Source organism: Prionailurus bengalensis, chromosome A1 (genome assembly GCF_016509475.1).
Source record: "Prionailurus bengalensis isolate Pbe53 chromosome A1, Fcat_Pben_1.1_paternal_pri, whole genome shotgun sequence".
Classification (NCBI taxonomy): domain Eukaryota; kingdom Metazoa; phylum Chordata; class Mammalia; order Carnivora; family Felidae; genus Prionailurus; species Prionailurus bengalensis.
The window spans coordinates 24,655,490-24,898,403 of record NC_057343.1 but is presented as its reverse complement, the minus strand read 5'-3'; the positions used below and the strand labels follow the sequence as shown (position 1 = coordinate 24,898,403).

Sequence of the window (242,914 nt, the reverse complement as noted above, 5' to 3'; positions counted from 1 at the left end):
ATACAGGAAGGCGGCTACCTCCTGAGTGTGAAAGCTGCAGGAATGTTCAGGCTGGGAAAGAACCACCTCCAGAAAGAAGCTGTTGGTGAAGCCGGGACTCCCAGCTTCCAGGCAGCTGTGTGCGTGTGACAATCGTCTGCTGGCCCTGCCACCTAGGCGCTTCTCCATCACAGTGGCTCACCTGAGAGGATCCGGGCTGCGGCGAAATTCCTCAGCATTCTCCCCACGCTCCTTCCCGTCCTGCATCCCGCCGGCCAACGTGCGGACAGCCAGGCTAGAGAGGGGACATCAGATACGGCCAGCCAGAAGGGATTCCCTCTTGGCTCATCCTAGAAGCCATCTTGCACCAAGTTCCACGTCTGGCTTTTGCTCATGACTGGGTTCAATGTGTCCAACTCCAACTGACTCTTCAGTTTTTAGCTAAAATATTTCTTCTAAGGCTGTCTCCCTCTGTTGTTACTTATCACTTACCGCATCTGCCAGTTTGTTCAACCTCAGTCTTTCCTGATGAGCTGAGCACGATGCGACTTATTTAGCGGCATATTTCTGCCATCTGGCACAATGCCTACCACACCCATTAGGCCCTTTACTGCATGTTGGCTGAATGAAATAACAAGTTATACTACATGCCCACAAAACTTTCAAAAGGAAACATCCAGAGACATGTAATGAAGGGAACACTTTATTTGGAGAGATCTGGATCACTATTTTATCTTCATTTTCCATTAAGGCAGTAACAATCTTCCAGGAGGCAGGCGGGGGAGAATCATCTGAGGCTACATTAAGTTCAGTCTAACATAAAGCCAACCGCTTTGTGTTCAGATGCAGCAGAAATACAGATTATGGGCCGGGAGAAGCCACATACTGGCTTCTCGAACCTGCTGCCAGGGAACAGATGCAGGGCGAGGCGTTTCAATTGCTTTGGAAAATGGCTAAGTTCCATTACAAGATACCTCGTTGATGAGCCTTGTCACCATGACGGAGGGACCCTAGTGTTGGTTCACAATGCTCTGTGGCTCTTTAGCCTTCAGTATGTTTTCACGGAAATCGTATAACCTATTCGGGCTGCTCAAATTCACATTGTTCCTGTGGTTTGGCTTCAGAATTCTTTAAATGTCATTAGGTGTACATAACGCTGTGGAGGGTGGCACTGTTCATTGGCACACATCGGCCCCTTGAGCCCGGGGGTGGCAAAAAGCATCTGAAGTACCAAAAAAGTAAACACTGACAGTATGGCCTTGCAGCAACCAGATGCACTAAGATCTAAGAGCAAACGAAAGCAGAGCTGAGTGGTTAGTTAGCCATACCCCAGGCGGCACCGCGGTGGGTGGGGGACAGAGGCTTTGCTATGGCTCCACACTTCCCCCTAGTGGTCGGATGCTCAATGACACCCTCCTTGGACGTCACCTGTCTGGAGTTCGCAATCTTTCTGAAGGCACAGTATTGAAGATGTTAGACCTGGCCCGAGCCCAAATTCTAGAGTTAAAAGCAGAAGCTTCCTATTGGTTGACAAAACCAAAACTTCACGACATTTGGGACCCTAGTTCTGAGGGAAGGCTCTGATGACGTTTTACTTCCGCAGGTCTCCCGAGATTCTGGGGACCCCACCAGCCTGACTGGTTCGTCAGGTGCTTCAAATGGCTCAGACATGACAGCGGGCAGCAGGGGTGGGCCACAGAGAAGGTATAGTTTGGAGAGAGTGTGGAGCAAAGCCGGAGGAGACAGAGTATAGGAGAAGGGGAACAGAAGGTGAGGCTCGTAACAGAGCAAACGTTGCCTTCCGGAAACAGGCTTTAAGAACTGGTTTGGTGATATCCCCCTCTCCTGGTTCTCACCTTGAACAAAAAAGGCAGCTAAATTAAGCCAGTTGGAAGTACTATTAAAATTAATAACACCACAGCTACTAAACGTGACTAATGGCAAAAGCATGAAGGATGCCTTGGAAGATAAGGTGTTTTTTTTTTCCCCTCCAAATTTTCAAAGAGGCAATAAATTCAACCATAAAAAAATATTTTTAAGAGGTTGCGTTCGTTTGTTTTTTTTTTTTTTTTTTTTTGCAAAGAATGAAGCATTTTTGTTAAATACCGGACAGGCTACCTGGCTGGACAAATATACACTTTTTGGAATCCTGTGTCGTGTCACCGGGTTGAAAACTCTGGAATGGCTTGAATCGCCCCCCTGCTTCTTGTAGGTGTCCCGTGCTCAGCCAGTGTGTGTGTGTGTGTGTGTGTGTGTGTGTGTGTCACCTCCCCTCTGGGCCTTACACCCTCTTCATGCCTTTCCCCATGAGGCAAGCAAACACTGTCATGACCATTTTGGGATTCACTTCAACCAGGTCTTCTGGAAGGGCGTACACTCTTGCTCCGATTTTTCGGGCCATGGAGATGGCATACCTAAAAGGAGAAAAGAGGAAGGATGAGGGGAGCCTGAGGAACAGCGGATGAAGGGGACCCCTTAGGATCAGAGTTACAGTCGTACCACATACCACAGACCACACGCCATGTGCCACATGCCCTATGCTCTGCACGACTCACGGCTGGGACAGCGGGAGCCAGTCATAGCCTCCTTCCGCTTCTGGGAGCCGAGCTCGGCCGCTCACGACAATTACAAAATTACAAAATCTCTCATCTGTCCTTACGGACCTCCCTAGCTCCTGCCGCTTCTGATGCCTTCCCCAAGAGGATCCGCTCGGGCTGCAGGGCAGCAACACAGGTCACAGGACTGAAAAGGATGGGTGCTGCGACAGGTCTTCGGACCGCATTGCAACGACAGAAACACTCGCACAAGGGAGAAAGGAGGGGAGATGCGTCTGTCTCATACTTTGGCCTCACGCGTCAGTTTCATTCTTTGCCCCGTCGCAATTGTTGCCCACGGGGGCGTGCATTTTTTTATGCTACTCTAACACGAGAATAGCCAGAGTTTCACAGTACCCATTTTTCACGTAAAATTATCACAGCTCCAGTGGAACAGTTTGCTCTGTTTTTATAATCATATGAAGATCATTTTTATGAGTTATGATCTCGTTTCAAATGAGCCCACACTACTACCTGGAAACTCTTTTTTTCGCCTCGGCGATTACCTCTTAGTAAGAATCTGTAAGTAGTCACCTCTTCACAATGGCAACTCAAGAGATTCTCCCTGCCACCCAAGGCCCCATTGTGCCCTCTGCTCTGTAAACCAACTTAACTCTTACTCTATCGATCACGTTAAATTAAGGGCCTCAGGCAGGAGTGGTCCCCATTTTTTGCTTCCTGCTCATGTCTCAATCACTGCCTCTACATTGATGGTCAATGAAATTAAAGGGAGAGGGGAATCGTTGAAAAATTAGAAACAAGAGCCTCAAAAAATCATGCAAATCTTGCCACCATAACGTAGCCATTTGGGGGCATTTTTGTAGAATTGCTTTTACCCATTTTTCTCAGTAATTTTGTATCCTGTCCTTGGAGAAGAGTGCTCGAGAGCCTGGGCTCTGAAGTCAGATTTTGAATCTCAGCTGGACCACTTAGTAATTCTACGACCTTGGGCTCTGTAAGTGAACTTGAGGAGCTTCAAATTCCTTCAGCCTCATCACATTCCCCTTGAAAAACTAGGCCCAAGTCTTTTTTTCTTTTTTCTGGGCCTTCACACATATTCCTCCCTTTAGCATCCTTTCTGCCTCCTTCACCTGGGTACCCCCACCTCTTTATTACTTGCCCTTTCAATTTATCTCATCTTAGATGTTACTTGCTCCGTAGAGCTTTGTTTCCCTTCCTGTCCCCTCCATAGTACCCCGTACCCCCTCCCCCCACCATCTCTTGTAACTGCCATTTGTAATTCCAGCATACAAGGAACAAAGGACCTACGCTTCCCCAAACTGTGAAAAGAAGAATACTATTGAGGTTATGAACATACAGGGCTGCCGGGCACTACTCAACTTGTTAATTCTGGAACTTTCTGATGGGTTGAATTGTGTTCCCCCCCCCCCCCCCCCCCGCCCAAAGATAGATGGAAGTCCTATCCCCTAGTAACTCAGATGATGACCTTCTTTGGAAAGAAAGTTGTTTCGGATGTACTTAGTTACGATGAGTAGAGGGGGGAGTAGAGTGGGGCCCTAACCCAGTATGACCAGTGACATAGAGGTCATAGAGGAGACACAGACACAGAAGGAAGACAGCCACATAAAGTCATAGACACACAGGGAAGAAGATCACCTGGAGGGGAAGGCAGAGACTGCTGGCCAAGGACTGCTGGCCATCACCAGAAGCGAGGAGAGAGGCACGGGACCGACCCTCCCTCACAGCCTCAGAAGGAGCCAACCCTGCCGACACCTCAGTCTTGTCCTTCTAGCTTCCACAACTGTGAGACAATACATTTCCGTTGTTTTAAGCTGCCCTGTTCGTGGTATTTGGTTGCGACCACCATCGGAAACTGATACAACCTGTTCCGAGAAAGGCACTCCTCCAGAGGATGGGTCAGCAAACTTGCCACAAAAACTCACAGAGCCCACATTTTAGGCTTTGTGGGCTTTGTCGCAATGACTCACAAGTCCACCCTTCTAGCAGGGAAGCGGCTACAGAAAATATATAAATGAACAGGCACGGCTATGCCAATAAAACTTTATTTACAAAAGCGGACAACAGACCAAATTCGGCTCACAGACCATCATGTGCTGACCCTCACTCTACATGCCAAAGCTGCCCTCAGGGAGACGCTCTCAAGCTGGTAAAGACTCTGGCCTTGAACCCTACCCCCTGCCTATTCATATCCACGGATCATCACAAATGGGATGTTTATATTTGGGCCTGCCATGTACTTTATTTAGGAAGTCTCCCATAGATTATGATTAGGACATTGGTTTTATGAAACTATAGGCTTGCTTCTCAACTGGAAGAATATTCTTGTTGTTCTTGGTCTTGCCCCCATGCTTAACACAAGGAGTCTTAAGCTGCTATTGTACAGTATCTAAAATAATGATGATGGGACACAGTAAATAATAAGAAGAAAAAACATCAGTAGTGCAATAAACTGTGCGAAAGCACAAGCAATAGACTTTACAGCTATCCAGTTGCCAGCTGGGTCCCCCGCCTCCCCGGCCTCAGGTTTGTTTACGTACTTTGCATTGTTGAGTTTCTCTTCATCATTCAGGTTTTCTGTCTTCAGAAGGTCATAGTTAATGGAACCCGGTTGAATGGCATCAATGAGATCCAGAACAGGTAGACTTGTGCTAATCTTCGGGTCCTGCGCAGAGAGAGAGTTGGTCCATCAATATGCCCCCAAGTTACTTCTGTTCAGCTCAAGGGAAATGGCTGGTTCTTTCATCTTTTTTTTTTTAATTTTTTTTTTAACATTTATTTATTATTGGGAGACACAGAGCGTGAGCAGGGGAGGGGTAGAGAGAGGGAAGACACAGAATCTGAAGCAGGCTCCAGGCTCCGAGCTGTCAGCACAGAGCCCGACGCGGGGCTCGAACTCACGAACTGTGAGATCATGACCTGAGCCGAAGTCAGTCGCCTAACCAACTGAACCACCCAGGCGCCCCATCTTTCGTCTTAAATACGAAATAAATACAGCCTACACTGGGAAATGCCACAGTGTTCCACACGGTGTTGCAAGTCAACTGTAGCTTCTGTAGGGGCGTCACCAACTTCCTGGCGCCTGCCTCACTAAGCTGAGGAAACCCACTGTCTGCCCACAGGCAAACAGTGAATGGCAACAGGTTCATATGACATCCCGGAAGTGACTGGCAGGGATCATGATGAGGCCCCTGCTGGGCAGGAGTTTTCAGAGGACGCTTGTTTCTTGGAGACCTCAGGGAAAGAATAGAGTCCATGGGTCTAAGGAGGTGGTTGTGGCAGTTGTGTGATTAAATGCAGTGACGGTAACTAGCACTTGTCGGTGCCTCACTGTTTGCCCAGAACTTTCTCCTAGGCTACCTCACGTGTCACTGCAAGCCCCAGGTATAGGCATCTCATCTTAATTTATAGCAAGTGAACAGAGTTTCTGAGATTAAGCGCCTCACTCATAAGTGGTGGAGCTGGGATTTGAACCTGGGTACTCGGACTTAAAATCCTGGGCTCTTTTCTCTGGCACTGTGAAACACTGATTTTCACGCATAGAGCATGCTCCCACGTGCTCTCCCCCATCCTGGGGACCTGTGAGCACACATGGAGAGGCAGCTGCCCACACCGTCTGAGCACAGTCAAGTCCAAACACTGCACACCTGGAGGGTCCAAATCAGAAAAATCTCTTTTTTTTAATGTTTTTTTTTTTAATTTTTATTTTTGAGACAGATTGAGAGCATGAGTGAGTAGTGAAGGTGCAGAGAGAGAAGGAGACAGAGGATCCGAAGCGGGCTCTGTGCTGACAGCAGACAGCCTGACGTGGGGCTTGAACTCACGAACCGTGAGATCATACCCTGAGTCAAAGTCGGATCCTTAACTGACTGAGCCGTCCAGGCGCCCCTCAGAATAAATTCTTAGTAAGAAACAAGCTACAGGACCCCTGCAAGGTGCTAGGTCTCTAGCACTGGTCCTCTGGATAAGACGAAGAGTGATATTTTTTAAAAAAAAATTTTTTTTTTCAACGTTTATTTATTTTTGGGACAGAGAGAGACAGAGCATGAACGGGCGAGGGGCAGAGAGAGAGGGAGACACAGAATCGGAAACAGGCTCCAGGCTCCGAGCCATCAGCCCAGAGCCCGACGCGGGGCTCGAACTCACGGACCGCGAGATCGTGACCTGGCTGAAGTCGGACGCTCAACCGACTGCGCCACCCAGGCGCCCCAAGAGTGATATTTTTAAAAAGATAAAGCGTCCACTTTTATTTACTTCTTGGTAATAGGAGAACTACCACAAAAATAAATTACTATGCAATCACAACCATTTCCAGCGTTAGCCTGAGCCTTGATGAACAGCCGCAAGGGAAACAAAATGGAAGGGTCTGAGTCTGGCCGTCTCTCTTACTTTCTGCCCACCATCTTGCCGAAGTGCCGATGGGCAGAGATGACCAGCACTTGGCATTCACAGATGAGGAGGGGACCAGGGCTATTTCCAAAATGGTTCATCAAGAGTGAAGTGTGTTCAGTTTTTTAGGGTTTCACTTAAAAAGAATGTGGGGCTAATTTGACTTCTTCCGTGTGTGTGTGTGTGTGTGTGTGTGTGTGTGTGTGTTTTACTTCATCAATTCTATAATGACTTAGTGAGAAGACAGGAGAAAATTAGCCCAGAGCAACACAAGAAACCAAAGAGCTGTCAAACATTCCCAGGAGTGAGTCCCAGGAGAAGGCCCCAGAAGCCCCAGGGTGACCTGGCGGGCCCCAGCGGCACGTGTGTTACAGAAATATTGCACCTCGGGGCTATCTACCCAATCCCTGCATAGTAATGGTTAAGCGACCTAGAGATACACAATGCTCGGTAACCTCACCCTGCAGGTAAAGGCGCATTCCGCTCCCTGATGGATCCTCCCCTGCAATTACTAGCTGTAACCTCGATTACTTGAGTTCCAGTTTCCTTACCTATAAAATGAGGAAAACAGTAAAGCTGCCTTCACAATGTCTGTGAGATGACCTGAGACATCATAAGCAAGGAGCCCCTGCTACTCAGGGCACTCTCCATACTGAGAGTGCTCCCAAACGTGGCCCGTTGTCTGCTTTTATCAATAAAGTTTTATTGGAACACAGCCATGCCCACTCATATATATACTTTCCCATAGCTGCTTCCCGGCCACCACAGCAGGGTCCAGTAGCTCTGACAAAGCCTGCCTTTCCAAATCTTCTTTCGTTAGACCTTGCTTGCGCCTCTCACCAGCCTCTGCTCCTGCCTCTAGTAAGTTCTCCAGACGGAAGGGTCAGCCGTTATCTGTGATGAGCTCACAGGGAGTGGGCGCTCTTGGTATAGCACAACTCAGAAATACTTCCTACTCTTTTCGGTGGGGTGAAACTTTAAATTTTTTTCTTTATTTTGAAGCAGAAGGCTGTTTTCCCGATTTTGAAGCAGAAGACTGAATGGTGACAAACAGCCTCTGCAATCATAGAAATACAGACGCTGAAGGGGTCCCCTGCCCTAATTCCTGACCTTTAAACCAAAAAAAACATAGTTAAGACGGTCCAGACATGATGACACGAATCAGGTGTGCAAGTCCCTAGGGGAAGGATCCAACTAATGCATGAAACACGAGTTAAGAAATTTAATAAAATATAATGCTGTTTTTAATAAAAATGGGATTTGGATACAAGTACACAACTACTTTTCTCCGAAAAAATATCACACGGGAGATCTTTTGACATTTTACATTTCACCATCATTATGCTAAAAATCTGAATCACGGAGCCACGCACATTTAAAAAATATTATATTTTATGCTACTTTGGAAGAAACATGCCTAAAATAAGGTGCTGAAACGATGGGTTTTTTAAATTAATTATTTCAGGAGAAAGTGACAAGAAATTTGTCAATGAAATGGCCTGTGACCGTCAAAACAATAATGGGCCATTCAAGCAAAATCAAAATTGGAAGGGGAGGCCTCAGATACCTCACACTGAAGGTCACTTTAAAATGGAGTGAAAACAATAAAGATTAGCATAGAGCTCAGGTGGCTGTGAGCGGTAGACTAAGATTTTTACCTTGAAACTGGAGATGGATGAACTTTTCTCCGCTTCCTTCAATGTTTCATTCACCCAGTTGACAATAATGTCATCATTGACCTTCTGCCCGCCTCCAATTTCTTCAAGAATATTCAGGGTGTACCTGAAAAAAAAAAAAATCAAGAATGATTTCTGGAGAAAAGTTGCTAAGGAATTCAATGACACAGAAAATAGCCAGGGTAGAAGTGTTCTTTTCTTTCTAGAAATGCCGCGGCACGGAGCCTAGATACCGTTAGGTTTGTGGGGGAAAAAAAAAATAACAACGTTTGTTCCTTTTAGGGAAATTTAAAATGTAGCTTTATCGTTATTATAGTGAAATGCAGAACAAATACATCCTTCTGAGCACAGTCATTGCTCTGGGTCGGAAGAGAAAGCACAAGAGAAGGAAAGGAAAACAGAGCAAAGGATTCAAAACAGTGACACTGGGGCGCCTGGGTGGCGCAGTCGGTTAAGCCTCCGACTTCAGCCAGGTCACGATCTCGCGGTCCGTGAGTTCGAGCCCCGCGTCGGGCTCTGGGCTGATGGCCCAGAGCCTGGAGCCTGTTTCAGATCCTGTGTCTCCCTCTCTCTCTGCCCCTCCCCCGTTCATGCTCTGTCTCTCTCTGTCCCAAAAATAAACAAACGTTGAAAAAAAAAATTTTAAAAAAACAAAACAAAAAAAAAAACCAAAACAGTGACACCCTTCGTAAAGGAACCCTAAAAACTGACAAACAATTCAATGTTCAAAAAACCCCAAGGGCCAACATAATAAAGGAAAAAATATAAAAGAGTCTCCTTCTTCCATCATAAAAAGAGAAATACTAGGCATACATGGACTAAAGTGAATCTCTAGCCTGAGCATAAGAATCACCTTTCACACATACTATTATGAGAATTGGGTTTTGGGTGTGTGGGGGGGGGGGGGGGCTAAAAAGATGCTTCAAGCTCTAGTAAATGAGAGACTGGAGTGGTAGGTGCAGTAAATAAAATGGCTTCCTCCCACAGAAAGCAAGGAGAAAGTCAAGATGAGAAATGCTTAGTCTGGGCCCAGAGATAGGATCAAATGCTAAGGAAGTAAAGGACAGAAATGGGGTAAGTCTCGGGTAGCTTTTCAAAATGATCCTCTCTTAGAACAAGGCCCTAGTTTTTGATCAGTTCATGAAGATGATGGTTTTTGGCGTAAGTGGCTTCGTGTTCCCTGAGAGCGAGCAGGGGTATTGACTTACGAGCATTTACTGTAACATTTAGGAATTTCTGCCTGGTGAACGTGGTAAGAGAAGGCAGATGAACTCATGCTTCATCGGGTCGTGTCTCTATGCAGCCTCATGGGGCGAACTGAGCTCATCTGCTGGAGGCTCCGCTCATCTCAGGGATGTGTTCTCACTTCCCTTTGTCAGGAGGCCCATACTGCTTTGTTGACAGTGTAGGGAACCAAGGGCATACAGATTATTTTGAGTTAAAAAGCCATCAAAACCCAACAGATTCAGGAAAAGCTCTTTACCTCCCTCTAGGAGGGCCTTAAAAAATTTAGATAGAGGACCTGCTCCAGGAAGAGGGCCAGCACCAGAGATAATTGATTGCATTACACTATGAACTAGGTGCAGTAGATTGGGAGGAAACTAGAAAGTTCTTTTTGATCAAAGTTCTCCATGTCCATTGTTTCTGAGTGGCCCACCAAACACCTGTTTCCCAAACATTTACTTTTTTTCACCTCCCCGCAAATTGCGTTTCTTCCCTTCGAGGTCCCAGACCCCTAACCCGGTCTCTTTATTTCAGAAGGATGTATATACCTCATTTTGCCTGACCATCTTTGGAATTCCCATGTCTGTGTGGATTCCTGTTCCTACAAAATTAAATTTGACTTTCTCCTACTAAGCGGTCTCATGTGAATTTGGTTCTTAGGCCGGCTGGACGGATTGTGAAAGGCAGAGGAAGTGGTGCCTCCCTGCCAACACCCGTAAGTGGACAGAAGCTAGGGAAGGAAGCGGTACACACAGGCTCACCTCTACACAAAAGTCTATCTGTGCAAACACAAATAGCCAGCCACCAAGGAACAAGGAAACTTAGGGACACGCAGAAAATCATGGAGGCAGCTGACTGCAGTCAGGGGTTTGAGTATGGCCCCTCGGGGTGGCCCAGAGTTCTGCCGAGTACAAAACTGCCTTTCCCCCACCTCGAGGAAGGTGTAGCGGTTTAAATGGAATCATATACCCACCTGGAAGTAAAAATGGTAAAAAGAAAGGATAGAATTAGGGCAGAGTCTCAATTCTGGACAGTCCACAGAGTACTAACTGTAGATTCAAAATTTGAAACAAAAATCCATCTGGCCCATGTCTGCCTAGGATGTTCCTTGGTAGGAAGATTGATCATCTTCCTCCACGCCATCAAACATGTTTGATGTTGAACTGGAACTTCTAGACAGGATCCCAGTATCACTGGTGTTTGCAAACTGTGCGGTGCTGAAAAGCCCTCTGTCACGGCGAAAGGGTGTCGTGAGCTCTGGCTTCAGCCACTGCCTGATTCAACAAAAGAGGATTGATGAGGTGGGCATGTGCAGCGCTGGAGGGTCTGCGAAGATTACTGGCTTGCTTTCCTGCCTTCCGATGCTTGTTTGATTTATTTAACGTCTGACCCAGAGGGACAAGCCCTGGTGTTCTGTTTCGCAAAGACCTAACCCAAATTCACTGCCCACGGCCTGTTTGATTTGGGGTGAATTCCTCATTTGCCTGCCTCTTTGGTCATTTGCTGGAGTCTAATTGTCATTGCCGTCTGCCGGCAGCTCACTCCTATCTAGCTTTTGTCTCCAAATTTATACACATACTATTTGCCAGCTTTCTAATCTGAGAACAATTCCCAGGCTACTGAAGGGGAAAGGGAGGTTTAAGCACACATTTATCTCTCATTTGTTCTTGGTGGGCGGGGGGGGGGGGGGGGGGGGGGGGGGGGGATGACATGCCATTTATTGGCCAGATAAATGACCAAATTAGCACATCTGTGCAATCCGATGAAATAAATTCCGGCTAGAACTAGCTCTAAATTTAACATATCTGTGAATGTGTAGCACACAGAGAAAAAAATCCCTTCTGGTAGCATTTACATAATTATCAGTCATTTCATCGCCTTCAACAGAAATGCATTTGTCTGTCCACTTTCTTATATGCACCATGCTGTAGTAAAGGCTCAGGAGAAATGTGACTTATTAACCAGGTGGGACAGCAGCTGCAGCCTAGATTTTATCACATGTACACCAGCCGTAAAGTACGGCATCGGGCCACATTTTTATAAGATGTACAGAACAAAGATGCTATTACAAAGTGATTTTCAGGTCTCATAAAACTCACAATGGCCTGAGTTGTTTTTTTTTTTTATCATTAAAACAGAAAATATCAAAGATTATTTCATATTCAAACCCAAAAGTCAACTTAACCATTGTAACTAAAACGACTCGTTTTGTTTTTTAAAGCAATCAGGGCACCTGGGTGGCTCAGTTGATTAAGCGTCCACCTTTGGCTCAGGTCATGATCTCATGGTTCGTGAGTTCAGACCCCACGTCAAGCTTGGCGCTGACAGCATGGAGCCTGCTTGGGATTCCGTCTCCCTCTCTTTCTGCCCCTCCCCTGCTCACTCTCTCTTTCTCTCTCTCTCTCTCAAAAATAAATAAAACATTAAAAAAATAAATAAAGCAATCAGCAGCTGAAGCCAGTCTATTACAAATTAAAAACACACGTGAAAGACAATCGCAAATAGGTCACACGTGTTTCTGAAAATATGCTGGTTAGGGCAGCCCTTGGGCACTTTCAGTGACGTTCTAAATGCACGCAGCAAAATGAAAGACGGAGCTGAAGTTTCTTTAGTTCTGAAGTCTTCTGGGCCAGAAGGGCCTTGTAACGTCTGCCTTTAAATTTCAAGGAGACCTCGGGTTAGAGATGGGTAGTTGAGCACTACACCAGGTAAAGCACGCGTGAATCGGGTAGCGAACTCCATTATGATCATTTCTGACTATACGGCATCGCCTGACATACTTATGGGGCCATACTTATGGGGCCATTATGAGTATCAGGATGTATAGACGGTGGCTGGGGAATAAAGCTGGAGTGCCTAGAGACGCTACATGCCTTATCTTTGTCATTCACTTGTTAGACATAATGTAATGTACATGTGGCCCCTGGAACTTCCTTCCAGGTAGAAAATGAATTAAGCCACAGTAACATAGGTTCTAATTAAGGGTTGTAAGATTTCTGCCTGGTCAAGGCTATCAGTATAGGGGGAAAGTGTGAAGCATTTTAAAAGTAAACTATTTTATATTTACAGATTTGCTCTCTTAAATTCTTCCCAGGCTCATGATTTTGCACCAAAAATTGTTGACTTTTCTGATAATTTATTTTCTACTTACATATTATATTCTACCTTCTTCAAGTAACATTGCCACATGGCTCTCACATTAATTCAGTTTATATTAAACTCTAAAAGGTATCAAAACTTGTCTTGTGAAGAACTAACAGGAAATTCTGCTTCTGGCCATGGTCTGGTAAGGGGGGACCAGATTTCCTTTTTTGCCTTAAACACCCAAACACAATGAAAAACATATGAAACAATGTTGCTCAGATGCTGGATAATAGGAAGCACAAAACAGTCTGCCCCTGAAATAAGGAAAGCAAATCTGGTGAGCCCTAAGATTATCCCAGTGTGTTACACAAAGAGTTTCCAGGCTGCAGCGCAGGGAGAGAGAACCCAAACGGAGCACAGTAGTCCCTCTGAGTTGAGAGGACAGGATTGAGACCTCAAGGAAGCCAAGGTGCCTGGAATTTGTGGGGCAGAATACCAGAGAGGGGAGAGCTGCCGGGAAAGGACAGATTCATCTAGAAAGAAAGCTCCAGACATTTTCAGAGGGTTTGCCACAGGTCTTTAGCTGGGTAAAGTGAGTTAACTCAGCACATGTATGTGAGAAAACTACCAGAGACTGGGACCAGAGCTGTCAGAAATGAAGGGGCAGAATGACTCTTGGAACTCACACAGCACTGTAGATAATTTGGTTCCCACCAGTTGGAGTGTTAAAACCTCATGATACATGGAACCTGAAGTTCAGTACTCACAGGAGATTATCTCAGTATTGAGAGACAAAATTAGCTCAAGACTAATTGAACTTTTAAGTTAGCCTGCAAAGGATCAAACTGTGTTTAAGTAACTTAACTGCATCCCAGGACAAAATTTAAGAGTATTTAAAGGCATACGGATGTATCCAGCCCATAGCAAGGTGAAATTCACAAGGCCTCACATACAATAAAAAATTAGTAGGCATGCAAAGAAGCAGTAAAATATGACCTATAATGAAGATAAAAATCAATTAATAGAAACAGACTCAGAAATAACAGTTACTATAATTATGCTCTATGTGTTCAAGAAGGTAGAGGAAAGAGATACGGGAGATGCCTTTTAAAAGACCCTCCTCAAATTTTTATACATGAAAACTATAATGTCTGAGATAAAAAAGAAAAATTATACACACTGGATGGAACCAATGTAAGATTAGACACTGCAGAAGAAAGAGCTCAGTGAATTTGAAGACAAAGCAATAGAAATGATCCCAAATGAAACATAGTGAGGAAAAATGAAACAGGGGAAAAATGAATAGAGTATCAATGAACCCTGGGACAACTTCAAATGACCAAATATGTGTGGATTTGGACAAATATGTGTCCCTCAAAAACAAACTGTGCTGGGTGGTACAGGAAACATATCTGAGGAAATAAAACCCAAAATTTCCCACAGTTGATGAAAACTATAAGCCCTCAGTTTCAAGAAGTTCAACAAACCTCAAGCATGAGAAACACCAAATCCCATCATCATCAATTTGCTTGAAACCAGTGACAAAGAGAAAATCTGAAAATATGCCAGAGAAAAAAGACATTATGTACAAAGGAATGAAGTTAAGAATGACAGCAGATTTATCAGCAGAAACAATGCAAGCCAGAAGACAAAGAACATTTCTTTAAAGTACTGGAAGAAAAAACTACCAACCTAGAATTCCATACTCAGAGAAAATATCTTTCAAACATGAAAATGAAATAAGACTTTTTAGGCATGTGGAAGCTGAAATGCATCCTCACCAGTGGAGGATTTCACACTACTAGAAATATTTCAGATAGAAAGCAAATGATATCAGATGAAAATCTGGATCTGCACCACGAAAAGAAAAGCACCAGGAATGGCAAATATCTAAGTAAGTATAGCACCTTTTCCCCTTATTTTGAAAGCCTCTTTAAAAGATAATTTGTTATTTATACAAATCTAAAAATAAGATTGGAAAAATATATGTCATGTTAAAATTAATCAAGAAAAAGCTGGAGTAGTTATATGTTAATATAATCAGAAAAAGTAGATTTCAGGGGTGCCTGGGTGGCGCAGTCGGTTAAGCGTCCGACCTCAGCCAGGTCACGATCTCGCGGTCCGTGAGTTCGAGCCCCGCGTCAGGCTCTGGGCTGATGGCTCAGAGCCTGGAGCCTGTTTCCGATTCTGTGTCTCCCTCTCTCTCTATCCCTCCCCCGCTCATGCTTTGTCTCTCTCTGTCCCAAAAATAAAATAAACGTTGAAAAAAAAAATTAAAAAAAAAAAAAAGAAAAAGTAGATTTCAAAGAAAAGAATATTACCAGGAATAAAGAAGGTCATGCCATGATGAGAAAGGAGTGGTTCATTAAAAGGACAAGCCATCTAAAATATTTAGAAATCTAATAACAGAGTTCCAAAATACCTGAAAGAAAATTTAAAGACTTGAAAGGAAAAAAAAATGACAGGAAAATAACAAAACACAACTTTGGTTTTAAGCTTAGCTTAAAATGTAGTTTTGCTGGTTTGTGTCACATTCTTGAAAATTTGCTAGTATTTTTCCAGGTTGATTATACCCTTAATAAAAAGCCACTTCCCCGAGTTACATTACCTTCTCATTAACTGCCATATCAAGGCTAACGTTAGAGTACGATTTCCTTCATTGAGATCTTGTCCACCGATGCCAACCAGGGAAAACTTAGCTTGATTCTTCCCCAGCTCCACTGCATAGTTACAATTCTCAAGCTGTTAACGAGCAAGAAGGAACACATTCTAATGCCACCATATTTATGATGAGACATACCAGATGAGATAATAAAAATAAAGACACAAAATGAAATAAATATTGTCACACTGAACGATCTCTCAAGACTTGCCTGGTTCTACAATTCTGGGATTCTAATTAGTCAAAGAATTTTCCATCTTTTCTTAACTAGAACCCCTCACTTCCACCAAAAAAAAAAAAAATATTTCTAGTGTACTCCAAGTGCAAAACCAAAATGAATTCATTATTATGAATACGGTCATGGCTGTATCACACCACAGAAACAGAGGGCCACGCTCAGTTACCTGTCCATAATATTCCTAAAACAGCTGAATTTGTGGAGGCGGACACAGAAAATCCGGATCCTCCATTTTACGTGCACATAACGGGCTGACACGTGGGACAGGTATTCCCATGGCTACGCTTGGATCGTTAAGAGCCGAAGGGACAAGAAATGGTGAGAAATATTTGTGCCAACCCCACTTCCACTTTTACGAAACAATGTGTCCCCACTGTGCTGACATGAGACAAACTCTTTGTACAAGTCAAACTGCCAGTATAAAGCTCTAATTCTTTAGAAAATAAGAATAAGGATCCTGCTGGTGGAAGAGCAACCCTGTAGTCCTGCTCGCTCTAATTATCTTAATTAGAATTTTTACATCATCATGTTTAAAGACATCCGATGTGGAATTATAAATAAGTAATCAACTGAAATAATGGGTTCACTGTAATGAAACTATTCAGGCTTCTGATTGCTGTACTATAATTTAATCCCTGGATAAACATTACTTATCTAAGTTTGGCCCCCTAATCAAGTATTCACAGGGTGCTCCCGCAGGCTTATGGCTTCACCTGCCTGTTGGAACATCGCAAGAGTCACTGTTTACCTTCTTCATGTTGCCTCCCAGTTTGGGGTATGGTGGTTTGTTTACTCTGTTCCAATCAACAGGGACTTTAATCTTTTCATAGAGCTGGAAGATGACCAGGGCATCTGATAAGTCACTGAACAAAAACAAACAGAAAAGGATCCTCAGATCACCACCCTTTAGTAAGGGCCCGCAGTGGGCAGGCACTTCTTCATACATCAGCACAAGGGACATTTGCGACAACCTGGCAAAATTAGTATTAGAAGCTTCATCTTTAGCTCTGACTCAGAGGAACTGAAGAAACTTCCTCACGGTCTCTCCCAGGTGTGACTACCTATGCTCCCATAAGCCAGAACACGCTGCCTCCAGGAAAAGAAATGCGGCTTCAACAAATGGCATGGGAGACGCCATTAACTTCATCACCATGAACTTAACTTTTTTGTTTGTTTGTTTTGCCTGCGTCTGAGCGGAGCGCAGGCTTACAACATGTAGTAAATCTGTCCGGTTGCCGGCTTATGATTTTCTAGTGAACACTCAGCAAAGATGGTAAATGGAAGTGAGTTTCTCGGCTGAAGATTCAACACGTGTGGCTCCATTTGGGACCATCCCCCTTCTCACCAAGATGCACACATTTGGGGAAGAGAACTGCATGCCACAGAGATATCTGAGACCCCAGGGATCTTCCAAGGTCTCGGTGTCTCACATTAAAGATGAGTCCCTCCACGGGGCGCCTGGGCGGCTCAGTCGGTTAAGCGTCCAACTCCTGGTTTTGGCTCAGGTCGTGATCTCACGGTTCACGGGTTCTGGCCCCGTGTCAGGCTCTGCGCTGGCAGCGTGGAGCCTGCTTTGGAACCCTCTCTCTCTCTCTCTCTCCCTCTCTCTCTGCCCCCCTTCCTCTTGTTCTCACTCTCTCTCAAAATAAATAAACTTAAAAAAAAATATCTGTATGTTTAAAAAAAAAAGCAAAAAACAGGATGAGTCCCTACATATCCTTACCTGTACAAATGGTTGACTCGAGGGTTAACGCCCAAGGAATTCATCCAGTTCCTAAATGTCCGCTCTTCTCTTGTCTCACCTAAATTAATGAAGACCCGTTATCTTTCAGGCCCCTAAGAAGAGAGGCCTTTTTTATGGCCAAAGTTTTACTCAAGAGGCTATCCGAAAAACGAAACAAAGAATGAAGAAAATTTACTCAATAAACCTTAATAGATTTGGGTGACACTTGTTACGCGGTTAATTTTCTTCTTTCTTCCAATTCCATGAGTGTGTGTCTGTACCATCCATTAGTGGTGCACGAGCTCCTGTGTGGGGAAGTGGTTCAGAGCCACCACTTAAGAGGCTAACATTCTTTCAAGGTCAACAAGGCTTTCAGGCCTCAAAGTGCGATCACGCAAGCTAGACGACTAACATAGGAGGCAAACATACTTGCCCCTTGAGCTCGGAAAGGAGAGAGAACAGCGTGGGCTAAGTTTGGAGGGAGTGGAATCTGAGCTTCACTTACAGGACCAGTGGAATCTGGACAGCAAAGGGGATTTGAGGGACGAGTAAGGGGTGGGGAGAGGAGGCGGAGTAGACAGGAACACAAAGAGGAGTGGCAGGCAAGGTCTGCATCAAAACCATTAGGAACTCATTTTTCAGGGATCTGTGTTCTCCGCGGAGATAAGGCTGCCTAGTGGCTGGAACCGGAATCGGGGATCTCTGAATGCCAGCTACCAGATGTTGGTTGATATATTAAACAATGCCAGTCATTATGGGTTCTTTTTTTTTAATTATTATTACTGTAATAAATTCTTGAGCAGGGCAGAGATATAATGAAGGTGGTGTTGTGATGTGCCTGGCAGCAGTGTGCGAAATTACTGAAAGGCAATGTGCATTTAAATTAAATACGCAGAGGGGACAGTGTGCGCCATTGGCACATGGACACGTTCAAGTGCTTGATAAACAGAGGACCAGGCCCTTAAGACCTACTGAACTGGGTGGTGTATGATTTAATAAGAGCCCAGAAAGCAGTAAGGGAAAACAATCTAAAAGCCATTCTGCAGGACGAACTATTAGTATTTACTAATTCAGTAGATTTAGAGGTGAAGAAGAGGAAAATATCAAACCAGGGTTTTGGGGAGACAAAAGGTGGTATGATTAGTGAAAATGGAGTTTCTAAAGGAGAGTGGGTGGGCTGGCCGGAGGGCAGAAAGGCGATGCTGGGAGCGGGTGGGGGTTGGGGGGGATGATCAATTCTGTTTGGCGCATGCTGAATTTCAAGTGATGGCGGAGGGACCAAATGGCGATGTTCTAGAAGCAGCTGGAAGTGGCTGATTAGAGGCCTTGATGTATGTACTCGGTAGTCAACAAAATGCCTGGACCCCTGACCACAATTTATCAAATGATTCAAATGCACCACTGTTGGAATACAGATTGATTTTGCACATCCAGCTCGGGTAAAGCATCGCAGAGAAAAACAAAAACCAGAAAACAAAAACAATCAATACTTCACATCTGGATTTCCTTTCTTTGGTGATATTCATTTAATATCAATTTTGTCTTGATTTTTTTTTTTTTTTTTTGGTCTCAATATTGAAACTAATTCATGATGGAAAAAAGAACCAGACTATGGTTACATGTTCAATCTTAGGGCACTAACCCCCAAATTCCAACCGTCAGAGACGCTGCCTCAAAACTTTACTCTTCTCCACCCCCCCCCCAATCCAAATCGAAGAAAACAAAAACAAAAACCTCACTAAACACCTCTTAGCATTAAGTTAAATATTTTCAGATGAAGACTGACTGCAACCTCTTGCCTCCAGGAATTAACACTCAGTCCATTAAGTACATAAATTAGGTTTTTGGAACTCAGAATTTATTTCATCCTATAATTAAATGCATTGTCTTCCGTAAAACACTTAATTCTGGTAATGGATGAAGCCTGTGTATAATGGATGTGACATAATGGTACTTGATTATTTCTGCTAGGTTGTAATTGACTTGGTTAATCTATTTATTCTCTTTGTTACATACCAGAGAATTGATGACCTTCCCCAACGTGTGAGGGGTTCCCATTTGCTTAGCAGGTAATTTCAAACTGCCCTTGAATCAGAATTGTGAATGCCTTTCCGAACCTGTAAGTGACAGGTTTCCAGTTACCTTCAAGGGCCCCCCAGTCGATGTCCTGGTTCTCTGGTTTGTGCAGAGCAGGGTATCTGTTGAAGAGGTTGGCGATGAAAGCCAAGTTCAACTTGGGGTTCCCTCGAACAACATCTGTGGCTGTGACAAACTGCCGGCAGCCCAGCCTCTCTGCCTGCTGCAGCATGCATTCAGCCCTCTGGATGTCATCCTTCTCCTATAACGACAAAGGTCATGTCAAGGCTGGGTCAAGACCCCCCATGCACAAAGTAGGCAGGGAACATGAAACAGTAATGGGAACCATACTGAAACCCTCAGGGCTTAACCTCAGATAGACTCTTAACCACAGCATATTATTACTTACGTTTGCCTAAACTGAAATCAGCAAGTTACAAGTAAAAGGAATCTCAGAAATGGAGTAACTGAATCTCACATCTCTATACAGAACCACTTCAGATGAATGCTTGGTTGTCCTATCTTTAAAGAGAGTCTACGATCTTATCGTTTAAGTTGATCTTAATTATTTTCTGTGATTAAGCTTCCTTTTATTATTTGCTTGCACAGAGTCCATGAGATTGTGTCTGCCAGCAGTGTTCATGGGATCACCAAAAATTATACTCCTATTCTCAGTTCATCGAAGACATTTACACCTGTCACTAAAAGCTTCTGATTAGTGTAACCACCTTTCCCAAACTGAGTTGGTATACTTGCAACTCAAAATAAAATGTGCTCAGTTAGGTGAGCCACATAGTTATTGTTGATAGGTGAGCGACATAGTGTCACTGATAGGCAAGCTATATAGTGTCATTGAGAAGGACATAAGAGCAATTTGGCTTTTGTAAACTTCATTGAGGATTTGATATATTAAAAGTCTATTCAAATAGTTCTAGAGGATCTTCAGTCCTTTGTAAGTAGACTCTTACTGGAAGGTAAAGTTTCGTTGAAATGCGGTCCACCATTCTTAAACTTAAGAGTCTATGAAACCACCAGTTTTCAGAAAACAGACTTAAATTGATTTAATAAAATGCTTTACTAGATGACATTGTACATGATACATTTCACAAGCTCCTCATTCAGAAATGAGTTAACTTTAACGTTAACTGATTGGACTTAACTCTAATGATAGCAAATGAGGCACAAACATGGATAAGGTAACCTCTCAAGGTCAATACCAAAGTGGTGGAAAAACTAAAGTCTGTGTTGACTGTTTTTAAGAATCCTCAAACCAGACACTTCTAAGAACTCATACAATCCTACCCAGCCCTTTTCTCCTATTATCCCCACTGATGTAGTCTTTCCTTATTATTACCAGAGGAAAAGGACCCCAGCCTTGGGTCCGATAATTTCCAATAATCTGTCATATATATGATCTCGGACATATTAATTAATCCTTCTCAGACTCGGTTTTTTCAATGACAAAGTGATAGTTTATTTATCTGCCTAAATATCCCACTGGTTTCTAGAAATAATACTCAGGTACCTAAAAATGAACCTAATGATCCCTCTTGGTGTTGTTGAGTGCTATTCAATGACAAGACACATACAGAAGTGTGTGGCATTGGATTGGTATTAGTTTCTTTCTTTCCTTAACGTCCATTTTCAGATTCCATTTCCCACAATTGTTATCCCAAACCATTAACTGTTGTTAACGGCCTTAGCAGGGCTTTATGCAGAGATATCCACTCGCGGAGCCCCGGAGTCAGCGTCATGTGGGGCGACAGAACTCCCAACACAATATCATGTCCTCTAAATGCAACTTTGGACACGGCCTTACCCTGAGTCCTGACATGTCAATAACAACAGCGGGAATACCTTCTTCATCTCCTTTCGGAGCCACCTGTTCAAGCAGGTGGTAATAAGCTTTTGAGTCCTGTGAGAAATTAAGAAATTACAATTTCAAAACAGCGCAGCTAATTACATACTTAGCACGACAATAATTTCCCCAAAGCAAACATATTCTATTTTCTTATTGGACTGTCATTCGAGAATGCAACTTAATTAACAAAGCTGGAAACATTCACTAATTTGAATTTTCAATTTGTCTGTTTACATACCATATTGGACTTTCTTTTTAAAAGGAGTGTAACAAATATACGACATACACACAAGGCAATCCAAAGAGGCAAATGCCACTCTGTTGTTCTTAGCGGAGAAAAATACTTTATGTATATTGTATTAAATTGTATACAGAAAAATATATATACCTTTATATTGCTGTAGAAGTCAGTCAGCTAAGGTTTAATTTAAAAAAAAAAGTGACAGGAAAAGGAAGCAGAAGTTTAAAGCAGAGTTTAAAAATACATTTAAATGGACAATCAGCAAAAGAAAAAGAAAGATTTCAGAGACAGAAGGTTGAAGCATTCACAAACAATCTTTACATAAAAGGAGATATTCCTACGACAAGTGCATTTAACGTTTACCACGAAGTTGAAAAAGATGGCTAAATTTTTAGCAGATTGGATATACTAATAAACCTTACTCACTCGGGGGCGGGTGTTCTCCCCACCTGTGCTGACTTCCTATGATTGAAACCCCCCAAAGTTGCCAGATGCTCTGACATACGTCACAGCACTGACCTTGGACGGGATACAGCTGTTCTTTGATCACAGGCACAACCCTTGTATATGCTCAGCTTGCTAGTTCCAATGGTTATTATTCTAAAAAATGCAGTTTTTAGTGATGGGAAATCAGATACATTTATGGCTCAGATGAAGCAGCCTAATTTTGGATGAAAAGCTTGAAAATTCTGGCTGAAACAGGTGCAGAGCTTAACTGTTGGGACGAAAGGAAGATAATGCTGCTGTCCGGCTCCAGTTAAACCCCTCTTTGGTTGGTGGTAGCTAGACTATTAACGACTAGTGAAAATTGTAGAGTTAGAAAATTAATTTTGCATGATTAGCTTAGGTCCTAAAGAATCCGGGACTTCCCATCTAGAAGCTTCAGTCTAACTGGCACCAGGCCTGGCAGCCACTGAGTCCACAGCAGGGGGAAGCTGTCACTTAAAGAAATATAAACCTGGGTTGACTTTGGTGAGCATGTGACCTTTCCTCCGGCTCTTGGGAGAAAATTTCTTTAGCTTTTGAGAAGGCGGAGACCGAAATGTTTTTCTCATGCTGCACCCTAGCATCTCACACCGTTTACTACTAGGGAGTGCCTTATGATCTTCCTGACGTCTCCTTAAGCTCTTTCTACCTCAGCACATCTTCAATGTCAACAGCTGTCCTTCACCTTGACGTGGAACTTTTCACCAAGTTTTGAAACAGTGCATGCTTCCCTCAGCCTTTCCCCCTTTGGATCTCTGTTGTGGGATTGCCCGCCTTTCTACATGCCCTGGGGTAAATTCTCATTGCAGATGGTTTCCAGGATCATTAGCTTCTAAAAACCACTCTAGTTTCTGCAAATGAAAACCTTTCAAGAAATCCGCGAGCTGTTTTAGAGAGGCGGTAAGTCCGATGGTCAAAGATGGGGGCCATGAAGTCCCCATGACTGCCGGATCTGAATCCTGATCTCGTTCCCCAGCTATGCGAACTTGAACCATGTACCTAAATTCTCTTTAACCTCAGTCTCCTTATCTGTCAAATGAGAAAATAGTAATTTTTATCTCAAAGGTTTATTGTGAGGATCACATGAGCCAATGCATGTATAAAGCAGGTAGAACGGTACCTGGCATGCACGAGATACCGTGTTTGGTATTCTTCGTGTAATTAGAAGAGTAATCCTCATTTTTTTGGGAAAGGCTTCTCATCTGATGCTCCCACTGATAACATGAGAAAGGCATCACAGTCCTACACATACCCTCCTCCTTGAAAAGCCGTCTTACCTCTCGCCCTTCCCTCCCTCTGCTTGCTGACATTCTGGCTCCGGAGAGGCCCATCTCCCTTGGAGGCTGCTGCATCCAAGTCACTAGGACCTTGGACAGATCTGCGTGGGGCCCACAGGGAGAGCTGCACAAGGACCCTGGAGAGGATCGAGCAGTTCCCAGGACACCAGCCACCCTCTCACTAACCCGAGAGCTTCTGAAGTGACAGACGTGACAGACGTAGCCTCGAGTCTTTGTCTTTTCTCCACTAACGCCCAATTCCCCTTCCCTGCACACGTCTCCTACCTTGATGTCTGTACTGAAGTTGCTGATTTTGTTGCAGCCTGCGTTTTCCAGGTGGTAATTAGCCCACCTCAGCAGGAGCTCCTCAGGGGAGAGTTTCATCAGGTCTTCCAGACTCTCCCCTTCTCTCAAAAGAGCAATCAGAGCTGAAGAAGGACAAAAGCCAAAGAAAGATAAATCCAGGGGATAGCTGAGGGGAGCAGTTACAACTTTCCCTGGGCTCTTCCGGAAAGCCAACGTGGCAATGTTATTTCTCTGGGGTAATGGTATTGATAAGCCTGTCCCACGGAATAAACGCTTTATGATCATTCCCTGAAAAGAAATGTAAGGTATTGAGAGCTTATCTACTGTCCTCATTTTTCAGGTGGGAAAGGCAAGTCGCCAGTGAATCTCGAAGCTGTGCCTAGGAGCACCAGGGCAGGGACGCAGAAATAACCAAGACTACCGGCTCAGAACGCTCCTCTGGCTCCATCGGACCACATTTCACAATATGCCAACAGTTTTGCTTTGAAGAGATCAATTTCATAATAATGGCAATTGTGGGGCGCCTGGGTGGCTCAGTCGGTTAAGCGTCCGACTTTGGCTTAGGTCACGATCTTGCGGTTTGTGAGTTCAAGCCCCGTGTGGGGCTCTGTGCTGACAGCTCGGAGCCTGGAGCCAGCTTCGGATTCTGTGTCTCCCTCTCTCTCTCTGATGCTGTGTGTGTGTGTGTGTGTGTGTGTGTGTGTGTGTGTCAAAAATAAGTAAACATTTAAAAAAATGTTTATAATAATGACAATTGTCCTCTCGCTATTCCCATAGGTGTTTTGTATTTCAAATGCTCGCTCGGATCATTATTAGCATCTCAAAAAGTGTAATCAACTCCTTCCTCTATTTTTCCCTGCTGAATAAATAGGTTTTGCTCGGCTAGAAGGTCTAAATGCAGTTGAGGTCATAATTTGCAAATCAATATTCTTTCTCGTGGGTTCTAAGTTTCCTATTTGCTTTTTCTACTCTATATCATGCTGAAAATATTGGTTTAAAAATAGCAACCCAGGATTCTTCAAGGGTTATTGTGATTTGGAGATAGAAATTAGAAAGTATATATAAATAAAGATTAGAATCTGGCTACAGATTTCATATTCTTGAGATCTGTACCAGAAAACTAAAAGGTAACCCTGTTTTTTGTACGATTCTTATTTTTTTTATTCAATTTTGGGATCTCCTTTACTTCCAGGAGGATTATACTTCCCTATCCTTTTATTTATTTTATTTTATGTTAATGTGAAATTTATCGTCAAATTGGTTTCCATACAACACCCAGTGCTCATCCCAACAGGTGCCGTCCTTAATGCCCATCACCCACTTTCCCCTCCCTCCCACCCCCCATCAACCCTCAGTTTATTCTTACCACAATCTGCTACTTCTGTCTAAACAACGGGGCTGTAATTGTTTAAATGAGAGAGGGTGCCGAAGCAGACAGGCTAAGACTGACAGCTACAATATTTAGCCGAGAACTGTAAAACCCTCAATGCAATCCTCCACAGTCTTGGTTAAGAAATAGACCACGTGTCTCCTCATCTGGTGCTGTCACTGCAGTATATGAATGAGAATTGCTTCATAAAACACAAGTTAAAAGAAGTGGTCTATTTTGTTACAAAGTATTCTAAAAGCAAAGTGAACCCAGAAAAGCTCTTGAGGTTGGATCCCAGACAGCCAGACTGAGCTCTAGGTTCTAAACAAGCATTATTATTAGCTTGTGGTCTTAAAAAGCTTTTGCTCTGTCCTTTTAAAAAGCCTGGTCAGTGTGGACAGAAACTGTTACATTAATGCAACAGATTCAATATAACCATAGTTTTCAAAAACTGGGGATTCTGGGCTTGAGTATTCCTGATATCTTCCTCCTACAGCCCCCCCCGCGCATGCATTAATAAAAAGCCACGCCATTAATAACATCTGTGGCTTAGTTCATACCTTCATTTCTGCTGAGTTCGATGTCCGCAAACAACCCAATCTTGATGACCTGCCACAGAAGTCCCAGCACCAGGTAAGGCTTCCCCTCCTTCAAGTCCTCAGCCCCGATGTTAACCACGTGGCATCCAATGGCTGAGGCAGAATTCAGAGCCAGGTTCAGATTCTCCTGAGGGAGGAAAGTTGTACAAATTTCAGTTTTGACTTTGCAGATGGCAAAACGGTTGACAACAATGTTTTGCTTCTGGAAAGTTCACGGGTCTAGAGGCCTGGTCTTCACTAGATTTTAGCATTGAAAAAAAGCAGTAACACCTGAAAGAGGAAATCTGGTAACCCAGGCACTGGGCTTATAAGCGGTGTCTGTTCAATCAAACCGGCTCCCTGAGTTGAAGGTCCACCCTGGGCCGGAGGAAACTAAAGAGTGTTCCATTTTTCTATTTTGCCCTGTGATGGAGCCTACCCACTCAACATCCCCACTGGGCCAGACAGAGAGGGGTACCTTTGAGGGTGGTCATTGTCTTGTCACTGGCTATCATTAATAGCACAAGTGTTGATGTAAATCAAGGTCATAAAAGAGAGTAACAAAACAGCTTTTTGACTTTCAGATTGGGTATTAAGGGAATGAAAAAGATACAAATCAAATTCCTGGGAAAGAGAGAGTGGTGTTCACTAAGACAATTTACTGAGTAACCATAATATCTAGGGACCTTAAGTACACATACACCTACACACACTCACACACATGCACACATACATATCTAGACCACCCGTTCTTTTTTTTTTTTTAATTTTTTTTTAACGTTTATTTATTTTTGAGACAGAGACAGACAGAGCATGAACAGGGGAGGGTCAGAGAGAGGGAGACACAGAATCCGAAACAGGCTCCAGGCTCCGAGCTGTCAGCACAGAGCCCCACGTGGGGCTCGAACTCACGGACTGTGAGATCGTGACCTGAGCCGAAGTCAGCCGCTCAACCGACTGAGCCACCCAGGCGCCCCTAGACCACCCGTTCTTAGAACTAGCAACAGCACACGTGATGTATCTCAAACACGGTTGGAATAGAATCAATGACATTTTCAGCCTAGAATCTATATCCTCTTCTTGGGTCCGCAAAGGAGAAGATTTTGAGGTAGGGATGTACAGAAGTCATTTTTATGACAAACTAAAAACGAAACACAGGCTACCGGTGACTTGGAACTATTGGGGGGTGAGGGGGAAGTGGGGTTTTGCCTTGGTGGAGAGCTCAAATGATGAATAAAAACACCGTTTCTATTTATGGCCAAGATTAAAATTTAACCTCAAGGTTAAATTTAATAGTAAGCACGTTCATATATGGTTAATCATTGTTCTCACTTTGGTTACCCCTCGCATGTTAAGAGTACACAGCGTTGCTTACGCCAAACAGCATAATATATCGTTCATGATTTAAGTAGTGAGACACGGTTCCAGAACGAGAGAATCACAATAATGTTAAAACGCTGGGACAGAACATAGAAATACGGCTTACTTAACCACTGGTTACTGTTCCAGTTAATTCACAAATTGAAGGCATAAAACCAGGTTATATTTATCACACCAGTGGCCGTGGCCAATACCACCGGGAGGCTGCCAGAGCATTTCCCGTCTCTCAGCCCTTCAATTCTTAGAAAGGCTTATCTTTTCAGCTAAAATGCTGCATGTTTGGCATCAGCTCAAAGATAAACTGCTAGGGAAAGTCTGAGTTGAAACTTTAGCCAATGTGAATTGTATTCATAATTGCCAAAAAAAACGACGCCCGGCCACTACTGCTTATGTCCCACCAGTGTTCCCCCTCCCCGGCCCCCCTGCTCTGTTAATGAAAAACAAAGACAAAATGTCTTTCTCTGTCCCACTAGTCATGACAAATCACCAGCCGCAAACCTGAGTTCTGGAATAATGGCCAAGCCCCCGGAAAAGGCTGACTCTGCAGTTCCGGGGCTCACGCATCCCAAACACAATCCTATAGTTTGGTAACGGAGAGAAGACATACCTGAATGGTGAAGGGGGTGAGTTTCTTTTTGTTGATTGTTCTTTCATCAATCGTGTCTGGCACTGACAGGTTGATCATTTTACTGAGAAAGAAACAATTAAATTAAAGAAAGCTGGCTTCCGAATGACAGAGTCCAGTAATATTGAATTTGAATTCTAGCAATACCAGAAGCACATAAGACCACGATGTAATTCGTGTGACCCAGTGTTTAGATATCAAATCAGTTATGCGATTTTGACTAGATTCACACTATCTATGGGAAAGGTTAATGTTCCTGAAATCATACCAATATACGGAGGCAGGCAATAAGGACCCCGCTTTATTCATGTACCTAACAAGCTGCAAAATCATCCTGGTTTCTTTAGCATATTAGGAAATTCTGGGTAGAAAGCCAAGGCAAATTCACCAGGAGTGCTTTACTTTCTCAGCTGTGAAAATTGTCCCCACTATATAAATGACCATCTATACACTTCCGAGCTCATGTAATGTCGAAATTTCTATCTGACACTTGGTGGAACTCTATACTTTTAACTAAGTGGATGATAAAATGTTTTATACTCTGCTGTACCTGTTATACCCACTGTTGTATCAATGCTTGAGAAATTTCACCCAGTGAAGTATCTAATATATTGATCAGACATCTACAGTGAGCAGTTATTATTTATGAAAAACTGATTTGACTCATTTAGCATTCATTTAACAACTTCAGTGGAGCATAAAAAATACATTTCTTTAGGTCACCTCCACTTTATTTATTTATTTATTTATTTATTTTATTTTTTTTTTTTTATTTTTAAAAATTTTTTTTTTTTCAACGTTTATTTATTTTTGGGACAGAGAGAGACAGAGCATGAACGGGGGAGGGGCAGAGAGAGAGGGAGACACAGAATCGGAAACAGGCTCCAGGCTCGGAGCCATCAGCCCAGAGCCTGACGCGGGGCACGAACCCACGGACCGCGAGATCGTGACCTGGCTGAAGTCGGACGCTTAACCGACTGCGCCACCCAGGCGCCCCCACTTTATTTAAAGAAAGGAAGTTGAAAAAGCAAATCCAAAGGAACAACAACAAATTCAAAGAATTGTAAACTTGACCCTGGCTATTTGTGTCTAATGAGAAATCAGCATTAACATTTTTTCCTAACAATTTTTATGTAACTGCCTTTTTTGGGGTGGCCTTTAAAGATGTATTTCCATAACTTTGTCGTGTGTGTGTGTGTGTGTGTTTCCATATATTTAAATAAAAGATACTTTACTGCGATTCAGGCAAAACCAACCCCTAAATTATTATTTGAAAAATCTGAAGCTGTTGGTGAACTAGAAGCCTTGGGAAATGGTAGGAGGGAGGGGTGGTTCAGAAAGTATAAGGTAACCTTGCTCTTGAAAAGTGTATGGTCCAATTATAGAGACAAAATATATCGATATGAAAAGTTACCCAACAGTCCAAAAGAAGAACATTATCATGCCTCCCAAAGTACCACGAATATGCGCTTTAAGAATCCAGTGAAGGGAGAGACCACCGGAGGATTGGAATAGACCAAAAACTGTCATGGTAAATGGATTTCCATAGGAGGAGATGATGGGAAGGGCATTCTTTTTTTTTTTTTCAGAGTATGTTTATTTTGAGGTAGAGTGTGTGTGAACAGCGAAGGGACAGAGACAGACAGAATCCCAAGCCGGCTCTGCACTGTCAGCACAGAGCCCGACGTGGGGCTTGATCTCACGAACCGTGAGAGATCGTGACCTAAGCCAAAACCAAGAGTCAGATGCTTAACCAACTGAGCCACCAAGGCACCCCCATGGAAAGGCATTCTTAAAAAGGAGAATAAAAGGCAAAGCCAGTTACAGTTATGAGCAGACGTGTATGGGGAAGAGTAAGTATGGTTGCTGATGTAGCCATTCCCGCAGCCATTCACTCAGTGTCCCACGCTGGGTCCCTGAGTCATGGGGGTCTTGGGAGGTAAAGCTAGCAGGAGACTGAGGGAAGATGATGGGGTGCTTTGTGGGCCAACCGAAGGAATTAGGATTTGCTCCTGCCTACATTGTTTACGTCTTTTTTTTTTTTGGCAGTTGAAATTTTTAAAAATGAAATCTCATGGCGAACTCTAATAAATAAAATACCGAAAGCAGAATTGCTCTGCCCAGAGCAGGGAAGAGGGGGTTTTAAATCTTGCCCATCCATCCTTCCCTTCAACTCCTGAGCTCACCTGGGATTGGCTATTCCAAGCCCTTTCTTTCATTAATACCGTGTCTTACAAATGGCATTAGAAGCTGCTAAAGCAAGAGCTACAGAAGTATTTCAAAGACACCATGAGGACCAATTGCTGTAGAGGCCTTCCGCAAACAGAATGCATTCCTCTTTTTCCAGGTGTCCTCAGCATTTGAAATGCATGTTGGTACGTACCACTCAAAAGTCTCTGCATAAGGACTGGCACTGGGTTGCTTCAATCATCACGCTGCTATTCTGAATCTAGGTACTTTCAGATGAAGCCACGTGGCACATGTTCCAAAAGTAACTGCTTTTGACCTTGTATTATTGTATCTCCACCTGTGTTTGTCTGTATACTGTGCATCCCTCCCCTCCAACCAAGCAACAGCAGCTTTACATGTCTCATTTTATAAGTTGCTTTTGAAATTAGTTTGCTTTCCGGGACCTGCCAAGTACAAGTGCAGAAAGCATTTCAAGTCCCGCTGAGCGCCAAAGGACGCTGGCCTAGGATAAAGACAATGAACTGCTGGTATTCCAGAAAATTCCAGGAAGGTCTTAGAAACCAAGAAGGAAGCGTTATTTACCAAAGGACAATGCCATCTCCCACGGCGCTGAAGAGATCATTTGTGTTTGGATTCATTGGGATAACATGTCGACAGTCGGGGTCATTTTCCAGGGCTTTGTTTATCCAGTTGACAAAGGCAAACTTCTCTTCCTCTGCAAGTCCATGATAAAAATGGCTTATTTGCAAAGTGAAAATCTGACATAAAATTATGTACATGGATCTCAGATTGCCATGCCCAGGAGAGCCATTGAGATGCTATCTGGTCCCTTATCCTCTTACATTTATTGACACTGAAAAATCTCAGTGACTTGGGGACCAGGCACAGGACCTCTATTCACTCCAAGTCATAAAACATATGGCAAGCAGATTTAATAATACCTAATTATTATATATTAGTTATAATAGATATATAATATGTAACTATATTTGCAAATGTTAGAGATATATTTTATTTATATTTAGATACAATTTAAATATGAATGTGATCTAATGCTTACAGGATAAAACTCAGCGGCTGCCTTCAGCCCAGCCAATTTAAATGTGAGATGATCACAGATAATCCCTACAAAATCTTTGAGCTTCTGTATATAATTGTTATGAAATAAAATCCTGTGTGATATAATCTTTCTTTCTTATCAATAAAGCTGCCAGAAGTTCATTTCAGAAGTTTTAATGAAACCTCACGCTATGCCTTACAGCCCAGTATGGTGTTTCCCAAATTGTGTGTCACTGAAAACACAGAAGAATCCCGAGTCACCAAAGTTCGAGTCTTCATTGTCTTGAATATTCATAATGCATATTTATCTGATTTCTGTATTTAAAAGTAAAAGGTTAAACACTGCCTTCACGATCACAAATGGTACTTAACCATGAACTTATCTTTAAGATCCACTAACGTGTTAAAGAACTCAGTTTGGGATTCGTTGGATTACTGTACCGTTTGAATTTTTAATAGTTTCCATTAGGGCTGTTGGATGGCAGCCTGTAAAATAAATACACAGCTTCCTTCCAAATCAGTAAAAACATAATATTCTTGACCCATCAGTAGGCATTGAGAATAATCATGAAGTGTGGAGGAGATAAAAGCCTGAATAGTTCATTTTATCCAAAAGATTTATAAAGGAATTCTGGCAGCCTCAATGTATTATTTATTTACTTACTTATTTATTTAATTTTTTTTTTCAACGTTTTTTTTTTAATTTATTTTTGGGACAGAGAGAGACAGAGCATGAACGGGGGAGGGGCAGAGAGAGAGGGAGACACAGAATCGGAAACAGGCTCCAGGCTCTGAGCCATCAGCCCAGAGCCCGACGCGGGGCTCGAACTCACGGACCGCGAGATCGTGACCTGGCTGAAGTCGGACGCTTAACCGACTGCGCCACCCAGGCGCCCCTATTTAATTTTTTAAAATTCACATCCAAATTAGTTAGCATATAGTGCGACAACGATTTCAGGAGTAGATTCCTTAGTGCCCCTTCCCCATTTAGCCCAGCCCCCCTCCCACAGCCCCTCCAGTAACCTTCTGTTTGTTCTCCATGTTTATGAGTCTGTGACATTTTGTCCCCCTCCCTGTTTTTATATTATTTTTGTTTCCCTTCCCTTATGTTCATCTGTTTTGTCCCTTAAAGTCCTCGTATGAGTGAAGTCACGTGACATTTGTCTTTCTCTGACTGACTAATTTCATTTAGCATAATACCCTCCAGCCTCAATGTATTTTTCTTTCAATATATGAAGTTTATTGTCAAATTGGTTTCCATTCAATGTATTTTTTAAATGCTGTTGAGATGACTTGGTATTGGACTCTACCTAGAACTAGGATTGCTCCTCCCCCATCACGTCCCTGGAATTAGCTCGCCAACCACAGGGAAACAGGCAGTAGTCAATACACTCGCGTTGGCTTCTGTGTCGGTTTGCACCCCTTAGGTTTAACACCGAGTTTAGAATGTGGAGCCCCAGAAGGCACGGATCCTTTCCATATGGCTCCCTCTCCCGCTACCCCCAGTCTCTCCTCGTGCCAGCACCCTCCCCACTTCCGCCGGGACAGCGCACCGGAATACGAGTGCTGGGTGCCGACGCTGGACTGCTCCGAAGTACCACCGATGGCACAGATGCCTTCCTTCTTATTGATCGCCTTCCTAAAGGTCTTGGCAACCTCTGTGCTTTTCAGGCCGTGGAAAACCTGCAAAAATGGAATGTATCTTTAGAAACCCAATCTGTGATCAAGAGAATCCCAAAGGGAAGAATATGTAATAGTGAGGCGGGGAGGGTGGGAATCCATTTCTGGATATTTCTCAGGTTGAGGCTCCAGGCTTCAAACGCATCTCCGTGCGTCCTGCCTCGTACCCACCTTGATAAATTCATCAAAGCTGATCCTCCCATCCTGGTCCAGATCACCTGTAGCCATCAGGTTTTCTGTAATTTCTCTCACTTTGTACCCAGGCAGAGGCAGGCAAGCAGCCTTGAACAAATCATTCAACTCATTGCAGCTGATGTACCCATTGCCATCGGTATCTGCAAGGCAAGAGAGGACTTGAAGTTTCAGGGCAGTTCAGGAAACAGGATAAAGAGGTGGGGGAAGGCGAGACGGGAGGTGAGTGGGCTGGAGGGGCAATCATTCGGGGGTCGCAGCCTGACCCCATGCGAGAGTCAGAGTCTCGCAAGAGGCCTGTTTCTACCGGGGAGGGGCATTAGCGTCACTTCCAACATCCACGCGTCATAACGTCACAGCAGAGGTTCTGGCAACAGAATCTGAAGAGACTTCTACAGAAAGAGACGGGAAAATACATCACAAGCTTAGAGATACAAAGCCAGAGTATGGAATAGCAGAAAAACCAAGGAAACCAAGGAAATCAGACCAGATAAGAATATGAGAAAAGCGGCAGGGGTGAGAGGGTCCATATTCCATGTTTTGATAGAGAAAGAAGCCATCTTCCTAAAGCAGATGTTTCAAAATTAAGTTCCCTCAGCTCCTCTAACCAATACCGCCGTATTCCTTTCACTTCCGCTATTTGGCTCATGTTACCGATTCACTGAATCTGTCCTGAAGCTACTCAGCAAAGAGGAGAATCATGTGACTTGAGCGGCAGGCCTGCTCACCAACTTTGGCAAAAGCTTCTCTGAGCTCCATCATTTCTTCATCGGACACTGATCCTCTGGCCATTTTTATTGCTTTCGGCAACAGATCTGAGGAAGGAGAAGAACATAAGGAATGACTTCCGTGCGTCTTAATTCTTAAAGTACCACAGTAAGCAGCAATTTCCATTTATCAAATGAAGACAATATCCCTCGGTATCCCTCACGATTTATACATCTCTTCCCCATATGTAAGAAATGACCTCATTCTTAACCGTCCACGTGGCCTCCAATTGGCCCTCACCACTCCCTCCTCTCCCTGGGTCTACAGACTGTTCCACATCAGGAGCCGAAGCTGATTCCCTCCCCTTGAACCTGGGCTGACCCTGTGTCTGCTCTGACCATTGAGGAGGCAGCAGGAGCCATGTCTGGGACTGGAACCTTCTGGCTCCTTCCTTTGGGAATGCTCCGTCTTAGGATATTCCCTCTTGGAAACCAAGTGCCATGCTCTGAGATGTCCAACCCGCATGAAGAAGCCAACGAAGGACCGGGTACTCTGCTCACCTGTCCCTGCTGGGCTCCCAGCTGACAGCTAGCCTCAACCGCCAGGCACCAGAAATTCTACACGCGGATCTTTTACAATTACACACGGAGTAGGCCACTTTGGACATTCCAGCTAATTTGAGACCCTAGATGTCCACGGTCCCCCGTCAAATCACACAAAACAGAAAAACCACCCAGCTGTGCCCAATGAACAGAATCGAGAGATGCGGTAAAATGGCTGTTGTGGTAAATCACTAAGTCTTGGAGTCGTGTGCTGCATGGAAATATACAACTGTAACCCTTAACTTTTACATAAATGCCTTTTTTAGAGATGATGTCATGTTCACATTTACAATTAGTATGTTTGGCCAAGCCAACAGGTAACTTTTATAACTTCAACGGGAGTTTTCAAAGTTCTCTCAATATTGAGGGAAAGGGGAAGGGAACCTGACCCTCTAATAATTCATATGTGGGAATCTCAGGGACTTTCTGGGTGTTCTCGTTTTCAAAAAGGCTAGTCTTGCTGGGAAACTTAAATGCCAGCGCTGGAGTTAATTTCCCCTTCCCTGTGCTTTATTGCTGCCCTCTAGTGGGTAGAAAGAGAATGAAACTGAAAACGGATTATATTCTCCATGCCCCTAGCTCATCCACACCAGAATATTTCAAATTGCAGTTCCACTAAAGCTTGCTGCATTTCCTGCTGGTGGAGGGATAAGCAGGGTGGGAGTGCGGATGATGGGGTATTTTTACATGTAATTATAATTTGAGCATTTCAGTGAAGTTACTGATGTTTTGCAAATATGTTACATCTGTGAAATGCCTGGGTGGCTCAGTCAGTTAAGCGTCTGACTCTTGATTTCAGCTCAGGTCATGATCTCATGGTTCATGGGACTGAGCCCCACATCCGGCTCTGCCATGGACAGCGTGGAGCCTGCTTGCAATTCTCTGTCTCCCTCTCTCCCTGCCCCTGCCCTGCTCTCTCTCTCTCTCTCTCTCTCAAAAATAAACAAACATTTAAAAAACATATTTCACATTTGTTACAGGATATTACTTTAAATGAATTTCCTTTTCTATGTTTTCACAGCATTTTATAGTGCTATACTTGTTCTCGGTGCCAACCAATCAACAACCACATAAAAAGGGAAGCAAGCTTAACACTTAGATCTATAGTTCAAAAATGCCTTACGCTCAATTTGGCTTATCCACCAACTTACTCTTTTGTTATGTACACATATTGGTGGCGTCAAACTTTGGTTTCCCCCCAAATCCTTTGTCAACAGAAGCTTTACATGTAGGTTGAAGCAAACAAGACAAAATAACAACTCTGAGAGGCACTGGCTGAAGAAACTCAAATGCTCCCCTGCCTCTACTCTCCCACTTCCTGTGAGCTTATGTACCAGTAGGAACTCCAGGGAGCATGATTTGAAAGTCAAAGGCTTAGAGGTGCCTGGGTGGCTCAGTCGGTCAATCATCCAACTGAGGCTCAGGTCATGATCTCCAGGTCCGTGAGTTCAAGCCCCACGTTGGGCTCTGGGCTGACAACTCAGGGCCTGGAGCCTGCTTCAGATTTGTGTCTCCCTCTCTCTCTGTCCCTCCCTTGATTATGCACATGCTCTCTTGCTCTCTCTCTCTTAAAAATAAACATTAAAAAAAGAAAGTCAGAGAATTAGATACTGTTGCTATTTCAATTCCTCTAAAAATATGTTTTATTATCAATAATAATTTTATTAGTAACCTCATGTATCTAAAAAGGTTCACTGGGTTCTCTGAAGGAAGGGATAACTGCACAGAACTTAACTGTATAAGCAAATATTTACACAGCACAATAACCCTCAGGGACAGGCAATGGCTATCTGACTTTCTTGCCTTCCTCACTCGTCTCCTTTCCTTTTTTTCTCTGCCTCTCTCTGTCTCCCTCCCTTTTTTTTAAAATTTTTTTCTGGGGCGCCTGGGTGGCTCAGTCGTTTGGGCGGCCGACTTCAGCTCAGGTCACGATCTCGCGGTCCGTGAGTTCGAGCCCCGCGTCGGGCTCTGGGCTGATGGCTTGGAGCCTGGAGCCTGCTTCCGATTCTGTGTCTCCCTCTCTCTCTGCCCCTCCCCCGTTCATGCTCTGTCTCTCTCTGTCTCAAAAATGAATAAAACGTTAAAAAAAATTAATTTAAAAAAAAATTAAAAAAAAATAAATAAATAAAATTTTTTTCTTCCTTTCCTTCCATCCACTCATCCTCCCTTCCTCCCATCCTTCCTTCCTTCTCCCTCCCTCACCAAGCCTTGTTCCAAAAACAATTTGAGCCAGCTTACAAAGTTACACCCAAGCGTAAGAATTAAATGAATGAAATCATGTAATTGTTAAGGAGGAGAGCCACGCCTAGGTAAGACAAGATAATGGCAGGGGGGCTTTAATCCTTCAAGTCCACAGTTAAGACTTCGTATTTTGCTAGAAGCAGGCTGAAAATCTAGTTCCGAGTTCTTTAGAAGCGAATGCAAAAAGGGAAATGTCATCAGGTACATACTTCATCTCTAAGAGCCAAACAAACCAATGTTTTTTTAGGACCACAGAACTGAGGTCTCATAGCAATGCCTTCACCCAGGAGAGGACACTTGTGAGGTGCAGTAAACACTAGCTTCGTGTTTATTATAATGCCCCTCAATGAAATCTGATGGCATAAATATAGATATATATTCCCATTTTGTAGAAGAGGAAACAGAAGCTCAGAGAAGTTAGGACACATATCTCAGATCACACAGCCAGGGAGAGGAGCAGCCAGGATTCCAATTCTCAGTCTTTTCTCTTCCCTCATGCTGTCTACTCAGGTTCAATGCCTCCACACTTCTGCTAGACATTCAGTTTGTCCACCCATACGCTCAACCAGCAATTATTAACCATCTAATATGTATACTCCATGGGAGATTTTAAAAAATTCGTAACACAGAGAGCCTATCTAGGTATTCTAGCTTAGGAAGATTTTGCTTTCACGTGTGAGGGAAGCAAAGCTTCTGTGCTAAGAAATTCGTACATAACTTTGTACCCTTTTCTAAATCCTTGTGAGTAATTTGGCCTAGATTTCCTTTATGCCTTTACAAATATTCCATATACACATCAGGAGAAGGTTCTCCATCACATTTCCACAAGATCTTTGATAAAATCCAAGGGGCTTTAGACCTAGAGGTGGCTGGCCTTTCTTGTTCTTAGGTGTCTTAATTCACACTTCTTGGTTCATGGATGCTCATGGGGTTATGAGATACATTCATTCATTTACCAGTATTTTCTAAATGCCTGCTACAAGCCAGGTGCTGTTCTCATTTCAGGTGAGGCATGTCTACCCTGCCCCAGTTACCCGAAAAGCAGGGAACAATATTAAAGGTAGAAGCTTGAACGGGGTCTCTGAGTCTGAACTTAACCCCATCCTTTGACATAAGCATTTCAGACCGTCGAGCACTATAAGGGGCTAGGGAGAAACACAAGTGAAGGCAAAAATGAGACTGCGTCTTAAGGGTCAAGAGCAGGGCCAAAGAGGCAACAAAAGAGTCATCGTATTAGATAAGAAAGAAAATCTCAAGACCACGGTGCAATGGAAAAGCTGAGAAAATGAATGGCATGGCCCGTTCAAATTAAAGACCGAGAAGGGATGGGAGAAGCGTTATTTTAAAACGATGTGGTTTTTAAGCACCATTGCAAGTAGGTCAAGATGAAAAACCTGGGCATCTGGATAACTGTATTTTTTCAAAGAGATTTATAAACGGGGAAGATCAACTTAGAGAAGCCGTAGAGTGAGACAGCCCTCACATTTTAAGGTTCCCAAATCCCTGAGTGGTTTGCGAGCCAGAGGAAAATTCCTTTAAAAGGTGCATTGGAGAAGCAACAGTCAACAGCCCGAGTTACTATGATGCTGCCTTGTGTGGGGGCCCCAACACAAATACACACCTGGAGAGGGTCTCTTGTTCTGTCAAAATGGGCAGTAAGTCTTGGAGACACAAGCCAACTCGTAGAGGCAGGAGGAACTTGAGGAATAATTCATTCCAACTCCTTCGTTCTCGAGATCGGAACACTAGAGTTTCAGTGAGATTAAAGGCCATGTCTCTGTCCAAGTTCTAGAGTTCTAAATGTAGTTGCTGGTGAGCAGAGCGGGAGAAGGATGAAGGGACCATCAATAGGGCCCATTAAGGTCCATAGCTGAGAGGAGACCCTTTAACTAATTGAACTGAACGTGCAAATGGCACCATGTTCACAAAGCAGAGGAGCAGGAAGAGGAGGTCATTAACACCATGCAGATCAGACCATTTCTAAGAAGGGTATCGCTGGGGTTAGAATCAAATCTGAGGTGCTTTACACAGTCCATTGATGCGTTTGCCTGGAAAAAATATACCCACTTCATGCCCACTTGAAGGCACGGGTGGTATTAACGTTAGTGAGATTCATAAGGATAGTAAGTTAGGGTTTCAGTTTGCAAATTGCTGGCCCCACACTGGCCACAGTCCCCAGAGAGGTCGCTGCAGGAGTGGGATGTACTGAGGCATTTAGAGCCTGAAACGAGGGTTTGAGGAAAACACGTTCCTTCCAGTTTCCACTCTACTGCTCCTGCGTTAAGTGGGCCCCCCCTTTCGTTGTTTCCAGTTTTATTGGGAAATACTTGACATAACATCACTGTGTGAGTTTCAGGTGCACAGCATGACGGTTTGATTGACATGTGATCAGAATAGGTTCAGCTAACACCCATTTTCTCATCCAGACGCAATAAAAAGCAAAGAAAGAGGAAAGAACACAGGGGGAAATGTTTTCTCCTTGGGAGGACAACTCTTAGGATTTACTGGCAACGATTCTCCTATATACCATACAGAAGGGCTAACTGCAGCCACAGGGTCGTATATCACATCCCTAGGACTTACTGATCTTCCAGCTGGAAGTTTGTATCTTTTGACCACCTTCCTTCAATTCCTCCTCCCCCACCACCTGCCTCTGGTAACCACAAGTCTGATCTCTTCTTCCATAAGCTTAGTTCTAGTTGTATGTATGTATGTATGTATGTATTTTAAGATTCCACAAAAAGTGAGATCAGGCAGCATTTACCTTTTGCTGTCTGACCTCTTTCACTTAGCATCATGCCTTCAAGGTCCATCCACATTGTCACAAATGGTAGGATTTCCTCCTTTCTATGGCTGAATGATATTCCATTGTATATACATCACAACTTCTTTCTCCCTTATTAATGACGGCATCATCTAACTATGCCCTCCCAGGAACCATTTTAAGGTATCTCGCAAATCAGGGGTGAATTATGGAATCCTGTTTTAGAATCACTGCCCAGATCATAAATATAAGAGTACAGACTCCCACCATTCATCTAAGTCACATCCGGCTGCCAGTTTTTCTGTGAGCACTTAAATGTATTAAATCAATAGCTCTAAAATTCCAAGACGTTTGGCCAAAGAAAGTACCGGTTGTTCACTTTTATAAGATTATTTCCAAAGTCCTAAGAACGCCAAATAACCCCCCAAGTTGCAGAAGCCACAAAACCTGCTCATTTCTTTAGGTCAATGAGTTTTGAGTCTCTGCTTAGAGGAGGCTGGTATTTCCCAGATCGGCAGTGAAAGAGAACTTCTGATAATGACTACTTAAGAATAAAAGCACCTAAACTCAAGTTCCCTAAAGTCTGAATACAGAAACTATTTGTGGGAGGTTGCTATAGAACACAGCGCTGTAGGATTTACAGAAAGAAATATAGTACATTCTCTAAAATAAATGCAACCATGGAAGCTGAATTTTCTCTGAGGGGTTTCCTAACTGCTCATGAAAAGCAGCAGAAGGGATGAGGAAAGGTGACTGGCCTAGCGTGAGATGCCCATGGGCTGCATTTACTTCTGAGAGGTGGTAATGGTGTGCTGGTCAGTATTTCGGTTTGATATACTGATGCCCAGTTATATAACTGCCAGGATCAGGGAGGCATCTGTGACCCGGCATCACATTGCCAAGGGACTCTTTTTGAATGTGTCCTACTTTTCCTGCAACTTGACACAGTGGGTAAAATAAAACTGGAAACTCAGGACCCAGATTCCTAGCTTTGCCTCAATAATTTCAGGACAGCGCCAGGAGAAAGCTGTACAAATTCCGAATACGTGAATGAACAGTTAATAATCCAAAACAACGCGTCATCGAGAACGTCACTCATGTTGCAATCTTTAGTGCTAGACTACGCTCACTAAAGAGGAACATAAAACACCTAAGACTCTGAAGCAAAATAACATACCCGTAAGTTTTTAAGAAGCCATCATGATACGCTTCTATGAGACAAAGAAGCAGCTCTGCTTCACACAACTCTGTCCCCTTCATGTTACAAAGTAGGGGATGTAACCACCAGTAATTTACTGTAAGTTCTCAGGAACATTTTCAGGACGTTCCAAAGCTTAACGTAAAGGATGATTCTGAAAATGTAGTTTAACAATGACTTTGTTTTTCAGAAGCCAAATAATTAAAAACAGCCTCAAATACAGAGGACCATTTAGAGGAACTCTTATGAATTCTTTTTGTCAAGTCAAAATCTCCTTTAGATCGTCTTTTTTTTTCCTCTCTCTCTCTCTCTCTCTCCCTGCAGATACACTGATTTGCCCAAGGGCCGTCCCAGAGCACAGAACTGGGATCTCTACCACCTCTGCCCCCACGGTGCAGGAGTGGGTCAGGGGCACCGACCCGGTGGCTCTCTTCTCTAGGTCTCTCTCTCGGGTGGCCCGTGAACTCTCATGGGAAGCTGGCAGGCCAGGTCACTCTAACCCTGGTGAACGTGATGTTCTGGGGGCCTTTGTCGTCTGATCACAGTTGAGGGGCTTTGGAAGCTGTATATAACACAGCACACAGAGCGCGGCTCAGTTACCAACCAAGGAGTGCCCATCTCCCCACTTCCCCATGCTGCCTTGCTTCTCCCCGCTTCCTTCCTGCCCCAACACCCCGCCCCCACGCTGCCTTGCTTCTCTACTGAGCTGCTCACGGCCACGAAGGGTGTGACACAGTGGGTGCCCGGGTGGCTAGGTTGGTTAAAGTTCTGACTCCTGATTTTGGTTCTGGTCATGATCTCATGGTTCGTGGGATCAAGCCCCTCATGGGGCTCTGCGCTGATGGGGGGATTCTCTCTGCCCCTCCCTGCTTGTATTCTCTCAAAAAGAAAGAAAAGAAAAGAAAAGAAAAGAAAAGAAAAGAAAAGAAAAGAGAAGGAAGGATGTGACACAGAACAAAACTCTTGCAAGCAAAGGGGATGCTCTAAGCTGGGGCTGGGGAGGTCCTCATTGCCTTGTCATCCCTCCCCTTCCCCAGGGTATGTATAGACAGTGACTCTCCTGGTGTTAACATCTTGAAAATCCCTTCACTCCACATTCTACCACAAGGACTTTAAGATCCAGACCCTTCCTTACTGAAAGTTCAGGGTATCCTTGGGTTTTGTTTTTCAAAAAGCTGACTATTGGGGCGCCTGGGTGGCGCAGTCGGTTAAGCGTCCGACTTCAGCCAGGTCACGATCTCGCGGTCCGTGAGTTCGAGCCCCGCGTCAGGCTCTGGGCTGATGGCTCAGAGCCTGGAGCCTGTTTCCGATTCTGTGTCTCCCTCTCTCTCCGCCCCTCCCCCGTTCATGCTCTGTCTCTCTCTGTCCCAAAAATAAATAAACGTTGAAAAAAAAATTTTTTTTAAAAAAAAAAAGCTGACTATTATTTTGGACTGATAGATCACCCACTCTTCAGTTCAGTCACCTCAATATCAGACATCATTCATTCCTCGTTTGTTCATTCGTCCATACTTTCTCCTCACCTACTAGTCTGTGTGCAAAGAACTGCTCTGCTTGCTGGGCTATAAGCGAGGGGGTCACAAAGCCTCGGGCTCTATGAAGCCCACAGTTACATGTCAGGTTTCAAATGTGACACAGAGACCATGGCTCACTTCTTGCAAAACGGTGAAATACGATGAGAAAAGCTCTGAGGATCAAAAATGGACAAGTGAAACAGGACCGTAAGGGGGGAAAAGAAGATAAGAGTGAGCAATTAACACAGAAACTTACCAAAACATACAAAGAGCAAACACCTTCACCAGCCATAAAATAAAGAGACCCAGATAATTTACACACTTGTACATCTCCAAGGAAACCACAACCAAAACCCTGGCAGAGACGGGAAGGAAATGTGGAGCTTGGGCTTGGGAGACCTAGGTTACTGCCCGTCCGTGTGATATCAGGCTCTGTTTGGCCTCCCTGGGCCTCCGTTTCCTCATCTGTAAGTTGAGAAACGGAATCCCTTCCGTGTGAAAAGTTCCCAAAGTCTACTCTCTGGCTGGTAAGCGTCTGCACCAGTTAGGGCCCGGGGAAGGTGTGCTTCAAAGGAGCCTAGAAATAGGGGCAGGGGTGATCAGGAGCTGGGGCTATCACCCTGGTGGGTCCCACTCTGCCCCTCCTGGCTCCTGCTCTTACCTCAGCAGCGGGGAGAGCTCTGGCCTCGTGCATTGCCCTTACTGAGCAAGGCAGATGCCCACGGCTCGGCCGCTCAGCATAGAGCAGGGCAGTTGGCGAGCTGCACGTGGGATCTCCTTTCTGACATGCCTCCGTGTACAGCTCAAGGCACCGTGTACAGCTCAAGGCACGCCAATCCAGTTCCCTCCCAGTTTCTAGGCAAGACGGTAGGCAAACTGTCCCAGAAAGAGAGCCATCTACTATTTTCTTAAAAATATCCGAATCAGGAAACCCTACAACCTCTCCGATGTCTCAAATCGCTACCCTGTAACCTAAATCTTTTCTGATACGATGAAAGCTTTCTCTCTCTCTCTCTCTCTCTCTCTCTCTCTCTCTCTCTCTCAGGCTATTCTCAGGGGGGGAATTAGAGAAGCTGCTCAATTCATAAAGATTCTGTCACCTGCCTTTAACGACTGCCACCAGGTCTGTCAAAACAATTCTTTTAACCTGCTTCTGGGGGCTTGTCGTCCAAGTCTTTAACAGTTTTCTTTGCTATGGTCTGGGTCCAAGCCCACTTTCTTAAGTGACAGAAGGATAACAGAGACACGGAAGGTGGCGGTGAAGGGACCGCAGAGATGACCTATCTGGCCATGTTCCTCCCGCCGCAGAGGAGAGAAAGGACACCCAAGTTAAAGGATGCTCCCTGGCCCCACCCTGCCAGCCACCAGCGGGTCTCTGCCTAGGGTGGCACAGCCCGGGGCTGGGCCTCCAAGCTGTCTTATAAACCCTGCTGGCCACTGTGATGCCTGGCGGTGGGGTCTCCAGATAACTACGTGCCTGACTCTGAGAGGACAGGAAAGGAACTGTGGAGACAGCAGTGGCCGAAAGGAGGGTAAAACCGGCCAGGATGCTCTAAGCCAGTGAACCAGGAGCACAGAGGAAATAGCAAGGAACGGGTGCTGGAGTTCACCGGGATGTAATCTGCATATCATCATCTGGACTATGAAAACCCTCTGGGAACTCTAAATATCTGCTACTGAACAAATGTATACATCTGTGCATGTCTTGATTTCCTTATTTTGAGAGAGTCAGAGACGGCGTGAGCGGGGCAGGGGCAGAGACAGAGGAAAAGAGAGGGAAAATCCCAAGCAGGCTCCATGCTGCCAGTGCAGAATCCGACAGGCGGCTCGATCCCACGAACCGGGAGATCGTGACCTGAGCCGAAACCAAGAGTCGAACGCTTAACTGACTGAGCCACCCGGGTGCCCCCACATTTCCTCTTTCGGTAAATATCTGCCGAATACCTACTATATGCCAGGTCCTGGGCTAGATGCTGGCAACACAAAGGTAAGATGTGGCCGTGGCCTGGTTCGTAGGGAAGAGAGACACCAGTCACTAGAATACAGGGGGCAATTTAGAGCCAGAGGAAGCGGGGAAATGGCTCTCTCCCGGAGAGCCAGGCACGGCCCCACAGGAAGTGACAGGTGACCTGGGATTCCACAGAGGAGAAAATGCTTAGAGTTCAGTCAGTCTTTTTTCTTATTCATGCCGGATGATTAATCCATATTCTCTCCAGAGAATATGCTCTCCATTTTTGTTGGAGTCCAAGAAAACAATGGCTAAAAGACAAGTGAGAAGGCCAGGTAACGTTTACTGAGTGCTTCTTCAACGCTAAGTGTTTTATATGCATTTACCTCGAGCCACAGTCCTAGGGAACACTGTTATGGTTTGCTCTTCAGAGACGAGGGAACTGAGATTTTAATAACTGGCCCAGGGTTACCTTGCTGTGAACTAGGGAAGCCTCATGCTGGCACAGAGCCTGGGGGTCGATTGAGGCACCCTACACCCCACTACAGGCCAACACGATGTAGGTCTTCCTGGAGGCAGCTTTCCTCGTATCTGGGGTCACTGGATTTCTGTACCTTAAGGTTCTCTGCTCTCCTTCGGGGTTACTCAGCTCTGACCTCGAGTTCACTGGGGATACACATGCTTGGCAAGGTTTTACCTATGGCTAAAACCTTCCTGGGATCTTTGGAGAAGTTCCCTTCAGTTCCTCAACATCTTCAGGGGAGAGTTAGGAGCAAGAACACCGCCAGGGTGACCATGCCCATTCCTGCCTGTGCCTCCTGTCTCTGGGGGACAAGGGGTGCTCTTCCTTAGTAGCGCCACACCTGTCATCCCATCACATTGAATAAAGCCCTGGCCTTCTTCTAGGGCTGGAGATGCAGCGATGAATAGCAAAGAATCCTTGCTCTTGAAGGACACACGATCCTGTGAAGGAAAGTGCCGACTGCCACTTAGAGGCCACACTGACCTTCACGTTCTAACTGTGTTATTATCACGGCGCTGTGGGAGCAGAGAGGGAGAAGCACTTAACTCTGCCCCAGAGGAGAAGGGAGACGTCTCCAAAGAAGGCAATATTAACTTTCCTTGAGCTACATCTCAAAGAACCAGTTGGAATTTTCCAAAAAGACAAAATGGAGAGCGGCACTCCATTTCTCCACACCGTGGTCCCCATTAACCACAGGGGCTATGTTCCAAGACCCCCAGCGGATGCCTGCGACCACGGGTAGTACCAAATCTAATAAATACTATGTTTTCCCTTATACATACACAACTATGACAAAGTACAATTTATAAATTAGGCACAGTAAGAAACTAACGATAATTAATGAAACAGAACAATTCTCACAATATTCTGCAACAAGAGTTATGTGAATGTGGTCTCACTCTCAAAATATTTTTTTGTACTGTACTCACCCTTCTTGTGATGATGTGAGATGATAAAATGCCTACGTGGTGACACGAGGTGAGGTGAATGATGTAGGTGGTGGGACGTAGCATTGGGCTACTGTTGACCTTTTACCTTCTGATAAAATGTCAGAAGGAGGATATTTTGCTTCCGGACCGCGGTTGACCGCGGGTAACTGAAACCGTGGAAAGCGAAGCCATGGATAAGGGGGGGACTACTGTATAGGAGAAAATAGCCCTGCAAAGGGAGGAGTCAAGCAAGAGAAGGTCACCAAGGAAGCCGTTGGGGATTTAGTATGACTGGCCCAGGAGGCAGCCCCTAGAAGAGTTTGGGGAAGTGCCAATGTGGTTGCCTTCCTCACCAGCTCTTGTTTCCAGAAGAAAAAGTTTGGTGATCTAGGCTCTCCCTGCTATCTTCAGCCACAATACTGAAGGCATCCCCTTTAGATCATACAAATACTCCGCAGCTTCCTAATGCAACAAAACCACTGTGTCTAGAGGCCATTTTGGGTTTGTTTATATGGACAGAGATTCCTCCTTCTGTATTTTCTCCCATGCAGAAAATACAGCCCTACAAAGTGAGGAAGGAACTGGATATGTTAGAAAATGGGAAATGGGGCCCTGAAAAGTGAAGTTACTCCCCACAGTCTCAAAGTGAGTCAGTGATTGGTCTGAAAAGCGAAGTGGAGCCTTGAGCATTGTCGTTTGGTTTAGCCAAGGTATGGGAAAAACAGAAGTCAACTAAACACTTAAACGACGTTAACAGATTAAAAAAAAAAAAAAACAAACCTAGGGATGCAAAATCCATGAAATGTACTTTATACCTCGGAGATGTCGATGGAGAGGAAAACAAGGGGAGAAGTTTCTTCAACCACGTCTTTCAGGAATGGCCTAGGCTCCACAGTTTACAGCCTCACCTATTGCAACAACACAAGCTGCCTTTCTCCTAGTCCAAGCCAGCAATAATCCATTTCAGGCATCCAAAATCCTCATCCAAATGCTAATGATCCTGTCTTCCTTTGTGAAATTACATATACAATTGTATATCGATAATAAACTAGGAAGCAGCATGGTATGGTGAAAAGATGATGAGTTTTCTATGCAACTGCTTCTTGCTATGTGTTTTGGTACACATTCCTTAAATTAAAAAAAAAAAAATTTTAACATTTCTTTCTTTCTGAGAGACAGAGCACGAGCAGGGGAGGGGCAGAGAGAGACACACACACACAGAATCCAAAGCAGGCTCCAGGCTCTACGCCGACAGGCTGACAGATGCAAGCCAGACACGGGGCTTGAACCCATGGACCACAAGATCATGACCTGAGCTGAAGTCTGACGCTTAAGCGACAGAGCCACCCAAGCGGCCCTCCTTAAAATTTTTTTTTAAGTTTATTTATTTTGAGAGAGAGAGAGAGAGATTGAGCACATGCGTGTGAGTCAGGGAGGGGCACAGAGTGAAGGAGAGAGAATTCCAAGCAGGCTCCAAACCCAGCATGAGCCTGGCGTGGGGCTGGAACTCATGAACTTTGAGATCATGACCTGAGCTGAAATCAAGAGTCGGACACCTAACTGACCAAGCCAACTAGGCGCTCCTTAAATTTTCTGAGCCTCAGTTTCTTCATATGTAAAAAAGCGCTATTAGTAATGCAATTTACAGTGCTCACTCCATAGGGTTGTATTAGAATTAAATGAGACAGAGGATTTAAATTGTATACAACAGTGCTTAATGAAGGAAGGAAAGAAGAAAGCAAGGAAGAAATGAATGGGGAAATAAAAAAAGAAGTTTCACAAAATCATCTTGGGAATAAACGTAATTTCCACCATAAATTGTATCAAGTATTATGTAGAGTCACCACCTAAAATCCACGCTTAATTGTAGGTATGTTATCTGTAGGTCTGTGTGTATGTAAATCTCTATTTCGCATCTGTTTTCTACCTTCAAATGGTCTTAGTTTGGCTCGTTTTGGTTCTTTTAGCACATTTCTCATACAGAGTTCTTGAAGTCAGTTGCAAAAGGTATTGCAGAAGCGCTACCTGACATAACCAGAAGTCAACAGCACTGGTATTGGCTGATCTGAGGTCGAGTGGTCAAGGGGCTGAGTCTTGCCTGAAATACTGACGGTGGAAAGTACCTTCTAACAGTTGAGGAAGTGTGGCCAGAGTGGGAAAATGTACAGCAATCTTAAGAAAAGCCTGACCACATCTCCATGAGTCACCCAAAGAAATGAGATCTATGAGTTATCTGTGATGGGGACCATCGGGCAATGTCTCCTTAACCGCAGTTGTCCAGGGGACGGATTCTGTGAGCTTGTGCCCTACTTCTGTCTGCTCTCCACTCCCTCATACTCTAGGCATATTTCTCTATGATTGTTGGAGCTGGAAAAATACCAAGACAATACGCAGCACACATTTGTAGGTTCGCAATTACAACAGAAGCTTCTATTTATTCTTAACAATCTATAGGCTCATTGGGGTCATTGTTCTAGAATCTCTAATGACAAACTCATTCTCAAAAAAAAAAAAAAAGAGGACTAACAGATACATGGAGGCAGGAAATCTGTATTCATTTGACGGGCTATACATATCTTCAGTCTGTTGGAAGCCACAGTTTGGTTGGCAAATATTTACCGATACCAATTTATACTGGGATATGTGATATATATCATTTCCTTTGTCAAAATTTTAAATCACCTTTAAGAAACTGTGAATATAAAATGGGAAAGAGGCAGGGTGTAAATCGTGGTTCTGGCACTTAACTGGCTCTGGGACCTTGGACTTAATCCTCCATGAACCTCAGTTTGGTCATCTGTTATAAGAATATGACGATATCAACCTTATGCATCTTTTGTGTTGAAATGTAAGAGTAAATATATGTCAAGTGTTCAGCACAACGCCCAGCAAATGGCGAGGGCTCGGTCAGTCCACAGTGATGATGAGTGTCGTAGAGTGACTGTGCAGACAGACTGATGGCATGGGGAAATGGGAAAGGAAAATGACCCTGAGAACAGTTCTAGGAAACAGACAGTGCTTTCTCCTATTTTATAGATGAGGAAACTGAGACTTGCTCAGGCTCCACACTTAGTAAAAGACCAAAATACGAATCCAAATTTGCCTCCAAATTTGCTCTGCCTTCTGAATATCATACCTGTTTGTTTCATGCACAGAAATTACAGAGTCAGACTCACACACTTTAAAAAACTAAAATGATAGACAATATTAAATACATTCTATATTGCATACTTTATATATGATCGGACAGATTAAGTATCCCAATTGCCTTTACTCTGTGGTCATAGGAAAGAAACAAAGGATCAAGGATATGTTGATGAAAAGACTTCATCTGAAAGACAACAAGGGAAGGGAAAAATCTGAAAAATTTCTCAAAGGTGACCATACTATTCTATCTTTCCAAAGGGATTTTTTTTTAATGTTTACAAAGCATTGGAAATGACAGGGAAAGTTCATTTCACATTGTCAAGATCAAGAAGGGGGGCATAACAGCACAGGCGTTGCTCATTTTTTTTCTTACTTTCACTTTGCATGTATCGCCCAGATTTCTCCCCTAAGGACCCCTCACCCCCACCCAGTGAAAATAACGTGGGCTGATGATGTCAAGGAGGTATAGAGGACCCACATTTTAAAATGTTACACCAGAGATGAACAAAGATGCAATTCTAATTCTAAATTTTGCGGGAGAAAAGGAAGAAGATGCAAATTTTATACACATACATTTGTGCACCTCTTCACTTCATGTATTTGGGTACACAGCTTAGATAAATTTCGGTACTGACTACCCGACTGAGGGATCAACATGCAGGGTGTTGTTTAAATGCAAAGTAATTATTCCATTAATTCACTTCCCCCCTGAAAGTACAACCAGAGAAAAAAGGAAAACAAATTATCCGCAGATTGCAATTCACATGCATAATTAATTCGCCTGCAGAATTCGGTGTCTTGGCTTTTCTGCCAGTGGAGAACATAATCTCTTTTCCATTTTAGTTCAGCCACTCAGAAAGATGTGTGTGTGTGTGTGTGTGAGAGAGAGAGAGACAGAGACAGAGACAGAGACAGACAGAGGCAGATAAGACAGATAAGGCAGAGAGCATCCACTGGCTATGTAACTGCTGCTGGACTAAAACACGAATCAATGCTGCAACCACAGGACTGTGGCTGTGCGAGTTCCTCAATTTAACATTGCAGCTTTTCCTTCCACCAGAAAAAACCCAATGACCATATTTGAGAAACAAGCCTCCTTGTAACTTATAAATGGGGCTGACACACAGGCGTGGCTCTGAAGTCGAGCAAAACTCATTTTAAGCCCCTAAGTGGGTCACTTTTTACGTCTCTTTTTCAACTCACAATTAAAACAGTCTTGCATTCTTTCACAGTTGGTAGGGCACCTATGTTTGGCCACGACTGTACACTTAGAGATATGGGTGTTCCAGTGTAAATACTAAATCGTCTAATTTATTTGGGTCTATCAGTCACAACAGTCAAAAAGGTGAATAAAACTTGACTGAAAGTATTCTAACCTTTTAAGACTGAAAACTTTTCAAAGCTTTTGAGGATGGATATCATATTTTGCGACCCATGCAGAGATCGATAAATTGGTAAAAACTAAATAGTCAAGTGCAGAGAGGTGCTGGGTAGATACTGATGGTGACGGTGATGAAGGAGAAGGAGAAGGAAAAGAAGAAAAGGAAGAGGAGGAACCTGTCTGATAAAAGCAATTGGAATACAGATCCATTTATTTGGGATAAATTATCATTATTTGAGCTCAACTCCAGAGCTTAGGTACAAATAAGCCCCATGGTCGGCTGCCTGTTTATTCCAGGAGAATATTATTTCTCCTGGAATTCAGCAGCTATATAAAAAACTGATTCAAATGTAGAAAATTAAAGTAATAAACCATCTGCATGGACTGGCTTTCTTCACGTATGAAGATAACACCAGTAACTGCCTCACAGGATCGTAGGGATGACTAAAGATATCAGTATTGGTTAAAACGCAAAAAATACTCCATCCCGAGTGAGTAGTACACGAGTGTTAGCTATCATTATTAGGGTGGTAAATTGAAATTCTTTCTTCCCCGCGCTGCTGCTTGCTGTAGGTTACAAGATGAAGCGATGATGAAATTACTGGGAAGACTGATGTAATCACTGAAACTTGGCAAACCCAAAACGATGGGGACAGTCAATAGTTTAAGGAAATGGACTCAGAAGGGAACTGAGGAAAGCCACGGGAGATGCCATCTGGGCAGCCCTGTGTGTCTTCAGCAGCTGTAGGGAGATGCCCCTAAAAATGTGAACGTCTAATCTGGTGGCAACTTCTCAGAACTTCAAAATGAAAACAGCGTGAAACATGGGACGCTTTTGATGTAAGTGCCTTGCCATCTGGCAAAACAGGGAAACTTGAAACTCTTGGAATCTGTTGACACTGGTTAGTTTGACATTTCGGTGGAGCTCTAATGCTAATGTTTAGTATGCCCGCAGGGCTCAGTATGTAGGTGGCATAGCATCATTTTGGTGGTTTCTGTGAGTTGGGAAACTAGCTGACAAAACGCCCTAAAGAAACAATTAGACTAATATAAATAATGTTACTCTGCCACAAAATCTATTAATCATAAAGTCTGGTGCCTTTACAATCTTGCTTTATAAATGTTGACTCTTCGTTAATGGAATCTTATGAGCAAGTTTGTGAATTTTATTTCACCTAGACTGATATCAAAATGCGTTTGCCCTCTCTCCTCTATATATGGAGGGTCTTTATTCTACAAGTAATGAGGAGAAGTTGACTTGAGAACTTTCTAGAATAATCCAAAGTAACTAAGCAAAAGTTACCAATACCTGTTCTTAGGTTCCCTGTCATCAAAGAAGCCCATTATCAACTACAACAGTTTCAGTAAGTGTAGCTAAGTTTGAGGTCATTGCCTGTGTTTAGGCCGAAATAATAAGATTGTAATTTTGTCTGTTTGCGATGGTCATTGGGAAATTTCCTAAATACCTTGCACTCAATGTCCACTCAGTGCTTTGAGGCTAAAATGAAGAATAGTGCTTTGGCAAAGAGGCAGCACGGTAGAATGCAAAATACCGGATGATTACTATATCTCCTTTCACAGCCATCACTGTGAGGAACTCAGTAAATAATGAGTTCGTAAGTGGAATCAAAGAAAAAGACCTCCATGCATCTCTGAGTAGCTGAGAGAAAATACGTGTGACAAATTTCCAATTCAATAAATATCATTAGTGCTGACCACGTGCTAGGAGAGCTAAGAAGGAGCTCAGGCTGTCAAACAAGGAATTGAAACTTAAGCAATTATGGTTACTGCTATACTTACTCTAAGATCAAAACGTTAAACAGACACACACACAGAAGAAACGGTTCGTGGGGCAAGGAAGATGGCCGAAGGGTTCCACAGGGAAGACTTCCAAAAGGACTCGTTTCTTGAAGTGAGTCTTGAAAACTGACTGTAAGTTTTATAAATAAGAAAGCAATCAGAGCAACAGTTGGAGCAAAAAGCAGTGAAAGCATGGAACCTGCTGGCGGCTTGTGGTCTGGTGCACCCAGAACATGGGCAAGTGAGGGGGGGGGCGGTGAGAGGATGGAGGGCAGCCAGAGCAGAAGGAAGTGACAAGAAATAAGGTTGGGGAAGTGGTTGAGGCAAGTTTGTGAAGGCGTACAATTCTTTGGTAAAATTATACATTAATTAAGAGAGGATACTTCTTCGTTCTCTAAAAGAGGATTCTGCACTCATTACATGAAACCCACAACGATATCTCTTTCTTATAAAGACAAAAAAAGCTTCTGGGTTTATTGCAAATTTTTTTCTCTTCTCTTTCTCCCCCCTCTTTCCTTTAAAATTATGAGCACCAAGGTCTCCTCAGTCAGCTTCAGAAATAAAAGCTTCTAATGATCTACATCTGGGAAAAAAATATGCTGGTGTGGAAGAAGGGCTCTAGAAGAGACAGATGCTTATAGAGAAGCAATATGGAGCTGGAAATCATAACTATCTAACATCCCTCGACCCCTCCAGTAGCCCAGTGACAGTGGGCCAGTTGCTTCCACGGTGAGCCCCCTGCCTCATGTCTAAAGGCATTATGTGAGATAATGCATAAGGAATGGCTACATGTTGTAAGTAGGTATAAATATTATAATATAATAATATTTTTATTACTTGTCTTGTCCTCTCTAAGTAGGTCATATTTGAATGGGACTTTACTTGTTGGCCTCCCTTCTTCACAGGGACCAGAAGAAGGTTTATAAATGGTATTAAAATACTGAAATTGCTTCCCGAATTACTGATTGTTTCAAGGCATACTTTGTAAGTTAAAGGAAATAAAATTTTAAATGTGACCAAGAAAAGCATCCTTCAGAGAGCTAATGAAATGTCCCACCATAACAGTGCTTGATCAATGGGTAAGACCCAGAAGATTCTTCCCTGATGCTACTGGGGGTGAGCTAGACAGAAGTGAAATGGATATTTTATAGCGTATCAGGTTGACACTTTAACAGTCTAAACTTGATTTAAATCAAGAGACTTTTTTCTCTACTTTGAATTAACTTTTTCATATTCCATTTCATTTCCTTCCAAAGTAAGGAAGACTGACATACCTTCACACTCTAATTTATTTTGTTCCCATTAATATTTTTACTGGAAAGAAGATAGAGCATTTTTTTAATTTGTTCTTTTCTGGGGCTCAGGTCCTCCTCCCCCAATTCCACATTTTTGCTAGTTTAAAACCACTCACGAGAGATGTGTAAAACACATTGATGCCCACATTTTGCAACTTTCAGAAATTCACATTTATAGGTAAATGGCTAATTCCATTCAAATTTGCCTGTGCAGATGGTTCTTTCTTTGAAATGTTTTATTTAATAGAAACCAATTATGATAAATTTATGTAAATTCAAAACTAAAACACGGCGAATAAACCAGCGTTGTTGACTGATAGGTTTTGGTTTTTTGTTTTTTTTAAGTTGCACTGGGGAACTAACTTGAAAAAATGAGTTGCTATCCTTGAATAAGAAAAATTGGGTTTTGATAAGGACCCTGATAAATTAAGCCATTTCCAGTCTGAATGGCTTTTATGCTTATCATCTGTCAATGGTTGTTAATACTGTTGGATAATGATAATTAAATGAATGCCGACGCTACAAGATTTAAAGTCTATGTTTCAACAGAGCTTCTGGAGTAAATATTCCATGTCGACTTTATCAGGATTTCTGATGTAGACAGAAGCCTTTCATCCAGAATTTAACGGCCATTTGTTTGGTCATCAGCCTAAGCAATAGTTCAAACAATTCTGCAAAAACAGTACAATTAAGCCACGCAAATTGCTTTTATTTTTAGAGAGTAAATGAAGAAAAGGCGCCTCCGATTCCTTGTGGTTGTCAGACATACCCATTAAAACCACTGGCACCAAAATCACTCAAATAACCAGTAACACACTCAGCAACATATGACTCAAGACGTTAATACATCCACTCAAATGCTGTAAAGAAACTTTTTAGAAAAACAGAACCACGGGAGCTAAAATTAAACTACTCCCACCAGGCCAATGAGCAGCACAATCTAAATGATCAATACCCACTTTCCTGAAAACATTTTAAAGTAGATCAAATCACAGTAAATAGCGTCCCTGAGATAAAGCAAGAGAAATAAATCAAAACATGGTTTGGTTTGAAAGGGGGGGAAAAAAAAGGGGGCACCTGGGTGGCTCATTTCGTTGGGCGTCCAAATTCGGCTCAGGTCAAGGTCTCACTGCTCTTGAGTTCGAGCCCTGCGTCGGGCTCTGTGTTGACAGCTCAGAGCCTGGAGCCTGCTTCAGATTCCGTCTCCCTCTCTCTCTGCACCCACCCCCCCTCATGCTCTGTCTCTGTCTCTCTCTCTCTCAAAAATGAACAAACATAAAAAAATAAAAATAAAGTAAAAGGGAAAAAAAGAATCCTGGTTTTGGGGATGCTAACTGTGGATAACTAGAGAAGAGGCCACCCCACAGAACTGAGGGGTCCGACTCTGGACAGCCACATGGGGTGGCTACAGCTTGGCTGGGCAGTTAAACGGTGACATGGTTCACAGAGGGCTCGGGTGACAGGTGCTCAGATCTCAGTCCCCTGAAGGCAAAACCCACAACCCACAGAAACAGAGCCGCCCAACCAGGAAAAACATCATGAGCACTTAGAAATGACAAAAAGACATTAAGAAATTTTACCTTGTTGAAAAACTGTCCTCAGTAGTACTGGCGTGTGACCAGAAACCCCCTTCTTTCTGATCTGCAGAACAACTTTGTCAAACCCGGGTACGCGGTCACAAGGCAGGAAGTGACTAGAGTGACAAATCATCAGGCAGGAAAGAAATAGATTTTGTCTTTATAAGGACATTTTACCTAACTTTTTTTTTTTTCTCGTGTCTCCTCCCCCACAAGAATCACCTGACAGAACAGGTCACACTGAAATTCAGAAACGTCTTACCACTTCCTTTTTATAAGCATTTTTCTCTTCCCTTCCCTTTCTTTCTTCTCTGTCTCCTAAGCTCTGGGCTACTTAAACCTGTCTGATTTCAGATAACAAGGCAAGGTCAGCCTGCTACCTTTACTACTTGCTCTGACCCCACTTGCAAATGCAAAGCCCAGGTGCCTGGCTACTCAGAGCAAAGACAAACAAATGATTAGTTTTTAGTGAAGCAGCCAAGGGAGAAGGTGGAAATCCACCTGAAACAAACTAAAAGGGATTTCTTTGGGAAAGCTCCGCCCCAGCCGAAACCTAACCTCTCTCAAGTGTCCCTGAACACCGATCTTATTGGAGCAAACAAAACAAAATGGTCTCTTTAAGGGGAAGGGCCTGAAAAGAATGGCCACTATATTATTTACTCACTTTTATTTATAGAACATCTATGTGCTAGGGATCTCTTTAACCCAATTAAAGATTTCAATTATTTAGACGTTTCCTATAAAGAGCACCAGTGGATGACACAGGCAGCTGCTGTAGTTAAATAGGTAGCTGAATTCCTTCTTACTGACCAGATTTATTTTTTGAATGCACGGTTTATAATGTTAGCAAGTAATTAAAAAAAAAAAGGCTCTATTCTATGTGCAAACCCTGGATGTTTGTCTTGAGGGCAAATTCCCATCGTCAAAAGTAAGTGCTCGAGTGCTCATGGCCTCACAGAGGCTGTGAAGGTTGTGTAGTGCCCTGAGTAATGTTAACTAAGTATAATCTCCACATTTCCCCCAAACTGTGTATGGCTCCAGCGGTCAGCTACTGAGGAATGAAGATATATGGTGGTGCTTTAGTCTGACAGTGAGTTGACCATGCTTGATCATTCTACATGCTTCTGTAGTTGCTAGGAGCCTGGAATCCCCCCAGTGGGCACTCCGGTCGAGGAGCTGCTCTTATGCACCTTTTGCTTCTTTGAGGTCTCCCCTAGAAAGTTCCTGCTTCCAACCTCAAATGTTAAACCAAGCTGTTTCTAGTTTATCTACTTCATTGGCCAGTGATGGGGCAACTTCTTGGTCAGAACCACACAGAGGCCATCTTGAAGAAGAAGGTGGGCCGAGTAATGGGAAGAGATGGTGGAGATTCGGTCCATTTGAGAAGTGGCTAACCTCCAGAGAACTACCAGCCCTCCAGTGACTTCCAAGGAAGACTGGGAGGGCGAATCAGACCCTGTTTGCTCCGTTCCATCATTACTCCCAAGTAAGAGATTGCAGAGGGATTTCAAGAAGCAACTAAATTCCTCTGGGACACCAAGGAAACACCTACGCACCACTGTGACAGTACCCGTCACGCTACAAAGCAGCTGGCGGTTCCTACTCTGGTGGGAATAATCACCATTCTGAGCCCCGCAGCAAGATTCTCTAGATAGTGTCCTGATGGTTTAAGGATGAGAAACATGTGAAACGTGGATCCCTCTAATCTGGTTCTATGTCCCAGGTTGGTCTGATGAATGGAATAAAAACACCCCCGCAGGAACATGTCAGAAAGGGAAGGAGAGACTCCTTTCGTTTACCTGGGAGGAGGGAAGGGGCAGCATCCTGTGTCTACCGGTGCCTGGTCATCGGAGACCTGGAGGAATCTGTAAGGAAGAGCCATCTGTTAGGAGAAGGGGCGAAAGGGCTGTGAAACACCGAGGCAGGTGTAGATGTGGGGCAGGGCGGACGCGTGAGGACGGTGAGACACATACGGTTATGACTGGCAGTCAGAAGAAGGATTTAGGGTTCCAGACAGCATCTAGATTCTAGAAGATGAAAGCCATTGAATTGTGCCGCTTAACTAGCGGGGCGAGGGAGGAGTCTTCTCTAGCAGGAGCTCAACTTGGGCTCCACCTTGGCCGCCCACCAGCACCTCACCCACATCCTGGACTACTCCCTCCAGAGTAATCTCTTTATCTGCCTCCCAGGGGCGTGTCTACCCAGATACAGGCAGTTGTTTAGACGCGACATCCAGGCTTCTTCAGAGGGCAGGATTTTATCACTGTCAGTGTTGAGAATTGCCGGGGCATCATGGCCAACATGCACAAAACGGGACTTTCCGTTTTATTACTATTTCTCTGTTCTCCACAGACCACGCGCTTCGGGTGGCCCACACCCAGAGAGGACCCGTCCCACCCGCCACCCTCCACAATGCCACGTCTGCCACTTCTTGGCTGGCCCATCCTTTGCCTTCTCTCTACCCCTACTGCCTTCCCCTACTCCTCCCCACCCCCCCCCCCCCCAGCCCTGGGCTGCTCAGAAACCTGCAGCCTCAGTCTCTAATTCCACATCAGCTGCTATTCTCCTGCCATTGTGTGCTGCTGAAGTCACAGAAACACAGACTTAGAAGTCTATGAATTCAAGCTGCCTGCCTTCAAATTCCTTCTCAGAAATACTTTTGCTCGGTTGCATTAGCTTCCTGAGAGCAGGCAGTTCCCAACCTGGGGTCCCTGGACCTCGAAAATTATTATGCATAATTTTGTATGTTCTTTTTTTTCCTGGGTTCATCGTATTCTTTACTGTAATATCAAAGAGATCACGGGAGGTGCCTGGGTGGCTCAGTCAGTTGAGCGTCTGACTTCGGCTCACGTCATGATCTGGTGATTCGTGAGTTCAAGCCCCACATGGGGCTCTCTGCTGTGGGTGTGGAGCCTGCTTCAGATCCTCTGTCCCCCTCTCTCTCTGCTCCTCCCCTGCTCGTGTGCTCTTTCAAAAATGAACATTAAAAAAAAAAACCAGATCACAGACCCCAAAAGTTAGGCATTTATTCCAAATTCTCTCCTCTTGCCTCGATCTCCCACTCCAGCCTCCAGCATCCTCTCCCACCCCTTATTTACTGAGATGATTCAAGGCATCCAGCCTGAGCTTCCTCATCTAGCCTCCTCTGCTCTTACAAGATCCACTTTTTCCTTCTCTTTCCATCTTTAAAGGAACAGGTGTCCTTCCATCTTCTCAAGGTCCATACTTTCTCATTTTAGTCTTAACCTTCTATCTTCTGCTGACTTAAATACCTTGCTCCATCAATGACTGCACACTTTTCTGGCATCTTTAGTCTCTTGTGCTCCCTTCACTTGCTTTCACACACTGTGGGGCCGGTACAAAGGGAAGAAGACGGTTGCATCACTCCATGGCCATGTTTGATGGGTAGGGAATGAAAGGAAACAAGATGGGCACAATCCCTGCCTTTCCAGAATGCCCACTGTAGTTAAGGACGCAGACAAGTGAAAAGGCGAGTGGTACCCAGAACCATGAGATGAAAAGCACAATGCCTGTGGGAACACACAGCACTAATCCAGACTTGGGGTCTGGGAGGTGTGCAGAGGGAGCAGAGAGCATGGTTAAGAATAAAGATGCTGGGCTACTTGTCTGTTGTCAACCCCCAGCTCTACAGTTGTATTAGTCATGTGACCTGGGGCAGATGACTTCATTTCACTGGCCTCGGTTTCCTCATCTAGAAAATGGGCAGAAGAATAGTGTGAGGGTTGGGTTACATGGAGAGATATAGAGAACACATTAGAGTGCCTGGCACATGGTAAGTGACATATAAGCATTAACTAGTCTTTTAATATCTGTACCAGTCTCCGGACTAGACTCTGCACGTACATTGTTTCATTTCTTCCTCACAATAGCCCTATGAATTGGGAATTATTTTGTGTTTTTTTTCCTTCAAAAAACCCTTTTTTACTATAGTTTTCTTTTTAAAAAAATTTTTTTAACATTTATTCATTTTTGAGAGACAGAGCATGAGTGGGGGAGGGGCCGAGAGAGAGGGAGACACAGAATCCGAGGCAGGCTCCAGGCTCCGAGCTGTCTGTCCGCACAGAGCCCGATGCGGGCTTGAACCCACAAACTATGCAATCATGACCCGAGCCAAAGTCGGCCGCTTAAGCGACTGAGCCACCCAGGCGCCCCTAGTATAGTTTTCAATTCTTCATGACTTCCATGGAATTCTGCACTGCCATCTTTCCTGTGAGACCTTTCAGGACCTCCCCCTAAAGCAGGTAGTCTACTCTTCCCTCCTAGCCAGGCTTATTTCATTGACTTGCTTGGAACGGAGCAGTGGAAAGTTAACAGACAAGACACAAGCAGAGGTCTTGAATATACATCCATGATCTGACATGGTCTCCTTCATGCCTGACATTTACCACGAAGGAAACACACCTTTGTTTCAGGGGAGTGACGAGATGCTTGGGACCAACCTGAATCCAACCCACAACACGGGCCAAATCTAGCAGACCCACATTCTGACGCAGAGCCACCCCGGCTGACCCAAAAACCTAGGTGTGTTGTAAACAGGTAAGATGTGGGAGTCGTTCGCTAAGTAGGGTTGTCACGGAGACACGTGACTAGCAGTGCCCACCCCACCCCCCCAAGCAACTATTCACAACTCTGATGCTACCAGAATTTCCAATCATCCTTACTCTGGTCTGTTTTCTACAGAGTTAACACCTTCTAGCATGCAATATGTTAACATTAAGTTTACTGTCTCCTCCCAAACCCAAGCTCAGCTTTGGGCAGATGTTTATTGGACTTTTTCTCAGCCATATGCCTGGCTCGTGGAGCAGTACCACTGCTCAGGAAACGGGACGTATGGGTGAAAGCTTATTGTCGCTTTGCTTGATAGCAAAAATATAAAGGAAGCAGCAGAGGGAATGTATAAATTGGGGTTCCATGTAATATGTGGCAGTTATAATGAGTGGACTAGAACTAGATCGCCTAAGCAAGAATAAATCTTAAGAATATAAACTTGGAAGAAAAGCAAACGTTGCGGAATACTGCTAATATTCATACGCATTTTACCCAACTGTTATAGTGTGATTTGTGGATGTGTGTGTGTTTATAATAAAAACATGTCTAAGCAATGGTAAATGCCAATTTAGGAACACAGTTACCTCCGGCAAGTTAGGGAGGGAGTGGGATCAAGGAGGGTGGACAGGAGAATTCAACTATGTCTGTAGCAAAATGTTCAGATGTGGCAAAAAAAAAAAAAAAAAAAGTATTGGATACATGAGTGTTGGCTCTAATATTCTCTTTTGTAATGTTTTAAATATTCTTCACTTAAGTTTTAAAAATTTTAATTTCATGATTCATAATATATTCACACAGCTTAAAATTTAAAAAGATGCACTAAGATATACGGTAAAATTTTGTCTTCCTTCTCTGGCCCCTGGTAACTCATTTCCTCTTCAATTTTTAAATTTTTTTTTTCAACGTTTATTTATTTTTGGGACAGAGAGAGACAGAGCATGAACGGGGGAGGGGCAGAGAGAGAGGGAGACACAGAATCGGAAACAGGCTCCAGGCTCTGAGCCATCAGCCCAGAGCCCGACGCGGGGCTCGAACTCACGGACCGCGAGATCGTGACCTGGCTGAAGTCGGACGCTTAACCGACTGCGCCACCCAGGCGCCCCAACCTCTTCAATTTTTAAATAATGGCTTCATTGAGCTATGGCTGAAATTAAAATTCACCTTCTAAAATTGAAATTCAGTGGTTTTTGGTATACTAACAGAGCGGAGCAACCAACCATCACCCTATATTACTCTGGAACATTCTCATTACCCCCAAAAGGAACCCGACACGTACCTATCAGCAGTTACTCCCCATTTACCCCCACCGCTCGAACCCCCAACCACTAATTTACTTTTTGTCTCTGTAGGTTCGCTTCTGGACATTTCATATAAATGGAATTATAGGCTACATGGTCTTTAATGAATAGTTTCTTTTACTTTGCAGCATGTGTTCAAGGCTCATCTGTTGTAAGATGTATCATGTATCGGCACTTCATTCCTTTTAAAAAAATGTTTATTTGTTTGTTTATATTGAGATACTGAGAGAGAGAGAAACTCACAAATCGTAAGATCGTGACCTGAACTGAAATACAGTCAGATGCTTAACCTACTGAGCCACCCAGGTGCCCCAGTACCTTACTCCTTTCTATAGATGAATAGTATCCCAGTGTACAGATATACCATATTTTATTTATCCATTCATTAGTTGATAGACATTTGAGTTGTTTCCACTTTTTGGATACATGAACAATGTGGCTATGAATATTTATGTACATGTTTTTGTTTACGGACACATGTTTGCCTTAATATTTTAATCAGTATAGTTGACCCTTGAACACCATTGGGGTTAGGAACACTGCCCCCCCCCCCCCACAAGGCTGAAGATCCATGTGTAACTTTTGATTCCCCCAAAACTTAATTACTAACAGCCTACTGTTGACCAATAATAGTCTTGCTAATAACATAAACTGCTAGTTAACACACATTTTGTATCTTATATGTATCGTATACTATATTCTTACAGTAAAGTAAGCTAGAGAAAAGAAAATATTATGGAAATCACGAGGAAGGGGAAAGACATCTACAGTATAGTACTGTATTTTAAAAAATCCACGTACAAGTAGAGCCATGCAGTTCAAACCCGTGTTGCCCAAGGGTCAACCACATACGGTTTTAGAAGTCACTGGGGCACCTGGGTGGCTCAGGTGGTTAAGTGTCCAACTTCGCTCAGGTCATGATCTCAAGTTCATGAGTTCTAGTCCCACGCTGGGCTCTGTGCTGACAGCGCAGAGCCTGGAGCCTGCTTCAAATTGTGTGTCTCACTCTCTCTCTGCCCCTCACCCACTCACTCTCTCTCTCTCTCAAAAATAAAGACATTTTTTAAAAATTTTTAAAAAAAGAAATCAAACATTACCTTTGGGCTTATGAAGAAACACCAGCCTCCTGACACACTCCTTCTTTACCTCCAATTTCCATTCCCCAGAAACAATGATTTTCAACAGTCTATTTCTTCTGCTACTCCTTATTTCTTTTAAATTGTTTTTTTTTTAATTTATCTTAAGTTTACTTATTTTGAGAGGGAGAGAGAGGGGAGAGAGCAAATCCCAGGCAGGCTCCACAGTGTCCACGCAGAGCCCAATGCAGGGCTCGAACTTGCTACTCCCTATTTCTAAGATGCTGTTCATGCTGGGTCTGGATGTCCACATTCAGTTTTTGGGTTTGTTTGTTTGTTTGTTTTACATCTTACATGGGAGACGGAGATTTGACCCTCTCACTTCCCCAGTGTGTAGACACGAGCTCCCCCACCATCCTCTAACACAGGCATAACACCTCTTAGTGAAATCAACATTCCGTGTTGACAATGACTGCATAAATATTCACAGCTCAGTTATGTCGGGCACAATGTTTACATCTCCCTTTTGTTTCTACCCTTCTTCCGAGGGTCCTTTGTCCTCCTCTCTGGTCCTGCTGCCCAGCTGCCATCCAGAAGCTTCCCTCTGCCATCATCCTGGGATTCCCCTTCATCCCCCTCCGGGTTGAAGCTCCTGTTTCTCTGCACCTTCCATTTCTCCATCTCCTTCCTTGTTTTGCTAAGCACATCCTCTAGTAGATTCCTAAGATGGCATGGGACATAAATTTCTCGAGACTTTCTTTTTTTAAAAATTTTTTTAACGTTTATTTACTTTTGACAGAGAGAGAGAGAGAGAGAGAGAGAGAGAGAGAGAGAGAGCTTGAGCAGAGGAGGGGCAGAGAGAGAGGGAGACCCAGAGTTCGAAGCAGGCTCCAGGCTCTGAGCTGTCAGCACAGAGCCCGACACGGGGCTTGAACTCACAGACCGCGAGATCATGACCTGAGCTGAAGTGGGTCGCTCAACCAACTGAGCCACCCAGGCGCCCCTCTCGAGATGTTTTATAACTGGAAGTATGTATAGTCTAGTCTCATTCTTGGAAGTCCACACTGGAAATCATTTTTGTCAAAATTCTGGAGGGATTGTTTCAGTGTCTGATACCATCCTGACATATGATCCCTTACGTGTCATTTTTTTTCTTCCTGGAAATACTTAGGATTTTTACTTTGTGCCTGGCATTCTGAAATTTTATGATATGCCTTAGACTGGATATGTTTTCATCCACTGTGTGCTAGGGACTCTGTGATCACTTAATCTGGAAAATTCAAATATTTCAGTTCTGGAGAGTTCTCTCTCTTTCTCTCTCATTTCCTCTGTTTTCTGTGTTCTCTTTCATTGGGATTGGATTTGATTGTTGGGCTACCTGGCTTGACCTTCTAATTTTATTTTTCCTTCTGTTTTCGGTATCTTGGCTTGCTTGCTTGGTTAGTTAGTTAGTTAGTTAGTTAGTTAGTTAGGAGAGAGAGAGTGCGAGCAGGGGAGGGACAGAGAGAGGGGGAGACACAGAATCCGAAGCAGGCTCCAGGCTCTGAGCATCAGCACAGAGCCTGGTGCAGGGCTTGAACTCATGAACAGCGAGATCATGACCTGAGCCGAAGTTGGACGCTTAATCGACTGAGCCACCCAGGCGCCCCTGTCATTTGGCCTATTTCTACTGTCACGGAAGTATGTCAACTTTTTCTTCAAGATTTCCATTGAACATTTCCTTCTTCTTCTTTTTTTTTTTTTTTAAGGTTTTTTTTTTCAACGTTTTATTTATTTTTGGGACAGAGAGAGACAGAGCATGAACGGGGGAGGGGCAGAGAGAGAGGGAGACACAGAATTGGAAACAGGCTCCAGGCTCTGAGCCATCAGCCCAGAGCCCGACGCGGGGCTCGAACTCACGGACTGCGAGATCGTGACCTGGCTGAAGTCGGACGCTTAACCAACTGCGCCACCCAGGCACCCCCCTTCTTCTTTTTAATAGCCAAAGCCTCCTTCTTTTTCTCTGAATACTCCTTTTTAACATATAATAGCAATGTGGGGGGGGGGAGGTCAGGACAGAGGACGGTCTTACTGCTCCTCGTATAACCTGTCTACCAATCCTCGTGTTTTCCAGCTCCGTCTTGCACAACAACCTTCAAAAGTATGTGGTGCCTCAGAGTTTTGAGCTTTGCTGAGTCCATGGTGGGATTTGAGTTGTCTCTTCTTGGTGTCTCTCATTCCAGGCTTGGGGGCCAGCTGCTGTGTGTGCTTAAGCACTTTCTGCATTCCATCTATTCTATGTCCTCGAACATTCTGCTCACAAATCTTATCGACTATTACCTCATTTGATATTGGGCTCTCCTCCTAGACTGGAAAGCCCATGAAACCAAGGGCTGTGCATGTTTTGTTAGCTTCTAAACACTCTATCCGGCATTTCAACAATAATTTGTTGAATAAAACGAATGCAGAGGACTCTGCTGACTGGAAGAAGGAGATAGAAAGGAAAGGCAGAAATGTACTTTGGCCACAAAGGAGTGTCATGGGGGAGCTAAGTACTCCTGCTGTGATGAGTGCAAAGGTGTAGCTTCGGAAGGGGGGTGGGGTGCCAAGAAAGAGAAAAGGCTGCGGAATCCAGCAGAGACCAGATCGTGGTGGGTCTTTCAAGATGTGTTAGGGAGTTTGGCCTTTACTCTGAAAAGAATGGGGAACTACTTTAAAGTCTGTACTAGTTTCCTAGGGCAGCTGTAACAAAGTACCACAAATCGGGTGCTTTACCCATGGCCCTTCCAGTTTCTGGTGGTCTGTTGGCAATTCTTTCCGATAGAGGCATCCCCCAGATCTCTGTGGTAGCACATTTCCCCTTTTTATAAGGAGACGGCCATCCCGGATTAAAACCTACCCTTCTGACCTCATCTTGATGTCATCTCCTACAAATACCCTATATCCAAATAAGGTCACATTCATAGGCACTTGTGGTTAGGACTGCAGTATCTTTAGGGGAGGACACAATTCTTAACAGGAAGTGACACCTTATACCCTTACTACCGCCTCTTAGAAAAACCTCCCCACCTCCAACGAGAAAGAGTGGGCGTGGAGAGGATAAAGATCAGACCATTCCAGAGACCTGTGGCTTCAGGTGGGTGGAAGGCGAGGGCACGCAGTGGTGGGACAAAGACAGGTGGGCAGATGCAAGGGACGCTTGGCGGCTTGGTAAACAGAACGGACAAGAAGGAACTGATTGAATACAGAGGAAGAGAGAGACTGAACAGACGAAAAAAAAAAAAATAGTCAAGGATGACCCCATCTCTTAACTCCCACACTGTCTTTACTGGGCTGCTCATCTCACCCCTCTCCTAAAACTGATCTAAAGGACTTGACGTAGCGTTAATGTGTTCGCTGTTAATGTCCTGTCTTTAAGTGACATTTGATGCGTGAAGCATCTTCTCCACGAACGATTATTTACACATAATTGCAAAACGAGCAATTCTATTTTGAAATCCCGCTGTCATTGCAAATATCTAAAGCTCAACTCCTTCTTCCTCTGACAAAGAAGCTCCCGGGCACCCCGTCCTTAGTTCAGCCAGGAGTGCATCACTGACCCAGGGCGGTCCAGAGTACTTTTTGACTCCTCCTTTTTCCTGTGGCCAAAGTTGCATTTATTTTTCCTTGATAGTCTTTCCCAATTTTGTGCTTTCTATGCCTCTTCTACCATATACCCTTACTACCATAGCCCTGGGCTTCGGGTCAACTTCCTGATTCACTACTTCCTACCTCGCCGACCCTTAATACATCCTGCACATCACCACCATACTCCTTTTCATCAAGCTACACCTCCCTCCCCTCATTCTCCTGCTCATTAATCATCGGAGATCACCCACCACTTGCAGGATAATGTCTAAATGCTGCCTCGATCTATCTTTCAGGCCTCGTACTGGCGGCATAAGCCCTCTGGTGCTCTTGAGCAGGTCTGTTAGCCATCTGACAAAACTGGAACATTTCTCATACGCCTATCAGATTCCTGCGCGCTCTCCCTGCCTGCTCCTTCACTCCCCATTTCTATAAATCTGAATCATTCTCCCGGTCCCAAGAACGAGACTGGCTACATCATTTGTGGGCCCCGGTACAAAACGAAAACGTGGGGCTCTATGTTAAAAAATGATCAAGGATGTTTAGACGCGGACGACAGAACATTAAGCCAAGGGTGGAGCCCTTCTGAGCAGAGGGCCCTGTGTGACACGCGTCACAGGTCCACAAAGCAGTCCCTGCTCCTTGACCACCAATTTACCTTTTGTTCTCTTCCTAACACCTACAGTACTTGTCTGTAAGTCATCCTTGACATTTACTGCACGCGACCTTTCTTGGTCCATTAAGCTCCGTGTCCATCTGCGTGTCTGTATGTGTTTGTAACATCTCGATTCATTCATCAAGCTCTTAGGAGGAACATCCTCCGTGCCAGGCCCTTAGGAGACAACACCAGAAGACTCCTCTCACACGCTCAAGGATTTCACAATGTGGAAGGTTACTAAATATCCCAACAATTATAACGCCCTTTGATCAACACGGTGAGAGACAGATGCCCAAGGTACCGGTGACATGATGGGGGTGGCGCGGCGGGCAGGAAGGCATTTTAGAAGATGTGGAGCTGGGCCCCCAAGAGTCTATGGAAGCTGGCCAGGCGAAGCAGGAGAAAGAGAGTGATGAAGGGCATTTCAGAGGGACCGGCACATACATACAGTGTGGGACTGTTACGTGCCTCACCCGGCCGAAACGTCAAGCTTCTGGAGTACAGGAATTGCACCCTCACCTAGCACCTAATCCAATTCATTGCTCATAGTACAAATGCAATAAATATTGGATGAGCTGAGAAGGCAAATTGATTCCATAAACAATGTGGGACTGAAAAGTTGAACAAAAGGATAAATTTTCCATACATATCTAAAATTTACAAAGCATGAGAGGTCTTCCGGAGAATTTATATATATGCAGCTGCCATATAAAGACTGATTTTACATCTGGTTAGTGCTAATTTTCCTACCCCTTTCTGATAACAGTACAACAAAAGCTAATTATAGCTATTATTGCCAGGTAGAGTATAAACGGAAGAGGGCTGTTCACAGCTGCGAATTTTATTTTCATAAAATGTCAAGTGCAATAAAATGTTAGCCCTGCAATATTTTTAAGTATTAAAAAGTTAAATCTAGCAAACGATGCAGGCTCTGACCATTTCCAAGGTAGAGAATTTGCGTAACTTGAGTTTATAACAACTCCATAGATACTCACTAGCATTTTACAACCCATTTGCACTAACAGAGTCATTAAAACAGATGCGGGCCGAAGTGAATGTAGGCCACTTACCTTCGGCTTCCCATGCTGGAAATACAGTATTTCCTCAACTTTTGTGAACACATATGCTGCTGTTGCTGAGACAGTATTTGATATTCTTCCAACCACCAAGAATACAAATACACGGACCGAGATTTTAAAATAAGCACATAGAAAACAATACAAGAAAAAGGGTGTGTGCATCAAGTCTTAAGATGCAAAGTCATGAGCCTTTTAACAATGCAAAGCTAAAAATAAAAATGAAAAAGCTACTAAGAAAAATATTTGGGGAACATGGTGTGCAGGAAAAGCAAAAGACCTGAAATTAGAAATCCTAGAGATAACTCCCGATTCCAGCATATGCACCAGATCTTGGGTAAGGAGTTTCCCCTTTACTCAGCTGAACTTATAGGTAAATTGGAGACACTCCCACCTATGTCACAGGGTTACCCTGAAGAATAAAGGAGATTATTCCTAGCACAGCTAACACAGTGGTCCTAGCTAGTGCCAAATTTTAGCTGAATCTGAGTTGGTTACTTGTGGTCCACATAAAATACCTAAACATTTCATTACGCCAAGTCCGATTCATTCATTCATTCATTCATTCATTCATTCATTCATTCTTTTCTTTAAAATTCAACTGGAATTTATTGTGCATTTACTAGTGCCCTGTGCTGAGGGCCTTAACACATCACCTTTAAGACTTCCAGCAACCCCATGATGTAAGTGGCATCTATTTCCATCCGAAGGTAAGGACACTGAGGCCCAGATGAAAAGTTGTTGTTTTTACTGTGTATCTGCAGCCGCAAAATGAAAATATTTCTGGTCAAGTTCTCCATTCCTTAAATAGGAATATGAATCAGCTGCTAATTATTTGCAGAGTCGGCCAAAACATAGTGCAGCTTCAGTCGGTTCATATGACACAGCTTCCTTATTTCAATCACTCCTTTATTAAACAAGCATTTACTTCATGGGTCTCATGAAGAATTTATTGTGTAGAAGACACAAAAAAACCAAAGGTACAGAGGATCAGAGGAAACATACGCAGTAGAGAGGAAAACAATGAAATAGATTAGTCTGGTGGCAGAGAAATGGAATGGAGCGGGCAGTGACTGGAAGTAAGAAGGGTAGGAGGCCATGGCCACTAGGTACTAGGTACCTAAGTACTTGGTACCTGGGTACTAGGTACTACCTCATACTAACGTATGAGGCAGGAACTGTCAGCCTGGGATCGTGGCAGTGAGCGACAGAAGCAAGAGGCACACAGACTATCTCTGAGACTACGTGTAGAGGATAAATGAGATGAATGAGTCAAGGATGACTGAGGTCAATCAGCTAAGGAACTGAGGGGAGAGTGATAATGTCCTGGATAGATATGTGACATTTCAGGGGAGCCAAGAAGGAAATCCATTGGATCACACTGACATTAAGGCAACACTGAAAATGCTCAGGAGAGGCCACTGGTGCAAAACGGAAGCCACGTCACTGAGGCTGGGGGGCTAGGTCAAGGCGGAAGACACAGATTCGCGCCTCATCAGCATGGAGGTCATCAAAACCATGCAACAAGGTGAGCTCTCTAGGAGGAAGCACGCAGGAGCAAATCAGCAGAAGTTCAAGGTCTGACATCTAACATCAAGAGAGGGAGAGAGAAGAAAGGCCAAATTTTGATCAATTTTTGGCATGTAATGGAATATACTAATATTATATTAGATTTCAGATTATTTTAGATTGTATTAGACAATAAAGGACTACATTTTATTTTTGTTTTTCTGTCCCAATAAAGGTTAAGTGTCAACAAAGGAAGAGGCATGTGCACTGCACTTTAAATTCTGTCCATTTTGAGAAGCTTCCTATTCAGGGAAAGGAAATGGCTCAAAATGAAGTCTCTTAGACCGAACAAGAAGATTAACAATCCATTTCCATTTCCAACAATGTGTAAGATCTGCTTCCATCGGCGAGACCCTGGAAGTGCCACAAAAATCTCAAAACTTGTTTTTGCCTGCAGTGACCACAATGTCCAAGTTCATTCACCATTTTCCTCAGTCAGCCTACTTTTGGCGGGACATTGAGTATACAGCGGTGGATTAGATAGACACATTCTCTGTTCCCATAGACTGCAGAGCCGAAATCCTGACAATTTGCATCCTTCCTTCTTGCTTCCAATCCAAAGTAAACAGGATTGGACCTCAGTGACATTTAATGAGTTCTACTTGATTTTCCCACTGTCCTTTGGCTACGAACATTTTACAGATGAAGGCTGAGTGTTTGCTAACCAGCAGATGGAGGTCTTCTTTCAGATGAACTATTTTAGACGTGACTGTTATACGTGCCCGAGTGGTCACACATTTTAACCTCAGTAGTTGAGTGGCCCTCTCCAGCGGGCTCTGTCTGCTGTCTACACAGTGAAGGTTTTGGCCTTCACAGGCCCCCTAGTCTTTTACAAACTCCAGCCAGAGGAATGAGAACATGGGAAGAAGGGGCCTCTGTCGTCTCATCTCCCTCCTCACTGTCTTTTCCTCTTTAAATCCGCAGAAATGGGGGCGCCTGGGTGGCGCAGTCGGTTGAGCGTCCGACTTCAGCCAGGTCACGATCTCGCGGTCTGTGAGTTCGAGCCCCGCGTCAGGCTCTGGGCTGATGGCTCAGAGCCTGGAGCCTGTTTCCGATTCTGTCTCCCTCTCTCTCTGCCCCTCCCCCGTTCATGCTCTGTCTCTCTCTGTCCCAAAAATAAATAAAAACGTTGAAAAAAAAATTAAAAAAAAAAAATCCGCAGAAATGAAGGGTAAATGGAAGATGAACAAAAAATATGTATTTTTGTTTAATTAAGAATTTTAAAAAAGCCCCTGAATGAAGGAAGCATGAACTCTCCCAAACTGCTGGTGGGAGCAGATTTACTGGAGCTACTGAGTTTATAGATTTTTCGTTTTGTTAAGTGTTCAGGACAGAAGACGAAGCTTCAGAGTAAGTGGGCCAATTCGGCCAACCCTAGCAGGTGGCTCTGCTGGGCGCACAGGGTTGTCTTCATCTCTAAGTCATTTCCCTGCCTGTAGTATGAGTCACTGTCAAACACCCACAGGGACCGTGGAGGTAGTTAAACTGAGTGACATGGGCTGAGTATAAGTGGCAGAAACTGACACGCACTGGAAAACGTACGTTTTGCCCAAAGGTAGTAGCACAAGGAATGTCAGTTGGATCGCACGGGAGAAACCAGAAGTCTAGATTTTTATGTGAGATCATCTAATTTTTAAAATATTGTCAAGGAGTTAAAAAAAAAATTAAATGTCCTGTCACTAATTTGCAGTCTCTGGTCTACAGAGAGTTCGTTATGCTTGTAGAGAACACGGAAGGCATTTGCAGATTTACAAACATCATTAACCTTATCATGTGTAACCAGGGCAAAAGACTCAAGAACATTGAGATAACCTGAGAGCAGAGGCACCCATTTATTTATAATCAAAAGACTTAGTAATGGTGGTAACATAGTGACTACCACTGTACATATGGGGTGAGTGGTTTGGCAGTTAAAAATGACACTGAAAGATGAGAACGAATCACGCAAAATGTTGACACGAGCTTGACCTGTTATCCTCATTGTTGTTATCCTCGTCAGCTGGAATGAGGGGAAAATCTTCGGTGTTACGTGTAAATACTGGGTGCCTGAGGTCAGTCTGAAGAAGGCTCGGAATCTGAGTAATTAACATACTGTGGCAAACTGCTTCTGAAAGTTGTTGCCGGGCATGGAACCATTCCATGGGTTCAAAGCCCATTTCACCAAAATTTGAGGCTCCAGTGCAACTTCATGCATCCACCCATTCATTCATTCAACAAATACTTACTGAGCACTTACTATGAGCCAGGTACGATCAGAGGCACTGGAGATACAGTCGTGCATGAATCACACAAAAGTTCCTGACCTGCTGGAGTCCACATTCTAACTGTCTACATACATAGAACAAAGTATGTGATATATTAGCGATAAATCTTAGGAAGAAAAAAGTCAGGGAAAGGGAATAGTTGTGTGTGTCCTTCTGGGGAGAGAATTTTGAGTTGAAACGTGAGGGAAATGGGTGCTGACAGCGAGAAGGAGAAGTGGAGTAAGCCCTGCAGATTCCGGAGGAAGAAGATTCCAGACAGGGGCAAAGGTCTTGAGGGAAAGGGGCATCTGCCGTTTGCAAGGCCCACGTGATGAGGCATAGATGGAGGGGTAGAGTAGCCGCAGATGAGGTCAGAGGGGCCTGACTGCACAGGGTGTTGGCTTTCACAAGAAGTGGCATAAGAAGCCATCGTAGGGAAGGAAGTCTCCTGACTAAACCAAGGGAGAGAAAGCCGGGTACAGTAAGACCAGCGGGGGCTGCTGCAGTAATCCAGGAGAGACGGTGCTGGCTTGGACTAAGCCCTTAGCAGTGGAGATGGTAAGAAGTCATCAGATTCTGTGTATTATTTTGCCAGTAGAGCTGAAACAAGTTCCTGACTGATTCCGTGCAGCATATAAGAAAGTGAAGAGTCGAGGATGAATTCGAGGCCTTTAGCCTGAGCCATTGGGAAGATGACGTTTCCATCGATGTGGAAAGACTAGAGGAGAGTCGGGTTGGGGCTGGAGAACAGCACAAGCTCAGTTTTAGACCAGTCGTATATGAGGGACCCAGTTAGGAGATCTGCTCAGGCAGTGGGCTGTAGGGTCCAGAGGCCCACACTGAAGTCACTGCCATATAGACGGTATTTCAAGCTCTGAGACCGGATGAGATCACCTAGAGAACAAATACAGATAAGGAAGAGAAGAGGTCCACGCTCTGAGCTTTGAGGCACTCCAACACAAAAGGTTGGAAAAATGAAGAGGGACCAGCAAAGTATACTAAGAAGGAACACTCAAAGAGACAGGAAATGAATCAGGTGACCGTAATGAGCTGGAGGCCTGGTAAAGATAAATCTCAAGTTAGGGAGTGGGATCAGTCTCTGAAAGGCTGCTGTTAGTTATACAAGATAAGGATAGAGGACTGACCACTGGGCACAGAAATACGGAGGCCATTAGTAATCACACAAGAAGAGTTTGGTGGAGAGGAGGGGCCAAAGTCCCATTGGAGTACTTTCCCAAAAGAATGGGAGAGAAGAAATTGGAGACAGAAACTATACACAAACTTCAAAAGCTTTACTGTAAAGGGAAGAAAAGAAAGGTTGTGGAAGCTGGCTCAAGGGGGGAAGTGGGCCCAAGTGTCTTTTTTTAAGATGGGAGAAGTTAACAGTAAGTTTCTATGATTCTAGGGATTACCCATCAAAGAGAGGGGGAGGGGAATAATGCAAGAGACAGAGGGACGGTCTGCTGGAGCAAATTTCTTGAATAGGTAAGAAAGGATGAGCTCTAGTAAACAAGTGAAGGGCTAGACTCCTTCCAGAGCCCATCCACAAGGACAGGAGAGAAAGCAGAATAGATAGTCCCAGGCGCCGGGCGGTGGGCCTGCACAAATTTTTCTGACTGCCTTTACTTCCACAATGAATGAATTTGGGGAAGGAGCTATGGAAGGGTTGCACAGAAAGGAGAGGGTACAAAAGGGCTGACTAGGAGTTCGGAAGCGGATGCTTTAGGGGCATATTGGTAAGCCGCCTGAGCAACATTCAAGGCTAGTGATGACACTTTAAAAATAGTTTTCTCTTAATGACTTAACGTTTCATTTAGAAATCGTTCCAGGATTACAACAAAGGTGCAAAAATAGTTCAAAGAATTCCCATATGCCCGTCACCCAACTTCCTTAAATGTTCCCATCTCATATAACCACAGTACGGCTGGCAATATCGGGACATTATCGTCGACCCGCCACTATTAACCAAAGTACAGACCTTTTTCAAATTTAGCATATTGTCCTACTGTTCTTTTCCTGGAGTAGGACCCAATCCATGATCCCATTTTCCATGCGGTTGTGGGGTCTCCTTAGTCTTCTGTAACCTGGGACACTTCTTCAGTCTGTCTGTCGTCACCTTGACACTTTGGAAAAAGCTAGTCATAGAATGCCACTGAGTTTGGGCTTGTCTGTTCCCTCACAATTTAAGTCAGGTATGTATTTTTGGCAGTAAATACCACATAAGTGACATGTCCTGTTTAGCGCATGATATCTCGAATTCATAACACAAGCATTCTGCATGGTTTTTCTCCCACCCTATTCATCTCCACCGGGGCAGGTACTGAGTAGGTAGAGAACTGATTTAATACTGTGGTTTATCAAGTGAGTACCTTAGCTAAGGTTTAACCTAAAGCAGTTGCCGATATCATCAAATACAAAGGTTAACTGCTTCAAAAGATCTTCCATGTAGACCAAGATAATCAATTATAGAAGAGGAAGTTTGATGGATTTTATAATTTCAAAGAAGAAAAATAGCCCTGATTTTCAAGTTTTGTGACACTGATTAATTTATACCCAGCTTTTGTGGAAAGACTTCCGGGTACTTCTGGAAAATACTTCTTAAATCAATTTTTGTCACTACGGACTTAACATACACTTGCATTTGAAAGCAGCCTATTGAAATATAAGTTATTTGTAAGCAGAAAGAGGTTCTAGATTTTTATTCGTCCATCCAACAGATACTTATTGGGCCAATATCTGGCCCAAAACCTGAACAGCTGGTGTGTGCTACAGGTGATAGGGAAAATCAAATATGTATCAAATAACTAATTACGACATTCTGAAGACTCCATGAAAAGTCAGAGTTTTTAATATTCCAAAGCTCTGATAGTGTAGATGTACCTAATTAAACATTTTTCTTACGATGGGATCTTGAACTACCCTGCGGTTTCAGCCATCTATATTCAAAGCCACGGAGGCCTGGGGTGAGGTGGAAAATGTAGAACACAAATCCCGAGATCTGGAATCTAAAGTCGCCTGACTGTCAACTTGTGTGGCCAGCTCAAGCCAGTATAGCAAAGTAGCTAAGAGCACGTGTTCCGGAGTTTACCGAGGCTTGGCTTCCGAAACCGGGTCCTGCGTGTCTGGTCTTTGTGAGTTTGGATACGCTTCTTAATTCCCCTAAGCCTGTTTCTTCATCAAAACAAGAAAAGTAAAGTAAACAGCACTCACGTCCCAGCATAGTTACAAGGCATTCGTGAGAAGATGCACGGGCACAAGAAGCGCCAGTCTTCATACTTAATTTCGATTATGGCTGCTCTGATTATTAGTCACCTTTTGTGCTTCATTTTACATCTTACTTTCTTTAAATGCTTATTTAGAGAGAGAGTGAGTGAGAGCAGGGGAGGAGCAGAAAGAGAGAGAGAATCCGAAGTAGGCTCCCCGCTCTGCGAGGAGCACGACGCGGGGCTCGATCGCAACAACCGTGTGAGATCCCGACCTGCGCCGAAATCAAGAGTCGGATGCTTGACCGACGGAGCCACCCAGGTGCCTCTCATCGTACATTTTAACTGTAACTGTAAAATAAGGGCAGTCAGCTAGACCGGAACGTCTCTAGCATCTGGAAATAAACGTCTGGAAAAATTACCCGACTTCCGCAGTTGTCTCTAACGACTGCTATTACACAAGCAAGCATAAAACTTGGTATAAACGGTTAATGCGATTAGATCCTAGCTGTGGATCCAAAATTAGCTTAAAGATTAAATTCAAAACAATGACAACAAAATCGAATTACCTCTGTTAATGAGGCGAGTGGTGACTTCCTGGAATTGAGTCACCCTCTGCCCTGTGAGTGGGTGCCGATCCCCATGGGCACAGGGCACAGGTTATTCTGTGCTCACCGCCCACACCATCTACTGTGTTCTTCCAGGAGATCAATTCTCTACTTCGCTTGCTTTGAACTACTGCAGCCTTCAGTGACATCATTTGGCCTTCACTTTGCACAAACTCATGACTTATTTGGATCTGGTTCTTTGCTCACTAGCCCTTGGAAATTAAAGGAGTAACTTGGCATCAATTCAACATTCATTTCTTAATGCGGACCTCGTTTTGCCAAAGATTTGCCCAGCTCCAAATCTTTCAGTGACTCTCTACTGTTTCAAAATCCTGACATCTAAGTCTCTCTCAGACGTACGTTGGCAGTCATCCCTAACCAGCTTCTTCCCTTGTCAAACTAGGACACCTGCTGCCATAGACTGAAATGTCTATTTCCCCTCAGATCTCATATGTACAAACCTAGTCCCCAGAGGGATGATATTGGGAGGTGGGGGCTTTGGAAGGTGATTGGGTCACGAACGTGGAAGCCTCATGAAAGAGAGTAGTGCTCTTGTAAAAAAAAGGTCCTGGAGAGCTCCCTTGCCCCCATTTTCCTGGCTAGGGCGTGGCTTTTCTCGTTTCAGGGACAGGAAGCAGGGTATTTTGTTTCAGTTCTCTGCCTGCTGCTGACCAGAGACCTCTTGCCTACACCCCACGTACGTGCTACCATCCAGTGCCTGGCCCCTGAAAGCCCATGTCCTAATCGGATACCTCGGTGGATCGTCACAGCTTCACCTCAAGCTTGGTTCACTGCCACTGACTTCTTTTTATTTCCAACGCCAGGATTTCTCTTTCTGTTCATCTCACCTACATATTTTATCTGACGTTTCTATGTATTTGGGTAGGAGGTCGTCCACCTCAGCACTGGCGGCCATGTAAACTGAAATTCCTAGCATCGATTTCTAACCAATTAAACAAACTACACATCCTCATAAAATAACTTGATGACTTTTCATAGAAAATATATAAATATATACACATATATACATGTGTAAATACATATGTACTTCATAACTTTATGTCTGCTCATATAAGTATAGATATATAAATGCATATGTACATGTATACATATGTATCTGTATTTATACATATATATTTTTTTGAAGAAGAGCACAAGTTCCCTTTTAGTATAAGTTAGCAACAAAATCACTGTTAGATGCAATTATAATAATAATGGTCATGGTGTGACATTTCCTTTATACGATTAGGTTCTGAGTTGCCACTGAGAAAAATAATAGTTGACATTTAGTGAGCATTTTCAATACTCCAGGCACCATTTAAAGCACTTCAAGGATCTTCTCATTTAATTTTCACAGCTCTTTATGGGGCAGGTGCCATTACTGTCCCAATTTGACAGATGTAGATATTAAGGCTTAAAGCGTTGAGTAATTTGACCAAAGTCATACAACTAGGAAATGGTGGGACCAGCAATCGAACCATGTCTGTTTGGCTTTAGGGTCCCAGTAGATCATCACATTACATCTAATCTTAAATGGCTGAGGGAGACGAACTGGGTAGAGTAGGTATCCATAATACACAAAGATCCCTTAAAAATCACTGGGGGTAAAGATAAACACCATGATGTAAAAATAGGCAAGAGACTAGGATAAGTCCTTTATAATAGATAATATTCAGTAATAAACAGAGGGAAAAGATGTTCAAGCTCATTAATAATCAAATACAAATTAAAATAAGATGCTATTTTCTACCTATAAGAATGAAGATTTAAAAAATGATGAATTCCCAGGACCAGTTAGCTCCCATGAAGGAAAATAAACACTTGCACACAGCTGGTGGGAATTAAATCAGGACTCCAGAAGACAAATAGGGAATATTTTGTCAAAAAGCTTTTAAATGTTTATGCCATATGGAAAAAAATTCTTCCATTTTTGAAAGAAACAATAAGGTTATAAAATAACAATGAAACTACTTTTAAATTAAAATACAGATATATATATACATATATATGTTTATATGTATATACAATGCTTTTAATTATATATATTATAGCAAAATATTAACAATAACTATCTCTATATGAAAAGGATTACAGGAAATTTTTCTTTTTTTTGTTTATTTGTATAATTGATTTTCCTATAGTAAACACGTTGCTAGTTTCATCACCCCTAGATCAGTATTTCTTAACAATACCTGGGCAAGTTGAAAAAGCAAGGTTCTGAACCTGTAAAATCAAAGGCTGGACTGGGAAGACTGAAGTGGGTCTATAAATCTGGTCCCATACGATGTCAAAGATAAAACAAATGAAAAAATTGAGTCACCAAGCAATGCAATGTAATCTCTTTACGTAAATATTATATATTATAAATTAGTAAATATGAGATTATATATATTGTTTATATATTATGTATTAATTGTATTATATAATAAATATAACGGTTTGGGGAAAAGACAGAGAGAACACATTTGCTTTCTGTACATTTCTATTATTTTTTCCCAACAAGCATTAATTACTTTGATATTAAAACACTCAATTAGTGGCTCCTGGGTGGCTGAGTCGATTAAGGTTATGATCTCAGGGTTTGTGAGACTGGACCCCACTAGGAGCGCTGTGCTGACAGCACAGAGTCTGCTTGGGATTCTCTCTCTCCATCTCTCACTTCCCCTCCTCCACACACCCCTCCCCTGCTCACACACGCTCTCTCTCAAATAAACGTTAAAAAATAAATAACACAAAAATACAAAAGTTGAGGGAGGAGCTGATCAAAATTCATAAAGTGCACACATTTTTGTTAAGTTACGGAAATACCAAACTCAGTGTTAACATCCACGAAGCTTAACGGATATTATTTAATAGCAAACAAATTAGCCCTAGTTACAAGTACTTGAAAATCAAATAGACTTATAGACATTTTTACTCCAAGATTGGTCTATGTGGGAAATGTTAAGATATTCAATAATTTACTTCGCTACGCTTAACGGTTATTGATCAATAATTGTTCACGAATGGAAACTGGTAATAGAACCAGAGGGCATGAATATGTAAAGAGCCTTAAAGGTGAGGAAACAGGCTTCACAGAAGTTCACCACCTGAGACAACACAGTCCCTGAGTCCCACCAAGTTTAGCTGTAGAAACTTTTTAGGTTGAAAACACACACAGCAATCCCAACAACTCTCTTGGATCTTCCTTTGGAGACTTAGGCTAGAGCTGTCCTGAAGTGACTCAGTAATGATACAACTTATGTAAACTTCACGGTCACACTCTCAGGAAACGTGCCCACTGTCTAACAACAAATGGCATACAACTGCCGTAAAAGTCGTTCACGGTCTCAGGAGACAGGATCTTGAGCTTACCTCTCATCAGGGCTGTGCGCCCTCCCGGGTGCCAACTTCCTGTGCTTCACCCTGACCCCATCAGAAGTCTGTCCCTTGGACTTCAGAGAGGCGCTATACAGTACCAGGAAGAAAGGTGCCTGTCAGATGGACGTGGTGACCTCGTGCTCTCCTGGGAGGGCCACAGCCCAGGTTGCCCAAAGCACTCCTGGGGAATGGGACCACTCTTCTCCCCATGCCCGTGGCCACCCTTCTCCTCCCTGCTGGTGGGCAGTGTGTGCAGGAAGGCGTGGAGGACTCCCTCCCATCCTCTGCCTCTCGGTGGTGCTGACAGGCCTGGGTTCTCGGACACAGCAGACGCTCTCTGGCCTCTTGTCTGTGAGTCACCAGAGGCTCTCCCCGAGGCAGGTGGTTGAACCGTCACCGTGTTTCTCCAGCCGTGGGGCCGGAGCAGGCTGAACCTGGCCCCCGGTTCCCCTGGTGCCTGAGGCCCAGGGTAGCCTCGCTTCCCGTTCCCAGCCACCCCCTTGGATCACCACTGCTGGTGGAGCATCTGGGGAGCCGGGGTGGGGGTGGGGAAGGTCTTGTTGGAAAGGTAACACACCCCTTCCCTCTTGGGGTCAGGTGCCTCCTTGTCCCATTGTGTGCTAGGTGGACTGACCTGGCGAGCCAGCCAGGTGTTACCCGCGCCAGGTTGCAAGCCGGGGAATGAGCGATGGTGGAGGGCTGAGCCAGTCCCCCGGTGCTTGGCCATCTGAGGGCTACCATTGTGCCCATACATGGGTGCCATGGTTCCCTTACCTGTTCTTACTAGAAAGGTGCTGATTTGTGCGGATGTTTTAAGAGGGCAGAGGTCATTTGGGGGAGGTCTAGAGGTCAAGCAGGAGAGAAGATCCTTGCTTCCATTTCAGCCAGAGCCCCTCCCTTCTGTGATTCCTGTATTCTCCAGCCAGCTCATGTCAATAACTCATACAGAAAATTCTGGCTTCTTAAAATCCACACCTCCACGACTAAGGGATGTTCTTGCAGCATTTGATGCTCTAATACTTCTACGCCTTATGGAAAACATTTCTTTTTCAAAATGACTCTCTCCTCTTGAAAACAAGGATAAATGAGATGAATGTATTAATAAACACTCTGGGCCAGGTCTAGTTCTCAGGTGTGGGTCTGAAAAGCACGCTGCTCTAATTCATCACAGCAGATTAGCAAAACCGGCCCTTCCGGTTCCTAACTAATCTCTACTGAGCAAGAAACGGTGGCAAGGCAGATTTGTTATATTAATGGATCCACTTTCAGTCAGCGTGGCCAATTGCTTCGGCTCCTCAAGGACCCCATTAGTGCCACCTTCCTCTTACCTTTACTGGGGACACACCCAGCGTCTCACAACTATGCACTGAGAATAACCAGAGTGAGTGTGCAGGAGGAGATGCCTTTTCACCTCCCAAGTAGGATCACTTGGGTAAAGTGATACACCAAGTTACAAACCCACTGGAAGCAATCCTTTTTAATGCCATGAGTCTGGGTTTGGGAGATGGGGTGGGGCCGGGTGGGGGAGCAGGGAAGAAGGAATGCTCTGGTTTTCTTAGCTCCTGCTGAAAAGAGTGGTGACTACAGGCATCTCCTTATGGGTCTGCTTCTGGGTAGGTTGGTTAGTGAAGGGGTGTGTGGGGCTCCCGAGCACAAGGAAGGGACCTCACCAGCAGTGACATATAGGAGTTCCATGGCTCAGAGCAAGGGACCATCCAGTGAGAAGGGACCATCCAGTGAGAAGGGACCATCCAATGAGAAGCAGGATGGCAAGGGACCATCCAATGAGAAGGGACCATCCAATGAGAAGGGACCATCCAATGAGAAGGTCCCATCCAATGAGAAGGTACCATCCAGTGAGAAGCAGGATGGCAAGGGACCGTCCAATGAGAAGCAGGAGCACAAAGGCTCATCTTACTTGGTCGTCTGCACGCAAACCTCTTGTAGTTACAGAACCTTTTCTTTAAAGCAAATCGTAAGCAGAGCCATATTAATATGTCAAACAGATGAAAGCGTAGGTGTTCTGCTTGTAAAGGTGTCCCATCCATCTTTACTCGTGGATGGAAGAGTAAAGCACTATAGTCTGTCTTTCCCATGACTCCTGATAGGAGCTGGACACCATATCTCCTTCCGTTGGAGGATATCACAGCACCTGGAAAAACTGGCAGAAGAAATGAAAGCAATGTTCTCCATGCCACCGAGGCAGGTCACTACGTGGGACAGGGTGAGGAGACAAGCAGTGTCCTGGAACTTCCTCTTTTCAACCCGGATAAAGTCTCTGACATCAAAGCATGAGGGTGGGGGACTGAGATTGTTGTAAATCCTGTGGGACTGTCAAGAACACGCTAATCTCACTGTGCGATACAGAAACAGTTGGCCGCCCTTCTACTTGTCCAGCTGTGGTGTAAGAAATGCAAGTTCCTTGTCAACACAGACAGCACGATGCACCATCACCTGTCCAGGCAACCTGTGTCCTTCCCTACCCGAGTCCCCACATGCAATTTCAGCCTCGTTACACGGAAGAATAAAACATACGCTTAGTCAGGGTTGTGAGCACAAAGCAGAATGATAGGTTTGAAGAGCAAATCCATTGTATTTACTGTTTAAGGTCATAAACTGCTATTGGTCTTAGAATGAAGAGTGTCATCACAAAGCATTTCTGCTCGCCTGTGGTTCGAAATGCTACATGTCATTTTGGAGGACTGAGAGAGCACGCAGCTCATATATCCTATGCCTATGGCACATGTTTGTTATAAATTTAGGACTGAATCCCAGCTGGTTCCAAGGACTCAGCACATTAGAAAAAACCTGGGAAGGGTTATGTGCTCTTGGAATACGTTTCCCTCTAGCCATTCAAAGGGGAGTCACGCTGCAGACCCTCTCGCCTTTTCCACCTTTGTTAGGCTCACCAGCTGGCCCGGAGGATGTTGACAACAAGGTGACTTTCACCCTTGGGTTACTGGTTGAGATTCATCATGGATTCAGTCCAGTTCAATCAATCCTGACAGCAGCTCGCGGACCCAACTCACGCGAAGGACGAATCAAGGTCTCCTTACTTACATCACCTACTTGGACTCTTTTGGGTACAAGCTGTCCCACAGATCCTCGGCAGCCCGGAGGGGCATAAGGATCGGAAACCTGTCTAGAGCACGCATTTGTTTCACAATCTGAGATCGGCAGGCTAGGTTTTCTGTCATGACGGAGACATTAGCAAACTAAGTGTGATACTTCATGGACAAATAAATACCCAGGATTCACCCCCCAATGCTCTGAATACTTTGGTTTACGTCAACTATCATCACATAAAGCAGGGACAACGGAGATAGGACACCTGTACCATTTGTCTTCTAACAATTAGCATCCAGGGAGGACTCATCTGTACCCAGCACAAAACTAAGTCCTTGACACTGATTATTGCTTTAAATCCTCCCAATACCCTGAGTTAGGTACCATTTTACCCCAATTTCACAGGTGAAGAAACTACTAGGGCTTAGAGAGGTTAAGCAATTCAGGAGCTGGTCCAAAGGCAGAGAGCTAAGAAGGGGCAGGCAGGGATTTGAACCCAGCTGAGCTATGTTATGCAGAGCCTTTGACTGAAACTTGACGCAGACACTAGAATTTTCAATTAACATGATTAACTGTGGGGTAAAATAAAACAAAATCAACACTTAGAACAGTGCCTTCCACGTAGTAAGTAACGCGCATGGACATTTCACCATTCACAGCACTAAAGGCAATGTTGCTTAGTCAACCTAACATTAAGGAAACAAATATTATTTACCTTTCTTTGGGGAAGGACACAGTCACACAATATACACAGATATCTAATATCCACTGGATATAGATGAACAGTCTAAAACCATCACTGAAGCAAAGGAAGTACAAAATCATTTCCAAGTATTCAGGGTAGTGTGAATAAATAACACTATTCTACCCGAACAACATAACACAAAAAAAGATTTAAAAATGTAAAGACCTCAAGTAGTTGTAATTATAGATAAATAAAATCATTGAGGGGCACCTGGGTGGCTCGGTCAGTTGAGCAGCCAACTCTTGATTTCAGCTCAGATCACAATCTTAGGGGTTCCGTTCGGGAGTTCCAGCCCAGGATCCGGTGCTCACAGCTTAGAGCCTGTTGGGATCCTCTGTCTTCCTCTCTCTGCCCCTCCCTTACCCTCCCCTCTCTTAAAAATAAATAAATGTGGGGCGCCTGGGTGGCGCAGTCGGTTAAGCGTCCGACTTCAGCCAGGTCACGATCTCACGGTCCATGAGTTCGAGCCCCGCATCGGGCTCTGGGCTGATGGTTCAGAGCCTGGAGCCTGTTTCCAATTCTGTGTCTCCCTCTCTCTCTGCCCCTCCCCCGTTCATGCTCTGTCTCTCTCTGTCCCAAAAATAAAAATAAACGTTGAAAAAAAAAATAAAAATATAAAAAAAAAATAAATAAATGTTAAAAAGAAAAATAAGAGAAAGTCTTTGAAAATGATTTAAATTTTCATTTCAATGTACAAAATTATAAAGCTTCAAACGAACCATTGTTAAGTTTTAATAAAGTTTAAAGTTCAGCACCTACAAAAGACCTTATGCATAGTAGGTTTCCAATAAATCGCTATCCTTTCATTATGTCTAGGATTTTTAAAACCTCTATGATGCAGGTTGCATGATATTTTCTTATTAATGATTTTTAAATCATTTCCTTAGTAATGATTTTTTGGGGGCGAAATCTCAGGATCAATCTCTACTTCAAACAAAGACAAGGAAATAACTGTCATCCTGAAAGACAAAAAGAAATAACTAAATAACTGGCCCAAAATAATTAAAATAATTAAGAACAGAAGTGAAATGTTTAGATATGAGAGGTAAAAAGAAAAGCAGCTTCAAAATATCTTTATTAACATTTAAGTAAATATAAAACTGTCCTGTATGCAGTGGCATGGAAACACAAGAAATATATGTATACATTTAAGCCACCGTGACGGGTGACTAGAATAAAGACATTTTGCAGTACTGGCTACATAATTAAACAGGTAAATTCAGACCAAGAAAATACCTCTTTCTCAAAAGCATTTTGAGAAATGCCCTGGGTTACCATGGGGACTCAACAGCTTAACCAATGTGCACTCAAAAATAACTCTTCATTTTCTAAAAGAACTTCTAAAAACTGAGCATAAAAATACAAATTACTCCAATTATTTCCATAGGGCAAACGTTAGATTAAATCTGCACTGACCAAAATGGTTAGTAAACCTCTGTTCTGTTTAAAAGGAAAATAAATAAACGAGAGAGCTATTGGGAAAATGGTAAAGATTTCTAGCAACAATCGCTACACCTTTCCAGCAGACCACGCGGCCCTTTCATCAATGGCAAATCTGAGGTTCCCCAAGTGTTCCCCACCATTAGGAAAATCAAGAGCATTACCTGTGGGGTGCCTAGGGTTCCTTTTGCATAAGCTTTTATCTCAGTTTAGCAACATAAAAAAAAAAGGCACAAAACACAGGATGTATATAACCTTGGCTCACCATTACTCTGGCCTCCTTAATACAATCTGCTAAAAGAGAGAAGTGTTGTGGTTCAGTTTTTTCTCATCACGTGTTTCTGTCTAATTGCAAAGCTAATGGGACAAGTAAACAGGCTGGCTGTACTGTACAACAGGTAAAATAAATCCTTCAAATCAACGACGGAGCTACCGTATTTAAAGAGACATGATTTTTTTGAAAGGGGAAAAAATGGAGGTAGTAACATTTTCAAAAATAGTAAAAAAAAAAAAATTGATAAAAATAAAATAATCCAAATTGAATGTGATTTGTACTTTCTAAATCCAGCCTGTATTTGTACATCATTTCCACATTTAAAGCCCTGGGTTCTACCTGGTACTTGCTAGAAGAAATCTGCAGGGAATGAAGCCTGGTGCCTGATTCCATATATGACAAAGCATTTTTAAAAAAACTATTGATAAGCGCATTGCCTTGATTTTGACCATGCAATACGAAGCATAAATTTTAAAGGCCAAGCATTGGTCAGTAAAACTGCATCTCAGTAAGTTGGCATGGTTCAAACAACTTTTAAGAGCATAGGAACCTGACTCAATTTAAATACTGGAACACACATTTATATGAGAAACACATTTTTAGGCCTAAAAATACAAACATTTTTCACACTTACACACTATGCACAACAAATACTACTTGAGACAAAATTGAGCAATCAGATCTGCCTAAGGCTGTCAATTTTCTTGTCTTTCTGAGAGGCTTATCAATCCGCGGAGCAAAATCTATAGGCAAAAACGGAATAAATTCATGGTCTGTGGCCGCGGCCTCATTGGGACACATTAATCTTACAAGGAAAAGAAACCACATGCTAATACTGTAAAGAAAAACAAGGTGCCTATTCCCCAGAGTCTGATGAAATATTTTTTTACTTTTCCACTTTTTTCATGGACTATGCTTGCTTCTAAGGAGAAGAAGGAAGGCTTGGTTAGGGAGTAAATCTTAAAGGATCCCCAAAGCTAGACAGATTTATAACGAAGTCTCTCACCTTGCAACATCTGTTACTAAAGTTCCTACACTTGTACTTAAGAAAAAAAAATTAGACTGCGAGGAAGTTCCATCTGCATTACTTTCTGAGTTGGGATTTACACACCTACCTGATGAGTTTTCCCTCATACTTTTTCTCCCTCAAATCTTCAAAGACACACGCACATACACGCAAACACAGACGATGTACCGAGCCCTGCACGTACAGGATCGTCAACACCGAGAGAGAGGAGACAAGCCATACTATGATCAAAACAAATGACTGTAACCGTGAGAAACGGGTGGGTTTCTTTTAAAGCCCGCTTGGACCCTTAATGCCCCTCTTCCTACTCCAGGAACTTTATAGGCTCAGAAAGGCAAAACAGTTTGCATTCAAGTAAGAGAAAGAAAACAGAATGTTCGCTTTTCGGGGGCACTACAAAATCAGCCACGGGACCCCGCTGCGTCCAAGTGCAGCATTAAGGAACGCCAGCCCAGACCCTAGATACACCGTGTAATCAAGGAGAGTAAATAAATAATAGTGGTCAATGTCATTAAGAAGGAGAAAAGTAATAACGATTGTCACCACGGGCTTCCGTACAGCAGCGACACACGGACCGGGCTTCTCCTCCAGCCCCCACCGCCCGCAACCTCCCGGCAGCAGGACACCGCGGCGGAGAGAGAGGCCCGTGGGCGCCGCGCGCGCCGAGCCGTGGGGCGGGGCCGGTTCCGCGGGGCTCGGCGGGCACGCGCCCCGCCCGGCCCCGCCCTCCTCTCCAGCGCCGGCGAGTCCCGCGGGCTGGGCGGGTTTATCGGCTTCCGGTTGCTAGGGCCCGTGCCCTTGGCCTCAGGCCAGGCCTTGCGGCGGGGGTGGGGGTCGAGGGTAGTTAATCTAGGTGCTTTCCCGGCGGACTGCTTCTCGCGGGAGACTCGCATTCTGCCTTGACCTTTACCTCGCTGCCTCAATTCCGAGGAAAAGATGAAAGAGGAAAAGCCGGTCGTTTTGAGAAGCAGCTGATTGCCTTGAAGGATAGTGTAGGGGTCCAGCGCATCTTCTCCAATAATACGGAAGGAAAATTACCGGCATCAAGGGGGACGTACTAACAGGGACCATACCTTGAGCGCTTGTGTGCAAAGTTATCTTTGCGGGATAAAACGGCCCATTTATGCAGCTCCAAAGCATTCCCTTCGCAACTGTCAACGGAATCCTGATGTGCCAGGCACTTTGATGTTGCCTTGAGAACTTAGCGCATGTTTTGAGCTTCTGGCATTATTTCTAAATTGTACCAATTGGAACAGAGATCCTGGAAAATCTGATTATATTGAAGACCATCTTAGTTTTGGGTTAAAGAGTATGACCCAACTAGTCGTGGTTGAAACTTAAAACAAGTCCTTTTGCAGAAAGAAAACAAGTTGCCTGTGAACTGTAAATAGATATTTCGAGTCTTAAGAGGCTATCATGGAGGGATTGCCTTAATCTTTTTGACCAAATCTTTTCCCAAATATGTAAAGTAATAACAGTTTGAAGGTAGAGGTGAAAAAATGAGTGTTATTTTTACCGTTCGGGAAAATCAGTATCTACTAGATGATATAGCATGGGCAGATTGAACATTTTGCTAATATGAGAAATTTTAGAATGATCCTGATTAGTAATAGTGTATATATTTTAAAATTGTGTTAGTCATAAACCTAAATTTTATCTAGATTCTTTCTAGAAGTTTTAAAGAATTTTTTTTTCCTTATCCTCTTTTTCTTTTATAGGAATTCTGCTTGGACTCAGCACAGTATTAGCAAAGAATGATTTTCACTAAAACGTAGATTCCAATGAATTACTTTTCAGCAACAATTCAAACATACTGAAAACCTTTTCAATTCCCGATTAACCAATAGCTGTGAAAAACAGTGTTCATTGTTAGTTAAAATGCAAAACCACCCACAACTGCTTCGAAGACCTTTACCTCCAAAACTCCCTAAGCTGCCTTTACCTAAGAAGAGAGTCTATGCAGGTATGTGTATTCATCAGATATGTTATTAAGTTTATTTATTTTTCGTAGAAATTTCTCAGGCTGCACGGTTCAGAATCACAATAGTGAAAAAGACACTCACTAGTAACCAGTAACTTCCAAATGTTTATTGTGAGAGGATAACATCCAATTCAATTCTACAGTTACAGTTGACCTTCATTATTTGTGGACTCTATGGGTGCAAAGTTACCTAACTGCTACAATTATTTCTAATGCCCAAACCAGTACCTTGTGCTGTATGTTATCTTTTTAACTCAACGATATGTCAATGAAGAAGACTTCAGAGCAGTAGAGACAGCTCTTTTTCCTTTTATCATAGGTGAAACTGTATGCAGGAGAGTAATACATATGGTAACTCTCAGTCATTAGTGGATGGATATGAGGCAGACAGTGAAAACATACATGTTCCCAGCTGACGTCCAATAAGGAAAATGCTCTGCCTTCTTGTTTCAGCTCTCGTACTGTAAACAACTGCCCTTTTCTCACTCTGTTTTCAGTCTTTTTCCTCTGCCATGGTTTTTAAAATTTTTGTGCCTTTTGTTGGTGCTTTTGCCATCACCCCCAGGAATAGTGTTCAAGTGCCGTCTGGTGTTCCTAAGCACAAGAAGGCTGCGATGTGCCTTTACAGAGAAAAGCATGTGTTAGTCAAGCTTCCTTCAGGCATGAGTTGCAGTGTTGCTGGCTGTTCAATATTAACGAATCAACCATATATGTTAAGTGTCTTTAAATAGAAACACAGATAAAACAAGATTATGTATTGATTGGTTGCTGATAATGTTGAGACCAGAAGTTTAGAGGAACCTAACCCTATATTTTCCTTAGAAGCAATGGCTCAGTATTGGATAATTCAGTGTTCACTGAGATTTTATAGAACAGAACGGCCACCGATAACAAGAACTGACTGTACTTCTTAGCACAGCGCTAGGAATTGGGGATGTAATAATGAGCAAAAGAGACCTTGTCCATCTTCTTCATTGGTTGCCATCTGTTTGGATCAAATAATCACATAAGTAATTGTCAAATTACACTGCAGTAAAGTGAAGATGAGTCCCTCGGATAACCAGAACTTTATATAATACCCTTAATTCTCTATTTTTGTATGTGGTATCTTTTGACTCTGTACAGCAATGATAAAAGCATATTTCCACTTCTTTCCCCTTTTCAGTCTCCTCAGTCACCTGATTTTAGTCCATTGTGTTCATTATTTTATAATGTATTTCATTATTTTCATGTCAACATTTATACTGTTAACATATGCCTAGTCCATCAGTTGATTTCCAATGATAAATTATTACCTTTGATTCCTGGCTATTAAAGATGTAGAAATCAACATGCCCGTACTACCTCCAATTTCCTATCCCACTTTCCCTTCAGCTTTTGTTATATCATTTCTACATGGTCATTTCTAGAATGTTCTATATTTCTACATTTACAACCTGTTGTGTGACAATAATGCCCACAGTTATGTGGATTTACTGCTCACTACCAGTTCTTTTCTTGTAGTTTTTTCATTCATCTCTTGGTTGAAGTCTATCCTCTAGTACACAGTTCTTGCTATTGACATTTTGGGCTGGAAAATTCTTTTTTGGGGGAGGGGGCTCTCTTGCTTTTTGGCACCTTGGAGGTTCTATGACCTTGACTGTTAATAATCGTTTCCAAAGGCTCTTAGTGGAGTACTTTGCATATAGTAGGTGTTCAAAATATTTGTCGTTGAAATCCATCAATACTTAAAATGACTGAAGTACGGTTTATAAACATGAACAGTCAAACACTGAAATAAAACCCTGAAATGAATATCTGTACTTTGCATAAGATGCTAGATGCCATAGGGAGTTAATGACGTGAGTGATCTGGTCCCTGCCCTTCAGGACATTTTAAGACCTTTAATCAAGTTCTGGAGATGAGATACACATAAAATAAGAACCTTAACAGTATAAAGCAGCATAGAATTTTGTCCAATTAATGGTATAGGCAATAGTAGTTCCTACATGTGAGTGAGCACTGGGGCAGGAATGGGGCTTGAGCGAAGACTTAAGGAATTAGGAAAAGTGGAGTGAAATATGTTTTACAGAGGAGACTGGTGTACTTTTTTGATGGCAGCGAAGAGTCTCTTGGAAAAGTAGAAATTTAATATACTAGAAAAAAAAAACCATGGAGAAATGTGTCAAGAAATAGAGAAGCATGGAATTGAGAAGACAGATACCATCTCCATTGGGAAGATATCCCTAAACACCACTTCCCCCTTCACCTAGTCAGGGTACCTTCCTTTATGCTCCCATAGTATTCCATGTTTACTCCTACCAAGCGTTTGTCCTTCTCTAGTTTAACTGTTTACCTGCCTAGCTTCTACACTTAATGGGGAGATGTTTGATGGCAGTAAGGTTTGTGCTGTGTGACTGTCCCCTCAGCACTGTGGGTACAGCTGGCATGTGATACATGTTAAATGTTTAGTGAATTAACGAGAACGGCAAATATGGGCTACGTTAATCAAGAAAAATGGATTGAGTAAGGTTTTTAGGTAGACTTGGAAAGAAGAAAATGATTTCAACTGGCTAGTGGGAGAAGGTATTCCACGCAGTGTGGTCAACGTAGGAAATGAAATTACAAATGAGCAGTATGGGCTTTGGGATTGTCAGTAATAAACTAGAGTATCTGGGGGTTTCTCCTGGAAACTGATGAATCGTTACACAGCAAGATTAGGTGAAGTGGGTCCAGTTTGCATAGATTTTTTTTTTAATGTTCATTTATTTATTTTTGAGAGGGAGAGAGAGAGAGGGAAAGCCCACATTTAGGGGACAGGGAGAGAGAGGGAGAGAGAGAATCCCAAGCAGGCTCCATGCTTAGTTCAGAGCCCAACATGGGGCTGGATCTCACAACTTTGAGATCATGTCCTGAGCCAAATTCAAGAGTCAGAGGCTTAACCGACTGAGCCACCCAGGTGCCCTGGTTTTTTAAAAATGTTTACAGTTCACATAGATAGTTATTCACCAAACTAAGAAGTCTGAATTATCACTGCTAAGATTCAGATAATTTGATGAAAACTTTATAAGGCTGCATCAGACAATCAAGGGTGAAGTTAAATTGATGTAGACTAGGATGATGGCAGTGAAAGTTAGAAGAGAAAATCTGGTTTTTTAAAAATGTCACTTAACTAAGAGAGAAGGAGGTTAAAATGCAATAGCCTGCGTGGAAGCACATGATAAGCTATAAAATCACTGTGTGGTTGTAAGATGTTACAGTACTTGTCATACTTCTTACTTGGTCTGAACTTACTGGCTTGCAGCAACCTGGAACAGTGCCGAATGCCCTAGAATGGGAATCCAAGGATCTGAATTCTGGTCTTAGCTTCAACACTAATATGAGGTGTGGCTTTAGGAAGTCATCCTGTCAATGGGTCTTACCTTTCTATTCTGAAACAGCAGAACTTAATTAGGTCACTGGTTTTCGATCCTAATCTCCACTGTAAACCAAATGAAGAGGGGACATGAATCCATGAGAACAATAGCTCACTTCTTCTGTGATTCTCATGGTAGAAAAGGAAAGGGGAGTGGGATGGGGGATGAAAGGGGTGGGGAATTAGAAACTTTAGAGTTGACATATCTAATTTGAATATAGCCTGGGGTGATTAATTGCATGTGTTAAATGTGAGGAATTAGAAGTATGGCAGATGGAAAAATAACCCCACAAAAGATATCAGCATCCTAACTTCTCGAACCTGTAAGGTTATCTTCTATGGCAAAAAAAAAAAAAAAAAAAGAAAGAAAAAAAGAAAAGAAAATGTTATATGGGGTTCCAAATATGATCAAGTTAAGGCTCTTGTGATGAAAGATTATTTTGGATTATTCGGGTGGGCCCAAAATGCAGTCACATGTATCCTTATAAGAGAGAAGCAGAGATTACACACACACACACACACACACACACAGGCAGAGAGAAGACTAGGATACGAAGATGGATCAAAGAGAGATTTGAAGGTGCTGGCCTTGAAGATAGGAGTGACGTGGCCACAAGCCATGGCGTGCTGGCAGCCACCAGAAGCTGCAAGAGGCAAGAAATGGATTCTCTACAGGGGAGTCCAGACAGAACAGGGCCCTGCTGATACCTTGATTTTTGGCTCAGTTATATAACTTTGGACTTCTGGCCTCCAGAGCTGTGAGAGAATAAATTTCTGTTGTTTTATGCCATGAAGTTTGTGGTTATTTGTTACAGCAGCTAGAGGAAACTAATACAAGAGGAATCTAGGATTCCAATGTGTGTGTGTGTGTGTGTGTGTGTGTGACTAAATAACAGCTGTATCTCTATGAGATAAAGGAGGACAGAAAGTGCTGATGACTTTGGTGTAGACATGACAAGTTTGAGGTGCTTAGGGCTTCCAGACCCAGATTTAGAATTATTACTGTAGATGGAAAACTAGTTACAACTGGGGGAGGGATAATGATAGAATCTTTGGAAGTACAAAATGGTAAATTGAGAAAGAGAAAGATTTGTGTAGAGAAGATAAATGGGCAGGTGGTAGGAATGGAAAAATGGCTCTCATGAGAGCCAAGGAAAGAGTGAATTTCATGGAGAATAGGGTGGATTAAAGTATTGAATGCCAAGAGGAGGTCACATAAAGGTAAATAATAATGTGTACCCATTAGGTTTAGCAACAAGATATCAATGATCATTTTGTGATAACAGCTTTGGTAGTAGAGGTGGAAAATTCCAGGTCGTAATGGTTTGAAACGTAAATAGGAGGAAACTTTCAGTGTCAGCCTCAAAATGTAAAGAGATTGAAAGCGATCACTCATATCCTCATAAGGGGGAAAAGTAAATAAACTGATAATTGGTGACTTTCTTAGATCCATCAGAAAATTCGAGTCACAGAGCAAACCAGCATCCTGAAATCTGGAGAGACAGGCAGCTATAGAGAATCTCAGCTGAGATTGGTTTATTGGGATCAGAAGATACTTAAGCCAGTAAGTGATAGGAACAGTTAAATGCTAATTTTGACAAATTGCTGGAGGTTGAGTGTGGACTAGCTTAAGAGTTAAAAAACTCCTAGGGTCTGGTCTTAGGGGAGCCTCCACACTGCCATGGGTTTTAACTCCAGGAGCCCCACAAGATTCTCATGAAGAGCAGAGAAAAATCTGTTCATCTTTTCCCTAGTATGAGGGAGAAAGTAACCACTGAAACATTCCCAGAGCATGCTTTTCCCTCTAAAGAAAACTACATTACCAGACCCTTGTCTGACCTGGGGTAAGGTCAAGTTAGATAACCCTCTCCCCCTGTAGCCTTTCTGTGTCATGTAAGGGGAAGAAAAAGCTAAGAAACATTCTGAAAGCCACAACCCAGGGATTCAGGCCCACTAAAACCCCGAGATTTTTATATAATAAATATATATATGAGGGGGACCTGGGTGGCTCAGTCTGTTAAGTGTCTGACTTTGGCTCGGGTCATGAGCTCACGGTTAGTGAGTTCGAGCCTCATGTCGGGCTCTGTGCTGACAGCTCAGAGCCTCAGCCTGCTTTGGATTCTGTGTCTCCTCTTTCTCTGCCCCTCCCCCGCTATCGCTCTGTCTCTCTCAAAAATAAATAAACATTAAAATAAATAAAAATAAATGGGGCGCCTGGGTGGCTCAGTCAGTTAAGCGTCCAACTTTGGCTCAGGTCATGCTCTGGCCGTTTGTGAGTTCAAGCTCCACATCGGGCTCTGTGCTGACAGCTCAGAGCCTGGAGCCTGCTTTGGATTCTTTGTCTCCCCCTCTCTCTGCCCCTCCTGTGCTTGCGTTCTGTCTTTCTCTGTCTCTCAATAATGAATAAGCATTAAAAAATAATAATAAATAAATAAATAAATAAAAATAAATACATGAGATTTTTTATAATAAGAATATACAATAATTCCTTTCCCTAATACCTTATCACCACATCAGTAGGGTTCTAATATAAAAAGAGGGGATTACAACTGAAAGAGCTTTAAGATGCAGACTTTATTTAAGAAGGCATCTGTAGGGAAGCACAGAGACAACAAAGGAAGAAAAAAGAAAAACAAGAAAACTAGAAGAAACTTAAATGTCTGACACCAACAGCTACAGTCACCTCCATTCCCATTCCCCAGTACATCGTGCTCAGCTTTTGGCAAAAGAATTACAACTCATGCTTAAAGATTAGAAAAGAACACAGTCTGAAGAGAAAAAGGAAGCATTTAGAACCACACTCAGATAGGACACAGTAACTGAAACTATCAGACAGCAAATTGAAAATAACTGATTGATATATTAAGAACCTTGATGGAAAAAGTAGACAGCATGCAAGAACAGAATAATGTAAGCAGGGATATGGAAACTATGGAAAAATCAAGGGAAATGCTAGAAGTAAAAATTACTGCAATGGAAATAAACAGTGCCTTTAATGGGCTCATCAGTAGCCTGGACACGACTGAGAAAAGGATCTGTGAGTTTGACAACAGGCCAGGTGAAAATTCTCAAACTCAAATGCGAGGAGTAAAAAGAATAAACAAAATAACAAAACAGAATACCAAAAAACCTGTGGAAAAATAACAAAAGACAGGACATACGGGTAATGGAAATACGAGAGGAGACAAAACAGCCATGAGAGCAGAAGAAATGTTTGAAGTAACAGTGGCTGAGAATTTGCCAAAATTAATGACAGACCAAACCATAAATCCGGGAATCTCAGGGAACATCTACCAGGATAAATATATTTTAAAAATGCACTTAGTCATATCTTATTTAAACTGCAGAACACTAAAGACAGAGGGAAACTCTTGAAAGGAGGTGGGGCAGGGGGAGAGGGGAGAAATCCCTACAGAGAAAAAAGATTCAGAATCACATTGGATTTCTTGTCAGAAACCATGCAAGCAAGAAAAGAATAAAATGAAAAAGTTAAAAGTGTTGAAAGAAAAAAAAACTCCACCAAAGTAGGATCTGTATTCAAGTGAAATTATTCTTCAAAAACGAAGGAGAGGGGCACCTGGGTGACTCAGCTGACTCTTGATTTCGGTTCAGGTCACGATCCCACTGGGACCGTGGGACCCAGCCCTGCATGGGGGCTCCATGCTGAGCATGAAGTGTGCTTGATATTCGATATTCTCTCTCTCTCTCTCTCTCTCTCTCTCTCCCTCCCCCTCTGCTCCTCTTCCCACCTCATGCTCTCTCTCTCTCTCTTAAAAAAAAAAAATGAAGGAGAAATATAGACTTCCTCAGACAAAAACTGTGGGTATTTGTGGCCACTAGAACTTTTTAGAAGTTCTTTTGTGTTAAAAGAAGAAAAATGATATTGATCCAAAACTCAGATCTACCTAAAGAAAGGAGGAGTATCAGAGAAGGAAAACTGGAGTGAAATAAAAATTTATTTTTCTTATTCTTCCTTGATCTAATAACTATTTGAATGAATAATAGCCACAGTGTGTTAGGTGATTACAGCATAAGGATAAATGAAATGAATGGCAGCAACACTATAAAGAATGGGAGAGAGGTCTTGGGAATACTCTGTTAAAAGACACCCACAATACCTGTTAAGTGGCATCTTATTATTTGAAAGTAGACTTAGGGTATGGAAGTGTTGAATTACTACATTGCACACCTGAAACTATTATAACACTGTAGGTTAAATGACTGGAATTAAAGTTGAAAAAAAAAAAAGAAAAGAAAGTAGACTTCGATTATTGAAAGGATAATAAAAGAAACTTTTTATTATGAATTAAATATTCTTTCTAAATGCCACACATCAGACTTGAGTTGTCTCGGTTTTTTGCATAGCAAGATAGTTGTAATTTACAGTTTTGATTCCAATCAATAAAGTACATGCCAATTAAAGAAAAAGAAAATAGACTTAGGTTAACTGTAAATGTATACTATAAACTTCAGGGAAACCACTTAACACTTTTTTGTAAAAGAAGCATAATTGATATGCTAAGAGAGGAGAGAAGCTGAGACACTGAAGGAGAGAAACTGAATGCTTGTAAAATGCTCAACTAAAACCAGAAAAAGAAAAAAAGCAGCAGTGCAGTCTACATATTTTACATATAACAAAACAACCTATTATAGAGAGAGAGGCAAACCAGAGGAGACTCTTAAATACAGAGAACGAACTGAGGGTTGATGGGGGGATGGGGCAGCGGGGAAGATGGGTGATGGGCACTGAGGAGGGCACTTGGGATGAGCACTGGGTGTTGTATGTGAGCGATGAATCACGGGAATCTACTCCCAAAACCAAAAGCACGCTGTATACCCTGTATGTTAGCCAACTTGACATTAAATTATATAAATAAATAAATACATACATAAATACAATAAAAAATAAATAAATACATAAATACATAAATAAATAAATATAAAACAAACTGTTATAGCAGATAAAAAAACAAGACCCAACTATATGTTGTCTACGAGAGACTTACTTTTTAATAAATTATTTGTTTATTTTGAGAGAGAGAGAGTGCATGCAAATGGGCGAGGGGCAGAGAGAGAGAGAGAGAGAGAGAGAGAATTCGAAGCAGGCTCCATGCTCTCAGTGCAGAGTCTGACTTGGGCTCAGACTCACGAACCATGAGATCGTGAACTGAGTCAAAACCAAGAGTCAGACACTTAACCAAATGAGCCACCCAGGCACCCCTACAAGAAACTTACTTGAAATATAAAAACACAGAGAGGTTAAAAGTAAAGGTGTAGAGAAAGACATACCACACTAACACTAATCAAAAAAATATATAGTAGCTATATTAATTTCAGACAGAGCAGATTTCAGAACAAGAAAAGTTATTAGGGGAAAATAGGAGCAATATTTACTTATAAAGGAGTCAATTCTTTAAAAAGACAACAGTCTTTAACTGACAGGCACCTAAAAGAGAGAGAGGCAAAATATTTCAGGCAAAAACTGCTAGAGTTGTCAGGAGAAATAGATAAATCCATTGTTATAGTTGGAGAGTTCCACACCCCTTATCAGTAATTAACAGATCTAGCAGGCAGAAAATTAGTAAGGATATAGTTGAACCAAATAGTACCAACAATTGACAGGATCTAATTGACATTTATAGAGCACTTCATCCAACCACAGCAGAAAATATTCTTCTCCCTCACATAAGACACTCATCAAGCTAGACCACATTCTGGGCCATAAAACACACTTAAAAAAAAAAAAAACACAGATATTCTACAGTGTTTGTTCTCAGAACACAATGGAATTAAAGTAAAAATCAGTAACAGAAAGATATGTGGAAATCCAAAAATATTTGGAGATTAAACAACACACTTAAATAGCACATGGGTCAGAGAAGTCACAGAGATATTTTACAATGTTTTTTAACTAAATGGAAATAAAATTACAGCCTATCAAAATATGCAGTATAAAACAATAGGGCTTAAAAGGTATGTAGAACCTTGAATGCATATTTTAGAAAAAGAAGATTAATCTAAAACAAATACTTTACACTTTTACTTTAGGAAACTAGAAAAAGGAGAAGAATATAAACCTAGTGCAAGCAGAAGAAAATAAATAATAATTAGAGCAGAAATTAAGTTGAAAAAAGAAAAGCAGTTGAGAAAATCAACAAAACCAAAAGCTAGTTCTATGGAAAGACTAATAAAATTGATAAAACTCTAACAAGGCTATCTGAGAAAAAAGAGAGAAGAAATAAATTACTGCTATCAGAGATGAAAGAGGGTTCATTGCTTCTGAGTCTATGGACATTAAAAAAAAAAAAAGATAAAGAAATATTATGAACAACTCTAGGTCCATCCATTTGGTAACAGATAAAAGGGACAGATTCTTTCGAAGACATAAACTACCAAAACTCACACAAAGTAAAATATATAACCTGCTATAAATAATGTTTATATTTATAAATAATTTATTACTTTATAGGCTTGTATAGGCCTAGTTTAAGAAATTGAATCAGGGGCGCCTGGGTGGCGCAGTCGGTTAAGCGTCCGACTTCAGCCAGGTCACGATCTCGCAATCCGTGAGTTCGAGCCCCACGTCGGGCTCTGGGCTGATGGCTCGGAGCCTGGAGCCTGTTTCCGATTCTGTGTCTCCCTCTCTCTCTGCCCCTCCCCCATTCATGCTCTGTCTCTCTCTGTCCCAAAAATAAATAAAAAACGTTGGAAAAAAAAAAAAAGAAATTGAATCAGTAATTAATAACTTTGCAAAATAGAAAGCACCAGGCCCAGATAGAGTCACTGGTGAATTCTACCAAACATTTAAAGAGTAAATGATATCCATTCTCTACAAACTATTCCAGAAGATAGACGCAGACAGAACACTTCCTAAATCATTCAGTGAGAGCAGTATACTCTAATACCAACACCGGACAAAGAACTTACAAGAAAACTACATATAAATATCACCAATGAACATAGGTGCCAAAATCCTCCACAAAATTTTAGCAAATTGAATTCAACAATGTATAAAAATAATTACACATCATGACCAAGTGGAATTTATTCTAGATATGCAAGACTGGTTCAACACTCAAAAATCAGTTAATGTCACCCATCATATAAATAGCCTAAAGAAGAAAAATCACATGATCACATCAGTAGATATAGAAAATCCATCTGTCAAAATCCAGCATGCCTTCATGAAGTAATTCTCAGCAAACTAAGAATAGATGAGAACTTTCTCAACTTGATAAAGAAGATCTACCCTAAATCCCACAGCTAACAACATCTTTAATGGTGAGAAACTAGATGCTTTCCCCCTAAAATGACAAAGGATGTCCCCTCTCACCACTGCTATTCAGCAACTGTACTAAAAAATCCTAGCTAATGCAATAGGACAAGAAAATGAAATAAAAGCCGTACAAGTTGAGAAGAAAGAAATAAAACTATCTTTATTCTATGTAGAAAATCCCAAAGAATCAACAAAAGAACTCTTGGAAATAAAAAACAGCTATAGCAATGTTACAAGATACAAGATTAATATACCCAAATCAATTGCTTTCCTATATACCAGCAACAGTTAGAATGTGAAATTCAAAACACTACAACTTACTTTAGTATCAAAACACACTACAATTGGGGCGCCTGGGTGGCTCAGTTGGTTAAGCATCCGACTCCGGCTCAGGTCATGATCTCACACTCCGTGAGTTTGAGCCTCGCATCGGGCTCTATGCTGGCAGCTCAGAGTCTGGAGCCTGCTTCAGATTCTGTGTCTTCCTCTCTCTCTGCCTCTCCCCTGCTCATGCTCTGTCTCTCTCTCTCTCAAAAATAAATGAAAACACTAAAAAAAAATTTTTTTAACACACTAGAATTAATTTAGGCATAAAGCTAATAATATATTATAGGATTTATATGCATAAAACTACCAAATTGTGATAAAAGAAATAAATATATAAATAAATGAAAAGGTATTTCATCTTCATAAATAGGAAGTTTCAATATTGTTAAACTTGATCTACAGATTCAAAGAAATCTCAGCCAAAATACCAGCAAGTTATTTAGTGTGTATTGACAAAATTATTCTAAAGTTTATATGTAAAGGAAAAACACAATACCAAATACAATACTGAAGAAGAAGAAGGAAGTAAAATTGTCACCACTCAATTTCAAGATTTTAAAGTAATACAGTGTTGTATTGGCAAAATAAAGGACAAATAGATCAATGGATGAAAACAGAGAGCCAAGAAATAGATATACACAAATATAGTCAACTGATCTTTGACAAAAGAACAAAGAACAAAGGTATAGTCTTTTCAGTGAATGGTCCAGGAACAAATTAACTAGGTACCAACACGCAAAAAAAAAAAAAAAAAAAAAAATTAATCTAGACCAGACCTTATACCTTTCACAAAAATAAACACAAAAGAAGCATAGACCTAAATGTACAAATGCAAAACACTAAAACGTCTAGAATATAACACAGGAGAAAGTCTAGGTGACCATGGATTTGGCAATGACTTTTTAGATATGACCCCAAAGGAACAGTCCATGAAACTAAAGATTTATCAGGTTTATATTTCCATCTGTTTCTTTTGGAACATTCCTTTATGCATTAAATAGAAATAAAACAATACAATAATAAAAACGAACAACCCATGAAATAAAAAATTGGTAAGTTGAACTTCATTAAAATTAAAAACTTCTACTCTGTGAAAGACATTGTTAAGAGAATAAGAAGACAAGCCACACACTGGCAGAAAATATTTACAAAACACATATCTGATAAAGGACTTTCTATCCCAAATCGATGATCTCTTAAATAATAAGAAAAGAACCTAATTAAAAAGTGGTCTAGGGGCACCTGGGTGGCTCAGTCGGTTGAGTGACTCTTGATCTCAGCTCAGGTCATGATCCTGGGTTCTTGGGATGGAGCCCCACTGAGTGTGAAGTCTGCTTGGGATTCTTTCTTCCTCTGCCCCTCTCCCCTGCTTGTGTGCACACACACACTCTCTCTCTAAAATAATAATAATAATAACAATAATAAATAATAACAATAATAATAATAAAAGTGAGCTAAATATCTGAAATGTCACTTCACTGAAGATATCCAGAAAGCAAATAAGCATAGGAAAAAATGCTTAACACTAAACGTTAAAAAAAAATTTTTTTTAAAAAAGGAGGGGGGCGCCTGGGTGGCTCGGTCGGTTGAGTGTCCAACTAAGGCTCAGGTCATGATCTCGCAGTTCTTGGGTTCGAGCCCTGCGTCAGGCTCTGTGATGACAGCTCAGAGCCTGGAGTCTGCTTCAGATTCTGTGTCTCCCTCTCTCTCTGCCCTTAACCCGCTAGTGTTCTGTCTCTCTCTGTCTCTCAAAAATGAATAAAAATGTTTAAAAAAAGTTTTTTTAAGAAAAAATGCTTAATGCTGAAAAAAGAAAGAAATTTAAGAAAAAAAGATAAAAAATGCTTAATATTTGCATTTGTCATTAGAGACTGCAAATTAGACCAACAATGAGATACCACTGCATACCTCTTAGAATAGTTAAAATACACAACACTGACACCACCAAATTCTGGAGAAGAGCAAAACAAACCCCTCTTATTTATTCAAGGCTACGTACTGCATGATTCCAACCACTGTAGTATTTTGGAAAAGGCAAAACAATAACACGGTAAAAACTAAAAAATCAGGGGTTGCCAGAAATTTGTTCAGAGAGAGAAGTGTTGAATAGGTGAAGCACAGGGGAATTTTAAGGTGGTAAAATTATTTTTTATGATACTGTAATAGCGGATGCATGGCATTACACATTTGTCCAAATCTATGGAAATGGATAACACAGAGCATGAACCCTAATGTCAAGTATGGACTTGAATTAATTGTATGTCAACATTGGTTCATCAATTATAATAAATGTACTCACCAATCAGGATGTTAATAATAGATAAAATTGTAGGGGGGAATATATAGGAATTGTAATCTTGCTCAAGTATTTTCATATCTAAAATTGTTCTAAAAAGAAAGACTATTAATTAAAAGTTACAGACTAAATAAAGTGAAACAACAAACAGAACAGAGAGAGGACATCAAACTGAGGGTCAGTTACTTCACACTCCGGAAGGATAAATATGGTGAGACTGGTGGTTGGAAGGAGTTCTGGAGTTTGTTGAGGATTTTGCTTGCGTTATTATGTTTTGTTTTAATATGGGAGAGAGGGGAAAAAGTTGAATGATGGTGTGACCATTTTTCTTGAATGAGCTAGTTTTTATTAGTTCTATACAAGCAGGAAGCAAACGTTCTTATTCTCCCACTAGTGCCCTTCAAACTCACCCGGGACACACAGCTTTCCTCCAAGGCTTTTCTAGTCAACTTCACCTCTTAGCCTTGTTTCCTTTTCAGATATTAAACGAATATTTCAATCTGAGTCATTACTTTTATCTGGCCTGCCCCTTCCCCCAGCTCAGACTAGGTCTGCAAATTTTTAGACACGCCAGAGGAGACAGGGGCGTGACAAGGTCTTCCACCTGGTTCTTTACTTCTTTCCCCCAACTTATGGTTTCTGCTCCTCCATAAGTGGGGCTAGGGATGGAGAAGAGTTAAGGAGTTAAAAACTAAGCATCAGTCTCTGTACCTACCCTGAAATGCCAGGAGATGCAGGTCAAGGAGTTTCAAGGATTCTCTTGCCTTGCTCCAATTGGAACCCAGGACTGGGTGGGCTGATCCCTTTTTGCTACTCTGTAAGTATTAGTGAGGGAGGTGAGTAGAGGAATGATATGTTATTTTCTCCTCCTGGCATACATTCCTGCTCTCTAAATGGTTCTCTGAGAATTCTGGTCACATTGTTTGAGGTTGGGGAAAAATCATCCTCTTCCACCCACCACAAGGAGGGGAAGATTGAAGAAACACATAGCACTCCAATAACTCTATCCAGGAGAATTCCTCTCTCTGAACTCAGGTCAGACTCCAGCCATCTCTTACGCGTAGACAGCAGATGGATGAGACCTGGATTTGTTTTGGCATCTCTTTGCAAGCCTTGCCTTAAAGAATCTATTATCTCTTCTTTAGAAGGTAGAAGTCTTCATCATTTAGTACTCAACTGAGACAATGGAAAAGAGTCATTTGACATTCTGTCCCATAGGAAAGAGAAAGTATATTTGGTGTGGTGAGGTACCGAAGAACCACTGTATGTTTTCTGGACCTAGGAGAGAAAAGAACATTTACCTTTTAACCTAACTGAACTTGTAGTATTTTGTACCCAGCATCAGGATGTTATCGTTTCAAAAGACACATTGGTCTGACATCTGGCGTTGAAAAGAATTGTGAGTCTTTGCTCAAGGAAGTTTCAATGAGGAAGAGATAACGAGAAATGATAAATAACAAAACTTCATCAAAATAATTTTTACCCATTTTATTTCCAGTTTTAGTAGCAACTGGTCAAAAAATTACCTTTATACCCTGTCTCCTATCAATTCTGTTCTTCCAAGAGTCTCTCCCTACCCTTTCTAAATCTAATACAATTTAGTCTTTTCTCGTTTCCATTTGATTACTCAAACTTTGCCCCAGTCAGTTAAACAAAAGTCCTCATAGCTTAGCAGGTATATGCAGAAATTTTTAGAAGGTGAAAGAGGGGTGAGTATGAGCTTTAAGACATTAAATTTTGTCCCTGGTACCTTGATAAATATAAACTAATTGTGCCTTTTTTTTTTTTCTGGTTTAGCCAAGACTGGTAAAGCTAAGCCAAAACGTGTGACGTTCACTCCAGAAGAAACCACTTCAACTGAAAGAAAGAAAACTAGTTTTCCTGATGTTTCAAGAGATCGATCACAAACCCCGATCAGTATCCAAAATCTCTCTCTTGATCATCATGTCCAAGAAAGAGTGACGACTATTTCAATACCAAGAAAACATTTTAACAGGGTCTATTGGCACATTCCAGACACTGCTACTGGTTGCATATTTTTTCCAAGCTGTCATTCAGCCTCAAGTCGAGTTTTTGGGAAAGAAACAAGCCAAACGGAAACTTCAAGAAAATCAAAACGAGAAGTGTCAAAAAGAAAAAATATTTATGTTGATAACATGTTCAAAGACATTCTGATTCTCTCCTCAGAGTTCTCCAGACCTGCAAGTGCACCTTCCCCAGTTATTACTCCCAAACCCAAGGAAGTTCTCTCTGAATATCCACCTTTATCAAAGAAGAAAACCTTTATTTTTAAGCAGGCTCTGATAGATTTAAGTGAAACAGGGCCAAGCCCTCCACCAAGAAGTGTGCCTGTTAAAGCAGAAAGACAGTGGTCTGAACGTTTAAAGCAAAATACTGCAGTGGTACTAACTATTAGTAATTTTCCAGGTCCCATCGCCCTACCAACACCAATTTTGGCAAGAAAACCTCGAAGACAGTCTTTGTTAGGTAAATCCATGTTCAAAATGATACATGTTCAAAATGGGCATTTGGATTATTTGCATTTTTTCCTATCACAAATAATGCATGCTTTGTAATAACGGGGTCAAGTGGACCAAAGGGGAGAGAAGGCACGCGAGCAAAGGCTGCTTTCCCCTTGGGTTTGCAGGTTGGGATGGCGGGATCGCTTTCTGCCTATGCATACATTCAATATACGATCCAGAAAGAGGTAACAGAAGTATTGACCTTGAGGGTCTGCCAAGGTCAAACTGGGTGCTCTGCCCAGATGGCGGTAGTGGGAACCAGATGAGGAAGCCCAAAGGATCAGAAAAGTCAACATAAAAGAGGAGTGGGAATGAACAGTCATTCAGAAGGCGATCAAGATGAACTCTAGAAGCAGAATGCCAGTGCGGACGGAGCCCTTCACGGGCACGGTTCCGTGGACAATCCAAATTCATTAAAAGATGAACAATTATAATGAAATCATAACACCCTGAACATGAGTGTTCACAAGTATCCAAAAAGTTGTTTCATTTTTTTTCTTTTTTCTAGAAACTCAAGTAACAGAATCCGACAATGTGGAAAGCACGTCGAGGCAAAGCGTGCCAAACCTGACGGAAGGTAAACGCTAGGCGTATTTCATTCTTTAAAAAAACTGTACATAAGTTTATCTCTCTACAGAAGTATTCATGATTTTGTGTTGGTGTATGTGGGTGGGGTTCACACATATGTCTCACCTCATTTTCAGCTCTTTAAGCCATTTGCTCAGCAACTATGTTTGACGTATTGACTATAAGTCAAAGTTTGTACTGATGCTGGGAACATAAAAGCTGGAGCATTCTTAATCTGGGTAGGTGAAATAAACATGCAACAATGAAAGGTAACTACTTTCCATGTGCCAGGCACTGTTCTAAGTGCTTTAACTTTAGTTACCTAGAAAAAACAAATGAAAAAATCATCTCTTTTTTTCTAATGTTTATTTTTGAGAGAGAGGGAGAGAGAGACACAAAGCGTGAGCAGGGGAGGGGCGGAGAGAGAGAGAGAGACATACAGAATCTGAAACACGCTCCAGGCTCTGAGCTGTCAGCACAGAGCTGACACGGTGCTTGAACTCATGAACCGTGAGATCATGACCTGAGCCGAAGTCGGATGCTTAACCGACAGAGCCCCCCAGGAGCCCCCATATCCGCTGATTTCTAAGCTGTGCATGTGCAGGACAATACTCTAAGAAACACAGCAAAAAACATCAGCAGAGAAGCTACGAGAAGTGAGCATGCATGGGAGGCAGTTATTGAAGGTAAAGCTCTGCCAAGATGCAGGGGCCTTGTAAACACATGGGGCTTTTAGTTGAAGACCCAGAGGACCCATGCCTTAGAAATAAGGATGATGTTTTAGAAAAAAGTACAACACTAAAATAGATTATCCCTAGCAAAGCTCAAAACCAGTCCCTAATGAATCAAAGTGATACTTTTTCCACTTTTCTTTCAATCAAAGAAAATTTAACACTTGTTGGAGAGACACGGCGTTATCCGGACCCTTTAAAATTTTCATCCACAGCATCCAGCATTAAATTAAAAAATCACAAGTCATCCTATAGAAACAGGATAAAATGTCTGAAGATCTGTAGAAAGATAAAAGGCAATAGAAACAGACACATAGAGTCAGATACCAAAGTTTTCAAAGAGGGATTTTAAAAATAATTGTGATGACTATGTTTAAGAAAGGAAAGAATGAGTTAGAGAATTTTACCAGAGAACTAGAAGTTTTGTTTTTAAAAATAGGAGTCAAATAAAATTCTAGAGCAGAAAAAATAACCAAGGAATGATTCAGTTAATGATTAAACACAGAAGGCTCCAACGATAGGACTTTCTCTTTTTCCCAGGTCATCAGCCGAAACAAATCATGCTGCCATTTCTGATTTGTTGACTTTGTCCCACTCTGGCGGTCCCCTCTTTGAAAGTTTCCAGAGCCTTCAGGGATCCATCAGGGCATTTCTATTTTTTTCTCCACCTGAATTCCCATTTCCATTCCAAAACCAATGCTTGGGCCTAGTCCATGGGAATGGGTGGGCTGGGAACAGCACACAGACCTAGGTCTTAACTCGCTCTCCTTTCCTTCTTGATCCACTCTCTCTCCCAAGACAACGACTCTCTCTATCATATCATGCATCTCTCTTGATGCTGCAGTTACCTTTCACATCTATTGACCTGAGATGGGCCCACAGGGCCTATTTTGGCAGCTAGAAACTGAACATTGCTTTCTTTGGTCTAGGATGCATGATTTCCTTTCACTGAAGCCATGGCCTAAGGCTTTCCGAGATTGTAAAATATGTTGCTGCAAATAATACAGCGAGAATGGCCGTGAATGTAAAATATATGTTCCGAGGTCACAAAATATTTTCCTGCCGCATTTGGGTTTATACTTGAATAGGCCGTTTCTGAAGGTGAAACCCACAAGGGTCATGAGGAAGCAAATTTAGATGCTCTCTGTTTGACTAACTTCTAAGTTGTTTGGATTTTTTTTTTTCTTTTCTTGTGTGGGGTCTCCGAACGGAGACAAGAAAGCCGAATTATATAAGGCCCTTGAAACAAAGCGAGGGTGTCCTTTGCGAGGTGATCTCTATCTGACTTACGATTATGTGATGTCCTTTACTAGTTTTGTGAAGCAAGAAGTTGCTTATGTAATTCGTAGTAAAAGTTTTGAAAATATTTGTACACATAACACAAAAAGACTGAGATTGATAGAATCTAAGTTATCTGGAGAGAAATCTATGAGCATATGGTTTTCCTTTGGAAAGACAAAGGTGCCAGCTAATATTTGAAACACAGACACACACACACACACACACACACACAAAACAAAGCCCAGTTTAGCAAACAGAACCAGTGGGACTAGGTTAGTAAAGGCTCAGAGCACTCTCTCCCAGAGGATGTACACAGCTAACCTACTTACCATGATTCACTGTGACCGTAATATAAATACCTTTTAACTTTCATTCTAAGTGCTAACGCATTTAAGTCTCATTTTTTTCTCCTGTTTATTTAGGTATCGTTAACATTAAACCTATAAAAAGAGAGGAATCACATGTGATACGGGGTGAAGGTTTTAAGACTATTAATGCAACACGATATGAAACAATAGTAGCCATGACCAACCTAGCCATAATTAACTGTCAAATACATGGAAGAAATGCACTTAATCTTAAGGTATGCTACATCTTTTTAATGGCAATTTCTTTTCAAATCAGCAATTATTCTTGCTCTAGGTTTCTGAACTTTGGTTAGTTTCCACGGTATTGAAGGGAGCCTTCCTGTTACAATAGAGATTTTCCAGGAACGCATTGAAATTTATCTCTAAACCTATGTCCTAGTTTGCCTTCATTCCAGTTTTGTACAATGTTAAGATCCAAAGAAATTATAGTGTATTTTCATTATCTGGCGTGAGTAAAAAAAAAAGTGAGATTTGGAATTATCATATTTTGAAGTTATGGGCAATCTTTGGCCTTTGTGCCACATCTAGCAACAGGCTAAATTTTCACTGAACACAAGTCTGGTGTGATGAACAGCGATAATAATAGTTGCCATTTATTAAGGACCCACTCTGTGCAAAGCAAATGTTACTCTTAAAGCTTACAATTCAGCCAAATAGGTATTATAATCTGCGGTTTACAGTTAGGAGCACTGAAGCCCAATGAAAATAACTCGTGAAAGACCATCCAGCCAATAAGCAATGGAGCCTTAGGTTTGAAGTCAGAGCTCTTTGACCTCAAGACCTAGGTTTCATTTAAAAATGTATTTTGAAATAAGTTCAAACTCATAGAAAACTTGCAAAAATAGGAAAAGAGACAAGAGAGTTTCTTGGGGAAGGTAGGGCATTCAAAAAGGTCAATGGATACTGGAGAATTTAGAAAGCTATGTGCATGGCCAGGACAGGGCTCATTCTAGAGAAGATCCCATGTAATCACTACCTTTTAATGTCCTGGCTAAGCATTGAAAGAGTGCCCTTGCGTAGAGCCAATCTGAAAAGACTGGAAGAAATATTATTCTCTCTCTACTCCTGTCCTGTTGTACAAGGAAATCTCTGTCAAAACACTAACTGAACACTAGCCAACAGACCAGAGATTTCAAACACAACACATGAAAAATTATAGACTTCACGAAAACAATTAAGAAAAATCACTAAACCAACAGCTACAGCCCACAGCAAGTAAAATTTAAAAAAAAAATATGAAAAGGGGGAGTAATATGATTTTTAGAGTTACCACATTATAATATGCAACTGTTCAGTTTTCAACAAAAAATATGGAATATGTGAAGAAACAAGAAATGTGGCCAGTCACAGCAGAAATTAATAGAAACTGTTTCTGAGGAAGCACAGACATTGGACTTACTAGGGGGGAAAAAACCTTTATATCAACTGTCTTAAGTATTCTGAAGTAGCTAAAAACAAAACAAACAAACAAAAAACAGAAGAATGATATGTGAGCAGAGATTTATCAATAAAGAGATAGAAATTACAAAGAAGAACCAAAAAGTAGTTATGGAACTGAAAAATACAATAAAAAACATCTTACTGGAAGCTTTGAATTGTAGGTTTGAGCAGGCACAAGAAAGAATCAGAGAACTGGAAGATAGGTCAATTGAAATAATCAAATACGATGAACAGAAAGAAGAAGAAAAGGAAGAAGAAAGAGAAGGAGGAGAAAGAAGAAATAAAAATGAACAGAGGCTAAGGGACCAATCAGACACCACCAAGTGTACCAGGTAATGGAAGTCCTAGAAAAAGAAGAGAAAGAAATGGGCAGAAAGAACATTTGAAGACATAATGGCCAAAACCTCCCCAAATTGATTAAAGGTACAAATCTGTAGATCTCAGAAGCTTGACAAATTCCAAAAGGATAAACACAGACAGTTTCACATTGAAACACATTGTAATCTGTCAAAAGCTAGAGAAAATCTTGAGAACAGCAAGGGAGGAATGATTTGTCATGCATAAGGGATGCTCAAACTTAATAGCCAATTTGTCATCAGAAACCATGGAAGTCAGAAAGGAATGGGATGACATTTTTAAAGTGAAGAAAGAAAAGCAATCTCTCAACCAAGAATCCTATATCCAGCAAAACTATCTTTCAAAAACCAGATGACAAATTAAGATGTTCCAAGATAAACAAAAGCTGAGGGAGTTTGTTATTGGTACACCTGCCCTATATGAAATGCCGAAGAGAATTCTTTAGTCTGCAACGAAGAGATATTAGACAGGAACTCAAAACCTGAAAAAGAAATAAAATCTGGTAAAGGTAACTACATAGGTACATATAAAACCCAGAATTGTTCTATTTTGGGTTTTCAACACTTCTTTTTATGTCCTATGTTATTTAAAAGACAAATGCATAAAACAATAATTATCAATATATGTTAATGGACACACAATGTAGAAAGATGTCATTTTTGATGACACAACAAGGACAGGGGTAGATGTGTATAGGAACAAAGATTTTTTTGTGTTATTGAAGTTAACGTGGTATCAGTCCAAACTAGATTGTTATAAATTTAAGATGTCAACTATAATCTCCATGGTAACAACTATTAAGAAACTGTCTTAAAAATATACCACAAAAGAGAACAAGACAAGAATCAATATGGCAGATTGCAAAATAATTAAGCACCAGTGAGGCAGTAATCAAATAACAACAATAAAAAACATTCTGGAAAAGGCAAAACTATGGAGATAGTAAAACTATCAGTGGTTGCCAGGGATGTTGGAGGAGGGAGGGAAGGTTGAATAGGAGGAGTACAAGGGATTTTCAGGGCTGTAAAATTATTTTATATGATACTGTGCTAATGGATTCATTTCGTTATACATTTGTCAAGACCCACCGACTATTCAACAAGAGGTTTGAACTCTAATGTAAATTACGGACTTGGGTTGATAATGATGTGTGCAATGTTGGTTCATTGATTATAACAAATACATCATACTGGTGTGTGAAACGTTGATGTTGGGGAAGACCAGGTGAATGTGTGTGGAAAGGGTATGTGGAGAAGAAAAATCTCAAATCAACAACCTAACTCTACACCTTGAAGAACCTGAACAAAAGAGAAAACTACACCCTAAACTAGCAGCAAGAAGGAAGTAAGAAAGATTACAACAGAAATTAATGAAATAGTAGATAGAAAAGCAGTAGAGAGATGGGGCGCCTGGGTGGCTCAGTTGGTTGAGCGTCCAACTTCAGCTCAGGTCCTGATCTCATGGTTTGTGGGTTCGAGCCCCACATCAGGCTCTGTGCTGACAGCTCAGAGCGTGCAGCCTGCTTCAGATTCCATCTCGGGCTCTCTCTGCCCCTCCCCCACTTGTGCTCTGTCTTTCTGTCTCTAAAATAAATAAACATTAAAAAGAAAAGAAAAGCAGTAGAGAGAATCAACAAAAAATATAGTTCTTTAAAAAGATTAATAAAATCAACAAATCTTTAGCTAAATGAAGAAAAAAAGAAAATACAAATAACTAAAACCAAAAATGAAAATGGAGACATTACTACTGACTTTACAGAAATAAAAGAGATTATAATAGAATACTATGAACAACTGTATGCCAACAAATTAAATATCTTAGATGAAAGGAAACATTTTTTAGAAAAACAAAAATTACCAAAACTGACTCAACAACAAATAGAAATCTAAGTAAACCTATACTGAGTAAAGAGATTGAGTAAATAATCAAAACCTCCCAACAAAGAAAAGTCCAGGACCAGATGGCTTCGTGGATGAATTCTGCTAAACATTTAAAGAAAAATGAATACCTATACCTCTCAAACTCTTCCAGAAAATGAAAGAGGAGAGAACACCTCTAATAGTATTCTGAACCCAGTTCCACCATGGTGGGGGGGAGCAGTTGCCCCACACCACTACACAATTCTCAGATACCAGCTGGGGGTCCTACAATTCAACTCAATTCTCACACTACCTAGAGATAACACCAGATTCCACAGGTAAAGTGCTCACTCCCACAAGATTGCCATTCAACTCAGGATGCAAATCACATGCCCCGGCTGTCACCTACACCTCTAACCAATTGGCTACAAATTAGAGGTTCCCACGACCCTCTCCTTGGGTTCAATTAATTTGCTAGAGTGGCTCACAGAAATCAGGAATCCCATTTACTTGCTAGATAACTGGTTTATTACAAAGGATATTAAATGATATGAATCAACAGTCAGATAAAGAGATACACAGGGCAAGGTATGGAAAAAGTATTTGGAACTTCCATGCCCTCTCCAGGCACCACTCTCCCCAAATCTCCGTGTATTTACCAACCAGGATGCTCTCCAAACCCTGTCGTTTTGGTTTTCTGGAGGCTTTATTACACAGGCATAATTGATTAAACCATTGACCTTTGGTGATTGAACTCAATTTCCCTCCCCTCTTCCCTCTCTGGAGGAGGGCAGTTGACGAGGCTAAAATGCCAACCCTCTAATCACATGGTTTGTTCCCCTGGCAACCAGCCTCCATCCTTCAGGGCTTTCCACAAGCCACCTCATTAACAGAAACCCAGTTGTAGAAAGGGGCTTGTCATGAATAACAAGACACCCATTTCATCTTTATGGCTCTGATGTGGTTTCAGGAATGGAGGACAAGGAATTAAATATAACAGAAGATGTTCCCATTGCTTTTATGACTCTAGAAATTTCAAAGATGTGGGAAGCTGTGAGCCAGGAACTTTGGAATGAAGACCAAATACACACATGAGAGATATATTTTGGTCATCTGAGTGAACAAATATATATTCTTTTAAACTAGAATATCATAATCTCTAACATATTCTATGCTGTCAATATAACCCAGATACCAAGGGAACAAAAGACACCACAAGATAACCACAGACCAACACCCCTTATGAATATAGATAAAAATCCTCAGCAGAGCACCTGGCTGGCTCAGTCACTTAAGTGTCCAACTCTTGATTTCGGCTCAGGTCATGATCTCGTGGTTCTTGAGATCAAGCCTTGTCAGGCTACTCACGGACAGCACAGAGCCTGCTTGAGATTCTTTCTCTCCCTCTCTCTCTCTGCCCCTCTCCCGCAAAATACTAGCAAAGTATTCTCCTGGGTAAAATACTAGCAAAGTGAATAAAAAAACAATTAAAAGGATTATACATAATAACCAAGTGACATTTATTCTTGAAATAAAAGGGTGATTCAACGTAAGAAAATCAATCAATATACATTCCTGCATAAGGGGAGAAAATACATAATCATCTCAATTGATGCAGAAAAGGCACTTGACAAAACTTGGTTCTTTAAAAAGAGGAATAAAATTTCTAAATCCATAGTATGATTGGTTAAGGAAAAAGGAAAGAAAATTCTAAATATCAAAATCAAAATAGAAAAGGGGAAATCACCGCATGTCTCACAGACTTTAAAATAGAAAATAATAAAACACTGCGAACATTTTCCCAGTGAGTGCCACGGCTATGATGAAATGGAAAACTTCACTGGAAAACACAACTTGCTGAAACAGGCGTAATAATAGAACACCAGTACGGTTTCATATCTGTAAAAAAATCTAATGAAAATTTTAATTAAGAGCCTTCACACAAAGAAAGTTCCAGGCCCATAGGACATCCCCAGTGAGTCTACCAAACATGTAAGGGAGATACAACACCTGTTTACACCACCTTATTTTATGATGCCTGTATAACTCTCATACCAAAGCCACACAAGGACATTGTAAGAAAGAAAAATTATGGGCCACTGTTTTTCATAAATGTATGTGCAAAATGTCTCAAGAAAATATTAGGAATTCAAATCCTGCAATGTGAAAAGTTTTAAAACGAAGGACAATGTATCATGACTAAATGAAGCTTTTGCAAGAAACTCAAAGTTGTCTTGATATTTGAAAATCAATGTTATTCTCAACAATATCATCTTGATAGATGCAAAAACTTGACAACATTCAACACCCACTGAGGATGAAGGAAAACAAATATACCTCTAAGTAAACTGGAGTTGAAAGAAACCTTTCATAATTGTAAAGATCATTCTAGCTGGTGCCGGGGCTGCCCTGGTGGGGTGGCTGGAGCTGAAGTGGGTACGGGCCCGGCGGGGGGCAGGGTGGGGGGCGCAGGGGTTCTCAGGATTCTCTGTGCAGAGGACATATTGTCAGGACAGCTGAAGCTTAAGTGTGTGCAAGTCAGGTCGTCCTGGGACGCTCTGCACAGGGTCACCCTTGTGGGGTGGCTGGAGCCGATACAGGGTGCAGGCTGGGGGTTCCCTGGGGTGGTTTTCACGGGAGAGGCCCTGGTGGGATGCTGGGGCCAAAGCAGGCATGAGCCAGAAAGTCCCAAAGCCCTCTGCACTAGGGGTGCCCTGACAAGCCATCTGGAGCTGACGTGGGGGCAGGCCTGGACTATTCTGGAGTGCTTTGCCCCCTTGTCACCTTGGCTTGATGGCTGAACCTGTAGCACTGACTGGGAGTGTCCCGCTGTGTACCATCGTGGGGCCATCTCGGAGGGGTGACTAGGGCTGGTGTGGGCTAGGGAACTGGGGTTCGCTGAGACAGCACACCGACTATGGTGCCCAGGCTCTGCTTCTTCCTGCACTGTCAAGGCAGCCGGGAAATGTTAAACGTGGTGTTCACCAGCCCCTCCGACCCAGAAAGAGTTCCAGCAGCCTCCCTCCATTTGGCAGCGTTCTAGGGCTAAATCTTTTCTATTCTAGCTGCTCCTTTAAACCGCGGCTTTTGCTCTGTGTCCCCGGGAGCCTGGGGCTGGTGTGAGCTAGGGGCCTGGGGCCGCCAGCGGGGCCTGCTCCCCTCTGCGCTATGGAGGTGGAGGGGGAGCATCAACCGTGGCGCTTACCAGCCCCACAAACCCAGAGAGAGTTCCAGAGCTCCAGCGGCTCTCCCGCGGTTTGCCAGGGTCCTCGTGCTGGTTCCTTTTTGTTCCAGTTGCTCGCTTAAACCCAGGCTTTTCCTCTGTGCCTCAGAGCAGATGAATCTGCTCCTGGTCCCTCAGTACTATCCCACTGCAGTGCGTGGAGGGCGCGGGTTGCCTTCCTCATAGTATTTCCATCTCCTTTGACGTTCTCTACCTGGTGTACGTCTTTTGCTGTGCAGAAGCTGTTCAGTCAGCCCTCGGTTCTTCTTCAGGAGGAATTGCTCTCTGAGTAGGTGTATGTAGATTGGGTGTGTGCATGGAGGAGGTGAGTTCAGGGACTATCTACACTGCCACCTTGGACCAGAAGCTTCAAAAGCTCTTTATTTTAATCTGAGCTTCAATCTTATAGAGCTTTCCTGTTAACCTTTTCTCCTAAGGCTGTAGCCTTTCGGCCCTTTCATACCAAGTCGGAGGCCCCCCTCGACTTTGGTAAGCCCTGAACTCCAGTTTTTATCTTTCTAGCCCTAATTAGGCTGGCTATGATTCTATTCAGCCTCTTGACCACAGCTTTTGATGAAGCAAATGACTTCGGGAGAAAAGTAGTGTTGAGCGTCGTGTTTACCTCCCTGAGATTCTCTCCTCTCTGGAAGTTTGGTTTATGAAATCCTAGCTACCCTTGGTAATTCCCCAAGCCTTTATTGTGTTGTGGTTGTTTACCCTGTCGGTTTCAGTGGGAAGGTTGTTTTGAAATAAGATTGTCAACCATTAGAAGTAAAAATATCAGATTATCTGGTTTTGAAGTGAATTACTTTGTTTTTTTTTTAATCTTATTTTAAAAATGTTTTTTTATAGTTTATTTATTTTTGAGAGGGACAGAGACCGCATGAGTGGGGAAGGGACAGAGAAAGAGGGAGAGAGAGAGAATATCAAGCAGGCTCTGCACTGTCAGCACAGAGCCGGATGTGGGGCTCAAACTCATGAACTGTGAGATTTGGACCTGAGCCCGGATGAAGAGCCAGACACTTCACCAACTGAGCCACTCAGGTGTCCCCGGAGCGAATTACTTTATATATATATATATATATTTTTTAGTTTTTATTTATTTTTGAGACAGGGAGAGACAGAGCATAAACGGGGGAGGGGAAGAGAGAGAGGGAGACACAGAATTGGAAGCAGGCTCCAGGCTCTGAGCCATCAGCCCAGAGCCCGACGCGGGGCTCGAACTCGTGGACCGCAAGATCGTGACCTGAGCTGAAGTCAGACGCTTAACCGACTGAGCCACCCAGGCGCCCCTGGAGCGAATTACTTTAAATGAGAGGTTGGCAAGCTTTTTCTGTAAAGGGCTGGATAGTAAAACGTTAGGCTTTGAGGGTTGCATGGTCTCTGTCACAAATATTCAACTCTGTTCGATAGTTCAAAAGCAGCTATATGCAATGCTTAAACTTATGGGCAAGGCTATGTTCCAATAAAACTTTATTTAGAAAAAAACAGTTGGCAAAGTGTGGTTTGCTCATCCTTGCTTCAAATGGGAGAGAGAATGTAGCTTTTAAAGAGTTGGTGAAGCTAGTCAAGAAAAAAAAAATTTCCATGGCTATAAATATTATTTAAAAAAATATTTGACTCCAGAGTAGAATCCAGAGTTCTGTGGGGGCGACACAGACGAATCAAGCGTCATAATTCCTTATTTATTTCAGGGCCTTATTAAAAGAAGTAGATCTTATATGAACAAAATTTACACAAAACAAGTGTAATGCATAGTATGATACAGACTCAGGGTCTAAGCACTTAAAGGTCGCTAGAGCAGTTCGGGAGATGGGGAAAGGCTCCACATTCTTAGCGCTATTTAGTTTTTCACGACCCTTCCATGATAACCACAGCAAACAGGTTTGGGAGGTCACTATTTATCATTGGTTGGTTAGGGAAGGCCTTTCTGGTCAGCTGCCTTGTGAGCTGACTGCTGACTATACGCAGGCCACTAATGAAGTGAGAAGACAGTTCATGGAAGGAAATGGGGCGGGGGGGGGGGGGCGAAGCACTTTCCAAAGGCAGAAGGAAATGTAAAGGCGCTAATTGTTGGCACAGTAAGTGGAGTGATTGGAGACTACGACAGACGCGTTTCTACTACATAAGTGTACCCGCCAGTCCAGTTCGGCAGAGAGGAGTGTCTAATGACAGGAAAAAAAGAACGCCTCCTTTTTGTCTATATACACGTTTACCAATTGTAATACTTTAATACAAGGTCAGTCTCGGGGCGCCCGGGGTGGCTCAGTCAGTTAAGCGTCCGACACTTGATTTTGGCAGGTCGTGATCTTGTGAGATCAAGCCCCTCCATGGGCCCTGTGCTGGGAATGGAGCCTGCTTGAGATTCTCTCGCTTTCTCTCTCTGCCCCTCCCCACCATGTGCTTTCTCGGTAAAAAAATAAAAACGTAAACAAACAAGTAAAATCTCAGTTCTGAAACCAGCACTTTCAACTTCAAGATTCTTTAGCCGTGAACCTTTTCATTCTTATACGCTACCTGGCGTAGCCTGATGCACTATGGCGACGTCTCCCTTCTCTACGAGCTGAGTAATGGAGTCCCTTGGCTCAGTCAGGTGACCATTAGTGAGTCTACGATCCTTAAGAAACAAATGTTTCCACTCTCCTGGAGCATTAAAGATATGGGGGGGCAGCAGGCGTGTCTTAGTCAGTTCCGGCTGCTTTGACAAAATGCCACAGATTGAACGACTTCAACAACGAACGTTCATTTCTCACAGTTCCGGCGGCTGGGAAGTCCAGCATTGAGGGGTCAGCTGGCTCGCTTCCTGGTTCGAGGTCTCTTGCTCACAGCAGACTTCTTCCTGTATCCTCACATGGAAGAAAGAGAGAGCTCTGGTCCCCTCCTGTTCTTCTAAGGGCACTAACCCCATTATAAGGGCTCCACCCTTAAGACCTCGTGGAACCCTAATTACCTCACACAGGCCTCATCTCTACATGGCATCACACTGAGGGTTGGGGCTTTCACATGTGAATATGGTGGGAACACAAACATTTCGTTCATCACGGGACATAGTTTTCTTCATTCTGAGTTGGCATATTTCAGTCAGAAATTTTAGCTGTTAGATTAACAGCGAGACTAGAGAGAAATAGAAGTAGAAACATGACAAAATAAGCTAAAAGATATCATTGAATGTAAAATATATTTACTAACTTTTCAGCATGTAGTGGACACTCAAGCAATGTTTGCTTGTTATTAATGAAAATAATTCCTGTCACACATGTAACACTATACTTCTTACACACATGAATACTTAGCGGTGTTTCTATTTCGTTTTCTATCCTTCACATAATTAAGAAATTATTATTATGACAGACTAACATACATGAATGGAAGGTGAATACAGGCTCGTTTGTGTGTTGTGAAAAACACCATCACTCAGATTATGGGCTCGTTGTTTTGCTTGTTTTACTTTAGTATAAAATACTTTTGTGCCTTGTTAATGATTCACCTCTAATCTCTTGTCATTTTCTTTTAGGGTTTTTTTATTATGACTTGTCCAGACTTAACACCGTTGGCTTCCCAACTGATATATCTTAACTTATCCTTTAATGAGATCAGTTATTTTCCCACAGAAGTGAGTCCATTTTTATCATTGGTGTATATTGCAATAATTTCTTTTAATTTTAATTTTGATTTTGATATTACTGTCTTTTCAAGAATAATGTCTCATTAATAATAATTATAACCAAAAAATAGCCACTTATGATACCCCGGAAAAGAGTGAAAAAAGAGATAAATAATACAGCCGGTTAATGTTCTTTTGCTGATTCTACTATGGTAGTTCAAAGGGCTTACAAAATGTAACAAACAGAGACTTGTACACTTTATCAGGCCACTCATATTTGTTTCTCTTTTCTGTTCCTCAGATATTTTGTCTTAAAAATTTACAACTACTATTCCTGAGAAATAATCCTATCAAAGAAATCCCTTCTGAAATCCAACAGCTTAAGTTCCTTAGAGTTTTCAGCATCGCCTTTAATTTGATCACTACCCTTCCACCTGGGTAAGGTCGGTGGCCTGAGATTATAAACACAGAAAAGAATTTACTATTTAGAAAGCGATCAATTTCCCATTTGAAAGCAGCTGGCAACTTTTTAGCCATCGAATAATTCGCATTCTGTTCTGATTCACTGATTTGCTTCTTGTTATTGTGTTAAAAGGAATCCGACCAGCTACATAGATGTCAACTCTCACGGGGGCTAGAGCACTCATCTAGAGATCCATTATCTGAGTATAGATTAAAAGAATATATATCATATAAAGACGCTCAAGTGAGAAACTTGCACCTATCCCTCGACAGCCTTTTTGGAAAGGACACTGTATGTGGCATTAGGAAATCTAGACTTTTAACTTCAAAATTGATAATGACCTGTTTTGTCTGGAGAAAGTCACTTAAGCTTCCTGGTCTCAATTTCCTAATCTGTAAACTAAGAAATTAGCTAGTATAATACCGAAGATTCTGTAATAGGAATGTTGATATTTGGGTATGAGAGAGATGGGTTTCCTCCCCCCTCCCCCTCCCCCACATATGGACAGGGAATTATTTAACCCCTAATGAAAATTTTAAACCAAAACCGTAACCAAACGCAAAACAAGATACTTCTTCGAGTTAGAGTTTAACAAATTGAACGTGGGTAAAGGGCAAAGGGACAGGGGCTCTTAAATAGTTGAACAACATTTTGTAAAGATTCTCACAGCAATTAAGGAACCGCATCAAAATTCATTTATAAGCTTGTTCACCTAGCATTGTTTGTAACTAACAATCTGACAAATTCTATATTCATAAACTGTATCACTATTCAGTCATTTAAAAGAACAAAAAGCATATAGAAGTTATACCATTTCTGTATAAAAATGTGTATATGCGCATCATACATTACACGTATATAAAAACATAAACACTAAGAAAGTAAGAATACTGCCTTGTGTATATTTTATTTCTGTTTAAATCATCTATATTTTTCAACAGTAACATAAATTGTATTTTCTCTGCCTTGATACTAGAAGCAACTATTTCTCTAGGGAAACCCTGTTTCTTTTTTATTGAAAGATGGTGTTTAAAAACTGAGATCTGAGTGCTGGATGTCCCATTGCTATGGTGATGACATTGCTTCTAGACAGTCCCGGTGAACAGAGCTAAGTAATATATGTGTGTACACTAATCTGTGTGTGTATATATATATATATATATACACACACTCACATAACCCTGCATATGTATACACACACACATATACACACACACACACACAAACTACATATATATATGTACTTATAAAGACACATATATGATTGTGTATGTACCTATATATGCATCTAAATATAAACTTACATTTGATAATCTATAATTAGAATTACAAGCTTTAATAACCATAACTGTCATTTAGACAAAACGTAGGGGCACCTGGGTGGCTCAGTCGGTTGGGTGTCTGACTTTGGCTCAGGTCATAGTCTCACCTTTTCACCTGAGTTCGAGCCCCGCGTCAGGCTCTGTGCTCACAGCTCAGAGCCTGGAGCCTATTTCAGATTCTGTGTTCCCCTCTCTCTCTGCCCCTCTCCCGCTCACACTCTGTCTCTCAAAAATAAATAAACATTAGGGGCGCCTGGGTGGCGCAGTCGGTTAAGCGTCCGACTTCAGCCAGGTCACGATCTCGCAGTCCGTGAGTTCGAGCCCCGCGTCGGGCTCTGGGCTGATGGCTCAGAGCCTGGAGCCTGTTTCCGATCCTGTGTCTCCCTCTCTCTCTGCCCCTCCCCCGTTCGTGCTCTGTCTCTCTCTGTCCCAAAAATAAATAAACGTTGAAAAAAAAAAATTTAAAAAAAAAAAAAAAAAAAAAAAAAAAAAAAAAAAAATAAATAAACATTAAAAAAAAATTTTAAATAAGCAAAATGTAAAAATTCTTTTTTTTAATGTTAATTTAGAGACAGAGAGAGAGGGAGAGAAAGACGGAGGGGGGCACACGTAGGGGAGGAGCAGACAGAGAGGGAGACACAGAATCTGAGCTGTCAGCACAGAGCCTGGTGCGGGGCTCGAACTCACTATCCATGAGATCATGACCTGAGCCCAAGTCCTACCCTTAACTGACTGGGCCACCCAGGCGCCCAGGAATATAAAAATTCCTAAAGCAACTACAACTTGTTTGTAAGTAGAGGGTCAACATTATTCACTATTTAGAGATTAAGCAAATTAGTTTGGACTATTGGTTAACCATTGGTTATAGTCAAAAAGTTTTAAGGAGCTATTTCTCAATAATACTAGTGTTTCTAAAATAAAGCTGTATATATTTTATTAGATAACAGGTTCTGTATGTGTATTAGGGGAAGATTGACAGCACAGCACAAATTCCCTGAGGCCCAATTTTTTGTTGCTACGATTTTGCGTTGAGCTGCTTAGAGCATCTGTTGTAAAGCAAAAGCAGAGAGGAAAGTCTCGGCTCTGGAGGCACAAAGAACGGGGTTCTCATCCTAGCTATGCCCTTGCCGTTAGGCCCCCTACAGTTAGAGTTATGCCCTTGATCATACAACGTAAAGGTGTCATCAACTCTCTCAGGTTAAGTGTTTGAAGTCTTGTAACCACGGAAAGCCCTTTGATGGGTCTATTTAGTTTTCTTGTAAAATAAAAATAATAAATCATTTCCCAAACCCAAAAGGTGTCTTCTTTTCCCCAAAGCCTTGAGATGGCATTTGTTCATGAAATACGTTTTCATTGTTTGTTTAAGGGGTAATGACATCACCAGAATGTCTCCTTTCCTTTCCTTTTTTTTTTTTTTTTTTTTTTTTTTTTTTTGCCTCTTTCTTTCTTGGTTCTTGTCTTCTCCATCCCAAAGCCTACCTGGAGGGTCCTCACAGCCTCCGAAAAAGAACCGGCTCCACTGACACCCTGATTTCGGACCACTGGCCTCCCGGACTGTGAGAGTGTAAATGTCCCTTGCTCCATGCCACCTGGCTATGGTCATTTGTTATGTCAGCCCTAGGAAACTAATACAGCAACCAAGGAAATAATATATTCGAGTGTGCTAGAAATTTCTCAGGTGGCTTTTTCTGCGTGGAGCTTTATCCACTCCAAACATTTCAAGGCAGTCTTAATTTTTTTTTTTTCAACGTTTATTTATTTTTGGGACAGAGAGAGACAGAGCATGAACGGGGGAGGGGCAGAGAGAGAGGGAGACACAGAATCGGAAACAGGCTCCAGGCTCTGAGCCATCAGCCCAGAGCCTGACGCGGGGCTCGAACTCATGGACCACGAGATCGTGACCTGGCTGAAGTCGGACGCTTAACCGACTGCGCCACCCAGGCGCCCCTCAAGGCAGTCTTAAAGGATAAATGGTTTATTTGAGGAACTTGGATTGTAATTACACTGCCTATAATGAAAAGAAGTCCATAAATTATAAGATCTTAGAAAAATACAGTTTTCTCTAATACTTTTACCTCTTTACTCAAATATTTAATTCTTCATTCATGCCCAGTAATGACAAACATGTAGTCATTTTTAATTTCATTTTCTTTTTTCTATTTAAGGTTATTTTCTTTGGCCCATCTTGAGGAACTTGATATCTCCTACAATAGTGTTGCTTCTATCCCAAACAAAATCCAGAAACTCAGGTATTTGGGAAGTAGTAAGTTTATCTTCATTCTGGTTCAGTTTTACTGGATTTTCTTTGGCTTTCTAGGAGGATAGTCTTATCCTCAGTAAAGTGAGATGATTTTGTCTCTGCTTTTCTAATATTTGTACCAATCATTATAGCCCATGTAACAATCTTTATATTTTAACAGGAGTATTCAACCTGTTCGCATTTGTTAGGACTGATATATTTAAATTTCTGCCTTCCATTTTACTTTGTATTGACTATTTATTTACTTCTTCCTTCTCCTATTTGCCTTCTTTCTGTGTGTGTATGTGTGTGTGATTTTTTCAAGATGCTACTTACTCTTTTTTTCTCCCTTATTAATTTTGAAACCCTACTGTACTTTCCCAGTCTATTAATGGATATCTTTTCCCCCCAAACACACGCAAACATTTTTCTTTACTATTTTAATACTATTTTTAAAAAATGTTTATCTATTTATTTTTGAAAGAGAGAAAGAGAGAGTAAGCAGGGGAGGGGCAAAGAGGGAGACAGAATCCCAAGCAGGCTCCGTGCTGTCAGCGCGGAGCCGGATGTGGGGCTCAAACCCACCAACCGTGAGATCGTGGCCTGAGCCGAAATCAAGAGTCAGATGCTCAACTGGCTGAGCCACCCAGGCGCCCCCATCATGTTTTAGTATTGTCAGGAGTCAGAACTGAAGAGTTTGTGTGGACAAGAAACGAGGCTGCACATGAGCATATGAGACAGACTCCAGAGCTCCCAGCCCCTCGCTTCAAAAGTCGTCTTTTCAACCTCTTCACTCCCAGCACACTTGACAAGTTGGACCAGCCTTTGATGTGCGTTTATGTGACCCTCATAAAGAGATACTTTTCTGCCTGTCTCCAGCACTAATTAGAAAGGAGATGAGTGGCTGTAAAACACACCATCAAGACAAGTAGTATAAATGAGAAAATCAGTAAGGTTGGTTCTCTTTGAACAAAGAAATCAGGGCTATCAGAAGCAACGGACACAGTAAAAACCAGGGGGACTCGGGTGATGAAAAGTCCGTGTGCAACATAGCACCATGATACGTATGATCGTGTTAGTTCCACCGTTTTGATGAGGTTTGGATGAAAAAATAGGTACTGGTGTTCAACTGCTCAACAAATATATATCCTTTCTTTGTATCATTATGCTATAGTATTTCTTTTTCCGTAATGACATGTTGCAAAGACCCAAAACATATGCTTTAACTCTGCTATTCACACAAACGCACTTATTGGCATACCATACTGTTTCAATTGCTTTTTAATTCTCTGATTCTAAAGAAGTTCTTAAACACTTGTACGTGATTGCTAAGTTTGATGCTAATTTCCCGGAACATTGGGACGGAATTTTATTTCAGTATTATGAGTTGCATAAACACCTTTTAAATTTGGTTTCCTTTATTTGCAGATTACTTGAAAATCTGAATGTTAACGGGACTGATCTGACTACTTTTCCACCTGCGCTTTTGAAGCTTAACCTGAAAAAACTCCAGTTTGAGAACACTTTCACGCATCCTACTTTTTGGAAAGAGAATTCTTTAAATAGCCCCCCGTGTCTGACTCATCTTACTTCCTTGTTCTTCTTAAAAAGTAATCTAGACAAATATTACGATGAGATCCCAGTGGAAATTCAAGAGCTGCTAAAATGGTGAGCAAATGCTGAAGCCCTTTTAGGAAGAATACACCTTTAAGCCTTTAAAGTGGTAGTCAATAGAGGCCAGGTGAGAGTTTTACCGTCAACACACACACACCACACCACACCCTCGGGCATACATAAAATTCTTCGAATTTCTCCTTCTGGCTCTTCAGGCATGTGATGTCGTCTGAATTCAGCCCGTTTGCTAAAATCCTCAAGTCACTACTTAATTCAAGTGGGAGTTACACATTGCTGAGGGGTAGCTGGCAATGTCTCTACAGTCCGTAGTCATAGGTCCTGTGAATTACTAAGGACATAGAAGTGGGTTCTTCCAAAAAAGGCTTCTTTAGTCCCAGGCACGCTATGCAGGGAAATGCTTTATACTCTAGCTTCCTAGAGACCAGATGTATTTCGAGCAACTTCTCCTCAGTGATCCGTGGCCAGTGTGAGAATCATTGCCTAATCTCAGGACTAGGGTTTTTTGTTTTTTTTTTTTTCTTCAACGTTTATTTATTTTTGGGACAGAGAGAGACAGAGCATGAACGGGGGAGGGGCAGAGAGAGAGGGAGACACAGAATCGGAAACAGGCTCCAGGCTCCGAGCCATCAGCCCAGAGCCTGACGCGGGGCTCGAACTCCCGGACCGCGAGATCGTGACCTGGCTGAAGTCGGACGCTTAACCGACTGCGCCACCCAGGCGCCCCAGGACTAGGGTTTTTAAACCCCATCCACTGGCGGTCCACTTAGCTTATCTCTTATTTCCTTCAGATGGTGTAAATCTGTTGTTACGCTCATCAGTGCGTATATTACTGATTTAACAAACATTTGTTGTATGCCTAAGTAAAATTTCCCAGGACTAGATAAATTACCAATATAGACTCCATAAAAGGCAGGAAGCCTAAACAGACTAGTAATCATCAAAGACATTGAAGAAGGTGATTCTAAACTACCAGTAAAAAGGGACCAGGACCCAAAGTTTTCCATTTTAATGCATCGAGATGTCAGCGTTCATGAGATTTGAATGCACGTGAAAAATTAAGAAATACCTCAAAAGATACAAAGTTTTATAAAGAAATAAAACCAAACTAGTGAGTGGTAACAGATGTGGTACAAAAAGATTTGAATTCACCACAAAGTAGGGAAGCTGAACCTGACATTCCTCAAATCTGAACCCAAGAGTGGGCTACGTGTCCCCGGGCAGTAAATACCTTTTTTCTAGCTAACCAAGCATTTTTGAGAGAAACATCCTCAATTTAGACTTTGAAGACTCCGAAAAAATTAAGTTAAATTGAACATTATCTCACAGTTGAAAGAAATGTCCAAATACGTGTGGAAATGAGCCATCAAGAGTTAAAGTCAGCAAAATCAGTCAACAGGTACAAGCCTCCAAGGATCCAAGATATTAGAACTTTACAGAATATGAAATACCTATTTTCAGTGTTTAAAGTAATAAAATATATTAATTTTAAAAATGGTTAAGAAATAAAAGACCATCGAATATGAGTGGGCACATATGAAAAAGAAATTTTATTTTCATTTATTAAAAAAATTTTTTTAATGTTTTTTTTTTTTTAATTTTTTTTTTCAACGTTTATTTATTTTTGGGACAGAGAGAGACAGAGCATGAACAGGCGAGGGGCAGAGAGAGAGGGAGACACAGAATCGGAAACAGGGTCCAGGCTCTGAGCCATCAGCCCAGAGCCTGACGCGGGGCTCGAACTCACAGACTGCGAGATCGTGACCTGGCTGAAGTCAGACGCTTAACCGACTGCGCCACCCAGGCACCCCTTTTAATGTTTATTTTTGAGAGAGAGAGAGAGAGAGACAGAGTGTGAGTGGGCAAGGGGTAGAGAGAGAGAGAGGGAGATACAGAATCCGAAGCAGGCTCCAGGCTCTGAGCTGTCAACACAGCGCCCAACGTGGGGCTCAAACCCATGAACAGAACCGTGAGATCATGACCTGAGCCGAAGTCGACTGCTCAACTGACTGAGCCACCCAGGGGCCCCTCTTTATTTATTTTTTAATGTTTATTTATTTTGGGGAGAGAGAGAGTCAGAGTATGAGCAGGAGAGGGGCAGAGAGAGAGGGAGACACAGAATCTGAAGCAGGCTCCAGGCTCTGAGCTGTCAGCACAGAGCCCAATGCAAGGCTCGAACTCACGACCCATGAGACGATGACCTGAGCTGAAGTCGGATGCTTAACTGACTGAGCCACCCAGGTGCCCCTGAAAAAGAAATTTTAAATGAAATGAAATTCTAGAAACTACAAGTGGAACAGTTGAAATTAACTCGGTGCATGGGTTAAATAAATAGACAACTATACAGACACGCAGAGGGATCTGAAGAGATTATTGTGTCTATGCAGACAGGAGGTAAAGAGATATTACTAACACAGACGTAGAGTCCCAGAGAATTCTGTGTATTTTCAGAAGTAATGAAAGATGTGACCTCGGACGCTGAAAGCTCTATACGAGGGCAGTAACACACCTTATAGACACCAAAGACGAAGGCAAAGACTCAAAATCAGCGAGGGGAGAAAAAAGGCACTTAGAATAAGAAGTCAACTGCTAGCAACAGCGGAACAATGACTGAAAACATGCTACTTTGCCCAGCACAACGAACTTGCAAGAACAAGGGAGAAAGAATGTCATTTCAGAGAAAATAAAACAGAGAATTGACTTCCTCTAGATTTTTACTAAAGGAACTTGCAAAGGGTGTGCATCAGGAGGAAAATGACTCTAGAAGCAAGCTCTGAGATGTAAGGAGGAATGGAGGGAAAGAGATTGGAGATATGTGGATAAACAAACATGGTCTCTAGAATCCATGAAATAATAACAACAATGTCTATGGTGTGGTGTTGAAAAGAAACTATAACTAAAACCAGATATCAAAAACAATTAGAGATGTAATATTTAAGTGATACTTTTTGTAAAGAAACGTAACGTACCTAGGAATATATCAAGTGAAATATGTACAAAGCATTTACAGAGAGAAAACATCAAATGACAGAAAAATAAAGAAGTTTGAATCAAATGAGAAAGATACATATTCAGGTATAATAAGATCCAACACCAAAAATACATCCGTTCTCCCCAAAAAGAACGGTATGTTCAATGTAGTTCTGGTCAAAACTCCAACAGAATCTCCGAGAAACTTGATAAGCTGACTATAAAATGTGTATGGAGAAGCAGAGACTGCAAAATAGCCAAGACAAGCCTGAAAAAGAAGACTAACATTAAGGGCCTCGTTGGTTTATATCTGGTCAGATATGAACAATTATTACAAAGTCAGAGAGAGTAATACAGCTGGTGTTACGTGCAACGAAAGACAAATTAACCAATGGAAGAGAATACATAGTCCAATTACGTTCTTGTGCGTGTGCAAAAGCTTGATGTCGGGCAAAATAGCACTGTGGATCAGTAGGAAAGGAGAGATTTTTTAATAAGTGATACTGAGATATTTGGTCACCTACCAGGGGAAAAAATGTATCATTAGATTCCTGCTATGTGTATGTCACTATCCTATGCAAAATCAGTTCCAGTTGGATTAATGATGTAAATGCGAAAAACAAAACTTTAAAGCCTTCGCAAGCAAGTATAGGAGACTAATATGTATAACTTCACGATAGGAAAACACGCCTTGAGCAAAACAAAAAATATAAACAGTAAAGCCAAGTTTCATAAATTTGACAAAAGTGTAATCTTTCCATGTAACATGACACCTATAAAACTAAGAGGCAAGCCATCAAGAAGATATTGCAATGCACACAGCTGTTGAAACATACATGTATGTCTCCCACAAATCCGTAAGAAAAGATATAACCAATAAAAGGTGTATAAGTGATAGGAATATGCAATTCAGGGGTGATGATACATTGATAGCTGATAAACATGAAGAATGTTAAATCTTATTGGTAATCAAGGAACTGTGATATCACATAGCAACAATAGGTTTTTTATGTACCCGTTTAATCAAGATGAAGGAGATTGACACTAAATGTTGGCTTTGGATGCTGCAAACTGGATTATCATGTACCATTCGTGGCACTGTAAGTTGGTCAAAGCTTTGTGGGAGGCATTTTGACAGTATCCTGCTTACCCCTTGAAAGAGAAATTTAAGGGGCGCCTGGGTGGCGCAGTCGGTTAAGTGTCCGACTTCAGCCAGGTCACGATCTCGCGGTCCGAGAGTTCGAGCCCCGCGTCAGGCTCTGGGCTGATGGCTCAGAGCCTGGAGCCTGTTTCCGATTCTGTGTCTCCCTCTCTCTCTGCCCCTCCCCTGTTCATGCTCTGTCTCTCTCTGTCCCAAAAATAAATAAACGTTGAAAAAAAAAATTAAAAAAAAAAAAGAAAGAGAAATTTAAGTCTTCAGAATTCGTCTTATAGAAATAGTAACATGTGAACACAAGTCAGGCATAGGGATGGCAATTGCAGCCTAAATGTGCATCAATAAAAAAGTGGTAAAATAAAATTACGGTGTATCCATGTTTTGGAATATTATGATGCTATTCATAATATGAAGCAAAACAAAATGTATTGCCATAAAAATTTGTCCAAGACATTCTGTTAACTCTTTTGAGATTTTATACGTATGTAAAATTTAATGCGTATCCATGTTTATATCAATTTTTTTTTATTTTTTAAATTTAAAATTGGTAAATCATACCGATGTCTACACCACCAAGAAAGTATGAGTGGCCCCTGATGATTCTCATCCACACCAAACTTTGTACTGGCAGACTTTTCCATTGTGCCCATCTGATGATTATGAAATGGTATCTGTAGTCTCTGATGGCTGATGAGGTTGAGAAGCTACACTTCTCAATGTGCTCTCGACATTCAAGTCTCTTCTTCTGTGAACAGTCTGTTCATGCAAATGGAATAAGCGGTTGATGTCTTTATTTTTTTTTTTAACTGATTTGTGAGCATCTAAAAATACATGCAGACACTAGTCCTATACTAGGTTATGGTAGTCCCTTTATTTTTAAAATAATATGTTTATTTTGAATTCTAAAAATAATACGTAGTTCTTACAGAAAATTTGAAAACTATGGAAAAACTTTATAAGGACATTTAAAAATGTCCTGTGATCACACTGACCAAGAATATGTACTGTTTTCTCTCTGTGTCTATCCTTAGAGTGTTTCCTTGCTATGCATCTGTACTTTTTGTTTTAGAAAACTAGGATTGTTTTGTATTCACATATCTATTTTTTAGCACTTAATTCTTACTTGTGTATGTTTTAGCTCTTTAATTAGATGCTAAGATCAATAACGATAAAGGCCCCATTTTAAACTACTTTGATCTTGCACAGCATCGGGCAAGATGTCTTTGCCTTAGTAGATATGTACTAAGTATTGACGTGATGTTTCCTCATTCGCAGCCCGTCTACATGTGAATGGTGTCACGGTCCCAAGTTTGGTGAAGGTTTTCGAGTCATCCGATCCTGTGATATTTTTGGAGCAACACAGCTTCCTGTTTTGTACCATGTCTGTTCTTCCTACTGCTATAGAAAAGTAAAGGAAAGCAGTTTTATTTTAAAGAATGATCCCAGTAAAAGAAGAGCTCTAAATTCTGAGTTGATAAGTCATACAGTGATTTAGGAGTCCCACTTTAAAAGCGATTAAAGTTTGTGTATATGGTAATTCCTGTCTTTGAGAGTACAGGTTCTGTCTTCTGTGAGGCCTCTTTGTAACCCCAGCTCCTTAAGGAACTTTGTGATTGTGAGGGAATTGTTGCAGAATAATTACTTTAGGAAGATTAGTAAAAGGTCTTTGGATTTCAGTGAAGATCTAGAAAATTATTGCATGTTGGGCGTAAAATGAGAACTGACAGAATCCTTCGCAAAAAAAAAAAAAAAACAATTTATCTTACAACTGGCTTTTTTGGCCATCCATTCCAAGTGATAAGATAGCATTTCAAAGTCAACCAGTGGCATTTGTGCCTCCTATGGGTTCAAAGCCACGTACCCAAGTTGTCTTTGTGAATGCTGTTCATGAATTTTTGTGGAAATCTGCCCAGTGCCAACCATCTCCATTGTGGATTGTTTTCGGTAATAAAAGATTTATTCCAGTCCTATATTTAGTTGTCTGAATTCATTACCCAGGCTTTTAGAACACTGGTACAATCTGTCAATTATCCTGACCTTCATCTCATAAAGCTGGATTCCATAGGCCAGTGCTAGCACTCACCAGGCCTTCAAAGATAGCCTGGCAATTGGGGCGCCTGGGTGGCTCAGTTGGTTAAGCGTCTGGCTTCAGCTCAGGTCATGATCTCATGGTTCATGGGTTCGAGCCCCACGTCGGGCTCTGTGCTGACAGCTTGGAGCCTGGAGCCTGCTTCGGATTCTGTGTCTCCCTCTCTCTCTCTGCCCCTTCCCTGCTCTCGCTCTCTCTCTCAAAAATGAATAAACATTGGGGCGCCTGGGTGGCGCAGTCGGTTAAGTGTCCGACTTCAGCCAGGTCACGATCTCGCGGTCCGAGAGTTCGAGCCCCGCGTCAGGCTCTGGGCTGATGGCTCAGAGCCTGGAGCCTGTTTCCGATTCTGTGTCTCCCTCTCTCTCTGCCCCTCCCCCGTTCATGCTTTGTCTCTCTCTGTCCCAAAAATAAATAAACATTGAAAAAAAAAATGAATAAACATTAAAAAAAAAATTAAAAGAAAAACCCAAAGATAGCCTGGCAAGAAAATAAGGTAAAACTTACAAAATTACATTGCAAAGCAACATATGCATACAGTAGAACTTGCTTCTTTAAGAATTAGTGTTTGGTAACAGGAAGGTAAGAGCATTTTGATATAACAAACAATTGAATTTCAGAATGGCACAAAATTGTTTCATATGCGTCATATTTTTATGTGTATTGAAGTCCGAAATGTCATTGCTAATGATGAAGCTTGATGAAATCACATGATTGAAATTTATACAGGGATCTTATCTCTAGAGAATGTCAGAAAACTCACATTATGTCAGGTGTGTGTGTTTCATTTAGTAACAACAAGGGGGTACAGGAGTGATTCAGTCAGCTGAGTGACTGACCTCCTGAGGTTGTGATCTCCCGGTTTGTGAGTTCAAGCCCCCCATTGGGCTCTCTGCTGTCAGCACACAGTCCACTTCAGATCCTCTGTCTCTCTCTCCCCCTCCCCGCTCTCTCTCATATGTGCTCTCTGTCTCTCAAAAATGCATAAACGACAACAACAAATGACAATAACAAAAATGTGTGCTAAATATTTAAATAGCTGTAACAAAATTAAATACACATATATTTTCAACATAGTTATAAGAAGTTATTGCTCAAGAATACTCGCATTTGGGTGCAAATATATATAATAGTGACCACTTGGAAACATTTTAAGTTTTTATCAGTAGAGAGTTGGTTAAATATGGTAAATCCAACAAGGTAATATCATTCAGCCACTTAAAAAATTAGATGGCTCTGTTTTTCCTGACATGGAAAGATAATTATCAAGTATTCTTGACAAGATACTTATTAGGTAATATAATCACATAATTTAAAATTCAAAAGATACCAAAGTGTAGATCTTAAAATTCTTTAACACCAATGCCCTACCGTCTCAGAGGCAATCAGTGATACCAAGCTTTTTGTATTCTTCCAGGATGTTTTATTGTATATGTAAGCTAGTAAGTAAATATATTTCTTCCCTACTATTTATACAATATTAACAGATATATACTCCTTTTTGGACCTTTCCTCTTAACTACGCCGTAGAGGTGGTTCTGTATCAGTACATTATTACCTTCTATTATTTTTTACGATTGCCTATTATTCCACTGAGAAATGTATATAGTTTTCTTTACCAGTTCAGTACAAATGAACTCTCGACTTTTTATAACCTCTTGTTATGAAAAAAAAAAAAAACCAAAAACGTTGCAAAGAATAACATTGTCATTTGCACGTGTTTAAATCTGTTTGCGAGATAAATCCCTAAAGGCGAAGTTGCTGGGTCAAAAGGTATGCACATTTATATTTAATTGGGGGCATACGGAATATATTTATTTTGTTCACTTTCGAATATGTAATACTAGTATATTGTACCCAGTTGGAACAAGATTTGGGTCAGAGCGAAAAGTAAGTCTTTCCAATCAACTTCCTTCGGATTCCAATTCTCCTCAGAGGCAAACATTGCTACCAGCTTCTTGTCTTTGCCTCCAGGGAAATTCTAAGCATGTATAAGCACGCTGCTGGATGTAGAAGAAACTTCCTTATTCCAGTAGCCTTTTAAGAGAATTTTGGGGGGTCACATTCTATAGCAGCAATATTGACTTCGTCTGTAAGCTTCTTGGAAATGCAGAATCCCAGATCCACCCCAATCCTACTAGATTAGAATCTCTGGGGATGGTTTCCAGGAATCTTCATAATCACTCTCTCTAACATGGACATTCTCTGGTCTCCAGAGGTCCGAAGGCTCACCCCAAGATGCCAGAGAAATAAATATGCAGGTTTGGGCATAATGCACTTTATTGTCTTCTCATCTCAGCCACACGCCGTCATCCCCGAGATCTCATTCTACAAAAATGATTTAGGAATGTTATCCCAGGACTAGTTTAACATTCAAAAATTGATCAGTGTAAGCCACTGGACCTCCAGACCTCCATGAGCACCAGAGTGCAGAGAACAGAGACAGGCGAACGTTTCTCTTTCTAGATGTTCATTATCCTGGTGCAAAACATCTCAGTAAGTACCTCCTTTCCCCCCTTTCTTTTCCTTCACTTGCCCTGACTTCCATTTTTTCTTCTCACTCTCCCTCCCTCCTTTCATTGCTTTCTTTGGACCTCTATTTTTTCCTGTTTTTCGTCCTGAGGTAGGGAGTGCTTAATTAAATTTAAACACAAAGGAGGACTAAGGATCATGGAAACAGTCTGTAAAATACTCAAGGTAATCCCGGGGTCCCTGGGTGGTGCAGTGGGTTAAATGGTTAAATGTCTGACTCTTGATCTCATCTCAGTTCATGGTCTCGTGGTTCATGGTCTCGTGGTTCATGCATTCGAGCCCCATGCACTGATGGCGTGGAGCCTGCTTGGGATTGTCTCTCCTTCTCTCTGCCCCTCCCCAGCTCGTGCCCTCTCTCTCTCTCTCTCAAAATAAATAAATAAACATAAAAAAAATTCTCAAGGTAATCCCAAAGTCATCCTGTAACAAGTATGTGTGTGAGCACACATCTGGGTACATGTAGAAGAGGGTGGGAGAAACTGGATGATAAACAAAGGATTCATGGTGCCCTCTGGGGAATGGAACCTGGGGCTGGGATTACGGTCTTTCACTTTCTATTACGTGATTGTTTCCACTTCTGAGTGTTTGAATTTCAGTTTAATTATGAATTACTCTAATAAACATAAAAATGTTTTAATGGGATTTTAATGGGATCATGTAATGCCGACATTTTCTTTCTGTCTTTCTTCCCTGAGTCATATATTGCAAACATTTTTCTAGGTTGTTTATATCCAATATTGGTAAGTTGCCATGGAAATGCCCCAACTTGCTTATCTAATATTCTCTTGTTGAATAAACTATCTCTGGTGTTTATCTGTTGTAAACAACAATAGATTTCATAAATGTAATAAAACCAAAGATAAATAGTTGCCAAAATCTATTTTTGTTTTTGTTTGATTGTAACAAAAATTTCCGACATTTAAATTGCCAGATGAACATTGTGCAGAGATTTAAAGCTTTTTATTCTTATGATTAAATTGTTATCCTCATTATCAGTTTAGCTTTTCACCAGCAGTCTGTGAGCTGCCCTTTTCCCCAAACCCACAATATCGTTGATTTCAGTTAATTAATTAACTATATGCATTGCCAATTAGATAGAAAGTACATACATATGGTTATTTCACTTTCTTTTATTACTAATAAAGTTAATTTGGGTTCCATGTTAAATAATCATGATTCTGTCATCTTTTGTAATTTTTTTCCTTTACATCTTTTTTCTGATGCTTCTATTGATATGTTCATCTTACTGGTTTGTAATGGTTTATATATGTTGAGAATGTTACCTTCTGTCATTTATGATGACAGGGGTTTTCTTCCCCCCATTTACGACCAGCCTTTCATTTTTATTCAAAGTGGGGTTTTTTTTGACAAGCAGATTTTATTTCATTTATGTATTTACTTTTTGACATAAAGATTTTAAATTTTAGGTTGCAAAATCATGGATGAAACTCGAGTTACGACACAACGTCAGCGAATAGTGAAATAAGCCCGACACGGAAAGAAAAATACTGCCTGATCTCCCCTGTATGTGGAATCTATAGAAGTCAAGGTCAGAGTAGAGAGTAAAAGAGTGGTTACCAGGAGCCGGGGTTTAGGGAAAATGGGCAGATACTGGTCAAAATCAATTTATTCCCTTATGTTTTTGTCTTTTACTGCTAAGCTTAGCAAATCCTTCTTTCTTTCCAGTTACATAAAGATCCATCTGTGGTTTATTTTACCTTTTAATCTCGATTCATTTCAAAATTACTTTAGTATGGAACATGAGGGGTGGCTCCAAATTTAACATTTATTTGTTTTTGGGACAGAGAGAGACAGAGCATGAACGGGGGAGGGGCAGAGAGAGAGGGAGACACAGAATCGGAAACAGGCTCCAGGCTCTGAGCCATCAGCCCAGAGCCTGACGCGGGGCTCGAACTCAGGGACCGCGAGATCGTGACCTGGCTGAAGTCGGACGCTTAACCGACTGCGCCACCCAGGCGCCCCAAGGTGGCTCCAAATTTAAATCTTTCTAGAATGCTGAAAAATTAGGTCCCCATCCAATAGCAACTAAGGCTTCACCCTACCAACTTGAAATTGTCACTTTTACTATGCATTAAATTCCTACATAATTAGGTCTGGTTTGTTTGGTTTTTTTCCTACTCCAGTCCACTAACTTGTTCTCTGTGATGCCAACACCATGCGGTTTTAATTCTTTTAACTGAAACTGCATCTTAATGAATATATCTGGTTTCTCAAGTTCCAACTCATTGCTGTTTTTTGCTCAATACTTTTTAGTTACCCTTATACCTTTATTTTTCTACAATAATTATTAAAATCTTTAAAATTGTTGTGTATTATGTCCCTCCCTTTCACCAAATAAACTACTGTGGATTTTTGTTAGAAACTGAAGAAAACTGATATCTGCACAATATAGAGTCTCCCCGTCCAGGCACATATACTCTGTGACATCATTTATGTAGTAATAATGATAATGATAGCAATTCAGCCATTGGGAGATTTTCTTCTGTATGACCTACATTGTTTATGTTAAAATGCTGGCATCTTATTGGGAGCAGTAATCGTGGCTATTATTGCTTACGCACTTATTCAAAAAGCAGAATTTTTAAGCTCAAAGGTTTGATCAATAGAGCTCCGAGGAATATTCTGCCCAGCTCCGAAAAACTGGATGCCAGCTTTGGTCGCTCTCTGCTTTGTCCTCTTGGCCACCATCAGAGCTCTCTATGGAATCAGCATGCTTAGCTGACTGTGGCCAAAGGCAGGGGTTGGGGATGGGAGGGCAGAGCCTCCTAAGCCCCCTTTGTCGTAGATTGTCATTTCCTGCTTGGAATCTAAGGAGACAGAAGTATGTGACATCTCCCGGGCTCCAGGGACTCAGCAGTCGCTTACCGGTATCCCTGTTTAACCATAACCATGACCTTAACCCATTGAGGAAGTTCTTTACTTTCACGTACCTGAATTCATGCATCATGAGCGTGTACTCTTGATAATCTGTCTCCCATAAACTGCCCTTCCAACAACGCACGACAAGTGACAATTTGAAGAGATTCCATAGTGTCACTGCTTGCCAGAGACCGCAAGGGTGGAAATGGGGAAGCACCAGCCCTCAACTGAGGCAGCCCAGAGCATTCTCCAGCCCCGGCAGGCACAGCTGCAGGGAGCGTTCTAGATGGTACCACCCAGGGCCTCCATGTCCTGCAGGCTCCGAGTCAAGGCCTAAGGCCCCAGAGTTGGTTGTTAGGAAGTGGAAGGAATGTCCTGTTCCAAAGAGGTGACTGGCCCATCCAGTCTCCTCTACTAATGCTCCATCCCTACCAAACTCCCAGACCCTGGGTCCTTACTTCCAATAACGTCAAGGAAAACAGAGGTCAAGTGTCCAGCATTACAGGACCCCACCCAATTCTCCCTTCTCCGATACCACGATGGCTGCCTTCAAGGGCGTTCTGGTTTGTCTTTTTAAATGGATTTTAAACAGGGGATTCTCCAATTTCTCCTACTTTTAAATTACCAACACAAGGACATTTCCAATTGATTGAAGGTCAGTTGAGGATCTCTCATATTTTTTTATTTGTTGTTTTCATTACATTTAGGGGAGGGGGAAGATGTAGAGATTAATGGCAAAAATTGATTCTTTTTTCTATTTTCTCCAAGTTGTGCTTAGTTAAGCACTTCTAATCTTTAAATAGGATTCCTTTGGCTAGCAAACAATGCAAATGTTCCAAATCCAATTAATCTCAGAAATCCATAACTCCACAAATCAAGAGCGCCAACCCATTTTGACCATCTGAGCCACTCTTTCCTAACACGTCAGGAATTCCTGTTTTTCACCAATAAGAAATGCTATACGTTTGGTCATAAAGTGGTTGTGGGAGGACATACATGCAGGAGGCCAAAGGGCCCCTCTGCTGCATACCTCTGGGGACACCTGAAGATTTGTTGTCTTGTAGCAGAATAAAGAAAATTAATAATCACATTAAACTTATTTGAGTAAAACTTTCAAGCTAGTGTTCCCTGGAGATCGCTTCTTCCCCAGGTGAGTTCAAGTTTCGCCAGTGATTTATTGAGTACCTACTACATGCCATGAAATATAGGCTCTTTGGATAAAGTATCATGTGGAATGTTCTATGACAGAGGTGTGTCCACAATGAAGTAGCACAGAACCAATTATGGAGATTCAAGAAAGATTTCCGGAGGGCATATTTGTTAAGCCAGATGAACAGGGTTAATGTTGTAAATTGCACAGCAGAGGATTTTTCAGAGATAAGGCTTAAGGCCAGAGAAGTAAACAGGGCTGGGTCATAAGGCTCTCACATTCCAGAGAAGTAAACAGGGCTGGGTCTTAAGGCTCTCACATTCCATACGAAGAAGGGTCATTAGCTGCTGAAGAGCCATTGAAGATTTTAATGGAAGAATAATAACACAATCCACTGTGTGAACAGACTGGAAAACTCAGAGAAGGTGCTGGGATTTGCAACAAGGCATGACAGTAGTAATAGGGAGGAAAATTTTCTAGAAATATTTAGAATGTAAAATTAACAGAAAGGATGTTGAGCATGAGGGAGAAGGGGAGTCTCTGGAATGACTCCCTTGATTTCTACTTCATGAGAGGAAGAAGCATGAAAAAAATCTTGACTGCACTCAATTTGCCACGCCTAACACTTTGTCAGAGAAAAAAATAGTTTTATAGAGACGATATGATACTTCAAAACTGCATATTGGTTTTAATTCATTTTCTGTTCTCTTCTGGACACCTAAGTGGAGTTGACTTTATACAAATGTCACATTTTAAAAATCTAGATCTGGGGCGCCTGGGTGGCTCAGTCGGTTGAGCATCGACTTCGGCTCAGGTCATGATCTCACGGTCTGTGGGTTCGAGCCCTGCGTCGGGCTCTGTGCTGACAGCTGGGAGCCTGGAGCCTGTTTCAGATTCTGTGTCTCCTTCTCTCTCTGCCCCTCCCTGCTCATGCTTTGTCTCACTCTGTTTCTCAAAAATAAATAAATGTAAAAAAAAAAAAAAATTAAAAATCTAGATCTGTCAAACAAACCAAAGGTGATTATTCTCTTTATAAAAGGATCTTTGTTTTATAAAATCAATCTTCATATGACACCTTTAAATTGTCAGCTCGAGGGGCGCCTGGGTGGCTCAGTCAGTTGAGTGTCCAACTTTGGCTCAGGTCATGATCTCGCGATTTGTGAGTTCGGGGTCCGCGTCGGGCTCTGTGCTGACAGTTTGGAGCCTAGAACCTCCTTCAGATCCTGTGTCTCCCTCTCTCTGCCCCTCCCTTGCTTGTGCTCCCTCTCAAAAATAAATAAACATTAAAAATTTTTTTAATAAAATAGCTCTAAATATGATTTAATATTCTGCTCCTCAGAAACACATACATTTGATAAAATCAGACATATACTCACTTTTGAATTGATTTGTGGGTTTTCTCTTCCAAGATAGTTTTTTGTTTTTTTAGAGTAAGTGGCAGGTATTTTCTCGGATGAATTCATTCATTTATTCATTCATTCAATTAACAAATATTTATTGAGTTCTTTTCGTATGACAGACACTTGGGTAGGACACTTCAATGACAGCAGTGAATGAAAGAGACAAAAGTTCCTGTCTTCATGGAATTTGCATTCTCATGAATTGTTCCTTTTTTTCTTCTTACAAATAGCGGAGTTTGTTTTCCCTTTTGTTGGTTTTTAAGGTATTTTCTAGCATGGTGTCTGGCCCACAGCAGGGACTTTTTCTACATTTATTCAACTGAATAAATTCTCCACGCAACAGAAAGTGACTCTAACAATATACTGCATAAGTGACTTCACAATTTTAAATATTCTGATCTATTGTCAGCCTCAGACAAGATGTCAGACTATATATTCTCATTTAAAAAAATAATTCAGGTATTTGCTCACAATCTTCAAGTTATTTATAAGGAGAAAAAGACAGTATGATTTCAATGCTCTTAATTTGCTCACTCAATCTCTCATCAAATAATGTGCTGTCTTCACAACACTTCAGCCCCCTACATACCATTGTAAAGCAGATTACATTGCCTAAATATTTTATAATTTGCAAAGCACTTTCATATACTGAAGGAAAGGAGGGATTTTAAAGTCATTGTTTTTTTTTTAGTATTACCTGTGTGGCACAGAAGACAGATTATTCACATTTCCTTTTTCCTTTCCCTCCTTTGAAGTAGAATCTTGATTTTTAACTAGGCACAACTGTCTCCCAGTATAAAGTACTTTGTTTCCCAGGCTCCCTTGAAGCTAGATTCAGTCACTACCTCATGGCAATGAAATCTAAGTGAAAGTGTTGGTAGGACTCCAGGAGGGCTGGTTAAAGGGAACAGATTGATTTGAGAGGAGGCTCTTTTTGCTCTTTAATCTCTCCCCTTGTCTCTAGCCTGGAAGGCAGACAGGATGGCTGGAGTTCCAGTAGCCACTTTGGGCCATGAGGTCACCTCGAAAATAGAAGGTAGGAGCCTAGGTCCTTGGTGACACCATAAGCCACGATGTCAGACTGGTATGCCTACCTTGCACATGGAAAGAACTCAATTTCTATCTTGTAGCCATCAATATTTTGGGCTTTTCTGTTATCTCCAGCCAAATTTAATCTTAACAAATACAGCTTGTAATACACTACAATCAAATACATTAGGAGAGAGTCATATTCCCTCTACTAAAGTAATATGCTTTTAGATCATTTCTTTTTCCCTTCAGCTGGTCTTAACTACCTTTTGAACCTGATTTCACTTAGGTTTATACATTAGGTTGGGGACAAGGGTAAGCAAACTGATTTACCTGCAAGGCTATTTGTGCAGTAGGGCAGGGAGTCAGGCAGGCTCTCTCACCTCATCAGACTCTGACCTACTTACTGGCAAGGAACAAATCGACCACTTCTGGTCAAATTATTTTCCTTTTCATACCCCTGTATACCTCTTAAAAGAAAAAAAAAAATGTCTTCTAAACCAGAAAGCCAAGAAAGCCTAGGAACAGCGTATAAGCATGTTATTGAGTGGCCAACATGCACCACGGTGGAAAATGCCAGCCCCACGTTATCATAGTCCCCAGCTCGCTGCAGACTTTCCTAAGCAATCCTTATGCTCTCACCTGCTCAGCCTGTTCTGCTTCTGACTCCTTAATAAAATAAGTCCCCAGGGGCACCTGGGCGGCTTAGTGGATTAAACGTCCAACTCTTGATTTCAGCTCAGGTCATGATCTCACGGTTCGTGGGTTTGAGCCCCACGTTGGGCTCCGTGCTGACTTCACGGAGCCCGCTTGGGATTCTCTTTCTCCCTCTCTCTCTCTCTCTCTGCCCCTCCCCTGCTTGCATTCTCTCTCTCAAAATAAATAAATGAACTTAAAAAATAAAAAACTCCCCAACTAAGCTTCTCTCTGGGTACACGTTAGCACCTTACAGACGCATGCATCCGAGCTAGGTTGCTAAGCTATTGTTTCGTCCTGGTTAGCAACGATAATAGGACGCTAAAATGTGACTCTCGGCATTCCCACTTTTAAATGCTTAAGACAAAATGATATTGAGGTGTTAGACGGAACATTCCCAACCAAAGAGCTAGGAAAGAAGTGGAACTTCTTTCTAGAACTAGTTTTGTGACGGCTCATGGGAGCTGCAGTGGCAGATTCCTGGTGAGTGGGGGCCTCTCCAAGAAACCCACTACATTGCCCAGACGGAGTCCAACTGAGCACCCAGCAAGACCAAAAGGCACAATGTCTGATCACGGCAGTGCCAGTGACAAAGACCGTGCCCTTTTCTCCCATCCCGTTCGCCCTTGGCATCACTCGGAAAGCATCAGAAACTACAGAGAAGCGATGCAAGAGCAAGCCGGGGGAGAGTCGCCAGGGGGTGACAAGCACAGTTGATCAGGGCCCCTACCCCACTGTGGCTTTCAAGCCTGACCCGGTACTATTCTCACTTGCTTAAGAGCTTCCAATAGTATGACTGTCACACCGGACTGGATGCTTTGTTGCTGCAATGATACTGGTCATATGACCCAAAGGGGCAGGAAGGACTTCTGGCATCTACCAGAGATTTCCTGCAGAGGCAGGAAAGAAGGGCCAGTGGGGGGGAGGGGCAGGGGGGAGGGTCAAATTACTCCGTCCGTGCTGCCCCCAGCTGCCTCCCCCCTTCACTGGGTCTCACTTGCTCAGAAAAGCAGCCACACCAGCTTCCCCATCAGGCCCCTCATGACCCACAGGCAATGCTTGAATCCGGGGCAGTGGAACTACTCGTCCCTTTTGAGAGAATTTCTACCCTGGCTGCTCCTGAAAATTGGAAAGGATGTCTCCTGACACCTAGAGCATGACAATAGGAGTCTGTGTCCTCAAAGTGTCACATCAAATTTGAAACGTCCAACCCTCCTCGGCATTTCCACATCAACTTGCTGAATTTGTTTCATTGCTGGGAAAATCCGAACCAGTTAAATTTTCAGTATATTTCAGATACAGAAAGCTGACGTTTAGAAATTCAGCAGAAGCCAGGGATATGCCCAGAATAGTATTATGACTAGATTTGTCTTGAGTTGCTACTTCATGCGGGAAAGGGGCGTTTTCCTCAGGAACTCAGCCAAGCCACTTACCATAATGTTTTAAAGTTCGGTGAAAACCATGGGGTTACTTAAAACTGTAGAAATAATGGCTCGATTTTCTTCTTTTACTTTTCTCTAGCTCAATTTCATATAGCTTACGGGTTGTATCAATTTTTTGTACTAAAAAGAAAGGCACACTAATGGCATTTTTTTTGCTCCCTGAGTCACTCTCGCTTCTGTCATATGCTTCTAATTTGAAAAGTGAGGCACTAAAAAGTAAGAATTACCCGAGTAATTTATAGTAATGCAAAACTTGGCTCAACAACGAGATCAATAGTTTCCAGAAGGCCGAGGACAGATACAGAGACAGTTAGAAAGAAGTCATTATTTAATTGGGAGATACTTGCTCGGGCACCAGATTTCCAACTGAACTTAACTGAGGATTCTCTTGGCCCAAAAGCACGGTAATAAACAGACCTTAAAACAGCATCCAGACAAGGGCAGTTCTCTGTAACATCGTACATCACAGAAAGAATTGCCTTAACTGGAACTTTCCCATTTTATTTCCCCTTCTGTTTGGCAATATGCCAAAAAAGAGACCCAAAGTGATCTACAGTGTTCCTTTTGGCAAAGCTCAAGGAGCCCTCTAATGTCCCCGTATTTGGATTCCAACCGCATTCATTTCATTACGACAATAGAGAGCGTTTGTTATCATGACGATTAGATCTCGCTCCTTGCCTGCGCTCCTTTGAGCAAATGGAATCACAGCTCTTCCGAGTTCTCGGTGGGCACAGTGGAAAGTGTTTCCTGTGTAAAAGGCAAATAGCTTTAAAAGAAGTAGGAAGATAACCTCACATTATAAGGGTAACGGGGATGTCCTTAAGCACCATCCCAGCCTGAGGGTCTAGATGTTGCTCAGTTTGGCAGGACCTGTGCCCAAGCTGAAGACCGGAGCTTCCCCAGCGCCCCTCTTGGGTTTTAGGTATCGTGGGAGGTTGTGGGGGAAGTGTCTGCACAGGGCAGTTGGACAGAAGCCCGCCTATGGCCTTGCTGGGGGGGGGGGGGGGGGTTCGCCCCTGCTACTCTGGCGTCTGGAAAGGTACAGGAGCAGGTGGAGCCCCGTTTCTTCTGTGTGCAGCTCAGAGGTGGACTTAGTGGTTTCCATATGGGTGAAGGCTGGGTGGTCAGTGATAAAGACACCATTCAGGGATGTTCCTGGATGCACGAGAGGGACCCAGCATAGGCCTAGAGGTCTTCTCCCCCAGCCCTTCCTCTCACCCCCCCAGCCCCCGGCAGTCTCCCCTCCCATTCTGACCACTCTCTCTTACTCAGGGCCCAGGTCACTGAGCCTCTATCCCATAACCACTAGAGCTCTGTCTTCCCTATTTTCTGTGACTTGCTGCCATGCACCATTTTTACTGCCTTCCTAAACAGCAGTATTCTCCTTTTATTTCACAACAGAACTTGATTTCCTTATCTAAACCACAGCCCACTCCTTCCCAGCCAAAGCCAATCTGGATCCCCTTTCCGCAGGGGCCCAGAAAGTGCCATCTTCAAAGCTCTTTGAAAACCTTCAAAGAGCCCCATATCGTAGCTCTACAGCAGTGCCTGCTGAGAAAGGTTGGTAAGCCCACACTTAACACGCAACTCCAGGAACAGGGCGCTCACCAGAATGTTCCCTCAAGAGAACGCTAAGTTGGCCCAGAAGTATCCCATTAAAAATAACATGTGCAGTTTTCTTATGTCAAGGAAGTCCTCACCCTTTTTTATGACCATATGTCTGAATTAAATCAAGATCTCCAATTTACATAACTTTGAGACATCTGAAGAGATCTATTTCAAGAGCTGAATGGCAAGTGGGTGAGCCAAAGCTCTCTTCCTAGAATGGTTTTCAGGTGCGCTCAGGCACATGGCGCTATCCATGCCTGAAATCTCTATGCCATGATGCTGCGCTAATTTTTATCTGGAAGGGCTCTTCCTTTTCCATCAATAACGACGCCTAACGATTGCTAAGCACACACTGTGGGCCAGATGTCTGCTATTCTTACATCACTAACGGTTTCTATTAATAGCTTGATTTTACAGGTGATGAAACTGAAGGGATGCTTTGATTTATTTATTTTTTTTAGTTTACTTTTATGTATTTATTTATTTTGAGAGAGTGAGAGAGAACAAGCGGGGAGAACAAGCAGGGAAGGGGCAGAAGAAGGGGAGAGAGACAATCCCAAGCGGGCTCCTCGCCCAGCAGGGTGGGGGGTGGCTTCATCTCCCAAACTGCGAGACCGTGACCTGAGCTGAAATCAAGAGCTGGATGAGTTTTACATTTTTTATGATGTTTTTATGTATTTTTGAGACAGAGAGAGAGCCAGCGTGAGTGGGGGAGGGGCAGAACCTGAAGCAGGCTTCAGGCTCTGAGCTGTCAGCACAGAGCCTGACTCGGGGCTTGAACTCGTGAACCACAAGATCATGGCCTGAGCCAAAGTGAGACGCTTAACCAACTGAGTCACCCAGGCGCCCCAAGAGTTGGGTGAGTTTTAAAAGGAAGGATTCTGAACAGTAAAATTTCAGGGTCACAAACGTTAACATGTTTAGGGTTCGTGGTAGAGGAAGCCAATTTGCTTTCTGGAAAATCTGTACCTCCCGCTTGTGGTGCATACCACACATTCACCAACACACTGAGGATTATCTTTTGAAATATTTAATCATTTGATGGAGGAAAACCATCCTTTACTGTGGTTATTTCAATTGTGTTTATCTTAAATGTCCTATTTTCTTCTGAATTTTGTAGGGAGCAAACACGACAGAAATCCTAGACAAATGGATGAAATGCTTCACTGTTCTACTGGCAGCCAGCCTTTACTATTTTATTTTATTTTATTTTATTTTATTTTCATTTCATTAAAAAAATTTTTAAATGTTTATTTATTTTTGAGAGACAGACCGAGCATGAGCAGGGGAGGGGCAGAGAGAGGGAGACACAGAACCCGAAGCAGGCTCCAGGCTCTGAGCTGTCGGCACAGAACCCGACGTGGGGCTCGAACCCAGGAACCATGAGATCATGACCCCAGCCAAAGTCGGACGCTCAACCAACTGAGCCACCCAGGCGCCCCTTTTTCATTTCATTTTTTAGTTTATTTCTTTTGGGAGAGGCAGAGAAGATGAGTGGGGGAGGGGCAAAGAGAGAGGGAGACAGAGAATCTCAAGCAGACTCTGCATGGTCAGCATGGAACCCCATGCAGCACTGGATCTCATGAACTGTGAGATCATGACCTTAGCCGAAATCACGAGGTGGACCCTTAGCCGACTGAGCCACCCAGGTGCCCCTCGCTATTTTATTTTTAAAAGGAAAAGAAAAATTTAGAAAAGGGAGAAGCTAAAAGTAACCCACACTTCCACAGCTTGCTCCAGAAGTAGGAACGGCTTGTCTCCTTCGAGGAACCAGAAAGAAGTTTGCTCCGTTCCCCTTCTCAACAGCCCACATCAGCGCCAACCTCAGCACCGCCAGAGAGGCTGAGAGCGGCAGACCCACGTGACTGGAAGCGTGTGGGCACGGATGTACCAAAACCAGGTGGAGCTTCACACTGCGTTTTCTCCATTTCTTATATAAACTCATCACTGGCAATGGTCATGTTATAGTGTCTCTGCAGGCAGAGAATTGTATGGAACTTAACAAGCACGTGGTCGGATTGTATGGAATTTAAGGGGCGCGTGGTCGGATTGTATGGAATTTAACGAGCACGTGATAGAATTGTATGGAACTTAATGAGCACGTGGTTACCCAACGCGCCAATCCCCATACCTGCCCTTGAGTATAAAAAAGTAGGTCAAACAGACACCCTCACTCCTGCTGCAGCGGCTTTCACGCTGCATACAAGGGTTGTGTCAAACAGGATGGTGGCTGTCGCAAGGGGCAGAGACCACAAACCGTCTGCCACCGCTGCCAGTCAGTGCAGAACCTCGCCGTTGCCTCTCTCTCAACCATTTCCTGGCGACTAGCATCTGACACCTTGCAAGAGGGCAGCACCTTCTGGAAAGACTGCAGCTCTAACTAAAAAAATGTATGACCGAGCAGGCGAAAAACATATCCGATTACCAGCTATTTTCGAGTCCATTTGCGTTCACGAGCGCGAGGCGTTCCAAATGCAAACCATTGCTTTCAGTTCAGCTGTAGCCAAACTAGCTAAAAGGACTTAAGAAGCACCAAGAGAGAAGCGACACCCCGTGAAGAAGCAGCCTTTATGCTTTGGTTGTCTGATGTTAGAGCAGGGGTTCTGCCCAAGAATACCACTACGAGTGTCCTCCAAAAAGCTGCATCTAACCAAACGACGATGCAAAGCCCGCTCTGGGGGAACAGGAACAACGTTCAGGCGAAAGGTCGATTCATTTCCTATAGCTGCTGGGACAAATTACCACGGACCAGTGGCTTAAAACAACATGCTTGTATTACCTTTATCGTTCTGGAGTTCTGAAGTCTAAAATGGGTTTTACTGGGTTGACGTCAAGGTGTAGGCAAAAGTGTGTTCCTTCTGGATGGTCTGGGGATGAGTCCATTTTGTTGCCTTTTCCAGCTCTAAAGGCTGCCTATAGTCCTTGGCTCGTGGCCCCACTCCTGCACCTTGGAAACCAAGAGTGGCGGGCTCAATAATCCCACAGTCTCTCTGATTCTTTCTCTTCTACCTCCTTCTAAGGACCTTTGTGATTACACTGCTCATCCGGCGAATCCGGGATAAGCTCCTCGAGATCAGCTGATTAGCAGGCTTAATTCCACCTGAAACCTTAATTTCCCCATTGCCAGGAAATACCACATAAGGCTCCAGGAGTTAGAATGGAGACATCTTTGGGCGGGGGAGGGGGGTGCAGGGGCCTTATTCTGCCTACCCCAAGAGGGAACACCAGAGAGTTCAGTTCTGCATCTCTAATCTTCAGAGCAACCTTGGGGGTGGAACGTTTACCAAGAAACTGAGGCTTTGAGAATCGAAGTACTTTGTTACTTTTTCCAAAGGTATTCTGCTAGTGGCAGATACAGCTGGAACATGACCCAGATCTGTTTTGGAAGTCCGCACCCATCCTCCACACTATGCTCCTACCCGGGAGACAACCTGGCCCTTCTGCTGGATCCCTACACCGCATGGAGCCTGAAGATCCTTCAGCAGGAGTCTCAGAGGAAATTCATCTTCCTTCAGGAATTTCAAGGAACCCCGGTAACGACCAAGCGTCAGGACAATTGGCCTCCACTTCATATTGCTTTGTAACCACTGCAGAGCTGGGCAATGTGCTGAAACTTTCGGGTTCTCAGGATCCTCAGCGGTAAAACCAGATATCGGACAGTATGGTGTCTAAGACACCTTCCAGCTCTAAAATTCCAAAATCGAGTAATCCTATTGGAGAAGCCAGTGCGCTGCAGAACGGGTCCGCTAAGTGCATGGCTAAGTGTTCCAGATGTTCCTTACTATTGTCATGTGCTGCTCATCGGTCACAATTTCTAGGCACTCAAACAGATCGGCTGTTTTCAGCGTTTTTCCTTGGAAGCCCTGTTCTCCTGCTCCAAGCTGGACTGTCTTCTGCCCACACCTGCTGCACACAGTTCATCCCATCATTTTCCTCCACTGCCATCTCAGGACTTTTCATGTGCCGTTCTCCTGTGTTAGATCTTCTTTTTCTGGACCCGCATCTTCCTCTTTCTTGGTTTATTCCTTTATTTTGGGGGAGCACAGACTCTGGTAGTTTCCCAAGAAAGCATAGAAGGGAGACGATTCTTTTGAGGGCTTTGAAAATGCCTTTAATCCAGCCTCCGTGTGTGTGGCTTATAGAATTCGGGGTCCCGCAGCATGGAACCTTGTCTACTAGCTCTGGTATTGCTGTTCAGCTCATAAGCCTTTGTAGATTGTTGTTGCTTTCTCTCTCTCTCTCTCTCTCTCTTTCCAGAAGGTTTTAGAATCTTACCTCTTGCGCTGTGCAACTACATAATGATGAGCTTTGGTGCGAGTCTTTTGCGCTGGGCACTCAGCGAGCCCTGCCGCCGGGAACTCTGTCCTTCAGTTCTGAGAACTTCTCTCATTGCATTGCTTTCTTTGTTTTCATGACTTCCTTCTCCTGCTTTCTCTCTTCTGCTTTATGAAAGTCCTGTTCGTTCATATTGGACATTCGAGACAAATCTGATTCTTTTATTTTTTGTCTCCCACATTTTCCACTGCTTTACTTCACTTCTATTTTATGTGAGATTTCTCCGGCCCTTTAATTTTGGGGAAAGGTACCATTTGTAACCTCAAATGTTTATTCCTTTGCTTATTTTTTATAGGATTTCTTTTTTGTTTGGGATGTAGTATCTTTTCTTAACTCATTGGGGATATTGGCTTTTGTGAAACTTTTTATTTTGAAATAATTATAGAATTGGCAGGAAATTGCAAAGAAGGTACAGGGAGGTGCCAAGCACCCCTCACCCCTTTGCCTAGTTTCCCCCATTGCATACTTATAATACAATATCAAAAACCAAGAAACTGACATTGGTCCAAGGCGTGTGCATAATTCTGTGTCATTTTATCACATAAAACACATCACCACGAAGATCCCCTTGTGCTACCCCTTTAGAGTCTCATCCTTCCTCCTTTGCTATAGAATATTAATTTAAAGTTATTTGGGGGGGCACCTGGGTGGCTCAGTCGGTTAAACAACTGACTTCGGTTCAGGTCATGATCTCACGGTTCATGGGTTCAAGCCCTGCATTGGGCTCTGCACTCCAGCTCAGAGCCTGGAGCCTGCTTCAGATTCCGTGTCTCCCTCTCTCTCTGTCCCTTCCCTGCTCATTCTCGGTCTCTCAAAAATTAATAAACGTTTAAAAAAATTTTTTTAAGATGAAGTTATTTTTTTCTTATTTTCAGCATAATGTTTCCTCAGTGCCCCCCCTTTCTTAGCTTTCATTTTGGAAATGACTCAAAATGTTTGGCAATGTTGCCTATTCATTCATAGTTAAGCATGAAGCTCAGCTGAGAGTATTTGTGGGACCTCACCACAGGAGATCATTGGCAAGTCCGCTTTTTCTTTCCTTTTGTTTTTTTAATGTTTATTTATTTTTGAGAGAGAGAGGGAAGGAGAAAGCAGGGTAGGGGCAGAGAGAGAGAGAGGGAGACACAATCCCAAGCAGGCTCTGCGCTAACAGCACAGAGCCCAACGCGGGGCTCGAACCCACGAACTACGAGATCGTGACCTGAGCCGAAACCAAGAGTCGACGCTTAACCGACTGAGCCACCCAGGTGCCCCAAGTTCACTTTTTCATTGGAAGACCCACCAATAACAGTACCTGGCCTGGGATCCTTTCTCTAGGTTCATTCACAGGCTCCACCATAGAATCCTCCGATCCTGTCCTCAGGGGTGGGGAAGACTGCAAGCCTGGCTGCCAACTAGAGTGTGGGGAGGGGGCTGAGAGCCTCCTATTTAAAGGGCAGATTTTCACTTAATTGTATCCCATCTCTCCCCACTCCTCTTCCCTGTGATGCTCCCAAGTTTCTTATGTTCAATTTCTTTAGAGAATAAGCCTCCAACTTCTGAGGATAAGTCTTCGGTTTCTCCAGGGGGAGGGCAGTTGCCTAAGTGCAGAGGACGGGGCGGTATATTTCAGAAAAGCATCACATGCACAGGGCAACTGCAGTCGTCTGCTCCACAGACAGACTTCCAGGAAATTCCTTGTTCTCAGCCCTTGGCCTCACGGCCTCTCACACCTGTGCAGAGCCTTTTTGTGGCTCTAAAAAGGAATCCCTGACTTCCCCCATCATCTGTAAATGATGTAAATGCTCCAGCACCCAAAACTCTGTTGAAATCTCTTTCATCTGATGCTGTTTCCTATCCGATTTACTTTGCCTTCGTGGACTTTTGTATTTTCTTACTTCCTTTACAGTATTTAAAAAAATTTTTTTAATGTTTATTTATTTTTGAGGGAGAGAGGGAGAGAGAGTGAGAACAGGGGAGGAGCAGAGAAAGAGGGAGACACAGAATCCAAAGCAGTCAGCATAGAGCCTGATGCGGGGCTGGAAATCATGAACCGTGAGATCTTGACCTGAGTCAAAGTCAGACGCTTAACCGACTGAGCCAGCCAGGTGACCCTAAAGTCGTTTTTTTTTTTTTTTTTTTAATTTTTTTTTTCCAACGTTTATTTATTTTTGGGACAGAGAGAGACAAAGCATGAACGGGGGAGGGGCAGAGAGAGAGGGAGACACAGAATCGGAAACAGGCTCCAGGCTCTGAGCCATCAGCCCAGAGCCCGACGCGGGGCTCGAACTCCCGGACCGCGAGATCGTGACCTGGCTGAAGTCGGACGCTTAACCGACTGCGCCACCCAGGCGCCCCAGAAGTCGTTTTAATAGGATTCTAGGAGGGAGGGGGAAAGGAGCATGTAGGGAACCTGCCATGCTTATGCAGCATTCAATAATCATTTTTGAGAACAATATTTGAAATATATGATGAAAGCTGAATTTGTGTCTTGGTGAATTTTCAGTAACACGGCAGGGGTGCCTGAGTGGCTCGGTTAGTGAAGCATCCGACTTCGGCTCAGGTCATGATCTCACGGTTCCTGACTCTGAGCCCTGCATAGGGCTCTCTTGCTGTCAGGGCAGAACCCACTTTGCATCCTCTGTCTCCCTCTCCCTCTGCCACTCCCCTACTTTCACTCTCTCTCTCTCTCTCTCAAAACTTAGTAAACTTTAAAAGGAGAAAAAAGTAGTAACATGGTAGTGTATTCCAGAAAAGTATCACACACACAAAAAATTAAAATTACTTCCAACAATCAGAAGACAAGGAATGTTTTTTTCCCTCATTTGTCTTTAAAACTTTTTTGGATGATATATGGCTCTATATTCCACGTATATCAACCCTCATTTCCTGCTGTTGGAATACCAATTTGCGAAATTCGACAGTATATGCGAAGGAAGGCTGAAGTCGAAATGAGCTCTAGACAGTATGTAGCTTTTGCCTCTAGAGTTACTCACCTCTAACAAAAGACGTGGACCCACAGAGATCTTTCTCTGGGTTCTTTGTGGATGACTTGAATGAATGACGGTTTTGTTTGCTCTTTCCTTGTCTTCTAGAATCCAGATGGCTTTTGACTGACCATTGCCCCAGTGGATGCCAGGCAGGGTGGAAGAGAGCTGGGTATAGGAGAAGTTGGTTTTGAAAGATATGAGTGTGGAAGCACTTGTGGCAACAAGTGTGGAAGCCAGAGGGAGAGCTTGCCAAGAAGAAAGAATTTAGCAACAAGGAGAACAAAGAGAAAAGTGGACAGAAGTGGAAGGGAAGACCATGGAGAACGTACGAAAAGAAACTGAAAGCAATCTGAAAGAGAGGCGTGAGCCAAACAAGAAGGAAGCTGGTGCCATTAGCCAGCAAATATTGATCTGAACAGAATTGAAGCTAGCCCGTTCATTCACTTAACAAACATTCAAGAAATCTACTAAGCAGCTACAGGGCACACACCCTGGATAAGACGGAATACAAGAGACCAGCAAACATTTTTTAAGAAGAGAGAAAAGAAAATATCAGATAGGAAGAATGAAGATAGGGCGACGGAGTTGAGTGGCCAAGGCATTTCAAGGTGGTGACTATTTCATCTCAAATTTGAATCATAAGTGGGAACCAGCCCGCAGGGATCAAGGCAAGTAATCGGCAAAATGAAAATTAGAAGCATAATGAGCTATCCCTTCCTATCAGATTGGCAACAATTTTAAAGCCACCAGATAGTAGCAAGAATCTAGAGCAACGGGAATTCTTAGTCACTGCTGAAGAGAGTGCAAGTTGGTACAGCCACTTTGAAAACAATTTTGTGTTACCTAGAAAGTGCTGACATACTTCCATCCTAGAAATCACTAGTCCACACCTAGGCATATACCCTGGAGAAACTTGTACGCGCATATTAGGAGATATGTCTGCGAAAGTCTAGTTTTGTTGTAATAACAAAGAGTGGGGTAGGCTCAAATGTCCACCAGTGGTAGGATATAAAACAGATAATTGCATCTTGATGTTTTAAGGCAATAAAATACTACATAGCAGGGAAAAGGAATGCATTACAGCCTCACTCAGTATCATGATGAACCTCAGGAACATAAAGCAGAGTGAAACAGCAGGTTTCACGGAAATGCAATGTAAACACTGTGTTGTTTAAAGATACAAGCAAGCAAACCATAAAGAAAAGCAAGAGAATGCTCAATACAAAATTCAGCCATTTTATCTTGGGGTGGGGAGAAGAAGGGCTGGAATCAGAGGAGCTCACAGAGTTGACGGTAAATGGCTAATGACAGATGGGCACATGAATATAAGGTATGTTTTTTTTCTTTGAACATGCTACGTATTTTACAAATATTGCATGTATCCAACAAAATTGCTTTGAATCAAAACCAAAAAACAAACAAAAGTAGAGAGAATGTTGCAGAGGAAATAGCAAGCACAAAAGCTTTAAAAATTTTTTTTTAACATTTATTTATCTTTGAGACAGAGAGAGACAGAGCATGAACGGGGGAGGGGCAGAGAGAGAGGGAGACACAGAATCGGAAGCAGGCTCCAGGCTCTGAGCCGTCAGCACAGAGTCCGACGTGGGGCTCGAACTCACGGACTGCGAGATCGTGACCTGAGCCGAAGTCGGACGCTTAACCGACTGAGCCACCCGGGCGCCCCACAAAGGCTTTAAAGTGGAAAAAGCTAGATGTTTTCCAGGATATGAGAGGAGGTCAATGTGGCTGAAGCACAGCCAATGGGGACAAGATAGAGAAAGATGAGGTCAAGATTAGACTACGTGGGGTGAGGGACTCAATAACGTTGAAGACGTGCTGGAGTGAGAATAATAGAAGCATTAGTCAATGTTCTCCAGAGAGAAACAATAGGATGTAAAAGGAATTTATCATGAAAAAGTGGTTCACACGATCACGGAGGCTGAGAAGCCCCACGGTCTGCCATCTGCAAGCTGGAAACCAAGAAAACCAGTGGTACGATTCAGTCCAAGTCCAAAGACCTGAGAACCAGGGGCGCCCGCGATGTAAATTCCAGTCCAAGGGCAGGAGATGGGATGAGATGTCCCAGTTCAAACATCCAGGCAGAAAAGAAAAGAGAGGTGTGTGAATTCTTCCTTCCTCCGTCTTTTTGTTCTATTCAGCATTTAACTGATGGAATGATGCCCACCCACAATGAGGAAGGCAATTTACTTTACTGAGTCAACCAGTTCAAATGCTAATCTTATCTGGAAACACCCTCACAGACATCCCCGAAAATGACGTTTAACCAGAGAGCTGGGCATCCTTGGATCCAGTCACACACAAAATTAAGCATCACAATGGAACAAGTGGTCAAAGGATGGCGCTCTGACAACGGGCAGCTTGAAGTCAAGATTTTGGAGGTGACACTATTATTAGTGATGACAATGTCATGGAATTTGAAGAGTGGGTAGTCAAGGGGGTTGAGAAAGTAGAAGGCAAGGTGGGGGGTGCGTCATCCACGGTGACACAGGGCCTGGACAAATCTTACAACCTGCTCGCCCAGCAGCCATGTGGGCCACCATGGGGCCGTCTGTCCTGCCATCTCCACCGGGCCACCTTGAGATCCAGCCCTTCCTCCTAATCTTCAGTTTCCATGGGAAGATGGAAGTTTGGTTAGATGAGTAAGCCAAAGTGGCAGCAGGCCTGGGCTTCGGGAGGGGGCAGAGGTCAAGGGGGCCGGGACACTGGCCCCAAGGGGGCAGAAGGCCCCCAATGGGACACATGTTGTCTTCCCACAGCGCCCCCCCCCCAATCTGCAGTGAGCTTACTAAACTCAAAAGTGACGAGTATGTTGAATATCTTTTCGAGAATGGTGAAGGCCTTGAGCCTCATGTCTGCACTCAGTTCAAGGCCAAATGGTGGCACACACAGGTGTGGAAATCTACAAGAGAAAAGCATGAGAATGAAGGCCCCGAAACTTTCAGAAATCATGGGACTTGACAGGCTGTAGCTCCTGGAAGTGAGGCACTTGTCCAGAGTAGCCAGGCCTGTGACAGGCAGTGGGGCATCAGCCACAACCTTTCATCTGTCCAAGAAGGAAACCGGGTCTCAGAGAGGTTAAATATTTGCTCAGGATTGTTCACTTGCTCAAGTGACAGAGGCAGGATTTGAACCCAGGCCCACCGGACTCCAAAGCTATGCTCTTTACGGCTCTCCGGCAGCCGGAGAAGGGAAGTACCTCCACTGGGTTCTGAAGGCTGAGTGGGAATTTTCCAGGCAAGAGAGAAGGAAAGGGGTGGAGAAGGGGTAACAGGTGGAGGAGAGCATGGGTGAGTGGAGCCAGGAGGAGAGAGACGGTGATGCGCATAGGCTACTGCAGAGGCCACACGGAATTACCAGCAGGTCCCTAGTGGGACACGCTTTCTCACCTTCAGCCAAACGCGCTGTTTCCTCCTCCAGAGTTACTTTCCCTCAATCTTTATCTCAAAGCTTTTTCTTATTCTTCAAAACTCATTTCAAGGGCCCATTCTTCCAGGAAGCCCAGCTTTTCTCAAAGGGCGGGGCACTGTCTGGAAGCTCCTCACGCTCCAGCAGAGGGCCAGGCTGCATGTTCCCTGCAGCAGAGAAAGGCGAGTACACGACGTGTCTCCCTGCCTGAGAAGGACACCTCCTCACTTCTGTGATATTTCTGCACAGAACACATAACATCCCGGCAATCGTGAGACGACAAGCCCAGATCGGGGAACATTCTGCAAAATGAGTGGACTGTCAAGGTCAGAAAAGACAAAGAACTGAGGAACTGATCCAAATGAAAGGAAATTAAGGGACAGGACAAATAAATGCCATGTATGAGTCTGGATTAGAATACCAGTGGCAAATTTGGAATAAGGTTCAGAGATTTTTGATAAGACAACACCATTACATCAATATTCATTTTCTTTTAAATTTTTTCGATGTTTATTTATTTTGAGAGAGAGAGAGAGATTGCGAGTGGGGGGAGGGCAGACAGAGAGAAAGAGGCACACAGAATCCGAAGCAGGCTCCAGGCTCTGAGCTGTCAGCACAGAGCCCGACGTGGGGCTCGAACTCATGAACTGCGAGATCATGACCTGAGCTGAAGTTGGAAGCTTAACCGACTGAGCCACCCAGGCGCCCCTCGGTACTCGTTTTCTGATTTTCATCACTGACCTCTGATTATGCAAGAGGATGTCCTTATATTTTTCTGAAAGTCCCCACTGAAATGTTTGGAGGTAAAAAGGCATCATTTCGGCAATTACTCACAGATGTCTCAGAAGCACGCATCTACACACACGGGGAGGAGTGTTGGTAAAATGCCAACATCTGGGGAATCTAGGCAAAGGAGAATGGGAATTCTCTGTACTATCTTTGCAACTTTCTGTAATTCTGAAACTTGCCAAATAAGAAGGGTTTTACTGTTAGAGCTAAGAAGGAGGAAGAGAAAGGGAAGAAAGAGAAAGAGGAAAAGGAGAGGGGGAGGGGGAGGAGAAGGAGGGGGGAGGAGGAGGAGGAGAAGCATCTTCTGCTCTGTTCCCTCGAAACACCTCCTCACCCCTGCAGGCTCCCTTACAATGAGATTCTACTCTGCAAAACAGGAGGTCTCCAGTCTGATAGTGCCCTCAAAACTTTCTCTTTATCTTCATTAAGCAATTTCGTTGCAAAAAACTAGAGACCCAAACAAATTGCTTCAAAAAAAAAAAAAAAAAAAAAAAGGTTCTGCACCAGCAGCCCTGTATGCATTTCCTTCAGGTGCTCCAAGGGGACATGGTGTCTTCTCCGCCTACGGACTTACCAGCGGCTAACTTCCCTCACAGCCTGGCATTGCCATTAACCCATTTGATGTCTTTCTTCCTCCCAGAACGATGGGAGGAGTTTCTGTCCTACCATCCAACTCCACGGAGAACATACTTGGAATTGTTTTTCCTGCTGCTAAGTTGCTTTCAGAAGTCACATTCGCCAGCCCCACCTTTAACCTCCTGTGCCTTAAACTTGCAAAATCTGATGGTTGGATTATATCATTGGCAGGGGCTCTTCCAGCTCTACAATCTGTGGTTCGGCAGCTCCTGAGAAATCAGACCGGGGATCCCACAAAGCTGCCCGGCCTTCCAGGGAGATTGGAAAACATTCTCAGTCGAGGCTGTGTCGCCAGTGCCCTCTTGTGGGCAGATCTGATACCGAACACGGCCAGGAAACTGGGTCTTCGGGAAATCACAAAATCAAAGTAACAACAGAACACTTAAATAACAATGATTGACATCTGACTGACTGCGATATTGACCTGAAAACTGCAAGAGTATTACCTCCCACCACCCTTACAGCGCCCTTAGGGAGTGAGTAGTGCTATTTCTACCACTTCAGAAGTCACTTAGGAGGGCACCTGTTGGGATGAGCACTGGGTGTTGTATGGAAACCAATTTGACAATAAATTATATTTACTGTAAAAAGAAAAGAAGTCACCTGTCCAAAGTCACAGAGCTCCCAGACCCCAGCACTGAACTCAACCAGGGGGATTCCAAGCTTTATTCAGGACCCAACATTATGCTGCCTCATCGGAGGGAAACATCTTTAAATGTCTTTTAAAATGGAAAACAACTTTAGGCATCATCTAGCCAGCATCCCCCCCCCAAATGGCCCCCTATCTGGAGGCGGTTTTGCATGAGGATAATAAGGTGGTGGGTGTCATCGTGGAGGGGGTGGGGAGACAGACTGTTCCAAGATCAAACAAGTATGACAAACACTGGGTTGAAGGGAACGTACAGAGATACATCTCCCTGCCTTCGTTATGCCAATGTGAAAGAAAGAATGAGATAGAATACTGAGAAAGAAAGTGATAGAACATGCCGCGTATATCCCCCAACTCACTCGTTTCTCCTTAGTTCCTCCACCTTGTACCACTTTGGGCCAGGCGGTTCTTTGCTGTGGGAACTCTCCTGTGCATTGCAGGTGTTTATTTAGCAGCACCCCGCCTCTGCCCCCTAGATGCCCGTAGCCCCCCAACCCTTCCCCCCCAACATTGACAACCGAAAACGGCTCCAGACGTCGCCAAATGTCACTGAGGGGCAAAGATGCGCCTGTTGGAACATGGTTTAGACCACAGAATTTGTTTCTTCATGGAGCAGCTCTAAGGATTAACGTGGCAGGGAACTCACTTCTGGAAACACTGTGTTAGTTCCTTTACGCTCACCTTGCAGGCAAGGAAATGAAGACCCAGGGAGGTGAGGTGACTTGGTTACACCAGTTATGTAACCTGAGTGATGCAGGGAAGAACTATGTTTCCAAATAAGCCCTAGCCTTTGGGCTTCAACCCTATCCTAGCATCTTTCGTGTGACTCTGACAACGTGGGCCGGGGGTGGGATCCGGAGGCAAGCCTCATTCGGCTCAGTGAAACCCTACCTTGGTCACTGCTGCTGCTTCACAGACCTTCAAATTCTCTAGCAATGTTTCTTCCTGCTATTGATGCAGCCCCTGGACCCAGGACCCTTAGACACTTGTGAAAAGAAAGACCAGCTCATGGCTGACCCTGCGGTCAAGGTCCTACTGTAATGAATTTCTGTTTTCTCACCAAAAGCAAGGGGAGGCTAAGTTCAGAAAGAGTCCCTTTTCCCTAACGAATCTGCCAACAGTCCCCTTTCCTTAAGGATTTCCCAACGACGGTAGCATTGGGGGTCAAAGTTGACATCTTATATCTCTTTTCTCTGAAGAACCTTTGGAATGGGGGCAGATTTCCATTTATTGAGGCTGATGCGAATGTGCAGTTAGCATCAGGGGTGTAAATGATGGGGGGGTCAGATGGAATCTTAGCAAATGCTGTGCTTTCTAGAGTGTTCAAGCAGAGGCCAAATCCTGGGGTGGGGACCCACAAGCAGAAGACGTAGGACTAGGTACAAATTTAGGACCTACCCTGCCTCTATATGGGCTTGCATATAGATCATTCTAGAAGCAGGGACACACCTTAAGCCTTTCTCAGTCCCTGCGACTTTGGGTTTCAACCACCTAGATGCTAACCTTGGAAGACTAAGGAGATAGTCTGTGGCCAGTCGTTTCTGGTCTGGGGCAGTGAGTGCCTGGTGCCCTGCAGAGCCGTTCTCACCCAAGGAGGGCACAAGGTGTGTCGGCATCGTTAGCTGTCGCCCCTCCTGTGCTTGCCCCGGGGCTGGCACCGCTCTGTATGCTTTACACTTATAACTCGTTTCGTTTCTACAACCACCTCACAGGGCCGGCACTGTCATTGTGCCCATTTACAGATGAGGACGCCGAGACACAGGAGTTAAGTAACTCGCACAGCGTCACAGAACTAGTTAAGTATACGAGCCAGCTTTGAAAGCCAAGTGGTCTGCATCCAGAGGCTCTCAAACTCTGTGCTACCCAGCACCTGCCCTCCCCCCCTCCCCCCAGCCCCCTTCCCCCTCCCCCTCCCTCCCCCTCCCCCCCCCTCCCACCCCCCACCAGGCCTGAAAACACAGCTCTGGGATCCCCACCATTAAACTGCTAAAGACACTGTGGACTTGTCAGGAAACAGCCCAGGGCACCGTACGCGCTTTGTAATGACTACAAAGGCGGCAAAAAGCAACTCTTCCTTTTATTTTTTATTTTATTTTTTTTTTAACGTTTTTATTTACTTTTGAGACAGAGAAAGACAGAGCATGAACGGGGGAGGGTCAGAGAGAGAGGGAGACACAGAATCTGAAACAGGCTCCAGGCTCTGAGCTGTCAGCACGGAGCCCGACGCGGGGCTCGAACTCACGGACCGCGAGATCATGACTTGAGCCGAAGTTGGACGCTCAACCGACTGAGCCACCCAGATGCCCCGCAACTCTTCCTTTTAAAAGGGCGATGTGTTGCCCTTATGGGAAAATGACACATTTGAAACAGAATCTGATGAACCACCTTCCTAACGGGTGATTCCCTGGACAATAAAGACTGATTAGCTGCTTCTCTTCCAGTGGGGACGCCCGGGTGAGCTGGAAACACTGGGTCTTGGTAGCCCCGATGGGCATGCATCTTCGCTTCAGGCCTGGGATGTGTGGAACTCAAAGCGATGCTGCCACCTGCTGTAGAAATGGATGACTTTCCCCCTCTTTCCTAAACGATGCAAACAGTTGTAGAAATCAAGGAGAGAGAGGGGGGAGATTTCGATCTCAGCCCATCTCCCCGTGTGCTGTGTCAGCGCCTCATGGTGATCATGGCCAAAGACATTATTTTGGTTCACCGCGTATCAGAGCAGAAGTACATTCCGAGCTCTTAATCACGCTGTTGATGGCTGAACGACAGACCATCAGCTCTTCTCCGACTCCACTGCCACCATGGCCATTCCGGGCACCATCATCTCTCACCTGAATCTGGAACCACCTCCAGCTGATCACCAGCCACGGTCTCCTGCCCTACACATGTCCTTCTCCAGGTGATAACTTTCAACGCAGAGCACAGACTCCCCTTCGCATAACCCCCCAGCGGATTCCTGTGGCACACAGAGTAAAATGCAGACTCTCACCATGGCTTGGGCAGCCCTACATGATCAAGCTCCTGCCTGCTCTCGGCTCCCTCCCTGAGTTCCTCCAGCCATGACCTTCCATCTGGTTTTGGCACATAGAAGCCTCCTTTGCACCTTGCGTCTTTCGTATTTGGCGTTCTTTCTGCCAGAAGAATGCTGTGGCCCCAAATCTTTGCAGTCTGTCTTCTCCGCGTTGCTGAAAACTGAGAATCAATGCCATTTTCTGGCCACTCATTTTAAAATACAAAACCTCAGTCTCTACTACATAATAGATATGTGATAAATATTAATTTCCTTCTTTTTACCAGACTGCACAGGCTCCGATGCTGTTGACAGAAACAAAGCCATGAGCGTAAAGAATTACGGTTTGAAGTCCTCACGTGCCTCCAGCACTGAAGTTGGCGCAGGACAAGGGAGAGAACACATTACTGGTCAGCATGGGTTCGTTCAGCCGGGAAGGCCGAAGGAATAGTTAGAAGCCAGTGAGTTTGGCTTGTGTCTCCCCCACACGCCCATACACACGTTCCTCTTTCCAGTTACCCACTCCCTGGGTCCCTCACAGCTAAAACCAGATTTCCTCTGCTTTCTCTTCTCTGGCTAAAAGTCAGAGAGGGGACTCGGGCATAAAAGCCACAGAAATATGGCACTTTGTCAATTGTAAATCACCTTCCTGCTGAACGCCCTGAACACGTGTGGGTGTCTTGAGAGATGACATTTGAGTGGCACTTCACAGGCTTCAAATGATTTCACATACAGGGTCTCAATCGTACTTCACCACAACCTCTACAGGGGAGATTGACGAAAGGCACACAGGTCTAGCAAGCAACAAAACCTGAATTATATTCCCAAGGCAGGAGAAGTATTTATTTTTTGTACATCTGGCTCCCGGGAAGAGGGTGCTCTGAGTGAAAATTTGTTGGAGACTAAACTGTATATGATGAGAGTGTCCACATTTAGAGTCTGGAATGTGATTACTAATCCACTTCTGTTAGGTACTAAAACACACCTGTTTCCCAGGACGAGGTATATGCACACTGACCTTACGTTTGCCTCCGAGGCTACTTAATGATCTTTTCCATAACAACATATCTTCTCAGTGACTTGCTGACTTGAAGTCTAGGTGGAGAAAAGTGACATATTTGTAGGCACCCTCTTACCGGGAGCCAGGTGTTCAAAAAACAGATATCCAACACTTTGAACGTTGGCCAGTCCCGGCTTTGACAGTGAAGGAAGGTTGGTTGGGAAGTGACTCTGTGTTGACCATGGTCACCAAGAGTGGCCCCCTGGATAGAATGACTGGTCAAGAAGGTGGTGTGTACCCCGGAAGGCTGGCCGGGGCGTAGTCAAAGTGTCACGTTAGCTCACAGAAAGCCAATCGTCATTCCCATGGGCTTTGAGAGTAGAAACCACAAGTGTCAGTTTCTTACGAGCTTTGGCATCAGAAGAGAGTAGTGTTCTAAGTTACATCTCTATAGAGCTTTACGTTATAGCAGCTTTCACTTACATTCTCTTATTTGATGCCCAAACCAACCCCACAAGGTGGATGTGCTACCTCACTTTCTAGATAGAGAAGAAAAGACTCAGAGAAGTGAAAGGCCCTGGTCAATGTCGCACAACTTGAAAGCATCTGAGCCAGCCTTCAGATGTAGGTTTCCCACCTTAATCCTCCACTTTGCATTCTCATCATGCCCATGGGCCAATCACCCTCACATTCCAAAAACAAGTTGTCCGATGTAAAGGAAATTCTTAGGGGGTGGCGGGGGGCAGAAACACGGTTGTAGTGCAGATGTGACTTTTTTTAATGTTTATTTTTGAGAGAGAGAGAGAGAAAGGGCACAAGTGGAGGAGGGGCAGAGAGAGACACACAATCCGAAGCAGGCTCCAAGCTCCGAGCTCTGAGCACAGAGCCCGATGTGGGCCTCAAACTCACGAGCCATGAGATCATGACCTGAGCCGAAGTTAGATGCTTAACTGACTTAGGCGCCCCTAGACGTGATTTGCCAAATGATACATATTCTATATGGTAAAGTTTACAAAAGAAATTTTTTCTAATCTCACTCTACAGAGATATTCACCATTAAATAAATGTGGTGAATTTAATTCTAGTCTAGTGATTTTCCATTTTTACATATTGTTAAAATAAAGTTGTAAAAAAATATACACAGGGATGCTCCTGAGGGACAGACTAAGATGAAAACAACGAGATGATTATTGAATTTGGTAACAAAGATATTACTAGTGACCTTGACAGTTTGGGTGGAATTGTTGAAATAGAAACTCTATTGATTAAGTAGAGGAGAAAACAGGAGATGTGGAAATAAAGAAAAAAATTAAAGACTCTTCTTTCAAAAATGGGGCTGTGAAAAAGAACATGGAAGTGAAAATGGAGATGAATGTGAGGTCAAAAAATTTTTCCCTTCTGTTTATTCATTTATTTTTTGATATAAGGGATACTAGAGGCTAGTGGGTGACTTAGAGGCAGTAGAATAGCTTTTGCCATCTGTGTGATGAAACTGTCCCCCACCTGCTGATCCACTTGGCAACAGGCATCAGGGCTTCTTGTATTAGTCAGGGAAGACTGGGTTATGCTGCCGTAACAAGCATCAACACATCTCAGTAACTGAATAAAATAAAAGTTCAGTTTCAATCATGCCAAGTCTAATGCAGATGCCATGCTTCTGAGTAGATCTCCTTCAAACAACCACTCAGGGGGCTAGGCTTTTTCCATTGTGTGGCTCTTCCGTTCATGCAGTCCTTTGCTTCCAGACAGCCAGAGAGGAACGTGGGAGGGAAAAGCCAAGGAGGACGTTTAGGGCTAGACTGGAAGTACTGTACATCGCCTCCACTTGTACTTCAATCCACATTGGCTCACCCAGGTGACACGTAGTTTAACTGCATGCCCATGAAGAGGAAAGCCAGATGTTGGTGGATACGCCACAAGCCGTAGACACACCTTCCTTCTTGTTTTCTTGCAGCCCCATGGTGGATGGAGACCATTATCTGTTAACTTGATGTAATAAAGATTGTCTACCAGCTACTAATAAGCCATTTCCTGTTGGATGGTGACAAAGAAGCTGTCCTGCAGGGCCTTCCGCCTTCAGTGGGAAGGCAGTGTGCTCTTGTTGGACACTTGTGGAATCCATAGTAAGCAGAGGACAGGGGAAAGGGTTCCGATCTATAGTGAAGCCCTTCGCCAAAGGCATCTTTATGTGTCTGGCAATAGTACTTGCTCAATAAATGACCTATGGAAGGTCTTCATTCGTTTGTTTTTTAAGGTTGAAGTGTGCTCAAGTGGATGGGACAGAGGAGGAGATCAATGTCAGAGGGGTAGGGAGGTGGCAGAAGGGGACGTGTCCCAAGTGGGCAATTAGAAGCTTCTCTACCTTTGCCTGGGGAGGTGATGGGACAGCTCTGTGAGTGGAAAGACAGTGCACGGGCCCCTGACTCTGGACACCAGGTCTGCTGATCTAATGCTTCCACGCAGCACCTCCACACCCCAGGTTCCTCTTCTTACTGAAAGAACCTTGCAGACATGTCGGGGAGGAGCTGGGCCTTCAGTCCTGCACCAGGTCTCAGCTGGTTTCACATCAGCAAACACCACGCACAGAAAGCCTTGGTCACGAACCTTCTCGGTTGTCTCCAAAAAGGGATGAAGTCGAGAATTACACTGTTTCATTTGTCAACATCCTTTAGGAGCACGCTTCCTTAAAACGAACATTGAAGGATCTCTATCTCTGAATAAACAATTCCCCAACTGGTGTGAAAAGGGGAATGGGGGTTTCCCTTCCACTTCACTGGAAACTAAAACAGTGCTTTCATGAGTGAGGCTGCGGTGGGTAGAATGCGCACACAATTGGAAAACCTCAGCACAAAACAGAAAAACCGCCTCTTATACTTCCTCTCGACTAGGGGCAGCTCTCCTCGTCAAGAGGACTAAAAATCCCAGAGATTGACCATAGAGCTTAGACAAATTCTGTACCGTCCTCTGCACTTCACCTCTCGTGCTGGGGCCGCCCCTCACCCTTGTCTTGCTGTGTTCCTGCCTCCACGCTGCTGCCCTTCCCGCACCCCCCTGCCTGGGGTCACTGGGCCCTTAGATCTGGGAGCCCGAGGCCCCGCTGTGGCCTTCCTCTGGCTCTGTCCCTCCCCACAGGTGATGGAACAAAGACCCAGGGGACATGTCCTTTCAAGGCCCGCCCCTCCTTTCAGATGGTGCTCTGGGCACCCAGAATTTCCTGCCTTGTGGCCCCAGACCACTTACAGAGGACAGTCAGGACCTTTCCCTTGGGCCAGTCTCCTGAAGGTGAACTATGCTGTCCCCACCAGGAGCTCGGAGCAGCAGCTTGCGGGATGAAGCCAGAGACAGGATGAGAAAAAGGGCAGGTCGCAGCTAGCTCTGAGCCATCATGCTCCAGAGCACCAAGAGTCTCAGGCTTGTTTGTTTGTTTTATTTATAGAGTATGAGCAGGGGAGTGGCAGAGAGAGAGGGAGAGAGAGAGAATCCCAAGCAGGCTCTGCACTGACAGCTCAGAGCCTGATGCAGGGCTCGAACTCGCCAACTGTGAGATCATGACCTGAGCTGAAACCAAGAGTCAAACGCTCAACGGACTGTGCCACCCAGGCGCCCCATGGAGTCTCAAGTTTGAATCCAACCCTGCCTTCCTGGGTCCTGATGAAGGCATATTCATCACAGTAGGAGGATAAAATGAATCTTGTGTAATTTTTACGTAGCTAGCAATCTGGTATGTGGGCCTGAGGTTTGCTTTCTGGCACGGGCTCTGTAAATGTCAGTAGAGGCCTTCCTCTTGTACCTCCTGCCCATACTCCTCAGTTTCCAACACACTGCCCGTGGCCTCAGTGTCTCCTGTGTTCTTCCCATGTCTGGGGTTCGCGGGAGATGTGTGAGGCCCATTTGGGCCAGGGCAGGGCAGGATCCCGTCTTTATCTGAAATGTTGAATTTCGTTCATCGTGAATTTTTTTACATTAAGTTTTTAAACCATTGATGATCTTTCTTGAATCCTGAGTTTTCGGGTTCCTTCGAATTTTATGCCTGAGATGAATTCCTTGTTCTCCTCACCCCAGTTCTTCCCCACATCTTCAAGCATCTTCCCCTTCCCATTTCTTCCATGGAAGCCCTTGTTCAGAACGTCATCACGACAGCTCGTCAGTGGACAATTCCTGGGCTCCCATCCATCCTCAACCCGGACCTAGCATTATCTTCCTATGTGGAGGTTCAGTGGTGAGCCTCTCTCTCTCAAAATCCTTCAGGGGCGCCCGAGGGGCTCAGTCGATTAAGCATCTGACCTCAGCTCAGGTCGTGATCTCATGGTTCATGAGTTCAAGCCCCACATTACGCTCTGTGCTGACAGTGTGAAGCCTGCTTGGGATTCCCTCTCCCTCTCTCTCCCTCTCTCTCTCTGCGCCCCCCCCCACTTGCACACACATGCTGTCTCTCAAAATAAATACATAAACTTTTTTTTTTTAAAAAGGGGGGGTGCCTAGGTCACTCTGTTGGGTCAGCGTCTGACTTCGGCTCCAGTCACGATCTCGCGGTCTGTGAGTTAGAGCCCCACGTCGGGCTCTGTGCTGACAGCTCAGAGCCCAGAGCCTGCTTCAGATTCTGTGTCTCCCTCTCTCTCTGCCCCTTCCCCACTTGTGCTCTGCCTCCCCAAAATGAATAAATGTTTCAAAAATTCTTTCAAAGCTTCCCTGCCTCCTGTAGAATCCAAAGCCCATCATGCCCACTGGTCTCACATTCTCTAGGCTCCACGTTGTGGGTCCTGCTAGCCTTTCTGGCTTCATCCTTAGGTAAATCCCTCAGTTTTGTGTTCGTGTACTCGCCCTTCCTCAGAGAAGTCTCTGGGCTGCTCTTCCTCTCCTGGGGCCTCTTCCCACCCTCCCGTTCACTGTGGAGTCTGCCTAAGCCTTCCGGATCAGTCTCCACGAGCGCTCGTGGTGTCCCAAGTGGATCCTGTCACTCCTGCAGTGTTTTGACTACACCTGCTCTCTGACTGTGATTTACCTGTCGCCCTGCCCCTGCTGGCCTCCCTAGGGGCGACTGTGGGCACCTTGACCGCTGAGTCTGCGCTGTGTTCCCCACCCCCAGGGCTGCGGACCGTGCTGCCAACTTCCTCTTCAGCGTGCACTCAGCCTGTAGCTACAGTTCATACTTTGACAAATACTCTGCTTATCTCCTTCGCGGCCTTTGCAATGGGTCTTTCTCCACAGCGACATGGATCTTCTCCTCTGCCTGACGGTTACCCCAGAGATGCCTCAGACTTGAGCTGAAGTTGGAGCCCTGTTCTAGACGGACACTCTTAGCATCTTCAGCAAAGGGCTACAAAAGTGACCTGTTTTGGCCACAGCCAAAGTTATTCCCTAGGACACCACAACGACCTTTTATGTCACAAGTCCCTCTCACCCTCTGAGGTCCCCCACAGGGGACTGGGATGGGGCAGGGCCACTAGAACCTGCCCCCTGTTAGACACAGACGCCCATGAGTGTGGCCAGCAATGAGCCCCAATCCGCCTCTGGCCCCGGGCAGACAAGGGGGAGAGGAGGGGCTTGTAATCAAAGCCTCGCTCAAGATTTGTCTGAAGGTATATTCCAACGTATGTTAAATCTGAAAATCAAGACGGATTAATTTGCTTTTTAACCTTAGGTATCAGCCACTTCCCTCACCCACCCCACCATGATTCAGACTAGCACCTTCCAAACTCGTGGCACCTAAGGGTGGCCGTTCTCTCCAAAGCTCCAGAGCAGAAGTAGGAAAGGTGGAGGCAGTGCTCGGTTGTCATCGCTCTGTTTGGGGATCTCTGTCTGTCTAGACGCCCACCGACCTACGGATGGTACGGTTTCCATGCCATCGTTATCTTTCAGAGTCCATTCTCAGTGTCTTGATGCCTGAAGGTCAGAGGTCCAGACTGGATGACGCCTCTCTGGCACCAGGAAGCGTGCCACTTAATCACCATCTAGCCCTCCTAACGACGCCGAACGTTGGTGCGTCGGTTTCCTAGGGCTGCGCCGACAAATGACCACAAACCAAGTGGGTTAAAACAACGGGCGTTCATTTTCTCACGGTTCTGGATGCTAGATGTTCAGAGTCAAGGTGTGGGTAGGGCTGGTTCCTTCGTGAGGCCGCGAGGGAGGACCGGCTTCACACCTCCCTGCTAGGGGTCTGCCGACTGCCGGCAGTGCTCAGGGTTCCTTGACTTACAGACACGTGGCCCCATGTCTCCTTCACGTGACGTTCTCCCTGTGATTTCTGTGTGTCTATCTCTGTCCAAACTTCCCTTTTCTCGTAAGAACACCCATCATTAGATTAGGGTCCCCTAACCCAGGAGGACCTCATCTTAACTACATCGTCAAACACCCATTTCCAAAGAAGGTCACATCATAGGTACCTGGACTGAGAACTTCAACGTGGCTTTTTGCAGGGGTGGGGGGGTGGGGGGTGGGTATTGCTCTAATCCTCAGACTAAAGTGAGATACAGAGTAACTTCCACAAAGGTACACAGAAAATAGGTGGTATAACTCAGTATTTAATCTGTCTAGATCTAATTATTACCACTTAATAATTGCTTGTACCAGGCCCTCTGCTGGGTGCTTCATTTTCATTTCTAATCCTCCTATCAACTGTATAGATTTATCATCCCCCATTTTCAAACAGAGGCACAGACCGTCGAAGTATCTCTCCCAAAGCCACACGAATACAAAGCGGCAGACCTGGGAATCGATCCAATAATTCTCACCCAAGCCAACCCACTAGGACATCTTTGAGATGACTCATCCCTCCTCGCTCCACGTCCCCTGGTATAACTCCCTGCCTGCAGCTGAGAGCCACGACTGTAAGCGACACGTTACTGGAATTCTTCGAGCAACGGCGTAAAGGCCAAAGTAATCACTGGGATCCCAGCACTGCCACTCGAGGCGTCACGGCGGATGATAGCCTGATGAGAAAGACCAAGTCCTCATCTTCCTTCTGGCGGCCAGGGAAGAGTTACGTGGAAAAACTAGGACAATGAGTAAATCCCATTAAAAAGCAACATATTTCAGGGGCGCCTGGGTGGCGCAGTCGGTTAAGCGTCCGACTTCAGCCAGGTCACGATCTCGCGGTCCGTGGGTTCGAGCCCCGCGTCAGGCTCTGGGCTGATGGCTCAGAGCCTGGAGCCTGTTTCCGATTCTGTGTCTCCCTCTCTCTGCCCCTCCCAGCTTCATACTCTGTCTCTCTCTGTCCCAAAAATAAATAAACGTTGAAAAAAAAAATAAAAAAAAAAAAAGCAACATATTTCACAGTGAATCACTTCCCTGCAGACTGCTGCCCGTGCGCGGAGGTGGCTTCTTTGTTCTAACAGGCACCTTGCGGGGAAAACCCGTCTAATACCACGTGGGGAGGAACCACGTCTCAGCCAAGCCCATAGAATGGTTATTTATATTGCCTCGATATGCCTCAAAATAAAAAGTCAAAAGCATCACTTCCTGGCAGCTGCCGTGCCCTCTTCCTCAACATCAAAGATGTGTCTCCCACACATACACATACCAGTGCCTTATAAACACAGCAGCCCGAACACAGAGCCCTTCAAGCAATGCATAAGCCACAGAAACTTCCTCAAATCAACGCAAGAGACTGAGAAGGCACTCAGCCCCGTGCCACGAACTGAGGCTTGGACCGCACTTACCAGTTAGAAATTGGTTTCTTTCGCTTGTATTGTCTCCAAAAGATACCACATAGGTAGGGGCTAGGATCACGGGCTTTGGAGGCAGGCAGACTCGAGAGCCAACTCCAGCTGTCCCGTGCACTATCTGTGGGTTGTTCCTCTTCTCTCAGCCTGTTTTCTTACTTGTGAAATGAAGATACTGACATGAATCTCACAGACAGGTGATATTGACATACCATGCCGATCCTTGACTCCCAAGAGGGAATATAAACTATGGGCAGGAATAAAACACTGCTTTAAATTTGACCTTGTTTATCTCATCCCATGGACCTAAGTTTCTATTTAAAAGAGACCTAGCTTAAATAATGAGTGGGCGCACAGCTCTGGATGCATCTGGGATGGGAAAACAAGTGACAGAAGAAGATACCAGATTGGTGGGAGACACTCATTTCTTTCATGTGCTCGATATTTTCCCACTGAATACCACACACACACACACACACACACACACACACGCACACACACGCACTGGATGGGATTAGGGGAGGACCAGTACCACTCTACTGCCTGCCTGTACTGTTTGAGAAGTTCATCTGAATACGTTTAGTTAGGGCACATGAACCCCAGGGGATATGACACTTGTGCTCCAGGCTGAAGATGTTCCAGGAAGGAATCCAGGCCCAGGGCCCTTCTCAAGTAGGAGAAAGAATGTAGCAGGTAAAACAAAAAAACCAGACTCCCATGTCTCAAGAAAGCACAGTGATTCCTTTAACCTCTTAAGGTGATGTCTGTGATTTTAATGTTATTACTAGTATTTTACTAGTAATTACTAGTATTTTAATGTTATTACAGTATTTTCTGCAAACACTTTATGTTCAGTGTTATATGTATGAGACTACATCCTAAAGGGCAGGTGTGAAGTTCTACTCATCCATGCCTCCCTTGACTTGGTGTGGGGAAGAGAGATAACAAAGGTGTGCACTTCTGAGAGCGCCACGTAGAGGTGACTGCGTCAAGCAGGGCCTCCGGGCATGGCTAAGCAACTCAAGCTCATCTCGAAATAGATGTAAATGCAGAAACAACGTACACTCTCCATACGAACCCTGGAACGAGCCAAGTCTGTAACACCGATACAATTACAAAATGGCATTTAAGGCGGAAAAAACTTCCGAGCAAATAGATTGTGGGTCGCACTTTTGTTCATTGGAAGTACCAATCCATTTCACAAGACAAGCTTTACGGGAAGAGGAACGGAGTCATCTGTCTTGTCAGTGATAATTCATAAAAAAAAATAGGATCCGATATTAGGTATACACAACCACTCAAATACAATTTAGGAAGTATCCGAAAAACTCTTTAAAAAAAAACAGTAGCAGCAAAAACATTGAACGTGTGTAAACAAAACCACCAGTAACAAGTTAATGCTTAATAACAAACAATCTGCATTCTTTTGAAAACATTAAATATATGTAATATCGGCCCTTCTTAATATACAATACTCAAAATCTAAAACAACATTATCGATAATAGACACAAATTGGTGTTACGAGGCATACTGAAGAGTCTTTTTCACAATGCTCGGGGCATCATGATGCCGCAGAGGGTAAACTTTCCAAAAGTCTTCTCCTAGCTGTGATCCTCGCACACCGGGGGCACCCAGATGACTGGAAACACCGCTTGTGAAAGCAGGCTCTACACCCTATGAGCAGAGGGGACAGCTATCAGCAAAGGGGCTGTCTTGCTCGCTCACATATGTACAGATGGTCATCCCCATCCCGGGGAGAGAGATGGTCTGAACCCAGAAACCAGAGTCATCCGACAAGAAATGAGGCAGGTTGAAACTAAGCGATTATGAAGTCCCCACTAAGTCATGGACCTGAGGCTGAGACAGCCTGATGCTATAGTGCCCCCAGATCTGCCCAAGGACTGTTCCCTCAGCTGCTGACAGCTGAGGAGGTGGCCCTCACTAGAAATGGCCCTAACTGGAGAGAGCTGCCTCCCTTAAGGTCATCTCTGCATGCGGACACTAGCTCGCATCCGGTGGGTGACTGGTCCACCCTGGGTTTAAAGGCCTGGCTGGTCCCTGACCGACTATGTGACAACAGTGAAGGCCACCCTGCTCCAGAGTGCCCTGAGATGTGCTAAGCCTTCAAGGCCACCATATCCAGCTCAACTTGTCCCTCTGCCAAGCCCTGTGGACTTCACACTCCCACGGGTGCTGAGCCTGACACGCCCCAGTGAACCTTCTGCTTGCAAACCTGTGGCTTGGAGTTTGTCTGCTGGGGAGCCTCTCCTGCGATACAGCCTAATGATTCTGCCTAACAGGTTAGCGGAGACAGCGCTGGAGGGGGTCAAAGAGGAGGAGCAGCTCTTACCAAGGGTAAAGGCAGAATGCATTGCCAGATTGCTCCCATGAAATGGTTTAGAGATCACGGGACTTCCTGGAGGGTTAACACATACAGTAAAACGGAGGTCTAAAAATCTCTTCTGTGAAGAGCCAGATAGCAAGTGCATTAGGTCTTTTGGGCTACACGGTCTCCACAACAACTCCACAATCTGCCAGTGCAGCGCAAAAGAACCCAGAGACAGCACCTCAGCCTTAGGCATGATTGTGATCCAATCCCGTAACTGGGGCAGTGGCTGTGGAGTGCTTGCCCTGGTGTCAAAGAAGTGGGGCACGGGCCAAAGGGGAACCACTCTTCTCTCCAAACACTGTACAGGAAGGCCTCACCCTTCATCCCTGCCCCACCCACACACTCCTCCCCATGCACCCCCAATTCCATTAGCTCCCATCCCACATACAAGCACACACCAGCACCATATACTTCAAACAACACTGGGCTTAAATTATTAAGTTGCCCTTAAGTTAATTTTCTGTTTCGGTTATTAAGCTGTTAGTAAGCTTACGTTATGAAGCTATGAAGATACCTGAACATCTTCTACACGTTTCGGTCTGAAATGGGAAGATGACCGCGGCACTCTGACAAAATTCACAAATGAAGCCCTTTCCTTGACACAGCTGTAAGAGAAGGAGCCGGAGAGTTACCATCCTCATTGGCAATGTTTCTTTTGATGGAGAAGCCAGGTTCCTACTTTTGCAGAATTTTATACACGTCAGTTTTTAAGTGTCTGTAATTGCAGCCTCTAGAAGGAACAGGATGCTATCTCACGCTATAGTAAATGGATTCGAACGGAACATGCGCATGTGTGTGCTGCACGGAGAAATTTCGCATCGAGGTAGTTTGAGGCACCGGGAAAGGTCATGATTTTACATGTGTGCTTTTAAATGATCTGCTTTTGTTTCTGAGGGCTGCACTACAATTCTTGAATTCATGTGGACACAGAGCTCTTGTTGCACTGGATCCCGAGTCCACATGGCTGTACTTGGCACGTCAGGGCAGACGGGAGTCAAGGAAGGCCCCAAGCAGTGCTTGGTTCCCTAGGAAGGCACTTGGCTCAGGCCTGCATCCCAGCCCTGCCACCTGCCAGGGCTGTCACCGAATCGCTCTGAACCTCATCTCTCATCTGGGAAGGGCGCTCCCAGCACTTTGTGCAGGATTTGTGGGGTTAAAAGGGGTGACATGTAGAACACCCGCCACAGGTCCTGATGTGGAAGGGACAGCTTGGGGACACACCAGTTCCAGGTGTACCCTTACCTCACAGCCGGCCACATGTGCGAGGGAAGCTTTTAGAATGTCCTTGAGCAAGGGCACCAGCAGCTTTTTCTTGACCCTGACCAGATCGTCCAGGGAGAACAGGTGGAGCTCATTAGTCAAGTGCCTCGGCACCTGCTCAAACTCCTTTAACGTGCTGCCAGAGAGGAAACAAAGAGTAATTCAGGCACCCACCCACACAGCGGTGGGGACACAAGGGCAGGGGGGGCAGGCAGTTGCTGTTTCTGGCACTCACACTTCATTTTTTTGAACTCAATTAAAAAAAAAAATCCCAAGAGCAAGTTAGCCTTACTCACCACCTTACATTTTGCAAGTCTGTTTGGAAGCCAGGAACCTAAAATTCTACAAAAGCGCATTTCAGAAAGCTGAACCAGCAGAAAAACACGCCTCTTGCAGCCTGCCCATGGGCAGGGTTTCGCTGAGCGAAAGACAACTGCAAATCTATTTTTTGAGACGTAAAAACGTGTACTGAGATAACAAGCGCTACCTTGTTCATTTCAGCTCAATTTCAACCATCAGCAGGTGGACCCTTGTCCCAGCCAGCAGGAGAATCACCGCTCACAGGCAGGTGTGGGACTCCCCTCATCCACGAGTCCAGCACACAGCCTAAGGCTCGAGCATCCAACTGTGAGCCGATCACAGCCTCCCGTGTGTCCCAAGGACATTCAGAACTGAACGTAGCTTTCTCCGACTCCTACTCATCTCCTTCTGAATTTCCTAAATCAGTCAGTGGCATCACCATGCACTGCATTCCCAAGCCAGCCGCTGCCCACCCTGGATTTGACATTCCAGTAACGCCAGGCTCTGTTGAATTCTCCATGCAGCTGGGGGTGCTGGCCCCCACGGCTTCCTCTTCCTGGGGGATCCCTGACCCTTTTTCTTCAGTCCCACTCGCTCTTCAAGCTCAGGCTTAGGAAGCCTCGTGGTCCTCTTCCCCACCCCACCCCTTCAGACACCTTTTCTGCATCCTCAGGGCACCCTGCGTATGTGTTTAACACACAAGATCTGTTTGTCCTTTTTCCCTGGTCTTAGCATGAGACCTTATCTGAAGCAGAGAAAAGAAAATTTCAAGAAATTTTTGTAGACAGTAATAATTGTGGGTATTGTTACATATAACAATATGTTACAGACAAGAAAACTGAGAGCCTGAGAAGTAATTAACCTGTCACACCAAGGCCATGAGGTAGGTACAGGTTAGGCCCAATGACTACCGGAGACATGCTCCTCCCCAAGAAATTTAATTCAAAAGCAATACGTTATCATTAAATAAAGATCAGAAACTGAATGAAGCTTTAAAACAAAACAATATTTTAGAGACTATGATCCCACCTACTATAACAAATAACCTTAACCCCTTGAGTAACAACCTCTTTTTCCACTTAAAAAATTCTATCTCTGTCAATGAATTCATGCCCATACCTCTATGGCCATGGCTTCCAGAAATTCCAGCTCTAGAAATTAATCCTAAGGATATATTTATGGACGTGCACAGAGATTCAGCTAAAACCTAGTTTTTTAATAACACAAAACATTAAAAACCTATCTAAATATCTATTAGGTATTAAAATCTACTGGGTTTAATATCTATAAGGATATTAAAAATTTATTTTAACATTAAGATATTAAAATCTATTAGATAAAAAAATCTATGAATAAGAGAATAATACTTAAATCAATACCACGTCCTAGTATAGAATACTATACAACCAATGACAGTTCGACATGCTCTTCTATCGGGGGTTTTAAAAGGCCGTTGATAACACCCATGCTCATAGCAACACTATTCACATCAGCTAGAAGGTGGATGGAAGCAACGTTTCTGGTGATGAATGCGTAAACAAAATGTGGCAGATACATACAATGGAATCTTTTTCAGCCCTAAAAAAGGAAGGGAGTCCTGACACATGCTGCAACACAGGTGCTACCTCAAGGGCATTCTGCTGGGTGCAATAAGCCAGTCACACAAGGAAAGATACTGTATGACTGTACTATTATGAGGTACCCACGGTCATCAACTTCATAGAGACAGTAAGTAGGATGGTGGTTGCCAGGCGCTACAGGGGCGGGGTGGGAGGGGGGAAGAGAGAGTTACTGCTCAATGGATGTAGAATTTCAGTTTCGCAAGATACAAAAAGTTCCGTGCACGGATGGCGGTGACGGTTGCCGAAGAATGTGCATGTACTTAAGGGCACGGAATTGTGCCCTTAAAATGGTTAAGATGGTGTGTTTGGTTACGTGTCTTTTATCACAATTGAAAACTAGAGTTGTTTCATCCCTGTACTGGCCAATTCTTCTAACACATTACATTCACTACTAGTGAGCCAGAAGGTTTAGTAACTTTAACAATACGGTCTGCATCACCAAGGGGAGACCGAAGTAGGTGCTGTGCTAAGGGGCCCTGTGGACTGGGGGAGCTGGGACCAGTTGGCACACAGGGGACTGGCAGGTATGTGGGGGCGCCCGGCCCTCCTGGACCCAGGCCTGGCCTGTCCCAGACAAACACTAGTACCTTTCAGCAAACCGGCAGGTCCTCAACAGCTTCTTGATATGAAAAAGTTGCTCCCGGGTTTCCTAAAGGAAGACACCAAACGGGGGGGGGGGGGGGAGTTAACGTGATAAATGACACAGAAAATGTAGAAGTTAAGTCTAACTGTTATTTCTCACTTTGAAAGGCTACAACTCTATAAAATAAGTCTTTGAAGTAAACAGTCAATATAGTAGGGGTTCGTGACTGAGTCCAGAGATCCGCAGAGGGTCCAGGATGGACCCAACTATTGTGGGGCCTGAAGCTTACATAACCATTGGGGTGGGGGCCCTCTTTGAGGAGAACACAAAACTATGCACAAAAGATGGAGATCCTGCCATTTGTGACAACATGGGTGAACCTGGGGGGCATTAGGCTAAGTGAAATAAGGCAGACACAGAAAGGAAAAAGCTGCATGGGCTTCACTTCTATGTGGAATCTTAAAAGGTCAAATACACAGAAGCAGAGAGTTGTTGAGCAGAAGCTACCGGGGCGGGGTGGGGGGTGGGGAGGTGGGGCAAATGGGAAGACATCGGTCAAAGGGAACGAAGTTGGGGTTCTGTCGGATGAGTAAGTCTAGAGATCTAATAGATGGTATGATGACTATAGTTAATCATAAGTGTATTGAATACTGGAAACTTCCTGAGAGAGTAAATTTCAGGTGCTCCCACCATACACACACACACACACACACACACACACACAAAAGGTGGCTGCAAGGAGATGGATAGGTTAATTAGCTCGAGCGGTGATTATTTCCCTTGTATTTGTATATCAAATTATCATGCTGTATACCTGAAATATAAACAATTTTATTTTGAAAATAATGATAAACAAATTTCAAAAGCTACGTGTACGTGCAGAACTACGCATAAATATAAAATGTGGTACGGGGTCTTGGAAAAGGCCCTGAAGCTGACGCTCCATCCGCTGGTGGTAAACCCGCCCCTTGGAGGGTCTGTCTGGGTCCCCTGAGACGGTGGCATCTGCCATCGCAGGGCCCTCCGGGCCTCTGGCCCGGCCTCCCCCGCAGAGGCAGCCGCTCACCCTCACTCTGTCTAGCTCCTTGGCCTTGGCATACAGGCTGTGGCCAACGCTCAGCAAATTGAAAACCGGCTGGTGCCACAGGCCGTCCAGCAGCCGTTTGGAGAAATTGCTGACGTAGTACTTCCTGAAGTCCCACAAGGTGAGGATGCGGGCAGGGATGCAGGTCTCCGCGTAGGAGTGACAGCAGTCACAGAAGTACTTCCCCAGGTATTCGCAGTACCGCAGCCGCTTCACAAACTCTGCAGGGCACACGGGAGGGTGAGCACACGGGAGGGTGAGCACACGGGACGTAAGCGCAGTTCGCCTGGGCCGGCAACGTACCCTCCTCCACCCCTACTTCCCCTTCCCACCCCACGTTCAAGAGTGCTGGGTTTGTGCCGCGAGCACCATACTCCACCTCACAGCGCCTGGGAAAGATCCGGCGGGGACTGAAGGCCGTGGGGACTGGAGGCCACGCATTACGGCCGCTCATGAGCTTTGCTTTGTGGAAACAGTTGTCAGAAAAACAGAAACCTCCCCGAACACTCCTGAATTTGGAAGATGGGCATTGTAAACTAAAGTGGAGCCAAAAGAACATGAGATTCGGAGTGCGGAAATCTGGTGGGAGTCCAGACTCTGTCTCCCTCTGGCAGGCGGACTGAGGGCTGGCCGGAATCCTTTCAAGCTAGCTGTCCTGAGGCCATAAGAAGCCAACTCAGAACCAGATGCCAGGATATCTCACATAACGAAAAGTGCTTTGTAAATTGTAAAGCACAATATGTACACAGTTAGGGAGCGACACCCAAAAAAACTTCCTGGATAAATCAGTGAGAAAAAAAAAACACAAAAATGCACAAAGGATGGGAATAGGCGATACAGGGAAACACGGAATGCAAATAGCCAGTAACGACGTTGAGAAACGACCTCGGTAACAAAGACGTGTGTTAGCAGAGCGAACTCCTTGGTTTTGCATCAGACTGTCACAAATTTAGAGCATCCAGAGCAGTGAGGTGCCGGGGCGGGCACTCACAGGGCTGACAGGAGGCTACTGTTTAGGAGGAAAGTTCCATGATACACTTTAATTCTTCAACATGCGGCAGGAAGCCTACTTCTGTGACACCAGACAGAAATGCTAACATGCACGCGTGGAGACACAGAAAAGTGTTCATTATAGCACATTTATAGTGGAGGGGGTAGCAATCTAAATACACATTAAGAAGCAACTAGTTAAGGAAGTATGATGCACTCCACAGTGAAATGCCAGAGAGCCTACGAAATACATTTTAGCCCATGGGCAGTGAGCGCCCAGTTACAAAAATGTATAATGTGATCTTGGTTTTGTTTTGAAAAATACACGGGCACCGTCCAAGAGGATCCCCACCAAAAAGCCGATAGTGACTACTTCTGGGGGCGGTGGGGGAGGAGGGTTTTTGTTCTTCACATTTTTTGAATTTGGTAAAACGAACACACGTGGCGTTCAGAAATATAGCTAGCAAAATACACTGACAAGCAAAAAGCACAGAGACAAATGCAATACATACTTGGGTGCCTACCACCCAGTTAAAGAAGGCAACAATTCAGTTAAGTCTCCTGCGTGTCCCTCCCTCGATATCGAGTCTAAGATGAGCAAGGCTGATATTTACATGTGCCATTTAACTCATGGGCTTCTTTGTCATTTAAATACCATAAGGCATCATAGACATATTAGATGATACATCTTGTGAAGATTAAGTGAAACTGTGGGTGGGAAAGCAGCCACCACAGAACCTGGCACACTGCGGATTCTACATCCAGCTTCCTTAAATACCAGCTTCAAAAACAAACAAGGCCACTTATGTCTTCATGAAATGTTGCCTGAAGGATACTTTATACACCATGTGCTTTCCACGAGTTAGGTACATGGTTATTCCTATTTGCTTCTGCACGTGTATTTCCAAAAAATAAAGAAAGAACGAAAAATAAATAAGGCCCGAGTGACTGCGGGAGCAAATGTTTATCGAACGCTTACTCCGTGTCTTATGCTGGTTAAATGTCTTACACACACTGTGTCGTTCTCTGCTCAAAACTTTAAGAGGCAGGGACTATTACTTTCCCTATTTCGCTGATGAGAGCACAGCCGGTGAAGTTAAGTCACATTCCAGAGACACACAAACAGTAAGCAGGCGAGTGGGATTCCCCCTCACATCTGGCCTGACGCTCTAGCTTTTGGCCATTATATCCCACTTTTCCTCTGCTGCATTGGATAAGGGCAAGGGCGAAGAGCTAATAATGCCTTTGCGCCTGCCCAAATTATTCCTCCGACCCAGGTCACACCCAGTGTGATTCTTAATGATTCTTATTATTTACAATAGTTTATGTTCTACAAAGTTGCCTTGAATACCGAATTAGTGAGTACTGAAGGGCGTGCTGGAGCAAAATACAGGGCTAGATTCCTGTGAGCCTCTAGTAACAATATTTTTGCCAACCGATCAATATATAATCTTGTTTTTTGTGTGTTTTCTGATTAATGATACCTTATTTAATGTATTTTGTTAGGGCACCTGGGTGGCTCAGTTGATTAAGCGTCTGACTCCTGATTTCAGCTAAAGTCATGATCTCACGGTTCATGAAATCGAGCCCCCGCATCAGGCTCTGTGCCGACAGCGTGAAGCCTGCTTGGGATTCTCTCCCCCTCTCTCTTTGCCCCTTTCCCACTCCTGCGCACATGTGCTCTCTGTCTCTCTTAAAATAAACTTAAAAAATATACAAATTTTTTTTATTTATATCGTTGAATTCAGGGCCAACAGCACTATAACTCATGCCTGAATGAAGCTTATCTGATGCATGTACATTTTCCATAAAGCAAATCACAACCTTCTTGGGCTTAGTAACATTACACAGCAGTTTAGCACTACACGTGGGGGGTGTTTTAAACAGCGAAATCACCGACAAAAAAAGGGCAAAAGTGTAAAAAAAGAAATGGGCGGGGGTTGCTAAATAAACCACAAGAAGACCTTGTTTACAGTACGAGAGATAAAAAAGAAGGCAGAGCATCGCCTTCTTCATCTTCGGCTGCAAACGTGTGCTTCGGGACAACTCAAATTTCGGGCGACTCAAAGTTTTGGTGTTTTGTGCATATCCGTGCTTGACTGTGAAAACACCATGAGTCGTGATTTTGTGGTCACAAATACATTTTATCGAGTAGATGATTTTGCAAATATGGAATCACAAATACTCAGGTTCAACTATAAATATGTGTGTACAGACATATTTGGGGTTGATGAATTATCATTAAGAACTTAAGAGCTTATGTTTATGTCTGACTTCTCAAATTTGAAATCTGGAGAAGTCTTTTGCATTGTGTCTACTTCCCGCCCTGGATTAAGATTTCTGATTTGGCAGATAATGAGTATTACTTTGCTTGTGACGGGGCCTTGATACATTTTATATAAAATGGGCAAAATGAGGTATACTCTGACCCTTCCACTCACCATTTCTGATCAAACTTAGCAAAATGGGAAGAGGAGGGGGGCAGAAGGAGACAGTACATGTTCCTGATGTAATTCATCTTCCCCTAACATCTACTTTCCCAACATTTCAATACCTAGTCGCTCACTCATCAAATTTCATTGAATATATACTAAGCACTACTCTATCCATACAGAATCAATTACATCTACCTCTCTTGGTTTCTTCAGTCCGTTCATTCGAACAGAGCAAAACAACGTATCCTAAACCAGTGGTTCTGGGCCAGGAGTAATTTTTTTCTCCCTAAGAACATTCGGAGATATCTGGGGACAGTTTCACGGAGCCACTGGCGACCTCTAGTGATGCTACTGGATGCCCTACAATGCACAGGACGGCCCTGGATGACAAAGTCAGTGGTCCTGAGGTTGAGAAATCCTGCTCTAAACCAGAACTGCTCTCAGCTGAGGAAAAGGCAAGGTCACAGAAAAATAAATAGGAAAGAAAAATTCCAGAATAATGTTGTCCCACAGAAGTTTCTGTGAGGATGGAAATGTTCTAAGCCCGTGCCCTCCAACAGACCAGTTACTAGCCCCATGAGGCTACTGAGCACTTGCAATGTAGCTACCGTGCTTGAGGAACTGGATTTTTAACTTTATTTATTCACTCATTTATAAATTTTAAAAATATATTTACTTATTTATTTTTATTTTCTTTTTGATGTTTATTTTTGAGAGAGAAAAAGAGACAGAGCACGAGCCTGGGGAGGGGCAGAGAGAGAGAGGGAGGGCGACACAGAATCTGAAGCAGGCTCCAGGCTCTGAGCTGTCAGCACAGAGCCTGACGTGGGACTCGAATCCATGAACGGCAACATCATGGCCTGAACCAAAATCGGATGCTTAACCAACTGAGCCACCCAGGTGTCCCTGGATTTTTAACTTTAATTAATCAGTTGAGTGACTGACTCTTGATTTCAAGCTCAGTTCTTGATCTTGTGGTTTGTGAGTTCGAGCTCCACACTGGGCTCCGTGCTGACAGTGTGGAGCCTGCTTGGGATATTCTCTCTCTCTCTCTCTCTCTCTCTCTCTCTCTCTCTCTCTCTCTCCCTGTCTCTCTCTCAAAATAAACTTCCAAAAAAAACCATTTAATTAATTTAAATCAAATTTTAAATAGCCACCTGAGCTAGTGACTACCATGTTGGATAGTGCAGTTCTAGAATAAAGTGGCTAAAGAGAAATGATAGCTAAACACAATGTATTAAACATGGTTAGAGTCTGGATGGAAAAATTAGCTATAATGACATCTTGAGAACAGCAGGTGAATATGGATTGGTATGAGAGAATATTAGAGAGTTGTTATTAAGTTTCCTTGGTGTGCTAACTGTTCATCATCCTTACTTTTAAAACATGCTGAAGCATTAAAGGGTAAAACGTCATGTTGTCCGTTCACTTTTCAAATGGTTCAGTGTGTGTGAGATTGGAGGAGACGAAGGAGACCTGACAACTAAATGCCATGTGCAATTCTAGGCCATTGGTGAAATCTGAATGAAGTCTGTGGTTGAGTTCATAGAAGTGTACCAATGCTAAGTTCTTAGTTTTAATGATCATATTCTCATTTTTATATGATGTTAACATTAGGAAAAGCTGGGTGAAGGAAATACGGAATGCCCCTGTACCATTTTTGCAACTCTTCTGTAAGTCTAAATATATCTTAAAATAAAGAGTCAAAATATATCCTAAGAACTATATAGGAAGCTCGTAGGAAAAGTCCAAAATTGCCTACATTGGCTGATAATGTATCTACTCTCTGTGCCCTGGGTACCTCTTCAGCATGTGTTCTCCTGTCTTCATTACTCTCCAGTCACACAGGACTTCTCTGCCATTGCTGCAGGCCCTTTGCTCATGGTGACCCCTAACCCTTCCCAACACACACACACACACACACACACACACACACACACACGCACGCTTCTGGGGCCCATCACTTCCCTGCAGAACTTCTCACTCCCAGCCCCACGAGCCCAGATTCAGTTCCTGTGCTGTAAACCCCACAACACTCTTGACTTTCTATTTTGTTGCAAACGTTGCTGATGTCTACGCCTTCCTGTAAGCAGGCTCCATGGGGGAAGGACCACGATCATGTCACCAGGGCAGGCATACATCTCCACAGTTGAACAAGCTTAGAAAATACTTAAAAAGTTGGTGGAATCACAGTCACATGTTCATAGTTTCTGACTTATGCTCTCAATCATGCAGATACTGGGGCGCCTGGGTGGCGCAGTCGGTTAAGCGTCCGACTTCAGCCAAGTCACGATCTCGTGGTCCGTGAGTTCGAGCCCCGTGTCAGGCTCTGGGCTGATGGCTCAGAGCCTGGAGCCTGTTTCCGATTCTGTGTCTCCCTCTCTCTCTGCCCCTCCCCCGTTCATGCTCTGTCTCTCTCTGTCCCAAAAATAAATAAACGTTGAAAAAAAAAATCATGCAGATACTGAGGCACCAGGATATAGTGGTTAACCAAATAGACGTGATCCCTACTAAACTAGCCGGGAGGCTGAGTCACTCAAAGAAAACTAGTTATAACTGTGAAGAATGGCGGGCCCAGAATCCCAGACAGATTTCTGTTTTCTATTTTTATTTCTTGAGGGGGAGGTCCCCGAAGTCTTTTTCTTTCCGACACTTTCCATCAAAGGCCAAGGGACCCTTTCCAGCAAAGCTTCTCTTCCCTGCCTTCCACAGGTCAGGCCTATCGCTACCCTCAGAAGCAGAACAAGAGATTCCTAGTCTGGAGTGGGCAATTTGCATTTCTGCCTGGAAGAAGCCTGATCTTCTAGGCTTCGGCTCACCCAGGAATGATCCCCTCAGGCCACCTCCTCAAACCCTCTCAGAGGAGTTTGGCTAGCTCCTTGATAGGCTGTTCAATCATTCAACAAGTTTCTTTTAAGGAACAACCACGCACCAGGTGCTCTTGTAGGAGCAGGGGATAAAGCAGTGAATGAAACAGACAACACGTCTGTCCTCAGGGAACTTAGAATCTAGACAGGGACACAGACAATGGTAAGAAAAACCAGTAAAATCTAAAAGAATATCTTAGCAAGATAAGTACTGGAATAAAAATCGAAAGGAAGGGTGATGTAGAGTACACATGGATGTTGGTGGCCAGGAGTGTGGCAAGGCAGACAGTTTCAAAGGGGCAGCCAGAGAAAACCTCATTAATTTTTGAATGAAGATGTGAGGGAAGTAAGGGAACCAGCCACGGGGATGTCATTCTAAGGTGAGAAAACCACAAATGAAAATCCCTAAGTCAGCAGTGAGCCTGCCTCCTTTAAGGAAAAGCCAGGAGGCCATGTGGCTGGAGCTGAGTGCCCTAGGGGATGAGGCCGAGAGGTAACAGGCCCACCAATAGCCTTATAAGGCCCACTTATAGCCTTGTAAGTTACGATGGCTTCTTCGCAGAAGAGAGGGCAACTCTCTTGAGTTAGATAAGAATTATGAAGTTCCTAGAACAACTCCTCATCAAAGGCATCTCTCATAAAAACAATGCGCTCTCCAACTTTGCTCCCCTTTGCCCCGTGACCGAACACTAAGCAGGTAATGCATTGTCCATACTTACTAGGTTCTATTGGAGTTCCACAGCCAGCACATAAAAAATTCTGGGCTGCTACCACGAGATCCCTCCTGAGTACAGAAAATGATGACGGTTACATTTCAGAAATGGCCGACGGAGCATTTCTCAACTGATTAGAAAAGAAATTGACATCATGGTACTTGTCTTGGCTTGGAGCCTTAATTTTGTCACTTTTCATCTGGAGAAAAAATAGGATTATTTGATAGAGTTTTTTATTCTAGAGTTGAGATTGGTGGGTCTTCTAAAAGCCCCAGCTACCACCAAAGCAGAAGTCAGTCTCATGAATAACTCTTCTGCAATGGGATCTTTAGAGACTTCTCGCTGTGAGGGCACAGGTTCCTTATCAGACAGAACTTAAGACACATAATGCATTGGAGAAAGTTCAGGGAGACGAAACACCAAGAAGTATGCACTTGGGAAGTTGACAAATGGATCCAAAGAAATTCAGATGAGTAAGAGGTAACAGAAGACAGAAGTATCGGACGTTTCTGGTGAGAGACAGTCTACTGGAGGGTTTTCTATTGAACTATTGATTTCACAACTTCACATGTGATTTGGAAATACGAAGAAAGTTATAAAATTTTATTACAGTTTGGGGTCGGCAAAAAAGATCAAGGTAAAAATGTACAGAACCCTACCCATGTCCCTTAGAGAGGACATAGGGAAATGCTAGAGAAGAGTCACCCCTTGCTAAGGAAAGTGACCTCTTGCAAGTCCTGGAGAAGGAGCTCTTCTGCCCAAGCCGCCCCAGAGACCTTCCTGGCATTCTCTTAAAAGAAAACGTAACACAGAGCCTAGAAGGCACTTCCATGGGACACGGGCAATCACCTTCACCATCCCTTCTTTACACTGTAGTTTGGGTGCCACATTAAATACAAGCCAAGAGGAATGGAAAGACTGTAACTGGTTAAAAAATGTCCCCCTGTCGGGGTGCCTGGGTGCCTCAGTTGGTTAAGCGTCCGACTCTTGGCTTCAGCTCAGGTCATGATCCCACGGGTCTGTGGGTTCCAGCCCTGCATCGAGCTCCATGCTGACAGCGTGGAGCCTGCTTGGGATTCTCTCTCCCCACCTCTCTCTCTGTCCCTCTCCTGCTCACACACTCTCTCTCTCTTAAAATAAAATAAATAAACTTTATAAGTAAATAAATAAATAAATAAATAAATAAATTTGCTGTATATGGTTTTTAAGGTTCAATATTAGCTACTTAAAGAATATCCCCTTTAAACCTACTTGATTTTTAATTGCTATATAATGTACATAACTAAGGACATAGTTAAACTCTCAACTTGTCAAACTTACCCCCAAGCCCCCCAAAACCCATGATAAACAAACAGGGTGCTAAGAAGCTAATTCAGAAAAATATGCCCAACTTTTCCTTTCCTAAAACAAAACTTCCTTTGTCCCCTGGTGTGTTATTTTTTCCCCTTCCTCGACTTCCACGAAGAGGAAGCCATGGCTCCACGAGTGGGAGCCATCTTGGCTTGTGCTACCCGGATTGGAGGCCCAAGCAGCAACCTGGACTTACTTGAGTGGTGGGTGAACACTGAATATGATTTGAAATCTAGGGGGCGTCCAGTCTTCAGCCCCTCTGATCCTCGACTTAAATTTAATTTCCTGAACTACATCCACGCTGGATTCAAAGTCTTTTCGGACACGCTCTTCATTCACAACCTGCACAACACAGAAGAGACTTTCAGAGCAACTTGAACAAGCACATTCCGGGAACTGAAATAGAAAGAACGCTCGCGTGTGTTTCCGGCATGAAAATTTGCCACGAAAAATTGAAACTGCTTTCAACTGAACTAAAGGAGCCCTCCCTGTATCTAAAGCCATCTGCAGACATGCTTGAAACACCACCCAGCTGAGATCACTTTTCCTCGTGTTTTCAGTAGTTCATCTGTTTCCAGACTTCAAATTACTGGAAGTAGGTCATTGCGACCTGGAATGCTTTTATGCACAGCAGAAGCCTTACCCCTCTTAGTCAAGAGGCTGAGACCAATTCCAACCAGAACCCCCAGCTGTTGTCAGACTTCCCCAGAAATAGCTCTTTTAAGACCATTTCCCTGCTTAAAAATGTCCAGTGGCTCCCCTCTGAACCACTCAAGTTTCTTACCAGCATTTAAAATTCAAACTTGTTGGGGCGCCTGGGTGTATCAGTCGGTTAAGCGTCAGACTTCGGCTCAGATCATGATCTCACAGTTCGTGAGTTCGAGCCCCGCGCTGGACTCTCCAGGCTCTCCAGCTCAGAGCCTGGAGCCCGCTTTGGATTCTGTGTCTCCCTCTCTGTCTGTCCCTCCCTGGCTTGCACGCACACATGCACACACTCTCTCTCAAAATAAATCGATAAATTTTTTAAAAATTATTTAAAAAATAAGAAATAAAATGCAAACTGGTTAACTTAGCATTCTATGTTCCCCCCAAATTTGATCGCATCCTTCAAAACTAATTTTCCAGGAAGATCGACATCCCCGTCCCAGCACACACACAGATACATACAAACACAAACTATCCAACCACACCAAGCCACCCTGCTCAACTAACACACCATGCACTCCCGTCACCTTTGCTCCAGCTGCACTATACCAAGAATGCCTTTCCATGCATTTCTACCTGCCACCCTTCTCAAGTTCTGAGCTCTCCAACTGGCCTTCCCAAGCCCCCTGATACAAGTAAACACTGCCTCTTCTTCTGCGTGCCCAGAGTGCTTTTTTTCCTCCCCCTATTTTAGCTTTGCCAGAGTTCTCTTCCCGGTGGGCCGCACGCTGTCAGAGGGCAATGTGTTCCACAGGGGACCAGGTCGGCATGACTCCTGCTCTTCCAATGACCAGCCCTGTTGAGCGGCTGGAACGAACACTTTAAAATAAACATAACAGGGGCGCCTGGGTGGCTCAGTCGGTTAAGCGGCCGACTTCGGCTCAGGTCATGATCTCACGGTCCGTGGGTTCGAGCCCCATGTCAGGCTCTGTGCTGACAGCTCAGAGCTGGGAGCCTGCTTCAGATTCTGTGTCTCCCTCACTCTCTGCCCCTTCCCTGCTTATGCTCTGTCTCTCTCTGTCTCAAAATAAATAGAACATTTAAAAAAATTAAAATAAAATAAAATAAAATAAAATAAACATAATAGCAGCATCTACTTAATAGGATACTTAGAAGGATGAAAAATGTGAAATGCTGAATCCCCTGGTGCATAATAAACACTCAATAAATGTCAGATTCATCCTTTGTTTCAAGTGTCCCGGCAACACCCGGCCACCATACAAGGAAACACATAAATGTCTGAAGTGAATGGCAGCCAAAATGAGAATTAAGGAACTTCCAATTCAAGGCCAACTAATTTTGGTACTTACGATCGAGCCAGCTGCATTCGGAGAACCTGCCAGCTGATGATTAAGTTCTGACAACACCCAGCACTTCCGGAATACTCGGTACAACTCTTTGGCTATTCGCTCAGCAGAATTGAAGTCTGGTTCATAAGTGACACTGAAAGGTACAAGATGCAAAAAGGGGAAAACTATACTCATGAGCAGTATGTTAAGCGTCTTTGTGTTTTCAACTATCCTTCCCACTCCAAAAACTCACAAGATGTGTCACGCAGGAGGCCATGCATCTATACCCTATACCTGTTGGATGTCTTATTCAATGCAGTTCCTCCGTGCTCAACAGAGCAGCTTTTATTTATTGAGGGTACCAAGACGAAGAAACGTGGTTAAAGAGCACTGGATTTGGAGTCCGAAGACCTGAGTTCAAGTCCTACCTCCGCTATTTAACAGCATTATGTCCTGAGGCACACTGGGTCTGAGCCTCAGTTTCCCATCTATAAAATGGGGTTAAAAACTCTGCCCAGCCTGATTCAATGAGACTGTATACCAAAGTCTTTTAAACGCTATTAAATAAAAACTATAGAAAGCTCTATAGAAACTTTAGCGGTGATTGTTTCATTGCTAATTACTAATCCCCATCATTGGAACTGGCGGAACTTGGTCCAAGATGTCAGAGGCTTGGTGTTCATACTGCCTCAGAGATTAGTAATGGCCCAGGGGTCTAGGTGCAGGGGGACACGGAAGACAGATACCTCTTAGAGGAGTTGCAGGGGCATCCACAGGTTTCTGTGATATTGTTAAACTCACCAACTTCTGCAAGCAAACAAAAGAAAGGGTATTAAAGTCTTTCGGTCTGTTTGGCTCGTTCATACCCGATTTTGTAAGAACACAAAAATAAATGCCTGCATCTCAGAAAGAACTCGGTATTCAGCATCTTAATACTTCAGGTTCTCTGGGTTTCTATCATGAGACTACAGCTAAGGACCAGAGATGGGATTTCAAAATATACTCACCTGGGACTCCACGAGAATATGATGGAGGGGCCAGATACCAGACCATAATGAGTATCTGCTTTTGCGTTCAATTCTACAAGTCAGATGACAGACTGGTTATCAAGACATCCGAAATAAGAAGGACATCTTATTATTTTTTTAAATCAGGGACACAGTCTGATCTTGAGAGAAGTCTCTCTGAAAGCCACTACCATGCAGTGTCACCTGTGATGCATGTCAATATGTGTGTGCAGGGGAGGGGAAGTACCGAGTCTTAGCTGGTGAGTTTCCAAATCTTACCTACGACGACAAAGTCATCGAAGTCACATTTACAGGCTTCTTTGAGCACATCACAGTAAGTGGGGGTCCCAGCCACGGGGCTGCCCTGTAACACAGCACAGCCTAGAAAAAGAAATGAAGGGAGTTTCACCAACAAGGAGAAAAGGAAAAACTGCACAACCTGTCATATCCAATGAACTAGAAACTGGGGAACAAAATGGGCCGAGAGTTTACTTTAGAAGAGTTTAAAAATCCAGCTTTAAGAATTATAAAATGCAGGGGCGCCTGGGTGGCTCAGCTGGTGAAGCATCTGACTTCACCTCAGGTCATGACCTTGCGGTTCATGAGTTCGAGCCCCGCGTCGGGCTCTGTGCTGACAGCTCGGAACCTGGAGCCTGCTTTGGATTCTGTGTCTCCCTCTCTGCCTCTGCTCCTCCCCTGCTTGTGCTCTCTCTCTCTCTCAAAAATGAATAAACATTAAAAAAAAGAATTAAAAAATGCAGAGAGCTATTTTCGTGTTGTTCTTGCATTCACTGTGACTCAGGAAAGCAGACTGATGAGTATATACGATGAGGGGGTCCCTAAGAGTAAGCTGCCTACTTTTATGTGTGTTTGACATTTTCCATAATACACAATTTTTTTAAAAAATGGAAGAGGGCAAAAATCAGCTTAAGGGTGATGCAAAGAGCATAAGCGACATAAATGTTGTGCTGGGTAGAAGAGTGTCCCCCCCAAATACATATCCACCCAATGAATGTGACCTTATTTGGAATCAGGGTCTTTGCGGACGTGATCAAGTTAAGGGGAGGTCCTACCGGATTAGGGTGAGCTCTAAATCCAATGTGACTGGTATTAACATAATGAGGGAAATTTGCATCCAGACATTGCTAAACCAGGAGAAGGCCCAGTGGAGGTGGAGACTTGAGTGAGGTGTCTCATACATAAACCAAGGACAGGCTAGGAGCACCAGTAACCACCGGAGGCTGGAAGAGGCAAGGAACGGGCTCTCCCTCAGAGCCTCCACGAGGAACCAAGCCTTTCAACAACTTCATTGCTGACTGCTGGCCTCCAAAACCGAGAGATGATACATCTTCCGTTGTTTTAAGCTCCCCGCGCTTTTTGTGGTATCTTGTTAAAGCAACTATAGGAAACTACTACAAATATGTCCATGCTTTTCTTTCCCGAATGCTAGTGTGGGATATTATCCTTAGAGTGTCATTGAAAAGCAAAAAAAAAAAAAAAAAAAAAATGGGGGCACCTGGGTGGCTCAGTCGGTTAAGCATCCGACTTTGGCTCAGGTCATGATCTCATGGTTTGTGAGTTCGAGCCCCGCGTCGGGCTCTGTGCTGACAAGTTGGGAGCCTGGAGCCTGCTTCGCATGCTGTGTCTCCCTCTCTCTCTGCCCCTCCCCTGCTCGAGCTCTATCTTTCCCTCTCTCTCTCAAAAATAAACATTAAAAAATTTTTTTAAGTGAAAAATGCAGACTTTGATCATAAAGGAGCTATTTGCAGTCCATTTAAAATATTAAAATATTGAAGGCTACCTAAATGACAAATATTAGTGCACTGATTTCACAAATTATGTTATTGACTCAAGAAATAGCATCCTGGAAAAATGTGAAAACTGTAACAACATGGAAAGCTGTATATGAAATACTGTTAATGCAATCATATTATGAATACAATTACATTAATAGGAGTATATAATCACTACAAAACTGTACTCACTTGAATAAATGTGAGAGAAAAACACAGAGAAATGTTTGGGTTTCTATTGCTTAGGGAAAAATTCTAGCCCTCAGGTTACGCAGAGGTTATGTGCGTGGGCTTTGCAGTGACCTGGCCAGGGTTTAAAACCACACTGTCCGATCCTAGCTATGTGACTATGGATAATCAACTTCTCAGCTTTGGTTTCCTTCTGGGCAAAATAGGGACAACTTCCCCTGGCTCTCCGTGCTTCCTGGCACCCTTTTGACCATGATCCACAGTAACATACATTCACACTTGGTACAAACACAAAAATCTATACCACTGATACAAAATAATAATAATAAAAGTTCCAGGAAGCATTGCTCACTCTAGGTGAGGGGAACGCGGATACTTTCTATTCTTTGGTTTGTGTTTAAATGCTCTCAAGACCCACCTGTTAACTCGAAGAATACTGACCTACCTCAACGGAGTGGCATCTCTCACCGTAAATGTGACAGGAGAGACACTTAATAAAGGATGCGTATTTTTATCGGGGTGGTAGAAATGTTTTACGGTTTCATTTCACATATTTACATTCACATTAAAAAAAACTGAGCTAGACACGAGCTTCCACTCAACCATTCAACAAATATTTATAAAACACCGATTTTGAGGAAGGCACCAAGCTGAAGGCAAATTCAAATAAGACAAATACTTACCCAACAATGAGACTAAAACCTCATAAGGAGCTGAGACACGGACACACATAACTCTAAGAAAACACAAGAAGGCGGGGCTCCACACCGTGCAACTCCGGGAGGGACTGAGGCATGCACGTGGACAATTGTAGAAAGTTCTGGAGCACAATTTATGCTTAACTCTGTATGAATGGTGCCCCTGCCCCGTGATGCAAATCTGGGAGCCTGTCACAGTGCTGGCGGCAGGAGACTGCTTTCAAAGGAGGGGAGGGATGAAAGGACTAACGGGAAGTTCCTGGGGAACCAGCATTCCGGGGGAGCCTAGACCAAGCTAAGGGAGGAAGGCCAGAGCTTGGGAGATATGTCCACTGTCAACTTTGACAGGCCAGGATTCCTGAAGCCCGTGGGAAATGGCGGGAGATGCCTGCTGGAAAGGCACGGAGAAGCTGCATCCCACGAGGCTAAAAAGTCCAGGATAAAATGTGACACAAAGTCAGCAGGCCATCTTAGAGGAGCACAAGTCGTCCTAGGAAGCCAGATGTGTGCAGGATTCGAGGAAAGGAAAGAGGCTGTGAGTAAAGAGACAATCAAAGGCAGCCAATGTGCCCTGAGCGCCTAACGGCACTTCTCATCGAATGACTGGCCAGCAGTGGCTGAGGTGGTCCAGGTCAAAGGCAGGAATAGGGAACGACTGGAGGGGATGTCACGATTACCGAAAAGTCAGGGCCGATCTGTTCACTAGAAGCAGGGCAGGGACACAGGCACAAAGAAGAAGAAAGAGTCAAAGATAAAGTACGAGAGTTACTGAAACAGGAATCGTTTCTTTTCTCCCCAGGAGTGGCCTCAGTGGGGATGATGGTCCAAATCACATTCCCTCGCTCCCCTGGCCACGGCCGGCTGACCAGCTGGGGGCGCCCGATCAGAGCCCGCCCCCCGCACGCGCCCTTCCCTGCGAACGTGGACCTGGGGTCCTTGCAAGACCGGGTTGAGCTGTGAGGTCCCGGCCGGCAGTCAGGAAGACCACAGAGCTGCAGAGCAGAAACCAGATACTGCACGAGGAGGAGAAGTCAGGCTGCAGGAAAGGAGAACAAAGTAATTGCACAACGTGATACGAGACCACGGGGCCCCAGAAAGGCCAGATCCTCCGCACTGGTCATTCTGTGGTTCCCACCACTGGGTTCACTGAGGATGCTCTGTATCCTCAATTTGAGCCAGGTAGTGCATTCAACAGCCGTTGATGGTACATAGATTTTGTGCCAGGCATTGTGCTACACGGTATTGCCTGGAGTGAGTTCTCCCCTCATTACGGTAAGGCTCCTGATTAAGACGCTCAAGTCAAGGAAATCAAGATGAAAGGCATCTTTTTTTTTTGAAAGGAAGGGGGTTGTGAGGAATAGATAACTAGTGTAGACACGTTAAGTTAGTTTAGTTACCTGCCAACCAGCTAAACAGGTCCCCGCAGTATGGAACAAACACTTGTCCGAGAGGGACGGGAGGGGAAACCCAGATTTGGGAGATATCAGGGGAGAATCATGGAAAGATACCGCAGTAGACAACATCTCCCAGGACGTGAATATAGAGAAAGAATCTAGGACTGAAGCAGGACTCCCATTTAGGAAGTGGTAGGAAAATGACACGCCCTAACTTCAGTTCTCAGCTGAGGTACCCTCCTCTCCAGGAAGGATTCCCTGGTTGCCACAGCAAGGCCCGCTCCTCCTGCTCTGGGGCCCGCTGCATGGGGCCCCTGCCTCCGCTACCAGGCTGACCCCACACAACAGTCCTCGGTGTCTATCCAGCTCCTGCAGGGATGTTCCTTGAGGGATGTAATAATGTATCTTGTTGCCTGTTGATTCCCGGCATCCAGGACCCCAGAGTCCTGGTTTGTGGAATGAATGAAAAGAGGTCTACTTGGAAAAAAGAAGCAATGGGTGAGAAGAACTGGCGGAAGGCCACGTGGCAGAAACCAGGGAAAGAGGGAAGCCAGCAGCCACTGCCAAACACAAAGTAGGATGGAGTCCAAATCAGAACAACGCATCGATGTAACGACAGTGGGGAGCAGGATAATGGATGCCGAGCCCAAACGGCAGAGGTGGTGAGGATGATGGTTATTCAAGACGTTTTTTTTTTTTTTTTATTTATTTTTTTTTATATTTTTTTTATTTTTGGGACAGAGAGAGACAGAGCATGAACGGGGGAGGGGCAGAGAGAGAGGGACACACAGAATGGGAAACAGGCTCCAGGCTCTGAGCCATCAGCCCAGAGCCCGACGCGGGGCTCGAACTCCCGGACCGCGAGATCGTGACCTGGCTGAAGTCGGACGCTTAACCGACTGCGCCACCCAGGCGCCCCAAGACGTTTTAGACAAAAGACTTGAAGACACACTTCGGGGTGTGACAGGAAAAGAGATGTACGTCAAGAACACAGCGCAAAGTCTCTCTGATTTGCCCCACTTGCCTTCGTAGCCACTGTCAGAAGAATCGGAAGACCCAGATTCCTGCTTTATGCTCGTATAAAAGGCCATTTCGGGGTCCGCCTGATCATTCCCGAGCGACGCACTGGCTTCTTCTACGCTCCAGTTCTGTGTGTGCTGTTGACCGAGGATGGTACACTTTATTTCCTCCATGGCTGCTATCATCATATCCGCTACGTAAAAGTGGGCATTTTCCTGCAGAAAAATAATTATCAGTTAAATTGCAAGCATAACCAACTGTTCTTTATTGAGGGTGTATTAAATTGAAAATCAAGACACCGTATTTAAGCAGAGTTAACGTATAGGAATATAAATGTTCATTTAAGGGGCACCTGGGTGGCCCAATCGGTTGAGCGTCCGACTTCGGCTCAGGTCATGATCTCACGGTCCTTCAGTTCAGGCCCCGTGTCGGGCTCTGTGCTGACAGCTCAGAGCCTGGAGCCTGCTTCGGAGTCTGTGTCTCTCTCTCTTTGCCCCTCCCCAGCTCACACCCTGTCTCTCTCTCTCTCTTAAAAATGAATAAACATTAAAAAAAATTGAGATGTTCATTTAACTGAGTTATCACATGAGGTACAGCCCATATCTTCCAGACACATCAAATTTAGCCCACTGAGACCCAAATCAAGCTAAGTTGAATTTACTGTGATATACACCCCACACGGTGCATGGCCCAATGGTAGACCCATGCATCAATCATGGAAAACTTCCCAGCTGGGCACAGGGGCTGCCTCAGAGCCCTCCTTAGCTCCTGGTGGCCTGTGCTAGCCAAAGGCTGAAACGAAACCTATTTGCCATCCTTCATCAAGTGAAGTTTCCAGATTTAAATCAGAACAACACTATCTAAGGGATTTACACTCTGTGAGTGTGTGTGTGTGTGTGTGTGTGTGTGTGTGTGTGTTTTAAAGAAAAAAAAATGTGTTCACCTTTTCTACATCGACAGGGAGCAAGAATGCTTCTGGGGAGAAGGAATTCAAAGTGGTTCTTCTACCGACTGGAACAGCACCTGCCAAGGCAGCAAGTTATTAAAAATGGAGAAAAAGACGCTCAAGGAAAACAAGACAATTCTAGGCAGTGGCCTTTAAAACCCGTTTTTTTTTTTTAAACATTAACGGAATTCTAGAATACATTAGGGTGCCAGAAGAAGACAGATCCTCCCGGATCTGTTTGCAGATATTGCCTTTATGGTGATCGTTTCTACAGGAGCCCATTGGAGCAAACTGGGAGGGATCCTCAGAGGAGGGATGGGAGAACCACTGGAATGGAGGAGACCAGTGAGGAGGAGAGGGGAGAAAGAGGAGGGGATCATGGAAACTACCTAAAAGAGATGGAGAAGGGCCAGAAGGAACAGTCTAGAAGCAGGGTCCTAAGAATTATAGGACCACTTCTCCCATGCACTGCAACTGACCCCAAACTTCTTGTTTAGAGAGAGAATCTGTTTGGAAAGGCCAGCATTGCTTCTCTAAAATGGTCTTCCTCCAGACCAATAACAAGAAGAAACCACAGAGGGTATGTTCCGCTGATTCATCCATTCTGCACCCTGAAGCCACTCCATTACCGGCAGGAACACCATCAGAACAAAATGATTCCTGTCATGTGATTTCTTCCTGGAGCATTTAAGGCAAAGTCTTTCTGTGAGAGCCTCAAGAGCTCGGTTTATCCCAACCTGCTAAATTAGAACAAAATGTTATAGACGTCTTGATGATCAGACAGCTCTCGGGGGGACAGACAGAGATGCCCGCAATCACCCAATCCCCTGTCTCTTCTCCAAGAAAGGGACTGGTCCATGAAGGACGCTGAATCTCTTAGCTTCAGGATCCATCTGGGGTGGGTGAGCATTGTCTGCAAAGGACCAGGGAGTGAATATTGCAGGATCTGAGGGCCACCTGTTGCACTATGTCGTTCTGCTACTGGAGTGAGGAAGCAGCCATCAGCAACTTCAACAAAACTTTATTTGTAAAACCAGGAGGCCAGCTGGATAGGACCCCGAGTATAGAAGAAAAAGGACAGAGAAGAATCAAACAGTGAGGATTCCAGTTCCAGTTCTGTCTCTACCAGCTGGTTGTGCCTCTGCCTTGAAATGTCCTCATGCCTTAAACTGGATAATTACCTCTTAGGAGATTAAAGCAGATAAGGCATGTGAATGTGCTCTATAAATGTGTAAATCCTACGCAAGGAAAAAAGGAACTGTGGGATTGTTTCTTCCAGCCTCAAGAAATTCTTATAGGCTGGGGTGGGGGAGGGCCTTTCTCTACCACATTATCTAGAAAAGGAAAAGTGTGCTGCTATCATTCGTGATGCAGCAGTCATAGGAAAAATCTTGTGTCTTAGTAGTAAATGCCTGTTCTCTGCAATGCTGTCCCACAGCAAAGAAAGACCAGATCACTCAGGACTTCCTTTTTTTTTTTTTTTTTTTTTTTTTTACTCCCATGGGATGAATCCCCCTACCAAGGTGAAGATGGTTTTTAAAGGTACTTAGAGAAATTGCTGGGGGCTATTGTCTGTGGACAAAGGGGCCAGGGTACCTGTTTTCTTTATGGGAGAAAGACAAACTCCAGGATAACTTTAAATTGTGGAACCAATTCCGGTAGAACGTGTCATTTTGCTCAAATCTGGTTCTTCTTTCAAAATGACCCATTTTAAGACCATCCAAAATCTGCTGTTCTTAAGCGATGAATAATATGTTAAAAGACTGTCATCATCTTCAGCTTTTCAAAAGTGTTTCCAGTACAACAAAGAAACCCCATATTTTAGGAAAGGTGGAGGGGTGGTTCTTGCTAGTGAGAAATAAATAAATGGCTACATACAGACACACACACAGGCAGGCCAGCAGTGTTCAGACTGCTAGGAAAGAAAGAGACTTCATTGACTCTTTGAACTAGGGCTCTAACAAGAATATAAATTAACACAAATATAACATGACGAATATATTTTTAAAAATTTAGATTGCCATTGGGGGGCCTGGGTGGCTCAGTCGGTTAAGCATCCGACTTTGACTCAGGTTATGATCTCAAAGTCCATGAGTTCGAGGCCCATGTCGGTCTCTGTGCTGACAGGTCAGAGCCTGGAGCCTGCTTCAGATTCTGTGTCTCTCTCTCTCTGCCCCTCCCCCACTCATTCTCTCTCTCTCTCTCTCTCTCTCTCTCTCTCTCTCTCTCAAAAATAAACATTAAAAAAAAAAAACAGAATGTCACAAATTGTAACAGCAATAAGAGAAGTTACTAACCCTTGAGTGGCATTTGCATGCATTATCTTATTTTAGGAATATGTGCATTACTTCATAGCAATGGAAGCCCTTGTTTTAGTTTAAAAAAAAAAAGGTTTTGTATAGTCTTTGGGGAAATTGCGATTAGTGTTTTTAAATCTGCCTAGTTTCTAGTCACACCCTGTCCAGGTTAATGTAGGTGAGGTGAGTTCATCTCCTACGAAAGCACTAGTGTGAAATGGAGCCCAGTCTGTCTGGAAACACATTCACCCACCACACTGGATTGAGAGCACCTTCTAATACTCTCCCTTGCCAGCAACTTCATGAGCTGGACGCTCCCAAAGGCACACACCATTCAAAGATGGCAGCTGGCATGGATTACCACTTGAGCTGAGCAAAGATGACATCTTGCTATGGAAGGAGAGTGGAAATATTTGTTTTTACCCTTTGTGACCATCCAGGCATCCGGGTAGCTGGGCTGAAGAATATTCAATGAGCTAATGCACTGGCCTCCCATCAGAGTGGAAAGCCAGGACTTTTGTCCTCATGAGAAAGACGGTAAGACAGGCTTTAGGCCAAGGCAAAGCCTGCGTGTGAACAGACAAGAATGAGGCAAGTCCCGACTGAAGTTACCTTCATCAGCGGAAGCTGTCAGATGGGAAGGCTTCAAAAAAGCGCTGTCAGCTTCCGGACATGAGGAGGCAGCCTTGGAGCTTGTGAACACAGACGTCTGAGGAGACTTTCCTGGGAGCACTGCCTGTTCTCCCTTGGAGGTAAAAGAGAAGTCGCTGCTCTTGTCACCAGAGCCCCAGGCAGAGTCTGCAGTATCCTTGGACAGTGATGTCTCCACCATGGAGTCCCCAAGGGACGACGGTGAAGGGCCCAGGGAACAGGCGGTATCCCTTCCAAAGTGGTTCCCACCGTTCCCCGCTGTCGGCACCTGAGGGGGCAAATCCTGTAGCTGCTGCTGCGCACACTGGGGGTTAATCCAGGCAGCTCTGTGCCTCATGAACCTGACGTCTGATTTGCAAGGAGGCTGGTCAGTGTCCAGGAGATTGGGCGAATCCTCAACGTCACCAGGGTCACTGCTCACCCCTTCCCAAGGGTGCACAGGAGAATCCTGCCGGCCCATAGACTGTGACACCATCTTTCCAGGCTCAGGGTGGCGTGAACTCCGTTGGACTACTGGATTAGGGCCTTGAACTCACCATGAGGCCAGCTGGGGTCCAGAGAGCTCACCTGCAACGAGCAAAAATCATTCGAGGTAAATAAGAACTCAGTCCTAGTTGTAAACTCCAAAATCTTTTGAGGAGAAGAAACAAAAAATAAGTAAGTTTGTACTTCGCTCTGTACCATACAGTAAATTCCACTTGGATTGACAAGAAATAAACAAACAAATCAGCAATAAAACTGGCCGCAAACACACGAGGCGTGACATCAGGATAGGAAAGGGTTTTCAGGGCATAAACGAGGACTGCTTTTATACAAGGACACAGTCCTATAAGCAAACTGCTGATACGACAGATAAAAGTGAAAGACAGCCGTGCTTTCTTCCAACGAAATTCAATGTCAAACCCGAAATGGGAATACCATTCGGAAGTAAAGACACATTTTCACAGTTCCTTATTTTTGTTGAGTCTGTGCTTGTATTTCAACGAAGCAGACAAGCGGCATGTGAAACTGAGGGCAACTCGCAGCACTAAAAACTTTGCTTTATGGGACTTAGTTTATGATAAGAGAGAAGCACCCTGGTCCCCGTAGTCACTGGCCCAGCCCGCGACTTTCTACTGCTCCCACTGTCCTTCACACCGGGAGGCTCCAAGCAGCCTTGGAAGCACAAGCAAGGTCAGCAAGAAGAAGAAATGAAAGTGGTCCGCTTCGGTGAGCTTAGCGTAAGGGGAGAGTGGAGAACAGGGCTACAAGGTGGTGAGCTGAGGCTTGGGAGTCAGTTCCAAGGCTGGCTTGCTTTAGTTATTTATTATTTATTGAGAAAGAGAGAGACAGAGAGACAGGGTATAAGTGAGAGCGGGCCCGAGAGAGAGGGAGAGAGAGAGAGAAGCAGGGCTCATGCTTACCAGATGCAGGACTTGAACTCACGAACCATGAGATCATGACCTGAGCCAAAATCAGATGCTTAACTGACTGAGCCACCCCGGCACCCCAGTTCCAGGGCTTTAAATGCCACCGTTATGTATCCAGATGGCTTGCACCTGGATCCCTACTCCTGACGCACTCTCCCCACCCCCCCCCCCCGGCCAAACTATGGGCTACCATATTTTACTGCCTATTTGACATTCATCCAGGGGGCACCACAACCTGACACATCCAAAACAGACCCTGATTTCGCCCAAGTCTGCTCCTCCCTAGTTTTCCCATCTCAGGAACCACACCTCCCAGGTGCTAAAGCCCGAACTCTGGAAGTCCTCTCTGATCCTATCTTTCCTTAGCTCTCCATCTTTAATCCATTAGCAAGTTCAGCTCTATAGCTACTGCCCTAATCTAAGTCACCATCTTCTCCCACCCGGGCCTCCTCCCATCTTTCCAGTGGGTTTTGCTGCTTCAACTCTGGCCAACTTACAATCAAGAGGTACGCAGAGAGAGATCTTTTTAAGTGTAAGTCACGGGGCACCTGGGTGGCTCGGTCGGTAGCTTCAGCTCAGGTTATGATCTTGCAGTTTATGAGTTCGAGCCCCACACGGTGCTCGCTGCTGTAAGCCTGTCAGAGCAGAGGTTGCTTTGGATCCTCTGTCCCCCTCTCTCTGCCCCTCCCTGGCTTGTGTGCTCCCAAAAATAAATATTTTAAAAAATAGGTGTAAATCAGATGTCATTCCCCTAATCACCATCCACCTCCCACCAGCTTCCCATCAACTCTGGAAATAAAATCCAAAATCCTTACCTTGTCCTTAAGGCATGACATGATCCCATCCTGCAGACCTCTCTCACTTATCTCTGTCCACCCTCCCTAAGTCCCAACCACTCACTAAACTCTTACGTGCTACAAGCTCTCGCCCACCCTACTGCTGCTGTTCTAGTCCCCCTGCCTGGAACGTTCTTCCCCCAACTGATCATACATCTGGCTCCTTCCTGTCCTGTTGCATGCTTTGGTTTATCAATTACTTCCTCAAAGAAGTCTTTCTTAACCACCTCTCTTAAAGTAGTTCCCCAGTTACTCTCTATCACATCACCTTGCTTAATTTTCATCCTAGTAGTCTCACTTCCTCATTTTTTTCCCACTCCTCACTGTCACTCCCCTCCCCCCCCCCACAGTCCCCCCCTGCCGATAAGCTCCACAAGAACATGGGGCCTTGTCTGTTCTCTGCCAGGTCCGATGGTTGCACGCGGGACCTCAATAAACTTATGGACTGAAAGAGCAAATTCAACAGTGGAAATAACATCGTGAGCTAGAGAGAAGACTTCCGTGGTAGATACAACTGCTCTGTTACTGTGACAGAATTGTTTGTACAAGGATAGAAGTGAATCCATGTTTCCTGAAGATATGACATTTCTCTCAACATCTACAAATAGACCAAAAGAAGGTACATGTGAAAACTGTACTAAATTCTTTGGGTTTTCTTGAGGTGGGGGCCCTCCATCCTAGGTCAAACCTTTTGAAATGATGTATATATACATGCATATATATACGTATGTGTGTGTGTGTGTATATGGCATACATATAATACTGCACAATACCGCATGAGCTCCAAATCACTGCTCACAAAATACCATGGGATGTGGTGGCAATTGTCAGAATTCATCTGAAGCGCTTCGTCTTCCTTCTCCAGACCTCAAATCTCACCTGGTGCCCCAATTTCTCTTTGTCACACGTCTTTTCCCCTCCAATAATTCCGAGTATCACAATTACAAATGGGAACCATGACTGTGTTTTTATGAAACGGCAAAAACACAGAAGCCTAGAGTGGATGCAGCAGTCACATTGTGCCAAACTTGCCAATCCTACCTCAGTCCCAGAAATGACATCGGTAACCACTTCATCCCTTCCAGACTTTTCCCTATGAATTAACATACATACGGCAGATCAGAAGATGTGTTTTCTTTTCTCTTTTATACGTACACATGAGCTCACACTGGACAACATCTATAATGAAACTTCTTTTTCTCTCAACAAGTTCTTGAGGCTGTATATCACGCAACTATCTTACCACTTTCTATAGTATAAAAGGATCATAATTTACTTCGCCAGACTATGGACGGGAACGTATTTTTAGTTTTTCGCAGTTATACAATATACAGCGATGAGCAATTTTGTTCATGTTGCTTTTTATTAGTTTTCTTTCGCTAAACTTTTAGTTCTGAGTCCATGGCTCATGATAACGTCATTGTTTCCGAGAGAATGAAGCTGTATGAGTCATATTCTATGATCAATTCTTTACATGTCATAGCTGTTCTTGTGGGGGGAAGATGATTACAGATGTGAAATCACATAAAAAAAAATGTACAGGCTCAAACCAGTGACAAGTGGCAGGGATCCCTGTGTTTTTTACAAACAGATTAAAGACAACGGTTCACAAAGAATGATGTTATTTATGAGCCTCCCAGATACGGAATTGACTTAGCGGCACTGAGCAAAAACAGACTTCCTTTTCAAAAGTGATTTCCAGAAGCAGTGCTTGCTCCACTTCCTTCTAGAAAGGTGTTCTTGTTTCACACAAACAACCAGCAGGTGTTGGCTTTTCCAGGTTATAAAACGAGCACATTTTAGAGCTGGGATAGGCCCATAGAGATTCAAAGCCATGTCTAAAGACACGGCAGAGAGAGGATGACAAGCCAGGTTGGACGGTCACTCGGGAGCATGAGCCTCTCTGAGAGGGAGACTGACACAGGAGAGAGCCATGGTTAGAAACAAAGCACTGGCCCTAGCCCCGGGGGTCCACATCGCCATTGCCTGATCTTTGGGGCAACAGATAATTCATGAAATACCATCCTAGGGTGTTTTGGCTCACTGTCACCTTGCTTGTCGTCTGGTAATCAATTAAATATTTATTGAGCAGCTACTACATGACTGGCACGGTTTTTGTTTTGGAGGCGCTGGAGCAAAAGAAGTCCGTGCTTCTTCCAATAGCTTACATTCCGGCAGAGGGAAGACAGTGACTGAACCTATACATTCATACATTTCAGTGCCGATGGCCGGCAGGTAGTATGGGTTTAAGCAGTGGTTGACATCTTCCCAAAATGCGTCCCATTGTGATAAATGACGTCCTTTGAATTAGCAAGGCTTAGGTACAAAGCTAAAATCTATTTCCAAAAACACTTAAACATGTTTTTTAATGTTTATTTTTTTTAAGAGAGAGAGAGAGAGAGGCAGAATGAGAGCAGGGAAGGTACAGAGAGAGACACACACACAGGATCCAAGGCAGGCTCCAGGCTCCGAGCCATCAGCATAGAGCCCGACATGGGGCTCGAACTCACGAACTGAGAGATCATGACCTGAGCCGAAGTCAGACGCTTAGCCAACTGAGCCACCCAGGCCCCCTTCCCAAAACGTTGTAAAGGAAGATTACAAAGCTTACCATCATTTCTACTGTGATTTTCCTGTTGAGGGTGAGCACAGGCCAGATTACCACTAGTTAACATATATGCGGCAGCAAAGGTCCTAGACAAGAGAGAGATTCCTGGACACCCCCCCCCCCCCAGCAAGTCATTCTAGATGGGTCTCTGCCCATCAAAGTCAGTGGTTCCATCACGAACGACTGCATAATGAGGACAAGCTCAGAGCCACAACACTGACTGCAGAGATGCAGCTTTTGCCAAAGGGGTGGACGACTCGGTTGGGCATGAGCCACCGTGACCTCTATAGTGACCTCATAAACATCTTTCAGACCATAAGCAGCCAGAATTTTGATGCAGATGAGCAGTTTTCGCTCCCAATACCCCTAACAATCTTAGAGTGACTCCATGAATAGACACAAGCATGTCAGATTTCGGATTTAGGATTTTCTCTGCCCCAGCACTAACTACCAACTGTATACATGATTAGGAGCACTGAAGACTGATCTTAAAGGTTACCTCCTCAGTGAGGCCTCCATGGTCACCCTATGTCACGGCAACTGCCCCAGCCAGTAATTCCTCTCCCCCCACCCCCCGCCCCACTTCCCACCTCTGGTTTTCTCCTTACTCCTTGGCATTAATCCCCATTGTATTTAGCCTCAAACACGAACACCCACTAGAATGGAAAATCTCTGAGGGTAACTGTTCTTAAAAAAAAAAAAAAAATTGTTCTCTGGACACTGCTTTGTTCCCAGAATCTAGAACAGGGGCACATAATAGGTGCTCAACCAAACACGCATTGAGTGTGAATACAATGAACGAATGAACAAACCAACAGTACCTAAGAATGGTTCTGCTGGTTATTTCTGTCGCCCAGGAAAGAAAATGGAGAATAGATGTCAACCTTTAGAAGAAGCTGGAGATCACGACCTAAAATTTCTGTTCAACTGTTTCCTTAGGATAAAGGAAGCTAGAGAACAGAAATCACAAACGAGAGTTGGGGTAAAGGGTAAAATTCGTTTATGCCCACTTTAAGGCGGCTTACTGAGCATGCTCAGTAGTAACGAAATGCAGGTGAGCAAAGAGCATGGACGGTGTCTCGTTCACAAAGCTCCCCGGTCCTCTCCCCATCTTTCCGTATCTACTTCCCTTCATGCTCTGCGTTTGGACAAACCCCCACCCCCAAGGATGTTGAGAAACTCAAACCATCACTTATCAAACAGAAGGGCGACTGTTTTCGAGGCCCAGCAACGTGACTCCATAGCTTCCACAACGCGGTCCGCAGAGTCAACTGCCATTTTCACACAGCTGCGCCCTCACCACGGCACATGCTGAACTCTGTGTTCGAACACTAACAGCACCAGGAAGGAAGCAGTGCTCTATTGCAATGGCATATAGCAACGAGGCTGGTGGCATCACATGGACTCCTCCCTGCCCGCCTGAACTTTGGCAGTGACCCTTAACTTGGAAGGTCAGCCGTCAGGAGAACACGGAGGAAGGACAGAAAGCAATTATGACAAATGCGCGGGGTAAGGTTCGCCGGGGAAGACCCCACGAAGGCAAAGACCAAGGAACACGAGCTATGTGCCTGAGAAAACTGCAAGGTTGCCTAAGACACACAAATGACTAACTTCCTGTGGTCACCGCGTAGGTCACAGTGACCACTGTCGCGGAGTGTTTCAGGTGGTATTGTGCCAATTTGGGAACGGACGTAAAGAACGTTAGGGGGCTTGCCCAAGGCCTCACCATCAGTAATTTACCAGGAGAACAAAAAAACAAAGGTCTGACACCTGATCCAAGGCTCCTTCCACTCCTATTTATGTATATCATTGGGGCTGAAGTTGGGATATTTCCAATTTCGTTAGCGATGTAAATTTAAGAACGTTCCTATTAAATCTGTCACAAAACAAAGGATTAAGAACCACACCACTGTATTTGATTCCATGTCTTTAGAACAGTTGTGCCCAGAACGTTATGATTACACCTATCTGTGTAAAAAACAAAAGTCATTGTACTAACAGCTCCAATATTTATTTATAAACCTTATCGAGGCACAGGTATACTAATATGTAATGTAAAAATTCATGAACATAACATTTCGTTCTTGCTTTCCAATAAATCATCTTGTAACCTAAAGGTACATACCACCACCCAAGTAATGTTTTACTTAAAACCTTTTATATAAAAAACAGTAACAAACAGGGGCACCTGGTGGCTCAGTCGGCTAAACGTCTGGCTTCAGCTCAGGTCATGATCCCAAGGGTCGTGGGTTTGAGCCCCACGTCAGGCTCTGTGCTGACAGCTCAGAGCCTGGAGCCTGCTTCTCCCTCTCTGTGTCTCCCTCTCTCTCTGCCCCTTCCCTGCTCATACTCTGTCTCTCCCTCTGTCTCAAAAATAAATAAAACATTAAAAAATATTAAAAAAAAACAATAACAAACAAAAATTACTTACACACGAACATCACATAACTGAATAAGACTTACAAAAAACATTAATTCAAAACTTTACCCGAAGTAAGCGTAGGGACCTGCATTGGAACAATGGCAAAGTTCCCACGTTTGGGCCAAATAAAATGGGGAGCCGTACTGGAAAACCGTCCGGCAGTTCCTCAAATGGTCAAGCATACAGTTACCATTTGGCCTAGCAATTCCACTCCTGAGGATATACCGAAGAGAACGAAAGCATGTGCTCACGCAAGAATTTGCGCACAAATGTCAACGGCAGAAATAGTCACAGAAGCCAAAAGGGGCAAACAACCCAAATGTCCATCAACTGATGAACGGGTAAACCAAGTGTGGGGCTGCACGCGATGCGGTATTATCTAGCCACAATACGAAGTACTAACACACCGTGACATGGGTGAGCCCTGAAAACATTATACTAAGTGAAATCACCAGGCACAAAAGATATTTCGTATTAACAGATGCATTTTATGAAATGTCCAGAATAGGCGAATCCATACAGACAAAACATAGATGAGTGGGGTTTTTTTTTGGGGGGGGGTGGGGAGGAGGGAATGAGAACAGAAACAGTGAGAGCTAACGGGTACAGGGTATCTTTTTGAGGTTCTAAATGTTCTCAAATCAACCGTGACGGTGAGGACACATATCTGTGAATATATTAAAGCCACTAACTTGTATGCTGTAAATGGGTGAATTGCAGGTTATGTGAATTCTATCTCAATCTCAATAATGCTGTCCAAAAAAAAAAAAAATGAGACGGGAGAAAGTACCCATCTCTCTTCAAACAAGGTCTAGGAAGCCTGGAGAATGCTGGTGGGCATGGGCAGAGGGATGGAAGGAGCACTCGCTCTAAGTCAGGCTGCAAACTAAGGTACTGAAAGCTGAAAGGGGAAACAGAGAGCAAATAAGAGGCATACTGAATATGTGTGCCTAAAGTAGGTATAGAGAAGAGAGAGGAAGAAGTGAAAATGCCACAGCAGAACTATCTAGAAAAAGAAAAGAGAAAAAAAAAAAAAAAAACGAAACCAAGGACTGGTAAAGACAACATCGTCAATGTGATGGCAACCAGTAACTGGGCACCGGTTCCCAGACCCTACACCCAGAGCTCAGACACCCACCCTTCTCTTTAAACCAGCACCGTGAGGGAGGTTCTGCTGGTCCCAACAAACAAACAAACAAAAATAAACCCTTCAACACTTGCAATATCTGTCCGTGTGTCCCTGAGTTACCTCTCTGACCTCCTTATCTATTACCTCTACATCCCTACACCTCTATACCCTTCTGCACCCCTCCCCTACACTCGTCTATAGTCTTCGGCACCGCCATCTTTATTCAAAAGTACCTCTGGAATGAGACTTTCCTCATCACCCTTTTTCAAACTGCATCCCTAAGATGCACACTATCCTCATTTACTGCTCTATTTTTTTTTCCTCCAGAGTACTCACCTATTATCTTAGCCATCGGCATCGGCTCATAACTAACACTTGCATGAAGTTTTTTAGTAGGTGCCTGGAACTGTTCTAGATTTTCTATACACACACACACACACACACACACACACACACACACACACACTTGATCCCTCTAACAACCTATGAGGTACATACAACAACACTGTTTTCACTTTACAGATGCAGACCCGAGGCACAGCCAATAAAGGGGAGCGTTGCACACCCAAGCAGTCTTGCTCCCAAGTTCACATTCTTACCCGCAACAGCACAGGGATGAAGGAAAGACCTCTAAATCTCAGAGATTCAAACGTTTCTGGAGAATATCCAAGTTTATCAAGCACGAAGTAGCTGCTGGCAATGTCAGTGACCTTGGCCCAAATCTCCACAGAGACCGAGTTTAAACGAAGAGTGAGCCAGCAGGGAAAACAACACAAAACAAAGAACAGGTTTTATGTATGTCATAGGACAGGTCAAGTGATTTGAAGGTTTAAAACACTCTTAAAATGTGCATAAATATAAGCTCAAGTCTCCCGACCTACCGTATGTAAAATAGCCGTCCCAAAAGCTGTCTTCTAAAAACAGCTTCCAAAGAAAGAAAGAGAGAATAGGGAGGTACTTTACATATGTTCCCAGGACACTTGTTTCCTGACCCACTATAGATTGTTGAAATAAGAGAACGTAGAGGAGCCTAAGGATTAAAAAGAATCCCGCACCGCCCTTCAGTCTTCATCACCTGAAATCAACTAGAGCAGAGCACCTGTTGGCCATGGGTGCTTTTCAAGGTCACCTGCCCCCAAAACTTTGAGGTCCAATTTACATTTATCTTTTTCAGTAAATGTAAAACTAAGGATCCAAGAACAGAACTAAAATATTTTTTTAATTTTTCTTTTAGTAGTGTTTATTTATTTTTGAGAGAGAGACAGAGAGAGAGACAGAGAGAGAGAGAGAGAGAGAGAGAGAGAGAGAGAGAGGAACCGAGTTGGGGAGGGGCAGAGAGAGGGAGACACAGAATTTGAAGCAGTCTCCAGGCTCTGAGCTGTCAACACAGAGCCAGATGTGGGGCTTGAACCTATGAGACATGAGATCATGACCTGAGCTGAAGTTGGATGCTTGACCGGCTGAGCCACCGAGGCGCCCCTGAACCAAAATATTTTTTTAAGGAATTTTCAAACATTAGTTGTTGAGCAGATCACATTTAAGTGTGTAGATCATTTCAGCTGCTTCTCCTTTGTCATTTTCCAGCCTACTGTTAACGACGACAAAAACACCTGCCTCTGAGACTTCCTTTTACCTGCGGCAGTATTTCCCTTTCGCAGTTCACACATGAGAAATAAAGCATCATTCAATATAGGATTATTATTACTATCTTGTGGATGAGAACACTGAGGCCTAGGAAAAGGAAGTGAAGACCACACACAGCAACTGAGCAGCAAGCTCAGCACTGGGAGCCTGGAACCTTGCTCCAGAGCCCCCCAATCTCACCCTCATGCTTCTGTATGTGTAAGATACAACAGCACAAAAATTAAGGGGGGACAAAAGAGTCCCAATCAAATATAATTTTTATGCCAATCTGAGAAATTCCTCACTTACCAGCTGTGTGACCTTGGGCAAGGCACTTAACCTCTCTGTGCTTCCGTTTTTTTTACAGATTGTTGTGAGAACTTAACGAATTGTAACATGCATATCTCAGTCCGACAGACACTATTCCATAAAAGTTGGCTTTATCATCACCATAAGTGCAATTTTACAGACTTAGACTTCAATGTATGAAGCACAATTAAGGAGACCTAGTTTTATTTCCCAACTTTGCAAATGAGTCATCTTTCAAGTCTTTTTAATTAAAATGAAAACTCGGGACGCCTGGGTGGCTCAGTCAGTTAAGCTTCCGACTTTGGCTCACATCACGATTTCACAGTTCATGGGTTCGAGCCCCACGTTGGGCTCTGTGCTGACAGCTCAGAGCCTGGAGCCTGCTTCAGATTCGGTGTCTCCTTCTCTCTCTGCCCCTTCCCTGCTACAGCTCTGTCTCTCAAAAATAAGTAAATGGTAAAAAAAAAAAATGACAACACAAAAACAATCAGAGGTCTTGGTAATATTGACTTGCATACCTTACTTATCTCTTTAGAAAGGATACAATATGACACACAGGCATTACTATTGCTCATGTTTATAATCTCTGGAAGGCTTGACAAGCTTATTTAATTTTTTTTTTTTTGTTTAACGTTTATTTATTTTTGAGACAGAGAGACAGAGCATGAACGGGAGAGGGTCAGAGAGAGAGGGAGACACAGAATCTGAAACAGGCTCCAGGCTCTGAGCTGTCAGCACAGAGCCCGACGCGGGGCTCGAACTCACGGACCGCGAGATCGTGACCTGAGCCGAAGTCGGACGCTTAACCGACTGAGCCACCCAGGCGCCCTGACAAGCTTATTTAAAAAGAACTGCTTCAATTTTAACAGTAATGCAACCAACCATGTGACTCTTTCCTTTCCATATGAGAAATACGAATCTAAATTTAGTAACAAGGGAAACTATTCAAATTTGGCAAAGCTATTCTTTGTGTGCCCTCAGACAGGTGGGGAAAATGTGTTCGCGAGCGACGCAGTCTTTCTTGACCTCTTTGCTTATCCTCCTCTAAAGACCATTCCAGTTAAAACGCTTATTCTTGCACGTTTATCCTTGGTGCTGGCAGTCTTCCCTGCGTCAGAAAACACGACCTCCAACTTCAGAAGGCTAAGGATGTTTTCAGAGTCATGAAGAGCATCTCAAATCAAATCTAACCCCCAGAGGCCACGACCGGTTTTCATCAACTTGCCTAGCATCTCCCTCCGGCCCTAAAGAAGATGAGGAAGGCACAGTTCCTGAACCCTGAGGTCACACTGATGCGTAGCGTCAGGCAGTACTGCTCGCAAGAGGGCCCTGAACGAAACACTGAGGAACGGCCACACCGGGACATCGTGGACAGGTAAGCGGGAAAGTGCCCGCACTACCCTGAAGGTGCTGCCTTACCTCTGCTCCAAACGAGGTTCTGCTGGCGGCCAGGAGGGAGGTGTGCGCAGCAATGTGGTGATACCTTAATTTATAGAAACCACACTTCTGCTTTTCAAAACCCTACTCTTCCTCCAGTTACCGTCCGGTGAGGTAGGGCAGGGATCACCCTGCTGCTTCTCACACAAACAAGGTTTCTTGACTTGCCCAGACCTCACTGCTGCTACTCAGCCTTTCAGGACAGAGTCCCCGGAACCCAAGGCTGCAGACCCTCAGTCCTTTGCGCTTTCCCAACATACCGTCAGTTCAGAGATCCTTCCAAGTGCCATTGCAATAACACAGTAAGCACGGTTCTGGAATATACCCCTTCCTTATCGTCTTGATTCCCATTCGGGCTACATAACCCCTCTTCCGGCGGTTCTCCACATTCTCTAGGCTGACGGTATCAATGTGGCAGGAGGGTGGCGAACCTCACCGCGGCCACCCGCAGGCTGGAGCGGGGTGGGGGTGCAGCGCCGCTTTCCCCGCCGCAGTGTCAGCAGGTGGACTTCTCGGTGGGCGCTGGGGACCACATAACCGGCCGTGCGCTCACTAACCCAGCTCGGTTAAGTAACAGAAAGTTTATGGGTTTGGGCCACCAGCCATCCATACATAGGGCTGGGTGTGTGCGGAGGGGGTCCTCCGCGGGCCTTCGCCATCTGTGCGCGCGCTTTTGGGGAACCGAGAAAAGCCGGCGCGCCCGGAGCGCGGTGCCTGGGGCCACGCAGGGCGCAGGCTTTGGGCTCACTGACCGTCGCCCGGCGCTGAAGTGTCTTCGAGGTTCCGTTCCTGAGCCTTACGGATCCAAGCCCAGCACGGGGTCGCCCCCTTTTGCCAGGTCGATTCCATAAAAACCCGCCACCCCTGCAGAGCAGCCCCCTCCTCCATTCGCCCAGGGGCCTCGGCACTGCCGGGCCCCTGCCCCGGCGTGCCCCCGAGCTCGCGCACGCCTCTCCGTAGCCCCTCGCCCCTCCCCCCCCTCACCGCTGCAGCAGCCTCACCGCGCCGGCGTTACCCACCTCCGGCGCCCCTCGCGCCCCCGGCCCGCTCACCCCCGCTCATCCCCGCTCACCAGGTGCGCGCATCGCGTCGGCTCCCGGCTCGCTGGGCTCCGGGCGCGCGCCACCGCGGCGGAAAGAGGGAGCGAGGAGGGGGAAGCGGCGCCCTGACGCTGCCACGCCGCCGCCACCCCACCCCCATCGAAATCCCGGGCCACCGCAGCAATCCGAGAAGGTCCCCGAGGAAGCGAAGCGCCGCGGCCGGGCCTGCAGCCGGCGGGGAGACGCGGAGGACGCGAGCCGGAAGGAACTGCGGCCCCCGCGCTGCCCCCACCGCCGCGGCCGTGTCCTCGGCCGCCCACCCCCGAGCCGGGTGACGCGGACTGGGACAGCCGGGGGCCGCCGTGCTCCCCTCCCCCAGCGTTCCCTCCCGAAATCACGCCGTTCCCTCGCTGGGGGGAGCGGGGGGGGGGGCTGAGCTGCAAACGCGCTTTCTGGGGTTGAAATACCGAGATGCCCGCAGACCTGGCGGACACGCATTCCCAGCACCCCCCCCCCTCCCCCGGGCAGCGGTATTTGGCGTTCAGTGCAATTGCCTGAGAGAACGCGTGACCCTGCCGAGTATTCGGGATTCGTCCGCACAGAGATCTACGCGCCCGACGGAGACCTAAGCTTCCCCCGAGCGTGACCTCAGCGGGCTGCTCCGCGCGGAGCCCCACGACGGCGACTTCCCTGGCAGCCTCCGTCCTACCTACTCATCACCTAGTCCTCTGGAAGCGAGGGGTGCCGCGGGTTGCGTCCAGATCTAGCTGGACGCTGGCGAGAAGCTGCCAACCAAACAGAATGTTGTCACGCTCAGACACCGAAGCCCTGACCGTTGGTAGGGCTGAGTGCATGGTGTCCCTTCGCCCCTAGGGAGGCTGAACACGCTCCGCCAGCGCCCTAACCTCTGTTAGGGGAAGAATCTCGGAGTTACCTGCCCCGGTAGCAACAGGCAGCAGGTGAGCCGATCTAGGATTACTTAAAAGACTCCCTTCTGCAGGGTAAGCCAACCGCATCGCACCCCCCACCCCCACCCCCCTGGTTCTTTGGCTTTGTCCTGGGTCACCTCCAGGTTGTGGAAACAGCTCACGGGTATGTTGGGCTTTATTTGCTGGATGTCTCTTTGGAACACGCTTTTCCTGGCACAGCCTAGACTGGAGTGGCTAAGGGGCGGCGTCAGGTAGTCTCTGATCCTAAGTCAGAGTCTGGTGAACACTAGCTGTCAATCACCCGACTTAACACTGAGCACAGCCTGTTTGGAGCCTAGAATCGCTTAGACCGGAAAGGACTCTGAACTTTTGGGGTCCTGTCTCAGGAATTCGGATCGGCTGAAGACAGACTGGGAAGGGCTTACATTAAACTAAAAAAAAAAAAATGTATATGTAGGCTCGGGTACTTTTACAAATTATTTTTGAGCCATCCTATCAATATTCCGGAATATCATTTGTTTCCGCAGATTCTTCCTCTGTGTCTTAAAGAGGTTAAGTTACTTGTCCAAGGTCACACAGTTAGTAAAGCCCAGTTGGGCTCTGAAGACCGAGGTCTCCATCAACCAAACCTTATGTCCCTTTTCCACCATGCTACACAGAAAAATAATGAAATCGAGGGGTGAAGCATGAGAATTTTCAAGCAATAATTAAAAGAGGAAAGGAATCAGGAGGAAGTGGACAGAAAAAATGTCATGCAAAGTAAACCAGTAAGTCTAGTATTCAAAGGGAAAAAAAAAAACCAACAGAAACCAAACTGTACTAGGTGGTAGACTGGACAAATCCAAGGCAAAGAAAGCATTCTTGTAGGGACACTAGAAGATTTTAGACCAAGATGGTAAGATTTGGTCAGTCCCCTTTGAAGTCACTTTGGAATCATCTTTATCAAAAGTAAATAGGCTGGCCTATGCCCTGTTATGTGGGCATCCTATAAACTTGAACATCCACATTCAACATCTAATCACAAGTAAAGGAAGCCACATTCTGCAAGCTTATCTCTACAACTAAGAGAGAAAGCTCAAGGACAGGTGTTTCAAATAAGGAATACTGGAAATCGACTGTCCCCTCTGAGATTAGAGTTCTGGAGGTAGAATTTCCTAAGTCCTAAATGCTGAGTTTGGGCTTTCCAAGACTGCCCAATCAATTGTTCAATGCTGAGAAAGTCACTGATAATTACAAGCCAAAAACCACTCAGGAAAAGCGGAGGTTGGTTTACTTTTTCATGGGGAAGGTCATCTTCCAGGTCACAGTGCCCTCCACGCCCTGGGGCCCCAGGGCAGTGAGCATATCAGGAACAACTCACGGCTTCATCTAGCTGGGCTCCTGCCCAGCACCCATTGGTCACACACAAGTCTCCACTGTGGCCAGGACCAGCCTCATAGGGGAGCAGAAGCCTGGCAGCTGCCCTTCCAAACCCAGCCAGACTTCACAAGACGTGATTTGTGCCATGAGCAGGGACACGACCCTGTTGTTGAGCTCAGCTAACGAAGTCAGCAAAGGAGAAATCAGTCTCCGTGCAAAACAGGAACGAAATGAGATGAACTGCCTCGTAAGCTACGAAAAGGAGTCTGCTGACATCATGACTTTCAGGGAAGAAGGGATGATGCTACATGTGAGGGAAGTCAGCATGTGACAAGGGGTAAAAGAACCAGGCTGCATTAGGCTTGTCTCAGTTTCTTTTCCTCCTTCCTGTGTGTCTGAAACCTCCATTATCCACAAAGGACAAATTTGTATGATGATGCTACTTATGTGAGGAACCTAGAATAGGCAAACTCATTGAGACAGAAAAGAGAGGAGAGGCTACCAGAGACGGGAGGAGTGGAAATGGGAAATTATCATTTTGTGGGTACAGTTTCTGCTTGGGATGATAAGAAAGTTCTGGAGATGGATGGTGGTGATCGTTGCACATTATTGCAAATGTACTTAATGGCACTGAATTGGATACATACAAATGGTTAAAGTAGTAAATTTTATGTTCTGTGTATTTTACCATAATAAGTTATATGTGTATGTATGTATATACATGTATATAAATATATATTGAAAATGCATAGTATATATGTTATATATGATATATACATTATATATATATGTAATATTATAAACATATATAAGTATATTTAAGATGTATCATCAGGATGTAATACTTCTTTGGAGTAAAAGCCCAAGGGAAAGCAACATGCTAAGATAAGAGATGCCTTCTGGCCCCGGAAACTCTTTGAATTTTCATAAGTCTTGCCCTATTTTGCTTTAGGGTGCCAGAGCCTAGCTTTGGGTTTGTCGTGCTCCTCATTCAAAAGGAAGAGTAATCCTGCCACTTTACTACTTGCTTCTGCCGGTGATAGGTAGCTGGGGGTCTGTGAGGGCATGTTCAGAAATGCCATACCCTGAAAGAGGTTCTACCTTTCAGAGACAGAGGAAGCTAAAATATGTTTTAAAAAACACAACATTTAACTGAGTAAATTTAAAGATCTAATTGACTTTATTCAATGATTCATGAATCAGGCTCACAGAAGGGAGCTCTGTACAAAAAGGGAAGGTTTTTAAAGGCAGAAAGGGGGTGGGACAAGGAAGCCATAAACAAAAGAAAGGATGATTTCCAGCAAGGTCACTCTCCTCTGAGGGACAGGCAGGGGGCGGGGCTTCTCACCCAGTCTAACCTCACTAGTGCCATCAGTTCATTCCAGACTGATTGGAGGGCGCGTTCAAGGCGTAGCTGAAACTGTAAGGAACTCTTGGTTTACTCTTGTGGGGGCAAATGACTCCATTTCGAGCCTGTTACCCCTTTCGTCACGAGCAAAAGTATTTTGTCACAAGCAAACCTTGATCCCCAGGGTCAGCCTGTTTTGGTGGAAATGGCAAGAGGAAGGACACGTGCCTTGGGTCTGACGGAAAACCAGTAAACCTTGTCCTTAGCCCCCCTCCTCCTCTCCCCATCCTCTTTGAAGATGCCCTTAGTTAGCGGGACTAGTAGAACCAGAAGCTGCACCTGTTCTGTGGTCTCTTTTCACAAGAAATGTGGTATACGTAAAAATGTGGGGTCCCACATGAGTGCAAGGGTACCCAGTAATCTGCTGTTTGAACTGAAACAGTAAGCTGTTTGTATTCTGTCTTGCCCTCTGGATTGTCGACCCAGGGGACCTTACTCAGTTCTGAGTTACTTCCCCCACAACTCCCTCCCCCCAGACCTGGCCCTGTACTTCACATGTTTCTGGTGTTCCATGTATTTGCTAACTGTTCACGTGGCTTGCAGGGTGTGATTTGAATGCCATCCCGTGAAAGGGAAAGACATGAGGCTAAGATTATCCCATGTTTGGAAACACTTGAAGTGTCCAACATTTAGTTTCTTAGTCAACATTTAAAGTGTTCTTTACTATGATCTCAGCCCAATTTCCAGTCTCTTCTCTCACTCGTGTCTCAATTATGCTAAGGCTCTCAATGGCCCACCAATTGCTCTGAGGACATACTTCACTGTTTCCTACCTTTGTGCCTCAAGCCATCAACCACATTTTACGTTTTTCACGTCGGCTTCCCAGAGACGACCTGGTACCTCAGTGTTTCTTGCCTGACATTTTGTTAGTCTTTCTGGTAGCCTTCTGGCCCAGTAGAGATAATTCCTTATGTCATTTCCACATGGGCTGTTTGATAAGGAAAGGCTAAAATGCCTAGATTAAATCCTGTGTGGCTGGTAGGAATCTTTCTCTGGAACTTGGATACGAAAGAAAGAAAAAAGAAAAGGAAAGAAAAGGAAAGAAAAGAAAAGAAAAGAAAAGAAGGAAGGAAAGAAAGAAAAAAAAGAGAAAAGAAAAGAAAAACCTTATTTTTCTAAAATTGTTTCTACATCAAATTAAGTTGACTTGGTATCCCCACTTGAAAAGGTAGCAGGAAAAAGGTGCCATGTGTTAGCGAGCCTTGCTCCCTCCCTAAAGTTTGTCAAGAACTCAAGTGCCTATGTAACATTTCTGGTCTCTTCCATCATGGTCACTAGAGAGATCCTCATTTTTGAAATTTACTAATTTGAGCAGTGCCATCACTCTATACCAAGTGTGGGTACAAGGGTCCTTCACCAGGCTCTTAGGGATTCAGTCACTCAGCATTCAAACGCTGCCCCTTCAGAGAGGCTATATCCCTCTCTCACAGACCCTTTCTGCCCTTCCCATTAAAAAACAAAAAGGCAGGGGTGCCTGGGTGGCTCAGTTGGTTAAGCATCGGACCCTTGATTTCAGCTCAGGTCATGTTCTCACAGATTGCGAGATGGAGCCCTGCATAGGACTCTGCGCTGACAGGCTCCCGCTGTGGGATTCTCTCCCCCTCTCTCTAGCCCTCCCTCATGCGCATGCGCATAGGAACACACACACACACACACACACACACACACACACACGCACACACGCACGCACGCACGCACGCACCTGCTCTCACGTTCTTTCTCTCTCTCTCTCTCTCAAAATAAATAAACTAAAAAAAAAAAATCTTCTTCTCTTTGAAGAAGCCCCTTCCCACTCAGGCAACTCCTGCCTTTCTGCTTACCATACCACACAATCCAACTAAGTTAAATACACAATGCCTTAACTCCGCCCTGGGGTACTCCAAGCCCTACTGATCCTCTAAGGGGCAGGGAGATTAACAGAAAAGTGGTCTCAATTCCTTTGGATTTTTCTGCAAAGCACTAAGAATAAAACAAGTCCACTTCTTAATAAGTTATCACGAACAATAAAATACAAATACTTTATTTATTCAATAAATTATTTTGCCACATTAAGTTACAATCTTTTAATATGCCAGTAAAATGAATCTGGGGGAGACTAGCTCTCTGTCACAGAGACGGATCCAACCAACACCTTCTCTCTCTCTCTCTCTTTTTAAAAAAATTTTTGTGTATTTATTTTTGAGACAGAGAGCGTGAGCAGGGGAGGGGCAGAGAGAGAGGGAGACACGACTGTGAAGCAGGCTGTCAGCACAGAGCCGGACGATGTGGGGCTCCGGCCCACACACTGTGAGATCCTGACCTGAGCCCAAGTCAGAGGCTTAACCGACTGAACCACCCGGGGGCCCCTTCTCTCTCTCTTTTTTGATTCATTTCACTAGCCATTAAGTCATTCAGCTTGACTTGATGCTCTAATTTCGTGCTGTCCTTACAAACTTCTATTTAAAAGTAGATTTGCCTGTCAGTTTGCCTACAGGGAAAGAAGGTGCTGACCAGCCACCATGGGCGTTCTCACCGACTCCACTACCCTGAAGTTATATTTTTCATAGTAAATAGTCATAAATTATCATTTCTTCTTGCCTATTAATCTCCAGTGAGTTTGGTCAAATTAAATCAGATCCTGTAATAGGGAGAGGAATCGTCCCCCAAAGACGCCCACATCCTAATCCCCAGAACCTGTAATTATGTCATGTTACACGGCAAAGGAGAATGTAGATTGCAGATAGAATTAAGGTTGCCAAGCAACTGACTCTGACAGGAGAAGATTATCCTAGACCATTCACATGTCCCAACGTAATCACAAGGGTCCTCATAAGTAAAAGAGGGAGGCAGGAGAGTCAGAGTGATGCAATGTGACAAAGATCTGGCCAGCCATTGCTGGCTTTGAAGATGAAAGCAGACCGTGAGCCAAAGAATGAAGGCACCTTCTAGAAGCTGGAACAGACCAGGAAATAGATTCTTCTGCAGAGCCTCTGGAAGGAACACACAGCCCTGCTGACTCCTTGATCTTAAGTCAGTGAGACCCATTTCAGATTTTCGGACCTCCAGAATTGTATGATAATAAATTTTGTATTGTTTTAAGTTACAGACCTCAAGAGACTGAGTGATTTGGGTTGCACTGCAAAATCCAAACTCCAAAAATGCAGTTTTTGGAGCTACAGTGTAGTATCCTTGCCAAGTGGTTTCCTGGATTCCACTGGAAATATCTCAGTTTTTTCCCTCTAATCATCAAAGTGCTTTGAACATAATCTAGGCTCTTAAAAGTATCTGTCGAATAAAGACATTTTGGCAAAATGTAGAGTCCGCAAGCCACGAATGGTCTACCTTTGATAGTCTGGAACTTGAGGAATAACCATCTCTCTCTCTCTGGCTAGTTGTGAATGAGTGCCTCTGCTAGGAAGACATTGGTAATTAGCTTGTATGGACTGCACGTAGCAGAATTTGTGACGATAATACCCAGCTCTCTCGTCCACTTACCGAGAAAAATTAAAAAGTCAATGCCAGTCTTAGCAGACAGCAGGGACTTCCCTCATACAGGAGGGAGCTTCAGTTCTACTCCGCGACACGAGGAAGCTCTTCAGGTTGGCTGGTGAAAGAGCTTGTGACATTCTTGTCAACATAGCTGACACCCATATCATGTCCAACACGAAACACTAGGTCTTTTTGAAGAAGGAAAGACAAGTAGAGCATTTCAACGAATCATTACAGCAGTTGGTCAACTAAGAAGGGCTCCCGAGAGTCTTATTGTCATTCTTTGGTGTGGGAGCTGCTGTCAGAGTCCATCCAAGTGTAAACAAAGAGGTCTCTTGAGAAATGCCATTGGCTGAAAGCTACTGACTGAAGAACCCTCCTGGGGAGAGCTCTGCTTCTTGAGTTCAGCTGTGTACAGAGCTGATGCACTGACCTAGCCACATGCACATTCACTGGGCTCCAATGGGCCAGGGGGCCTCTTTTTAAATGTTTATTGTTTCTAATTAGCGGCTTTAAGACAGTCCTGTTTTAAGTAGCAGAAACACGTGCAACACAAAGCAGGAAAAGAAAGCCTGGCAGATTCCTGTTGCTGCTCTAAGTTGGGCTTGGGTGAAATACAACAAGGGGAGGATGAGGAGAGGAGGCTGGAGGGGAGAATCTAAGGCCACCTTAAGGTGTTGGAGCTTTAGCCCAAGGGCAGGGGGAGTTACTGAAGGCTCCTGGACAATGGGACCTGACAGTGGGACAGTGGGAGCCTGCTCATGTTTGCATTTTCCATTCTTGGTGATCTAATACGTCTTAAGTTTTCATGTGCACGGGAATCCCCTTAGTCTTGAAAAAAAAATGTAGATTCTGACCCAGTAGTTCTCCGTTGGAGCCCCTGATGCTACAGCAAGGTCTTAGGTGATGCCGGGACTGCTGAGCCAGAGACCACATTTTGAGTAGCAAAAGCCTAAACAGAATGCCTTGTGAGCATCTATCATTGATTTGTTTTCAGAGCCTGCAAGAAGCCAAGGGAGCAGCTGGAGGGCGGACACAAAGCTCTTTTCCGTTTTCAAATAGCTGTGTATTTTCCTGGGGTGACCTAATAGCCGGGACAGAGAACATTGTAGCGAAGTTCGTAGTCATTCTTTCTGAGCCCTTCCTTTGTTCTGGACATTACTCAGACTCTCTGCGCTTTCTGCTCAGAACTCGCTGTCTTGTCCTGCTCTCCATGTGCTTAGTTACAAATAGGCTTTGAAATTTCTTTTTCCTAATGTCTTAAGCAGGACTGACTTCTCCGTTTCTTGAAATTGACATCAAGCCAAGAACATCAGATTCTCCAAAAATGACGATCATGCCTTGGTTTGGATGATTTAGAGATGTGAAGGAAGGTTGCAGAAAAATAAATTAGATGCCTTTAAACTGATAGTGCAGAGAGAAACACGGGATTTGTCAAGCCTTTGTTTTGTCAATATAGCACAGACCATTAATTAGTTATATAGTATAAATGACATGATAAATGTAAAGTACTGAGCATAACATCTAGTACACAGGAAGCATCCAATATATGGCTTTATAATTTACTGTATTAAACTGCGCTGAATGTAGGTCTTCTCTTCCTTCTAACCTCAGAAAGACAGTATAATTCACTCGTTAATGCTCAAGGCTTTTGTTGACTAAGAGATCACTAGAATAGAAGAGAGAGTTTGAACAGACTCGGATACATGGCCACTTGATTGGCAACAAAGAAACGAGTGCAGTTCAGTGGGGGGAAAATGATCCATTGTGCTTGGGCAATTTGACACCATATGGAATATAACTGAACCTTGACCTTTACTTCACACAATACACAAAAATTACTTTGAGAGGGATTACAGACCTTAATGTGAAAGGTGGAAAAGTAAAAACACTTAATCTTTAAAAAGCACATAGAATGCCTTGGTGACCTGGAGGCGAGTAAAAATTACTTAATCGGGACATGGGAAGTACTAACCATAAAAGATAAGATTGGTATTTGAAATAATATATTCAATAACACCTACAAGCTAGTCTTTTATATTAGCTACAGTTTGTATTTATTAGAGATTTACAAAGTATTGTGAAAGACTCTTCAGATGGGCTCAAACACTCACACACACACACACACACACACACAGAGCCCTAAATTTTGTGTTCATTTTGTGGATGCGTTACAACTGCAAAATACCAGACCCTTTTCCAACTAATGATTTATAAAGAGAGAACAAAAAAGAGGCCTCAGCCGTGCTTTTAGAATCCTCCTCGGGGCGCCTGAGTGGCGCAGTCGGTTAAGCGTCCGACTTCAGCCAGGTCACGATCTCGCGGTCCGTGAGTTCGAGCCCCGCGTCAGGCTCTGGGCTGATGGCTCAGAGCCTGGAGCCTTTCCGATTCTGTGTCTCCCTCTCTCTCTGCCCCTCCCCCGTTCATGCTCTGTCTCTCTCTGTCCCAAAAATAAATAAACGTTGAAAAAAAAATTAGAATCCTCCTAAAAGGACAGCAGCCTAGAAAGAAAACTGGCTGTCAGTGCAGAGTGCTCCTGATGAAGTTGTCAGCATCATTTGGGGTCACGTGACCTCCCAGCCACAGGAGCAATGATTTTGTCTTTCTCAAACCTTTTGCAGCAGGCAATGTGCAGTCAGACTTAAGAGTAGCCTACTGACGTTAAAGGTTGGTAGTTCCAGGCAAGTCTTTAAATAAGACCCGAGACCACCATTTGTGCAATTTTACTCTGGATTATTATTCTATCAGGAAAGAGGACAATAAGGCGGATCTGAGTTTAGCGCGGGAATTCCCAGCCAGACATCCCAGCCAGACATCCCAGCCAGACATCCCAGCCAGATGGGAACCTTCCCATCTCTTTGCCACTTACCAGCTGCACGCCTTGGGCAAGATACTTCTTGAGCCCTAGTTCCCCTCTTTGTAAAATGGACAGGATGCCAATACCGTGTAGCACGTAGGGTTGGACATGCCAGACCCAGTGCTGGCATGGAGAAGTCACCTATTGGTGTGATAATCATAGCTCTCTCGTGCAGCAGAGCTACCGTCTGGTTTGGCCCTACACTCATATTCCTTAAGGACCATGCCCCAAACACTTCATGTTCAATCAGACTCTTCCTGACTCCCAACATCTACGCTTCCAAGTGCCCCAAGCATCTCATGGAAACTAAGGAAAAGTAGGCACCCCTCCCTGATAGACTGAGAGGCCGATTTGAAGACATGGGAACTTCTTTTTGCCAGCCTTTTACAGATTATCACAAATGAAAATGTAACTTGCCAACATTTGCCATTGGTGTTGGTATATACCCCTCACAGATATGCTAGGGACGAATGGGGACTAATTTTTGGACTCTATCAAGGACACAAAGCAATAGTATCAATGAAGAGTGTTTATTTGACATTGGGCAAGATATTTAGGGTCTCTAAGTCTCAGTTTGCTTCTTTGTGAAGCGTGCTACATGATAAGCGTATCTACTTCAAAGTAGTGATTATGAAGATTAACACAGAAATATGACACATAGTACAACTTCTATAATAAATGCTTAGAACATTATTTATTAATAGTGCTGATCACTTCATTAAAACTTACTTTCCCTATCTGTAAAAAAGGATACTAACACCTATTATATAGGATTTTATGAAGATTAAATGGGATGATATTTTAGAGTTCCTAGGCCCAGCTGCAACATGGGGCAGGTTTCCCTACATACACCACCAAGAAATTCTCAGACACCAGCAGGGTGTCCAAGAATCCAACTCAATTCTGACACTCTGTACCCGGAGATGACATCACCTTCCACAGGCTAAGGGCTCAGTCCCACAAGACTGCCCTCAGCACCCACCCCCACTCCAGATGCCAGTCTCAAGCCCCAGGCCACTACCTGTGCTTCTGACCAACTGGCTACAGCTGAGAGGTTCCCATGACTTATTCCTTAGGTTCCATTTCTTTACTAGAGCTACTCACGGAACTCAGGGAAACACTGCCTCATATTTACCAGTTTGTGGAAGGATGTGATAAGGATACAAATGAATAGCCAGATGAACAGGTGCACAGGGTGATGTCCTGAACAAAGGACCTCTGTCCTCATGGAGTCTGGGGACTGGTTAGGTGGCCTGAGGAAGCATTCTGGTTTCCCGAGTGTAGAAACTCTCTGAAAAAGACCAAAAAGCTATCCTTTTGGGTTTTTAATGGAGGCTCCATTACATAATCATGATTGACTAAGTCGTGGGCTATTGGCTGATTCAACCTCCAGCACTCCCTTCTCTGAGGTCCAGGGGACTAAAAGTTCCAAACCTTTAATCACATGGTTCATCCTCCTGGCAACCAGAGCCTCCCCCACCTTGCGTGGGTCCAAAAGTCACATTCATTAATAACAAGACACCCATTTCACCTGTATGGCTCTGAAGCATTTTTAGGAACTGTGGATGAAGACCAAATATATCTAAGAAATATTCGGCCATCTGAATGGCCAAAAGTTGTATTCCTTAGAAACCATTACATTACAGATAATGTTTAAACATATGTGTGGTACATTTCTTATAGATTATAAGGACTTAATAAATGTTAGTTTTTTTAAGTTTTGTTTAATGGATATTTATTCTTGAGAGAGAGAGCGAGTATGAGTGGGGGATGGGCAAGAGAGAGGGAGACACAGAACCTGAAGTAGTCTCCAGGCTCCGAGCTATCAGCATGGAGCCCAATGCGAGGTTCTAACTCACGAACTCTGAGATCATGACCTGAGCCCAAGTCGGATGCTTAACCGACTAAGCCACCCGGGCACCCCAAAATGTTAGTTTTTTTAAACAAACTTCTGTTAGTTTCTTGTTTCACTAACCCTACACAATACACACACACACACACACACACACACATATGCATGCATGGTTTTCCCTGCTCCCCATTGACCCTATTGAATCAGGAGAAAAATCTATACATTGTTTCATGAACCTGTGTACTGCTTGAGGTCCTCTGAAAGGCTCAAGTCCAGTCATAGAAATTTCTACCATCAAACTTACTAAATAGATTTAAAATGAGTATTCTTTTAAATTCTTTTCCTTGAATAACATTATACTTGGTGGGGGAGAGAAACAGATGCTAGTTATCCTGTATCCGTTTCTTGCCTAATCCAAGTGGAAGTTATAAATGACATAATATGAAACACAAAGATTCTCTTACAGTGTTGTTCTCTCCTCTCCAGTTACTGCCCTAAAAAGCCAGTTGCTTGTCATCTAAATTCTCATAAAACTTAACTGATCCTTCTCTATCAGATCTTGGATCATTTCCCTTTCAGTGAATCAGACATTCTTTTTTATAGACTTTCATATTTAGACTTATGAGTAACATGGTAATATGCCCCAATAAATACCTTTTTGTCTGAACAAAGAGGCATTTGTTTAAGCGGCTAAATATAGTAATTACTCAATATATTTATTTCCTCCCTTCCACATACTTCTAGCAAGAGAACTGTGTACTGTGTCAATGGCATAAAGCAATAGAATATAAGTGATGTGTTTATTTGACCTTGGGCAAGATATTTCAGCTCCCAGCCTTAGTCTGTTCATCTGTAAAGTGCACATGATAAGAGTACCTACTTCCAATAGAGCAACTATGAAAATTAAATAGACAAATATGAATCTTTAGCACTGTCCTCGCTTTGCCTTATACAACTGATTATCTTTTAAAGATACCTGAATCATAAGAAAGAAAGTCTCCTATTTGTCCGTATAGTGCCATGTATTTCTCCATGTAGTCTCCATTTCCAGTGTTCTTCATTCCTTCATGTGGGTCCAGGGAGAGCTAGAGTAGAAGGTAGGGTCATCAGGTCTGTGCCTTTCCTGTCTAAACCCACGCGGTGTGTGCAAGTCAGAGCCAGGGCCAGAACTGAGGCCTCCAGACCTCCTGGGCAGAGTCCCCGCAACCCCAGCACATGGCCTTCCACCTGTCGGAGAGGGTGTTGAACGGCGTTGTAAACAAGCAAGCATCTTCAGGTTCCTCTCGGGCACCACTTCCCTCTGGGCGATGATGACCCACTGAAGGAAAGGATCTCGAGCTGCCTCTCCAGCAGTTATCAGAGACAGTTCTGCAGATTTGGGGAAGCGTGTGGCCAAGGAAACAAAGTAAACAGTTCGCAGGATGAACGCCTTTATCTTCCTGGCCTTATCTACATCTATTTTAATCGTATTTGTGAATGTTCCAGAAAACAGATTGGACACTTTGGGACTCACAATTCTTGAAAATGTTAAAAATGCGTTTTTTTTTCTGATTTTAAGTAAAATATATTTATTGTAGGCTAGTTGGAATGGAAAAATTACTCAATTTCTAAATCAGACATAATCCTATAACTTATAGACAACAATTCTTAATATTTTGGTGTATTTCCTTTGTCTTTTTGCATGTATATGTACAATATGGTATATAGGTATATGTACACACACATATATTACAAAATAGAAAACCACCTGTATATACAGCATAATCCAAACATTTTTTTAACTAAAAAAATCTTTTTAAGTTTATTTATTTATTTATTTATTTTGAGAGAGACAGAGACAGCATGAGTCGGGGAAGGGCAGCTAGGGAGGGAGAGAGAAAATCCCAAGCAGGCTCCATGCTGCCAGGACAGAGCCCAATGTGGGGCTTGAACCCATGAAGCCATAAGATCATGACCTGAGCCGAAATCAAGAATTGGATGCTTAACCAACTGAGCGACCCAGGCATCCCTAATTTTTTTTAATGTTTATTTATTTTTGAGAGAGAGAGAGAAGCAGAACGCGAGTGGGGGAGGGGCAGAGAGAGAGGGAGACACAGAATTCGAAGCGGGCTCCAGGCTCTGAGCTGTCAGCACAGAGCCCGATGCGGGGCTTGAACTCACAAACTGTGAGATCATGACCTGAGCTGAAGTCGGACGCCCAACCGACTGAGCCACCCAGGTACTCTAGCATAGTCCAGATTTTAAAAATAAGATAGCATCAGCATTTCCACAATTCATGAAATGTCTTTCCAAAAAAACCTGATTTTGAGTGACTGTGTCATAGCCCATTGCATGGCTGATCCATAATTTATTTAACCAACACTCAATGCTTCAGATGATAAAATTATTATTCCATCGCAGGGCTCCCTTTTATTGAAAGGAAAGAAATGCATCTCAGGTACTGCCTCACATATATTACCTTCCTGGGGACACAATTTACTTTGTTTTAAAAAAATGTTTATTCATTTTTGAAAGAGAAAGAGACAGAGCAGAGGAGGGGCAGCGAGATAGGGAGACAGAGGACCTGAAGTGGGCTCTGGGCTGAAAGTCAAGAGCCTGATGCAGGGCTCAAACTCACTAACTTTGAGGTCATGACCTCAGTGGAAGTCAGAGGTTTCACCAACTGAGCCAGCCAGGCACCTCTACAATTTACTTTTTTAGTGCAAAAGGCGGGACAAGCTCTATTTATCTAGACACCAAAGAACACCTTGGTGGTTTAAATATCTGGCATGGCAGATTTGTAAGAAATGACAGCAAATAAGGACTCTAAATCTTTGTTTTTCTCACCACTTCTGAGACAAACACTTGGTGCATTACCTTGATTCCTGTATTTACTTGTTCACTCACCTATCCCCGGAGGATCCTAAAGAAGTAAAAACCCTGCTTATGAATAAATGATTTGTCCCCCCAATACACTAAACTCCTACAAAGTATCACTACTCCCCTTGGCCGCGCTGAGTTGTAGACAAATGAATTCTAATTTGAGGAGATCTGTATTTACAGCTGCATGCAAGCGATATTCAAACGAATTTAAATGTAAACTCCTCCCATAAATCCGAAACGTGCCCAGCTCTTTGTTTTATTTTCAAAGGTCAGGTGTCAACTGATTTTCTTCCAGCAAAAATGTTTTTCTTGCATTGCACAGATTTGTCCCGAGCCAGCCACACTCCTGGCCTATGCCACCTGTCATTCCCTGCCACCCCGGCTGTGAGCTCTGCCTGGCTCTAGGGGATGGGTTTCTGAGAGACCTACTGCTCACTGCTCGTCTTAGTGTGGTGGGATCCTTGAGAGCGACAGTCAAGAAAGAATCCGTGAGATGTGTCATGGTGCAACTTAGTAAGTTTATTCAAGTAGCATGGGGACAGGACCCCTGGGCAGAAAGGGCTGCACTTGCTATGTGAACCTGGGGGTTATACGCTTAGTGCTCAAGGGGGAGGGGACGTGGAGGGAACGTGAGATCATTAATGTCTTCTTCGAATTTCTACTCAGAAAACTACTTTCACAAGATTTCTCTGGTGTTTATCAGTCAGTTCGATATTAAGTCAGTTTGATGAGATATACAGGCAGTCGTGAGGCCCTTTAAGAACGTAGCAACCAGCATATATTTGAGCCTTATTAAAACTATGCAGGCTATAGGCCCACTCTCTGGACTAAAGGTGAATATTTTCCTGCTTCTATTCTGACATGGGGCTCAATCCCACTACTCTGCGATTATGACCTGAGCCCAAATCAAGAGTTGGATGCTCAACTGACCGAGCCACCCAGGCTCCCCAGAGGTGAAAATTCTTAATGACTTGCAGTGGAATATGGCCTGTAAACACCCAAGCTCTTATTCTATAGAGAACCAGAAGGAGAATTACCGAGGCCGCTGTCCTGAAGCAGGAAGAGCATGTGGAAGATGTGGCCAGTCTTGGATAAAAACAATCCATGTGGTGCAGCTAACACTAATCCTTTGTAAAGAGAAGTTTTATCTAGGGCCCCCAAAAGGGGAGGACTTTGGGCTAGAGGTGGACATTTTTCCGCTTCTATTCCTCCTCATCAGGACCCATGTTATTAATGAAGCAGTTGAGGGCAAGAATAATTGATTACGACCACTAATAACTGTGAACATCTCAGTATCCTTATGCAAAGCACTTGGAAGGACCCACGTACCAAGCCATGCTAGATGCCGATGTGGGGGTGGGGGGTTATATGGACTAGATTTTAAAAAGAGCAAATGGAAATCAAGTGCAATTTTGTATGAGGGAGGGACAAGAAGGACGCAGGAGGGGGCAAGGAAGGACATCCAATCACTTTGTGCTAGGATTTTTCTTTCTTTCATATGATGGTAGCCAAGGAGAGGACAAAACAGAACCACCTCCCAGCCCCACTGTGTTCCTGGGTTGCACAGATAAAATTAACAAACCCAGGGGCTCCTGAGTGGCTCAGTCGGTTGAGCGTCCGACTTCAGCTCAGGTCATGATCTCACACTCCGTGAGTTCGAGCCCCACGTTGGGCTCTGTGCTGACAGCTCAGAGCCTAGAGCCCGCTTCAGATTCTGTGTCTCCCCCTCTCTCTGCCCCTTCCCCCGCTCATGCTCTGTCTCTCTCTGTATCAAAAATAAATAAAAACATTAAAAAAATTTTTTAATTAACAACCCCAAACTGAACACCCTGTACTCACTCGTTGAAGAGTATCTTCACATTCATTTCTTGTGTATGTGGCTTTCCGGTCCCAGAAGCCGTGGGACCCTGTCTCTTAGCGGCTGCCCCCAGACAGTTTTCAACTGCTTTTTGCAGTCACCCAGTCTTTCTCAGCACAGAGCCACACGGGTGGACTTCGCTCGGGGAAGGCAAGGTCCTGCCACGAAGTCTGGCCTGAACACCAAGAGGTTGTCATCAACTTTGTATTTTATTTCCTCCTTTTTCCTCTATTTGATAGCCGTCAAATGGTTGTGCGAAAGTAATCTCATCCTTTTTCTCTTGCTCAGTTTTACCGGGAAAGGACTATTTTGCTGTGCAAGGGGTAGAAACACAGAGGCACCTGGGGTGTGTGTGCGTGAGCATTCAGAGCTTCTAGAACTTACTCCTGAAAGTAAGAGTAAGTATTCTGCTAAGATCCCCCTTCCAAATGTACCAGCAGGATTCCCTTTTGTTAACACACACACACACACACACACACTCCTCTTCAGACCTCAGCAGCTGGGAGCAAGGGTAAGTGACAGAACCTGCTGATGTGGCCCATTGTAACTCACTGCACAGTGGGCCAAACTACCCAACCGCAGACTATGAATGAGCTCAGCCCAGCAGGTGGATTTATGCGATTTCTCAGAACCACAGTGGAGGCTTCTGACTTGATGGCCAAAACGAGACGTGGTTTTTTTTTTTTTTTTTCTCTTCTTTCATTCTTTGCCTCAGAATGATCATTCCCAACATATAAATCAGTTCTGGGGGATACTGCTGAGTCAGAAAGCCAACTGTGGAACAACGCTAACAAGGCACACGACTTTCATGACTCATTTCAATGCAGAGAATACAGTCAGGCCTGATTTACAAAACTGTTGCACAAATTGGCTTTCCGAAAGCTTTAGCTTGCATCCAAAGACTTTTTCATATCGCTATTTTGAAAAAGTTGCTATATTCTAGAATGAGAGTACTCAATATTCTTTCGGCAATAGGAATGTGCTTTAGAATTGGGGTACTTCACAGTGTGTTAGTTTGTCCCCTTTTGGAGGCCCTAGATAAAACTTCTCTTTACAAAGGATTAGTGTTAGCTGCACCACATGGATTGTTTTTATCCAAGACTGGCCACATCTTCCACATGCTCTTCCTGCTTCAGGACAGTGGCCTCGGTAATTCTCCTTCTGGTTCTCTATAGAATAAGAGCTTGGGTATTTACAGGCCATATTCCACTGCAAGTCATTAAGAATTTTCACCTCTGGGGAGCCTGGGTGGCTCGGTCAGTTGAGCGTCCAACTTTTGATTTGGGCTCAGGTCGTAATCGCAGAGTAGTGGGATTGAGCCCTATGTCAGGCTTTGTACTGGGCATAGAGTCTGCTTAGGATTCTCTCTCTCTCTCTCTCTCTCTCTGCCCTTCTGCCTTGTGTGCACTCTCTCTCTCTAAAAAAAAAGAAAAGAATTTTCATCTCCACTACAAATGTGTAAATGTAGAGATAAGAAAAGATCTTATGTTCTTTGTTTGGTTGAGGGGTGGGCAGTAGGCAGCTAGGAGAGAGTTAGGGTTTGGATGCCAGAATTGGGCTTACTACCGAGCAATCTGGAAAACACAGCAGTAAACCCCGTCTGGAAACTGCAAGTCACATTCCAAAGAAGGCCAGAATGAGAAAAGAGTGAACTTACCAATAATGATTCTTGCTAGATGCTGCTGGTACAGACAGAATGACAAAAAAAGGAGCATGTGTTTTAAGAACAATTTTCTCATGGAAAAGAGTCACCTCCAAAGGAGAAAACATAAAAAGATAAATATGTTTTGTTTCTAGCCATGTAAAGTTCAAAGTTGATGAAACTCAACTCTATTTTTTAGGGATATATACGTAAGCAGTATAGTTAGAGAAAGAAAAATGAAATAAACACAGAAGTCAGTGTAGTGGTTCTCACTAGGAGATGGGCTGGGGACAGGTTACATCTGAGCAGTTTGTGATTGTGAGTCACGTTCTACTTCTTGATCCAGGTGGCGGCTATATAGGTGTTTGCTAGATAATTATTCATTAAATGACGCAAATGTGTTTCATACATTTATTTTTGGAGTACATGTTTTACTTCACATTTTAAAAAAAGAATATGGAAAAAATGGCGACATTAGTCATCCTAGGAAAATAAACTCTTTCTCAAGAAGGAGACTTGGGCACCATTGACTGTTTATTGACTGACATAATCTGGGTTGTACTTGAATGAAATTCTTACTTGGAGATCCCTGAAAGCCCTTCATATTTAAAATTAGAGGCTGGGTCATAGGGTAGGTCTATTTTTAATTTTCTGAGGAACCTCCACACTGCTTTCCAGAGCGGCTGCACCAATTTGCATTCCCACCAACAGTGCAAGAGGGTTCCCGTTTCTCCACATCCTCTCCAGCATCTATAGTCTCCTGATTTGTTCATTTTGGCCACAGCAATAGCACTGCTAGGAATTTATCCAAGGGATACAGGAGTACTGATGCATAGGGGCACTTGTACCCCAATGTTTATAGCAGCACTCTCAACAATAGCCAAATTATGGGAAGAGCCTAAATGTCCATCAACTGATGAATGGATAAAGAAATTGTGGTTTATATACACAGTGGAATACTACGTGGCAATGAGAAAGAATGAAATATGGCCTTTTGTAGCAACGTGGATGGAACTGGAGAGTGTGATGCTAAGTGAAATAAGCCATACAGAGAAAGACAGATACCATATGGTTTCACTCTTATGTGGATCCTAAGAAACTTAACAGAAACCCATGGGGGAAGGGAAGGAAAAAAAAAAGAGGTTAGAGTGGGAGAGAGCCAAAACATAAGAGACTGTTAAAAACTGAGAACAAACTGAGGGTTGATGGGGGGTGGGAGGGAGGGGAGGGTGGGTGATGGGTATTGAGGAGGGCACCTTTTGGGGTGAGCACGTGTTGTATGGAAACCAATTTGACAATAAATTTCATATATTAAAAAAAATAATAATAAAAAAAATAAAATTAGAGGCTGAAAGTGCCACTGACCTTGATGCTAGCTTCTCTCTGGCAGTCCTGGGACCACAGGTGGCAAGGGCAGGAGCTGGAATGAGGAGGACAGGGTAAAAGATGGAGGAGTGGACAAGGGAAGGAGAAGGCATAGTGCAGGCCAGGGAGGCCAGAGGCCACAGTGGGATCCCAAAGCCAAGAAGGCAGAGCTACTGGTGGTAAGAACAAGGCTACGTAGCAAAACTAGCCGTTCAAGCAGAGGTCTGGATTGTCAAGTTTCGAGAAGGAAAGCCTAGAGCTCAGGAGATGTGATGCTGGGTCTCCTGGCAGGGACTCAGCAGAGCTGGGGACAGTGAGACGGGTGGGAACCCAAAATTACACGTACCTGCTGTGAAGACAGCAGCTCTTGGGATCCCAAATGAAGGCAGTGTAAGAAATGACAGAGTAAGCGAAATGCAGGTTGGCCTAAGGATTCAGTCATTCAAATACTTATTGAGAGCCTACTATGGGGCAGATGCTAGCCTAGAAATTGGAAATTCGGTGTAAACACAACAGGGTCTGCCTTCCTAGAACTTGTGTTGTAAGAAGCAGTGAGAGAGCAAGAGGGCCAGATGAGAACTAAAGTAATTGGACAGCCAAGCAGGTAATTCCTCGCGGTGCTATTAAGAAAATAAGGCAGGGCCACAGGGAATGGGTCAGGGAGGGAGTGGTACCCAAGAATGTTGAGAAATTCTCTTCCGGAGGAGGAACAAGTAGAAAGACCACAAGATGAGATGTTCCCGGCCGTCTAAAAAGGTTGTCAGGAGTAGAAATACAGAAAAGAAGAAGAGATGAGGCCTGTGATTAAGGTCCAGCTGTTGAACGTGGCTCAGGGCCAGGAAAACCGACTACCTAGGAAAACTAGAAAGATCAAGAACAACCCAGCCCTCAAGGGACTGAGGTACCCGCCCATTATCAAAGGGGGGCCCGGGCTTGTTAGAGCCCAACAAAAAACATGACTCCGAGGGGGGGCCAACCTGGAGCTTGATCCCAAGGAACATGTCAGAAGTCAGAGCCAGGACTCAGAGCCAGAAAATTCTCCATTTAAGACACACAATTCCATTTCCTGAGCCAATTGTCTTCTCCCCAAGGAAGCCTCTGGTTTGGAGCTGTCACTGTGATCTGTAACATATCAGTTGAAGTACATCACAGCACACCCCTCTTCCAGTCGCCCTGGGGTGGTAATACACAGAGACAGGCAGTGCAGAGAAAAGCCACTCGGCCTCCACAGAAATCTGGAACATGTTTGTCAGTAGCCTACTTGTAAAGTCTCCTGGTAGGATAAGGTCTCCTAGAATACCGATCATCGAAAGCCATAGACTCAAACAGGATAAGGTTAGTGAACTCCTAGCTTGTCTACCTCATGGCCTGCCTTAGGCATCCCTCAGAGATATTGTGAGTTCAGTTCCAGACCACCACGGTAAAGTGAGTATTGTAACAAAGCAAGTCAAATGATCTTTTTGGGTTCCTACTGTGTATAAAAGTACTGCATTCTATTAAGTATGCAATGTAGAGACTTGAAGCAATGTACAGACTTTAATTAAAAAATACTTTGTTGCTAAAAAATGCTAACCATCGTCTGAGCTTTCATTTCAGCAAGTCACAATTACTGATCACACATCACCATAACAAATATAATGAAAAAGTTTGAAGTATTGTGAGAATTAGCAACATATAACACAGAGACACGAGGTGGGCAAACGCTGTTGGGAAAATGACATCTATAGACTTGCTCACTACAGGTCGCCACAAGTCTTCAATGGGTAAAAAACGCGATGTCTGTGAATTGAGAGAAGATGAAGCAGGCCTGTATTTAAATTTCGCCCTTAACTGTTCCAGTATGCATTCTGGAAGGGTCATTTGGCCCAACACAGCAGCCACGTCTGGTTGTTAGATGTCAAAGGCTAAAAACGGTTGAGAAAAGGGGCAAAGAAAACGGGAGAAATTCCTTCCTGTTCCTCCTCCTACAGCGAGGGTTCACGGAGCTTGTCCCTTCCTCAACAGGTGGCTAAAACAGGGGGCTCAATGATCTTCCTGGCCTGCCTCGTAGTTCTGTTAAGAGGTCACGTGGGGAACACTATAGATTAGCTGTAGAGCATTATGGAAATTTAAGGGATCACTATTCTTTTACAGTAGCACCACATTAAAACCTATTGGACCCACAACTCCAATGGTTCAATGGAAAAATAAGCTGCCTAAGTCTAGCAGGACAGGGAGTGGTGTGGTGGTAAATATTTACCAAACCACCATCCGGGAGACGGGGAGCCCCTGATTTGGTAGCACTTACCAATTTCTGTGGCGTGAACGCTGCCACCATGGCTGATATTGAGCTACCAACGCGATATCACCGAACACAGAGTTGGGAAGATATAAGCACAATGGTGCAAGCTGGCCCTAGCACACCTTTGGCTGTGCCGAGGACTGGGGGTTTAGAGGTGGATGAAACACAACGTATGCCCTCATAGACTAGTGCGTGGATTGGTTGAGGAGATAGACCATCAAGCAAAGCATCTCGAAGTAGCGTAACGAGGAACGAAATCACGTGCGTAAAGCAGATACATGGGTCTCTTCCCCCAATGGGATCTGTGTCCTCACAGGGAAAAAAACCTCAAACTAACAAGATAAAGCTTTGATAGTGGACCAGTCATCAGCTGCAAGTCAAGGAGGGTCATGGGAAGTTCTACCTCTAATAGATAGCTTCCTACTTTTTCATGGAGACTGGCCCTAAATATAATGACACTGTAACAGATTACATTCAGTGATCTCATCTGGGTTACTGATAAGCATCAAAGGCTCTGAGTCAGAGAAAGGGTTATTAAAGCTCAGGCATCTATGAGCTGGAAGACCCACAACCCATCCTCTTAACGTCTAGCTTAACGTGCTAGCTCCTCTTAACGTGCTAGCTCCTGCTGCTACTCGTCTGGACTTTGGCTGGGGGAGGGGCAGGAGGGCTGGGGAGGACAAGCTTAAGAACCAAGAAGAGGTTCACCCCATTAACATCTTCTTATCCTCCTACTCTCTTGAATGTGCACTCCTACTGCACTCTCCTGGGCAACCCCATTGTCTGTCACCATTCAAAACTCAGCCGCACCGTAGGGTGCCTGGTGGCTCACTCAGCTGACCTTCCGACTTTGGCTCAGGTCATGATCTCACTGCTTACGGGTCCGAGCTCTGAATCAGGCTCTCTGCGGTCTATGTGGAGCCTCTTTGGATCCTCTGTCCCCTTCTCTCTCTGCCCCTCCACCACCATCACCCCTGCCCCCACTCTCTCTTTTTCATAGTAAACAAACAAACATTAAAAACTCAGCCACACCTTCTTCAGGTGTGTGAGCATCACACAGTGCCTTTCCCTTAGCTGTTCCTTCTCGCTCTTGGATTGCACTTTTCTCTCTCCTCTTCCATGTCTTCCTGCGTAGGGGCTCCCTTCACATTCAGCCTTTTCTTCTTTTTTCTTTCTATTTTCTCTTTTAATATTGACTTCAACTCCCCTAATCTTCCTCTGTGCAGATCACATCATATTTGCCTATCAAGACCTTCCCTTTCCCCTGAACACCAGCCTCCTGTTCAACGATCAGGTACACAACTCATTCTCCATGTACCTGTGGAACATCAATTTTTTATTTTATTTTATTTTATATTATTTTATTTTATTTTATTTTATTTTTTTAAGTGTATTTATTTGTTTTGAGAGAGAGACAGAGAGCGCACACACAAGCTGGAAAAGGGCAAAGAGAAAGAGAGACAGAATCCCAAGCAGGCTCCACGTTCATCAGCGCAGGGCCCAGTGTGGGGCTCGAACTCACAAACTGTGAGATCCTGACCTGAGCCAAGATCAAGAGTTGAACACCTATCTGACTGAGCCACCCAGGTGCCCCTATTTTACTTTTAAGTTTGTTTATTTATTTTGAGAGAGAGAGAGAGAGAGAGCGTGCGCTCATGCAAGGTGGGGAGGGGCAGAGAGAGGGAAAGAAAGAGAATTCCAAGCAGGCTCTGTCTGCACTGTTAGCACAGAGCCCAAGGTGGGGCTGGATCTCACTAACCTTGAGACCATGACCTGAGCCGAAATCAAGAGCAGGGCACTTTAATCAACTGAGCCACTCAGGCGTCCCTGGAACATCAGTTTAAATTGCTTGTCTGGGGGTGTTCAAGGTCCTTCTTTCTCCAGTAGCTCTCACCCAGTTAACTGATGAGTTTCTGTTTTTGTACTTAATGGAACCAGTGTCATTCAGGCTTTACTGATCTCTCATGGGGCCACCTCTCTTTTGGTAGCTCTTTCCCTCTGCTCCAATCTGGTACTTGCGGAGGGGATTTCAGTCATGGTACCCCATCTAGCCTCCACCATAGTCATGTGACCCCAGCTTGGCCAATCAGAGTCATTCCTTGGAGGTTTCCCGAATTGGAGTTCAAAGGAAGTTTTATGTTCTCTATAGTTTTATAGTCTCTTCAGTTTATAGATGGAGCTTTAAGCATGTATCCTAAACCACTGGTAGCCATGAACCCTTAATGTATAGAGAAGCCTGAGAGAAGACAGCTGGTACACGAAAGAGAAGTAGCTATGAGAGACTGCCTTTGTTCCCATCCTGATTTCATTTAACCCTAAGTGTGGCTCAAGTCCTATACCCATTCAGAAAGCATTCCCAGGGGCGCCTGGGTGGCTCAGTCAGTTAAGCGTCCAACTTTGGCTCAGGTCATGATCTCAAGGTTTGTGAGTTCCAGCCCCGCATCGGGCCCTGTGATGACAGCTCAGAGTCTGGAGCCTGCTTCGGATTCTGTGCCTCCTTCTCTCTCGGCCCCTCCCCTGCTGGCACTCTGTCTCTCTCTGTCTCAAACATAAATAAACATTAAAAAAAATTTTTTTTAATTCCCTTATCTTTTATTCCCTTATCTTTTTTTAAATTCCCTTATGTAAAGTTGTTTTTATTTATTTTTTGTTTATCACAAAGCTATTTGCTGGTACAAGGGAGTGGAATGATATACACATTTTTTTAAATGTAAATTAAAATAGATGTTCTTGCTCAAAAGGGAGGGCATACAGTTTAGATGGTGAGGAAATTCCTATTCGAGTTGAAATTAATTAACCAGCTCTCCCCCTCAGTGGAACTCCAGTGCTATAAGCCTTCCATAGAGTGTCTTCTCAAACTGAGTGTGATTCTAGCATTCAAAGAGTTGGATCTTGTAATCAACACAATTCCTAAATGCAAGCCCATTATTTCATTTGGTGTTCAACCAAAGAAACGGCCATCATTTCTATGATCTTGGGAAAGTGCTGGATTATAAAGGCACCTTCCTAAAGGATTTTCGAGAGTAATTGTTGACTTTCCTTACTTTTCTCATTACCCGTCAACTCCCCCCAACAGATGCAGCTCTATAGTGCTTATTCTATGTCACTTATTACAACTTTGTAAATAGTAACGTGTTTGTTTTGACCTCCTTTCTGGGTTATGAACTCATTTTCTGGTGGAGTTAACTTACTTAAGAAACATCTATTGGTGTGCTTGCAGCAGCATAAAGCATCAGGAGTCTATTGGCAATGGAGTTACCAAAACCAATGAAGCTCGATTCCTGCTCCAAAAAAAGTTTATGATATAGTACAGTAGTTTCCAAACTTGGCGGCCAATTGCAGACAGCTGGAGAGATTCTGATTCAAGTGGTCTGGGATTGGTCAGGCACTTGAGGACTTTTAGCTCCTTTGGTGATTTGAGTGTGCAGCCAAAGTCGAGAAATGTTCTAGATGAAAAGAAGAGTGTTATTTCAATACAAGACTGAGGGTGCTGTGGCTGAAGAAGTCACAAGGTGTGGCGAAAGCCCAGAGGAGGAGCACCCTGACAGAGAATCCCAACCCAAGTTAGAATCTTACCAAGTACCCTGGCACCATCCCAAACTCATGAATTCAGAATCTCAGATCACAGGGCGTTAGTATGTTTTAAAAGCTCCCTGGGTGATTCTGATACCCGGAGATGGTTGAGAGCCATTGGAACCCTCCTGGGGAGATATAGTGAGGGGAAGGCTTGTTACCCTCTCGGGGTAACAGCTACATGGAGACTTGGAAAGTACAATTGGGTAGTTAGGCAAAGGAGGAAGCCAGGCCTTGACATTCTACTCTGCTTCTCCCACTATGCCCACACAGGCCCTGGAACATGGTAGTTACTCAATAAACTTCTGTGAAATGAATGTTCAGGATATAAGTGATCACTGAGTTCCATATGTGGAAGCATCTGTATTAGCCTCCTACAGCTCCTGTGACAATGTACTACCATCTGGACGGCTTAACACAACAGGAATTTCTTCTCTCACAGTCCTGGGGTCTACCTATACGAAATCCAGGTACCAGCAGGGTTGGTTCCTATTTAGAAGCTCTGAGGGATAATCTACTCCATGCCTTTCTCACTTCTGGTGGTTACCAGAAGTCTGGCATTCCTTAGCTTATAGGTGCATCACTGCAATCTCTGCCTCCATTGTCACATGGCCTTCTTCCCTCGTGTGTGTTTCTGTGTCCAAAGGTCCCTCTTATTCTAAGTACACTAGTCTTTGGGTCATCTAATCTCGTATCTAGTATCTAGGCCCAGTCTAATCTAGTATTAACTCAACTTGATTACATCAGTAAAGACCCCAACTCTAAATAAGATCATAATTACAGGTAGCTGGGATTAGGGGGGGCACAATTCAACCCGCATGGCATCCCAAAGGGTAGGAGAAACCGGTTGTCACACAACAGAGAGAGGTATGTGGGGGGAGGAGCCTGAACTCGTCCTAACCTTTTGCCTGCTCTCCTTGGATCTACTCACTTGAGTGAGTGGCTCTGAAACATTTCCAGTTACGAACCCCTGGTTTTTGTACAACTCTTCCACACATGATACATCATTACTTTGTGAAGTTACACTTCACATTTTTAGGGACAAATGAGAAATATCCCATAAAGGAATTTGAGACTGTGACATCTTCTGTCCTCCATGAGAGTCCTCTAGCTTTATAAATTTGGTTCTTCCTCTAGCTCGGGCGAAAGCGCACAACACGCTCACAGACTCAGACGTCTGGTGCAAAACTGGGACAGTCCCCAGCAAACTGGGACAGATGTCACCCTATCTGTTTCTCACTCTGTCTTTGTCTCTCTTTCCCAGGCTCCCTGTGTGTCTTCTGCTTGGGTGTGCCCTGTTGGAAAGGAGAAGGACACATGTGACATATTTAAAGCTTGATGAAAGGGCTGAAGAATTCCAGCTGCTTTTTATCCAACCCTGACACTTAGTTTTCAAGAAGCAACGTGGCCTTATGAATTGGTAAGAATAAAAAGAAATCGTTTATCCTTTAGCTTTATCCTTACAAGGCCCCACATAACTGCCCACATGGTGAACTGGGAAAATAGTAAACTGTAAAATGTTTTAGTTGAGATATAAAGTAGACTTATTTTGAGTATATGACCATGACTTGTACATAAACTTGGAGCCTTCCCTGACAGCCCAGTCTCTGAAAACAGCCCACACTGTCTCCACTGCTTAACTTCTGCTTCCTCTGCCCATTGCAGTCTGGCAATGGAAATGATTTCTGAAGATTATCAGGACCTTCCGATTGTGAGGTGTCATGGCTTCAGTTTTAGAATGGCTGGAGTTTAAAAATTACCCTACCATGCACTGGAGAGGATGTGGAAGGCCCGGAACTCTCTGATACCACTCATGGGAATGTAAAATCGTACAACCACTTTGCAAAACAGTTCAGCAGTTTCTTAAAAAGTTAAACATATACAGATCATATGAGCCAGTCTGGGTAGTCACCCAAGAGAAAAGAAAGCATGCGTTCCTACAAGGACATGAACAGTCAAAGCAGCTTTATCTGCATAAGCCAAAGATTGGCAACAACCCAAATGTCCATCATTTAGCCATTAAGGAGAATGGATAAATAAACTGTGATACATCCATGCTAAGTCCACAATGGAATACTATTCAGCAGAAAGGAAGAAGGAAGGGAGGAAGGGAGGAAGGGAAGAAGGAGGGAAAGCTGTTTACACGATGCTCCAAAATGGGTGAGTCTCGATCTCAAAATAATTAGTCCCATTCCCAAAATAAGGAAGGCAGTTTAAAAAAAGAGTACACACTATGATTTCATTTATATAAAATTTGAGAAAATGCAAACGAATCTATAGTGATGGATCAGTGGTTGCCTGGGAAAGAAGGATAGAAAGGGATGGAGAGGAGGGGTTACAAAGGACCAGAAGGAAACTTTTCGGGTGATGGATGTGTTCATCAACTTGATCATGGTGATGGTCTTAGGGTGTGTCCAGATAGAAAACTTATGAAACTATATACTTTAAAGATGTGTGGCTTATTGTATGTCAATTATACCTCAATAAAATTATTTTTAAAAGCCCATGCATACATTTGAGTCCTATATTTACTGACTTATCTACAGCATTTGGGACATCTGACAATTTCCTCCTCTCTGAAATGTTCCTCTTCCCAGGGTTCCAGGACATTGCTTCCAGATCTCTTCCTTGCCATACACAGGCAATCAGAGGTTATCACGTTCAATTTAGATATGAGATTCGAATTCTGGCGTGTTGATTTTGAGCATATAGACCTATTTGTCTACCATCATTTTGAATAGCCACAATGATCACAAAAAAGCAGGGAAATGTCTAACCAACTTGCAAATCCGAATATCTCAATAAATACTTTTGTATTTCCTGGCTGCTGTGACACCAGAAAGGGGGATAAGTGAGTGTGTTTGGGGTACTTGGTATGTGTCATCATGTGTGAATGACTACCCGTAAAACATAAGGAATTAAGAAAAGATAAAAGGTCCTAAGAACCAGCTCCCAATGAACTCAAGAGCCTTCTAATGCAGCCCTCAAAGCTGCAGAGAGGTAAGGAATTGACTTCCAGTTACCCATATAAGGAAGGTGGCTTTTCACCCATTGCTTCCATAAATCTGATGCAGATAGAGGGTGGGATTTGGCTGGGCTTCGTTCTCCCTCGATTCAGTGCAGACACACATGTCTGGCTTGACCCCCAGTCCTCTATTTTCACCTCGTTCATGAAAGAATAGCAACTCTTTCAATCCTCACCAGTCCTGCAGCTGCTCACACCAAGGGCTTAAAGAAATGGCGAGGGGCCATGTTTTCAAAGGCTGCCTTGCCTTACTAGACAGTTGAGTAACTTTTATGAGATCTATTGCCAACTTTTTAGTGTTGCCCAATAGTTGCCCAAATATGTTATGACATATGCTTATTTAATCAGTCCACACACGTGGTTTGAATTTAAGAGACAAAATCTACCAGATTGTGGATATGTAGTTTCACCAGGATGCTGAAGTGCTAAGTCAGGGAACTTCAGCCCAAATTTCTGTCTATACACCATGAGTCACAGCTGTTAATCCTTATAGGAGTCACATGCTTAGGTATTGACAGGAGCCTGCTTTGAGATTCCTCTGTTTACTGAGCTCAAGGTTGTCAGGGTAATAACAGTCAAATGTGGTTGTTAACCAAACTTACTTTTTGCCTTTTTCCAGAAAGCTTTCAGTTGAGTTTCTCTTTCAAATGGTGTCAAAAGGGTAGGTGCTCCTAAGACTCTCAATTCAAAGATCTCACTACAAATTTGTCTGTTGATTTTTTTTTTGTGGGGAAAGATGTGATCACTTGCTCTGGGAGAGAAGCATTCTTTTTACTTTCTGAGAAGAAAACAAACACGGTCTGATGGAACCATTGCCTAAGGGCCAGGCAAATCCCACTTGACTAGGAGAATGTGTGTGTCAAGATAAAGGAGAAATAAGGCAGTCCGCAACAGTGAAAAGTAGAAGGCAGGGATCAGGGTGCCTTGATTGCTGTTGGCTCTTTTTGAATACAGGAGCCAGTTGGCCAGCAGGCACTCTTAGTATTCTATTCCATCAAGGGGTATTTGCATTCTGAATTGGTATTGGAGAAGATGAGAGGTCAGAGAGACAGGGAGATAAAAATAGTCAAAACCAATCAAAGCCCCAAGACCCAGCATCCGTTTGGGGTGTGTTCAGAGAAGCAAACAAGCAGGACTTCCTCTTTCTGTATTGACCAGAGTCTGAGTTATTTAAAGAGTTTCTCGCTTTGGGCGCCTGAACCCTAGAGGTGGGACATGCGAAAGAGTACAGAAGAGAACATGGGGTGATGGTATTGAAACTATTATTTTAACTTTGAAACCAAGAGAGAGACAGAGAGAGGCCAGATGGTTCTACTGTTACATGTAGCATAGTAGGTGAAATAAACTTCATTTTAAAGAAATTACCCATCGAAGACTCTAGCTAATATAAAGAAAAATATTGTGAATTCCACCAATGTAGACATTTCAATTTGGATAATTGAAAGAAATGTTCAAATAATAATAGCTAAAATTGATCGCCAGACTCTGTGAGTTGAACTCATTGAATTCTCTCAATACACACGATTGTTTAATCTATTTTACATACGAGGAAGTTAGGGAGAGTCAACTGCCTGGGGCCATAAATAGGGCAATGGTAGAACATGGATTCGGATGCAGCCCCAATGACTCTTGATTCCACCATGATACTCCTAACACTCCACTGGCCCTATGGGAGGGTTGTTAACGGTTTGGTCCATTTGTTTTCATTAGTGGGTTTGTTTTTGTTTAGTGTATTTCAGTTGGGCGTGGGGTGGGACTGCCTAGTCAGTGGGGATTGTTTGTAATATCTTAATAATGTTCTAATGTTTCCTGAAATATTGTAGGTTTGTGATGCTAAAATATCCAGTTGAGGAGTGGAGCTCCCTTCCAGGAGAAAGCACTGTACCGTATAATGGATGCAGTGTGGACTTGGGAGTCAGGGGCACACATTCCCGTCCTGGCTCCGTCATTCATCAGTCATGTGATTTAGGGCAAGCAGAGACTTTGAGCTCACATTTTTTTTTTTATCAGTACATCAAGCCCCATCCCCCTTACTCAGAGGAATAAGATGATGCTTTCAGCCCTCTTGAACTTTTCATTATGTTCAGAGTTTGGTTTGACTCAACACTTTCCAAAGCACATACAGAAGCCATGAGATATTTACCTTTCATCCCCTGCAGATCTAGGGGGTCTGCAGGCATTATGGAAGTGACATTGCCTTTATAGTCTTTCTTTAAATTTTTTTTTTATTTTATTTTTATTTTTTTTTTAATTTTTTTTCAACGTTTATTTATTTTTGGGACAGAGAGAGACAGAGCATGAACGGGGGAGGGGCAGAGAGAGAGGGAGACACAGAATCGGAAACAGGCTCCAGGCTCTGAGCCGTCAGCACAGAGCCCGACGCGGGGCTCGAACTCACGGACTGCGAGATCGTGACCTGACTGAAGTCGGACGCTTAACCGACTGCGCCACCCAGGCGCCCCTTTAAATTTTTTAAAAAATTATATTCTTTGAAAGAAAGAAAGAGACAGAATGCGAGTGGGGGAGGGGCAGAGAAAGAGGCAGACACAGAATCTGAAGCAGGATCCACACTCTCAGCTGTCAGTACAGAGCCTCACATGTGGCTCGAACCCACGAATGCAAGCTCATGACAAGCTGAAGCCGGACGCTCAACCAACTGAGACACCCAGGTGCCACACGTTCATTGTCTTGTAACAAATAGTAGGTCAGTGAAAGCAAAAGGGAGTAGAGTCTTGAGGTGCCAAGAGACGTGTTTTTATGTGTTCTTTGATTCCATGATGACCTCCTGCCTTGATCTTCAATTTGCGATCAACATTTATCGCACCTCTGTGCTAAGCTCTGGGTGAATGGGAATAAGTAGTTGCTTTCCTCAAGATGTAAAGCCTGCACTCAAGGAGCACAACCACTGATGAAGTACAATAGTTGTCCGCCATTATAGTAGACTGCAGGGAGGTGGGGGCACCAAGAAGAGGTAGACCATTTTTTTTTTAAACCCAGAAAATGTTTTATCAAGAAAATGACACTTTTAAGTAACCTTGCAAGATCAACAGCTAACTGGTCAACGAGGCATGGGGATGGGGAGTGCGTGAGAGAGGGGAGACTGGAAGCAATTAATTAATTTCTAATCCCATTTATGTTTATTCATTTTCTTTATTTTTTTTTAAATTTTTTTTCAACGTTTATTTATTTTTGGGACAGAGAGAGACAGAGCATGAACGGGGGAGGGGCAGAGAGAGAGGGAGACACAGAATCAGAAACAGGCTCCAGGTTCTGAGCCATCAGCTCAGAGCCCGACGCGGGGCTCGAACTCCCGGACCGCGAGATCGTGACCTGGCTGAAGTCGGACACTTAACCGACTGCGCCACCCAGGCGCCCCTCATTTTCTTTATAATACACCACAGGACCTCAAAGTACCTGCACTGACTACCAACAGAGAAATCGCATCCAGTCCGATTGCACGTTTGGTGGGTAGAATATTCTGACGTGAAGTTGTTGGGAGACATTGCTAGCATAAGAAGCCATGAGTTGCAAGGAAGCAATCTTTCTCCAGACGGATGCTGTTAAACCAGAAGTCGTAAGTGGATAAAAATGTCCTAGGAACACAAAACTTTTTATTGCCTTTCTCTTTTACAGATGAGCGACCACTAGAGGGCGCCAGACTTCAGTTTTCTGGATTAGGAAAGTGGGCTTGGCAAAGTACAAAGAGGTCACAGTTGAAGGGAATTGGCTCTTACCGTGTATCTTTGTTCTCTAGTAAAAGTAGATCTATAAATAGTCATCGTATTTTGAATAAATGTGAATATTGGTTTACCTTTCAAATCCTAAATTTGGGTTTAAAACTCAAAATAAAATAATACATAAAGTATTGCTTCTTTCAATAGTATTCCGGCCCAGGATTCAAGGATTGATAATTCCAATAATGAGACTTCCAGCCCATCCTCTTCTTAATACTTATCTTTTGGGCTGAGTAGACTATGCCTGCTAATAGGTGCTTTATTTGTTTGTTTCTTTATTCATTCATTTAAAGAGTATCTGCTCAGATTCTATTATGGGTTAGGCAGGTTGCTAGGTGTTGAAATACAAAGGTAAAAAAGATATCATGAACAGATAAATAAACAGTGGTACATCCATACAATGGCTATTATTCAAGGCTCAAAAGAAATGAGCTATCAAGCCATGAAGAGACATGAAAGAAACTTACATGCATATTACTGAGTGAAAGAAGCTAATCTGAAAAGGCCATATACTGTGATTCCAACTACATAACATTCTGGAAAAGACAAAACCATACAGTAAAAAGATCAGTGGCTGTCAGGGTTTATGGAGGATGGAGGGGTGAATAGACAGAGGATTTTTAGGGCACTGAAACTATCCTGTAGGATACCATAATGATGGACACACGTTTTTATGTGTCTGTCAAAACCCATACGATGTCCCTCGCCAAGAGTGAATGCTGATGTTAACTTTGGGCTGTGGGTGATATGATGTGTCTGTGTGGGTCTGTGGGTTGTCACAAATGCACAAATGGTGGGCGATGTTGATGGTGGGAGGGGTTTGCATGTGTGAGGACAGGAAGTATAGGGGAATCTTTGTACTTTCTGCTCAGTTTTGCTGTGAACCCCGAACAGCTCTAAAAAATTCTGTTAACTATTTATTTTTGAAAGAGAGAGCGAGCGTGCTCACATGTGGGAGGGTAGAGAGAGAGAGAGGGAGACAGAGGATCTGAAGCAGGCTCCTGGATGTCAGCACAGAGCCCAATAGAATGCTGGGCTTGAACTCACAAATGTGAGATCATGACTGGAGCTGAAGTTGTACACTTCACCAACAGAGCTACCCAGGTGCCCCTAAAATATTCTTTAAAAAAAAAAAGTGTTCCTTGGGGCGCCTGGGTGGCTCAGTCGGTAAAGTGTCCGACTTGGACTCAGGTCATGATCTCACGGTTGGTGAGTTCGAGCCCCACACCGGGCTCTGTGCTGACAGCTCAGAGCCTGGAGCCTGCTTCTGATTCTTTGTCTCCCCCTCTCTCTGCCCCTCCCCCGTTCATGCTCTGTCTCTCTCTGTCCCAAAAATAAATAAACGTTGAAAAAAAAATTAATAATAAATAAATGTTTAAAAAAAAATTTTTTTTAAGTGTTCCTCTCAAGGAGGTTTGAGTCTGGGGGGAACAGGCAACCCACAAAACAAAAACAATGCCACGTGGGCACTGCTTCAAGGAAGGCATCAGTGTTGTGCGGGCCCTGGAGAGGGGCCCTCTGTCTCCCCACAGTGTGTGTGTATCCAGGAGGCCCGGGCTTGTTACAGGGGCAGCAGGAAGAAGGGTGGCTGGGGAGGCTGAAGGGGCCCCCCCCCTCTAGGCCCGACTGCACCTCTAATTAGCGGTGAGCTTCTTAATAAGTCACTTCACCTGCCCGGTGGGCCTCGGTTTACCTCGCTCTGAATGGGCCCTGTTGTCCCCGATGATCGGTAAGGGCCTTTCTAGCTTCAACATAAAACTGATCATTGCAATTTTCATGCAAAGTTCTTTTTTTTGGGGGGGGGGGAACACACAATGTAAGATGTAGCACCCGAACCGTATTTTCGTGGTTGCACCCACCACCTCCACCGCGCTGCGTCTTTCCAGGGTGGATCCTCGTCCTCATCCCCTCCTCCCCCGACCCCCGGCAGCCACGGGTCTACCTCCTGTCTCTGGGCCTTTCACCGCTCTGGGTACCCCGAGTAAGTGGATCCATATGGCCTTTGTCCGTGGTGTCTGGCTTATGTCACTCGGCGCGCTGTCTTCGAGGTGCATCCGTGCTGTGGCCAGTGTCAGAATGTCGTTCTTTTTTTCGGGCTGAATAACATTCCATTGCGCCCAGACGATGGCGACGTTCTTCCGAAGGGGCCGTTTCTGACCCCACCAAGGGCGCCGCCGGGAGGAGAGCCCTGCAGAGCGCTCTTGCCCGCTTTTTCTCTCTCGGGATCCGGGGACAGCGAGTTCAGACCTGGGGATTCAGAGGGCTCTGCGTCTTCTGCTGGGGCAGTGCCTCTCTTTCACGAGCTGGGCTTTTAGCTCGTGCCCGCGGAATATCTTTTGATTCTCCTTGTTTGTCAGCCAGGACTCTGTTTCCCCCACGAGTAAGAAGGTGCTCCATCATCAAGAAGGGTCCCAGAGAGGGAAGACCGAGAGAATGAAGGGACACGGCTTCCTTGAGGCTCTCTCTGATCTCCGTGGGCAGATACAGCAAATGTAGGCCGAGTAATATATAAACATTATATGCTACATATCTGATATGTAGTATAATATATATGCAGAAATGTGTTGCTCCCCGTTCTGGAGGCTGGAAGGCCAAGGCCCAAGTGCCAGCACAGTTGGCCACCTGAACTCTAATCAGACACAATAAGGGACGAGAACCTTTTTCCAGGCCGCACATAGCTGACATCTCTGTGTCCTCACATGGGAGGAAGAAGTAGGAAGGTCTCTAGGGTCTCTCTCTCTCTCTTTTTAATGTTTATTTGTTTACCTGAGAGAGAGAGAGAGAGTGTACGAGAGGAGAAGGGGCAGAGAGAGAGAGAGAATCCCACGTAGGCTCTGCACGGTCAGCGTAGAGCCCAACGTAGGACTCAGACTCACAAACGGTGAGATCCCGACCTGAGCTGAGATCGAGAGTCTGACGCTGAACCAACTGAGCTACCCAGGTGCTCCTGGGGTCTCTTTTATAAGGGTGCTAATCCCACTCATGTGGGGTCTACCCTTATGACTCAATCACCTCACAAAGGCCCCACCCCCTAAATGCCATCGCATTGGGTGTTAGGATTTCAACGAATGGATTGCGGGGGGGGGGGGGGGGGGGGGAATACACACGTCTGGTCCATAACACCTTCTTTACTTGAGACAGCAGCAAAATGAGAGTCCAGGAGTAAAAAGGGTTGCGTATCCAGGGTGTTTAGAACCTGAAGACTCCATTCATGCCATTTGTCAAAGACGGGAAAATCAAGTATGGAAAATGTGGTCTTAATTACCACCACGTGAAACTGCTCAGTGTTGTGGCTGTGAGGAATTCGATTTCTGGAAGAACGAGAAAGTCAAAGCCGGTTTGTTCAAATAGAATTTTATGCCTCACTCACAGGTAGACTAGAGGCATGTGGGTGACCACTGGCTAACAACACCGCTGTTGGAAACCAGACAAGGAATGTACTGACTTTGAGAGTATTTTGCCGAACCTACGACAAAATAACATGGTTTCATTTTCAAAGTGCCTCAGCTGTGAGACTCTCTTCGAGGTTCACAGTCGCTTAAATCCCTGCTACCCTCGAAAACTTTCTGGAGGTGTAGAGTGAAAGGCAGAATTGGGGTCTGGGCACCGTTCACTGCTAGACTAAGAGAATTTCACATTGAGAATAAAGGACACCATTGATACAAAGCGCTGCTTTTCCCCCTAATTGGAACAGACTAGCAACACAGGATTTCATATTAGCACACTCTCGATGCATAAAGCCGAAAATAAATCAGGTTGGTGGAATCGAAAACAGATGGCAAGGCTTTTGCCCTCATTTCTTGAAGCTCAGATGTGTGGGTTAAGAACAGTGTGGTGTAGGTATAAACACTCCGGGAACAGCCTGCCTGGCTCAAACCCTGAGTTGGCCTTTCCTAGGTGTACCAGCTAGTGAAATTCTCTGAGGTTCCAATTTCTGTAAGATGGAGACCACGATAGTTACTGTAGAGCATTATGAAAATTAAATTGAATTACAAATGTAAAGTCCCCCGGCATGATAGTGCTATGTTTGTATCATTACCATTGCCATTGCCATTGCCATTACTACTATTATTGAATAGTTTTAGGATTGGATCTGTTTTCTCTTAGCCACCTGAACTCTAATCAGATACAATAAGGAAGACAACATGCTATAGAAAATAAAACAACGACCTCTGCCCTCAGCTCATTGCATGACCTTGGAGAAATCGTTGTATCTGTAATCTCAAAGCTTAGTTTGGTCATCTGAATCATGAAGAAACTCTGAACTTTACCCCCACAAACTTGGGTGCACTAGATACCGTTACATCCTTTAATTCTTTCAGTTTTTTTTTTATTTATTTTATTTTATTTTTAATTTTTTTGTTTTTTTTTCTCAACGTTTATTTATCTTTGGGACAGAGAGAGACAGAGCATGAACGGGGGAGGGGCAGAGAGAGAGGGAGACACAGAATCAGAAACAGGCTCCAGGCTCTGAGCCATCAGCTCAGAAGAGCCTGACGCGGGGCTCGAACTCACGGACCGCGAGATCGTGACCTGGCTGAAGTTGGATGCTTAACCGACTGCGCCACCCAGGCGCCCCTCCTTTAATTCTTTCAAAGCCAGGTTAACTCTGACCCTGACCCCACCAGGGAGGCAGGAAATTTAGTGTTAACCCTATTGATAGTCTCCTCCCTCCCCCATGAACATCTGAGAAAAGGACCCTCTGTCTTTAGCCCGTAAGCTGGGCTGGTGCTAGGTCCTCTGTCAAGGTCCTTCAAGGTAGGTCACTTGCTACTTCTATGCCAAACAAGCATAGGCTCTTGGTCAAGCATGGGAGCCTCCATGCAGACGGTCCATCCGCCTTTGGTGCTCTATCCAGACATTCCCTTGTAAGGCATGGTCGCCTCCCAGAGATGCTGCAAGGGGCAGAGGCTCAGGTCACTGGCATTTCCCCCCCGTCCTTGTCCCAGACCTGGGAGAAGCCCTCTGCCTACTATGTTGTCACAGCTTCTACCGCTTTCCACCTTACAGACGTTCACTCCTCTCCTCTCTTCCTGGGAAGATAGAGCATAATCCCCTTTAGGCTTTTAAGAGCTACTGCTGGGAAACTGGAGGTGGTAGTGGGGTTATCTCCAAGAAACTTCTGCTGTGAGCAGTGAAGCAAGAGAACCCAAAAGCCCAGCCACGTTCCGAAATCAAAAGAGAGGGTAAAAATCCAAGGAGGATACGGCACAAATGAATGTTCCAATGAATACTACTTTAAGTGGGTAAGACTAGCTCAGATGGGTCTTCCTTTTTTCTTTCCAAGAACCCTTTCTGTATTATCATTTTATTCTGCTCCCAAAAATATTTAAACTATTTCTCTGAACGGTAATTTATTAAGTACTTGCTTGTACAGATTTACCTTAGCCAAATGTAGTGTCTGTTAGACTTTGTGAAATAATGACCTTCAGGTCACAAGGGTCCTTTCCAGGCTGCCATTACTCATACAAGGAAGGTCAGGGCGAATTCTACCATGTTCTACCATAGAAGTTTCAGAAAAGTCCTTTAAGGAAGCAAGAAAAATGCACAGGACAATGAGGCAGAGGTGAATATGGCCCACCAGTCTCTCCGTCGTCCCTGGATGAGGATCACACCTGGAAAGATGAGCCAGGGCCATGGTTTTGTTTCATGGAACAACTTTTCCCCTTTGTGGGTCAGTTTTCTT

At 43.8% G+C, this 242,914-nt stretch overlaps 3 protein-coding genes across 10 annotated transcripts; 1 reads left to right on the top strand and 2 right to left on the bottom strand.

The window, feature by feature from the left end:
- Nucleotides 1–666: 666 nt before the first annotated feature.
- Nucleotides 667–84,969, bottom strand: LCP1 (lymphocyte cytosolic protein 1). 2 transcript variants are annotated; one of them, XM_043578848.1, is made up of 18 exons: nt 84,872–84,969; nt 56,295–56,360; nt 54,499–54,611; nt 33,597–33,683; nt 32,848–33,011; nt 32,550–32,679; nt 30,520–30,652; nt 27,730–27,811; nt 25,725–25,890; nt 23,775–23,917; nt 21,444–21,539; nt 19,691–19,886; nt 17,549–17,627; nt 16,574–16,688; nt 15,534–15,667; nt 8,600–8,723; nt 5,093–5,217; nt 667–2,393 (listed from the first exon to the last, which is right to left on the bottom strand). In XM_043578848.1, the coding sequence occupies exons 4-18, from the start codon at nt 33,658–33,660 to the stop codon at nt 2,261–2,263; spliced, it is 1,884 nt and encodes a 627-aa protein (XP_043434783.1). In that variant the 5' UTR covers nt 33,661–33,683; nt 54,499–54,611; nt 56,295–56,360; nt 84,872–84,969; the 3' UTR covers nt 667–2,260. The 2 variants fall into 2 exon arrangements, with proteins under 2 accessions (XP_043434783.1, XP_043434777.1); XM_043578842.1 differs by lacking the exons at nt 56,295–56,360; nt 84,872–84,969 and adding an exon at nt 21,874–21,900 and having other exon boundaries at nt 54,499–54,623.
- A 135-nt stretch (nt 84,970–85,104) lies between these two features.
- LRRC63 (leucine rich repeat containing 63) lies at nt 85,105–127,291 on the top strand. 2 transcript variants are annotated; one of them, XM_043578823.1, is made up of 10 exons: nt 85,105–85,927; nt 86,032–86,276; nt 101,385–102,074; nt 102,618–102,686; nt 105,111–105,271; nt 115,450–115,548; nt 115,841–115,977; nt 119,490–119,573; nt 120,992–121,231; nt 126,597–127,291. In XM_043578823.1, exons 2-10 carry the CDS (start codon nt 86,192–86,194, stop codon nt 126,814–126,816), a joined length of 1,785 nt encoding a protein of 594 aa, XP_043434758.1. In that variant the 5' UTR covers nt 85,105–85,927; nt 86,032–86,191; the 3' UTR covers nt 126,817–127,291. The 2 variants fall into 2 exon arrangements, with proteins under 2 accessions (XP_043434758.1, XP_043434765.1); XM_043578830.1 differs by lacking the exon at nt 85,105–85,927 and having other exon boundaries at nt 85,942–86,276.
- Nucleotides 127,292–165,371: 38,080 nt separating this feature from the next.
- On the bottom strand, nt 165,372–207,784 carry RUBCNL (rubicon like autophagy enhancer). 6 transcript variants are annotated; one of them, XM_043578813.1, is made up of 15 exons: nt 205,048–207,784; nt 192,164–192,769; nt 189,252–189,331; nt 188,313–188,523; nt 183,494–183,595; nt 182,954–183,014; nt 182,229–182,361; nt 180,410–180,555; nt 178,870–178,934; nt 171,841–172,079; nt 170,779–170,840; nt 168,252–168,405; nt 167,524–167,614; nt 166,971–167,036; nt 165,372–166,294 (listed from the first exon to the last, which is right to left on the bottom strand). In XM_043578813.1, exons 2-15 carry the CDS (start codon nt 192,675–192,677, stop codon nt 166,182–166,184), a joined length of 2,037 nt encoding a protein of 678 aa, XP_043434748.1. In that variant the 5' UTR covers nt 192,678–192,769; nt 205,048–207,784; the 3' UTR covers nt 165,372–166,181. The 6 variants fall into 6 exon arrangements, with proteins under 6 accessions (XP_043434748.1, XP_043434726.1, XP_043434733.1 ...); XM_043578791.1 differs by lacking the exon at nt 166,971–167,036; XM_043578798.1 differs by lacking the exons at nt 166,971–167,036; nt 205,048–207,784 and adding an exon at nt 201,206–201,838.
- Nucleotides 207,785–242,914: the final 35,130 nt, after the last annotated feature.

Bases quoted from the DNA above. Each gene is read 5' to 3' on its own strand.
- LCP1 (XM_043578842.1), bottom strand. From the start codon at position 33,660: ATGGCCAGAGGATCAGTGTCCGATGAAGAAATGATGGAGCTCAGAGAA. The intron at 21,540-21,873 runs GTATATATATTT...AATTTCTCACAG, and splicing joins ACTTCTACAGCAATATAAAG to GACTCAAAAGCTTATTACCA. The intron at 8,724-15,533 runs GTAATGTAACTC...TTTTTTTTTCAG, and splicing joins ATATGGCAGTTAATGAGAAG to GTACACCCTGAATATTCTTG.
- RUBCNL (XM_043578813.1), bottom strand. From the start codon at position 192,677: ATGGTGTCACAGTCTATGGGCCGGCAGGATTCTCCTGTGCACCCTTGG. The intron at 182,362-182,953 runs GTATCTGTCTTC...TGTACCTTTCAG, and splicing joins CCCTGCAACTCCTCTAAGAG to TGTCACTTATGAACCAGACT. The intron at 166,295-166,970 runs GTAAGAGCTGCT...CTCTGCTCATAG, and splicing joins GCATTCTGCCTTTACCCTTG to GGTGTAGAGCCTGCTTTCAC.
- LRRC63 (XM_043578823.1), top strand. From the start codon at position 86,192: ATGCAAAACCACCCACAACTGCTTCGAAGACCTTTACCTCCAAAACTC. The intron at 102,075-102,617 runs GTAAATCCATGT...TCTTTTTTCTAG, and splicing joins TCGAAGACAGTCTTTGTTAG to AAACTCAAGTAACAGAATCC. The intron at 115,978-119,489 runs GTAAGGTCGGTG...TTTCTATTTAAG, and splicing joins ATCACTACCCTTCCACCTGG to GTTATTTTCTTTGGCCCATC.